Source organism: Callionymus lyra, chromosome 10 (genome assembly GCF_982586985.1).
Source record: "Callionymus lyra chromosome 10, fCalLyr1.hap1.1, whole genome shotgun sequence".
NCBI lineage: Eukaryota > Metazoa > Chordata > Actinopteri > Syngnathiformes > Callionymidae > Callionymus > Callionymus lyra.
Window position 1 is genome coordinate 15,756,633 of NC_141827.1, and position 288,358 is coordinate 16,044,990.

The 288,358-nt window shown below is 39.3% G+C and overlaps 1 protein-coding gene across 2 annotated transcripts; it reads left to right on the plus strand.

Annotated features, from left to right (window-relative positions):
• Nucleotides 1-36,560: 36,560 nt before the first annotated feature.
• plxna1b (plexin A1b) lies at nt 36,561-218,662 on the plus strand. 2 transcript variants are annotated; one of them, XM_087801302.1, is made up of 32 exons: nt 36,561-36,689; nt 69,380-70,802; nt 87,100-87,282; nt 113,447-113,587; nt 130,625-130,725; nt 134,136-134,259; nt 135,759-135,912; nt 137,464-137,563; nt 145,566-145,680; nt 158,199-158,399; nt 170,255-170,351; nt 173,058-173,248; nt 181,375-181,526; nt 184,804-184,927; nt 185,007-185,143; nt 187,735-187,902; nt 191,138-191,231; nt 191,891-192,127; nt 193,219-193,362; nt 194,032-194,266; nt 197,458-197,600; nt 199,613-199,869; nt 204,684-204,750; nt 206,658-206,804; nt 206,897-207,056; nt 207,814-207,917; nt 208,132-208,240; nt 211,239-211,429; nt 213,714-213,883; nt 214,129-214,341; nt 214,425-214,575; nt 215,948-218,662. In XM_087801302.1, the coding sequence occupies exons 2-32, from the start codon at nt 69,624-69,626 to the stop codon at nt 216,041-216,043; spliced, it is 5,685 nt and encodes a 1,894-aa protein (XP_087657428.1). In that variant the 5' UTR covers nt 36,561-36,689; nt 69,380-69,623; the 3' UTR covers nt 216,044-218,662. The 2 variants fall into 2 exon arrangements, with proteins under 2 accessions (XP_087657428.1, XP_087657429.1); XM_087801303.1 differs by having other exon boundaries at nt 208,132-208,228.
• The last annotated feature ends 69,696 nt before the right edge of the window (nt 218,663-288,358 follow it).

The window sequence follows — 288,358 nt, forward strand, 5'->3', positions numbered from 1 at the left end:
GCCATCGTCGGAAGTCATTATGGGATTAACTTTTTAGCCCAGACTATGGATCACTTCGTCCGTAAAGGGATTTTTTCTAAAGGTTTCTACAACCCACATGGTCACGACGTCGGCCCGGGACACCCCTTGACGGGTCCATATCGTACAAGGAAAAAAGGGGGTCAAGTGTGTGTAGGAACTATATGTCTTCAAGATGTGTGCACGCTAAACATGATGAGTGCTGTAGCTGCTGAACAAAGCCGAGCTTTTGTAATGATAATAACGGAGCTGACAGGAATCCACAGCCCTGGGGAGGGAAGAATAATATCGTCTCTGCGTCTTTGTAAATTCCCCGGACCCCCACGGGCTGGTGGGGTCTGACACATGCCAACACGCCAGCAACTCTCACTTAGTCTCGGGGCAAGATTAAGAGTTGAAAGCAAAGCAGTTTGATCAGCGGGGGAAGTTGATTGAATGGGCTTTGGAAGCTTGTAATGGGCCTCGCCCCGGCTTACCTGCACTTCATCATCCAAAACACACACACAGCACAATACTAGGAAGAATTACTGCCAGGGCTGACTGCTCTTTCTGAATGATATTCCCAATAACGGGTCAACATGGTCTTCCAGCAACATTTATTTCCCCGGTTTGCTACACTCGTCGGCACGACGGCATAGTTCAAGAATTTCCCAGGAAGAGTTTTATTAGCACGCCGATTGCTGAAGTTCAATGGTCTGTTCTTCAACTGTGCAGCTGTCTTGGGCTGCGCTCAGGGGCATAATAACCATGTGCTTGTGCAACACACACACATTGTTATCTACCCAGTCACAAGTTAGTCTTTTGCTAAATCGGGGCATGTGGCAGCCTTCTGTTATAAAAGAGCCACACATAGTTTGCCGCACGGCGGACATTTATCTCGTATAATGTGATCGCGCTGACATGCTCCCACTCTCGGTGGCGGGCGGGTCAGTGAAGGCCACATGAACCCTGGTCGCCGGGCTCCCTTGGGTCCAGCTTTAACATGTAGCGGTGCTGAACGGTCAGGACAGCTGGAAGGATAGAAACCATGACCGCCGTTGTGTGGTTTCCCCGTCTTTCGCTCCCAGTTCTGAAGGAATCATACATTAGTGTCATATTAACCAATTTATGTCAGCTACTGCCAGTTTGTATGTGATCCGTCCCCTCTCTGTCTCTCTTTGTCTCATGTTTCTTTTATTCACATTATCTGGCTGCATCTTCCCCTCTTCGCTGTCTCTTCTAATGCCCGGCAGCTCCACTGACATCCTTACAACATATTCCATCTTCCCCTTAATGCTTTCAAACCCAAATCATCCTTTAGAAGGAATGTAGTCCATGTTGTTGATAAGCAACAGAAACACATTATGCTCAATACATTTTTTTTCAAACTTAATCACCGGGCAGTAGTTTGCGGGGATTATCGCTTATAAAGAACATTCAAGCTGTTCCAAAAATCCTCTTTATGAATAAATGAAGTTATTTTATTTTAATCTGCAACATATTATTATCTAAAGCGGTCAGTTTTATTCAAAAGATTTGATTATTTCTTCCTCGAATAAAAGGAAAATACTTCTGATAACGTAAATCAAGATTCAACACATTTAATTATAGAATGACCCAAAGTGGAAGCTGTCAAAAGACACGAAAACTCTCTGTCTTTAATAAATAAAATTGACAAAAAATCCAAACAATTTAAATTCAAAACAGCCCCAACTTGGGAAAAAACAAATCCAGGACACAAGGAGACAAGGACTGCTGGAACAGACCGTGGGAATAAAAAGAGAGTTAAAGGTTCCTGGATAGAAAACACTTCTTCAACGTCTTCAGGAATGTTCTGATGGACATAATACGAGGAGTGATCAGGTATTTATTCCCCCTTGATAATGGGGGTAACATCTATACATTTACGTATTTTCATAAGTGCAACAGGCAGTGGTTCATAAGTCATGTATGATTAAATCCTGCACAGTAGTGTCAGTTATTAGTCTGGATCAAAGGTATGGGGGGAGGTTGGTTTTCCGGGATCAGGAGGGCAGAGAAGCAGCAAGACTGAGGGGAAGAAACTATTCCTGAACCTGGTGGTTCTTGTCAGGAGACTCCGGTTAAGCTTCCCAGAGGGCAGGAGGGTAAACAGATTATGAACTGGATTATAGGAGTCTTGTAATGTTATTTGCTTCCTGTACACGTCGTCAATGACAGGTAATGAAGCTTCCCTGATGCGTTGGGCAGCTTTCACCACCCTCTGAAGGGCTTCCTGGTCAGAGACTGAGGACTTCCCGTACCAGACAGTGATATGTAAGGATCCTCTTCAATGGTTCAGATGGAGAAGTTGGAGAAGTTCCCCCAGAATGTCTGAAGAAAGGTGTTTTATCTTTAGAGTCCTCGAGTAGAAGATCTGTCGACCTTCACGACCAGGCTAGAGCAGTGAGTTGTCCAGGACAGGTCCTTTGGGATTGGGATCCCCTGGATTTTGGAGCTGGTCAACTGCTCTACTGCTCTACTGCAACACCGTTGAATGAATTACGACATCCGTCCTAAAGTCCACGATGAGTTATTTGGTATTAAAGATGTTAAGCTCATCATCAGGCCATGTCATTTGGTCCTCTGACTTGATGATGGCGTGGGATCTATATCAAGGTTTGCAGTGGTGGGTAGGGGGAGACAAGGAATAGATTGAACACACAGCTTTGTTGTTTGCCAGTGTCTGCTGTTAGAGTAGGAGAGCAATGGTGGTCTTAGAGGATGGTTGGTCCAGCAGCCAGTTGCTGATTCAAGGTGTGCCAGTAAAAGCCCTGATGCTTGGAGATGATGGGGGTGAGTGCCACTGGGTGGTAGTCATTGAGACTGAGGTGGAGTGCTTTTGTTCCGGAACAATGGTCGGCGAACTGCTTCAACATCAGTAGGGGAGAATGAAAGTAGTTTGTGGTCAGTGGCCAACTTTGCTTAATTTGCTTTCATTGCTTTTTATTTGTCTCTTCCAATCCATATTGTCTCCTTTTTACGAACTTCCAACCTTTTAAATCTCTTTCGTGATTTAAGGTTGAGGTTTATCTTAAGTGTGTGTAGAGTTATTTAGACTAAAAGTCATCCGCAATTTGTTCCAAACAAAAGGTTGATTATTCTAACTATCCGCCCTATCATCTCAAGAAGGAAATTCCAGAGTTATGAGAGATTAAAAGGCTTTCATTGAGCAACTTATTTGAGCCAAAGGCGAGTGGCCGCAACACACAAGGACAGGATGTCCTATTTGGGGGAAGCAAATACAGATTTCTATGCACATCTTAAAGACGTTACAATGAAGCGGAGTCATGTATCTGGTCACTGGATATCTTCAAAAGTCTAACATTCACTTTCCTTGACTCGGTTTTGTTCTCCGTAAATCTCCTCAAGCCAATGCCGAGCATGTCGTTTATTCCACGTAACAATAAAGTAATTTAATCCATCAGCGATGATCGAAACAGCTCAATCCAGATTCAAACAATAAGTCACAGTAGAGCTGTGGGAAGTTTTCATTCCTCCGCAAACGTGTGACTGACCTCCTTTAGAACAGCAAACTTCCAGCGAACCAACATGTGATGAGGAGTTTAACTGGAGGAAATGAAAAACAAAATGCAAAAAATTCCAGCAAAATGATTACAAGAATAATTTATTACTTCTGAGATGCAATAAACAAAATTCCTGTCTGTCATCAATTTGGAATTTAGAGCAGAATATTAATACATTATGCAGAAGACACACACACGGTCACCATCTGTGCCTGCCGGGATTTAGACTCTTTAAACCAAGTGTAGAGATGCAGTGACAACAACTGGGTAAAACCAACAACACCAAGAAGGTTGGCAAAGTAGCTCGCAATGTTACTTTATGTTTTTAAAGGTTTCTAATGCTCATATTTAGTTCAGTAAACCTTCTCCTGTTAAGTCAAAGACATTCTAAAAGTTTTCTTTTTGCTGTTAAAGATGAACAGATTTGCTTTGATTTGAACTTTGTGCTTTTTAACTATTGATAGCACACTTGTTTTACTCTTAAGGTTAAAGGTATAACATATGGTTAAGTCGTGAGAAAACTTATTTTAAAGTTATTGAATTTGGACTTTATATAAATAATATTGAAAATTCAGATAATTAAAAAAACTTGACACACGAGAGAGAGAGAGAAACCAGAAAGTTCAGACAGATTATAGGATTTATACCTGCCGAAAAGTAATAAAAAATATCTTAAGATTTTGTATTTATATTTACAAGCTCACCAGCTGTTGGATAATAAGCTCTACTCGTTTTGAAAATAGGTCATAGGTTTATCTGACAAAGGATTTATGGAGACAACCATGATCATATATCTGCTCATTTCAAAACCTCAAATTAAAGGGATAGTTCAACCAAACTTCAAATTTCACTCATTTTCTACTCACCCTCATGTCGCCTAAGAGTTGAGATTATTTTCAGTAATCACTTCCTATTTAGAGTTATAGGCAAAAATGTTTGTTCATTTTAATGATCCAACTGAGGAACAAACTTCCTCCAAAAAGACGCTTAAAACATCCAAATACCTCCGTGGTGCTCGCCTAAAACATCCATCTTTTATTGAAGCGTACACAAGAAAAATGATTCAGCCATCAGCCTAAATCTAAAGACTCTTGCAACGGGTTTGAATGAGGAAAGATGTCAGACAGGAGTTTAGAGACTGGTACTTTGAATTTCGGGTTAAATATACACATGTGAAACTTTAATTAAGTGTGAACTATCACTTTAAATTATTGGAGGTCATCTAAATGAATCCTCAGCTGCTGCAGTTATGTTTTGGGGTGATGTGTTTTTGACTGTCAAATGCATTATAATCATACAGAAGAACAATCGGTTGAATTTGGTGGAGTTCCAGATTATAATCCTGTTGACTCCACACAGTCACTTCCCAGTCTCCCACACTGTAGCACCATCTCCACTGATTTTCTTTCCGAGGTTATATGAGCCAGAAAGCCGTTTAAAACCCACAATAACTGTGTCTTTATGGAGGAATTTTGGCCCCAGGTGTTATTTTCTACTTAGAAATGGCATCTCTCTGTTAAAATAATATTAGTAGAAACGTCATCATTTTACTCCTTGTCGAGAATACGTGTTTCAAACACGCCAATTATCCGTATATATTAAACCTCAGTAGTCATTGCAGATTAAATGGTCTGAAAAAGTGCTAGAATCCTCCTTTTCTCAGCTTTCTTTGTCCTTTAATTACCTTTCCCTCTCCAGTTTCCACCGTTCACACATCCCTCTCTCTCTCTCTCTTACCTCTCGTATGCACCTTCTGCCCGAACCCCTTTTCCTCCAGGGAACTAGCAATCCCATCTCCAGAGTAATGGCTCCTTCTGACCGAGCGTTACAACTCTTTCAACCACAAATGTCTGCTGAGTGACAGCCTCGGAGAGGAGAAAATGCCAGTCAGATTGCTATTTAAGATTTGCCGAGGGAGACACAGAAGCCAATCTCTCATGGCGGAAAGTCAAAATATTCCACCTGGATTTAACAGTGGTGGCAATGAAGGGCTACCCTCAAATTCAAAAGTAATTTTCTGCTGCAGAGATAGCTGTGTTGAATGAAAAATAGATTTTTTTTTCTTACTTCTAATGATTATCACGATTTGAATCATGCTTGGTACACGGGCAAGGTAATGTCTGAGATAGACAGACAAATGGAAATAATCGACACATAAGTATGTTTCATCGTCATATAATGGGATGTTCTGAGAGTATTTAACTCGAACTTTGTCACTTTAAAGGTACACAGAAGACGTCTGTCGGTTTGGGGTACATTTACTTTAACACTCTTGCAAAATAAAACCGGTTCAATCCCCTCATGTCTAGCTAGTGGAGTATGTGGTTCATTGAGCAGAAATCTTGAATTCACTGAAGAAGAAACAAATAATTTCAAATTCGGTCTCAAGGTAACAATGGGTAGCATTACAAGCTAGCAGTGGATTAAATTAAACGGACCACTTGTCCACAGTCTGGCAGGATCTTCCAAAAAACCTCTTAAATACAAAGAAAGTTGAAAGAAAGCATTTATAAATAGATTCTTCTGAAAGAGGACTTGGCAAGTATTCTTAAGTTATTCAAAGGAAGAGCTTTAATCCCATGATCCGATCAAGGGTCTTTCCTCTTTGGAGATTCCTTCACTGACTCATCTCAAAAACCAGGGCTTCTTTCTAACGTAACCAGCATCTTTTATTCAATCTTAGGGCACCACCGGGGCCATCTTCTAGTGATGTCATATTACTACACCCACTCCAGTGAAAACAGCACAAAACCACTACTCTACTAGTGGGTGTCAGCGTTTACATTTTTTCTACGCGTTGAATCAAAGATACTTACCGTCGTGTAACTGGTTACGTGTCAGAGATTTATCGCACGTATGCTACACAAACAGGAGAGGAGTTTGTCTCCATTCAAACACATCAAAGCCCTTCCAGTATTTGTAGACCTAATTATACCCACAATATGTACTCATTCATAGCCGACATTACTCATAAATCACAGAAATTCGATTACAATATTTGGACCATCGTAAAATCCTTAATTATTATTAATTATTACTCGAAGGTGCGTCATATGCATTAATTCTAGGTGTTATTCTATGTGGTGCACAGCGTAAAAAATAATTTGAAATGTTGGTATGCTATGAAGCTGCAATGCAAGTCTCCGTAGTATTACTCCTCGTGTCACCATAGTATTACTCCTCGTGTCACCATAGTATTACTCCTCGTGTCACCATAGTATTACTCTGAGAGGCTCCGTAGTATTACTCCTCGGGTCACCATAGTAATACTCTGAGAGGCTACGTAGTATTACTCCTCGTGTAACCATAGTATTACTCCTCGTGTCACCATAGTATTACTCCTCGTGTCACCATAGTATTACTCCTCGTGTCACCATAGTATTACTCCTCGTGTCACCATAGTATTACTCCTCGTGTCACCATAGTATTACTCTGAGAGGCTCCGTAGTATTACTCCTCGGGTCACCATAGTAATACTCTGAGAGGCTACGTAGTATTACTCCTCGTGTAACCATAGTATTACTCCTTGTGTCACCATAGTATTACTCCTTGTGTCACCATAGTAATACTCTGAGAGGCTCCGTAGTATTACTCCTCGTGTCACCATAGTATTACTCCTCGTGTCACCATAGTATTACTCCTCGTGTCACCATAGTATTACTCCTCGTGTCACCATAGTATTACTCTGAGAGGCTCCGTAGTATTACTCCTCGGGTCACCATAGTAATACTCTGAGAGGCTACGTAGTATTACTCCTCGTGTAACCATAGTATTACTCCTTGTGTCACCATAGTATTACTCCTTGTGTCACCATAGTAATACTCTGAGAGGCTCCGTAGTATTACTCCTCGTGTCACTGTAGTATTACTCCTCGTGTCACCGTAGTATTACTCCTCGTGTCACCATAGTATTACTCCTCGTGTCACCATAGTATTACTCCTCGTGTCATCATAGTATTACTCCTCGTGTCACCATAGTATTACTCCTCGTGTCACCATAGTATTACTCTGAGAGGCTCCGTAGTATTACTCCTCGGGTCACCATAGTAATACTCTGAGAGGCTACGTAGTATTACTCCTCGTGTAACCATAGTATTACTCCTTGTGTCACCATAGTATTACTCCTTGTGTCACCATAGTAATACTCTGAGAGGCTCTGTAGTATTACTCCTCGTGTCACCGTAGTATTACTCCTCGTGTCACCATAGTAATACTTGGAGAGGCTCCGTAGTATTATTCCTCGTGTCACCATAGTATTACTCCTCATGTCACCATAGTATTACTCTGAGAGGCTCCGTAGTATTACTCCTTGTGTCACCATAGTATTACTCCTCGTGTCACCATAGTAATACTCTGAGAGACTCCGTAGTATTACTCCTTGCGTCACCATAGTATTACTCCTCGTGTCACCATAGTATTACTCTGATAGGCTCCGTAGTATTACTCCATGAGTTTCCATTGTAGTACTTCCTGAGCCTCCATAGTATTACTCTGTGTGTCTCTGTAGTATTACTCCGAGTGTCTCCATAGTAGTACGTTGCGTGTCTCCATAGTATTACTCCTCGTGTCCCCATAGTATTACTCTGAGAGGCTCTGTAGTATTACTACGTAAGATTCCATAATAGTACTTCCTGAGGCTCCATAGTATTGCTCTGTGTGTCTCTGTGGTATTACTATGCGTTTTTCCATAGAATTACTCTTAGTGTCTCTGTAGTATTACTCCAAGAGTCTCCATAGTCTTACTCCACATGTATCTGCAGTGTTACTCCACGAGGCTCAATAGTATTAGTCTGCGTGTCCCCATGGTATTACTCAGTAAAATTGTTGTAATTATGTCGTTTAAGCAAGTCTCAAAACTTCACTGACACCACTATTACCCGTCCCTTGCAACACATGATTGTTGTCCGTATACCTGTGTAGACGCTGACAGCCCTTAGCGGCTACCAAATGGAAAGTTGAACATTTCGGAGACATCGGTCCTTATAACCATTTTCTTATGTCAAAAACTAGATGACAGAGTCTGACTAGTTCTACAGAGAGAACTACCACCTCAGTGGTTGCCAACGGCACAGCTTCATGGCAGCAGAAGTTGGACCTCAGGTGTTTCAGTGTGATTGTGTCCACATATAGAGACACAATTTTGAGCAGGTAGCAGCTCACCTCCCCCTCTGCTGCTCACCACTGTGGTGGGTTCGACTCCTTGACAAGCCTCCACATCCTGCTAGCCTCTAAATGAATAATACATGCATGTTCTAGCAGTGCTGTTTGACGGAGGGATCAACAAAAGAACGAGCAGCTGTGTGTGTGTGTTTGTGTGTGTGTGTCTCAAGGACTGTCAAGTCCTGCGGCTTTCGGCTCGGAAGGATTGTTAAGGAACTCCACACAGTCGATGCACAGCCGTGCAGGAGAAGCCAGCGATTCCATCGCCTGCTCCTTCTCGTTGCTGATGTAATTGAGCAAAAGGAAAAAGCCGAGCAATTAAGGATGATTGAGAACATTATTTAAGTCTCTCGGTGTGTTCCTTCCAGTGCGGCTCCAACCGGCTCCCCGGCTGAACAAGGGGTTGCCCTACATTTTATCAGCTCTTCCCTTTCAGTTTTTTGACGGAGATCAAAGCCATCCACCAGCCGCCAGCGCGAGCTTGCATGCATTACCAATCACTGTCTGTGGCTTTTTTTTTTTTTGTGTTGCACTGGAACATCTATGGCGGAGCAAAGATCAAACGGAAAAGGTCATCAAAGGCAAGAGTGGGTTGTCTGGATGCGAGGGGGCTTGATTTGCACCCAAATATTTCACATGTCGACATTTTTTTTGCCCGTTGAATAGGCGCCTCCCCTCTTCAGATGTTTGTCACAGATATCATGTATTCTTACGACTTGTGCTACTTTTCATTCTGCCTCCGTTTTTTACCCAAAGACAAGAAACGTCTGATATGAGCGTGGTATGTTATCTCAAAGGACACATGCAGAGTCAAATTACTCGGCTCGTGCTCTGAACCGTTCGGCTTTTATTAGGGAAAACCGAGCAAATTAAACGGAACAGTGGGGGTGGGCAATACGAGATGCTTTTTTTTTCTTTTAAAAGGGGGGGGTTGGGGGTGTTTTTCTTGTATTTGAAAGTTGTGTAATTGCCGGCTCAGCTATTTCCAGGGCTCCAGGTGTACTGGTGGCTCGGGCCCCTGATGGCAGGTCGCTGATGGATGCTTCTTGACTTGACGGCGCTCAACACTGACAGGCAGCTGAGGAATCTGTCTGAAGCGCTCGGTAACACACTCACGCAAACCTGCGTGGACGCACACTGTTTCCAGGCAGAAGCTGATGAGTCAGGGGCGACCCTTATTGGCAGACCTTTGTTACGATTTCAGTTTACATTATCATTCGATTATTAGTGGCCTCGGGAGTCTACCGGGTCAGACCATCATTGTCATGTATTGATGAATGTATTCAACGTTAAACCTCATTGTTAAAGTCAGACGGTTATTATCAACAAACTTTTAATCAATTGATGGCATCAGAAAACAAGTGTGAGGTTCCCTACAATGAAGAACTTGATATTCCTCCAGGAAATGTTAAAATCATTCACGTTATCTGCGAACTTAAATCTTGACTATGAACGTGAATGGAATGGAATGTGATTTAAAAAAACAAAAGATGAGATGAAGGTGAGCATATTTGACACCATGATGTCACTGGACTGTAACATGTCAGAGTGAGATTTTTGGATGAAAAAAAAAAACATTCTGCAGAGTCTGAGCCTCAGTAGATATTTATTATGTCTAAATGTGAACAGTTTAATCATAATAAATAACTTCTCCACAGACATACAGGAACAAAGTCTTCAGGGTTTATGAATTATACCTCAACAGTTTATAACAGAGAATTCAGGCCACATGACATCTGCTTAAGGTCTTTTTTAGACTTTATTATTAAGGCAAATGTAGGCAAATGTCTGAACATGCCGTCATATCCAAGTGGTGAAGTGGTCCAGATGTGGTGGATGTCAAATGTATTTTTGGTTACTGATCTAAAAATGGGAAGCCTGTTACTAAAACTGTAGCACTGACTTCCGGGCTTCCTTGACCTACTATTGCTTGAGTTTCCTGCACACCAACCTGTGTTCAAGTGTCATGACCTTGAGCCTTGACCTCCTGACAACATCCAAATGTGTCAACATGTGTTCAACTGTTGAAAACCGTGATTTGAAGTCATGTGATATTCATAATATAAGTTTTATATAAGTTTTAATGCCGTTCTAAATCCACACATGAAATGACATTGATGAATGTACTCATGTCTGGAAAACATAACATTACATTCTAATTCTAACTTAGTTTACATTCTTTAAATAAAAACAACCGTTAACCCTATCACCCCATAACACCGAATGGATTTAAAAACTGTTGATATTGATTTTATATACAACTGTGCCATAAAGGGAAGAACATTTTGAATTGAACAATACACTTGACAGGTTGCCGGTTCGCTTCCAGGTCCAGTTCTAGCCAACTTATGACCTTTCTGTATGGAGTTTGTATGTTCTCTCTCTCTTGCGTTGGTTTACTCCAGTTTCCTCCCACAGTCCATACACATACAGAGGTGGATTGGGAACTTGGTGAAATTGTCCAAAGGTATGAGTGTGTGTGTGTGTTAATGGTTGTGTGACTCTGTGTGCCCTGTGACAGACTGGCGTCCTTTTCGCCCGAAGAAACTGGGATTGGCTTCAGCCTCCATAAGGGATTAAGCGGTAAAGGAAAATAAATTAATAATATACTTGGCAAGTCAATAACTGAACTAACTGCAGACTTTACACCTGGTAACACTTTATATCTTGGTATAATTTGATGATTATAATCCAATGTATGTGAGTCTCCACTTTAGATAAAAGATTAAAAATCCAATTGAAAACATTTTTTGGGGCTGATTAACCTTGAATGTTTCAAAATAAAATAACATATTATATATCAAATGGACTGTATCATGTCTGTTTATTGGGTGATAAAGTAAAAAAAAAGTGTCATAATAAATGTAAAATATTATTAACATGGGTTCATGGACAGTTTGGACTTGAACTGACATTGATGTCCTGCAACGTTCCACTCACCAAGCAGGTAAAGGCACACGACCCTAAGACAACCTCCCCGCTATTAAAAATCTTCTTCAAAAACCACCCCTTCCTCGTCTCCCCGTTCCTCTCCCGCGTCATTATCGCTCTGATTACATCTTTAAAAGCGAGCTCACACTCTCTAATTCACCTTCCTCGTCCCAAGTGCCTCTTAATCGCTTGTTCTCGCTCCTGTCTTCCCTTCACCCACCCTCTCTCTTTCTTCCTGGCTGCCTCCTCTGCCTCCAAATCCATTGAGGATTCTCCACAATAGAGTTGTAGACTGGATTAAGCAATACAATGTCGGACGGAGGAGGGGGGGTGGGGGGGAGACGGGGAGAAATCAATGGGCAGACGTGATTTCCTAAGCTGCTAAACATCCTCTGACACATCGACCAATTAGCTGTGTCAAATGGGGATATCTCAACTGCGCGTGCAAGGTCATTAGATAAGTAGGTCTGTAACACCATGTGCATTTAAAAAGTGTTTGTTTAACAAAGAGGGGAACCAACAATAGACTTGAGTTGGCTTCCTTTATCTTCATTACCTGCACGCTTTGCTTAATAACGTTTGGGATTCCACAATTTGCCGCCTGTCACACGGCGGGTGATTGCGTTCACTTTGGAGAAATGAATCCACAAACAATGCTATTTTCTCCGTCATCTGTAAACGCTATTACAAAAGACTTCATTCTACACACCAACTGTTTCTTTATTCCCTGTCATTACTTACAAATGGAGGCAAAGATAAAATAAAAAAAAAGAAGAAAAGAATGATGGCTGTTGTTCCTTTTTATCGTTGCCGTAGAAATGCTGCATTTGCAAACAAACCGCTCTCGTATACGACTGTACTCTGTCCTCCAGGGACGCATTCTTGCTGGAAAATATTCCTTATCATGCATATCACATGTCCTTCATGCCGCTTGTTAAGGGCATTATTTTACCGATTAACTATAACCGTTATTTGTTCAAAACCGCAACCGAAGTCTAGTGATAATTGTTTTTCTTATGGAATTTACCAAATTTAAACCTGTAATATCTACATCAGTTACACTGCAGTTTACTCACCTGAGAAGATCTAGAGCTTATAATCCAGGTGTTTGTTTCTTATTATTTGGATTATTGTAACTTTATTTTCGTTTCTAAACAAGAAGGAGTTGTCTCGCCTGCAGTTAATATAAAACTCTGCAGCAAGAATTCTGACCTGCTCTAGTAGAAGAACTCACATTTCTACGATCCCTAAAACTCTTCACTGGCTAGAAATTTCTTTTAGGATCAATTATAAAATTCTGGTTCTTACTTTCAGATCTATTCATGGTCAGGCTCCTCCTTACTATCACTGATCTAATCCAGCCTTACACCCCAGCTCGGGCTCTGAGGTCTGTGGATCAGAATCTACTGATGGTTCCTGAACAAGCTTCCGGACCAGAGGAGAGAAATCCTTCCAGGCTGTTGCTCCTAAGCTTTGGAACGATCTACCTCTTCCTTTATTTGTGCAGTCTTTTTCTTAATTTACCTGTGTTTGTCTTATGTGTTTTGGACTTTTAAAGTATATATTTTAACTGTATTTTGTTTTTGATTGACCCTGGTCTAGAAAGGCGCTTTACAAATGTCCTTTATTTACTTAATTACTTACATACTTGCCTTTTTTTGAAGGTGATTGTTGGACAAGTAAAGGTAGAAGCCTCTATAGACCATGATGTTTGTTAATGATATAGTGATATAGAGTCAGTAGAAGCAGGAGAGAATACATGTGTATAGATGAAACAGCTAAGCTTTAGCTATTTTCTATAAGATTTAAATAATATTTCTTTATTGATTTTCAAATGTCAGTATTAACAATGTTAATATATTACTACGAAATTAATAGGATCAGAAGCCCGAGACTAAGATAGCTGTATAGAAATGTAAAAAAATAATAATTATATTTTCTTATCTTTTAAAATAAACAAGAAGGCTACACTTCAGTCCTGTTGAAATTCAATAGTTGAATAATTGAAAGTGTTGATAAGTACTTAGATACATTTAAAAAAGGAAAATATTGTCAAGAGAAAACCAAACTAGGAAAACGTTGCTCCACCAAATTATATTAGTATTTTTTATTTTGTCTTTTCCCTAAAGTGTGCTTCCCTTAAATATTTATTATGGCCCATCCTCTCAAAATATTTGAATCTATTTCTAAGCTCCCATCTATTTCAGAACTCTGAGAAAAATGTTGTTGTAGCTCATGGAGACACTTAAAAGTCTAAATATTTTTTAAACAAATTTCCTGCAGGCCTTCTTCACCAGCACGCTGCAGAAACTGCTCTTCCTCCAATTATATTTGAATGGAAGCAGACTTTAGGAAATCTACAGTTCTGGCGCAGCTACAGCTTTCAGCTCAGTTCAATACATTTGATTAGTGTATTTCGCTCGGAAGTCTCACAGAAATACTTCATTTGTTTAAGAGCTTTTCAGTGTCTTTCAGTCGCTTTTTTTTCAAGATTTATTTGCTTGAATTAATCCGTACTCGGATAGTATAACTGACAGTATGGAGAATAGATGGTACTTTATTTGCTACCAGTACTTTGATTATTTGTAATAAACTGACCTTAAAGTTGATTGACGACTTAAATATGACTAAAATAAAAATGGAGGACACTATCAGGCACCTTTATGTGATGTGTTATGAACTTATGTTTCTCAGAACTTACCATGTTGCTCTCCAGGAAATCCACTCCAGTAAATCAAGCACAAACGTCTGAGTAGATTTACTTTGCCAAGTCTCTGTTGATTGATTTCTTTATTTGGCCACAGAAATAACCACCAGCGTCACATTTTACCCAACTGGTGAATACGAAACATTTGCTTTTAGATCAACTGGGATGACAATTGGAAATTTCCCAGTGGATTTTTATGGAGGAGACAGACGACATACTGAAGCAGTCAGTGTTTGTTGAGACACTCACTCTCACACACACACAGAGGAGCTGGTGTGTAACCGATAACTAATAAAAAACTGTGTTGCTCTGTTGAGAGTTGTGTAACTTTAAAATCGTAAAAAAAAAAGAAAAAGATTTTCACTTCAGGCAAAAGATAGAATCCCTGGTCCCTGAGTCATGTGTTTTTAATTAACGTTTATTTGTATGTACAAATAAGATCTTTCAGTTCCCAGAAGTTTATCTTTGTCCTTTTATTTGTTCAGGCTTTTCCTTGATTTTCTGGAACTCTTGTGTTGTTCTCATTGTTATCTTGACCTTTAAAGTATATACTTTATTGAGTATTGTTTTGATTGTTTAAGCACTTTCCGACCCTGGTCTGGAAAAGCACTCTATGAATACAAATGACTTACTTACTTACTTACTTTCATTTACCCCATACAATCATTTTTTCATCCATTACTCCTGTGTCTCATCAATACCTGCTGTTTCTAGAAGGATCGTCTATTTCTATCGTAGCATCATTAGTCACTGTAACCACAACATTAGATAAGACTTCCTTTCAAGTCCTTTTAGTCCTTTGGTTTTGTTGTTCCCATCAGACCTTGTGAAGGAAAGCAGTGAAAATGAAGTTCATACCTTATAGTCATAGAAGTCCAGGCAGTAGATTTAAAGGGATAGTTCACCCAAAATTCAAACTTCACTGACTTTCTACTCACCCTCATGTTGACTAAGGATTCTTTTCAGAGCATTCCATTCATTTTTATTTAATATCTTCCATAGGCCTTCATATGTCTTTAACGTGCATCTTGTATTTAAGAATCGACCAGAAGAATTGTTTAAACAAATCAATATTTAAAGCATGTATGTTTCACACTTCGAAACAGTATCGAGCCTTATAAACCTGGTAGTACTCCAGGTAATATTGCGAGTGCTTCCAGTGTGAAACCGTGTGCGTTCACTATTTTTACCCGGAGTACTTCTGCTTTTATAGTGCTGTTAGTCTTTCAATGCTGTTAACCGTGACATTCAGAGGTTTAAAATAGAAATAGCATATTTCTTCCAATGGTCTTAGTTCACTGTTGTCTTCACTGTCCAGCAGAAGAGTTGTTCACAAAATATAATTTATATATATATGCTATATACATATATATACTGTATAATAATATAACGAGCTGCTACACTTATATCTATATATCCATCTTAACCTTGCATTTTTTCCCTGAAATCTTCTGTTTTTCTTGCGGGTTTTTTTTTTACTTTGAATATAAACTGTCTGATAGTAGAATAACTATTTCCACACATATTTTACTCTCTGATTCACACAAGTATTGGTTTAAATGATTTACTGTTTATTAATAAACCTTGACATTGACTTGACAAACCAAGACGTTTTTATTTGTTCAGGCTTTTCCTTGATCTTCTGGAACTCCTGTTGTGTTATCAGTTTTATCTTGACCTTTAAAGTATATACTTTATTGAATATTGTTTTGATTGTTTAAGCGCTTTGTGACCCTGGTCTGGAAAAGCGCTATATAAATAAAAATGACTTACTTACTATTATTAAGTATTAGTCTAAATGATTTACTGTTTATTAATAAACCTTGACATGTTTAGTTTCGACCTGGAAGTCCTGGGTCTGTCCTCGGATGAGCGACTTAAGGAGAGCGTTGAATTAGAGACACACTGTCAGCGGTTACAGAGGCGCTGACCTGAGACCAGCTCTCCGCTCGTCTGACACCTTTTTCCGTCCTGTTACAGGATTACACTGCGGAAGAAACACGGTGGACGCGTTTCCTTTTATTTTCCTGTAAGTGCTTTTCAGGAAGAATGTCATCGGAGCGATTCGTGCTTTGATGGTAACTCACTCAACAAGCTGAGGTCAAGTGAATTATGTCACGTCTGTACTGTTAGTTTTATTAATGACTGACCTTTTCACAATAAAAGCCTATGCTGGGAGCGCTCTTATACAATCTGCTGCTTACAAGTGACGTTAAATATTTAAAAGTTGCTCCCTAACCTCTTTTCTTTATGACACTTTCTACTTTGTCGTCCAGTAGGAATCGTGAAACATTCCACTGATTATAGTTAATAAGAGTCATGGAGCGGCACGAGCCAGATATCTGCAGAAATCAGTATCTTCCGCCTCCAGAATTTGCTATTTTAAATTTTTTGGCTGCTGGACGCCGAAATATTATCAAGGAGTCTTGAGCCAATGATTCATTTTTTTTTTTTTTTGTCTTGTTCCATTTCTCCAACTAGTCGTTAAAAACGTGTTGATGATCAGCATCTTGATTATTATGTAAATGAACCAATTATGTGGAGTTTTCGTTCACTAAAATAAAAGATCTTTGATTTGAATAGTGTCTCGATAATACTCAAGTTATTTAGAAATCATTGGACTGTTTGTGTGTAAACTTTCCTCTTTTATTTTTATTTTTATATAACTGATGAAGTCTTATAGTTTTTTTTAATTCTTGTTTCTAAATGTATACACAGAAAATACTTCCTTTTTACACCAATTTGGCAATATAGGAGTAATGGTTGTAGGAAATGTAGATTAAAAAAATAAAAGAATAGCTATTAAAGTAGTGATCAGAAGTGAGGGAAGCTAAGAAGAGAGTGTATGCAGTGTGGAATGTATATAGAAAAAGAACAATAAATTATAACCAACCACTTCTCTCTAAAAATATAGGAAATTATATGAAAAATATACAGTGTATATATATATATTTTTTCAACATTCCCTGGATTCTCTTATCAATATTAGTGGTCAATGTTTATTAGTTTATTCGGTGCAAATAAGGAAGTAAATGTGAAAACAACATCAAGTAATCTTTACTTGACAATCAAAGGGTTCAGAAATAAATCGCTATTGTTGACTCTGGGTCAGGGTGACCCAAAGTCCCGGAAACAAATGTGTTTGTGGTATCCCTTTTGTTGTCTCTGGGTCAAGGTCACCCCAAGGCCTGAAAACAAATGTGTTTGACGTATCCCTTTTGTTGTCTTTGGGTCAAGGCGACCCGAAGGCCCGAAAACAAATGTGTTTATGGCATCCGTTGTGTTGTCTCAGGGTCAAGGTGACCCGAAGGCCTGAAAACAAATGTGTTTGACGTATCCCTTTTGTTGTCTCTGGGTCAAGGTGACCCGAAGGCCCGAAAACAAATGCATTTGAGGTATCCCTTGTGTTGTCTCTGGGTCAAGGTGACACAAAGGCCCGAAAACAAATGTTGTTTATGGTATCCCTTGTGTTGTCTCTGGGTCAAGGTGACCCGAAGGCCCCAAAACAAATGTGTTTATAGTATCCCTTGTGTAGTCTCAAGGTGACCCAAAGGCCTGAAAACAAATGTTGTTTGTGGTATCCCTTGTGTTGTCTCTGGGTCAAGGTGACCCGAAGGCCCGAAAACAAATGCATTTGAGGTATCCCTTGTGTTGTCTCTGGGTCAAGGTGACACAAAGGCCCGAAAACAAATGTTGTTTATGGTATCCCTTGTGTTGTCTCTGGGTCAAGGTGACCCGAAGGCCCCAAAACAAATGTGTTTATAGTATCCCTTGTGTAGTCTCAAGGTGACCCAAAGGCCTGAAAACAAATGTTGTTTGTGGTATCCCTTGTGTTGTCTCTGGGTCAAGGTGACCCGAAGGCCCGAAAACAAATGCATTTGAGGTATCCCTTGTGTTGTCTCTGGGTCAAGGTGACACAAAGGCCCGAAAACAAATGTTGTTTATGGTATCCCTTGTGTTGTCTCTGGGTCAAGGTGACCCGAAGGCCCCAAAACAAATGTGTTTATAGTATCCCTTGTGTAGTCTCAAGGTGACCCAAAGGCCTGAAAACAAATGTTGTTTGTGGTATCCCTTGTGTTGTCTCTGGGTCAAGGTGACCCGAAGGCCCGAAAACAAATGCATTTGAGGTATCCCTTGTGTTGTCTCTGGGTCAAGGTGACACAAAGGCCCGAAAACAAATGTTGTTTATGGTATCCCTTGTGTTGTCTCTGGGTCAAGGTGACCCGAAGGCCCCAAAACAAATGTGTTTATAGTATCCCTTGTGTAGTCTCAAGGTGACCCAAAGGCCTGAAAACAAATGTTGTTTGTGGTATCCCTTGTGTTGTCTCTGGGTCAAGGTGACCCGAAGGCCCGAAAACAAATGCATTTGAGGTATCCCTTGTGTTGTCTCTGGGTCAAGGTGACACAAAGGCCCGAAAACAAATGTTGTTTATGGTATCCCTTGTGTTGTCTCTGGGTCAAGGTGACCCGAAGGCCCCAAAACAAATGTGTTTATAGTATCCCTTGTGTAGTCTCAAGGTGACCCAAAGGCCTGAAAACAAATGTTGTTTGTGGTATCCCTTGTGTTGTCTCTGGGTCAAGGTGACCCGAAGGCCCGAAAACAAATGCATTTGAGGTATCCCTTGTGTTGTCTCTGGGTCAAGGTGACACAAAGGCCCGAAAACAAATGTTGTTTATGGTATCCCTTGTGTTGTCTCTGGGTCAAGGTGACCCGAAGGCCCCAAAACAAATGTGTTTATAGTATCCCTTGTGTAGTCTCAAGGTGACCCAAAGGCCTGAAAACAAATGTTGTTTGTGGTATCCCTTGTGTTGTCTCTGGGTCAAGGTGACCCGAAGGCCCGAAAACAAATGCATTTGAGGTATCCCTTGTGTTGTCTCTGGGTCAAGGTGACACAAAGGCCCGAAAACAAATGTTGTTTATGGTATCCCTTGTGTTGTCTCTGGGTCAAGGTGACCCGAAGGCCCCAAAACAAATGTGTTTATAGTATCCCTTGTGTAGTCTCAAGGTGACCCAAAGGCCTGAAAACAAATGTTGTTTGTGGTATCCCTTGTGTTGTCTCTGGGTCAAGGTGACCCGAAGGCCCGAAAACAAATGCATTTGAGGTATCCCTTGTGTTGTCTCTGGGTCAAGGTGACACAAAGGCCCGAAAACAAATGTTGTTTATGGTATCCCTTGTGTTGTCTCTGGGTCAAGGTGACCCGAAGGCCCCAAAACAAATGTGTTTATAGTATCCCTTGTGTAGTCTCAAGGTGACCCAAAGGCCTGAAAACAAATGTTGTTTGTGGTATCCCTTGTGTTGTCTCTGGGTCAAGGTGACCCGAAGGCCCGAAAACAAATGCATTTGAGGTATCCCTTGTGTTGTCTCTGGGTCAAGGTGACACAAAGGCCCGAAAACAAATGTTGTTTATGGTATCCCTTGTGTTGTCTCTGGGTCAAGGTGACCCGAAGGCCCCAAAACAAATGTGTTTATAGTATCCCTTGTGTAGTCTCAAGGTGACCCAAAGGCCTGAAAACAAATGTTGTTTGTGGTATCCCTTGTGTTGTCTCTGGGTCAAGGTGACCCGAAGGCCCGAAAACAAATGCATTTGAGGTATCCCTTGTGTTGTCTCTGGGTCAAGGTGACACAAAGGCCCGAAAACAAATGTTGTTTATGGTATCCCTTGTGTTGTCTCTGGGTCAAGGTGACCCGAAGGCCCGAAAACAAATGTTGTTTATGGTATCCCTTGTGTTGTCTCTGGGTCAAGGTGACCCGAAGGCCCCAAAACAAATGTGTTTATAGTATCCCTTGTGTAGTCTCAAGGTGACCCAAAGGCCTGAAAACAAATGTTGTTTGTGGTATCCCTTGTGTTGTCTCTGGGTCAAGGTGACCCGAAGGCCCGAAAACAAATGCATTTGAGGTATCCCTTGTGTTGTCTCTGGGTCAAGGTGACACAAAGGCCCGAAAACAAATGTTGTTTATGGTATCCCTTGTGTTGTCTCTGGGCCAAGGTGACCCGAAGGCCCCAAAACAAATGTGTTTATAGTATCCCTTGTGTAGTCTCAAGGTGACCCAAAGGCCTGAAAACAAATGTTGTTTGTGGTATCCCTTGTGTTGTCTCTGGGTCAAGGTGACCCGAAGGCCCGAAAACAAATGCATTTGAGGTATCCCTTGTGTTGTCTCTGGGTCAAGGTGACACAAAGGCCCGAAAACAAATGTTGTTTATGGTATCCCTTGTGTTGTCTCTGGGCCAAGGTGACCCGAAGGCCCCAAAACAAATGTGTTTATAGTATCCCTTGTGTAGTCTCAAGGTGACCCAAAGGCCTGAAAACAAATGTTGTTTGTGGTATCCCTTGTGTTGTCTCTGGGTCAAGGTGACCCGAAGGTCCAAAAAAGAAAATGGGTTTGTATTTGGTGTTTGGTATCTAAAGGAAGCCAGGGAGTTTGTTGACCTTGAACATGACACAACACAAGGGATAATTGAATATTGTTCATGCATTCATCTTCTTCCGCTTATTCCCTTTTGTAGGTTGGCTGGATCTTTTCCTAGCTTCTTTAGGCAAGTGTTAGGGGACACCCTGGACAGGCCCCAGTCTGTGATCACTTTTTTAAATATACATATTTACAATTCAAAATTGGTGCCCTGAATTCTTTACGTTAAATGAAGATTTAATCAAGTTAAATCAATAAATGTGTTTATATGTATCTTGCGGTTTGTCATGTTTAGCAAGAGTTACTTATATCCATAATCTGGTTTAAACAAAGGACCTCCTAGCCTGTGTTTCCATGAAGAGAATACTTCGAAGAGATGTATGCAAAAAGGAAAAGAAAATGCAGAATCATTTGTAAATCCCTGATAATGGTTGTTAAAAAATTCAACACACTTCCTCCTTCCTCCCTGAGGCTCTTTGCTTAACACTGCATTTTTACAAGTTGCTCTGACTCTGATATTCTCATTTTCAGTCCTAAAGGAGCAGAAATATGTGACTGCTATCTAAAAGAAAGATCACCGAGCTCAGGTACATTGTTTGAGCGGCTCTCGGGCGGTCAGGTATTTCTATTTGCTCTACAGATTAGAAATCACTTACACTGCTGTATGCCGAAGTGGGTGCACATCATACATAGCAGAAATATGGCATTTAAACCTGCTCGCTACGAGGAAATATCATGGCGTTTTCCACAGTTCCACAATTTTAAAAAGATACACAATTGCTCCTCGTATCTGCGCGGTCGTCTTTTAATCCTGCGAGCTTCATCGGCAGGACAGCTGCTTCCATTTTGGACTTACCCCGAGGCCACTTGGATGTGAACTCGCTCTCTACATGGGATCCTGTATTCACTCCGGCTTCTTAATAATTCAGCAGAAAGAGGAGATGTCAGCGCTGGTATAATTACCGTGTGATGGTGACGAGCTCCCACTTCAAGGGCAGCTAGGTACCGTATTTTCGGACACAGTTGCCATGACCGCCAAGACAGCGTGTGTGACACAACGCCGAAAAAGAATCCCACCTCCAAAAAAAAAATCTGCAGGTCTAAAGGTAGTAAATTCTCCACTATTTTTTTTGGGGCCGGTCGGTTGAAATAAAGCCGTGACATTTCATTCCGAAACAAGAAGTCGTGTTGGTGTTTCCAAGCTCTGCAGGGTCAACACAATCTGTTGCAGGGAGGGTTTCGGATTTCAGCTCCGGGCTCCAGCGGAGATGACATGTCCTGTTCAGTGGAAACAACCAAAACCACCAAACTTCCTGTTGACTAAACCTCGGAAGTTTAAGAAAAACCTGCCAAGATATGTCTGGAACCGTACATCGGGCAGGAACAAGGAACTGGCAATAGGCGTCGTCTGGCCGTAAGCCCAGCTTTTTATAATGGACTCGCAGTTCTAAAACGCTTGTCACACATGGCTGTCCAGGAAGTCGACTTATTCCTTAAGCATTGATTTAGAATGTCTGGGTAGGTCTTTAAACAGCTCGTTCATCACCTTGGGAAAAAAAAAAAGCACTTCTCTGACGTCCTCACTTCGGTATTACACGGTCATTACCAGAACAGTTGTTTGTTGCAAAGACTGACCTTTGTAGGGAAGATTGTCCCAAAAGGTAAATAAGTTAGTACATTTATATTATTTATTCATGGTAAGAAGGACTCTTTTTCTTCTCTGTTGCATCGGAATTGTATTAAAATGATGCTCATGCTCAGCGAGTTACGTTCTGCTCTCTCTATTTTTGGGTTTATTTCATTGTTATTACTTGTGTTTTTGTTCCGTGAGTCTCACACAGGTCTGTGGCACTAACTGGGGATTCACAGGAGCTTCAATGAATCATCTGATTTTCCAGCTCTTTTCTTGTGTGTCTTCTGGTTATTTACCTCGACAAACCAAACTATTTTTTTTAAACCTGTTGTCAACAGCATAACAAAACCATTGAGAATAGATGTTTTTTCTGGAATTTCTTTTTTGGTATTGTATAATTTAAGGAATGATCAAGTCTTGATCATGTTTAGCTGTGTTTTACAGATTTGTCATTGACTTGTATGACATGTCCATCCTGATGTGATCCCGGACGGCAAAAAATACATTGAATCTATATGAAAACAATGTCGGGCAACATTTATATCTGATATTAAAACAACATTGAAAGTGCTCGCTATGATCAACATTGAAAAAATGATGGATTTTCACCTAATTCTGAAAGAGAATCAACGTTTATTCAACTACATAAGTATTGATTATTTGATTATTTTGTCCAAACCCTGTCAAATTCACGCCACAAATGACCCCTCCCCCATCATTAATATGTTTTACGTTGAATCAATGTTGATTTGACGTCGAAATGGTAACAATGAATCAACATTTATTGCTTTAAATAAACCGAAACTTACCAATCGGACTAAGAATCCAGATTGAATCGATGTACTTTGCTATCTGGGATATGATTGTAAACGTTATTTTTCATGCACCAATAAATAAATAAAATGCAATTAAAATGTGTTTACCATAGATTTTGTCTTCAAATTAAATATCTAGTTCAAATTTTAGAAGTGAGGGAAGCTAAGCTAAAAAAGATTTTTTTTGTGATATCCCTTTTGTTGTCTCTGGGTCAAGGTGACCCGAAGGCCCGAAAAAAAAAGTTTTTATGGTATCCCTTTTGTTGTCTCTGGGTCAAGGTTACCCGAAGGCCCGAAAACAAGTGTGTTTGAGGTATCCCTTGTGTTATCTCTGGGTCAAGGTGACACGAAGGCCCAAAAACAAATTTGTTTATGGTATCCCTTGTGTTGTCTCAGGGTCAAGGTGACCCGAAGACCCGAAAGCAAATGTGTTTATGGTATCCCTTGTGTTGTCTCAGGTTCAAGGTGACCTGAAGGCCCGAAAACAAATGCTTTTATGGTATCCCTTGTGTTGTCTCTGGGTCAAGGTGACCTGAAGGCCTGAAAACAAATGTGTTTGACGTATCCTTTTTGTTGTCTCTGGGTCAAGGTGACACGAAGGCCCAAAAACAAATGTGTTTTCACAAAATGCATTTAAAATGTGTTTACCATAGATTTTGTCTTTAAATTAAACATCTAGTTCAAATATAAATTGAAAACTGAGTCGCCTCGGGGGAGGTCTGCGCTCTCAGAGTGCTTTTTGTAGTTTTTCATGTTTGTGTATTTATCTCATGGTGGCTATAAAACTGGATTTGTCCTGCCTTCTTCTTTCCTTAAATTTGATTCCTATGGAAATTGTTTTTAAAACTAATTTCAACAACATTTTACTCTTTTGTCTGCCTACATGTCTTTACATCCACATTTGACCAAAATGTATTGTTTACATTGAAATCTTTCATCTATAATATCACATTTCTAATAAAAAAAACCATTTGATTGTACTTCACCTAACTTTTCATGTACCGAAGAAGGTTCATCTGTGCAATACTTGCTCTCAACAAAAATCCCAACATAGCTCTGATTAAAGCGCTCATTCAGAAGGAGATGTCCCCACGAGCAGCCGGAGCCAAAGCTACATCAGAAGGCAACAAAGAAAGGCCGAAATGAGGGTTTGATAGCAGCCGAGAATCACCACAAAGAGCGTGTTTGTGGATAATTGGGTTACTGTCGCCTCACCTAGATTTCAATTATGATTGGATACTTCAGAAATGTTCCCCCGCAACCTTTTTAAATGCTCTGCATAATGGCTGGCCAAGTCGGGGGGAAATTGCTAACTGAGGTATCAGCCAAGTTAACTTCAAACCACAGACACAACATTCAAAAGATCTTTAATCAAAAGTCTGAGCAGAGGTCAGCCCCGTATATCAGTGGGAGGCGGCGAGAAAGTCAAGTAAAGTGCAAGACAGGATTTAAAGTGGAGGTCGCATGAAGACCAGTTCAGTCATAGGAGATAGCGGATCACTCATCCATCAGAAGTGTCCGGACAAAGAGTCCGTGTGATCCATGTGGTTTAATTTTACTACACGGGCTGTTATGAACTGGTCACAGCATGACGGGAGAATGAGGGATGAGGTGTTGAACCTGCAATTCCATCAGAGATAAGAAATATATAAGATTCAATTATCTACTGCAGTTCTTAAATGTCATCTTGTTACTATTGTAACAATTTATTTTGGTGTCTAAACAACAAGGAGCTGTCCAGCCTGCAGTCAATACAAACTTTGCAGCGAGAATTCTGACCCGCTCTAGTAGAAGAACTCACATTTCCCCCGATCCTTAAAACTCTTCACCGGCTACCAGTTTCTTTCAGGATCAACTTTAAAATTCTGGTGGACTTTTATAGTATATATTTTAACTGTGTATTGTTTTTGATTGTTAAAGCGCTTTGTGACCCTGGTCTAGAAAGGCGCTTTACAAATAACATTTACTTTACTTACTTTACTTTCTTACTTAACATCTGTGTTTCCTTTTCAGTTTTTATACAATTCTAGACTGAGATTAATGAACATTTATTTGTATACATAACTCACAATCACATCATTTCATAAGGAAAATAAAATAAAATATTTTGGACTCCTTTATTATCAAATCACATCTAAAAACAATTTTAAAGAGTGCAAGAGCTTTGTAAATAAAATGTATTTTTTTGCATGCACCTACCCTGGGTTAACACTCTGGATTATGGACACAAAAACTTTACACGAAAGGACACATAAATATACAAACCTTGAAAAAAGAAAGGCATCAATGTTTTTGCTTTCAAAATGTGGAAAACTGTTTTTTAAATAGAGTTTCTTGACAATGATTGTTCAGTTTGATTGATATATTTTACTTCCAAAGCGCTTCACTATAACGATGCTCTGCTCCGTAATACAAAGGAAAAAAAGTTTCACATTGTGCTTTCCTGAAATGGAATATAGGCGCAATGATTCTTTCAGTTGTTGTGTCCTTGTTTATCCATCTGCTTCCCCCCTAGAGAAGCAGAGAAAGATTGCATTTACACTACAGATGAATGTGATCACCATCTGCCCACGACTACCTTTGAACGAGAATTGAAAGAATTCTGAATTAAATTTTTTCCTCATAGAATTTCAGCAATTGTGTGGTGATCGATAAATACCAACAACGGCTCCTGTCCTGTGTATTCTTGAGGAAGTGAACACTACTGATCTCATTTTCAGTGAATTACACGTGTGAAAATGGAGAGATTTGAAACACGACTGCATGAACATGAAAAGCTACTAAGTGGCTGACAGGTGGATGTTAATGTGGCCGACACGACCGGGAGTATTCCCCCTGGTGTTCACTTACAGTTGCAGATAATTGGGGTCTATGAAGAGATGCACGTTAAATCTCAGCTAATGAAGCTGCCTATACAGTTGGAAGAACAAGACTCTGGAGTGCCCAGAGGTTTTCCTTGCAACCGAAATGCATTCTGAATGAATAATTAAGATGAGATATCTTTAACTGGTATGATCTTGCATTAAGCATTACTATTTCATTTGCATTGTCTTGAAGCACTCGTTCACCTGTGTTTCTATGCTGCTTAATTCTCTATTAACTCTCCCTGTTTCCTGTTTGACTAATAGCCTTTTTGTTCTGTTTTTTTAATGGCTGCTTTTATCCTCTGCCTCATTTATTATTTATACCATGATGTTCATTAATAAATGCTTCTCAAATAAATGCTTAAGTGGTACATCCCAATATACTGGTGTCTTTCACTTGTATTGAAGTAGATCAGTGCTATTTTGTATGATTTGTTAAGATTTTTGTGCATTTAATTATTATTTTTTAAATAATTTAATTAAGAAATTTCTATATTGAAGAGTTGACACGTTATTTTTATATATTTGAGCATTTTCTTTTTAAATAAATCAAAAATATTTACACATAGTAATTCTAATTGTAACTGCTACCAGACAATACCAAAAGAGTACCGAGCTACTTGATGGATATTTTCAGCCAATCATGCGACACGGAAACGATCACATGATGACATTGACCACTGCCAGGTCAATTTATAAAGGGGGTATTGTAAGTAAGTAAGTAAGATTTTTTTATTTATATAGCGCTTTTCCAGACCAGGGTCACAAAGCGCTTAAACAATCAAAACAATACTCAAAGAAGTATATACCTTGGTGGAACTAGTACTTTATAATAACTTATAAGAACCAATACTTTTATATTCTATTTAAAAGTATACAAATACAATAATAATTCAATTTAGAAATTATATTAATTATTGGAATATCAAACTATAAAAAAAATGTATTAAGTTATTTTAAAAAAAAGTTTAACCTTTCAATGTACAAATTATTCATTTCTCTTACTCAATCAAAACAAATTCAACCTTTCAACATTGAAATTATTTAATTCACTTATTCAACACAGGAATTCAATACAATATTTCTATTTTTTAAATAGACATTTCCAAATTTGAATGATAAATTAAATTCTTATGGCACTGATATACTTCCATACACCCCATTACACACTGAATTAATAGGTACTGTATATCTCAGATGTTTTTTTTTCCTACCCAGTCAGGAATTACCTTTTTTTTTTTAGAAACAAAAACTGTGATTGCTATTCACCTCCTCACTTGCAAGTGAATTCATCGCACCATGAAGAGACTGAGTTGAGGCCAGGCTGAGACAACCATCACTCACCATCAGTGAGCAGCAGCCTAGAGAAAGTCAACAGGCCATTACGAGCGAGGGCAGAGGGAACACACCTGGACGATCCTCGTCTGGAGGTTTCCTAGAAAGGAAGTGTGGAACTGCATGAGGAAGTCGGGATCATCGCAGAAGTATGCGAGGGGTTGCACAGGACGTGTCCGAGGACGGTGACACAGCCATCGAATGTGTCTCGACCCAGATTAGTTTGTTGGGCGAGTGAGAAAGAGGAAATGGGAGAGACAGCTGGAAAACTGGACGCATTTCCTGACAGAAAGTTTCCTCAATAGTGCGAGCGACGTTCTTGTCGGCATGTGATATTTAGGACTGTGAGCTCACTCCTCCTGTTTCTGAAGCGTTTATTTTCTTTGTTTATTTGCCTCCAGTTTCATGTCAAATCGTTTATGTTTCATCTGGGATCTGTTCTACGGAGGTGAGATTAATGGACACCAGTTAAAAAAGTTTGATATTGAATATCATCTTGACCGCCTCATATGGTCGTCATTGTCTATGTATGGGCTCATCCTGATGACTCGTCACCATGAGTTGGTCTCTCTTTAGGGTTTTATCAAATACTACTTTGTGAATCTGGAGTATTTTTTTCATAGCAGAGACCTTTATGTGAAAATCTTTCGTTTCAAAGTAGTTTACTTGCGCTTCATGAATGAGACCCAAAGTGTTTAAATGAGGGTAGCATTGAAAACAGTGACGATAAGGAAGCAAAGGTTGTAAGAAAACAAGAGTGGACGTATTAAATTGTTATAAAAAAGAGATGAATGGAGGTGAAGAGGGGAGGCAGGATGAATCCTGAGCCGGTAGGTAAAGGGGAAGCTTTACTTGAGACTTTTGAGATGTGCCATGGTATATGGTTTAGAACCAGAGACAAGAAGCAGAGTTCAGAGTTGAAAATGCTCCAGATTTCATTGGTAGTTACAAGAATGACAAGATTAGAACTACTGTGTTTTTATTTGTTCAGGCTTTTCCGTGATTTTCTTGAACTCCTGTTGTGTTATCAGTTTTATCTTGATCTTTAAAGTTTATACTTTATTGAATATTGTTTTGATTGTTTAAGCGCTTTGTGACCCTGGTCTGGAAAAGTGCTATACAAATAAAAATTACTTACTTAATTACTCAGAAGGATTGGACACGTGGTGAAGCTAGAAAAGGGGCATAAGGGAAAAATTACTTTGAAAATAGAAGTACCTGATGAAGGAACAACCAATAAGCTTTATGGATGAAACAACCCTTTGATGATCTGGCTTTTGGATTCAATCCTTAACGACAATTTGCAACACAAAATAGAAACAATATGTATTCATTTAAATATATATATATTTTTTTAAACTTCTGTTTGCACTATAAATATAACACAATTTAACTAAACTACACTGGAGGCCATGAAAGCAGATACACAACGTTTGTGTCCGTTCCAACAGAGTATTGTTGTTTAAAACCCAGCCATTCACAAGAGATCCTAAACTGTTTTTAATAATATGGTAAATAACATTGTCTGCTAAAATAATGAGGTGTGTTTGGATAGTTAATAAGTTGAATGTGTGTTGTGTGCAGAGCTGACTGTTGAGTTTGACAGTTAAAAGGTGAAAACAGTACTTGCGTGAAAACAAACATTGAATCCAAACATTGACGAACTGCATGTTTCTCACCATTTGTTTGTGTTGGACCCGTGTTTATATTGGACAGGTTTAACTTGAATCAGGTCTCAGAGGTTCTTATCAGTTCTGATCTGGCAGCCGCAAGTACAGATGGCCCGGTTCCATGTTGGCTCCTGATACCGCAAGTTGAAATGGGATCAGAAAGACTGAACAAACAGATCTCACACGTTTAGACAGATGATATCCTGCAACAGTGCTGCCTTGTGGTCAGACATCTTGTTGTGAGCCAATTAACGGCTCATTACCTGGTTACACCGAGCGGTACCACCTGAGGTTACAAGGGCCACCAAAATCTGCACTTCACCTCTTGGCTCCAATCTTATTAGCGGCACCTAATTGGCATTGATACCAATTTTTGGGCGGGTTCTGAGTGCAGCTGATCAAATAACATGTGCGCATAAAAAAGCTACAGCAGAGCCAGTCAGGTAAAACATAATATAATAGGGTTTTAGTTTTGCCTTTCAGCCTTATTAGCTTATTTATTGTCAGGGATTAACGGGAACACAAGTGGTCCTTCAACAACAATAGCCAGTACCAACACATTCAGCCCATTTACGTTTTTAAAATATGCAAGAAAAACACAGAATTCTTCTTAAACAACAACGCTTATATGGAAAAGAAACATGAAAACACAATTTGATTTTGCCTGATTATTCATTACATGAAGTTTTTAACCCTTGTGTTATCTCTGGGTCAATGTGACCCTTTGGCCCGAAAACAAATGTATTTGACAAAACAAGAGATATCACAAACTAATTTGTTTTCGGGCCTCCGGGTCACCTTGACCCTGAGATAACACAAGGATTAAAGGGCAAGCTCCAGCTGTGATCGAGCCCCGCTTTGTTTATACAATGAGTCCCTTGGAGGTGGAGACTTCCGGTAATAGGTGACACGGATCGACAAACCTCAATGCTTCACCAATCACAGCAAAGTGGGTGTGGTTATGGTAAAGTCATTTTATCAAGTAAATATTATATAATATTTATATACGTTTTTTCAGTGGGCGGGGCTTAAGATCATTTTCTAATGTCAATATTTCAATGAAAAGAGAGTTTTGTACAGACACATACTAATAAAAGTAAAACTAAAGGATTCCTTAAATCAACACATTAGTTCCTTAATTTGCACCTGATAAAACAAATACAATTGATATTAGAGTTTAATTGTTCCTTGTTGAGTTCCTAGACTGTGGTGAGGTAGGAAGAGCTGAGCCAAAAGGCTCTCAGTAGATGGTTGCTCTGCATTGCTATGCTTACATGAAGCTTTCAGCTTTATGAAGCGACCAAAACAACGTTACACCAGCAGACCAAATTAATTTTCTCACCAGGGTGGCTGAACTTTCCTTTCGAGACGGGAGGAGGAAACCCAGTCTTCTGAGAGAGACTCAAAGTAATGTCGAGGTGTCCCTGACACCTTTTTAAGAACTCCTTCTCGACCCTCTTGAATGGTGTGGTATAGGTTTTATCTGATACTGGCTCAAAGCAAGCTCACTCACTCCACCTTTAACATGAATTAAATGGTTTCAAGGATAAGAAAAAAGTCACAAATTAAGACAAGTATGGATTTAATTGCAACATTTGATCTTAAATGTGTTGTTTTCTTTAAACATACATGTAAAGATTTAATAACAATAAAAAAAACATCTTTACAATGTAATTCAGAACTATAGGTAACAATTTAATTAACTTTTTACTCAGGATTTTTTAAAAAAATGCTGACACATTATGAATGTTTGATTTTTCAGCATTTCGGCCAATATACTGTTAAGTATTTGAAAAATTATATTTTTGTGGTATGCCAGCATAATTTCTTGGGAGAATAAAATCATTCTAAGCATCATATCTCAAGAGATCAAAACCAGGTTGCGATAAATGCACTTTTATGTTTTGAATGTCAAAACAATAAACCTTAATGTTCTGTTTCAAACCAAAATCAGAACATCATTTATATATATATATACTGTTTTTTCAAACATAAATATTAAAAAATATACATTATAATTGCACACAAGACTTTTAAAAGTAAAAAATTCCAGTAATGTTATTGACACAAGGGACAAATCTTGGACAAGTTCTAAAATTCATCTGCCCTTTTATTCACGTAAGTCTGTCTAGTTCAATCACTAATATCCCTCCACCGTGGTCACACACACTCTCACACACACAGGGCCAGGTGGTGTGGTTAGTGCAAGAGCTCGCTCCTTGCTCTCCGGAGTGCAATTGGTAACCCGAGCTGCCTGTTTGAATAACTCAGTTATCCCAAAAGCTTCCTCGCTGCAGTAAAATCATGGAACGCTGCCCAAAACACACTCTGAACAAACCTCCATATACTGGCTGATGAATATTAATGAAAAGTCTCTATTCAAAGTCACTTTAGCTGTCTTCACATTACAAATCACAGGATGGGAGAATTGAAAAAGTTTGCCATATCTCTGCAGCTTGTTTCCAAAATCTGTCATCAGTGTGTCACACAAGCTAGTTTGTGTGTGAGCATAGATGTTTCGGCTGATGGGACATGACAGGCAATCCTGGGGCCTTTTCATTAAATGAGGAGCCAGTCTACTTTCATGGAGATCACACCCCGACTTGTCTCCTGGTCTCAGAGGCATTCTGGGTTGCGGAGTAAATTCACCAGCAGACAGTTTGACCAGCAGGCACTTGTTATACACACACTGGATTTAGTGGGTCACACAGTTGTCACACAAACATCTTCTATGGTGGTTAAACGCCACCACAAATACAGATGTTACCACCGAAGCAGAGCCGACATATCATGTTATTTCTTGCCGTATTTAGTACCTTTTAAAAATGTTATCTGTGAAAAGCTTTGAGGTGGAAACTCTTTTTCATTGCAGATTTTTATGTTTTATGATTTGTCAGCGACTATATAATAAAATGTCTGTAATACATATAGATGTTTAGCTATTCTTAAGATACTTGGATTTGGATGATATAACCTATTTTCTTATAATTTGGTTAACTTTATTTTCCTGATTCACCGTGAAACAGACAAAAGAGACCTGATATCTCCAGTATTGCTGCGACACTTCTTGTTATGTCATTTTTTTTTAACTGAAATTGAATATAAGTTATATAAAATGGTTACCAGAAAAAAACACAATTTTAACTCACATATACAACAGTTGATTTCTAAAGAGAGGCTGTGATTTTATTTCACAGGCTCTTCTGTCTAGACTTGTAAAAGCGTGACGCCTAATAGGTAATCTGATTTGTAAGTAAAAATAAATTATAACTCTACTGAATTTTATTAAAGTCAACTGGGAGAGAGTTGCCATGCGGTAAATTAATTCAGCTCTGTGTCAAAATGAAGCCTTTAGGAAAGTTATTCAATTACAAGACAGTTGATTGACACTATTACCCAGAAGGCTGTGTTTTTGTCAAGCTGCGTTTGAGAAGAAGTAATTAGTTGTGGAAGTACTTAAAAGTATTTGATCAGAAGTTTAAAAAAGGACACACTGGCAGATAAATCATAGACACCATCTCTGTATTCTCTCCAAGTGATCCAGTCCAGTCTTGTTCTTATCAGTATAACAATGGTGTTTCATCAGCGGCTGCGGACGCTGAATCATTCCAAGAGAAGCAACCAAATAATACCATTTATCAGAGCCTTTCAAAAATGTTATTGGATCCCGCTGAAGTTTTCTTTTAATACATCTCAAAATGTGTGTACACAACACATGCCTTGATGAGGACACACTGAATGAGTGGAAACATCAGAGAGAAATGAAGGATTTACCCTATGAAACAAGTAACAGAGAACAAAGACTCACATCTATTCAACATGTTTGAACGTTTTTGAAAAAATCAGACAATACAGTGCATATACTGTAGTGAAGATGAGTAAACTAGTTAATTATTATAAGAAAAAGCAACATCATGTAATTATCAATAAACATATTTGGGATAATATATATATATATATATATATATATATATATATATATATATATATATATATATATATATATATATATACGTGCGGACAACACAGTGGTTTTATTTTAGTGCGAAGGTCAGTTCCAGTTGTAAAGGTTAGTGGGGTGACCAAGTCCTAGTAGGGGTCAGAGTTGTTGCAGGACGTTGGGAAGACCTGAGGAAGAAGAGTCCCTGGGGAGCCTTCCTTAACGGGCCGTTCAGCTCAGGGCCCTCACAAGGGGCAGGTAGGGTCATTGCTGAGGTCAATCTGCAGATATTTGTGCATGTAGATGACTTCCTCAGCTGCTCCTCTCATGTGTAGGAGTGCTTTACGGTTTATGCTTTACAGACATAATTTCTCCTGGGTCCCCCTAATGGCCTGCTACTTGTGGCTCATGGCCTGAACACCTGACCAGTATGGTGTAGGTCACTACCCCCCACTGTAACCCTATGTTAAGGAAGGAAGGTAGATCAGTATTCCAAGACCCACCTCTGCTTTCCCTTCCTGAGGCATCGGATGGTCGTCCAGAACATCTTCAAAGCCAAAGCTATTCTCCACTGCCCGCTTGGGCTACCTACCGGCTGGTTTAAAGAATAATAAAAAAAGCGCCCTAGGCTTCCTTCTTGAGCCTCCATAGCCTCCATCACTGCTCGGGTCCACCAGCGAGTTTAGGGGTTACTGCTTCAACAGGCCAAAAGACACTCATCAAACGTTTGGTCTGCCATTGTGTTCATCAGAGCCAACTCACCAGTAGGTGTAAATATGTTGTAAGCTACGTCCCTATCTTTACCCAAGTTTCCAAAACATGGAACATGATGAGAGAGCTGCAAAGCCATCATTGAACCGCAGACAAGTCTGTGTTAGTGCCAAGTGCACAGGGGCACCCTTGTGCTTGAACTACCCTTCCTCGGGTCACCACCTTAACTTGGTGGATGGATCTCCCAATGATCGCAGGAGCTATGTCATGAGGGTCATGAGGTAAACAGGTCAAGGGAGGAAGAAACCAGCGATTGCTAGTACCTGGGGGCGGGGGCGTGCACCCATGAGGCCTGGCTCAACATGTGACCCCCTTCCCATCGGGTGTGAGGCTGGATCAGATCACTGATGTAAGGAGGAGTCTGACCATGAATAGATCTGAAAGTAAGAACCAGAATTTTAAAGTTGATCCTGACAGAAAATGGCAGCCATTGAAGAGTTTTTAGGATCGGGGAAATAAATGTGAGTTCTTCTACTAGAGCGAGTCAGAATTCTCGCTGTAGAGTTTTGTATTAACTGCAGGCGAGACAACTCCTTCTTGTTTAGTGACGAAAATAAACTGTTACAATAGTCTAAACGAGAAGACACAAACGCATGAATTCAGTTGGGGATCAGTGAAACAACCTGAACGGTCCTTTGTTATTGGACTTCTTATTGTTCTCTGATAGTTCTCTGACACGTTTAATTTAATTGACACATTTGCTTTTTGAAGTGATAACAATACATTTCCCGGGGTAATAAGTTTTAAATGTGTATTTTTGTGGTCTAAAATAATTGTTCTATATATGCAAATTTCTTATCTTTTTGGTTTCTCATTGATTGTTCTGTCGTCTACCTGACTTCCCTCACAACACCTACTTGACCTTGGCCATTAAAACACTTCAGGGAATAGATGTTGCTTTAAGGAAACCAACCATCAGGTAATATCCCATGAATAATAGAACAGTAAGAGAATCATCGAAAGAAACAACCGACACAATTGATTTGATTAATCAAAGTTCCCTTAAATAATAGATTGAGAGCCGTTTCTCAGAGGTGACTCTTCATGCTTTATTTTCACTTCATGGAGAGATATAGTTGAGTCTCTCATTGAAGAAGTAAATGGGGTCTCAGTTAAGACAAACAACTTTGCAAACAATAATTTCTAAGAATACATTTTTGAGGGAATAGTTTAGAAGACATAAAAAAATGAAAAAAAGATGATGAGTTTAAAGCCTCTTACAAAATAACAAAAACGCTCATCATTTTGCCCAATAAATAATCAAACTAGAATTCAATTTTCATTTTATTTATAAAGGCACCTTTCAGAACACACAAGGACACCACACAGAAAATTAAAAACAACAGTGAAAAGATACTTTTTGAAATAGAGAAGCAGGAGGAGTACAAAGTTAAAAGGCTGTTTACAGGGAACTACAAAAAAACGACAACATCTTAAGACATTTTTATTTGTGCAGGCTTTCCCCTAATTTACTGGTACTCTTGTGTTTGTTTTATGTTGTATTTTTAGAGTTTATAAATGTGTATGTATTTTTAACTTCGTATTGCTTTTGATTGTTCAAGCGCTTTGTGACCCTGGTCTAGAAAGGCGTCTTACAAATAACTGTTACTTACTTACTTCATACCATCTCATCTGCTTATATGGTAGAAATAATTAGTTATGCCTTGGAATACTGAATAGTTCTGGGGAGACAATGAGGTGAAGAATTGTTCTTTCTTTATTTAAAAAAGTTACCTTAAATGTTCAATAATAAAATGTAGCAATAGTTCTAGTTGGTCAATATAGAAAAACAACCACAACAAAGTACGGAGGCCCTAAAATGAACCTTTTTAATTGTATAAAGTCAAGAAATAATTTGCTATTTCAATGAGTTTATGAAACTTTATTTGAAAAAAGAAAGAAGGATGTTTAGTTCCCCAAATGTGCTATAAAAACCTGCATTATTCATTCCATTTGGAGAACATTTGCCACAATTACCCTCTAAGTGAAATGTTTGTTTTAACGCAATTGTTTCCCTATAACATGATAATAATGGTTATACATCTTTTGTATAAATGTATAAATGCTTCTAATCAAGAAACATCTTAAAACATTTTTATTTGTTCAGGCTTTTCCTTGATTTTCTGGAACTCCTGTTCTTGTGTTCTCAGTTTTATCTTGACCTTTAAAGTATATACTTTATTGAATATTTTTTGATTGTTTAAGTTCTTTGTGACCTGGTCTGGAAAAGCGCTATACAAATATAAAAATTACTTACTTACTTACTAATGCATTAACAAAAGTATTTTGTAGTTATTATTCATTTACATTTTCACATTACACTTATTGTGTGAATGCTGGGAAGCTTCCACTACTACTTCTACTACTACTACTACTACCACTACTTCCACTACTACTTTTACTACTACTTCTACTACTACATTTACTTTTCTACTACTTCCACATTGACTACTTATTCCACTTTTTCTACTTTAACTACTAATTCCACTAATACTTTAACTACTACTTCTAATACTACTACTACTGCACAGCGGCCCTAATGACGAATATGCTTTTTTTTCGTGTGATTTCTTTTGGTCTTTCTTTTTTGCTAACAACATTCACAGAATTTTAATGTGGCCCTTGAAATAATCATAATCGCCCCTGATCTAGAGGGGAAGTGAGTAGGATCAGCAGCGCCCTCTGTGGCCCCTGAGCGGTACTGCATCCAACATGGGAGCTCCCTCCCCTCGCCTCCTCCCCTTCAGCTCCAGCCGGAGCAGCATTCCTCTCCTCTCCCGTCCATTCACACGCTGGGAGCCGCCGGAGCAAGAAGAAGCCGGATCAACCCTGGGAAAAAAAAATGTCTCCAAGTTTTTTGGATTTAAAACCAAACCATGGCGAGGATATCTAGCAGAAGGATCACTTAAGCAGTAAGTAAACCGTGTTTCAACTCCTCGGATTGGCGTGTTTTTTTTTGGGGGGGGATTTTAAGGAGAACCGGCTCCAGGATCTTTAGCTTCTGCTGGTGGTTGACTTTTGTTTTTCCACGCGAGTTTCCGCCGATTCCACCCAAAAAATCCTGTAAAAAGGTGCGGACAAACTTTGAATATGCAGCCGCCAGAGGACGCGAAACTTACCGATGTTTGTCGGAGATCCACGATCAAACATTTCCACATGTTCCTCCCTTTCGATCTGGTCCATCTTGTTGAGGGACAACCGTCTGTTGCACCAGGAGTCCAGAACTATTCATTCACACCCTCGTGTCGTTGACGAACCAACAAACAAAGCCTTCAGGTTTATAGAAAACATGTGTCTTTTCTCCTCGATCTATCTATACCACCTTCTGGTCCAGGTTCTTCTAAATGGACCTGAGGGAGGAGTTGAGTGGGGCTTCTTTTTTTGTCTTCTTCTCCGGGGACTCACTACTCGCTTGTTAAACAAATCGATTCCCGTATTAGCGTTGAAATAATTCGAAATAGTGTCGTCCTGTCATTGGATTCTGTTGTTGGGAGATGATGGGAGGATGGAGCTGCTGAGAAGATGCTGATGGATATGGTTCGGAATTTTAATGTCGTTGAATCCACATCCACTAGTCGATGGGTACTATCTGTTCAGCTTTAGAGAGAGAGGGTTACTACCATAAAAAGAGATTCAATGTGAGAAAATATCGATACACTTGTATATCGTTAATATTTTTTTTCTTTTCGACAGCACTTTAAATTCCAAACATTTTTTATTCTATTATTTATCATATATATCATATCGTTTACATTTCAACAAAGTGCGTATAAAAATGTTTTTCCGTTTACGATTTACGTCCAAATATGTTTGTCCATATTTGTGTTGTAATTTAAACCTCTGGCCGCTAGATGGTAGCAATCATTACGTCGGACACCGCTCGAGGAACAATGAAATCTTGGTGGTGACTGGGTACGAGGGGATACATGCAGCTTTAAAGGATGAGGAACAGATGATATCGATACACTCGTATATTGTAATATTTTTCTCACAATACTGTATTGCTATTCGACAGCACTTTGAATTCGAAACATTTTTTATTCTGTTGTTTATCATAGATATCGTGTAGTTTACGTTTCAACAAAGTGCGTATAGAAATAACAGTTTAATTTGTTTTTCAGTTTACGATTTACGTCCAAATATGTTTGTAGATATTTGTGTTGTAATTTAAACTTAGCTGCTAGATCGTAGCAATCATTATGTCTGACACCGCTTGAGGAACAATTAAATCTTGGTGGTGACTGGGTACGAGAGGATACATGCACCTCGAGCAGCTTTAAAGGATGAGGAACAGATGATATCAATACACTCGTATATCGTAATATTTTTTCTCACAATACTGTATTGCTATTCGACAGCACTTTAAATTCAAAACATTTTTTATTCTATTGTTTATCATAGATATTGTGTAGTTTATATTTCAACAAAGTTTGTATAAAAATAATAACGGTTTCATTTGTATTTCAGTTTACGATTTACGTCCAAATATGTTCAATGCAATGAAATCTTGGTGGTGACTGGGTATAAGAGGATACATGCACCTCCAGCAGCTTTTAAAGATGAGGAACGAATGATCCGTCACGATTTTGCCCCAAGTCATGCGGCCACTATATTATTTGACAATATTACAAACATATACTACAGTATAGTAATATATCGTATAGTTTCCACTGTGTTGTGATATCACAAGATTCTTGCAGATACAAATTATATGATATTCAATGTTAACTTAAGGGGTTTTATAGAATGTCTGAAAACCTTCATAATTCAAAATTAAATGACCTGACTTGGTGTTTTTATAAAAAAAAACTACATGGAGTTGCAAGTAGTAAGTGCACAGAGTTTGCATGTGACCAGTCAAGCAGCCGCTAAGGTATTGACAGTTCAATGCAATGACCTGCATTCTCATGTAAATGATGTGGGATTTGAACCGTGACATGAGTGTTTATTTAAGAGGTGGTGCCCAGTCACGGCTTTAAATCATTCACGCACACGGACACCCTGACACCTCGGCAACAGTGGCACTGAAAAGTCCAACTCAACTTTTTACACGGGCGTGCGGCAGGACACACACGGGAGGTGCCGGGCTTTAGGAAAAAAGCTTGAATATGGGCTTTTGAATTTGCTCCGGGAAGAAGTGTAAACCGAGCGTGTTGCCGAGGGACAGTTTTCAACATGTTTGTCCAAGGATTTTTTACGGGGAAGCTGCCAACCCAGGCAGAAAATAACAAGCAATTTGCCTCAATCTTCTCTAATTATGATACAGATCCACACACAATGGAGCGACAATGTCATGGGTTTTTAAAGTCCGACCCGTCTGATCCGGCGGCTGCAGAGCGGGGTTAAAGCTGTGATGTCCAGACTCTGGAATTTGAGCTGACATGTGCACTCTGCACCCCTATGGTTCTTCCTTTGTACGGCCCTACCCCCTGTATAGCATTCCTCTGGAGGGCTCATTGTGCGGCATATTAGGGTCTCCAGTTTGATTGGAGATGGACGACAATGAGTTGTGACTTTGGAATATACAATAAAAAGGTAGAGTCATTTTAAATTGCATTAACTATCAAGTTCATTCAAAGGCAGCTGGACATCTCTTCTAAAACGTTTTTTTGATCAAAGTTCTTCTTGTATAGGTTTAAAAGTTAGTATTTTAAAAGCGAAACAGTTTGAACACCTTTGGAATTGAAACTATGAAAACCTTATCTGGATGTTTGCCACCTTAACCCATAAAATCAGTATTAAAAATATGGTATAGAACATTTTCAATGCGTACTCAATTCAACTCGCCATCTGTCGTTCTGTATACGGTCGCACAAGGAGGTCAACATCTGATTCTCTTTCTTTGAATCTGAATATCTAAACCCCTTCTTTAAATGTATGCTGGTTAGTACTAGGTTGATAACTTTTTAACCAAAATACGTTGATCTACATCCCCGGTATCACTTTTCCTTCTGACCAGCGTTGCGTGTTTTTAGCATCTTATCTTTCTTCCAAAAGTGTCTTCAGTTATCGTTAAGATTATGGAAATTAAAAGTCTCCTCAGAAACCTGTAAGGAACTCGTACTTCCTGCTAGCATCTTTCTACAGTAGCTACTCGTCCTACTTGTCCAACTGGAGGCTTTTGTACTTTTTTTATCCGGTGTCAAACTGGTCCAGAAAAGGGCAGAGACGGTGCAGGTTTTTGTTCCAACCAGTCAAGTGCACATGAGTTAACGAATCAGGCGTCGGCTTATACAAGCAACACCTGACCGTTAATCAATTGATTAATGTCTTCAGACGCCTGATTGGTTCAACTATAATGTGCTTGACTGGTTGGATGCAAAACCTGCAGTGGCTCGGCCCTCTTCTGGACCAGTTTGACACCTTACAGTATTTAGAAAAAAAAAACTTCAACAGACACATTGTTTAAAGTTGCCAAAGGTACAGTAATGTCTCATGTCCAGGAGCCACGCTATTATCATTCCATCGCCGAATTAAACAGAGCTCTTTTCACCTGTAGGAAGCAGCAGAATATCAATAGCAAAACGCTTCCTTCAGCCTTCATTTTTTGCCCCCCCGAAGCGCCGAGTCCTCAGTCAGATTTTGAAGTAGTTATGTCAGTGTGTTGGAGTTGCTTTAGTTTATACACTTTTTTTCCTACGCATGATTGAGAGCTTCCCGAGCACCACGCGCTGTAATGCAATATCTGCTTTCATATCATAGCCGGTGGAGACGGCATGTTTTTATTACATAAGTTTTCATTTGTGTCACTCTCGATAAAGAGGTTAGTGCGAGTGCAGGAGGGTTTGCTTGTGCCGGGTTCTCTCTCTTTTTTTTCTTGCCTTGCTTGTCTCTTCCCTCACCTTTTTCTCACCCCTCATGACAACTTTCAACATATTGTCACATATATTTAAACGTCGGATTTGAAGCATTTTTACAAAGATCTTTTGAGCGTTTGTTGCTAAAGGTGATGAGGATGGCAGCTTCAAGACACGCCATAAAGGTACTTGGGTGATGCATTTTTGGTGGAAATCTGCAAAAAAGACATGCATATGTCGTATATTCTATGAAGCAAATTGTTGAGGAATCTAGCTGCGTGCCTGGTGAAGACGTTTTTGGGGAAAAAAGGAGGATCTTATTTGGCTCGCAGGTTTTATTTAGGTCCCAAAAAAAAAAGGCGCCTGAATTAGAAAAGCGGTGGATTTAAATTGAGAGGCTTTGTTTGTTTTTGTTTGATGCTCTGACCCCGTTCAAAAGAAAGTCTTTGTTGCATCTCTGACTTCACTTGTAGCTAAATAAAAATGACGACCGCTGAAAGCGCCGAAGCAAATTCCTCCATTTTTTTTTTCCTTCTCTTTTCTTTATCTCTAAACAAAGCAGCCGTAGTTTCCATTTCTCCCATTTGCTCATCTGAGTGAACTGTCTGTTATGTATAATTAATTTTTCTCCTCTCTCCCGGTTTATTTTTATCGCCCACTTTTAACCATTCCTTCAAAGGACCCCTCCCCCCCGCTCCGGTCCTCCACATCGCCTACTGAAAGTGACAGCTGCTTGGGTGAGGGGGAAGCTTTTTTTGAAGCAGGCACTAAAAAGGCCACTCACTCAAGATGACTTGGAATGGAAGGAAAAAAAAAATCTTTTTTGACAGTATCAAAAACATTTGTGCTAATCTGGCCGCAAATTGAAAATAAGCCCTCGATTCATCTGTCTGGCATGTTGGAAACATGGGTTACATATGTGTGTGTTTGAAATAGTCTGGTTGGAATTTAAATGGATGACAGAAATCACTGTCTTGACACGACACCTGGACGACCTGCTTTCCCTGGTAGCACTTAATAACATGTATTTTTCTACTCGTGCTTGTGAAAGTCCTGCAAGCCCGACAAGTAATTCATGTTTAAATTAATTATTTATTAAGTTTCTCTTGTGTCACCTGGCTAAAGAAAATGCATAACTATCTAACCACTAGGGTTGTGTATTGGCGGGAATCGGGCAATATTTTACATACCATGGTACAGGGACAACAATATTATATTGGAAATGCAAGGCAATACTATAAGAACAAGGATGTATTTGTAGTATTGCTTGAGTACTTGACTCTGGTGTTGCAGAATTTAAAGACCACATTACTCTTGAAAAGGTTGTAAGATGCTTGAATGTATCCTCTCATCCTCAGTCATCGCAATCCATTGTTTCTTTAGTTGTGCATTCCTTTAGGGGCTGAAAATTGACACTCTAAGATTAACAAACTCAACAAAAGTATTTAAATTATAAGTCTAATTATTTCATAGAAAACACACACTGAAATGTAAACCATAATTTAAAAATAAAATATGATTTGAAAGCACAAAAAATGGATGCAGTGCCGTTGCAAAACAGTGTAGTTTAAACACAGTTTCCTTGAAAGGGAACAAGAATAATTACTGAAGTTACTGAATAAAATATTTGTTTAACATATTTGTCATACTAAACATAATTTAACTAAACCAGAAAAGCTCAATCTGCAAATATAAAGTGTTACTAGGTACAATTGCCAAAAAACACCAGTTTATCAAAATATGAAAAATTAATCGGTTTTCGGTACTAAGCGCTCTGCCCGTTGAAGTACATAATTTTCCTTAACCAGTGTCAGTCCAGGCTCCTTGAAAAACTTCAGAAAAGCTTCCCCTCTGTAAAAGATATTCTTTTGTCCCGTGTTTCTTCTGAAACAATTTTCCATGAATACATTTCACCGTCTGCCAAGACCTAGTCCACACTGAGATTGAGTTGCAATTTTTTTTTTTCAAACGGGCTAAAGATACTACGCTGACCCCGGTTCCCCACCTGACCCAGTGGCCTTGAGTCGAAATCCCGGCGTCTTCCAATCCGATCTTTGGCACAGCCTTATCGTATGGAGTTTCCTCGCTGGCATGCTAATGTTCTTGTCAGCATTCTCTTCGTACCCTCTCCGGCTCCTTCTGCCAACTGATATGCGGCGATGTTTAAAAATGGCATTGAAGATGAGTTTGACTCGCATATTTTAGCGCGATACTTTCCTGCAGGACGCCGCGGCGTTCGATAATAATCCAGCTGGGTCGATACACTTTTAATTATTTCTCAACTATGCTTTTAACTTTCTGTCGGTGCCCGATGAATACATGGACCGTTTACCTGCTGCAAACCAAAATGTTCATATTTATTTACAAATGATACACTTTATACTCATGTCTGTGAAAGTCCTGCAAGAACGACTACAAGTGACAAGTAATTCATGTTTAAATTAATTATTTATTAAGTTTCTCTTGGCTTAAGAAAATGAATAACTATCTAACCACTAGGGTTGTGTATTGCCAAGAATCTGGCAATATTTTACATACCATGGTACAGGGACAACAATATTATATTGGAAATGCAAGGCAATACTATAAGAACAAGGATTTTTGTAGTATTGCTTGAGTACTTGACTCTGGTGTTGCAGAATTTAAAGACCACAATTACTCTTGAAAAGGTCGTAAGATGCTTGACTGTATCCTCTCATCCTTAGTCATCGCAATCCATTGTTCCTTTAGTTGTGTATGACTCCGTTCCTTAAGGGGCCGAAAGTTGACACACTAATATTAACAAACGCAGTGAAGTATTTAAATGGTAAGTCTAATTATTATTATCTAAAACACACATTAAAATGTATACCATAATTAAAATATAGATGTAGTGCTGTTGAATATCAAAACAGTGTTATGAAAAGATATGCCTTACAATATTTTTGAATTTTCTTTTAAACACAGTTTCCTTAAAAAGGAACGAGAATAATTACATATTTATTTACAAATGATACACTTTATTTCGTCCCTTTTTTGTAAACGATCATCATCATGGGATTTTGAAGAAAGAGACGCAATACGGGTCGTGTTTTTGTGAGTTTTGTCATCAGAAATTGAGCGCCGTCTGCACGGAAACGGTCTCCGCTCAGTTAGACGAAGCCTACTGGTTGTTTACCGTGCTCACTAGAGTCTGTCTGCCTCTTCAGGCATGTTTGGCTTGTTAATGAGAGGCGCAGTGTGAGCGAGGAGGCGGCACACTTTTGGGTGTGTGGCTGTGCATGTATTTGCATTAAGATAAGCGGCAGCGTCGGTGTGCATTTTGACGGCGACTGGATTCGGTTCAATTTGGAAAAGGAGGCACATGTCGATGTGTATTGCGAGGTTCACTCGTTGCACATGTGAAGAAGAAAAAGTCTGGCATCGCGCTCATTTGTTTGAGTAATGTGCAGCATCCAGGCTTGCTCATTTTTTAGAGTTATTCACAGTCCATATTTAACAGGACTTTCATCTGCCATTCGTTCCTCACACACAGTCATGTGGTTTACTTTAAATATTCTCCGAGGAGGATAATCCGTCATGGATTTTTGAAAGGGTTCTTTCCGCTCTGTCAAAACGGCAACAAGTAATTTGTTAATCATTGGTCTAGTTTTAGTCTATAAACCCAACATTTTAGCATGAGATAAGATGCAACACCAAGACCAGGACATCTTTTTTTTCCACAAGTTTTCAAGGCAAAAATGGTGAAGAAAGAGGTTTATTTCTCAGAAAAACTACCGTCTTGCATACATAGTTACATTACCTGATCGGACTTTCAACTTATGTGTGTAGATATAATTGAAGGTTCACACTTTACTGGTTAAAACAGTGCTTTTTCAAGCTTTTTTTAGTAGAAGTGTAAGAAAAACATTGTTACACTCAAACATCGCAATGGTTTTTATTCAGAATACTGTATCGATATTAAACGGCACAACAGTATTGATTCTTATTTATTAATAATACAATTGTTTTTCCCATCATAAAATACAATATATAGATCTTTCCTTGTCTTGGTCGTCATCTTCATAAAGCCTTACCCACGCTATGACAATAGTAAGTAAGTATAGGTTATTTGTAAAGTGCCTTTCTAGACCAAGGTCACAAAGCGCTATAACCATCAAAAGAATACATGCTTTAAAAGATCAAAACACAAGAAAATCCCAGAAAATCAGGGAAAAGCCTGCACAAATAAGAATGTCTAAAGATGTTTCTTTAAGGAGTAATTCTTTAAAAGAAACTGAATATACTGTTGTTCCTACAGTATTGCAATATACCGCAATGTATCGCATTCTTTACCCTGTATTGTGATACAATTCTTCAGATTCTGCCCAGTACACACCTCTAGTAGTTATGGTATGAACTAGCCTTACATTTTCTCCTCCCACAAGCATGCAAACTCACAATAGAGGTTATGTTTAATTGATCATGTATGGTGTGTATGACCCAGTTTATAAAGGATAAACCTTTACCAAGTGCAGAAATGATGACACTTCCCTCTGAAATCTCTCTACAGGTGGAAGTAGCAGGCGGGGGGGGGGGGGGGGGGTTTAAACAGCTTCTACCCTAAATCACTTTATAACACTTCCCAACCTCTCACCTTCTTGCCTTTAAACTCTCAGCTGCCGCTTTTCAAGATGGGGATCAAGGAGGCCTGTCGGGGCTGTGTCTGGAATTACAAATGATCGGCAATGAGTCGGAGAATGACCCTTTAAACCGAACCGTTGAATAGAAAGATAACGTGGATAACTAAGCGTGTCTCAAACTTTTTTTTTTTTTTTTTAGTTTTACTATTTTCATGTAGTTTCAAAACTTCTCAAGTAACATTCCCCGGTTGAAGAAGAGTATATGCGTCCTCCCCGTCTTATTGTTAACAGCCTAGCTTTGTTTCTCTTGTTTCCCCCCTTTTCTTACAGAGTGAAGAGGTAGAAGTGATGAGTAGCCCGCCAAGGCCTGACCTCTATTGTCCGTCGCCATTGTTGGATCGCATCACATGTCAATCACTGGCCGCATGTACGAGAGGCTTCGTCACATTTCACTCATTCCACTTTTAACACGACTTGTAGATCTTTATCCAAAGGTTTGTGTTTAGATTTGACAAAATTTAGGTTCCTCGATTCTTTTGGACACAAAAAAACCTGTTGCAAGAAAGTCCTGAAGAATCACCGACTAGTTGTTTTGACTCTCCTCCCTCAGTGGAAACATGTGCTTAAAAACCATAAAACCTGTTTCCCTCCCTTTTCCTTCCTCGGATAGCTTGTTAAGAAGAAAACCACTGGGCCGCGTGTTGTGCTGTGAATGCTGGTGACTTTATTCTTCTAGCAGACACTGGTTTACCTTCTTTTGCATTGCCTCAAGTCCCTGGGGGTGGGGGGTCTTCAAAGTCCCTTCTCGGCCCTCCACCCCCCGCTGAGGGGAGGCACGCTGGGCAGAGGGACTCCCTGAATAAGTCCTCCTCAGCAGACAATTGGTGAGGAAGGGGCGGGGGGATGGGGTCACCGACCAAATGCAGCTTTAGTTAATAGGCTAGATAGAGGTCAAAGGTTGTACTGATCCTTGGTTTAAAAGGTGGAATGGGGAGCACAGAGGTTTATTGCTGGATTCCTATTCCTGACTCTGAATGTGAGCATTGCTTTCCCCTGGATGGGGACCCGGTTGTGCTTGATATGACCTTTGACCCAAGGCTCTCCAGCTCACGGGACGACATGTCAGTCGGTGTCACCGTGACTTGACGTAGCGTCCACTTCCTGCGTTAATAATTGACTCGCTGCCACTGTAAGAGGCCGGAGGAACGGAGCGTGAGACGAACCAGGAAGCGTGCGTGAAGGAATGCATCGGTGATAAGATTCTGCCGCATTCCAAAATGAAATGGGGTGTGTAACTGGTGACTGGTTGAGATGTGCTGATGCGTGGCAGGAGGAGGAGTCGCTGACGATTTCACCGGATTTTTAAAGTTTTTTTATTCTGTTGTCTAGCAGCCATTCTTCATTGAGATCTATGATTTCCATGCACGTCGAGGAATGTAGCCGGTCGGGTTTTGGTCTGCTTGCAATTGTTGTTGCTCAACCGATGACCTCATTCGACTCTGGAGATCGGCGTGTCGTGGCCTATGGCACGCCAGCCGACGACCTCTTCTCCTCTCGCCCCGTGACTCACCACGACGCTCTGTTGTCCGACCGGCTGTGAAAGCAACACTCGATAGTTCACACAGCAACAACAACAAAAAGAAGCCTAATTTTAGCGCTTTGGTCACAGGAGGTTACATTCTCAAGAGCAGGTGAAGATGGCCCCTGAAAAAAAAGACAATCTCAAGGAGACGAACGCCGTCTTTGCCAAAGGCAAACTGTCCAACTTGGCGGCAACATGCACGTTTACCAGGCCCTCTTCCAGTCGGCTTGTAGTCGCCTCAACATAAAAGCTTTTGAGTGTTTCTGTGTTGAGGGGAGCAAAGGGGGGAGGAAACTGAGCAGTACCGAGCCAGGAACGGCACCTTGGCCCGCTACGTCTGAAGAAAAAGACTTCAACAGACTGTGGGATCTTGGCCCGCTTTTGAACAGCAAAAAAAAAAGGCAATATTAAAACTTTCTATTAAGTATAATCAACATTGTCTTGGGTAAACTTTGTGCTTGGCGGTATAACCCTGAATTCACGAGTGTATTTATATATATATATGGCGGTCTACAAATGTAAGTGTTAAAATTACAACGCAAGTGTTTCCAAATTGGTTCTGAAGTCCCTTAGCAAATATAACTTTATTTAAAAAAAGCAAAGATATGATGTAATTTATAGAGAATTCATTAAAAAAAAAAAAAAGTACTAACTGATTCCACATTAGAGAAATGAAATTGATATGTCAATGGAACAGTAATATTAAGGGAGATATTTGAGAGGATGTTGCTTTAATTACATGTATGTGCAAATGTTAAGAAACAAGGATTTTTCAATGAAATATACAGCTTCATACAAAAAAGTAAACCTCTGTCCTTTTTAATGAAGTTTGGATTAAAAACAATACAATATAAAATGAACATTAGCAGCAGTTAAAGAGTAAGTAAGTAATTTTTATTTATATAGCGCTTTTCTAGACCAGGGTCACAAAGCGCTTAAACAATAAAAATAAAAAAATACTCAAAAAAGATATACTAAAAAGATCAAGATAACACAGAGAAAAACACAGCCATTAAATACAAGGACACAACCCTGTGGACAGACCAGGTTTAAAATCAACACGAGTCTCATGTCTTTCAGTTTATTCCTACTAAGGAAAGTCAGCATATCCACATGGTCTCGTGTCAGGCTCGCTCTCTTCTGGGAGCAGATATTTCCTGCTGCTCAGAACATTCCCTCTCCCACTCATATTCCTTCAACATCAGTCCAACGTGTTTCTTGCATCACATTTGTGCCTCCATGACATGCGAGGTCTACTTTCAAACCTTACAAGTAACCGACATGTTCAAGGTGAAATGCACTCAATTTAAGTAAGTAACATATATTTATATAGCGCTTTTCCAGACCAGGGTCACAAAGCGCTTAAACATATATAAATATTCAATAAAGCATATACTTTAAAGGTCAAGATAAAACTGATAACACAACAGGAGCTCCAGAAAAGCAAGGAAAAGCCTGAACAAATAAAAACGTCTTAAGATGTAATATAAAATACACAAAAATACTAAAGAAGTATTTGAGAGCATAACTCATGTAACTACCATATATTCATTCTCTACCGCTTGATCGTAATCTAGAGATGAAATATGCCTTAATTGAAGAACAACATTAGTACTATTTTTATTATCGACAAATCTTTGCCGCCCTATGACCCAAAGTACTAAGGTTTTCTACCAAAAATGCCATGTGTGCGGCCCAAGATAAACACGAAAATGAGAAAAGCATTTGCCTAGCACCTGTTAGTAGTTCTTGCCTGAATTCCACACTGCTTTTACGGGTATCTATTTGTGGCGGGTGTTACGGGTCTTTATTTGTATTGGGTGCAACATGCAAATGTAGTACCTGTGAAAGATCCCAGGATAATGGCTTTTGAATGCTGGCGAATGTGCTGCCAATGGCCATGTTGTTGACTTTCATAGATTAACACTATCCAAGGATTTTATTTATGGCCACTTGGTTTGACATACCGGAGTCGATCTGTCCACCTGGGTAATGCAGGCGTGTCATCTGATTGGAATGCTTGTAAAAAAAAAAAAAAAAATCGTGCCGGTCCCGGCAACTCCTTGTGATCCCCGTGTCTCTCATCACCGACAAGTAGTCCCTTTTGGTCAGCCTTCCGCCACCTTCTCTTTATCGGAGCCTGTTCGGGCGCTCTCTTCCCGTCACTTGCTTGTGAAGGACGTGATGAAAATGGCTGTTTAATCATGCAGAGAGGTCAACCAATCACAGGGATTCCAGGCTGAGTGATTTAAGGGCCTATTCAGAGCACAGCTGGAAGGTTGGAGAAAGGCAAGAGTGACAAGAGAGAGAGAGAGTATGGGTTGGGTTTTTTTTTGATTGCTGTATGGTCAGGTCAGCCCTCATCCACTTACCACCATTCTCATTTCGCCAATTATTGTGCCGGCCCCGGATTAATTCGTGGGCTGGCAGTTGAATGGGTAAAAACGGGCAAGAGGGGTGGATCAGCGGCGGCACGCTTACATTAGCGAGCCCAACCTTCGAGGGATGTGTAAAGAAAACTAATGTCAGACTAGCTGTCGCCGTCAGATTGACTTATTCAACACACCTGAGAAATGTCAGTGGGACAAGTTACGCTCCAGGTCTTACATTGCAAATGGCCCAGAACTCTTGTAGGGTTTTTCTTAGGGTCTCATTTTCTTTTTTTTTTTTTTCTTGATAGCTGTCAAATTTACTTTTTTCAATTTTCTTGCTTTTTTTCTCTTTGACCACTCAGTTTCTGTTCGTGGAGCACCACTTCATTGGATAGCCGGCCTTGCGTTTCCTGCCCCCTCCTCCCTTCCAAAGCCCTCGGCCTCCCTGACCTCGCGTTGGCGTGTGATGATGAGCACTGAGTGGATATACTCACGAGTGTTGAGGGCGTCTGTCTATGAGCTGTAGAATCTGTGCTGCGCTTGATTCATTGTCTAAATGCGAGCCGCTAATTGACTGCTGGGCACGCAGCCTCTCCTTCAGTGGCTGAACCCCTGCCCTCCGCTGGGTCCCGGGGATCCTGCCAGGGAATTGTTTGCCCCCACACACACGCTTACAACACCCTCCCTTTTTTTTCTCTGTTCCTCTGTTAGTGCAGACCTGGCAATTCTCCAAAATGAAGATGGGCACAACACAGACTTTTTTTTCTTCCATGTGGGGCGTCTTATTATGAAGCACATTTGAATCCAGTTGAAAACGATTAGGTTCTTTCTAAATAGTGTAACCATAAAAAAAAAAATGTGTGCGTCGCTTCCAGATGATCTACCTGTTTCATTAGACTACTGAGCAAACCTCAATACTACTTATTCAGGTCTTTGACAAGACAATTATTGTTAGGCAAAGCTCTTTAAAATGAATTGCGACTGGACTCTTATGTGGATTGTGTCGCAAAAATCCAACTTTTCTGATCACAAAGTCTTTCAAAATTGAGCCAAAAAATATAGCTATTGTTTATACGGTTCTGCCTTTGCAAATTTAAAATGACACAATTCTATTTGGACATTACTTTTTAAAAAATAAAACGTATATTATTGTTCTAAGCATTGATGTGTTGTTCACAATGTTCAGCTAAACAATTTCTCAGACTTAAGTCTCCAGCTTTTCATGTTTCTGCATTATTACTTGATGTTTCTATATAGATTAACAGGAAGGATTAAATCAAAATGAGTATAAAAGGATGTCCAAGAAAATAAACCTTCCATCAACGGAATATGTCCAATGGATCTGTGTTTACAGCTGGTATAAGAAACGATTACAAAAGAAATTCGGGGTGTAATAAAACCCTAAAGAGTTCTGTATACCAAATCAAACGTATAACAAAAATGGCAACAGTAATAATGAAATGTTTTAATGTCGTGACCTAAGTACGGGTCCCAAATCTCACAAGCAATCGTTAATTTTTTTTCTTTGTTATATTTTTGGATTGAGATTTGAACAGTCCTTTACCATCTGGCAGCTTCATCAGAACTACAGTACCACACACAATGTATCTGGGAATTCATAGCCTATTGTTTAAACCTCTGGGAACTGGCTGCGTTGTGTTTAGTATGCCAAATAGATGCTTATCAATGAATAACTGTGAGTCAATTACACCTGGGCAGGAGGAACTGCGAGCGTATCAGACCTTCAGCGCTCAGACTTTCCCAGGCCACTCCATTGTTCTGCAGCCGTAAACATTGGGGAACACACTGAGGAACAAACAATAAACTGACACTCTCTGTTTAGACTGCAAACACAAAGGAGCAAGTGCGTGTTTGCATTCATCAAACACAACAGTAAATCGCATTTATGCAACAGAGACTGTACTTGAACTGATGCATCCAGCGTAAATCTACCCAAGATGCATCTCATCGTCGCAGGAGGAACCTTCCCTTCCCCCGTCTAAAAATAAGTATCCCGGTGATGGCGATCTTGTTACCGCTCATATCAGCTGGTTTCTTTAAAAATAGCTTCCACTTGATTCGAGGACCATCATTTGTGCAGTTTAATTACTGCTAATGATCCACAAAGAGACAAAAGCAAGGGTTTAACGGCGACCTCGCCACTTGTGCTCTGCAGACGGCAACAATGGGATTAGCAGGCATGTTAAATGACTGAGGTCTAAGCCAAGCCTCTTATAATGTCACAAGATCCTTTTTTAATATATTCTAATACACCCGTTGTTACATCTCTACCAGGGAAAGTCAAATTGAAAAAGGCTTATTACGTTTTCAGAGGTACCCTTGAATATTGTGTGGCATTGTCACCAGCTAAGTAAACCCAATATAATTTAGAATATTAATGTTTTGCTAAAAATGAACTTTGTTATTTTGACTTTAAACCATATTGATTATGGTGATTATTTCTTGCGTGTATTCACAAATTGGTTCCATTTGGTCCGTCTCCAATAGCTGTAGCTACATGTTTTATTTTGCATAATCATATGTTTTGATCGGGAAGTTTGTTCGCTCCATGGTTTCAGTACAAACTCTTTTAGAGCACACTGTATCACGACAGTCTCCGAGAGGTCAGATGTAAATGTTGGGTTTATTGTCAAACAGAAGCATCTCTTGAGAACGACTAATGTTAAACAAGCAGTGAAAAACATCTTCAGATCTGGTTTCACTTTCCCTCTGCAGGCTCTATAGTAATAACAATATATAGGAAATATTCTGTTCCTTGCTCCACTGCAAGAAGTACTTTAGCATTTTCTTAAATAGATGATAACATGTATTTAATTTCTTAAAATAAATGCATATTATTTAAAAGAGAGACGCTGAATTGTTTGATTTCATTGACTGATTATTGACTTTTTAAGATTTATTTTGATTGATTATTGATCCAACTGCTGACCCTCAGTCACTGGAGCAGAACAAACTTTACTGTACTAAAGCATAGTAAAGGACTGATCTCTGAAACTACTCTAGTGCTAAGGTTTGTCAGTTGCTCACCATTAAAGGCAAATGTATTTCCTGTGTTGATCCCCTCTGTAATCCTGCTTTCTGAACGCTGTCAATAAAGCTTATTGAAATGTATCAACCGTGCAGAAGAGGCAAAGTCAGAAAATAACAGGGCAGCGGCAGGGGGGCGGAGGGGCCGGAGCAGTACGAACTAAGAACTTGAAAAGGTGGTCGAAAAAGCAAAAGAGAAAGTCAAACAATTAGCTTTTTTCCCCTGCTAGCTGTTGCAGAAGCTTCGCAGCCAGACGTGCAGTGCTGAGTCTGAGTCAGCAAGACTTGAACTAGAGCCCTTGTCTATAGCCCCGGGGCCGGTAGTAACCCACACACACACACACACGCATACACACACACACACACACACAGGCACTGTGTCAGACCTGTTGCCCTATTCTGTGGAGCCCCGCAGCACCAGCTCTAACTATAGCTGTTCAGCCAAGCACTCTTAATTACTAGCTGCTGCTGCTGCTGTCGCCCGGCCCCGGCGCCACTAGAAAGCCCCGGCCCCTGGTCTCCCCTTGTGTGTGTGTGTGTGTGTGTGTGATCTCATGTGGGACGTTTATGTTTGCTGCAACAATTGTGTTGTTGCATAAACATGCACTTTCTAAGAGACACACTTTTTTTTGGGCAGTTGATCTCAAATTACGATCTTTAGAAGTCATGGAATCGGTTCAAATCCCCTCGGTGACGACACAACGACGACCCCCCACAAATATGCATGTTCTTTTGCCACAAAATATGTATTCGTCAATTAATCCAGAGTTGGGAAGTAAATCCCCTTAATGGCCATACGTTCAATAACGTACATATTTTAAGTAAAAGATCACAGTACAGTATTTTAGGTAGAATATTGAAATATTAGCAATAAATACGATTTTAGGAAACTTGCTTGGCTAACTTAACCATGTTCTTTTCACATTAAGATTGACAATGTATCCTGAATAAAAAAGTTAAATTATTGCTTTGTAGTTGTGTAGTAAAAAAACCAATTAGTTTTTACTTTAGTTATTTATATTCACACCCCTAGTCTTGTGTTTTACTTCAGACTAGAGGTGGGAAATTACATTTACCTAGAAGCCACATTGTATACTGTGACTGCTGTAAGGGGCATCAAGCTAAAAGACTGTATATTAAAAAAAAGGATACATTTATGTTTATTGTTTATTATTTGTACATTTTATTTCAAAGTTAACCCCAAACACACATTAATTTAAACTTGTAAATATAATGTAAAAAATCTATATTTACATAAAAATGACCTTTCTTTTTTGTGAATAAAAAAAAAGAAGAAAAATGTTAGGTCTAGATCAAAGTTACCTTGTTTTCTTCAGAGCTGAACTGTTGCATAATAATAAAATCAAAACTTCAGTTTTATAGATTTGTCTTATGAGGGGACACAAATTCTATTTTTTTATGCTTGGTTTTAGTTTATAAAGATATGTTCTACCATTTAAAAAACTTAAATACTATTAGAGTTAAATAGAAAAACCCAATGTAAATGAATGAAATGCACTAAGTTCACATTTCTCTGAATATAAATGAGTTTAATGTAGACGAAGTATGAAAAAGTTGCCTCTAGTATCCACTGATTTAAGTAGTTAAAGCTGCTAGTTTAGAGAAACATTTCAGATTTACGGTTTCCTATTGGTTGTGGTAGGATATCACATGACATTTTACAATGGGATCAAAGTAAGAATCCTTCCCCGTTTGGTTCCCTTTTTTGAGGCTTCCAAGAGTCATGTGTGCAGCTTTTATTCGCACATGTGTGTGTTTCCTGTTTTTCACTTTCTTAACTTGTTGGCCAGACTCTGTGGAACGTTTTTCTTAGGGCACTTTGTGGCGTTCATAGTCATGACATTGCTCACTGGCTTTTCTCCACATCCTGTCATGTTCAGTATGTGTGTGTGTGGGGGGGGGGGTCACCGAGGGTCTCGTCCAAGCAACAGATAAAGTTGACACATTTCACCCAGGGGACCCCCGAGAACAAACGCATAGCTGGAATAACTCCACGGGGCGAGCGACTGCTAATCAAGAACAGGTTGTGATTGAAGGGAGGATTGTGTACTTGTCGTCTCTCAACACACACCAGATGACAGACCATCATATGAACAGGTTCCTTATACATACTTAAAAAGGTAAATGAAATCTGCAATGGAAGTGCAATCCCGGGGCGACTCGGATTATGAAAGTCAGGATCTTGTTGACGTAATAAGGTTTGTCCTCAGTGGTCTCAGTAGTTGTGGTCACACGGCATAATCTACTCTTCTTTCCCTCTTTTTTTTTTTTTCATCCCGTCTTCTCTGTGTGTGATGAATTAGATTACAGCGGGGGCTCCATGTTCTCATGTGCTGTTTATGCTGGCTTAAAGCACACTATCCCTGGTTTTTCGGTGACAGATTGACACATTTGACTCACCAAAAATGAGATCAAATAAGGGCTGCTTCGGGAGGCTTAGGAGCTTCTACATCTGTCCAGTGAGTTTCTCACAAACACTGGTCCTAATAATCTCCTCAGATCGCAGAGCTTTTTTGCATACGGTGGTCACTGGATAGAGGATATCTTGTGTTAGCAAAATAACTGGAAACATTGAGAAGAAATTTAATGGAGGAATTTGGGGCATTTTGATAATTGGGATCAAAATAAATAAATGTTGGTAACTGTAATACTACTCACGTCAATGGTAGGGGACAACTTGAATTTATGACTTTGAGTGTGTGTTACAATACGTATCACGATTCAGGGCCAACGATACGATGTATTGCGATACAGTGGGAGCAACGACATAGTACGTTTCTTTCAAAGAATTGAATTATAGGAAACTGTCGTAGCATAGTAAACACGGTATATTTGATTTCACAAGAGAACAAATACTAGCTAAATGAAGGTAAAATTTGCGCACTAATTGTGTTAAACATTCGCTACAGTATCTTATTATTATATTTTTTATTGGCCATATCAAGAGCAAACCCAACATTAATGTGCTGGCAGGTGGTCCCCATGAGGCCCTTAAAATAAAATGGTCAAGATAAAGCCTTATTTAATAATAAATTGTTTTAATTTAGTTTTGGAAAATAGCAGGTGTAATCGCCGTTTTTCAAATAATGGAGCTGATTAACAAAACGATACGTTTCTAAATGAATAAAGAACTTTTATTGTAAATGTGGGTCATAGCATAATTATTAGTATCATGTAAACAGTTGTATACTTCTATTTCTACTACTACTATTACTATCATTATTGTTATGAAAACTACAAGGTTTTCCAAGTTTTGGAGGTTATTATTACACACAGGTAGTGGTAGCATTTGTACTAGTACTAGGTCCAATGAAGGAGCCCTCACTCAAGAAAGAGACTGATGTTAAGTGAACTCTTTGGCAGGGGTATGCATCACCACAGTGCTTCACTATTTTCATATTAAACTAGCTGTTTCAAACACAAGATTTATTCTTTCAATTCAAGTCTTACTAATGGTAAAAAAAAGGGACGATGAGTGACATGAGGAATTACAAGCTGAAAACACTGGTATGACCGGTGACTAGTCCCGTGTGAGTCTTGTTACCTTTTGTGCATTCACATAAGTTCAATATGCTGGAACCGGCCTTCACAAAGCGGTGCTTTCAGCACGTTTTGCCATGCTTAAGCCAAACCTGCGGATGAAAGTAGGAGAGCGCCGCTGTGGCAACGAAGAGTGGCTTAGCCCCGGAATCTCATTATCAGGCTGCATTCGCCAAATAAAAGGTCAAGGCCCACTTGTGCCGGAGACAATTGGATTTTAATCCAGATCCTGCTGTAACTAATATTCTTAGAGGCAAAGTTAATTATTGAACGTTTGCCTGGGTTACATCTGAGAGGAGGAGGTTAAATGGGACTGTTGTGGTTTAGTATCAAAGAGAAGAATATTTTTTAAAAACGACTAATGTTAAACAACATTTCTCTCCTCCATCTGCAGCTCTTGGTCGTAAAGTGGTGAAGCACATGTTGCTGGTGAGACGGTCCACGAAGGTCTGCGTTATATTTAACAGAATAATGTTATATTTAGTGCCTCCTCTGGCCGGTCCTCTCTTTGTCTCAGGCATTCCTCCCTCTCACCACTCCTGCTCTCATCTTCCCTCCCTTCCCACCAGTCTCTCTGCTTATCTCTCTTCCTCTCTTCTCGCATTTCTTTTTCTTTCCAGCACGTCTTTTCCCTCTGTTTTCTCTCCCTGCATGTCTGCTCTTATCCTCCCTCCACCTCCCCAAAGCTCTTCCCTCGTCCCGAGCTGTGTTGCAGGAACGATACCGACGAGCTCTCAGAACGCCGTTTTGGCTTTCGTTTCATATCCGCCCGTTTTCTCCCTTCTTATTGACTCGCACGGCTCTGTGATTCGCTTTACACTGGGTCACTGTTTTGTGTAAACTTTAAACGGACATCAGACACCCACAGAATAACACGCTCGCCCGGCGTCTTTACACAAGTGACTGCTTTATTAATTGTACCGTCTGCCAGGTTGAACGGCGGATACCGTAATGCGACCTAATGACTGTGTGTTCAAGCCGCTGTGTTTTGGTTTCAGTTGAACAAACCGTCCAACCCTTCTCCCTTTTGTCTCATCCTGTAACTGTAACTCAGACAAAAAAAAAAAAGGTGACATTTCTTGTTTCTCCGGAACAACCTGTTGGCTCACGCTCTTGCTATGGAGAAGACCGCGGGGCCAACGCTTACTTTGTTTTTTGAATGGAATTCTTATATCAAACTCTGCCATGGATTGAACTGGATATTTATTTAGATTGTACTGTAAACTCACAAGATTTATGAACATAATTGAACACCTACTAGCATAAAATGTATACACACTGACAATTGTGGTTCCTTTTTTTTTAAATCAGCATATCATTGAGCCTCAAAAACTTGTAAATGGATTTCAATTTTATTTCCAAGTTGATTTGAAATCAAGCAGAGATTTTTCTTTTTTAATTTCTGTTCTGTAGTTCTATGAGGACTTGTAAATCAATTTTTGGCTTCTCACTGCTTCTTAAACAATAGGCAAAATGAAAAACATGCATTGGAAACACTCTAATAAACTTTAATAAGTCGATAAAATGGTTGAGGTTGTGATGTTAGTAAGTAAGTTATTTTTATTTGTATAGCGCTTTTCCAGACCAGGGTCACAAAGCGCTTAAACAATCAAAACAATATTCAATAAAGTATATACTTTAAAGGGCAGGATAAAACTGATAACACAACAGGAGTTCCAGAAAATCAAGCCTGAACAAATAAAAATGTATTAAGATGTTTCTTGAAGGAGTCAGTAGATCCATCAAGCGCAAAGAGAGAGAATGTGTAGTCGTCACTCAAAAAGCATGAATTAAATTCCTAGTATACGAACTTCTATCATTCCAAATGCATATCTGGAATCATAGAGATTGTCTTATTTATTCTATAGGAGGCAGAATTGAGATGAAAGGAGCTCCTTTTTGGATTTCTCTGCAGAGTGATCAATAGTGCCGGCAGCTTCACTGTAAATAGTGATGAATTTGGTCATTATTATTTTCTTCTTTTTTTTAAAGAAAACTGCTAGACATATGAAAACCTGCTCTTTTGGCAGTTATTATTGTTTTGTATTATTTCATTGAGATCCAAGAAAAGTTATTTCTTGTATAAACAAACTTTGGTTGGCTTAAAATTCCTTAACAAAGGAGTTTGCTGTTCATGACTCACCATCTATTGCAAAATAAGGAAGGGATTGTGAGCAAAACAGGAAATGTCGTCTTTCACCTCATTTCGACGTAATGGTCACAGGGACGCATCTGAAAAGTTTCTGCCTCGCCGTGTATGACGGGGAACGAAACAAACTTATTTCAAGCTTGGCATGACTCTGTTGTTAATGTGTCATTTCGCTTTGACAAATGCTCCCATCTCCAGGTTCTGACCTTGTGCGGCTTTATTAGTCCATTTATTTCCAGGTTGTTTAATGCATCAGACAGACGGGGCAACCTTTTGCTTGTTGATGGACTTTATAAAGCCGCGATAACACGCTCCTCTCTTCAGTCAAGACACAATTTCTGGAGCTACATGTTTGCGGCATTACCATAATTATGCTATAAGCAGGGAATACATTATCTCGGAAACAGCGGCGCACATTTAGAAAAGTACTTGGAGTTACAGTCGCCAATTTGAACCTTTATAAATGAACGGAAATGGCGGTAACTCAAATCTATGACCTCACGACCAGGACACACGGATGTACGGCGTCTCGTGCATCATCTGGGTACACAATGTGGCTCAATACCATGTGACACAAGCTTCTCTTAGAGCATTTGATAAACGCCGCGGTCACAGCCAATGATATGGTTACGAATGCTCCTCAACGGCACACATCCGGCAAACTGCATGGGGCTTAATGGACAAAGACGGATAAGGATTTCGGTCCAGAGTCAATAGAGGAACCCGCCCAGATACACTCTGAAAGTGCCGTAGTTGTTTGCTGTCATTATAACGTCGAGGGACATTTATTTCAATAAACTTGTGGAATAATGTAATGGGCCTCGGACCGAAGAAGCTGGAGCTGCAGATGGCCAGCTGGCTGTCTCTTTTAATAAACCCAACGAATGCAGACCCGGTTCAATGTGGAGGCACCAGAAGAATGTGCAGAACTGACGCAGGATGGATTGAACTCATATTGTTTGTGGTATTCCACTCATTATGCATACATATACATTACATACTGCGTTTGTTGGCAATGAAGATGATTCTTAGTTACATATATAGATGTGGCTGGAGGTTAATACGATGTTAATCTGGATAACCATCTTGCCTGACCTCAAAACAATATGCCTGACCAATTAAACCTACAAAAGTATGGCTGATGAATATGGTTTAATTAAGTTAAATCAAGCGTTCTGAAATCAGTTCATGCCTCTATTCACTTTAAATCCCCAGTGTTGGGGGGTTGGGGGGATGGTCTCTGTGGCTTCAAGCTTGTTTTCAGAGATAAAGTACCCAACAAAAATGTTTTTATACTCGCCAACACTCCGTGGTGACTTTACTCGCCCCCTTTTCTATAAGTTTTACTTGATGTTTTGGAGTTTTAAGTACATTTTTTCTCACTTGTTAAGTAGTAATGAATATAAACAACTGTTTTTTGATAAATGTAATGTTATTGAGTAATTCTACTGTTTGCTACTGCATTAAAAAATGTATTCGCCAATGGTTCTTGTCATAGTTTTCTCAAAAAGTAGTATGATATTTGGTGCTTTGTTTGTCACCTCTTTCATTACTTTTATGAACAAAAATATCCTCATTTCAAAATCTGCAGGAAGAAAAACTAAATGCAATTTTTGGGTTCAGAGCACAAATAAGGGCATGGTGACCTTTTATCTCCTGACGTTGAGATTCCAATTCATCATCTCAGCTCACTAAAGCTCACCGTAGAAGTGTGCTCAAAAAAATAAAGGCACTGCTTATGGCGCCATTATTGTGGAAGTAGGCTGTGATTCTTTTTAATGCCTTTCTCCTTGAGAAGTTTTTCCCCTTCTATTATCTGCTGTCATTACAGCCACTGTCCTTAAAATCACTGGTGAGAGGATTTATAATGTTGCACACATTTCTGGAGCACTTTCACCAGGGTGACGGAAAGAAAGTAGACAAGGGCGGTACAGTTTTTAAGCCAGTAGTGTTCGGAAATAAGCAGGTTTGGGCCGTCTAGGCTGCATTCCATTGTACTTAACTCAGTGGGGAAAAGAAAACGAAGTTATACAAAAAGGCATCCTATTTGCGTCGGTATGAACCACGCACCGCCCACGTTTTTCATTGTTTCCGATTTGAGCGAGGAGTCATTTATACGTCCCATTATTTTAAATTGTTGTTAATGCTTTACTTAATCAGATTAAGTTAACAAAGGGTCACAACCACAAGAGTATTTGACGGCGGAAACATGCCAGAAAGTGTGAGATGTATTTGCTGTTACGATAACTCTCTTTGAGTTCCACTTTTTTTTGTCATGACCTTTGACTCTTGTCCTAAACCATGTTTGACTTGAGGCTGGTCGTGTTCGGGTTGGGATTGGCGTCCGAAGCTTGGAGAGCTGCTGGTGAAATGTTCAACTAGCTGCGCGATTACCGCATTACGCCGTGACTCATATCAGGCACACTCCAGCCATGACCTACATATCGCCTACCTCACCCACCTTCACATACTGACACACACACAGTGGCGTGGACGGAAAAGACACAGACACTGGATTTGCCACAGAAAGAAAGACCCCGGTTGGGAGATTAAGAGTAAACCACTAATCTGACGGTGTATTTGTGTGTTTTGTGCTCTGTTTTGAAACGTGGGTAGGTCTTTATGTGAAGGCTGTTAAACAGTGTTTCATTCTTGTTTTTACAGCTGCAATGAAAGCTTTTTTTTTCTTCCAGGAATTGCTCCCTTGAGAGAGAAAAAAAAATGCTCGAAGAAAATGTGTTCTCTTGTATATATAGGTTGTGGAATTGTAAGTCTTGCAACAGTTTTGTTATGTTTTGAGTTTTTTAGTGGGAGGTAGATTTAGGTGAGTCAAGGCCAGAAGAGATGGACTCTTAAAACTGTCTGTCCGCTCCCTCCGTGTTGTTTTATAGACGTCAGCAATGCCTTGGAGACCCTCGGTGTTGTGTATAGCAGGTAGGTTAGACAGAGCTTCGTCACCTCGCACCTGAGGCTTATGGTAGAAGAAGCTACTGAAACATATAATAAAGCATTCATAGTTTATTTCTATTTCTGAGCAGCATAAATAACAATAACAAACATGTAACTTTATGATTGATTTGACGATTATGCTTTTGGAGTACATTAATGAGTGTTTTAATACATTCGTGAGTAAAAGAAAACGATCATTTTACATCCTGTAAACATTGCCTCTAGCATGTTTTATAAAGTTGCGTAGTAGGCTAGTAGCCAAACTTAGTATGTTTGAAGTATAACCTGACTTTAGTAGTTTTACACCTTGGGGGACTTTTCCAACAGTTGAACACCACATTAAATAAAAGAAAAAATGTTTGATTTTGAGCGTATCTTATTAAACACCTACCAAAAAGGCATAAAATGGTGATCGCGCACAATAAACATGCATGTATGGACACTCACAGAACTGGACTTACAGCCATGTTACTACACTTTCAGTGCTCGCTAATATGACCGATTCTCACACTGATATTCAAGCAAGAACATATTAATAAGAATAATATATAATTAAGTACACATGTTGTTGGTGTCATAAGTGAAATAACATGATGATGCATGTTTAAATTTTCCAATACATTGCCAAATTTCCAGTGTCCAATTTTTAAAAACATTGTTTTATTATTCAAAGTAACAAAAACATGTCGGCTTTTATTTTAAATAGGTTTATTTGATCATTTTATTCAGGCCTTTTTACATTTATTTTTACCCTGAAATGCCATGTCCGTAAAACAACAGAATTTAGTTTTCATTGCATTCAATATACATTATTTACCAGTTAACTGTTAAACCCACCCGAGCATTAAACTGTTGCGTCATTGCTCTGTTTTGGCCCCTGGATGATGGATTGATGACCCTTATGAAGGGTTGGAAGCTTAGCATGATACTTGTTGTTCCTCCATGATGGTGTTTTCCCATTTTGTTGGAGAAAAGCGTCTGCAAAACTGTCTGTAAAGTGTTGATAGTGGATGAAGGATGGCTTTAAACCCTCATCAACCCAAGTTTGTAGACACACTTGCACAGACACCTGTCGTTGCGGTTTACACAAACACAATCTCACGCACCGCATTTGTTTTACGAGGTGATGAATTCCTCGTCGAGGCGTTGCCCGTACAACATTCCTGCTGTGTTTCTGTTTGAGGCTCCTTTTCCAGACCGGTCGCTCTCCGTCCGAATAACTGCGATTTATTTTATGCACGTAATTGCAATCTGATGACTATGAACTCTTTGTATTCAAGTTGTTGACCTCATACTTGGCTCGGGCAGTTGTTGGTCTTCACAGAGGCGCAGGCATTTATGACCCAGCTGCTGCGCTCGTACACAATATTTCATCGCACATGTCAGTAGGAAGCACTGTCCTTGGATTTTTACAGTAGTACTTCTCAACAGTTTTAACGTCTTTATCAGGAGTATATGTTGTAATACACGCTATTATAGCTTTATAGGCAATAATGTCTTTTTTTTGTGTAGTATTAACCCAAAACCTTTTATTGGATATTCACATTAAAACAGACCAGTGTGTTTCGGGATTGTTGCACATTAATTAACAGGCAGAGCTAACGATTGTTATTTTAATCCTTTCAAGTAGTCTTATCGGATTCTGTTTTATTAGCTTTTCGCCGATGAGTCCCATTTGCAAAACGGTTACAGTCTTCGTATTCGTCATTAAAAAATTATGGCTCTCCTCGGCCGTTAAAGTGGGGCCGTGAAGTATTACATTTTTGCAGTGCACTCCGTGAACTTACCACATGTCACCTGGCTCTGCTAGCAAAACGTCTCTCTGGGACACCGACTCGAGCTGGTAGTAATGCAGAACTCACCCGGGTTTGTACACACCAGAAGACCTTTGCTCCAGCCAAGGCAGGAAGGAAATGATACACGATAGCGACACACAACAATGCCTTATTGTCTCACCTCCTGAAATCTCTGTCTTCTCTTTCAGATTAGCGGATTACCTTGATGCATTGATGCCAAGTTTAAGGCAGTAATTTAATATCAACTGTAAGTGAACCTACCTCGTGAACATTGAAATGTACAGGTCCTGCTTCAAATCTGTGCAACAGGAGCAAAAGAAAAACCTAAAACATGCCTGAACACAATGGTATTGTCTGCTTAGTCAGTCCCATTCAATCCCTTTGAATATATACTTATTTTTAGTGTCTTTTAGGAAAACAATTCTGCTGTTTAATATGTTGTTTGTTTGCAGCTGACACCGTCTATGAGGTTCAGCACCTCTCATGGCTTAAGCCTCCAATCGAACAAAAACATATTTCATACAATGTATGCCGATGTTGTTGGCATGTGTGGCAAGTTATTTTTTCTACATTCTGGATAAGATGAGTTTTAATTAAGAGTTGTTTCTGTTTGTGTAAACTCTACTTCTAGCCATGGATGTAGCCGACTATGGTGGTGCTGGAAGGGGCAATGATTCTGAGAAAATAACAATATTCAATATGCTTCATGCAGATGTCAGAAAGTCGAGTATAACTCGTGCAAAGGATCATGAGATTGATGGATAAACAATCATCCCGGCACAGACCTACTAAAGATGTTTTGGCTGAGATGGTGAAACCTCTGTTTTTTTGGCTCTTCCAACAGTGGATAACTGACATTTAAAGTCTAGCACCAACCTGATAAAAATACTGCTATATATTGTTATATTAATATTTTCTTACACCCCTACTCGCCACTAGATGGCATTAGTCAAGGCCTCCACTTCTAAAGAAACTACTAAATCCTGCTTAATTTTGGCCATGACTGAGCATGAGAGGATACAGTGATTTTATGAGGCCATATTTTATCTTTAAAACAAATGAAAGGAGTTAGGAATTCATTAACAGTCATGGGCTCTGTACATTCTGCAACACCAAAGTCAAGTACTTTAGTACTACTTGTATATTTGTTCCTTCAGTATTGCGATATATTATAGTTTTTTGCTCTTCCAACAGTGGATCCACTGACATTTAAAGTCTAGCACCAACCTGATAAAAATACTGCTATATATTGTTATATCAATATTTTCATACACCACTACTCGCCACTAAATGGCATTAGTCAAGGCCTCCACTTCTAAAGAAACTACTAAATCCTGCTTCATTTCGGCCATGACTGAGCATGAGAGGATACAGTGACTCCAGCAGATTTTAAAACTGAGGATTTTATGAGGCCATAATTTATCTTTAAAACAAATGAAAGCAGTTAGTAATTCATTAACAGTCATGGGCTCTGTACATTCTGCAACACCAAAGTCAAGTACTTTAGTACTACTTGTATATTTGTTCCTTCAGTATTGCGATATATTATAGTTTTTTGCTCTTCCAACAGTGGATCCACTGACATTTAAAGTCTAGCACCAACCTGATAAAAATACTGCTATATATTGTTATATCAATATTTTCTTACACCCCTACTCGCAACTAGATGGCATTAGTCAAGGCCTCCACTTCCAAAGAAACTACTAAATCCTGCTTCATTTCGGCCATGACTGAGCATGAGAGGATACAGTGACTCCAGCAGATTTTAAAACTGAGGATTTTATGAGGCCATATTTTATCTTCAAAACAAATTAAAGCAGTTATGAATTCATTAACAGTCATGGGGTCTGTAAATTCTGCAACACCAAAGTCAAGTACTTGTACTTTTGTTCCTACAGTATTGCAATATATTATTGTATTTTTGCTCTTCCAACTATGGATCACTGACATTTAAAGTCTAGCACCAACCTGATAAAAATACTGCTATATATTGTTATATTAATATTTTCTTTCACCCATACTCGCCACTAGATGGCATTAGTCAAGGCCTCCACTTCTAAAGAAACTACTAAATCCTGCTTCATTTCGGCCATGACTGAGCATGAGAGGATACAGTGACTCCAGCAGATTTTAAAACTGAGGATTTTACGAGGCCATATTTTATCTTTAAAACAAATGAAAGCAGTTAGGAATTCATTAACAGTCATGGGCTCTGTAAATTCTGCAACACCGAAGTCAAGTACTTTAGTACTACTTGTATATTTGTTCCTTCAGTATCGCGATATATTATAGTTTTTTGCTCTTCCAACAGTGGATCCACTGACATTTAAAGTCTAGCACCAACCTGATAAAAATACTGCTATATATTGTTATATCAATATTTTCATACACCACTACTCGCCACTAAATGGCATTAGTCAAGGCCTCCACTTCTAAAGAAACTACTAAATCCTGCTTCATTTCGGCCATGACTGAGCATGAGAGGATACAGTGACTCCAGCAGATTTTAAAACTGAGGATTTTATGAGGCCATAATTTATCTTTAAAACAAATGAAAGCAGTTAGTAATTCATTAACAGTCATGGGCTCTGTAAATTCTGCAACACCAAAGTCAAGTACTTTAGTACTACTTGTATATTTGTTCCTACAGTATTGCGATATATTATAGTTTTTTGCTCTTCCAACAGTGGATCCACTGACATTTAAAGTCTAGCACCAACCTGATAAAAATACTGCTATATATTGTTATATCAATATTTTCTTACACCCCTACTCGCCACTAGATGGCATTAGTCAAGGCCTCCACTTCTAAAGAAACTACTAAATCCTGCTTCATTTCGGCCATGACTGAGCATGAGAGGATACAGTGACTCCAGCAGATTTTAAAACTGAGGATTTTATGAGGCCATAATTTATCTTTAAAACAAATGAAAGCAGTTAGTAATTCATTAACAGTCATGGGCTCTGTAAATTCTGCAACACCGAAGTCAAGTACTTTAGTACTACTTGTATATTTGTTCCTACAGTATTGCGATATATTATAGTTTTTTGCTCTTCAAACAGTGGATCCACTGACATTTAAAGTCTAGCACCAACCTGGGAAAAACCTGGAGCATGTGCTCAATGACGACACACTTCCGTGACTCACCGGTGACTCCATGATAAATATTAGGACTTTCGCATTGTTTTGTCCAATCGTCATGTTGTACTTGCATCTATTTAGTTTACTAGAAAAACACACTTTTTTTTGGAATGCATGTGATTCTTACCTCTGAACTCGGGGGTCTAACTGTGCAATAACTGGGGCATGTGTCTCGGCAGCAGACGACTGGAGTACGTGAGTGCAAATCTGCTCATGGCACATGAATAGTTTAGAGGGCAACTCCTGTTCCCCACAGCTTCAGCCAGACCACGTGTATTTATGTCCGCGAGTGTCCCTCGTCTATTCCAGAAATCTGTCAATCCATCCAACCATCAGTGTGTCGGGGGGGATGGTAATCCATTCTTCCCATATGCAGATAGTGGCAGTGAGATTAGGCAGACCCCGGGAGGGGATTAAAGCACCAGGACTTGGCTCCCCTTCTATTTTACCTCCTCTGTAACCAGCCATCCCCCCCTCCACCATCACCCCACCTCATGCTTCCTGCCGCCTTCTCTCGCTGTTCCATCCCCTCACCCAACTCCCTCTCCTCCCCCGGGGTAAATCTGCAATCTGTGGAGTGTTTTGGCGGCTGTGTGAAGAGGTGGAGAGCAGATTAAGATAGACCCATTTAGGTTTTGAATGTGTGTATTTTGATTTGCTTGCATATATTTTATTGGGTTATTCCGTATGTGTTGTGCATCTGTCTGTGTGTGTGTGTGTGTGTTTTTTGTGTGCATGGAGACAATGTTTGCACGAGGAATATGCAGCAAATGTGGGCTGGAGTGTGTCCAATGGTTCTTTTAAGTCATATTGCTTGCGGTTGCTTTCTCGATTATGTTATGGTATGGGTACAATAATTGACTTTCTGAAAATGTGAGATTGACTGCATTGTGCCCTCTTGATTTGCATTTATTTTTACAGACCCTCCCTTCTTTCGCACTCTTCAGATGTCCAGTGTGGTGTAGGATGGAATTTATTTTACTGACATCTTTTTTATTTCCTTGGTATTAAATAAATAAGGGATATGTTTAGAACTCTATGCAGAGACCCTTTTAAAATATCAAACTGACCATTAATGCTGTTAAATAGTATTGGATATATTATTATATAACTGTATAAGCCAGGGTCATGGACTAAAGTTCACGGTTTCTAACTAGTAAAAGCATTAAGAAGTAAGAAACCCAATAGTAGGCGTGTGAGAAACTTGATACGCCGATATATTACAATTTTCTTCAAAATACGGTTTTTTACCATTTTTATTTGGCTTTCAAATCTTGAATTTAATTGTTATCATGGTTTCTATTTCAAGTGTGTGTAAGTTAATAAAATATATATATGTATATATATACATAATATAACGTATATTCCAAGCGTCTGTTCATTTTTGTGTTGAAATCAAACTTCTAGCCGCTATGCGTTGGCAAGAATCTGGCGATATGATGGGTATCACGATACATGTGTGCCGATGTTTCTCTAATCAATATCATATTAAATATCGATACAGTCCTATTAATATCGATACAGTATCGGAAATAAAAATACTGCTATACATGGTTATATAAATAGTCCTACTCGCCACTAGATGGCATTAGTCCTGGCCTCCACTTCTAAAGAAACTAGTAAATCCTGCTTCATTTCGGCCATGACTGAGCATGAGAGGATACAGTGACTCCAGCAGCTTTTAAAACTGAGGATTGGACATATTTTATCTTCAAAACAAATGAAAGCAGTTATGAATTCATTAAGAGTGATGGGGTCTGTAAATTCTGCAACACCAAAGTCAAGTACTTGGGTAGTACTTGTATATCCTTGTTCTTACAGTATTACAATATAGTGTATGGTCGTCAGATTCTTGCCAATACACACCACTACGCAATAGTACTTCATGTATCGTCATATATATTATTCCTCTATTAGTAATGTATGAGAATACTGTGTTTTTTCTGGTCGTACGTTGTCATATTCTTCAGCTTGGGATGACGTGTGTTGAAATGGGGAAGGAAGATAAATACTAATATTTCCTGACCTCTTTTCCCACCTTCATCATCGTCTTCTTCATCTTGATCACAACCTTATCCTCCTCCTTCTCTCCTCCGGTGGCAAGTGCTGTAATTGATATGCCACTGGCAATAAATCAGTACTGCACCGGGCTCAGCAGCAACCATTATCTGAATGGACAGGTTTAGCTGCTCAAGAGGCTAGTGTGAGAGAGGGAGCGTTGATCCCGCTCAGTTCCCCTCTTCACTGGGAAAAAAAAAACCTTCACCCCAATCTCCCATCACTATTCCATCCACTTTAAAATCAAATGAAGAGAATTAACCAGAGCAGACTATGCAGCCGGATTTCCCTCTGGTATTCCATTCGCCTTTTTAATCTTTCACTTTCCTTGCCAGGCACTCTGACACAATATATTCCTTTGCAATTTCTTTCGTCAAATATCCAAAATATTTTATTGGTGCACTGACACCGGTATCTCCCTTCTATGCTCCGTCTGCTTCTCGATTCACCTTTTTAAAAAAACCTCTAATTTTGAAAATAGACAACAAATATGCTGATTTCCTTCTGCTAAACTTTAGGAGGAAACTTTCTTCTAATCTTGATTTTCTCTTTCATTTCCTCCTCTTTTATAGCCGACTCTCTCCCTGATCCCTTGTGTTGCATCTTTAGATCCAGCGTGGTTGTAAAGCACTTTGATAGTCAAGGTGAAATTGTGTCATAGGGGACCTCTTGGCGCCTCCTTGGATATTTTGCATAATCAGCATTTATTGTAGAATGAATGTTGTATATTGAGGTACGTGATTGGTCTCTCACAAAGTACTGCATACTCACTGCATATCAACGTTGGATCAGAAGCGCCTCCTTGTCCTCTCTTCTCTGTCCTTTACCAGTAAAACTTCCGTCTCGGAAATTGCATCTCATTGTTACTGTTGTACATCTTAGTGTGTCTAAAGATAATCATTTCATTTTTTATTGTCAATTGTACCTTTTTCAATGTCTTTATATACTCTCTACAATTGTATATGTGCAACCAAAAACATGATTGGTTAGATCTATCCATCTTTTTATAGTGTCGCCTGTAAAATTGAACAACGTCTTTGTTTGCATGATTGATTTTCATAAAGATTTAACTATCGGACAACGATAAACGCCTGAAGTAAAGCATTTACTGATTTAAAATGAAATGTTGATTCGGTTCAATGACAGGAATGTCTACATGCACTCGCTCTAAATGACTTTCCATCAGTGCCACCCGCCCCATTGGCGTTTTTTCAAACAGAGGCATTTTCTAAAGCCACCGTGGTTGTGAGTCATGAAATATTAAAGAGGTTAATGTTGCAAGTTCATAACTCATTTCAGCAAGACTGAGCCGACAATAATCGGCCTACAGCTCCCTTGCTATCGTCACTTTAATTAAATGCCGACACACATTTGCCTTGCGGACTTGATTTGATATCATTTATTCATCACTGGGGCAAATGTCAGGCTTTTTTTTTCTTTCTAATTTTAGCTTTGCGTTTCTGCATTTTCGGTCGATTTACGGCTGATTGATTATCAATTGGAAGTGTTCCTTTGACATTCAGTGTTATCTTCTCTCTGTCTTGCAGGGCTCCTTCCTCCTCCCTCCGTGGATGATGTTGCTGATGACGACTTGCATCACCGAGAAGAGGCGTTAGATCGATAGTTCTGTTCCCCCTCCCCGAACCCTTCTCCCCCGCTTCGATGTTCTTTCTATTTCTTGAAAGAAAAGTAAAAAAAATATAAAGCCCTTAACTGGTGCACTTAACTGGTTCCCACCAGTCCTAATTTTCTCCCCCCCCAATCCCCTTAATAGTATCTTAAAGTACTCCGATGTCGCCCTTTGTTCGCTCGACGGCCTCTCTAGGCCTGCGGCATTTGGTGATACTCGGGCTTCTACTTGTCTGGGGTTCCTCTTTCTCCGAAGGCCAAGCTCCCCAATTTGAAAGATTCAAACCCTTCCAGTTCGGGCTGACGCATTTGGCGATCCACAACAAAACCGGGGAAGTCTACGTGGGCGCGGTCAACTGGATTTACAAGCTCTCCAGCAACCTCACCAAACTTCGCAGCCACATGACCGGCCCGGTTGTGGACAACGAAAAGTGCTACCCCCCTCCAAGTGTCCAGTCCTGCCCCCACGATCTGGCCCAGATCGCTAATGTGAACAAGCTACTTCTGATCGACTATGCTCAGAACCGCCTCATCGCCTGCGGTAGCACCTCCCAGGGGATCTGTCAGTTTTTACGTCTGGACGACCTCTTCAAGCTCGGGGAGCCCCACCATCGCAAAGAACACTACCTGTCCAGCGTGGAGGAGTCCGGGACGATGTCAGGGGTCATCATAAGTGTCCCTTACAGCACGACCAGCAAACTCTTTATTGGAACCCCCATTGACGGCAAGTCCGAGTACTTCCCGACCCTATCCAGCCGCAAGCTCATGGAGAATGAGGAAAACGCCGACATGTTCAGTTTCGTTTATCAGGATGAGTTTGTTTCCTCCCAACTCAAGATCCCCTCCGACACCTTATCCAAATTCCCTGCTTTTGACATCTACTATATTTACAGTTTCAGCAGCGAGCAGTTTGTCTATTATCTCACGATGCAGTTGGATACGCAGCTCACCTCCCCAGATGCGAGTGGAGAGCAGTTCTTCACCTCAAAAATAGTCCGCCTCTGCGTGGACGACCCCAAGTTCTACTCCTACGTCGAGTTCCCCATCGGCTGCACGAAAGACGGCGTCGAATACCGCCTCATCCAAGACGCTTACCTGGCCCGGCCGGGGCGCCAGCTCGCCAATTCTCTGGGCATCTCGGAGAGCGAAGAGGTCCTCTTCACGATCTTCTCTCAAGGTCAAAAGAATCGGGCCAAACCCCCCAAAGAGTCGGTGATGTGTCTGTTTACGCTGAGGAAAATCAAGGAGAAGATTAAGGAAAGGATTCAGTCGTGCTACAAAGGAGAAGGGAAACTGTCTCTGCCGTGGCTGCTCAACAAGGAACTGGCCTGCATCAACTCTGTAAGTCCTCATTCATGTTCTCTCAAGAAAGTTTAAAGGGATATATTCTGTTGTTATCTTTGGATAAACTCACTGTTCACATTGTCATGTTAATACAACCTATGACTACATTTCTTTTGTTGGATTGATATTCTCTGGGGATATTGTATAATTGATTATTTTCAACTTGGTAGATATTTTAAAAGAAAAATATTGAATTACTGTTACTGTTTTTTGTGGAACTACAAGTTCTATATTGATATTAATGTTCACCAATATCCTTCCAAGTAAACTGCTCAGAAAAAACGAAAATATTCCATGAAAGATATAGTATTGGAGGACATTGTAGTACTGTTGTTTAAGTATAATCATAATATAATAACATTTATTCGTGTGTAGTTAAGTATGTGGTGAACATTATTCATCCTACAAAACTGGTTCCATTTTATTCTCATTATGTAATACAAATACCACCTGCAAAGTATAACTTAATTGATATTCACCTCAACCTTAATGTTGGAATGCGTTTAGTTTAAGACGGACTACCTTTAAAAAAGTTCAATGTTTTACTGTCATTAAAATATCTATAATTTTTATTAGAAATCCCTGGTTTGTTTCCTAGAATGACCCAATTAATAATAATTATCTTGGACATGAATCCCAGTTAAAATTGGGCAACATGTTTCCAATATTCTCACTGACCAAATCTTTTTAGTAACAGTGCCAAGAAAAAAATGTTGAATTAATTTGCAAACTAATATCCGTAAAATTTCCCAGAAAAATAAAAAAGTCAGATTGTCCAGCTGAAAAAAAAAAGACGCTTCCCACTAGCTTTGAGCTTTTGTTTACTGCTATAGTAGATATAGTTGCTGATAAAGATATAAAAAGATGTTTCGGAGAGTTGAAAAATGTTGTACGAGTATGAGGCAGCCAGGAACTGGCCTGGGGGCGGATTAAGAGATGTGCAGCCAAAAAAGCTCTCGTATAAAGTAGTGATGACAATGAGGAAAAAAAAAAAAGAATCACACTTTAAAAATGCAAATCAATTTTAGCGAATACACATATTTTCTGAAGACTACAGTCTGAAACATTAACATTTTACACTAAGGTTTATGTTGCTTGAACCTTCTGGCGTCAGGGTTTTTTCAACAATCAATGAATATAAGTAATAATGCATAATAATATAACTCAGTTAACTGTGAAGTAGTAAAAGAAACATTCAATACTTTATCAGTCTAAGGATTTGGAATACCCTTTCTAACATTGATGGCCGCATCTTTCTTTTGCAATATGTGAGGCTGTTTGGATTGTTTTTAATTCCCTCTCCTACTCCCATCTCGCCGCGACCTCTGGGTTCTTTGATTCAGTCGGGCTGGGGACATCATTAGTCCACAACCCTGGATTTGTGAAATGTCACTCAGAAGTCACTCAAATATACACCAACCAGTAAAGAGGTTTGGTTTCGCCGCAGCGTTAGATCCTCGGGGATAGAATGAGCTTGACTTGGTTCTTTACCAACTGATCCGAGGAGCATGGCCCTGCATGCGTTAGCAGGCGCACACACACATCCACTCCAAAGTGTCGACCTCACAGGGACTACACACCACATCACAGTCTGGTTCTCTCTTTAACCTGCTCACATACTGTGGGTATTCTGTCTGACCTTCATTCTCCATTCAGTTCCGTCTCCCCTCCCCGCCCGCCCTCCTTAAGATGCAGCTGCGTGAATCCTCTCATGTCTTTATTTTATTCTTTCACTATTGTGACCACCTGTTCCAGAAAGCCCATGCCGTACCCCGCTTTCAGCCTTCATCAAGTCATGCCACCGTTTTCTCTATCAAACCAGCCAAATTAAACCCCCCCCCCCATTTTTTTTTTATTCACTTCAAGAACATGTTTTTGTGAGGTTCAGTCCGTCTGTGTTGAATGGACCGGGTTACTGGATAGTCCTTCATTATCTTGGTGCTCAGGTGTGTTTTTCTGTGGCAGTATGAATGATGATGGCGACCTTATTGAGAGCTCCTCCACCCATTTCACCAACATTCATTCTCTCACTCCAGTTTATTGCTTTTCATTAATCCTTATTTTTGCTGCCGTTCGTCAGACAGACAACAGCTTTGGAACTAAACACGGTTTTCTCCTTTATTTATTTATTAGACACGTTGCACTTGTGCAGCTTATGTTTAACGTTTCTCGTTTGAAAATAGAAAAATTGAGCGCGGTTTAATGAATGAAATTGCAAACTTAAAGTGATAGTACCCAAAATTAAAACTTTTCTCGCCTTCTACTCGCCGTAAAGGTTGGGAATTTTCAGAGTAACTCACTTCCTTTTAGAATTGTACACATGTATGTAAGTAAGTAAGTAAGTAATATTTATTTATATAGCGCTTTTCCAGACCAGGGTCACAAAGCGCTTTAACAATCAAAACAATACTCAAAAAAGTATATACTTTAAAGATCAAGATAATACTGAGAATACTGTCTATTGTAATGTAGTGACTTGCGTCCAGGGACAAACCTCCAGTGTACGTGTTTACCCAGAGTACTTTCGGAGTACTTCCTGTTTATGTTGCTTGTTATTATTGAAACGGCTGCCAAAAATCAGTGTAAAATATAGACTTTTTTTTCCAACACGGTCCTTCTCACCGAGGCTTCAATACAACATTAACATTACATACAAGCAGTATGGAGGCATCTGGATGTTTTTAAGCGTCTTTTTGGAGGAAATGTATCCATTGGGCGCCAGTTGCTTAAAAGATTTGACATACATTTTTGTCTATAACTCTAAAAAGGAACGGATTACTCTGAAAATAACCCCAACCCTCAGTCGACATGAGTATAAGCATAAAATGTCCATAAGGTCGATATCCAGGAAAAACAAATTGAATCAGTGGGTATAACTTCTCTTTTTAAACACATTTATAAAAATGAAACACACAACGTTAGATAAACCACTAAATCAAAATATGAATTAATCACAACAAAACAATAATTACTTCACATATAAATGCAAAATACTGGTTCTAACAAATGTTGTACAGTTTTTAAGGATCTTAAAATAATCAAAAAAATCCAAAAAAAGGTTCATTTCTAAGGTTTTAGGAAATATCACAGATCTAAAAAGCTGCGTGCCGCTGCTTATGGCTAAAAAAGCAACCAACAGTAGCAGCTAATAACACAATAAAAGACATTAATGTGAGCCACCGGCCAAAAGGGAGCAACACACACGCAACAAAGTGCAGATACAATATCTTATTAATATCATATCCGGATGTGGCGTTTCAGGGTCGATACTTTTGACAACCCCACTATTGATCCTCTATTATTGTCTGCTATTAGATCTGATCTAAAAAAAAAAAAAAAAAGGCGACAGCTAGTGAGTCAAGTAGTTGAACAATGAAAAGTATTTCTAATGAATGGTTCATTCTATTTTCTCATTGCACTGATGTTGGTCTTATTTGCATGAATCAGCATCACAATGTGTGAAACATCTAGTGTGGGTGTTTGGGAAAATACTTTGTTCTATATATATTTTACTTTACTGGATGACTTTTTAAAAAAAACATGCTGTCTAAGACTCAAGATCCTACATCGATCTGGCTTTAAAAAAATGTCATTTTAACATCAAATGACACAAGTAAAACTGCGACTGTAATGTCACCGTGACACGCTTCCTTGGCTCGTTCTCTGCTTGTACTTTAGTAATGTGCTCACTCAGGAGTGATACTCTTCAAATGGTGAGAAAGTGATGAGGTCAGACGGTTGTAGCCGGAGGCAATAATGATGTAATGGCCTGGGAGGCGAGCTGACCCGGCAACAGCAGCGAAGCTGAAGGGTCAACCTTTAGGTTAATGACATCCACGTCCTTGCCCTTAAGCAGGCCTGGTGTCAGGGCCCAGTGCTGACCCCGCTCCACAGGAGGTGGCAAACGGGACCTCAAATCTGACCTATGATTAAAGTCCAATATCACGCTCGAGGAATGAACGATTCGGCAATAATACATATTTGCACAATAAAGGGAAACATTCTTGCGACTAAGTTTCGTTTCAAGTGTCCAAATATATGACAAATGATCAACAAACATTAATGTTTCTTTTGAAACTCTGTACATATTTTGCTGCCACTCTTCATATAGTAAACAATACTATATTTTGTTTGTGTTCATGTACTTTTTATCACCAATAATATTTAATACACTTAAATCCTAATTCAATTTTTAGCCAAGCTTTGCAAAAATTGTTTTCACTCTGTCAATGTTTGAGTTAAAGAACTCATGCAATTGTCATCAATCCCTTTTTAACAATAAAATAAGATTTAGTTGCATAACATTGCCTTTATGAATATTGTCTTTATAAATTCGGTAAAAAAAAAAATGAAAATATGAAAATTACACAGAGATTCTTCTATTCAAAATCTTAATGATGACTTTGTATGCTTTTATTCTGAAGGTGTGACACTTTATTAATGTAAGTAAGTAAGTCATTTTTATTTGTATAGCGCTTTTCCAGACCAGGGTCACAAAGCGCTTAAACAATCAGAACAATATTCAATAAAGTATATATTTTAAAGGTCAAGATAAAACTGATAACACAACAGGAGTTCCAGAAAATCAAGGAAAAGCCTGAACAAATAAAAACGTCTTAAGATTATTCTTAAAGGATTGCTTTATTGCTGGATCTGGACAAAGACTCAAACTAACTTTATTTTGGCTTCATAAAGATGTATACATTTTTTTGTGTGTACTGTTATTATTATTGAATAACAAAGCTTCTTGATGAAAAAGGAGGTTTATTGAATTAAAATACCTCATTCGTACCTTCTGATAAACGACTAAAGAAAGCCACTTGGTTGAGCGCCGTGGGTAAGACGTTGTGTTTGACTCCTGACGCTCCACTGTCGAGGGCCGGGCGTGAGGTAGGAGGGGACACAGCTGTTTGTCACAACCCGCCGGATTGATGGCCGGGACCTTTGTCAGGATCCCGTGTGGAGTTTTGACTTGTTACTGCTCCATGATTTGTAGCCTCTGGGCGTCATTAGGATGATACATTTACAGCCACTGTAAGACTGGAGCCTGTAAACACATGTTTGGTCTCACGGCAGCGACTTCGTAAACGCACACAAACGCACACTAACGCACACGGTTTCAGCACGAGGTCAGTTACCTGGATGGACTTGACTGAGTTCAAGTGTGGCCAGTGCTTGATCCTTGTTTGTGACGTTGATCCATAACCCTGATGCTAGAGGACAATTAGAGGGAGATGTTATTATTTATTGGTAAAAAATCTGTCAGTATGATGCGTATCCAGATACATGGGGAAAATATATGATGTATTGTAATACTGTAAGAACAACAATATATTTGTAGTCTTGTCCGAGTACTTGACTCTGGCGTTGCAGAGTTTTTAAAACCAATCAGTTATGACTTTCTCAAAATATGTCCAAACATTAGTCTTAAAAAGCTGCTGAAGTCGACTGTATCCTCTCGTCCTCAGTCATCTCGACGGGATTTCATCGTTCCTTTAGCTGTGGACGATGAGATGATGGCTGTTTTTTAGTAACCGGACCTTCATTGCAATCACAAAAATGTACAAAATGAGTATTTTTTATTATAAGTAAACATTTTAATTACTTTATATTATAAACACTTTATTGCAAAAATGTAAACCATAAAAGAACTATGCAAAAATGAAAAACAAGATTTGAAATCCATACAGTGCGATTGATACAGCATCGTGAAAAAAGCAAAAGCAATATATTGTCGTATTGACATTTTCTGACTCGCCTATTGATTATTTTGATAAAGGACAAAAGAAAAAACACTCCTTACTGTTGTACGGATCAAATTGTTGTTGTCGAGCTGGCGTTTCTTTGTCAGATTGGGAATGCTGGAAAAACATGTTCCATTTTTTTTTTTTTTTTCCTACCGTCTCATTGTTGTTGTGTCCCAACTTGTGTAGGAGGGAGGGAACGTTCGCACGGTGGCTGCAAAACCTAAACATAGTCTTCTAGAGCATGGTAAGGAAATGGACGGGGAAGGTGACACCAGAGTAGCAATTTGAGGGCCGAGATGATTAGGAAAAGAGGGAACGCTATGCAAGAGAGAGAGAGTAAGCGAAGGAGATGCAGTGGGTTCGCTGACAGAGAGCTGAGGGCCGGCTGAGGAAGAGTAATGGCACTAGAGATTTCTCACCACCTCTGCCAAGAACAGCATGAGAAGAGGGTGGATGACAGGACGAAAGGGAGAGAGCGATAGAGAGGAGGGGAAGATGGAATACGGGCCTCACATAATATCAGCGCTGGTCACCTGGCCGTCCCAACGACTCGACTCCCCGAGACGACTTCAGAGCGATTCTCGCCGGCGGAGGCTAATCCCGGTCCAGGAATATGATGATGCGTTTTCCAAACATCCCCTGCTGCGATGCTGATTCATTTTTCCCTGACCTGTAAAATCAGTTCCACTTTTCTAGCTCGCCACAATCAATACAATTAACTGATAAGGACGGTCACCGTTCAGGTGGTGTTTTTAAGCGAAGATATGCTGTAGCCATGAGTGCTCTGACCCTCTTAATACTCCAGAGTCCATGAAAGTGTGTTTATTATTTACTTACTCTGCTGTATTTAGAAGTGTTTATTGATGCATATTAATGTTACTGCTCAGGTTAATGTAAACCATAGCCTGTTGAGTTGAAACTAAACAAGATCAATGGAATATGATATAAACAAGTTGCCTCATAATCCTTTTTTTTTTTTTAATTATCTTATACAATGATGGACAATTAAATTTCATCATTATATACTGGGAATGTTACAAAGAGCGCTAATCCCAAAAGAAGGAAATGACTAATAAAGAGTTTAATATGATGGGAATTCTTGAAAAAAACTATAAATAAAATGTGTGCTTTTGATTGTATAAAATGTATAAGTTAATTGTATATAAATATCATTACGGGAAAATAATTATTAAATAGTAATTATTATTTTCCAAACCAATATATGCAATTATATGTATATATATTTATAAGTGTGTGTGTATATATACAGTATATATATATATATATATATTATTTATTTTACTATTTAAGATAAAAAAGTTAAAACTTACATTTTATGTAAAATTTTATTACAAAAATAAATCGTTAGATATATCATACTGTATAAAAGCAGTACGAAAATGTATACCCATAAAAAGCCGACGAAAAGAAGAGAAAAAAGTCATATTATTTAAGTTATTTGTAAGGTTGAAGTAGTATTTTACTTATGTGGGCCACAAAGATGGAGTCAGTGGGTGATGTGTAGCCCCCATGCCACGACTGCTCTTACAGGTACTATAGTATTCATTTGATTTCTGTTTAAATCTTATTTTCATCCATCTAAATTTCCCTCGTCATAATCGACTCTCGGATTTTAGCTCATAAAGCCGACAACATTCCTCTCTCTCACCAGTAGCAACCGACTCTAACCAAGAGGCCATTCAAGTGTCAAAGTGCTTTCTCTCCTGCGCCAGATGGATGGCGAAGTTTGGATCATTGTCACAAACCAGTGCATCAATCATACGATCAATCGTAGCAAAAACCAGTCGATCTGAAACCTCTTTATTTCATCTTGGGAATGCCGGCTGGTATGTGGTGGGTGGCGTGACAGGGGGGTCGGGGGGGGGGGGGGGGGTCACTTGAGGACTCACTCTGAATATATTTGAGTGTTTAAGATCTTTGAGAAATGAAAGGAAAATCATATCCTTTTTAAGAAAATCATTTATTTTATAAAGTTTGATTTTAAGTCAATGCATCAGACCACCATTGTTGGATATAGACAAGAAGCTATACTTTTGTGTATTGGAAAAACTAGTAGGGTTCTTGTTGGGTTTTTTTGTTTAGTAGTATATCAGAAAAGAGGCTTCTGGTTCTTTTGGTCAACGAACAAGTCATTTACTGTATCTGGCAGAAGATCTCCAACCAGAATTTCTAGAAATATATAACCGTGATCTTTTAGGATCATGTTAGATTTTAAACAAATTGCTCCGGCCATAAGGATTCTTAGGACTTCTGAATCTTTTTTTTTTTTTTTTTTTTACTTTTCACTTCTGCTTGAGTCATGCAGTAGCTAATGAAGTACTCGATACAAGTCTAACATAATGAAAAAGAAAATCACATTTTGCTGACATTAATTTTCCTACAATGAAATAAAGGGATGTTCATTTTATGATGTTAAACTAAGGGTATAACGCTGTAATTTAGACCGCTCTCTTCCTGTGTACTGACTTTAAGAGGATGTACCGGCAAATGTGTTTAGGTAATTAGGTTTGATTAATTGACTCGGAGCTGATGAACGGAGTTAATAGACAGTGAGGCTGGGCCGAGGCAGGAGACACCGAGTGTCTGGGAGGTCTTTAATTTCGACCTAAAGCTAAAACGGAAACCTTTTAAGTCATCGTGGGTTCAGAAGTATGACGTCTCTGTAAGTCTCTGTCTAATTGGGAAGATACTCGTGTATCGATCTGTTCATACACATCAGTGATAATGATTCCGAGCTCATCATCATCAGTGTGAGTCCCAGGTTCAGAAGTCGTTGTAAACAACGTTAAAAAAAGAACTTATTTCAATGTTTTCTTATAATTTAAAGTAGCCAAATTTCAGCTCTTATTTTGTTTGTTTGAGATATTTGGGGAAAGGTGTTCTTGTCACTCCTTGTGTCAATTTAGTTCCTCACTGCTATTTCATCGTGTTTTAGTTCAAATATCAGGTGGAAGCTTTTGGAAGCAGTTCGCCGAAAAGGTGCCAAGTGTTTGATGCGTCTGCCTGGAGAGCATTCAACGCGAAATTACTACCGTTGCATGAATACGAAATTTAGTCAAATACTTTTCTCAAACCTTTTTATTTTAACATAGTTTTTATAGTTAAAAAGTGATTTGTAATTATTCTATTTGCAATTTAGGATGAAATTATTTCACGTTAAAAATGGTTTGTCATATTTTACTAAACCCTTCTTGTACATTTAGGTAATAAATTGTAATAACCGGTAAATAGTAAATGCATAAGAGCAAAAATAAAAATGGCTTAAAACATGGTAAAAACCCAGATTTATAAAATGACATTAACAAATTGACATGGCAAGTCCTTAAAACAATTTTTACAACTTAATACAGAGCGGTTTAAATATTAGAAAATAAACCCAGGACTGTTTGAAACTACTGACTATGATGTGTTTGAAGTCTAGCTGTTCGTGACAACATCCCTAGAATCTCTCTAGTACATCATAGTAGCATCAAAACATTTGGATCCTCGACCGAAACGCTTCTGTTCTTGAAGAAAATCTAAAGCTGGTCTAATAAATCGATGTGCATAATAAAATGTCAACAGTAAAAACCAATTTGTCAACACATTTTTATGATTTTTTTTCATTAACAGTAACATTGCACATGTGCTTTATTTTGTGCATCCCACCCACCCATCCCCGCGACCCATGTCTGCAGTAATGTCTGATGCCTCTGCAGAGAATCCTGGATTATTTATTACTCTGCCTGACCCAGAACGCCTTAGTCAGCTTCCCTCGTACATCAGGAAATTAAATTGTCAAACTATTTTAAAAGTCTTTTTTTTTTTTTTGGTTTACTATCCAGGAAAACAAGCGACACATTTGTAGTTTCTTTCCTCCCGAGCATACAAGTAACGCAAGCGTCTCTGGGTCAAATGAAGGGAGCGACTTTTGGGAACCCTCATTAGTGACTTGAAAATTAGGCGTAGTGGAGCCATCTGTCGTCTTCTGTCGTCTCTTCTGTTGTCTTCTGTCGTCTCTTCTGTCATCTCTTCTGTCGTCTTCTGTCGTCTCTTCTGTCGTCGTCTTCTGTCGTCGTCTTCTGTCGTCTCTTCTGTCGTCTTCTGCCGTCTTCTGTTGTCTCTTCTGCCGTCTTCTGTCGTCTCTTCTGTCGTCTTCTGCCGTCTTCTGTTGTCTCTTCTGCCGTCTTCTGTTGTCTCTTCTGCCGTCTTCTGTCGTCTCTTCTGTCGTCTTCTGCCGTCTTCTGTTGTCTCTTCTGCCGTATTCTGTCGTCTCTTCTGTCCTCTTCTGTCGTCTTCTGTTGTCTCCTCTGCCGTCTTCTGTTGTCTCTTCTGCCGTCTTCTGTCGTCTCTTCTGCCGTCTTCTGTCGTCTCTTCTGCCGTCTTCTGTCGTCTTCTGTCGTCTCTTCTGTCGTCTTCTGTCGTCTCTTCTGTCGTCTTCTGTCGTCTCTTCTGCCGTCTTCTGTCGTCTCTTCTGTCGTCTTCTGCCGTCTTCTGTTGTCTCTTCTGCCGTATTCTGTCGTCTCTTCTGTCCTCTTCTGTCGTCTTCTGTTGTCTCCTCTGCCGTCTTCTGTTGTCTCTTCTGCCGTCTTCTGTCGTCTCTTCTGCCGTCTTCTGTCGTCTCTTCTGCCGTCTTCTGTCGTCTTCTGTCGTCTCTTCTGTCGTCTTCTGTCGTCTCTTCTGTCGTCTTCTGTCGTCTCTTCTGTCGTCTTCTGTCGTCTCTTCTGTTGTCTTCTGTCGTCTCTTCTGTCGTCTTCTGTCGTCTCTTCTGTCGTCTCTTCTGTCGTCTCTTCTGTCGTCTTCTGTCGTCTCTTCTGTCGTCTTCTGTCGTCTCTTCTGTCGTCTCTTCTGTCGTCTTCTGTCGTCTTCTGTCGTCTTCTGTCGTCTTCTGTCGTCTCTTCTGTCCTCTCTTCTGTCGTCTCTTCTGTCGTCTATTCTGTCGTCTTCTGTAGTCTCTTCTGTCGTCTTCTGTCGTTCTTCTGTCGTCTTCTGTCGTTCTTCTGTCGTCTCTTCTGCCGTCTTCTGTCGTCTCTTCTGCCGTCTTCTGTCGTCTTCTGTCGTCTCTTCTGTCGTCTCTTCTGCCGTCTTCTGCCGTCTTCTGTCGTCTCTTCTGTCGTCTCTTCTGTCGTCTCTTCTGTCGTCTCTTCTGCCGTCTTCTGCCGTCTTCTGTCGTCTCTTCTGTCGTCTCTTCTGTCGTCTCTTCTGTCGTCTTCTGTCGTCTCTTCTGTCGTCTTCTGTCGTCTCTTCTGTCGTCTTCTGTCGTCTCTTCTGTCGTCTCTTCTGTCGTCTCTTCTGTCGTCTCTTCTGCCGTCTTCTGCCGTCTTCTGTCGTCTTCTGTCGTCTTCTGTCGTCTTCTGCCGTCTTCTGTCGTCTCTTCTGCCGTCTTCTGTCGTCTTCTGTCGTCTCTTCTGTCGTCTTCTGTCGTCTCTTCTGTCGTCTTCTGTCGTCTCTTCTGTCGTCTTCTGTCGTCTTCTGTCGTCTCTTCTGTCGTCTTCTGTCGTCTTCTGTCGTCTTCTGTCGTGTCTTCTGTCGTCTCTTCTGTCGTCTTCTGTCGTCTTCTGTCGTCTTCTGCCGTCTCTTCTGTCGTCTCTTCTGTCGTCTCTTCTGCCGTCTTCTGCCGTCTTCTGTCGTCTCTTCTGTCGTCTCTTCTGTCGTCTTCTGTCGTCTCTTCTGTCGTCTTCTGTCGTCTCTTCTGTCGTCTCTTCTGTCGTCTCTTCTGTCGTCTTCTGTCGTCTCTTCTGTCGTCTTCTGTCGTCTTCTGTCGTCTCTTCTGCCGTCTTCTGCCGTCTTCTGTCGTCTTCTGCCGTCTTCTGTCGTCTCTTCTGCCGTCTTCTGTCGTCTTCTGTCGTCTCTTCTGTCGTCTCTTCTGTCGTCTCTTCTGTCGTCTCTTCTGTCGTCTTCTGTCGTCTCTTCTGTCGTCTCTTCTGTCGTCTCTTCTGTCATCTCTTCTTTCGTCTTCTGTCGTCTTCTGTCGTCTCTTCTGTCGTCTTCTGTCGTCTCTTCTGTCGTCTTCTGTCGTCTCTTCTGTCGTCTCTTCTGTCGTCTTCTGTCGTCTCTTCTGTCGTCTTCTGTCGTCTCTTCTGTCGTCTTCTGTCGTCTTCTGTCGTCTCTTCTGTCGTCTTCTGTCGTCTCTTCTGTCGTCTTCTGTCGTCTCTTCTGTCGTCTCTTCTGTCGTCTCTTCTGTCGTCTCTTCTGTCGTCTTCTGTCGTTCTTCTGTCGTCTTCTGTCGTCTTCTGTCTTCTTCTGTCTTCTTCTGTCGTCTTCTGTTGTCTTCTGTCGTCTTCTGTCGTCTTCTGTCCTCTCTTCTGTCGTCTTCTGTCGTCTTCTGTCGTCTTCTGTCGTCTTCTGTCGTCTTCTGTCATCTCTTCTGTCGTCTCTTCTGTCGTCTTCTGTCGTCTCTTCTGTCGTCTTCTGTCGTCTCTTCTGTCGTCTTCTGTCGTCTCTTCTGCAGTCTTCTGCCGTCTTCTGTCGTCTCTTCTGCCGTCTTCTGTCGTCTTCTGTCGTCTCTTTTGTCGTATTCTGTCGTCTTCTGCCGTCTCTTCTGTCGTCTTCTGTCGTCTTCTGTCGTCTCTTCTGTCGTCTTCTGTCGTCTCTTCTGCCGTCTTCTGTCGTCTTCTGTCGTCTCTTCTGTCGTCTTCTGCCGTCTCTTCTGTCGTCTTCTGTCGTCTTCTGTCGGTCTCCTGGTTTGATGCGCTAGACGAGCATCACATTTAGGGCCTGGTGATGTCATTTTCACATTTTATTTCCAAGCAAGCTTTGGGGAAATATGTTCTGGGTACAATTAATGAGAGGCAGACATCCCACACCTTTCATTAAAGAAGTAGTTACAATGTAATGTGTTGTCATCTGATGAAAATAACAACACGGTGTATGTCTTTGTACACAGGTCTGCGTTATACTCACTCGACACTGTTGACAATTTTGGCCGTGACATGTTTTTTAAACCATTTCCTTCAACATCAAATTGCTGAGCACACACACGCGTGTTATTACGGGATGACATGTGCGTGCACACGTGCTACCTATGAATGAGTGTATTTCATGGTTTCTCGGTGTGAAGTGGCGGAGGCTTCCTGAAAGCGGCTCCACCCTGGGAAACCCACAGTAGTGGCTGTTCGCCAGGAGCTCCTCTGAGCCCCGAGTTGTTTGTACAAAACCAACCCTGGCTTTTGTCATGTGTGTGTAATCCTCATACTTTGAATATAGGTCACAGATTTGGTGTCTGACCTTTACAAAACCTGCCTGTGTTTGCTGTAGATTTAAAGAGACCTGTGTCCTCATTTATTTTAGGAATATTAAGGCCTCTAGTCACTTAACCAATATTCAGACAAATTATTTTAATTAAATCATCTTGTCTCTATAAGTGAATCTATTCAAATCTTCTGTGTCAGCCAAAGAAAGCTCGATAGAATAAACGATGAATCGGGTTATAAATGTGTTGAAAGGTTTTTCTCTTCAGCAAAAGACTAATTATATTAGCAAATTGTTTTACATTTTTATAGCTCAGCAAGACTTCTATATTTATAAAATATGTTAACTTGATGACAACAACTATTGAAGGTCCAGTGAAAGTTAAATGCTGATATTTTAAACTACATTTATATCGCATTTAAGGTTGAATTGACTTCTGTTAGTGTTGGGAATGCATTGTACCGTAGGAGTAAATAAAAGGCTCTACTATGAACTGGAACCTCCCCCATATGAAAATGAAAATATAAATAAAATAAATGGCTTATCAGAGAAAGAGAAACAAAAAAACAAGATTTAGAATTTCCTGAAAAACTATTTAAAATGTGCCATATTGTAAGATATTATCAACCAGAATTTCAAAATAAATAATGCAATTCTGTCACATACAAGCCTGAGGTTTGATTTAATAAATTAATTTTGTATTTCCTTTTTTTCTATGTTTCGTTTTGCCCTTTGTGGTTGTTTTACTCTTCTTGTTAGCGAAATAAAGAAAACAAAAAAATACAAATGGAACAAGGAAAGAAAGAATGCTGAATTCAACAGTGCTAATGCTACTGGTGTTTTACTCATTTTATTAAAGTATGGTAGGGGTCCTCATCCTTTATTGCACCATGAACCAGTTTAATGGCTATATTATATTTACAGACCGACCTCCAGATAAAAAATATTAAGAATAAATTGTTTAGAAATTGTTTTTTTTACTCAATTTTCATTTAGGACATATTTCCTCAGTAATCTTGACCGAAAAGACATTTATCTCAGAGAAAATACAATCTTTTATTGAATTAAAGAACCTTTCAGGCAGGTATCATCAATAGAACTGACTTTATATAAAGTATATCTTCTGTCTGTGTATATGATAACCATTCCACTCTTTTAATGTGAAAAACAACAGAACAATAACAAGTCATAGACGAATGCATGATGACATTAATGACCACTAGTCCATCAAAAATGTCCTGATATTTATCTGCTCAAACCACTTATTGGCTGTAGTCTACTTCCTCTCAAAGATTAAATAGCACTCAAATGTTCAAAATGGTAAATTGACATATAGACTTCTGCCAACTTGACTGGTCAGAGCATTGGGAGGAATTCCATTTCCATACTGAATATCAGCTCACGCACTAAAATGCTTCCTGACCTCGGGGGACATGCTCTCACTCCATACTGATGCGCCGCCTGGATCTTCCGGATCTGCTGCGATATCCTCGAGAATAAAGAGTAGAGATTTCTATACGTTGAGTGTGTGTGTGTGTGTGTGTGAGTGTGTGCAAATTTTTTACTCGTGTCACTCTCTGTGGTAATCCTCTTGCTCTCATGGCCTACCCAGTATCCACTGCTTCCCACAGTTGATCTTCAGTGTAGAAAATGAATTTACCCGTTAACTCGTTTGCCTTCTTCTGTTGCAACGTCAACTGGAGACTTTTTTCCGAATCTAATTTAGATTAATTGATGTCATTAATATGTGTAGACGTTGTAATATCATGTATAAACAAAGTATTATATTTATTGTAGTGTTTTTGGCGACAAAAGCTTGACTGCGGTTTGTTTTTCTCGCTTGAATAAACAAAGAAGGTCACTTTGTGTCATTTATTTTCTTAAAAAAAGACAAGAAATCCAAAGTATTACTATAGCTGTAGTTGTACTTGTACTGCACAACGTCGGGGGCAAGTCAGGCAGACGGAAGCGTGTGAGGGGGCGGTGGTTTTTTTATCTCTCTGTTGTGAATCAATTAGATGATGTACTGATAACACTGTGGATTACACCGTCATTTACTAGCCGACATTTACACACTTGGCAAGCGTGTTTGCTAAATCACACATGAATCACAAGAACACACAAAACCTCCATTTGCCTCTTTGCTTTAGCATCTGTCCTCAGACATTAAACCTTGTCATACATATGCAAGGTGCGACAAGCACACCTTCAAGCACCCTTAAAGACTTGTGGACTAGATATACATTTATTTTAAGTCCATCAATCATGATGGGCGTCCCGACCTCCTCACTGACAGCTGGATAGAGTCCATGTATAAGAGCCAACTGGTCGAGACATCATACGGGTCAGTGGATTGCCCCGGGGGCGGGGGGGGGTTCCCCTCGTGACACCGGAATGCTCCGGATATTGTCACATGGTTGGCCGACATCGCCCCCCGTATCACTGGCATGACTAAAGACTTTTTGCACGCCGGGGTTGTTTTGTTGTGTTTATGAATGGCTTTTAATTGATTTGGCAGCCTATCTTGTAAGGAAATCAACTTAACCTTACAGTTTAATTCAATGACACGTCCTCGGGTCGTTATAAACTCACTTTACAAAAACTCATTGTATGAAGGACTTTTTTTAATCCAGAGCGAGGCAAAGTGGGTTCCGGGGGCACGTAAGGTCGTTTGGCCTGTTTTTTTTACTTCTCTCATGAAGTCAATGTGAAACAATTTACTATTACTGATTTTAAATGCTGACATTTTCCCAGTAAGTGTGAAAGTTGCTTATTAAAGGATTTATATTTTCATTTACATGTTAGGAAAATAGATTATGATTAAAAATTGTATTCATCAATATAACTAAGTAAATAAATAAATGCAATAAACTTATATATAGAACCTTCTTCTTGTAGTTTTGTTGCTGTGTTTTTAGATTTTAGTTATTTCAAATGTATATATATTTATTTATATATGTGTGTATATATTTATATATATATATATATATATATACATATATATATTGGGGGTACAAAGGAAGAATTTCATGACAATAAACGCTTTAAATCTTGAATTGTTTCATTAATATTAAGCATTTGGTCCTTTATAATTGATGCTATAAGAATAAGATTTGTTTAATTACCATTAGCACCGTATTATTATTATTATTTAATTATTTCAGTCCCTCTCAACAATCGCACTATAAACTGTGGCTCCCTGAAAATGTCATTTATCAATCTTTCTTCACTATTTCTGAATTACAAAAATGGGCACAAATTATGATTATCTCACTGTTGATGCTTTATAATTGCCTTTTTATTTTATGTCACCGTCTCTGACCTGTCGTGTTAATTCTGCCCCCTTTCTTCTCCAGCCGTTGCAGATCGACGACAACTTCTGTGGCCAGGACTTCAACCAGCCGCTGGGTGGGACCAGCACCATCGAGGGGATTCCTCTCTTCTTCGACAAAGACGACGGCATGACGTCGGTGGCGGCGTACGATTACCGCGGCAACACCGTGGCTTTCGTCGGTACACGCAACGGCAAGCTGAAAAAGGTAAGAATAATGTAAAAATATTGAAATGACCGAAGCTACAGGTTGTCTTGAAATATATATTAAGGTGTATATTCAGCAATATATGCGTTTTATAACTGGTTCAAACACAGCCTTTAATGGACACTTGGATGCTATTATTTGCAAGTGAGTTTCTTTTAAATGTAGGGAAACACAGTTGTGTAACAAATATATTGGGACATTATAATGCCATTCTGTTCCCCATTATTGTATATTTACTGGTTCTGCAATTGTCACCTATTTAAGCATGTGTGAGGAAAAAACGCTGGTTGAGTAAATGGAAGTTCATTAGAATTCACCCTGTCTGCTCTGCATTCCTCAAAACCTGCCGTCTATTCAGAATTATGAATATATAATCAGCAATGTGTGTTTTTCTTCTTCTTCCCCCACACATATAATGCATATATGTGCTTGCACAGTCACAGGAAACATAATAATGTCTGTGTTAGTGTTGGGAACAACCAGTGTGTGTGTGTGTCTGTGTGTGTGTGTGTATAAGTGTGTATTAGGGGGTGAGCGACGACAGACAATACAGTGTTGACTAAGATTCAGCGCCGTGCATTTGTCAAAGTGACATCTATTCACTTAGCTTGACAACAGTTTCTTTATTTATTTTTTTGCTCATGTCTGTGCATTTCATATCGCTGCTGTGTTGAAGACTCACCAGGGAAAATAATACCACTGTGTTTTGTTGTTTATCTGTTCCTATTGTTTGTTTGTGGATACTGACTGCACGTTCCAGCCAAAAGTAGTAGATTTGTCTTGGCCGTAAATCAGTCTCATGTGGATTGAATATACCGTCATGCAGACGTTTGTGATTTATAATTATGCTCAGATGATGAACTCGGTTTAAACACTATCAAAAATAAAAACTGTTAATGAGCATGGTGAAGAGAAGCAGCGAGGGAATTTTAGAGTCTGTAGTAATGGCTTCATACCTTGTAGTCACTGTCCTCATGTGTCTACATTATTAGGACTGAATTATTATTCAGATGTCAGCACTAAATGAAAAGTACTTTTTGCTCTAAATGAATTGCTTCCAATATAGATCTAGATATTTAGTATTTCTTTTAATCATTAATTTGTTGATGGAACATTTGGTCACACTAGGGGTTCACGGATAGTGAGAGTACCTTGTATTTAATTGTTTGTATTAACTTCACTTTAATGTTTAATTGTATGTTATCAACTCTCCGTCCAACAAACTGGGGTGCAGGCTTCCAACAGGCCGGTGACCCCTCTTCTAATTGTACTATAGGACTTGTTTGAAGGGAAAAGTTCTAAAGCCAAAATGCAAATCCTGACTGATTCTGTGATGGGAATGAAAACGGCCTGCCAGCTTTCTCTCTACTCTGTGCCACCGGCATCTCAAATGTTGCGACTTTCTTCTCTTGGCACGCCTGGAAATCTTTATCTTGATTAGTTTGCATTCAGGCTCTATTTATAAACCACTTCTTCTTTGGCTCACTTTCACAAGATTGTCCCCAACTCCGTCCGTTGGCATCATGCACAGACGGAGTCACTGTGAAGAGTATACTAATGATTGTCGTTTATAAGGACGAAGGCGAGCGGCTGCTGTAAAGGGAAGAGAAAGTTGAGCGATGAGGTAGTGGTTATCTGGACACCAGTGCGGTCCAACGCTTTCAGTTCTCTGACTATAAGTGTCGTCATGCTTCCTCGAGACTGTACTGTAAGTTTACAAGGATGTGTATTTGCAAGAGTATGGCGATACAATGCCAGTCATGATACGGTAGTAACACCACTATATTTGTGGTATTCTGGTGTGATGGCTAGTACATTTATAAATTGGTGACTATACATCTAACACAAAGGAGAGGGGGATGAAAGAAGAGGAGGATCTGTGAACACTGCAAATAAAAGTAGAGCTAGAGAATAAACAGTTGCAGTAATGTTATGGGTTACATGTACAGGTTACAAGTAATGTATAATGCGAATTTTAGCATGATTAGTCGACTGTATCCTCTCGTCCCTAGTCATGGCATTGAATATGGTGGATGTAGTGAATGCTGCCATCTAGCGGCCAGTTTAATTGCAGCTATTAAAAAAAAAGAAGGAAAATCTATACAGTTAAATATCAGTACAGTATTACGTAAAAGTATCTTGCGATATATATCACCATATCAATATTATCTAACACACCTATACGTTTTTTTTTGTTGAACCCTAGTGTTCTCTATGAACGACCTTCACCACTGCATATGTATTTCTGGAAGCCAGCGACAGAGACAACACAAGGGATACCTCATACACATTTGTTTTCCGGCCACCGACTCACCTTGACAACATAGGTTACATAAGGGTTAAGATATACACCTTTAAGTGTCTGCTTGTAGATGTTTTTCCCTCATTCTCCTTTGCAAGACAAACCTCAGTTTAGACTCTTCAGCTGTGCCTCACAACAGGGGGGTCAGTGCAGGCCATTTGTCAAATGTGCATTCAGCGTGTGTTGTTGTAGACCCCATCATCAGCTGTGCTGCTGGTCCTGGTCATGCAAGTCTTGGTTAATGCTGTTCAGAAGCCTCCTTCAACATCCAAGGCACTCTCTTATTTAAGTTGTGTGTCCTGACACAAAATATAAAGACGTTTCCTTACCTGCATGTCGAGACATACAAGTTATAACTGTGGCTGTAAAAGCATTGAAATCATTTGATCCTGGAGAGGACGTTTGTTTTATCAGTGGAAACCCTCGAGTTTCAGTCGCGACACGATTTATTTTCAAGTGTGCATTAATATAAATTATAAGAACAGTAATGCGTGTAAATTAATTACATCCAATAAATGTCAAAATGGCTGCCATTACTCCTCAGGCTACTGTTATTCCAAATCATTACTCTCTTTTATTACGTTTAAATTTCAGGTTTACGTTGAATTAAAATAATGAAACTTGACCACCACAAGTGTGAGAACGTTTTGTGATGATATGCTTTATAACAAGCTTTATATTTTAAAATATATCTTTGATGTCTTCGTACTTTTATTGTGTTAACTGAGTAACAAAAGTTGGGATTACAAGCTATTATTATTTTGTGCAAGAAAGGGTGGGACTTATTTTTTTTATGAATGATTAGTTACAGGAAAAACCTATTATGAAACTATAACACAATTAATTACATTGCTTAATTCAGTTTTCTATTTATACTCATTTGCTAGTTCACACGAAAATCTTGTAACTTTTGTGCAGTATTTGCTGGTACAAGATGTGCCTGGGTAAATGTAAGGAAGATGAAGGCATGTTCAGAACTGATGTATGGAAAGTTTTACACAAAGATATACTGCACATTTGAAGCTTGGATCAGGGTTCTCGAACAGTCCAAGTCTCGGGCTAAACACAAACATTCGAAACAAGACAAACTTTCTTGACTTTGCTGTAAAGCACGCATTCTCACCAGTTACAGCAGATCGTTCCGCTTCAATAGAAGTAAACACATTCAACATTTTATTGGTCCCTTAGCGTACTCATTTCTGTTCCTATTTATTTTCTGAACTACTTCTACGACCACAAATTGGTCCGTAGGGAACTGAACCTACATTGAACTTGCAATTCCCAGGTCAAACCTTTAAAGACGGAGGCCCACGTGACGCGGTCGCACTTCCGTTTGAAAAGAGATGTTTGAAATACAATTACTTGACGGTAAAGTGTACTTGGGGCGTGTGTGTGTAATCGTTTGGCTCAGCCAGTCGAGCCACGAGTTGCCTTGGCCTGGGCAGCTGCACAGAGGCCTGCATTGTGAAGGCGTCTTCCAGCCTACGGTCATTAGTTCACACGACTGCATGCGATTTCCTTCCACATTAAGACACCGATACGACGAGAGAAAGACAGGCTAGGATGAGGTTGATGGAAAGGAAACCGCGTGACTTCAACACGAACCGTTGCCACACATCTATTCTAACCCTTCAATTCGATAGCTCTTGTCCATAAATTTGCTTCCTTGTTGAACTATTTTCTTGTTGATTGAATGTTGGCAAATGAATCAAGTCAAATATAGCAGCTTAATGTGAAGGCTGATGTAGTCACGCTAATGTTTTTCCTGCCCTTGCGTGCACTGTTGAAGCCTCTTGTTCAAGCATGCACATATCAATTATATCATTATTGCCAACCCAAATAGAAATAGAAATAGAAATAGAAAGGCTTTATTCATCCCCAGAGGGGAAACACACTTTCACAACAGCGCAGTTGGAAGAAAAAAAGTGCAAGGAGAAAGAAATAGTACAAGAGATAATACAAAATAAAATAAAAACGATCTTAAAAATATACAAATTATTTACAAAATTAGAAATTGACACTATTAACAAAATAAAATAGAATAAAAAAATAAAATAAAATAGAAATAAAAAACGGAAAAAAAATAAAATAAAAAGCACACAAGAAGAAAAACACGCTACGGATTAGCATCAGGATATTTAAAGTAGAGAGTTAAATATCCTGACACCAGTTGGGATGAAGGACCTTCTATAACGCTCCGTCCTACACTGGGGGTGCCTGAGCCTGCCACTGAAGGAGCTGGCCAGCTCCTCCACGGTCAGGTGCAGTGGGTGGAGAGCGTTGTCCCTGATGGAGGAGAGTCTGGAGAGTGTCCTCCTCTCTCCCACCTCCTCCACCGAGTCCAGCGAGCGGCCCAGGACAGAGCCGGCCCTCGTGACCAGCCTGTTGAGTCTCTTCCTGTCCCGGTCCGTGCTGCCTGCTCCCCAGCAGACCACAGCGTAGTGGATAGCAGAGGCTACCACGGAGTCATAAAAGGTCCTTAAAAGTGGTCTGCACACACCGAAGGACCTCAGTCTCCCCAGGAGGTGGAGGCGACTTCGGCCCTTCTTGTACACGGCGTTGATGTGTGTGGACCAGTTCAGTTTATTGTTGAGGTGAACACCCAGGTATTTGAAGCTGTCCACCAGCTCAATGTCCGAACCCTGGATGCTCACCGGTTGATATGGTGGGGACTTTTTCCTGAAGTCAATCACCATCTCCCTTGTCTTACCGGTGTTTAAGCAAAGGTAGTTGCTCTCACACCAGTCAACAAAGTCCTTGATGACTGACCTATACTCCAGCTCGCCCCCCCCAGACACGCAGCCCACAATGGCCGAGTCGTCAGAAAACTTCTGGAGGTGACAGCTGCTGGAGTCATAGGTAAAGTCCGCCGTGTAGAGGGAAAAAAGGAAAGGTGACAGCACTGTCCCTTGAGGCACCCCGGTGCTGCAGATGGTCACCTCAGACCTGCAGTCCTGCAGCCTCACATACTGCGGCCTGTTGGTGAGGTAGTCCATCGTCCATGCTGCCAGCTGTGTCCCAACTCCTGCGTCCTCCATCTTCTTCCTTAGCAGCGCCGGCTGGATGGTGTTGAAAGCACTTGAGAAGTCAAAAAACATGACTCTCACAGTGCTACCGGCGGCTTCCAGATGAGACAGTGCCCGGTGCTGCAGGTAGATGACGGCGTCATCCACCCCCATCTTTGGCCTGTAGGCGAACTGCAGCGGATCCAACGCAGAGCTCACCGTCGTGCGTAGCTCGCGGAGTACCAGCCTCTCCAAGGTCTTCATCAGATGGGAGGTCAGGGCGACTGGTCTGAAGTGGCTCGGCTCCTTCGCGTGTACCGCCTTGGGAACCGGAACCACACAGGAGGTCTTCCACTGGACCGGGACCTTCTCCAGTTTGAGGCTCAGGTTGAAGATGTGTGTGACCAACTCACAAAGTTGATCAGCACAGTCCCTGAGCAGTCTGGGGCTGAGTCCATCTGGTCCAGCAGCTTTCCTGATCTTCAGTCGCCTTAATTCTCTCCTCACCTGTTCCGATGTAACAAAGAGAGGTGGCTGTGGGGGGTTGGGCAGCTGAGGCAGTAGGGCTTGTTGGGGTGGAGAAAGGTGGCTTGGAGGTGAGAACAGTTGGGGGGAGGGGGCTGAAGCAGGGGAAAAACAGCTTTGTGAAGAGTGAGGGGCAAATCCTTCTTTCTCTCTTCTTGTGTCATAGCCTAGTGAAAAAACGATGTTCTAATAGTTATTTAAATGCTTTTTGACATCCAGGTATTTCCATGGCCATCTTTTTAGATGGCAGAATGTTGTCCTGAAAATGTATTCAGGCTAAAAGATGCACATGTGTCACTTACCTGGAATACATATTGCAAAAGAAGAGGCTAATGCCAACTGGGTAGTATCAGTATTTATTGTTCTGAAACACAAACTATAGAGAGCATAACAACAAATCATTAATTTGTATGTATTTATGTTGTCAAATAAGCAAGAAATTATGGTATTTCATTACAATTTTACACCAATATCAAAGCTGGTTTTGTTATTTGTTTCATTGTTATGAACCAATTACTTAATGGTTATTATGAATAATTTCATTAAACTGATTAAAAGATGGCCGTTTTAAGATAATAGACGTCTTAAACGGCATCCATCACCATATTCAATTCCAATGCTGATTTAATTGACTTTTATTGGACTTCACTTTTTGGCTGGTATATAACTGATAGTTAATTGTTTTGCAATCCAGTTATGAAAGGTTGACGCAAATGCTGAAAGTTATCTCAATTCATTAATTTAAAGATGTAGGACAATAATAATTGTTTTATATTTTAAGTTCAAGAAAAGGTTAAATGTCTATTAGTGACCATCAGTATCATGCAACCACATTGAAGAATAAGTGAAAAAGAAAATGAGTCCATGCATCCACACTTTCCCCTTCTCCTCATTTTCAGTGGTTTATCTGACACGCTTTCTATTCTCTTTCTTCATCGTCGCTCTTTCTCCTGTGATCAAAGATTCTTCTTCTTGATAATAAATGGGCTTTGTGTTGAGAGCAGATCTTGTGTTCTCTATTTTCCTCTAATCATTTTTTCCTCTTTAAGGAGGCGCGCAACTACACATGTGTAGACACATGCACATCAATGTAGCTGCATGGCTAGACACACACACACACACACACACACACACACTGCTTCACATCTGAAAATGGGTTGGAACACTACCATCAGAATTCCGGTCGCTAATGAGGATCCTTTTACATTTAACGCCACACTTTCATTTTGAAACGCACACACCGATCCGCCCACATGGTCTCATTAAAGTCTCCCAACTATAGACCTTTTCCTGACCAGAGCCTCAACTAGCATAATGATCCATATCTCTTTACTTTAGAACCGGTGACTTAACAAACTGAATAGATGGCCACACTATCAATTATGAACACCTCAGATCAGCACCATTGCCTTTTTACTTTTAAACACTCTTGAAGCGCATCTTATTTGAACTCCAAGCCAAGTCACATTGCTGTCCTTTGATAGCTAATGACTTTTTAAAAAGACATTTTGTCCGCGGTTATCTTGGTGCTATTACAGTTTTCCTGCTCTGCTGCACTGTGTTGTACTCTTTCCAGGACTTTTGCTAATTTTCTACTCGCATGGGTTAATGAAGCAAAGACTTGATGAGAGACGAGATATGAAGGAAAGGCTGAGAGGAATGAAGACGGCTGGGAAGTGGAGGAGATTAATAATAAATGTGTTGGGCAAGAAAGTAAGATTAGAAGAATGTAAACTGTGCCTGATCCAAATAGGATCCTAGATTGCCACTTCTTTTTTATCTCAGTGTCTAGTTATTTCCTAGACGATATACTCCCTCTTTTAAGACGTAGTAGGTCATATTTAGACCTGGCTTAAAAACGTAATCATATTTAATGTCAAATACCGTTTCCTTTATAATAGCCCTTTTAATCCCAGTGGTCAAATGTAACCTGCCAAAGCCATTTATAATAAAAAATGTGCATTTATAAATGCGAATAACAACATTCGGCAAGTCCTCTCGGTGCTGCAGTAGGTATTAAAATCCCACAGGCATTGGGGGGGGACCCCAAAGGGCATGTCATATCTCAAACTAGCAAGCCAAAATCAACATATTCACGCAGGTATGCCATCCACCATCCCCCCAGTGTGACGCTCAGTATCCAGAGGGTTAGACATGAGTAGCACAGTTGGTGCAGATTACCTTTTGGCCCCGAGGAGCGGTATCTTCAGCACTGGCACATGCTCTTCCATCAAATGCTAATAGCAACAGCACTGGTTTGGCTGAGTTGAGGTCTTTTTTTTTTTCTCCCCCCCTAATATCAAAACAGTGTCTTTGTCTTTATTACATAAAACGTTGCGAGTGCTAATGAGTTTTGCATATACAAATCAGTTAATCTACATTCTACGCACTTGTAGAATCAGGTTTATCAGATTACCTCTCCAAAGCTAATAGATTTTTAATAGATTGATTCCGATTATTTGCTCCAGTTATGCAACAATAAGATGATTATCCCGTTGGTACAGGAATAAATAAACATTTATCCGTCCTCATAGGCAATTTTTTAGATCCGGTGCATTAGTTGAAAATACTCCATGTATTCCCTTTATCTTGATTCACATGAGAATCGTGAAGATTGTTAGCATGATTTTCCGGTTTTGTTGGACCATATGCTTATGAAAAAAGACAAAAAAAACCACATGTTAAACGTCTCAATCGGGATCCCTCTCACACAGCATGGTAGCATGTCCTGTTGTCTGACTAATTATCCCCTAAGCTCCGCCCCTCACCCCCGCCCTCCTCCACTCGAGTGCCAAATGCTTTTTCTTGGACTTGTTGCTTGCTTGATGGATGCCCCCCAGCTAGACAGCCCCCTGGCCTCCTGATCAGCACTGACCCACCTGCCCTGACCTTGGTTAATCCTGTTAGCATATGGGTACTTGATGGCCCGTCTGAGAGTCCCTCCCAGACTTGCAGCTCTAATGTTGCCTTTATAATCTTACTGGCCTTCGCAGTTTGACCAGAATAAACATCATTTCATTCGGATCATTTGCCACGAGCTGTAGTGTGGAAATAGTCGTCTTCAATTACACAATGGATTTAATGGTAATTAAACGTATAAGTATAGTTTCTCTGCAGTGGATCAGGCTCCATTTTCTTCATGTTTGCGAGCACAAACACAGATAATGGGTCCATTATTGGTGCGGCGACAAGGTCAGCTAGCCCATTCCCATCTGTTAAGCTCTTCAAAATGAAGAATTAGGCGTTTAAGAGAAGGCTGACTGGACTCTTGTGTGGCTCATTCGGTGGCAGATGGTAATTTCTTCTTCACCTTTTTTTTTTTTTTTTTTCCCTGTTCATCTCCTTCGCTCACCCATCACGAATCTCTTAAGCACGAGAGACAGAAGGAGCTCATCGTCTTTCGCTTCCTGGTGAAATATTTATTCATCCTCTCTTTGGTTGAAATGTTTTAAACTGACGGAGTCTTTAATTAGTCATGCGTGCATCCTTGCCTCGGCTGTCCCTTCTTCTTCTTCTTCGTCGACCGTCTCCGTCTTTCCTCTTTGATTCACTCATACCGTCGCCTCTCGCTTTTCTGCTCCTTCTTTTCCCCTCGATGGAATTAGTCATTAGCTGACTGACTAAGCTGATTGCATCTATTCCCAAGGCTAGCATTTGTTTGTGCGTCTTCCTTTTGTCGCCTTTCTTATCAGTCGCCCACATCTCCCCAGTGATTCCCCCTCAAACACTTTTCCTCCTCCCATCATATTCTCAACTTATTTACCCTCCCATCCCTATATATATCCCTGCACACGGAGGCGAGGTAAACCAACACACCCGACCCCTTTCCATCGACATTAATTACACATGTCAACACTTTTTAATAATATTAAAATGTACTGGCAATTTTTTCCCACCAGCTTGAATTTACAATCTCTTTGGAAAGTGATTTTTGGATCGCTTCCTGTGGAACATGAGGCCATTTCTGAGTTTTTTTTTTTTTTTTTTTTCCCAGACTCACTGGGGGCTTACACATGTTTTGCCAGCTCTTTCGGTTGCCAAAAACCCAGATGAAGGTGTGCGTCTGTGTGTTACAAATGGCAGAGGGAGCGGCATTATCTGTTGTCAACCGCTCCTCTTCGCCAACCTCTCCTTCCGCCATCAACACACCTCTCACCTCCATCCATGTGTTGCAGGTGGATTAAGCTAATTAAAGCGCCACAGACAGGCTCCCCAGAGAAAAGCAAGAGACACATAATTGTTACACACTCGGTTATGAGAAACGGCAGACTGGAAATGTATTCATGGGCGAACAATACTTGGCTGTTTTTAGCTGTATGGCTCAAGATCATCCATTACCTAAGCATTTAATAGGTTGAAACTACTGTCAAGGTAGGGAAGGGATATAGCGGTTTTCGTGGATTTTTTTATATTTAAATTTGCATTCGGGAATGGCAGTTCCTTGTCATTATTTAAACCTTTACAAACATGATGTTTATATGAACAGCAGTCACACTTCCTCTCTCTTTGCGCTTGATGGAGTCTACTGACTCCTTTAAGAAACATCTTAAGGCGTTTTTATTTGTTCAGGCTTTTCCTTGATTTTCTGGAACTCCTGTTGTGTTATCAGTTTTATCTTGATCTTTAAAGTATATACTTTATTGAATATTGCTTCGATTGTTTAAGCGCTTTGTGACCCTGGTCTGGAAAAGCACTATACAAATAAAAATGACTTACTTACTTACTTACTTACTTCGACACAACAGCACAACTTTGTGGGAGGCACAAATAACCACACCTACCTTGCTTATGGTGTCAACAAAACTTCCTTGTTTGGTCACTACAATACTCTACTTGAATTATACGCCCATGTTGCTTTATCAAAATGTTGAGTTAAAAAGTTCAAATAGATTTTCCTAAATTAATGATTTTAATTTAAACAAGTTTATAATAATAATAATAAAAATTCTTGTTTTGTTTTTAGAAAATTCCTGTTTTGTAATTAAAATTTTGCAATAAAGTCTTATCTGATTCTGATTCTGATCAAATAATCTCTACTTTCAGATTTCGTTTAGTAATTTTCATGACCTAATCCAAGCAATAAAGGAAGGAGCACTGTATACAGTACAGCGCAGTAGTTTGCTATAAATAGTCGGTGTCGTCTATCATTTCAATCAACTATCTATGATGGGTATAGGTTCCACCTTATGAGAAACTAGGGTAACTGACAAGGAAGAAATGTAAAGTATTGCAAATTTGGGATTTTTCCAGCTGTATGTGCAAATGTTAAATAACAAACATATGTTACAACCTTGATCCGCCAGCAGGTAATGGTTTAAGATGTCAATCAGTTATCAGGTACGCCTCAGTTGAGATTGTTCACGATGTACAGTATCCTAAAATAAGTCCTCTTATGAATGAAATATGTAGCAAGCCAGATCATATTTAAAGAATAACGGTGGGCGGAAGCAAAACCGTTCTTCCTGTGGGCAGAGAAAGACCGGACGAGAACAAGGGCGGTATCACAGGCGAAATTCTTTCCCCCATGTTTCTGTTTACAGGATATTGAGTGCGTCTCTGGAAAGCTTCCGTCTTCCAGGGGAACCTATTGGATTACTGATAACCTTGGAATGGATAGGGCCAGGACAGATGGTGTGTATTTGGGTCCAACAGAGAAAGAGAGGAAAATTAGCTAATTGATGTTGCTACGAATGAGGGTTTAGTCATTTTTTTTACGTTTGTGTTTCACATTTTAGGATCTGTGGGCGGAGTAAGGAAATGATGAACTGTGTGTGGAGTTGTTTCTTCATTCTCAGGTGCAGAACATGTGTTGTTTTCATTTCTAATTTAAAATGGCAGAGTTGTCTCTCAATATCTGGTCTTATAACACACTGATCTCTTCTTCCTTTGCTCTGATACCTTCATAAAAAATCATCGGCAATGCACTCTGGGAGGCCCATTTTATTACCAACTAGAAAAAATATTGGAGCATTTGTTAAGCACAAGAATAAACACGGCCCGTGCCCTGCCACACATGAGCACACACCCAATAATAAGACTCCAATAACACAAGGGTCTTTACTCCAAGTTGTCTCTAAATCCCCCAGTGGCAGGCCTGCTTCTGGGTTGCCATGGCAACAGGAGTCGGGGCGTGCATGGCTCGCAGTGGAGTGGAATAGGATGGCTGAGGCAGATAGGAAGCCGTGCACGGAGCTTTGATATTTGCGGTACATGCAGTTGCAGCATCCGTTGCAGGGAGCATGACTTCGACGGGGGTAGAGAAGAAAGTGGGCTTGTAGGTCATGTTTACCCATGTGGATGCTGCACACACATGCCTGTCTGTCTGCGAGTGTGTCGGAACGAAACAGGCGAGATAAACAGTAACGATTGCACACTTGGTCATTTGCCCCCCCCCCACCCTGAACCCTGAGATACGTACATTCTGTCTTGGGGTTTTTGTGCGAGCACTTGAACTCGGTCACGAGGAGAACGCCCCTGGGGATCATTCGCCGTGGTTCCAGCTCAGCCTTTCGTTTGCTTCCAAATTATGTTCATTTATACACCAGTCTCAACATCCTTCCTGTTGCTTATGAAAATGGAGCTGCAACTTTAAACATACTTTTGAAGATTGAAATTAAATTTCTAATGACTTCTTTGTCTTTTGATATTTACCTTAAATTGAGCCCCTTTACTTAAATCTATGAATTATCCTGCATGTATTTTCTCTGGTTTAGCAATAAAAATACAGTATGGTCTTTTTATTGTATCTTTGTTAAAGTACTGTTAAGGTAAAGCCTAGTTTTTAATCGGAACTGGATAGTAGTAGTATAAATAATGTTATCCTAATGCAACCCTAACTCCTCAGGAAGACATTACCCATGACTCCGAGGTGACATCCTTGTGTGCACGACATGTCTCACGTACTCCAATAAATATTGTCATGAGATTGGCTTCATCGTCCGGTGCAATAACAGGATGGAACAGAAGGCAAACACACTGAATTCCACCATCTCACGGTGTGCCTCAAAGCTGCCAGGTCAATATCTGTCGTACATATTTATTACTGTAAAGCCGACAAACCATGGCCTAAGGATTCGCCATGAAAAAAAAAAAAATCGGTTAAGCTTATGAGGTAGGAATTTCCCCCTCCACATACAGTACAGAATATTGCAGCAGAGATCGGATGCACAGCAAACAGGCAATTAGTGTCAGCACTGCGATGGAAAATCCATAGTTTCATTACTGGCCCAGTGGTATGAATGTGGCTAGGAGGCGACCAAAGCTCCATCATGGGTCCTATGGGAGCAGAAATGGCTGCATTTAGTGATTTAGTGGAGTGAAGAAGGAAGAGGGTCAAGGTTGCAGCTTACCAGTGAAGTGTTGGCCAGACCAAAAAGATACTGCGAGATAAAGTTAATGCACTAACTAGCACAATTCCTCCCAGCTTCTTTGCATGTTTAGCACATTTATGCACAATTTGTTTATAGATACTGATGTTTAAAAACCATGGTTGCTGAGTCAGTTTAAGATAAATCTGGTCTTTGCTCAATGAATTTGGGACTAATTCACTTTTCTTAGTTGTTAAATGTGAAATATGCATTTGGAGCATTTGCATATTTATGCTAGGTGGCCATTACATGCTTTCCGTTCCGCTCGTATTCCAACCTTTTCTTTCGACTTCAAAATTGTATTCCTGGATCCAAAGACTGTACCTTAAAGCTACGGTGCAGAGGTCAAGCGTCCGGAGACCAGAGTGGAGCCACTCGTTCTCGTGTGGAAAAGAGGTCAGTTGCGCTGGTTTGGTCTTCTTTCGAGGACTTCACCTTGAATCACAAATTCTCTAGAGTGTTTTGTTGGGGCGAGACCAAAGGAGGTGATGGGAACAGATCTAGTAAACGGCTTACAATGTCCTTAAATGTCCTAATAAAGATGTCATCCCTTGTAATCCATAACCATTTTACTGGATTAAATTATGATAATGATGAGCAGGTGCTTCTGTGCAATGGCATCACTGACCTTTTAGCAATATTGTGTTTTATTCAAAACGTTTCTTTCTCCCATTGGTTCGGACATGGTTTTGGACAAAACACACATGGATGTTTTGCAGGAAAGAGATGACAGGGATGATGTCGTGAGGTGAAGAAAACATTGGCTGTATGAGAAACATCATAAAATAACTAAACTATTCTTGTTTTTAGAAACCCTGGAATGTTTGTATAGGGTTTTCAAATCATGCAAATAATCAATTAAGTTCATCATTGCTCTATATTTGAATCTATGTTTTAATTATTTTAGTATAATAATAGTTAAATCAGTTTATTGATGGGTTTTATTTTGCTTGATTACTGTTATTTATGTGTCATCTTACATAGACCTGATGTTTGATTTTCATTTCCTGTTTAATTTTCGACAACACAGCAATATTCACCCCTGCTGGTGAAAAGTAAATGTTGCAGTTAACACTTGAGTCTCAAATATAGCAGAATGTAAATAGTTATCTGTTAAAACAATACTTTATAGCTTTTCATATTATCAATATATTGATCTGACCCAGTAGAATTATTGAATCTTAAAATTAGGATTAACCCATTATAGATCACCATTCATGAATCTCTCAATTTTTTAATCTCTTGATAACATTAGTTTTACTGCATAATTCCAGTATATTGGTAAATCGATGCACCACTTCATGCTATTGGTAGAATATGTTGGAGTTCTAAATGAGGAATACACTCCTAATCTGGGTGTTTATTGCTGAACCTTTGTCTTAATAAAGGAGTTGGGTGTGGCTGGTGAACAATCGCTTTTTTAATTCATTTTATAGATCTCTATAGATCTTTAATGGTACACACCCACATTACATGTGTGCTACTTCCATGTATTGTTTATCCAACACGTTTTCCAATCAGTAAATTAATACTGTATAAACCCAGAAAAAAAAAGGTTGGTCTTGGATAAAATTTTGACAACGTCTGCTATGTAAAGCGAGTGTGTGCACCGATACAAGTAAAAAACCAACTTGTGAGTAGACAGTTTGATACTGTAGTCAAGGGTGGAGGAAGTGGGATATTCTTATGCTGATCTAAGTAAATCATGTCGCAGCTATGCAAATGTAGTATCCCAGAAAGTGGCTTTTCCCAACGGGAATTCTTGACTCCAGCACTGAGTTAACTGTGCGGGTGAGTGAGTGTGTGTGTGTCATCGTTTTTTTGCATATTGTGCCGTGTGAGTTTGAATGTTATTTGTTCACCACGTAGGGAACTGTGTTCTTAATTCTGTGTGACTGTTGTGTCTACAGGCCATCTGTAATGTGATTTCTGGGCTAATAAATATAGTAACGGGCAAAGGCAGAATAGAATGCTGGGAGCAAGATGAGGCTGGATTAATTTTTTTTAATACAATCTCACTGCCAGACCTGATGAAGACGCTGATTTAGAGGTTCAATAGTCGTTTGCGTTGCAGCTGGGAACACATGTGGACTGAGGGATAGATGCACAGTCAGGTGAATAAGAATTGAGAACTGGATGATTAGTTTCACGTTGGAGTTTAATTTTGAATTAAATATATGATTAATCAATATATTCTTGTTAATACAAGATTTTTCATTTTTGGTTATTCTATTTGTATATATTTTTAATCTAGAGTAAGAAAATGAAGTGGTCTATTTCGCTGAAAATGTATCGAACCCCTTCTTAAAAGTTGTGTTTTTGGATCTTATGGAAATATGTTTGGGGGAAGTACTAGTACTGATACCTTAATTTTCGATACAGATAAACATTTTTCTTTGCCAATTTATTTTTAGCGTATTTTCACTCCACCATCTACATATTATTAAGTTTTGTTTAAGAGCGGGATCTGAAAGACGAGGCATGTTTTTGTTACTCTGGTACCACTGAAGGATTTAAGTTCAAAACCCAGCAATAGAGCTATCTGGACTTATCTTAAAGTGAGGTCGAACAACAAAAAACAAACTATTTAGGACATGTTGGGATGGAATTTACCTTGTCAGGAACCAAAGTGATTTGTTAAAATCTTTATTTACTTATGAAATTCTTTCGATACCCTCCTTGTTGAGACGTAAAAACTGTGGATACTGTGTTCCCGAGGTATGACCTCTCTGTGATTTAGGTGAATGGTGGGACCTAAAAGACAAGTGAAGTTCTGCTAATCTAATATATCTTGACAAATCAGCGTCACATGCCCTCCTGTGAGCATGAATCAAGTTTACCTCCAGATGAACTCGAGGATTTGGTACGCTTTTCTGGCCTAAGCCATCACTCCCACTGTGTCTATTGAGGGGGCTACATTCAGCTGGCTTCAAATTTATTGCCCACCGCACATGTGTGAGCGTGTTTTCTCTGTGTTCATGTGTTTGTGTCCAGTATGGGCGGACAGTGAGCCATTGCTTTTTCAAAAAAATGTCAGCAAGACCTTCAACTGCACTTGTGCGTCGTGAGTTCTTCTGGCTAAAAGCGAGAGAAAGTGTTAACACGGTGTTTCTAACGTAGGCTGACTCGGGTGGCCCCGGGACCTTGAGAGAAGAAAGAGGGGAAACAATAGAGTGGTGACGCTGGGTTTACTGGAAGTGGCTCGTGTTGGAACAGGAAGAGCTGAGCCCGAGGTTTAGAAGCACATGTTGACGTCTGAAACCATTGTTATGGGACAACACGTAGAAGGATATTCCAGATAAACATGTGTTTATGTGAAATAATTACCTATTTCCATTTCCAGTCTGCCAGCACCGCAGCGAATATACAGAATACCAAAGTGGGTTTCTCACTCAGAGTAATTTGTTTTTTTGCTAGCAGAAGATTTTGAGTTTTAAGAATGAGGGCACATTTCCATCAGACTCTCATCTCAACAGCCTGGCAGATGCAGCACCATTAGACATATTTACAGCAGATCCTTCCCTCTCCACAAAGTCTCCCTTGTGTTGTCTCCCCGGAGGAAAACCTCGAAAGTGTGTGTGTGTGTGTGTGTTTCTAAATGCAAAGAGCCTGTTTTGCCATCTGTAAGTAGCTTGTTTCTCGGTGTACAAATTTTCGACTAATCAAGCTTTTTTAATTGTCCTCTAAATCCTGCTGAGCTCTCATGCTGCTGCTTAATGGTGTCGGTGTCTGTATCACTTGTGAGAACATGTGTCCAGACTTTTGGAGCACAAGTCAGTCTGCCAACATATAAGCTCATTGAATTCAATTTTGGGGGGCGGGGGGGGGGATAGAACCTATGGAGAGGGAAATTGGAAAAACAAAATGTGGCTAGATAATTATTAGATAACTACTTTTTTCATTATGTTGGAAAAAAAAATGTCTCGAAAATAAATATATGTACGTATACAAGTGTCTTTACTTGCAACTTCTCTTTAACATATTTAACCTTTTCTTTCCAGAATGCATTACCTGGAACTTGAAGCTATGTTTTTAATAATTATGTTTTAAAAGAAAGAAATAATGTAGTAGCCTGTAATAAAGTCAACACAGCTGGGATATAATCTTATACGTGTTTGTGCATCGTAGTAAAATTACCTACAATCACGCCTGATTACTATGATTGCATGTTGGTGTAATCGTCGGCGTACTTGTGCATACTTCATATTCGTAGTGTCTAAGAACGTGATCCAAGGTTAATGACTTGTTCCATATGTACGACTTCCTTTTGCTCATGCAAACTTCCTCTCGCCGAGGGCTGATGAGAGAAAAGTAGAAAGGGAAAAGGGCTCCACTGGGGGCTTATCTGCCTTCTAAGTCTAAGAGAGAGATGAAAAGACTGGCACAATAAAGCTCCACTGCTATAAAAAGCGATCTTGTGACTGTCCAATAAACTCAGCTGACTGTCTGGAAACTCTGCTGAATATTCTTCTTGTCTTTTCCAAGCCTCTTTTTTTTTTATCTTCACAAATTCCCGGTAATGATGATGGGTACACAGAATATCTTACTTGTATCAAATTACGTACAGTCAAGCCAAATATTATGACAGTTGGGTGTGTGGGACAGTGTTGGGTTCTTTCTCACCACTCGATCCTATTTCCTGGATAGAGAAATTATCAAATGGGCCGACTACATTTGAAGAAAACTTTTATAATGATTATCCTGTGCTTTAAATCATTACTGAAAGTTGGTTTTTTTGTAAATCTCCCTTCGGAATTCGAACGTTGCCAAATGCATTCCTACTAATTGCGCCAGTGCCGCTTAGCCCTGGATGAAGTCAGCCTCCCGCTGAAACATACAGCCTGTAATTGTCACAATTTGGCTGGAATCTGGATGAATGTGGGTGATCCGCATCATCATGAAATGCTTTGAGTGTCAACCAAACTCATCCCCACCTACCACTCCTGAGACCGGTGGCTATTGTGTTACCGTGGCGACGAGCCAGAGCAGGCGTGGCATCTGTCCCCCCCACCTGGTCGCACCAGATGCTGGGACTGCTGTGGTAAAATATCCGTGTGCAGGCAAGCTTCAACGTTGGCAGAGAATATGTAGTAATATTAGTGTTCTTATGCCTTTCCATGCGGTTTGTTCATCCTGAAGTTGAACGCGGCTGTACTAGTGACAGTTTTTGAAGTCATCTGTTCGGCTGGGCCAGACATCCTGACACATGGATCCTCGTGTTAACCAAAGAAGTCGCACCTCTTGACAGACAGTGAAGATGAGTGATTTATTATACAAGAAACATGACGCCCCGTTCGTATATTCGCCAGAGGAAACATTCAAACATCAATCACTTGAGTAGTTCTCGCTTTAAAATGCAATTAAGATTTATAATATATGTCAATCAGAAAGTCTTTTTTACATTGTGTATGAATAACATTTGTGGGATGAAATAACACTCAGTGTGTCTAAGTTTGAAGTTTAATTAGTTTGAGGTAGAGATGTATAAGGTGATTAAAAACGTATTTTATCTTTGAAAATGTACTTGTTAAAGCAGCAATGCTGTAATGTTTCTTAGTCATCAGAAAAACAAAAGAACTGCCGACGACTGCAGATGACTAGTGTTGCTGTAAATCAGGAAAAGCGGAAGTTTTGAGCAATGGCTAACCACATGTCTTCAGTACTTTCCCAAAGATCATCCAACCAGAACAATCCCCAGAAATGAATAGAGGAATTGTGACGGAACAATGTCATAATGTTGACGCACTGGGAAGAGGGAGAAAGAGCTGGCATTGATCAACAATGGATGAGTGTATGCAAAATATGTTCAGTTTAAATAACAATAAGTCTATTTTTCAACTCATCCTGAAGCCGATTTTATCTTAAAATGAGACGTGATTCTTATATTTTATAAGCAAGAGCACCATCACTTGTGCTAGTAATCCATGATAAAAAGGCGGCAGTTTTTTCAATTTTTTATATGCCTAACAGCACATTAAGTATCTCGTAGCTGAGGACACTTTTCTCTCTATCCCTTTTCTTAGCCACATATGGAGAGAAATGCCTCCCTCGACTGGTCAAGTCTTTTGGCCAGAAATTCAGTCATGCTTGTTCTAGTTAGTGAGCAGCAGCCAAGAAGCGTCCCTGTGGAACGTTTCCACGCATTAGGAAAAAGCAGAATGAGCTCAGAGGGAGGGAGGGACGCGAATTAACATTGAAGTAAAAATGTACAATTAAGAAAGCAGAACGACCATTCTCTGAACATGTAGGTGTGGCTGCCGCACGCCTCCGATTCTCACGTCTGCTATTGTTTAGCATTCCCAACCTCCCTCTCCTTGTTACATATTTCCGAGCTGGACCTGTAGCTCCAGGCCCGGGCTTAAGCCAGGGACTTTCCTCTGGCTCTTCCCCAAACACAAGTTTGCAATTGCTGCAACAAGGGCTGCTTCATTGAGAGCTGAATCAACAAACCATGATTGTCGGCGTTTCTACGCTTGCTCAGTGTTATTATTTAGTCGGAGCAAATATATTAAGTTACCGTTACCGCCCGCAAGAAACCGCAACGTGTGTCACTTTGAATGGGGAAAGAAGACCACCAGGTTCTGAGACTGCGTTTCCTTACGGAATTCTAACACAACTATTCACTTCCTCAAGTTCACACAGGCCACTCCATCTAAGTACTTTTGTGTGTTTTCACTTTCCACCATCAAACAGATTAGATCCGGTGCATCGTTTTTATCATGTCCATCAGGTGACCCCGCACAGATGTAGTGTATTTAGTGGACTGCCAAGAGAGAAAACCGGGTAAGAAAGTGGAATTGAAATCAAACGGAACAACAACAGTCAGGCGGACATTCTCAGCAAGTCTTTTGGCAAAGTCAGGTGTTGACGTCTGTATCAGGTAACACATGCTTAAGTAAACAGATTTGTGTTTTAACATACACAGCGAGTGGTAGCAGTAATGGGTTGTATTGAAAGACACCTAGTCTCTGGAATGTGGCCTTCGTCACAAACCAGCAGCACACGGAACATGTGAACACAAGCACGCCACTATCGCTATACTAAACATTCTGCCGGAGCGTCAACTTTTGACCTTTCCTACGTGTCCGACCGACGACAGCTTAATCTAGGTACTTAGTTTCCTAATACTAATAAGGAAATACTTGGGGATTGCTGCTCTGGTGACCACAATGAATTGTACTGAATTCTAAGATGATACTTTCTTTAACGCCTTAGGCAAATATTATGAATTTTTGTTTGGACTTTATTAAACAGATGGTGGAAGTGTGTGAGAATGAAGACACATTCATTTGGGGGTTTTTCCATTGTTTAAAACAATGTTTAATTACCTACATTTTTTAATTTAACTTGATCACCTCAAAGCGGTTTCAGCTCCAGCTTTATGAACATGTCTTTGTGAAGAGCCCTGTATTCGTTTTCACACAGTGGCTAACAGGACAAGCACACCAAGTTCGCATCAGCCGGAGGTTTTTCACAGACGCACACATTTTAAAATTGTCACAGGCACTCGCCAACAGAACCACCGCCTGCCTCTACCGCCTCAGTAAATTGCACTAAACGGCGCTATAAAATCTCATTTTTAAACGCTCGCGCATTCCTCATTGCTTACCGCCAGACATCTATGTGACTCTATGGGTGTTGTTTTGTTTTCCCCCCCAAAGCCCCTGCACAGATATGAGGCTTCATTTCATTACCAGTAACCTGACTCTTAATTTGAAACATCTTCTCTGTTGCAAACTAATGATTTTGTGGTTAGTGCTCGCTGCATTTTCATCTTCTAAAAAAGAAACTCCCCTGACGGTTTTTCTGTGCCCAAAGCAAGTTTACTTCAATTTTGATTGTAGTGTGGAAAGTGGTAGACTTGACTCTAATTGTGTTTGGGGGGAAAAATGCAAATGTGCATGAAATGTAGAACCTATATTATTATTACAAGAGATGGTAAAAGTGTTGTACGACTACTTTTTCTGTAGGTCCAAAGTATACGTTAAAACGGGGGTCGAGAAATAAGGAGTTTGAGGAGAGAAGGGAGGAATGTTGTGGGTTGGAAGTCGTTTGGCTTCCACCTCATTGAGGTGTGGTTTTGGCCTGGCTCCCATTATGCTCTTGCGTTACATCCATTGCTAACATCTGCTTCCACACAACACACACACACACAAGCAGACATGGGCACAATGGCACAGTCAAAACAGAGCCACATGGTAGCCACCATGAAATTCCTCAGCCATGATTTTTTTTTTTGCTGCTTCTGAGAAAGATTGAAATCAATTTTTTTTCCCCCCTCACTCTGTAAAATATGCTATTAGATGCACCAGTGGCCATGTTATCATCATGGCTCTGTCACGAGAACACACACACACACACACACACACAGCTCCTATTGACTGATAGGAGAGAGAAAAGATCAGTAACTAATAGTTCAGTCTTTGAATGAATGAATGCAGATTATTGGTCGTATCATGATGAGACTAAATTGGAAATATCGGTGGGTAGATTGTGTGCCCCCCCAACACTTATAACTAAATATTTAAATTGACAGCTCGGCTCACACTTTGTATGCACCTATATTTATACAAGTCCCTGCGCTCCAATTGCGTCTCAATACAAACACTTATGGTCCCCAGCCAGTCCTTTTACCGTATTTAAATGTGCTCCACTTCTCGCTTCAAAGTCACGTACAGACTCAAGATGATAGCGTCTACCCTGAATTAAAAAAAAGAAAAAAAGAAGCTTTCAAATAATCTCTTGTGAAAAAAAAAATCTAAATATTCATGCGACTGTAACAGAGCTGTTTGATAAGACTCGTTTTCTCTCGGAAATTAAAAAAACAAACATGCAAATACTGTAATTATTTTCAACACACTAGTAAGTAAGTAAGTAAGTCATTTTTATTTGTATTGCGCTTTTCTAGACCCAGGGTCACAAAGCGCTTAAACAATCAAAACAATATTTAATAAAGTATATACTTTATAGGTCAAGATAAAACTGATAACACAACAGGAGTTCCAGAAAATCAAGGAAAAGCCTGAACAAATAAAAATGTCTTAAGATGTTTCTTGAAGGAGTCAGTAGATCATCAAACACAGAGAGAGAGGAAGATCGTTCCAAAGCTTAGGAGCAACAGCCTGGAAGGATTTCTCTCCTCTGGTCCAGAACCGTGTGCGAGGAACCATCAGTAGATTCTGATCCACAGACCTCAGAGCCCGAGCTGGGGTGTAAGGCTGGATCAGATCAGTGATGTAAGGAGGAGTCTGACCATGAATAGATCTGAAAGTAAGAACCAGAATTTTAAAGTTGATCCTGAAAGAAACTGGAAGCCAGTGAAGAGTTTTAAGGATCGGTGAAATGTGAGTTCTTCTACTAGAGCAGGTCAGAATTCTCGCTGCAGAGTTTTGAATCAACTGCAGGCGAGACAGCTCCTTCTTGTTTAGACATGAACTAACTAGGACAAACTGACAGTTCTTGTGACTCGATTTTAAGGATGATCTGGAATAAGTGGTCGGTAAGATGTGGATAAACATAAGGTCAATACTGTAAACTTGAATACCAACCTTAACGTAGGTCTCAATTCAAGTGCGACATAACATTTTAACAATGTTGTGGTGCAATTTCGTGCGGCGCTAAGAGGACAGTTGTAAAGTCTTTCACACGTTCAAAGTTTGCGCCAGTGACTGCGAGGTGAGTTTCACCGAATGCAGATGATAAAGTTTCTTTGATGAAGCGTGGGTCGGGAAGATAAAATGCGGCAGCCACTCAGGATTTAGCGACTCACTACACACACTTATCAGGCGACGGCTACCTCAAGGCCCGTAATTTGAAAGGATTGGGGAAGGGCGAGCCGAGAGAGACGGGCGATTACTTAAGACACCGACTTGAATAGGCCGGTCGTGTAAACAAAACAAAGAAAGAGATCAAGAGGGAAGTAGCAATACTTTGACAAGATAACAAAGCTTAACGCAGAATCTAGCCTCTCGTGTGTTGTTTAAGAAAAGATATTGTTGCACATTCCAGCTACATTTAAAGATAGAATGATGGTATTAAATGACTTTGAAGTTCAGATGAAAGCTCAAATAGTCTTCTATTGACACAAGGATTTAATTAGAAAAAAAAAAGTAAATAATAACATTGAATACCACTGAATTATATTGGTAACATGTGGCGCATTCTTACACAAATTATGTTATTATTAATTTAAATTTGACCTACTTTCCTATGACTAAAAATAAACTCCACCACAGACTCGCACACGGAGACCCGTTGACATTCCGCAGCTTGTGTTTGTGATTGTTTATATACGTGTGTGTAGGTGCGCCTCGTCCATCATTGTCAACACGGCTCTTTGTCCGTCTCCGCGCTTTTGAAGGAAAGACTGGTTTTTGTCTTCCTGACCCACATATGGCTCAGGTTCGCACCGACGATGAATGATTTTCTTCTCAAAGTGACCTCTTGTATAAACAATATGTACAAAGAAAGTTTTTTGAACGACAGTCAACATTCTCTTTTCTATTTTGTGTGCGAGGCTTGAAACGTCCAATAGCCTCACCGACTGAATTATGTTTCTACAAAACACACAAAAGGTGCGCTCACAGATGGTACTTAGCGTGAACGAGGGGAGTATTTGTTTTGTGTCTGGGCCTATTTACCTTTTGCTTTGCTAACATCCTCGTCGGAAGTGATGGATTTTAGACAGTCGTCTGAAAGACTGTCTGGATAAAACCCAGCTTATTGGCACAAAGAGGTTACGTGAAGTTTACATGAATCTGGCGAAGGGATAAAAGAGTGCCATCTGTTGTTGTTGAGACTGTTGTTTGCATTAACTTTGCTGCAAAGAATAATCCCAACATATTAATACGACTGTATGTAAAACATTTCCCTTGATAATATAAAAAAAATCCTTTATTTCTTTTACACATCCTCATTTGTCTTCGCTCCCCTCGTTGAAGGAAACAACGACGTGTATATAATCACAGAGATGGACTATCTCCCTCTCATCAGTTGTCAGTGTCGGCGTTGACAGGTATCATTCTCGTCTTCTCGTATCAGCCTCTCACTGTCACTGCGCCGGCCTTCCTATCACCACCATCCTCTGCGTCTATCAGAGTCAACCAGGCCTGCGGACGCCGATAAAAACCCAACATTTTGGGATGTGTTTCCGGGTGGATCGGCAGAATTAATATTCAAACGGGGAATGATTGTAATATATACTGTAGTTTAAATGTCAGTAACAAGAAAACTCGTTTTTTAAACTCATAAATAAGTCATTCACAACTTAATTCCCCTGCATTAACACAACATTAATGAGCTTGTAAAAGTAACGATTGCCGCTAAAAGAGCTTTAACAAGACGAAGGGGAACTTTTTTCCAATCATACAAGGACATGTGCCGAGATAAACTTGACGTAACGAGGGATGGTTTTATTTTGCGTTAGAGAAATATAATAATGTGGCTGAAACAAAAAGCAGCAGCAACAACGTGATGAACTTTGATTGATAGTTTGTACACTTTTAATGCAATGTACTCAGACTCCCCTACTAAACTTTAAATGATGCTATTAAACCGGTCTAAATAAATTGCATCCAGGTGCCGCTTGATATCGCAGGCAATTACGAATGCAATTCTACTGTCGCTTTTCAAGCCAAACGTAACACTGGGAGGTAATGCTGTCAGATGTGGTTGTTTGCATGGAGTTGCAATTTACATTTTTGACACTTTTCTATCCTCATATTGGAGCAAATGAACATCATCGTTTGCGTCTCTAGATATTATCATGCATTACATGTTAAACTCAACACATCCAAGAGGGGAAAACATTTCATTGTGTTACTTGTGTAACAGCTAAAGGGAAAAATATTCCACATAATTGAGATTCTGTAAAAGCATTATTAAATCAACCCTGAGATGTTTAATACAAATACGAGCACTAAACTACTTTCTCTGTTGATTCGTATTTTCAGTCGAAAACTGCATTAAAGAAAGTTATTTCTAGATTTTAGCTAGAGGCGGTTTACTTCTTATTACGATTTAAATCGTCCCCCACAATAACGTTTTTCATATTTAAATATATGTAAATGTGTATACGGTATAAAAACTGTACAGTAAAGCTTTTAACCAATGTGCTCCGAATCCTACATTTCCAAGCACTGACCTCCAGGTCTAAACTTGTGTGTCTGCCTTCTGTTATGTTGCTTATTAGATTGTAAGCGTTCACTTCCAGGCAAGAGGAGACTGGTTTGATTTGATTCGATGATGTTGCACATCTATCCTGTCTATCAATCAAAACATCCACCTAGAGACCCTGAATTCAATATATAATCCGGCTCTCATGTGGTCACAACTCTATATTTTTTCCCTTCCTTTCCGTTAACGTCTTTCTCACCTGCAACTGTTTGTCTCTCACTTAAGTTTCCGATTCATCTCAAGGTTACATATTATCATCCCCTGGTTGAAAAGGTTTATCGCTTTAATAATGATAAAGGCCATAATAAGTGCGTGTGATTGCTTTTTGTCTGGATGCCAGCCATCTGTAAATGAAATATATCTAATATTTACAGACCTATTATCCACATAATAAGATCCATATTTCTTTTTCATCCGCAGTTCTTCATCACAGCGTTAGGAGCTTATTCGCGTGTAGAGATAATATGATTGTTGTGCCTGTGTTTTCTCTCTCTGTTGAGATGGTAAATTGATTTTCTTATTGTCGTTGGGTGTGTTCCGCCTCCTCCTCCTCCTCCTCTCCATGTACATCTGTCTGAGGGTGAAGCCGTTGTTTGTTTTGACAACTTTTCCCAGACAGACACCATCTTTTAATCATTCTGAATGTGACGTGTTAACTTTTGCTATAACTAGCCAAGAAAGATTTGCCATATAGGAGAGACGGTTCAGGCGTTAAACCCATCAGACCCAGAGCTTCAGTTTTACAAGACAACTCGAGTCTAAAAATGCATTTTTCTCCGTTCTATTTCCAGATCCTGGTCAACTCCGTGAGTCCCAACCGTCCGGCAGTTCTGTACGAGAAGGTGACGTTGAGCGAGGGAGGCCATCCTTTACTGAGGGACATGCTTTTCAGCCCCGACCAGCAGCACCTGTACATGATGACGGACAGACAGGTGAGTCGCAGCATTAAATCGTTTTCCAAACTGATGCAAAGGTCATTAGAAAAGGACCTCTTTTTTTTTGCCTCATTTAGGTTTTCACTGATAAAAAGTCTTGTTTTAACGTTTAAAAAATCTGTGTCTCCTCTCTTAAACTAGAACTGCAAACACTCACACACACAAACGCACACAATTTAGGCCCAAAATTATACTGACAGACCCAGACAAAAGTCTGTTAAAATTAATAGTGCAATTCAATTTTTACTTTGTTTATTCAAACACAATTTGTAGGTACTATTTCTAAAGTAAAATCCTTAATAAGGTAAATATTTTTCATCGATTTAAAACAAGGCCTGACATGTTTGCTTTGGGAAACATGGGGAAGTGTACATTTAATTGACAGTATGAGTTTTTCTTAACGGATAAAATAGTATTAGTGTTTGTATTTGAAATAAAAATAACTGAACAATATACAATTATAATATATAACATATTTGATGAGTATTAAAAACAAATATTTTTGGGTCTAAAATTTAATTTCAAATGGTAAGGTAAGGGTATTCAAATGTCTTGAATTTAACTAATCTTAAGCCATAAGGATGGGCCATTAAATTTTCTCAGGGGCCACATATTATACTGTGACTGTTATAAGGGGCCATCAGGACAAAAAAATGATGGGAGAAATTGATAAAGCATAACAACTAAAACGGAATTCTTAAATTAGGTTTAATCAGATTTCTTTCAATATATAAAACACATTTTAAAGGCATCCGAGTTCAAGATTGTAAAGGAAAATATAAAGATAGTATTAAATATTGCCTCTTTGTGAGTGTATACATTTTCTCATGATAACAAAAGTGTCTTCATGATCGCCGACCTGAGGCGAACAACTTGCCTCCAGTCACAAATATCATGCTAAAGACTCAAACATCCAGGACTATCGTAGATGATTGCAACAATAATTTCGTCCGCGGTGGTCGATAAACAATTCCCGTAACAAACTCTGCCCCTTAATAGTCTTTGGTTAAATGTTCTAATCCCGCTCATGACACAACCTCGCCGAACGTAATTGCCTTGCAAAACACGACCGCGGTCGGCAACCGCACAACGTCGACGGTCGTCTAATAATCAAGACATTACAAGAACGCCGACATCCAGAGTGCGTTATAGGTCACATGTGGAGTGTGTACATGCGCCCGTGGTCATTACCAGCTCCACCGCTGGCAAGAGCCGGCTCTACTTTGATGGTTCGACAGCGGGGGGGGGCGGCAGAGGTGGACTAGGGGGGGATGGTGAGGGGGTGTGTTGGGAAGCAGAGGCGGAGGTGAGCGTGTCGCTTCTCTGTGGCTCCCCAGGCCCAGCTGCTCGCCTCGTTTTTCTGTCTCATTAGTGCGCTGAGCGAAGGAAGCAGAGATTGAGGGAGCATGATGGGAACACGCTCGTGTTTAATAGATCCAAGACCGGCTCGGGGAAAGCGGCTGTCCGATTAAGAAGAGCTGGTCCGAGGTCTGTTTTTTTTTTTTTTTTGGGAACATGTTTCGGGGCAGGTTCACAAGTCCTCGGTTACAACTGGAAGTGCTGCACTTCATGGATTAAAATACTCGGCAGGTATATTGTTAATTTATACCGGGACCACGACAGTGTTTTACTTCGTGAATCTGTGGTGCAAATATATGACAACATCAATGATATTGTGCACTATTATCATGTTTAAGAAACATCTTAAGACGTTTTTATTTGTTCAGGCTTTTCCTTGATTTTCTGGAACTCCTGTTGTGTTATCAGTTTTATCTTGATCTTTAAAGTATATACTTTATTGAATATTGTTTTGATTGTTTAAGCGCTTTGTGACCCTGGTCTGGAAAAGCGCTATACAAATAAAAATGACTTACTTACTTACTTACTTACTTATATATATCATCTCGGGCTATTCAATTGTACAATTCTGAGTTCGGGGGCAGGAGTGGAGTGAAAGTATCTGGATGTTCTGTTCTATGTTAGTCTTTGTATCCTTTTGTCTTCATTATTTTTCTTTGATCTATGTTCTTTATCTTTATCTTTAGACTTAGATTGTCTCATCTTGTTCTTTCTCTTTATGTTCTTGTTCTTATTTTATTTCGATTTATTTTTTATGAAAAATTGCTGTATTTTCTGTGGCTATTGGAAAAAAACAATTTCTCCTGAGGGATCAATAAAGTTTTACCTTACCTTATAAAGTGTGGCTGAACTTGGGATGTGTATGTAAGTAAGTAAGTCATTTTTATTTGTATAGCACTTTTCCAGACCAGGGTCACAAAGCACTTAAACAATCTAACAATATTCAATAAAATATATACTTTAAAGATCAAGATAAAACTGATAACACAACAGGAGTTCCAGAAACTCCAGCCTTAAGATGTTTCTTGAAAGAGTCATGTGTGCAACTGGGTGGCCTCTTCTACAATAACCTTCTATAATAATCTTCTACATAATCACAGCGAAGAGCAAAGAGTGTAAAAACATCCACTTGCCTTCTTGCCACACACTCGCCCATCTAACAACGCCCTATGTACCAAGCAAGCCCACATTCAAGGACATCCAGCCTCGGTGTATCCTTCAATTATTGCCCTTTTTTAGAAGCTTCTTTTCTCACATCTGAGTGTTGATGATCATCAATACTTAACATGCTTTACTTGAGCAGTGGTGCCAGTCCTGCTATCTAACCGCCCCCCCTTTCCAGTGCTTATGCCTAGAGGGGGCAATTTTTCTTTTCTTGCCCTCCATCTTACCCTCGTTTTTATCCCTCGCCCTTCATCTGCCCTCTGTACCAACCACCCCTGCTTTTTTTAAATCCGCCCCGACTATACGCACTGAAACCCATTCCCACGTTTCCCACTAAGCCCAAATTGAGTTTCTGCCTCTTTACTTTCTTTTTTCTGATCCCATTCCTCATGTTTTAGACAATCCTCCTATTGCCACATATGTGAGGGGCCGACTCCTCCTGTTTTTGTGAAAACTTCCTTGATTTTTTTATGAGTTTGACTTCAAAACCTGAGGTCAAATATTAAGAGATACAGTCTCTAAAAGAAAATGATGGCCCATTTATGGAAGCTACAATTGCAAATGAGGGAGGATGTTAGGGGTGCGCAAACGAATATCCCAAGGGGCCACATCACTGCTCTAAGGGGCCGTCAAGACAAAGGAAAGAGGAGGGAATGAAAAATGACATTAATATTATGAGGGAGAAAATAATGAAGTAACAAGGACAGAATAAAAATGGGTAAAATGTTTAAGTAAGTAAGTAATTTTTATTTATATAGCGCTTTTCCAGACCAGGGTCACAAAGCGCTTAAACAATCAAAACAATATTCAATAAAGTATATACTTTAAAGGTCAAGATAAAACTGATAACACAACAGGAGTTCCAGAAAATCAAGGAAAAGCCTGAACAAATAAAAACGTCTTAAGATGTTTCACAAAAAAGTGTAACTATAACGTGACATTACAATAAAAGGTTGTAACATTATTTGATTGCTAATAATTTTGCTTAAATACAAGTCATAAAAAAGTATGAAGAATCATGAAGATATCAAATTATTTATTTCGATTTTAAAAATGTGTTTTTTCACAAAGAGTAAATGGAAAAAACACATCATTATTTTATGTACTCCTCGTAAGGGTTGCATTAAAACTGCCACAGCGCAACATGTAGATGTTTCTCTAGGGATACAAAAGAGAAACGACTAATCTGGTAAAAAAGCGGTAAACTTTTAATCTAAATTGAAGGTCAGGCTGAACCATTTAATGTCCAGGTCTGCTCTGAAGATAACATGATATCTATCGGATGCATGAAGCAGTGGATAAAATCTGGTTTGTTAGAGTGGCAGCGACCGAGCACGGGTGTGATGGCTGAATGTTGTGAGCTCTCAGGCACGCTCAGCCTCAAAAGATAAAAACAATTTTCCGTTGTCCCGGGTGCTTTTTGTCTCTTACGTTCCTCCTGTTCCAGCTTTCTTCGGGGACGCCAGCTTCTGTTTTGCTGTGTTTCATTGAAGTCGAAGCACTCGTGGACCTGGTGTGTTGTTCATGCGTGGCTGGTTGCCCACAGGGGTTTCTTTAGACAAGCCAAGCACATTAAGGTGTCACTGGACATATCCACTGATGCGTGCCCCCGCGTCACCCCCCCCACCCCCCAACACTCGCATGTACATTTGAATACGAGAAGCTCCGAGTGGGATGGAGGGGTGAAGGCCGGTGATTTATGACTCCTTCTGCTCCGGCGAGATGCATCACTGTCATTATTATCAAGGGGAGATGAGGGGCCGCCCGGTGTGTTCACGCCAGAACGTCTCTGTGTCGTGAGAAGGAATGTTACGATAATGAAAGATTGGAATTATTAAAAGGCTGAGGTGGACTTGTCTCTTTTGGTTTACAGGCCGTTTCCTCACGACCAGCTGCTGCTTCGAATACGTTTTTTGGAATAGTTGCTCAGACAGCGATTACTGAGATTAATTATAAAATATTCTGAGAATAATATTCACCTTTTTTTTTTGTTTTCATGGATTTGGAATGAGTCGTATTTTTCGGATATTCGGAAAGAATATGCTATAAATGTACAAAAACCAAAAGATTTTGGAGGTAAATTTGTATCTTTTTTGGGGGGTCCATCCATGTAGTCAAGATAAATATCGAGTTTGTACTGGATTAGGATTATGCAACATATGTAAATGTGTAGTAAGTAAGTAGTTTTTATTTATATAGTACTTTTAGCAATACATTTATCCCACCATGCGATTTGATACGACATATTCTGCTCATGGTACGATTTTTTTCAATACACTTGCATAATTCATTATAGAAAGATATATCATCATATCATTTTGTGACATCTTGTTGTCGTTCCTTTCTCTTGTTGAGCTAATGGAAGTGAAAGTCAAAATATGCTCTCTAAAGTCGACTGTATCCTCTCGTCCTCAGTCATCGCCAGGATCTCACAGGATTAGTAATAACTGCTTTGGCATCCATTGGCCATTTGTATTATTGCATTATGGAACAAACACTGCGAATAGTTGCATTTTAATTCTAATAAATATATATATTTTACTCTCACTTAATCTATATAAAATAATAAATGATTTGAAAGCAGATATAGATCTATATAGTATCTGTCACCTGATTATTTCAACTGATTTTCAAATGTTGATGATTTATGTTGAAAGAATCCACTGCAGCAAGTTACAAGAACCTGTATCTTGGAAAGCAAAGATGTCAGCCATCTTTAAAATATGAGGGGTGCTAGCATACCTAGTAAAAAAAAAAACCTCACCGTTATTCCTCACGTCTTGTTTTAAACATGAGTTTCGTGTGTGTGATGCAATACAAGGACACACACGCTTATAAATATGTAGTTCAGAGCTGCTACTTTCTCAAATTCTTAACACAATTGCAAAAAGGACGCTTTAGTCTCATTGGTCGGATTCAATTTGAAGGCATCAATCCTCAAATCATCTCCGGACTCCTCGCAGGAAGATCCAACTGAATTAAATCCAGCAGCTGCTCCACACGGTTGCACTCCGCCGTTTGCTTTTGATTGCACTCGTGCTCGTGCGAGTGTTGTGGTGTTCGCTGCCGGCTAATTGCTGCGAGCATGAATATTCATCCCCCGTGGTGTGGGAAGAGCCGTAATGGGGGTGATCTTGAGAGTTTTGTAATCAGATAAGAGGAACTCCGGATGCTTTTGATGGATTGGACGGAATAGTTTTTTACGAGACGAAGTACTTCATGTGACCCTCAGGCTTCGCTAGGTTGGGTTTTCCATCACCCCGTCGGAGGGTTCAGAATCGAAAAATAGTTACGATAAACACTGTTGATGGAAACACCTGTATTTTTAAAACTGCCATTTTCTTCTTACGTTATCCTTTTTTTTTTCAGATGTTCAGATATTGGCAAATTGCAATGTTACTGAATTGACAATTTCACCCCCAAATGAATACTGACAGAACACAGTCGTTGCAATGGGGAAAAAGCTGTCAGTTTTATCGGAAATGACAAACAAGCTAATGCTAGTTTGTGTTACGAAATATGGCTATGATCTGTGATACAGTCAGTAGTTATTCTTTTATTGTTAATAATATGATAAACACAATTGTTTTTTTTTCACAATACCATATCTATAACGTATAAATATTGACTAAAAATACAGATCCCTCTGTTTGGATTTAGTGATGTGACATCATTGTGTGTTTGATCAAAAGTTTTTTCCCGGCAATGAAGTTATTTAAAAGAAACTCAATATATCATTGTTTCTACATTTTGGCAATGTATCGTATCGTGGACCTTTTATCGTGATTCATATCGTATCACCTGATTCTTCTTGTCAATACTGTACATAATCCTTATAAATACTGCTTCATCCTTTCCTTCCTTATCTTAGGTAAGGTAGGTTAGGTAGAACTTTATTGAAATTGTATTTTTTCAAATTATCCACAGCAAATACAGCAATTTTTCATAAAAAATAATCAAAATGTTTTTGTGTTTTTTTGAAAATACAGCAATTTTTAAATCTTAATTTAAATTTTAATCTTATCTTTTGACACAGTTGCAACACACTAACAGTCTGGGTAAAAGTATATGTTTTATTAAAAAAAACTGTTGTAACTTTTATATGTTGCACGCTTGGGGATTATTTAAAAAAAAGTTTTTTATTTTCTTTTTTTATTCGACTTACTCTGTGGCAATTTATAATGATATAAATACATACATTTTATTCAAACCTTTGCATCTAATGTTCATAATATGTAAGTAATTAAGCAAGTAATTTTTATTTGTATAGCGCTTTTCCAGACCAGGGTCACAAAGCGCTTAAACAATCCAAACAATATTCAATAAAGTATATACTTTAAAGAGCAAGATAAAACTGATAACACAACAGGAGTTCCAGAAAATCAAGTAAAAGCCTGAACAAATAAAAACGTCTTAAGATGTTTCTTAAAGGAGTCAGTAGATCCATCAAGCGCTGTTATCCGTATTTATTGTATTTCCACTAATATTTTTGGCCAAAATGAAAATGGCTGCGTGAACCATTTTGTCAGTAAATCTACCCTTTTTGGAGTTTTTCTAAATGCCATTTTTGCAGTGATCTGGTCATTTTCCACAGCGACATTTTCTCAACTTGCTTCACAGGAACTGACACTGACTCACATTCACAGACTCACACACTCGCTGGTGAAGCCATGAACGAGCAGTTGGTTTAGACTCTTCCCTGCAAGCGGTTGTCGTCATCAAAGCGTCGTAGAGAAACATTTTCTTTCTGGAAATACTCGGCATCCATCAGAGTCTTCTGTGTGTGTGTGTGTGTGTGTGTGTGTGTGCGCGCGTCAGATTCTGTTTGCATGTCTGCGAGTGTGCTGATCTGTTTACATTCACGTATTACTGGTTTGCTGCCAATCTCGTTAGCAAACACATTAGCACAGCCTGACATCAACATGCATAATCAGCAGCTGGTTGTATCCATCAAGATTGACACTTGCTGAACTAGCTGCTGCTAATCACTCACTTCTAAGTGGCTCAAAGATTAATTTTCCTAATTCATCAAACTCCGGCTGCGGATGTCCCGAAGTTAACGAGCGCAAAATCCACTGGTTAAACATGCGATCGTGGGCTCAGGCGCTCCTTCATCATCCCGGGAGTCGCTGTCGATGTGGGGAAAATGATTTACTTGGATTTTTAGAGCCATTTTCTTCCAGTTTTAAGTAGTGATACATGTACTTATAGATGGATCGTAGGGGAGTGTGTATTACTGACAATCTGGGACAACAACACCATATATTGTGATGCTTGATGAAGTCCTAACTGCTTGTTGAGAAGACTGTTCCTTTAAGCTGCGGAAGATACGATGAAAAAGGCCATCTAGTGGCCAGACGTTTAATTGCGTCACAAAAGTGAACAAACGCGCTGTATTTTTGCATGTTAATTAATTCTACGTTTAATTTTACACACACTTAATTGAATACGTGTGAACCAAAAACGATCTATGAAATAACAATAATATTTAATAACAATTGGAAATAAAACATGGATATTTTTATTTTATGCATTCATAATTAATTCATAATAGATATATAGATTAAATTATTTTAGAAGTGTTATTTTATCTCAAAATCAAAACCTGAATCAGAAATATGTGTTGCTGGTGTTGTAAACGCACACTGACATTTGTTATTAATACAGAATACAGAATATAAAAGCAATAAAAATTGTTTGAAATGAAAAGAAAGGGGGAATAAAACACGATGGATTAAAATAAAAGAACAGACATTGCTATAAAATGGCATATAAATAAATAATACTATTTATTTATTTAAAAAGTGGCAAAGGTTTGTTTACTAATTACAAAAACATACACTAAAAGTTACTAAAATACACACAAACTTTTTAGTCAAAAGTAAAGGCTCCGTTTGTTTTTGAATATACATTTTTTAATTCTATTTATTTCTCAATATCTGCCACTAGATGTCCAGGATTGGTTCTTGACTACATTGCACACACACACACACACAAACACATACGGGTCACATAAATATACGTTCAAGCGTTGGCTGCACACACACACACACCGAGAACAATATGGCGGTCATTGTTATGCAAATGTTAATGGGCCGGGGCTCAGCGGAGCGAGGAGGTACAGTGACAAGAATGGGAGGCGCCGGTGAAAGTGGGGTTGAAGTGGTAGACGAGCAAGTATATGACATTCAATTACAACAGTTCAAACCAATATAGAACCCTTTTCAGCTCCAGTTCCACTTCTCCTGGAACATGTACACATTTATGGTAATCGTGGCCCTTACATTTACTTAAAGTCACACAAGTACTTATTCCCTTCTTCGGCACAACATGTTTAAAGACGCGACCAAACCTGAACGTCTGATGTATTTTGTAGTACTTGCCGCTTTTTGTCTACTTTACACTTGAAAATGGTCCACTTTTCTGTGAAATCCTTTTTTTTTCGAGTACTCTTTTCTTCAAATAAGTGTAATGCTGATTGAGTGTGTGCACGGACCCGTCACAAAAAGTGTTCCCAGATACTTGTCTTAAGCGTGATACCATCAGTCCTAATGGAAGTTTAGCTGTCACTGGATAGCTCCGTCTTTCTCTCATCTCTTTCTGTTTTACTCTGCTGTCGTTTCCCAGAGGATGCCGTGATGGAGCAGACTGATAGGGTTAGCAGAGAACGTGAGATGGATCGGGATGTTAATGGTTTTTTCTTTTCTGCTATCTCCGCCATCAACTTCTTTTTTTCTTTTTTTTTTCTTTCTCCCTCCATCGCTCTCCGAAACCGACAAACAATTGGTTCTCTTGTTGCGTGACATGGATACGGCACGCCTAAAGATGTCGCTGAATGATTGTCATGAAGTGAGGGCCAATCAACAGCTGCCGTGGCCCCCAGATGCCGCTCATCGTGGCACATCCCGTTTTTTTTGCTCTTTAGTCTGGATGATGTGAACAATGAAGTGTCACTCATGCGTGTCAGATCCAGACAGTAAAATGTAGAAGAGGTAAGAGGAGCAAGTTGTTCGTCTTGATTTCTCTACTTGTAGATATTGTCAAAAGTAGAAACGGACCAAACCAATCGAGCATGTTTTTTGTCGACTAGCTGTCAAATAAATTCAATGAATAACTCTTTTAATTTCATTTACTATTATTGCTGTGGCCACTCACTTCTGTGATAAGCTACGTAATGTAGTATTTATTTAAAAAGATAATGTTCAAGTCAACTCATTCATTTTGCTGTATTGAAGCTCAAAACATTCCTGTTGTTTTGTGAATTAAAAAAAGCAACAAATACATTTTTATAATCATATCACTTGCTAAAAACAATCTTTTTCATTGTAGATTAATATTTCATCCAAGGATGCATCAAAAATTCAGCTGGATTTTGGTGCTTCATTTCAGCTTCTCTTCTTGTACGACAGTCTTCATTAACGTTTTAAAAAAAAGAGAGAAATTCATGCGGACACATCTGTCAATAACGTTTTAGAGAAGTTAAAGCTGATTCGCTGTTGCACACACACACACAATTTAACCCCAAAATAATACTGACAGATAATGGAATCTGGATCAAAGCACATTTGTACTGCGTAGAAGATTTTTAAATCATTTTATATTTGATGCTAAAGATATTCAAAGAAAAGAAAACTAAACAAAAACAACATTAACTCGTTTGTTTGTTTGGAATTAGATGATTATCTAATACTGTAATAATTATCTATTATTTCTACCACGCGGAGATAAAATATAGATGTTCAAACGTATGTAACTTTGTAATAGTATTGTTATTTTAATCACAACGCTTACAGTTTCACATCAGAGATGTGAATAGGATTGATGACCATATTCAACCTTTACATTTGTTCCAATCGAATCCCTTTTTTTTCTTTTTTCCCACCTTTAATATCCTCCAAATTGTCCACCCGTTCCAGGAATCACCTCCACCTTAGCTTGGGATTCACTGCACTCCGCCATTCCTGCACAAACAATTAAAGAAAGGCAACATTTGTTCTGTGTTCCTCCCCGACTTTCCTCGGCCTGCGTATATATGTGGCGGCGGGTCACTTGGCGATGCTAATGGAAATGCCAGCTGTGTTGCTCCTCACTCCTCACCAAGTCCATTTACTAAAGTGACAGAGTCATTTACCAGGCAGCATGCTTCTCCCATCCTCACTTAATTAGAAGACCTCCAGGCCTGTCTACCTTTGCTACTCACATTTACCGCTTTCTCTCTCTGCTCTTTCCACTCTCCCTCCATCCGTCTTCGCTATTTTTCTCTTTGTTTTTTAGTGCTTCGGAATCTGAGTCTAGCCTCACTCTTACTCCGCTCTGTTTCTTTTGCCTTTTGTCCTCCCATGGGCTTCAGAGTGTTTTACAAAAGACAATCAGTGGAAGAAAATGAAAGACTAGATTAAGGGCGCAGAGACTGACGGTACGAATATCCTGTGATGGCATCGATGAGAATTCAACTGGACGAATAAACTGTTAAATAAAGGTTTATACAGTTGATTTACATTTCTCTCTCATGAATGTATTCTTTGACCATTTGTTGTTTTTTAATTTAAATCAAAAACCATAGTAAATTTGACAATTTATTCAACAAAATAATGTTCCCAATAATTCAAAAAGTTGTCCCACATATTTTTCTTCTTCTTCTTTGTTGAATATTAATACCTGATGCCTGAAGCGGCTCATAACTTTTACTGCACATGAGTAATACATGCTTTATTTTCTTTGGTTCGCGGAGTTAAAAATGTCATTAAAAAGCTCCATAAATCAAGATGTCGTAAAAACACGAAGGGAATTTTTTCAAGGTGAGAAAATAAGATTGCTTTGATGCTGTTGGCCATTTTCCTTTTTTACTGATGGAGGGGACTTTTTTATAAGATGTATATCAGCCACAGAAGAGTGTCCTAACGTTCGCTGTGAAAACTATATCATAGCTATATTCTTTTAGTTATTTATGGGGTCGTATTTGGTTCTCCTGATGGTGCACAAGTTGTACACTCCTTTTATTTCTTATATCGACTCTATTTCACGCTACAATTGATAATTTTCATGCTTTTCATTCAAAAGTTTAGCATTTGTAGCTCAACACGTTGGGCTTTACCAGTAAGAGAACCAATATTCTATCAGGGGTTTTACAGATTCCTTTTCTGTGCCACGGCTAAAGAAGCCGTAAAAATGACCAGAGGCAGGTCAGCCATGTTTTTCTTATCAGATTTATGATTGATGCTTATTATTCCGGAGCAGAAAGCGACAACATAGATTACGGTCACTGCACATTTATGATGGGCGGCGTACGGTATCTTCCTTCAGCTGTACACTAGCTTCCTCTTGTACCAGGAATTGTGGCCCTATGTTTTTGCTTTACGAGAATCATTTTAATCTATTCATGAGTTGAATTAAACTGGATGATTATTTCATAACATTTTGCATGAATAAGTCTTAAACATGAAGAGTCCAGCCCACTTTAATTTTCTCGTATCAATTAGCTGTCTTCCTCCTCCTCTGTCCTCGGCTCGGCACTCTCTTTATTTGAATGTTACAGCAGAAAGAAGCGGTAACAACTGCTGATCCTTTTATGTGTTTAGATTTAACAACCAATGAAAAGCCACATTGAAAGCTTTACAGGTCCTCTGGGTTTTTTTGGGGTGACCATCACAAAGCCTGTTAGCCAGACTTTTAGAAGTGGGTGCAATCGCTCTGTAAAAGCAGATCGGAGAGGAAAGGTGGAAAGTTTACTGCAGAAAGGAGATGTCATGGCATTTGCGACATGGTCGGGGGAGACGGCGGGCGACTGTAGGGGAGAGCTGGGGTTGGAGAATCGAGGTACAGCACTGGATTTTCTACTGAATAAGGAGATGGAAAGAGGCTGGTGCGGTGTGGTACATTGAGAGGATCGCATCTTCGTTAGGATGAGTTTAATAAAGACGGCTTTACTGTGTTTTTGTGTTTGCCGGCCCACTTATCTGGCCGAGCCATTTGCAACACCCACACTATCACACGAGTTCATCTGTATATGGTGGTGTTAATTAACATGTGAATCCCATTTATTTCCCCTTCTGGTCGTCTTGTCAAATCACTTTATTAAGACAAATATGTTACATTAACTGTGTAACTACTTGCTCGAACCGAAACGATTAAATAGATTTTGTCTTCTTGTCGAACTGTGAATTGTGTTGATCTTTATGCATTTTAATTAGATATTAATTTTTATGTATATATATTTGAATGATATCCTGGTTTATCAAAGGAACTTGAAAGAATTGACCTCAAAAGTGTAATTGTGGGGGAATTTGTTACACTCATTCCTAATACAAAATTCAATAATAATAATAATTGATTCAATTTGTGTCGTCTCTGCAAGTGAGGATCTTGATCTAAGGCCATGTAATTGCAAATATTGCCTCTTATTTCTAAAGAAAAATAGAGCTAAGCCCTCTGTCTCTGACTTGAGTAGAGTAGCTGCTGCTTTCCCATAATAAAAATTTCAAGTGATAGATTTCTGGTGTAATATTTCCCAGGTTATGTCGATATACTGTGGTTTACCTCTTCACATGACCAAGCCTCTCCAGCGCAGAGTAATCAATAGATTATCGGCAAATGAAATGTACAATTTATTTATTTATTTTAGACATATTGTTGTTTATAAAAGTCTTTTTGACCAAACTACGCCTACTTCAAGCAGTCATTTGTGTTTCCTGCTTCAGAGCTTCTACTCGCTTTGGATCAAAGTGCGGATTTGTACCTTTTATAGCAAAGGACAAAACTTGACTTTTGCAAATTTGACTTTCCCCCGAAATGCATAACACAAATCAGCCGCTCACATCCAATCCCGCTCGCGGTGTCGTCGCCGAGATTAGCGCGGGAACAGTTTTAAGCAATTGACCAAATCTATCATCGCACGGAGATGTGATAAGGTTATGTCGGCCCACCAAGAAACCCCCGGTGAAAGTGTGATTTATGTGGTCCATTGTCCTTAAATAAAGTCATGATGATTAATGGAGTGGAGGGTTGGTCTCCGTGATGATATGAGAAACAGCCTTTTTCTGGCTCCTGCTTCTTCTTCTTCTTCTCTCGCTCCGTGTTCAATCATAAACTCATTGAAAGACAGTCTTTGATGTTTTCCTTCTTCTTACTGGATGTACAATCAAATTCCTGCCCCCCCCCCCTCATCATTCCATCCATTATCAGCCTATTCATTCACACCCATGTTATCAACCCTTTACTTTGAACCCATTCCTTGCTCCTTTCATCTTTTTTTTTTTTTCAACGTGGAATTTTGCCTCGCACTTTTTTTCTGACAATGACACATCGCCGCTGTCCGCCGCCCCATCATATCTACTTAGCACAATGTCCCGGCTGATTCGCCGAGCGTGTGTCTTCCATTACAGTCCTCTTGCCTTCCATTCATCTATCCAGTAAGCACTTCACGTAGATTGCCTCGTCCCGCTCTCGTTCTCCGGTTCTGACTATTACTCGTTTGCATCATTTCATCTATCTTGCTCTCTCTCCGGGCAGTCGGCCAACCTGAACGCTACCGAACTCTGTACCGGGTCGAGCGTCGGGGGGGTGGGGGGGGGGTGGCCTGTGTCCATCTTTAAAACAGAACCTCGGAGTGGACGTCCCGGGTCCAGTACTTCCTCTGTGAATTCCAAATACATGCATCTAACCCTCTGCCTTTCCGCCATATCCTTCTTTTTTTAAACGGCTCCACTGATAGAAGTCATTCCATCCTGCCACATCTGTCTCTTATCAATAATGTACTTAAAGCTCACGAGGGGGATCTCATCTTCAAGTCTAATTTCTCTTCGCCGCATTCCTTTGTCGTCCCGTCGCCATCTTGCAGCTAAACGGCTTTATCTCTTGTCGTGGGCCTGGGCTTTCTTCCGCCTTATCTGCAGCCTTTATTCAAACACGGCTATACGACCATAGGCATCGGGGAAAAAATGGAATGTGCACAAGGTTTTGTATCGGTAGATGCAAAGAGATTTTTTTTTTTATAAATCATCAGAGATGATGCCGACAACGCATCGGTTTAATCCTGCTCTGGTCTCTAAAAGAACTTAAAGCTAACGAATAAACTCTTTTTTTTTTTCTTACTCAAATGTTTATTATTAAGTTGGTTGGTGGGATTATTGGGGCTAGTTCACCTGTGATTAGAAGGCATATTAAGGGTCCAGTTGTGTGTTTTTTATCAGTGATTAGTATTCAAAAATATTTTGGATGTTTGTATGCAGTACAGGCCAAAAGTCTGCACTTTAATTCAATGTGTTTTTTAAACATGTTTTGGTATGGTATGGTAGAACTTGAAATTGTTTTTTTTTCCAATTAGCCACAGCAAATACAGCAATTTTTAATAAAAATAAAATAAGAACAAGAACAAAGAGAAATAAAGGGAAAGAACAAGATGATACAATCTAAGTCTAAAGATAAAGATAAAGAACATAGATCAAAGAAAAATAACAAAGACAAAGACTAACAAAGAACAGAACATCATTATACTTTTTTCATCATTATTTAGATTTTAGATTATCTTATTATTATTTAATACACCTTGAACAAACAAATCTGAAATAACTGAAAACAGCTTTGTCTCGATGAATTTAAGACGAAGTCACCTGACATGGTTTTTACTTCACATGTGTGTCTTGTCTGAGTTCATTTTTTGGAATTTCTAGATTTTTTAAATGTAGTTTTCTGCGTTGCAGAAGTCGGGTTGAAACACAGCCCATCTGTTAGAATTGATAATCGATCATTTGATCAAAGGGAAACGAGTGACCATCAATGCTACACAAGCACTTTAGGTGAGTCCATACTTTGGCTATACATCAGGAGATGAGTTTGGTTTTCAAAAAGAGGCCTCACTCCTTGTTGAGAGTGGAAGGACAATTACAAAATGGCTGATTGATTCGTAGATCGATACTGTTTAGTTGGATGGAAAATGTAGCACACGCCATCTTAGTCTTTTTTAAATTTAATTGCAAAACTTTACGGACCTCAGTAAAAAAAAAAGCTTCATTCTAACTGAGTGGAGTGACGATAACAATCCTAGAATCTTTGAAAATGTGGCGACACTAACAGAATGTTATTCACAAAAAGTAAACCAGAATTCAACAGAGAAGGGTTCCACTAAATAGGAATTTACTTTGGTAGAGTTTTGCAATGTTAAACATGAAGTTGTGTTGCTCTAAGTTTGTGTTCAAGAGTGTTATGACGGACATTACATTCCAGTATATGCTAAAGTAAGGTTTCACTATGGTAACCATGCATTCAACTCTTTGAAAATAGGAATTCATAATAGGGCTGTGAAGGACTTGATCGCCAGGCTTTGATGCAAACGCTCTCTTCCTGAAATAAACACCAACTGTAGAGTCTGTCGTGCTGAATAATCAAGAACCGCAGTGAAATACTTCAGCTGTTTCCTTTAATGGACCATGTTTTTCAACGCGCCTGTGGTGGCAACCGAACACTTTCAGAGAGAAACATACACACAAGTCATTAAAGGGCTCGCGATCCTCATCGACTTTAAGCCCGTCGGTGCAGAGAAGTTAAAGGCGGTGTTGACGCGTCCACCACATGTGTACATGCAGAGGTGCAAACAGACATGTCGGCTTTGATGCACACCAGCGGGTCCGCACATATGCAAGCAATCTCGTGTCTGTCGCACACTCGGAACACCCTTGATCTCCCCGTGAACGTCTCAGGATGTGGAAAAAGCTAGAGCTCCTCAGGGACAGTGCTGTGAACCATCTGTTCTCACCTTTTTAGTGCAGGAGAGTTTGACTTTTGGATCCTTTGGCTTTCTCCTTAGAATCAAAGAAAGTCCAGTGTCGAGGTTGGACCAACAGTCGGTGATGGAGGAGGAACAGTTTTATAGCTGCTACTTAATAATTGAACAAAATTAGTTTTTGCACCGTGGAGCTGCAGAGCTGCTGGATTTGAAGTGAAATCTGTGAGAAAAACAAAGAAAATAACCTGAAATCGGGTTCAAATTTCATTGAAATCTTTACTTTATTATGCATTTGTTTGGATTGAGTTCATGGTCCTTCACTGTTTGAAAGTATATTCATCAATCAACCGTTTGTAACCTGCATCTACTGTACTTTTTCGTCGGGATTTGAAACCTCTTCCATCTCAACACTACACATGGGCAAAACAAGAGGGTTTTCCCTTGTGTGTCTTTGCTTTCCAGTGGTTTTTGAGGTCACCTGTCAATCACGGTGCCACTGCCAGGCCACCTGTCAGCTGTCCCAGCATGCAGTGCGTGGCCTCACCTGTGCACGCTTCACTGAAGTCTGTCACACACCACTGGACCAGAATTCTTTCAGCGAAACACAAAAATGTGTCCAGACACAACATCCACACACACACACACTGTGTGTACTCCTCAAGGGTTGCCTGTGATCACACACACACACACAAAAGACGACAAAACGCTTTAATTGTATTTCCTGCAGAGATTAAAAAAGAAAGATTTTAGCCGGTTTTGCTAACGTTTCCCCCCCTCCTCTCTCTTCTCAGGTGGTGAGGGTTCCAGTGGAGAGCTGTGAACAGTACACGACGTGTGGAGAGTGCCTGGGCTCCAGAGACCCTCACTGCGGATGGTGTGTGCTCCACAACGTGTAAGTAGCGCACACACACACTCCCGGCTCGCACATTAGCACACTTCACCTCGCACAATGAAGCCCGTCTCCGTCCACAGTAATCTAGAAGAGATGAATCCTAATGATTTTGGCACTTCTGCTCTCGCCCTTTTGTTAACCAGCTGACAGTCAACGGCACTGAACTATCCTCAGAACATGTCGCTAAAACTGTGATTTATTGTCATTATTTCAGGCTTTTTAACTGTTCTCAGCGTGACCGATGGCTTGAAGGAAAGTTCTGCTGTGGAAATATGTTGATAATGTTGTGTACTTAAGCTTTACTAGCAGACTATTAAGTAAGTAAGTAAGTAATTTTTATTTGTATAGCGCTTTTCCAGACCAGGGTCACAAAGCGCTTAAACAATCAAAACAATACTCAATAAATTATATACTTTAAAGATCAAGAAAAAACTGATAACACAACAGGAGTTCCAGAAAATCAAGGAAAAGCCTGAACAAATAAAAAGGTCTTAAGACGTTTCTTAAAGGAGTCAGTAGATCCATCAAGCGCAAAGAGAGAGGAAGATCGTTCCAAAGCTTAGGAGCAACCGCTTGGAAGGATTTCTCTCCTCTGGTCCTGAACCGATGTTCAGGAACCATCAGTAGATTCTGATCCACAGACCTCAGAGCCCGAGCTGGGGTGTAAGGCTGGATCAGATCAGTGATGTAAGGAGGAGCCTGACCATGAATAGATCTGAAAGTAAGAACCAGAATTTTAAAGTTGATCCTGAAAGAAACTGGAAGCCAGTGAAGAGTTTTAAGGATCGGAGAAATGTGAGTTCTTCTACTAGAGCGGGTCAGAATTCTCGCTGCAGAGTTCTGAATCAACTGCAGGCGAGACAGATCCTTCTTATTTATAATAATAAAGAGCACAACTGTAGTGTATAAGTCAGTTCAGAATTGTTCATGTAAACATCAAACTCATTTTCTCTCTTAAAAGTGTGTTTACACAAGACATACACATCTTATTTAAATGTAAAGTCAATGTAGACACACGGGTTGTGCGGAGAATACAACACATTTCTGGGTAGGAATGTCGCCACTTTACAGTGAATTATCTGCACAAATTGATGGAGAATAACAAGAAAAGAAGTAATAAAATGAAACTCTTTGAACTCTGAAGGATCTAGTGCACACTGAGACGACCGTATCCATCATCTTCATCATTCTTTTGTTTGCTTTCTTCCACACTAGATGAAGGGCTCCAATTCTCCGCCATTTAGATTTTCCACAAACTAGACCTTTTTTTAAAAACGATCGGGAAAACGTTGTGAAGTCATCAGAATCCGACGATAATTTGGATATGTATTCATATAGTTTTTTGAACAAAGGCTTCTCCATTTTAATTACAAGCATAAAGTTCTTGTTAAGAATAAAATATGCGTATTGTTGTCAGGGTGGATGATGGGAAGAACAAGCAATTCCGACTCATAATTAAAGACAATAAAACAATTTTTCATAGACTCACCTTGCAATGAGACAAACAGAACTATATGTTGTACATATTGGATAATAAAACGATAAAATCTAGAATAAGATGAACAAAACTGTGAATCATTTATTTTGCCAGCTAATTTTCTCGTAACATGATTGAAAGACTATGATTGACACTTAAAACTCCGGGACTGGTTTGATGCTTTGATTATGAAGTCGAAGGGTTTGGCTGTTGTGTGTGTGTGTGTGTACACTAGCGTTCAAGAACCAGCGGTTGCCATGACAACCTCTGCTGCTCTCCAACAAACATGAGAGCTACAAGCAACATTAGGAGATAGAAATGACTATACTTTTTGAAACTACTAGTTTCTACCTTGACATGCTTAAGGTAGAAAAGATTAATTTGATTTTTTGTTAATGCAAATTACTGATTATTTTAATTTTTTTATTATTATGTTATTTTCTCCCTTTCTTTATTTTTGTCATTTTTTCGAATGTTAATTTTTTTCTATTCGTATTTTTTATTTGGCGTTTATTTTTATTGTTATCATTGGTTGTAGAATCAGGAGCAGGAGGAATACTATGAAATATTGTTCTCAGGATAAAAAAACAGCAACCTAATAACAATAATATAAGTAGTAATAACACAGTACTTTACTTAAAATAGTATTTTACATTGTTTTCTGTGACGACAGTGATTTAAAAATAAATAAATAATGATAAGCACCCTGTCTTTCTGTCATAAAAAAATCTTTGTAGACCACATGCTTTTATTGCGGCACGTTTCAAATTCCTCTTATTCATCACAGAAGTGAATCGCAAGATATTCGGACACGATCTGACCTTGTCTTCCAACACGACCGGCTCGTTTCCAACCGTGCAGTCTTCACCTAATCTGACCGAAGCCCCTGCAGCCAAAACTTGGGCGAAGAATTAATAGACAAATTATTTATAAGGCTCATTTCGGTCTTTTTGCTTGAATCGTATTAGAGGCCGTGGTAGTTTCAATCCCGAGGTATAATTGAGGCAGACACACACATAGATCAGCGTTACACACACTGAATCATTTACACACCAGCAGCATAACCAGGAAAATGTGTCCAAACCCTTGTGTGTCGCTTCCTATGTGTCTTTATTGTGCAGGTTCTTTTTTTTTGTGCGTCACTAACTGCCATGGGTGTCGTCGGGGACAGATTTTTCTTGCTGAATGCGAGCGACTGCTAACGAAACGGCGGGGAACGGAGGGGTGAAGCGGGGGTGCTGCAAACGGTGGAGGCAGTTAACATTAATTCTGCCTCTTGCTTATTATTAAGAGCGCCGTATCAGCACTTTTCTCTCGCCACTGGGAGCAGTTGTTGTTAGCGCAAAAGGTGAAGTGATAGCTAATGCAAAATGATCAGCAAATACTAAAACAGCAGCCATATTCAGATTCTATCTCCTTCTTTTTTCTTTTCATCCCTGCTCAAATGAGACGGTTTTGAAAAAAAAAATGGGGGAACTCGCTGACCGCGTTCTCGGAGCGAGCAGGAATTGTATCATCTTAATGGCGGATTGGAAGCTTTAATGATGGCCTGTATATCTCCTCAGAAGTTTGAACTGGTGGCGTTGTAAACAGAATTGATGAGGGGAACCGGATATTCATATAGCTTAGCAGTTCTTGCACAAATGTCAGGGGCAATAAGGTAATGATATAAAGGCCTGTGGTAATGGCTGCAGGAAGCTATTAGCCAGTTTGTCTTCGGTTATTGCTCCCATTTCTGTATGATGGCTCTGCATGTTTGTCATCTTAAAACGATTGTAATTTAGGTGGAACAGTTGCTAACGTCCTTTGTTTCCTGCCTCCCTCACGTAGCTTTTTCCTCCGTCTCTCCGTCTTCCTGACTTTCCCTTAACTCCTTGTTTTATTTCCTGCCTGCTACCTTATAACCCGACTTTATTCTCTGCTTCTGTTTTAGTTGCTCACGCAAGGATCGATGTGAACGAGCCGGCGAGCCCCAGAGGTTTGCGTCTGACCAGAGGCAGTGTGTGGAGCTCTCCGTCCAGCCTAAAAATATATCCGTAACCATGTCTGAAGTCCAGGTATATATACATGCGATTCTTTTTCCTCGTCTGTTCGGATGCTGTAGAGATGCAGTGCTTCTCAATAGTTTAGTGGGTTAAAGCATGTGGATCATTTAACTATCGCTGATATTGATATATGATATCAAACAAAAACATGGACTGGATGATAATAGATCATTCTTAACTGGTCTAAACATTAGGGGTGTAAGAGAAAATATAAATACACTTAAATATTGCAAAGTTTTTTCACCATATCAATTTTCCTTTTCACAGAAACACAGAACATTCTGAAATATGAATAAAGATCCGTTGTTTCAATTCAATTAAAGCTGGTATTAACCATTGTGTTATCTCAGGGTCAAGGTGACCCAAAGACCTTCAAACAAATGTATTTGATGTATCCCTTGTGTTATCTCAGGGTCAAGGTGACCCGAAGGCCCAAGATCAAATGAGTTTTTGTTATCCGTTGCGTTTCCTCTGGGTCAAGGCGACCCAAGTACCTGAAAGCAATGGTTGGATGGATGGATACCTCAAACACATTTGTTTTCGGGTCTTTAGGTCACCTTGACCCTGAGATAACACAGGGGATACCTCACACACATTTGTTCTTGGGCCTTTCGGTCACCTTGACCCTGAGATAACACAGGGGACACATCACACACATTTGTTCTTGGGCCTTTGGGTCACCTTGACCCTGAGATAACACAGGGGATACCTCACACACATTTATTCTTGGGCCTTTGGGTCACCTTGACCCTGAGATAACACAGGGGATACCTCACACACATTTATTCTTGGGCCTTTGGGTCACCTTGACCCAGAGACAACACAGGGCATACCTCACACACATTTATTCTTGGGCCTTTGGGTCACCTTGACCCAAAGACAACACAGGGGATACCTCACACACATTTATTCTTGGGCCTTTGGGTCACCTTGACCCTGAGATAACACAAGCGATACCTCAAACACATTTGTTTTCAAGTCTTCTGGTCACCTTGACCCTGAGACAACACAAGGGATACCTCAAACACTTTGTTTTCGAGTCTTTGGATCACATTCACCCTGGGATAACACAAGGGATACTACAAACACATTTGTTTTCAAGTCGTCGGGTCACCTTGACCCTGAAATACCACATGAGTTAAGTAAGCTGAAGTGGCAGCTGATTTAAAGTTGTCTTCTACTCTATTCATATTGAAACCAGGACGACCGGGGCGAAGTTCTTCGGATCACACGATCCCATCTGCTCGTTATCACACCATCGTATCGACGTAATGGCTGCCGCGGCCACTGACGCAACACTTTGAATGTCACCCCCTTTTTTTTTATTATTCTTAATACCGTCCCCGTCTCCTTGGCACACATATATACCCAATCTTTTCTCACATTACCCCTCCCTCCTCCTCCCCAACGCCCATTAACCCCCATGTCATATCTTATAACAATCCATGTACACCGTGTCCTTCCATTGATCTTGCGCTGATTGTCTTCCCCTCTCTCTTCCCGTCCGAAAGCTGGTCCTCCAGGCTCGTAATGTGCCCGATCTATCAGCGGGGGTCAACTGCTCCTTCGAGGACTACGTCGAGACCGAGGGACAGATCCAAGGAGGACATATTTTCTGTCTGTCTCCCTCGGTCCGGGACATAATTCCAATCACCAGGAACAAAGGTCAGTTGCGTGCGAGGGATGGTTGTGATGTCACCGTGTGTGTGGTGAGGTCACTGTGGTCATAATATGGGAAGTGAAGCTGTTTTTTGTTCTCTTTTTCTAATAATGGGTCTTAAATATGTTGATCACAGGAGGTTTTTGGTTTAGTCACTTGCACTCAGAAAGCATCAGATTAAATAGCTTTAATATAATTAACTTTTTTTATCGAAGAAGGATAATTGAAGTCACTATCGTAGTAAAACCATGTTTATTGAATGTTTACTGTGAGGATACTTGCTGAAATCATTCACCATTGATGAATCTTAGACTTAATATATTAAATTTCATTTTAACGCTATTAGTAAGTAAGTAAGTAATTTTTATTTGTATAGCGCTTTTCCAGACCAGGGTCACAAAGCGCTTAAACAATCATAACAATATTCAATAAAGTATATATTTTAAAGATCAAGATAAAACTGATAACACAACAGGAGTTCCAGAAAATCAAGGAAAAGCCTGAAGAAATAAAAACGTTGTTTAGATGTTTCTTGAAGGAGTCAGTAGATCATCAAACACAGAGAGAGAGGAAGATCGTTCCAAAGCTTAGGAGCAACAGCCTGGAAGGATTTCTCTCCTCTGGTCCTGAACCGTGTTCAGGAACCATCAGTAGATTCTGATCCACAGACCTCAGAGCCCGAGCTGGGGTGTAAGGCTGGATCAGATCAGTGATGTAAGGAGGAGCCTGACCATGAATAGCTCTGAAAGTAATTATAAATAATACATTTATAATTTATTATATTATATATATACTGTATATTATTTATAAATAATATTAACATTGAAACCGATTCTCATTAGTCTTGAAGGTTAAACCTTTATTCCATGGTTTCTTTATGTCTTTTCTAGTGGGATTTTATTAACGCTTTAATGAGTTCTTGTCGATACATATTTGTTTAAATACTTGCACACACACACATGCATGTGTTCATATATATCGCTTCACACAAGATTCTTCAGCTTAAAAAACACTTTCCATCAGACTTTTTGTTTGTGCTTTAGACTAGAGTTGCTTCCTCTAATGTTGCCAAATGAATGTCTCACTTGGTTTATATTTAGCATCCGCTGTCACCATTAATAAGAAACGTTATTCACCCACGCCGGGGTTTTACTCTTTCTTCAGTGCAAATAAACCACAGTTTTGTAGCTGTATCTCCACAACACTGCGCTGTCACGTTAGCTTAGTCTCCTTCCTCTCCCTGTTTTGTAACAGTTTGGTTCGACGCCACCATCGCTTACATGGGAAGGGGATTAAAAGGGAATTTCATTTCTCTCCCGCACTAATGTTGACACGTGTCAGAGAAGTTTTCGGGAGAAACACCGCAGGAGTAACGGTGAACACCAATCAGAATTATGACTTTTCCATCGGCGCCGGCATCCGAGCGCTGATTGAAGCCGCTATTTTTAATTCCACCCCGCTGTGCCGGCGACGAGAGAACTGTGTTGCTAAGTTACGGTGTTTGTGAGGACAATCTTACCGTTTTCAACTTTGCTGTTATCCTCCTGTGTTTAAAGGTGACAAACGGGTGGTGAAGCTCTACCTGAAATCCAAAGAGACCGGCAAGAAGTTCGCGAGCGTGGATTTCGTCTTCTACAACTGCAGCGTTCACCACTCGTAAGTCTTTTCAAATTCTTTTTAAATGTCTCATTGTTTTTGACTGTCTATTTATTAACATGAATTCTATATATTTGGTCTAAATGTCCTTCTGCACATCACAATATATATTTAAAGTGTATTATATCATTTATATATTTTTATTAAACTAGCATTATTTAATTTTATTACTATTATTCCACCCCAATAACATTCTATTATTGTGTTTACAACACTGGGAATAATAATAATAATAATAGCATTTTCTGATTTTGACAGTTTAAGACCCCAAACTTTTTTTCCTTCAAGGGCCACGTAACTTTTACTTCCTTTGATGGGGGGCTGGGGTCACCTCTGTCACATTTTCTGGTCACTCAATTCAAATATTGTTTTCCACAAAGTCTGACATAAGCAAATGGTCAAATAATCTTCTCTAGATTCTTCATGGGAAAGAGTGGTAAAATAAAATATAACGCCATTTATGAAATTAACAACAAAAAAAAGGTCTGGTTTGAAAGATATCATGTTCGGGACTAAAATGTTCTTGTTTTTATTATTTTTTATTATTCAGGCTTTTCCATGATTTTCTGGAACTCCTGTTGTGTTATCAGTTTTATCTTGATCTTTAAAGTATATACTTTATTGAGTTTTGTTTGATTGTTTAAGCGCCTTGTGACCCTGGTCTGGAAAAGCGCTATACAAAAAAAAATTACTTACTAAGAGAGCAAAAAAATGAAGGTAGGTGTAGAATAAACTAATAAAACACATTTTTATTTAAGTACTCTAAAGAATGTTTTACTTAAAAACAAATAGTCCTATATTTTTTGACCCGCACTGTATATAAAAAAATCCTAATGTATCTCTGGTATTGTTCAGGGGGGCGGGGCCAATGTGGAGGTTGACCATAGTTTGGGGACCTCTTCTTTTATACAAAGAAGGTTCGTTTTATGTAGCTTGGCTGGTTATTGTCATTATTTTCTCTACGACTTCTTGTCCTCAAAAATGTTTTTACCATTTTTAAGACAGATTTCTGTTTTGCGTTTGATTTGGAAGCTGCTGTAGAAGTCTTTCGCTGATAATTCCTGCAATGTTTTTTGTTCATGTTTTGGTGTCACTCTATGGTGAATCAGGTGTTGTCCTCAAATCATCAAAGTTCTTGAAAAACAAACATATTTAATTGACTCATTTGAGGATTCAAGGTCTCGGGAGATCTCAGGCGAGGTAGAGCGTCAACTCCTGCGACTCCTCGTGCAGTGATTTGTGTCACCGAAAAACAGTCGCACTTCAAATGTTCTTTTCTGGCTTCGGCATCAATTGCAGCTCAATCTCTCTGACCGACTTACTTAACTTCCTTATCGCCCGTGAGCCACACCCTAATTTACTGTAACCCTGAGCTTCATGCCCCCTGCTGTGGCTTTAAGAATCCCTCACGACACAATACTCCTGCAGCTTGTTCTTTCGGAGGCTGATCCTGGGGAGGTTAAAACGTCTGCTAGGGTATTAGCCTCGGGGTAACAGATGGCGGAGGTCCGAGGGTGCAGCAGGGGCTATATCCTGGCCTCCCCGAGGATGTGAGATGAGCCCCCTTTGGAGGATTGTCCGTGGCATGCATGGACGCTCATAGAGACATGCTCGGCCACACCTCTTCGGCTCTGTCACTTACTGCTCATTTAAGCCATAGACACCTAATCCCTAACGGCGACCTTTGACCCGGCCTCCTGTTTATTTTGCGGACGATCTTTACGCGACCCAATCATTTGTCAGGCCCGGGTGGGGCGGCTTGACATGTCGACTCAATTAAATATTAATTTATGACGTCAGCCTTCATATTTAGTTTCACGGTTTGAATTTTTTATAAATTATATAACTGCTCTGGGGGTTCCACATAAATATATTAAATAAATAAACAACATGAATAATATCCCTGCAATAAAATGTAAAGCTCTTACAACTATATTCACATAATAATATGAATAAATACGTATATATATTATACAGTAGATTTGGAGAAGCTATTCAGAAACGATTCCCTCAGACTCTGTTGTTTAACAAATAATGCAATAATGTGATTAAAGGTGCGTCCGGGGTCAAGCTAATGCAGCCGTTCACGTTTAATGAAGTTACAGATCCGTCGCTTCTTCAGGCGTGACTCTGACGGTGAAGATGCCGAGATAAGAATCCCTCCTTTTTTTTTCGTCCCACATACCCTTGTCTTCTGCTCAGCCTCAGCACGCGGCGTCTGATGAGATCAGACTGGTAATGTTGTTGGCGTAATCACTGTGAGCCGCGCAGGAAGCAGTGCTCGGTCATTTCCTCCCCAAGACCAGTTTGTATCTGGGAAAGTGATGCAGTATTGCTTGATTTAAATGAAGTAATGATGAAGTAAAGAATGATTTTTCTGTTGGATCGCAGCAGAGAAGACGTAAAAATCGCTTTTTTTTTAAATAAACATGGCTAAGGTTAGTGTCCTAAAAAGTAAAACACTTATATTTTGTATTCATTTTATATTAGATTTATGCCCAAAATGTGTATTGACACTCAATGCCTTGAGTGAAATCCTCCAAAACACACATCCTGTCTCCTTATTGACTCAACTGTTTACATAAATCTGCATAGTGCTGTTAATCTGATTAGACATTCATTATTTCACTTTAATGTTTCCTCATTTAAAACCCTCCTGGGCCGTAATTACTCATTAATAAAATATTTCTGTTAGCACAAGTCAGGCTGTGGCAAAGAATGATTATTTTTTTTGTTGTTGTTGTTCCTCCAACTTAAACGATCAAACGTTTGTATTTCCAATTAAACTTGTTTTTTGCGCCACCACCATGCTTCTCCGATAAGACTAAAAAAAATAGCAACAAAATAAACAACTATTGTGTCTCGGTGTAAGGTAAGGTAAGGTAAAACTGTATTGATTGTTTTTTTCCAATAGCCACAGAAAATACAACAATTTTTCATAAAAAATCAATCAAAATAAAATAAGAACAAGAACATAAATAGAAAGAACAAGATGACACAATCTAAGTCTAAAGATAAAGACAAAGAACATAGATCAAAGAAAAACAACAAAGACAAAGGATACAAAGACTAACATAGAACAGAACATCCAGATACTTTCACTCCACTCCTGCCCCCGAACTCAGAATTGTACAATTGAATAGCCCAAGGAATGAATGAGTCCTTGAGTCTATTTGTTTTGCACCTGATGTTCAACGGCTAACATGTTCTGATTCGGTAGTTTTTTTCCTCAGACGTTGACGCGAGATTGTAAATCCACTTTAAATGCACACAGAACGCTGACCAGGCCGGGGCCTTGTGCCTCGTATCTTGGGGGTGGGGGGGGCCACACCTTGTCTCTGCAGCCCGGACAGTCGGATTAGCATCTGAATATGGACCCATTGAATTAGCATCATGAGCGAGGCCATACGGGGAGCGTGGCTGCTGCTTTTGAACAACTGGACTATGGCGAATAACTGGAACAAAAAAAATAATGAGTTACTGGGGGGTCTGGAAAAGGGGGTTGCGGGGGGGCTAGGAATCCCACGAATAGCAATTAACTACCGGGCCCACTTGCCCCCCAGGTGGGATTTTCCTGTGGAGCTAAAAGAGTTTAGAGATCCTTGGGCAGCACTTGACAGGGATCACGGTCACTTCAGGAGAGAACAGTCGGGGGTTGTCAAACAGGATGGACTGCTGGCCTTGGGTGTCCGAACGCTTCAGAACCGCCTCCTTTTTCAAAAGAAACGATATCGTGTATTTCACTCGGAGCTGGTAACCTGCTGGTATTTTGATCATTATTTCAATCTCCGTGTTTTCGCTAACGAGTCTGATTTGACATGAATAAAAGATTTTTTTTTTAAAAAAGGCGAGATCTGGCCTCGGCAGCAGATGTGTTTGGGCGTGACCTACAGTACAATTGATTTTTCTCTTGCCCGGCTAATGCTCTCTTGGCTTTTTCTAGTAATATATGTGTTGTGGTGTAATTCAATGAGCCCTGAGCCAATACAGTATGTGGCCCACTGACATTTCACTAGAATATTGCTGCCGAGCTAATTATATTAGCCGCTAATCAAAAGGTTAATTTGTGTAGAGCCAATTTGTGTTAACAGTTACCCCTCTGCCTTTAAATCCGTCTACATATATTCCAGACATCTTGATGTTAACTGTTGCCGGAATATTTAAACTGCAAGACATTAATAACCATTGGATCTCATTATGTGTTTTCATCGGCGAGTTTTTGGAAGCTGTAGGAAATCGGCTCCTCGCGATACTACTACTAAAAATATCCAATATATGGTATACATTTACAGAAGCTTGAAAGGAAGATCAATAAATATGTTTATTAACAATAAAATTCAAAAATAAGATCTAGTTACAACATGTGATGATTAACACAAGCGCTAACATTTAATGTTTATATTAAAAAACGTTTGCAATAAGAAACTACAACTGCAATAAATATAGTTTTAAAACCGTAAATAAATTCCAGGGTTACAGCGATGAAATAGAACGATACTCTTGGAAGTTAGTATCTTATCCGAATACAACAATTTATTATCGATACCTTTTTGAGCTTCGATGCTTTTGACAATTTCCGCAGTTGTTTTTTTTAAAAATAAAAAGTATATTTCATTACCCAATATTGAAACATTGACATGGCCCAAAAATAATTCAATAACTGGTTCATTGTGACCATAAAAATCGGAATAGTTGGCTCATTATCTTCTTCTGTGACGCCAGTTTTTCCCGATTTAATTACATGAAAATACATCAGTAACATCGGGAAGTCTTTGTATTTTGTTCATTAAGAATTTAGCATTAATATGAGATGATGAAATGAGAAATAAAAGTAACCTAAACATAAATGATACCTGATTTCATCTCTTTGTCTGTGATGGAAAAAAAAAAAGGTCCACTTCTTCACTAAGACAGTGAGTGACCTTGATCTGCAGGTCTGTTCTTTACCTCCATTTAGATTTCCCAGCTTTGCATAATAACCGTCTTCTCTCCGGTACGTTGACAACATTGAAAAATCCCCTGTTTTGCTCCGGCGAGGCATTAAGAGGCCGGCCCCGCATCCTTCACTCCAAATGGACAGCTTCACTCAACACAATGTTAAATTGCTCAATTAAAACGGCTGTGGGATTGAATTAAGCTCCAGCCTCTGATCTCCCTCAAAAGAAAAGGGCTCTGAGCTGGAAACGATCGCTTAGAGTGCTCACCTAACAAACGAGCCGCCCTAATTGATCCAAATGAATCCACGTCAGGGTTTGATAGATTCATGGAGACCTCTATCTGGACTATGTTTAGGAAGTCTTTCTCTAGCAAGGTTAAAGTGAAGATAACCCAGCTCTTAGGGGAAACGCTTGAGCGATCGTAGAAGTGGAATTGTTCCTCAAGTCAGCTACATTATGTCGACCACAATATATCATTTTAATGCAACGTTCCTTTCTTGTGTAGTAGGACGAATACATTGAACTGTAGGTTACGATATGTGCCGTTCTTGACGTTGAATCGGTGGAACATGTTCTGAGCCGCTTGTGTGAGGAACACAAACCATCTGGCAACAGTTCTCACACCAAATGCTACCATGGAGCCCGTGACGTGTTCTTCACATGAAAACTGTTCTGAGGACAGCTTCGACATCGTACTGCTCATCATACACTAATGTGAATATATAGAATTCCAGTCAAGGATTTTAGAAATATGGGTCTAAGAAAAATGAATCTATATATTTTATTCATTTTCATTTTTTTACGGTTGTTATTTCATTAAATTGTGTATAAAATAAAATCATACAATTTTAATATACATTCGCAAAAATTCACACGTTTGTTGATTTTTGTGTGGCAACTAAACTTCCGGCCACTAGATGGAAGCAGTCATTACACCCTCCGCTGTTAAAGGATTAATGGAATCCTGCAAGATTCTGGTGATGACTGAGGACAAGAGGATACAGCCAATTTGAGCAGTATTTAAAGCTGATTTTTGAACACATGTTCATTTCAAAATAACTTTGTCAAGAATCATGTGGTCTTGTTGCCAGAGTCAAGTACTCATAGAATACTAAATACATATACTTGCTCCTACAGTATTGCAATATGTGGTATTGATGCCCTGTCGGGTGATAAATATTGTAGCGCCAGATTCTTGCCAACACACACTTGTATTTATCATTATTGCTTTTAACGGGGAGTCCGAGAAGAAAGTGTTATTTTTCCATCACTTCATTTTCTGGTGGGAGGATGTGTCAAACGGGCCTCCTCACACCTGGATAGCAGGTTATTTTCCAAAAAGGTGTGAAGAAATGTTATCTATCGCAAATGTGTCAAACTGTTTCTTCAAAATAGTTTCACAGTTGCGTCTGAACGTTGAGTTGTTCCAATTCCAAATGTTACTGCAGGTGGTTGCACTAAAAAAGATGTGTACTTCCATGACTTGTTTATTGTCAGCTCGGAGGGAATAAATCAAGTCCTGAACTTATGCTTTAACAAATTGCGTGACTGTTTGTCATATTGTGAGTCACTGTTAGCGACGCCAGTGTGGAATAAGTAGCAAATCTGCAGCTCTAATGTATTCCTATAGCTGACTCTCTCCACATTACATCAGATACTGCATTCGCAAGCGTTTTGTGTAGCGCGAGTAATCAAATTTATCTCTGTTGCTAAACTGCAGTTGAACCTTGCTGACTCTCCACACACTCGTTCACCAGTACAACTTCCAACCTAATGTTTCCCCGTCTCCCCCGAGACCCCCATGCCGAGCCCAAAGTGCTACAGCCCCCCATCCCCATTTCTCTATTCCACAATAACTGGCGTCTCAACGTCGCTCTGGGAAATCCACCCCGCTTTTGATCTGGCTGCCTTCCCTCCCATCATCCTCTTTTCTTTCCCCCCCCCCCATCTTTTCTTCTGTCCGTCTATCTGCACCTCGCCATCACACAAGCAGGTGAATTTAAAAAGGTGGAGCGCTTTAAGCCGCGAGATGAAAGACGGGGCAAGACAAAAAGCAAAAAAGGGGGAAGCCTTTTAAAAAGATGGCAGCAAATGAAAGTGATAGAGGGGGAGCATGGGAGGCAGAGATGGAAGGGCAGAACAAAAAAACAAAAATAAAACATGAATGGATGCAGGGAATTGGACAGAAGGGGTCATAGAAAGAGGGGAAAATTGATGTTTATGTTGTGAGTGGCGTGATTGTGATGGAAAGTAGTTTAGAGAAGTGTGAGGTTTAAACGGCTGGTAAATAGAAGGAAAGTCAGGTCGATAGAGACAGACAAGGAAATGCATTCAAGACTGTTGGTCGAAGACACCAGCCAAAGAAGTATTTTTGTCGTGTTTATTCTTTAGATATTTTATGCCGCTTCACAAAACTCTGGGCTCTGGTTTTATTATATTCGCAATTGTTAAAAAACTGGTGAAAAACTGCAACAAAAATATACATTAACTGGGAAGACATTTGACTTCCTGTGGTGGATAAACAGACCTTAGTAGTTGACTAAAAATATATATATATACAGTCTATATATATAAAGTCTATATATATATATATATATATATATGTATATATATATATAAGACAGACGGGGTAAAGTCTGAGGGGCCAAATGCGGCCCTGGGAAGTTCACATTAGAAGGTATAGAAAATGTTTCACAGCTTACCTTTTATTTTATAATCATTATGTACTACCTCGAATCCAACTTTCTTGAGTTCTATCTTTGTCTTTTTTTTTTAATATTTGAAATCATATTTAGACAAAAATGTACTTTCTATAAGTTTCTTTTATACAAAACATTTCTAAATATTGTATTGGTTTATTTATGTTTATTTTATGTTTATCTTTCTTTTCTTACTTGCTTTGTTTTTTAATGGGGAAAAAACTAATTTAAGATTAATTTGTTCCTCTTTCAATGGTTTAGTTATAAATCATTTTTTATTTATGCAGCACTGTGGGCGCTGTAATAATTGAGCCACACAAACTCCTTTTACTGTTTGTCAACTTACCACCATCAACTTTCTTGCAGCTGCCTCTCCTGCGTCAACGGCTCGTTCCCTTGCTACTGGTGCAAGTACCGCCACATGTGCACGCAGACGGCCAACGAGTGCTCATTCCAGGAAGGACGCGTCAACATATCCGAGGTACGTTCGTGATCTTTTTCTAGTCCTGCAAATGTGTGATCATATACACAAGTCAAATAGTTCGGACCCGGGTCAGCGTAACGTGTTCCACCTGAACCTCCATGCCTTTTTTGGCCTCCGGGTGTTTCTCCTACAAAACCCTCCCGGCTGTCCGGAGTCGACTGTTTTGCGTTTGTCATTTGGGTTCTTGGCACGGCATCAAATCTTGTGCAGCCATAATTCTGTCGGGTCGATAAAGCCATGAAAAAAGGCCGGCTGTGAGTGACTGTTGGTGGAAATATGGGCTTGTTCTTACATGGCCATATTGCTAGTTTAGGGGCTAATATCGGTAACACTGCTGGAGTGTTGGCATCACAGATGACACTAGTGGACATTAGGGATCGACAGCTGATTATTTATTCATGGTTTTATTTTACCCTCGGATAGGATTTATGTTAGGTGCCACACACACACACACACTTCTTCACACGTACCACTCATCACCTTTGTGTTTCATCCTCTGTGATGCGGATTAGCAGCTAACGCCCCACCGGCACCAGGTCCCTGTCTCTGGTCGCCCATCCCGGCTTTTATTAATTGGTCAACCTTTTATCCAATTATTTACCTCTTTATCTCCTTCCTCGAACCAGAACACTGCCCGGTCCGAAAACCTGCGCAGGCTTAAACTCTAGCACCCGTCCAAATTCATACACGGGCCTCTGTGTTCACGCTTCATGGAGCTGACTTTAGCGAATTAGTGCGCCCATCTGCAAGACATGGGAATAGGGTAATGGGGTTGGCGAGGGGCGCACACTCCAAACTGAGGAAGGCCAGAGGGCCGATGGATGGATGGACAGGAAAGTGCGAAGCATTGATGGCAGGACTAGAACCACTAAACTTCGTGGCGAATGTGACTAATCATGCAAGATGACGGATATATTCGATAAAGACCTTTTACTTTCTATTTAAAGGGCAACTAAAGTGTCTCTTAAATAGATTTTGGACTCTATTTTACTCATCAGTATGTGTCTGTTTGTACAAAACTCTCTTTTCATAAATATATTTACATTAGAAATGTGCTGTTTTTCTGGAGATTAAATCCAGTTTACCATAACCACACCCACTCTGCTGTGATTGGTCAGACATTTGGGGTTTTTACTGCACGTGATCAATCCTTTGAGTCTCCACCTCCAAGGGACTCGTTGTATAAACAAAGCAGGGCAGGATTACAGTTGGCTGGCGGAGGAGTGAAGCCAGTATTCTGTCACAATGGACTTCGCTTTTCTAGTTCGCTGAGATTCCAGACGGGGGAGAACTTTATAAAGTAATAAGTTCAAAACATGGTCATGATAAGGAACTTACTGCATCTTGGAGAGGAAGACTTCAACATTTGAAACATGTGAGTGAGTCAGGAGAGTTGGGTTTTCACTTCAGTTGCCCTTTAACCCCTTGTATTCTTTCAAGGTCAAAGTGACCTGAAGCCCCGAAAACAAATGTGTTTGAGGTATCCCTTGGGTATGTATTTATGGAAGCCAGCGAGGTCGTTCACCTTGACCCAGAGACAACACAAAGGAATACCTAAAACACATTTGTTTTCGGGACACCGATGCAACGTTTACCATCTGATCTTTTTCCCTCACTACTTGTATCCCTCTCTCCCGGTCGTCCCTCCTGTTCTCCCACTTCTCCTCGCACCAAATGTTTTACTGTTCGTCATCTACTTTTTCAAGTGGACAAATCTGTCGGCACATCTGGAAAGATTTAATCGCAAATAAACCTCCATTGATTGTGGTGAACGTTATGAAAATGCAAAAAACACATAAATGGCTGCTGCCAGATTTTTATCAACTACACAAAGATGAACAGGAGAGGGCAATCTGTTTTTATCTCTTGAAACTGACACCACGTATGGCAAATAAATGACAATAACTGAATCAAGTTGTTAATTTTGTCCCCAACTTTTTTGATGTTTTTCTTAGTTCAGGAAACAAAGGCAGGAATATTGACAGGCAGATTAAGCCAGGGAGAAATAAATATAATGAGTGACATTTTCAAATCAAATATGCATGAATCAACAATGCCTTCAAAGGCACAACAAACAAATTCTTGAATTAAGGAGCAACCGGCTGGAAAATTACTGCACAGTTTCTTTGATATAAAAACCAAAAAATCATAACATGGTAGAGGAGGCAGGGTCTTCAAGCATTACTTCTTTGTTGATAAATCTACCAAAATAAATGTGCATATTAAACCCTTTCTTCTTAATTCGCCTTTTCTTTCTGCTTCTCTCTGCCTTGGAGAGAAAGCTTGTTTCTGTACTGTGTTCCTGACGGATGCCAGGCGAGGTTTGTCATGGTCAGACTCGGCTATGTTAAGACCTGCTTATGTGTTTGTTTGGCTGCAAACCAGAAACTGTTCCTGCCTTTCCTCCATCCTAATTTGACGGGATGTTGTTGCCTCTCCCTCTGTTCTTTCATAATTGTGGGAACCCCAGAAGGCTGTGGTTTTGACGCTGCTTTCCGTAAATGTCTTAAAAAATACCCAAATAAAATTATTCATGACCATCTTCAGGCTCAAAAAGACTTGGTTACATCCCTGGAAAATGTCAATGTTGGACATATTAGCTCCAAAATCAAATAAACTTCTGGTCAACATAGTATTTTTTTCACAATAATGAAACATTGGAACATCTGGCTACTAGATTTTACACTTTAGACTCTATTCTGTGAAGCTTTTTGTCTATTTGTTTCCTATAGTTCCAGATATATAGGGGACCAGACAGGAATACTCTTCTTTTCTATCTATTGGAATTTTTCATCATGGTTGCCACAGCAGGTTCCTCTCTCTCGGCACATGTGGTTGATCGTCTTTGTCACTTCTATTTATATGTACGTGATTAACACCTCCGTGAACCTCGCTGATTGTTTTCTTCTTCTTCTTCTTCTTCGGTTCCCTTTCCTTCTTCTCCGTCACGTCTCTGCACATAATTAACTGACGATTGCAAATGAGACTCTGATATGTAGAAATTGTTGATGTTTGCCATGAGATCGAATCTTCTTCTTGACATTTTAAGAATACGGTTCACGCTCGTGCATCCTCATTTAAACAGACAGAACTTAACATTGCGCAATATCTGCCACCTGAGAGAAAATGGCCTCAAGCGTAGAAGATAGAGATGTTTCTTCTTTTGCAACTTCCTCTGGCTGGTGGTAAACAAAACCACCACCAGGAAGGTAGTGACACAAAACAGAATTTCACTTTAATATAATTTCAATATGAATGTTCACCTGGAGGCTACGACTGGTTATCTGCTGTTCAGTCAACGAGCTCAGCTGCCTCGCACTCCTGCTCCTGTAGCTCTCTACTGGACCCTCATTTGTTCGGAATTATTTAGTGGATCTTCCTCCATCAAACTCCAGGGCCCAGTGGAAGAAAGTCGGGAGGAAACTATAGTGAGATGTCTTGTGGGTAAATATTCACACTGACCTCAAATCAGTCGGGAGACGATTTAACCATCGGCATAAACCACCCTTCGATCAGAATAATATTATGTTAAGTGGAAGATCATTAAATTTTGATGGAAATTTTGACATAAAGACTCATATCTTGGTCTTTGTTAACAATGCTACTCGTTCAACGTATCTGTAACTGAAACACAGATCATCTCTCTCTCTCTCTTTCTTTCTCTTTCTCCATGGCTGACTGGGTTTTTGTGTGGCAGAGGTGTAAAGGCCCTGGACCGTGACATTCTGGCACACAGTGTTTACTCTAGCTGGAACTCAGACATTGAACAGAGCACACTCTCACTCCGGAGAAGGACATCCCACACATTGTAGGCCAAGGCCGCTCGAGGGCCTCCGCGGTGTGCATGCATATACATATATTTAATTTGTGTGGGGAGTGTGTGTGCGCACCATTGGTTCTTATCTAGACAAAGCACAACCAACAGCTCAGGACTGCAGGGAGACGTGGGTGAGGACGACTATGAGCGGACACTTGGAAAACATGCACTCTATCTGTTTCTTCTCACTTTCTCGAACTGGCAAGCACGCGTGTCCTATGACTTGATGGCTTTCTGTCGTATTAGCTTGTTTTAGTTAACTCAGTTTTGTGTTTTTGTATACCAAACCTTCATCGCTATGCTGAAAAAACACATATCCAGATGATTTGACTTGTCGTGTGTGTTTGTGTTTAGCAGTAACTTGCCATGTAACGGTTAACATTGATTTGTTTAGAGAAAAATATTGCATATGATGCCAGGAAAACATAGCTTTAAGAAAAAGGCTTCATTTCACATTTTTAAAAACAAATAAATCGAACAAATTTCATGATTAAAGAATTGTATAAGCTGATGGCAAAGTCCTCCTTGGGATGTAAACTTAAAACAGTGTTGGTTCCTAATCCCCATTGGCTGCTGGGTGTGCAAATGTTGTAACATCTCTAGTTAATGTAAAAAAAAAAGGCCAAATGAATAATACCAAAAACCAAAGTGGATTACTTTTAGTAATTTGATTGTTTATTGTGTATCATACTGAACAAATACATTACGAAAAATCATCCACATGATACACCAAAAGATTCCTTTCCATGTTATTAACATTGCCTAAGGAAACATATTTAAATTCAGAATGTTATATATACTCTCTAGATGTAAAACAGGAGATGAACAGCTAAATAACACAACCTCGATCTAGGAGGTCAAAAAGTAAAGTGCAAAATTTGCTCAATAACATTGGGAAATACAACGGATACAGCTTTTAAAAAGCAAATAATAAGGATACATGCATTTGATCGAAGGTCAATAGAGTAAATTATGTTAATTGTAGTTAAAATGTATTATATGTTAAAGTTTTTCAACATTATTTGACATGAATCCCTTTCATGATAAAGGTAGAGATAGCAATGAAACTGCCAGTGTGTCACAAACAAAGCCGATGAGAGATGATTCTTTAAATACGTGCCTGAGTCGGGGAGGAAAGAAGAAACGGAACTCTGGAAACGGAGGAAGTGGAGGCGGCGGGTGAAATGACCACATGGCTCCATTGCCAGATGGATCCCAGTCAGAGCGTGACCAGCCCAGGGTTTAACCCTTGATTTGGCCTGGTCGCGGTCCGCCTTCTTTGGCTGTACAAACCACTTCTGACAACCCGCTGTCCTCACCACGCTCCCAGTATCTTCTGAAGATTCATTGTTCAGGTTTCACGTCTATTACGGTGCCTATCCGCATTGGTGATAAGAAAAAAGACCAACATTTCAACACTGATTTTTAACTGAGCTTCAAATACACATAAAACCTTGGAGGTCATTTTGGGATAACAGGCTGACATGCTTTTTTACTTTTACTATTTTTAACTTTGTCTTTAGTCTGCAGTTCAGATGATGAATCGAAGTCACGTTTTGATCTGCAGATTGTCTCTCCACTAAAGACTTACAAGAATTTAGTGCAAATTTATAGCATATTTTTTATTTCTAAGAATTAAAATACAATTCCTGGTTTTGATTTTGATTCATATAATTAGTCTGTTGCATAAAAACTCTGTAAATGAATATAAAAATGTCCGTGCTTTTACAACAATGATTGTGGACAGAGATCTCCCTCTATCCTCTCAGGTCTTCTTAAAAGAAACAGACAAAAACAATGATGGAGTTGATTCTATTCTTCTGGCTTTAACGCTTAACACCTGGCGAGACTCGAAGGTTTTCCATGTGTCCATGGTAATGCCCCCTGAACCCCTAAACAAAAAGACCTGCCCCTGTTAATGAAGAGCCGAAGTGAAGACACATTGAAGCCAACAAACATGGGCAGACTCACACTAGGCAATATGACAAGATGATGAATGCTCTGGGCTCCGTGGGCCATGCATGAGTGTCTTTCAGTGTTTGTTCCTGTGCAAGTGTTTGTGTCGTTCACGCGTCCCACTGGTTTAATTATTTAAGGCTGTATTAAATCTTCATTTTGGGCGCCCTCAGAGCCCTCAGAACCCAGATGTATTTTGCAACACCAACTCCAGAACAATGTCAAAGAAAGGCCTGGTGAAGGTTTGACATGTGGATTCAAAGTTTAAAGACTGTGACGGATTCCTGTTGAGACCAACTGCTTCGAATATTTTATATTTTTATTGTCAGTGATGCTACTTCTTTTTTTTTTAACAAACATCAAATGCTTCCCGGTAAAATAGAGGCATCATCGAGTCTAATCCTAACAGACTGCATTCGTCTCAGTCACACTTTCACTCAATAAACTCCTTCACCATTTGTCTCTGGCAATAAGTGAAAAAACGGAGACGCAGGATGAAAGGATGTGTGGCCTTAGTGATGGTGAGGAGCTCTAAGAAATTCAAGAATGTAAAGAATCGTACATGAATCTGTTTGGGTGGCTTGGACTCCAGAGATCCCACTGGAGTCTGTTAATATAAAGGTTTTTCAGTTATATATAACTTAATATAAATCAATCTAAACAGAGCCAGATAAATTGCAAATGGAAACACCTTCATGTGGTATATAGCAATAAAAAATCATGAAGTGATTTTTAAGAGCGTTCAATATAGAATCATATCTCATAGGAACAATGGAAACCCTTTTGCAATTAAGTGTTGGTGGCGTGTCAAAATCTGCCTCAACCAGAGAATTCACAGGGGTTCATGCAACAACCGTTCATGGTGTAACTCGTTGGCAGTCAGAATATCCAGGTGGCTGCCACTATTTAAGAGAACTCATTGCTCTAGAGAACACACTTTCTCACTGCACATGAACTCACCTGTGACACAAAATATGTTCTTTAAAAAAAAACAAAGTAGTTTGTCAAAATTTCTTGTTTATTTTGTACAAATGATGATGAACAAATAACTGCATTAACCCTCATAATTCTTAAAGAGGGCGTCTATCAACACTTATCCAAGTTGGTTTATAAGAAAAAGTTTAAATCCAAGATTGAAAATGTGTCATTAACATGGCCATTGAAGGTGCATTCTATTTATATGACGGTTTCTCCTATAGATGTTTAAATGTGTGTCTGCTGGGATGAACTGCAGGTAGATGACAGCACAGCATATCTGTCTTTGAAATCGAGGCTCGTCTTTGAAAAACAGAGATGCACAAGGAATGATTGTCGCTGACATATCTGGGTTAGACTGATAACGGGGTTCCAAGCTCCCACCCCCATCCTGTGAAAATCCATACAGGCGAAAAAAAAAAGAAGAAAAGAAACATCTTTAGCTGAAGGAAAAATATTCACATGATGTTCCGTTTGCTGTTTTTGTAGGCCACTGCGCCATATATGTGTTTGCAGAGATACGGTGCAGGTTTGACAGCTTATAAGTCAAGAAGAAGGGATTAGGAATTGTGTACATACTTCAAAGCAGGAATGGTGAAGAGAGGGTTAATTAATGCAAGCACACGTTCCTGCTTTTGATTCCTCTATTCATTTTCTAAAAAAACATTTTGTCTTCCATCTGTCTCGTCTTCACTCTTCTACATGTTGCCGCCTATTCACGTCGTCCTCCACCCTTCCTTCTTTTCTGCCGCCACTGAGAATATTATTCTGATTTTTCAGCCCCGTTTACATCCTTCACTTGCCTTGTTTGTCCTACGCCACAATGTATCCAGTGTGGTTTATATTACGAAGCTAGATTACATGAACCGCAGATGTCAGAATTTACTTCCGCTCCAAGTCGCGGCCTGTTTCCTGAGGCTGCTGTCCCTTCAACCAACCGTCAGAGAGGCAGGAGATGATGGATTCATGTAGTCGATCGAACAAATAAGCAGTTATTTCAAAGGGATTTTTGATGTTTGTTAAGGTAATGAAATGATATCAACTTCCAAGAAGGATTGTCAAAAGTATTGAAACTCAAAATCAGAAAACGATACTATTATTGTGTATCCGGATATGATTCTCAGTTTCAAAAGTTTAGATCCTTTTCCATAGCTGCTTGTTATTGTTTATTATATGTATTTATGTTTTGCACGACCTCAGACCTGAAACTTGTTATTATAGTTGTTTGCACAACTGTTTTTTCATTATAAATATTTAACGTGTGGTTCTGTCCATTGGTTATTTTGGCATTTTTCTTGTTGTAGTATCGTGTCAACCCTATTTCTAAGTACGCTTGTAAGGAAAAATGAAATATTTACAACAAAGATGTCTTAAAAAATGTAAAAAAAACAAACAAAGAAAACGGTCATGAGTTCATTAGAAAAAACTGAAGTTTACTAGTTAAGTAGATAGTGTAATAGATTCTAAATAGGTCGCTGCTTTTGAACTATTGTGGACTTATACCATTGAAGAATATGCATTAAGCACGTCTTGTCATGTATCAAAAATCAAACCACAGACCTGGCCCTTCATCGGGTGCTATAATATTTATGTGGAGGCCTCCACTTGTGTACAGGACCTTTGCCACAACAACAACACAGGGTCCGTGTTTGAGGGCATTCCAGGAGAACACCCCCCCGCTGTGTCGGCCTGTCCCCAGATGCAGCTCATAAGCACACAGGCAGTTCTGAATCCTGCTCGTTGGTACCAACAAACCCCCATCTAGTGGCTCTTCATGCCATCTTATCTCTCCCTCGGGCTCCACATATCGCTTTACTTAATTATTTAGTATGTTATTTTTTCTCCTCTCGTCTCCACATCACAGAGGCAGCAAATTAATTATGGATGGGAAATGAGGAGGGGGGGTTAAAAAAAACGACCAGACACCTCCTTTCATTCATATATGGACTCTTTTTTTCAGCTTTTATTCATTTATATTAAGTCAGGCAGTGGCAAAGACTCGCGATATCTATTTGATGAATGTATTAATGCTCACACATGATTTTCTCTTTTAACTCTTGCAGCTTTTATTCTTCTCCTCCACATGTTATTCTGACTTTAACGTGTTTTCTTCATCATCATTGAAGAGTCAAATGATCGTTGACGTTTTCTAAAATTCAACACTTTCTTTCAAAGTGTGTTCTATACACCGTGTGTCACATGTTGCACGATTTAGATGCACTTTCTTTCCCGAAACGTGCTTTCATTGTGGATTCAGCGCTAACTGAATTGTGTTTCTAGCCGCGGGCCCTTAAAGTTAACACCAGCATTTGAGCGAACACGCAGGTAAAGGTAAAAGTAAAACCCTCAGGCTGTTTGACTTTGTAGAAAAGTTGAAGACCCGCACGTCAGCCATTACAACGACTCATTTTATGGTGTTCAAATATGTACACATCCCCGGATGCAGGAGGGGCGTCTTTAACAACACAAACATGGGACTCAGAACTTTTATTCAAGGCAAATGTCATTTGTTAGATGCGTTCGTGTCCCTTGAGTGAGCCGACTTTATTTTCACGATGATCTCTCATATTTGTCTTTTTTAGATGATTCGTGCCGCTTTGAACGACTCACACCATTCAAGTGCACACATGCGTGTCATAAACAATGGGGCCTACACATTTATTTAATTTTTTTTCCCCCCACCCTTTTCCTGCTGCAAATCATCACATCTGGCCAACACAAGCCATCGGTCTTTAATGTAAGAGCGAGGGATGAGAATCAGACAAAAAAAAAAAAGATCTTTTCCTGCTTCAAATGATTTCCCTCAGTGAAATATTGTTTCAACCCTTCCTGCACTTTGTAGCCTCTTTCCCGCCTTTCAAGTATTTTGGCACCTGTCACAAATATGAATGGAACAGCTTCTCCCCGTAGAACGCTTGTTTCCCCCTCTTTCTTGATCATCCCCCTCTTTACTCTTTCTCCAGCTTTTGTTCAGCGATTCACAGGTTTTCACATCTGATATGAAGGTTTTATTTTTGATTGTAGTTTTTAACTTAATGATACTTAAATACATATAAATAGAGACCGACAACCAACATTTATTTTTGGTGATCGATGTTGGATTATTTTCTCTATCTGTATCTAGACATGTATTTAAAAATATCCATCATTCATCGAACATATTTCACTTCAATGACACTAATCGAAGGATTAAATAACTACTTTTTAATTTTTGAGGTAAGGCATGAAGTTATTTTGAGACGGCGGAGGAAATAGTGGAGCATGGAATTAAAATGCCGAAGGCTCGTACAATCTAAACCGTGTCCCTCCCAAAGTCGTCCTCTCCGCTGACTTCCTCCTCTATTATCTATTTATCCATCTCAGTCCCTTCCCTCGTACGAGCATCAGAGAGTCCAGACTCTTAATTAAGCATCGTGTTGCTCAGGGGCTCGTGGAGTTTGTGGCATAGTGGACGATGAGGGGAAGAATCAGGAATTCTCCACCACCTCCCGTCTCTACCTCACACACACGTCTTTTTCTTTTTTTTTTTTTTTTTTGGTCCAAACAAATCTTCGACTTCACAGTTTTGCTTGACTTCCTCCCCAATTAAAATTAGCCCCACACTTCTTTTCTCCCTCGCACAGAGTTCATTCTTTTTTCTTTTTTTTTTTTTCTCTCCAGTCGACCTGCGTGGCCCATTTTCTTCAGCGTCTCTTTTATTCCTCTCTCGGAATAATTCCTTATCAGTTTCCTTTTCTTTCTTCAACACCATCTTCCCTGCTCTCCTCCTCCCATCTGATTATAACATGGTCTCTCCTGTAGCCGGCATCTTTCTTTCTTGGATATTCCCTCCTCTCATTATGTGTTGTGCATGCGTTTCTGTGTGATCAGACACACCACGGCCAGGGCTAAGCAGGCTAATGAACAAACTCCGGCATTGTGTTCGGGCCCAAGGGATGAGCTGTAGCTTCTAATGTACAACAGAGTAGAAGAGGGGAACAAAAAAACAAGCCAGCTGTCTGCTAGAAGAGGAAGCTTTACAGCGAGAGACAAAGAAGGGAGGTTGGGTGTAATGTATGGAGTTACTGCTTCAAAAGGATGAAAAAGATGTCCCTTAAAAATAAATCTACTATAAACACTGTTAGCGCCGATCCCTCTGAAACAAGCCTACCGCCATTTAATGTTGCTTTTATTGTCAATAATGATCTTGGCAAGTATTTATTTTGCTGTTGAAGCAGTTTTTTTCAAGCTAGAATCGGCTCCAGTATTGAAAAAAATAAACGGTTGTCACAGTAATAAGATGATTCACAGTAAAACATGCATTTGTATATTGATTTAAAGATTTCTTGTTTGTTTAAAATGAATTAAATACGTCATAAAAAAAGATGTTTAATTTACCTCATCTCCTGCATGTGTTTTCTATTATACAAATCCCGTAATGATTTCGTCATGTGTCATTCGTCAGCGGCGATGGCTTGTTTCACTTTTTTTGGCCCAAACTACAGGATCTGTGGATAAGATCCACCCAAGCTTTAAGTCATGTTGTACAAAAACTGGTCGTCCCTCCACCCTTTGGCGTTGCCGACTTGTTCTGGCGTGACATGAAACGCACATTTACGGCATCATTTCTTCCAGCACATGCACAAACCTTGCAACATAATAACTGATTAATATTAGAAACATATGCCGGAATGATTTACTGCAACTGTATTATTTTGATTTTGCTTCATAAACAGCAGCTGTTATACAGCAAGCTAAAGGTCACTGGACGGTAAAAAAGAATACGTGCATGTTTTTGTGAAGCGATTACATCATCCTGTGTAACACAAGATGCAGTAATAGATACTTGTACGACACTTATGTCAATACTAATTGACCTGTGTGAAGTTGTGTGTGTGAAATCTGATCGGCAGTAACAAAGTCCTTTATATCGTCTTAAAACGTTTCCTTTACGTAGCTGATCATAATGGCTGCCAACTTCTTCTTCTACTTCTTCTACTTCTACTTCTACTTCTTCTACTTCTACTTCTTCTTCTTCTTCTACTTCTACTTCTACTTCTTCTACTTCTTCTACTTCTACTTCTACTTCTTCTACTTCTTCTTCTACTTCTACTTCTACTTCTACTTCTTCTACTTCTACTTCTACTTCTACTTCTTCTACTTCTTCTACTTCTACTTCTACTTCTTCTACTTCTTCCACTTCTACTTCTTCTACTTCTACTTTTACTTCTACTTCTTCTACTTCTACTTCTACTACTTCTACTTCTTCTACTTCTTCTTCTACTTCTACTTCTACTTCTACTTCTTCTATTTCTACTTCTTCTACTTTTCCCTTAACTTGACACATTAAGGCGTTGTTCCAAAACAAACACCAGTTCTGGCACTAGTTTTGTTTTGTTTTGTTTGTTGTTTTTGTTACATTTGGTTTTATTTTCCCTAATGAAAATCCTCATTGTGAAATTGGATGTGATATTTTAAAATATGCATTTTTTCAATTTTAAAAGTGTTTCTTTTATGTGTTTTGCATTCTCTTTTTGAATAATGTTTATCACGGAGGCTGTGGGCCACTATATATCTACTTAAGGGCCGCACATGGCCCCCAGGCCGGGATAAAACATGAATACCGAAAAAAAAGAAGAAAGAAATCACTTTAGTTGTTCCCTATCATAGTTAATTATTGTTCAAAGTCATACACTTGGTGAAATTTTACTTCATTTATTTACATAACTGTCTCTGAAACCTTTTTTTGAGTTGAATAAATCCTAACGTTTTCTCTTCCCTCGCACAGGACTGCCCCCAGATTCTCCCCTCGACGCAGATCTACATCCCCGTCGGCGTGACCAAACCAATCACCCTGGCTGCCAAAAACCTGCCTCAGCCGCAATCAGGACAACGAAATTACGAGTGCGTTTTCCACATCCAGGGAGAGACCCTCAGCGTCCCCGCCCTGCGCTTCAACAGCAGCTCCATCCAGTGCCAGAAAACACCTGTGAGTAACAGCCTGTGTTTTTATGATTCGTTTCAGTGAGTTTGAAACTTTTTTTTCTCGCACAAACATGACTTGGGTGTTTACAGCGATCGTTGCTTTCCTTCGGTATCAGTTTGAGCATTAACATATTAAACCGATCGATTCCCGAGGGACCCCGAATCGCGACCACGCCGAGCTCGTTCAAGTAATGGCCCTCCTACATCTAATGAGCACTTTGGACACTAACATGCTCATTGTCCTGATGGATCGCTGCACTCTCCATGGATACTGGGACGCTCACAATCTAGATAAATGACCTCATTCTGATCCCCCCCGAATTGAACTGGTTCTTCGAAAACTGATAGTGACGTCAAGAATCGCCTCTTATTCGTTCTGAAACAAGACACTTTTTTTTAATGCTGGAATCGCTGGAAGGGACAGTTTCCAGAGCGTCCTGGTTCATATCTATGTTGGCTATTATGGAGTTGGACGGCCGTCTTCGAGACCCAATTAGAGATCCGCCGAGGATGATTTTAATGCTAATAGATCAACTAGGTGTCTTGAAAACAGGGAATGCTCCGTGGTCTTGAATGTTGGCGTTCATAAGGTGCCTCCGTGGTTACACGCGTGTGTTCGTAAGCTCGTGTGATGGATAAGAAGTAGCAAACGTTGCGCTTCACTGAGGCTGAAAATGTGCAGTGGGGGGGTGCGAGTCGTTTTTTCCGAGGCTAGTTGGGTGCAGATAGATCATGTTTACACATCCACACTACTCCACTCTCTGCTTTTACTCACTCACTGTTTCTCTCCATCCTTTTCTCGCGTGGCTTTTCCATATTTCTCTTTCTCAAATACTCTCTTTTCATTGTGACGACTCGACGTATACATTAAATGAAGGCTGATTATGTCTTTAAAATGTCAGCAAAAGGTCCTTCAGCCTGGCACTGTCATGTGATCGTGAAAAGTCCTTAGAAAGACCAATCATCAAAGAAGTTACTCTTGAAAACACTCATAATCTAGGGATGTTCCGATGCCATTCGGTATCTATATAAAGAAAACTTGTTTGGACTAGTTACGACCAACAGTAACTTTTTGTTCAATAAAAGCTTAACTAGAGGGAGAAAGACGACTAAAAACGCTACCTTTCTTTCAACCACTTATATATTGCACGTCAATGAGTTACGCGACTCTCATATTGCTGAAAACATAACAGTTTAACTGCGGATTCAGCCAAAAAGCTAGTCTTTATCGTTCATTTCAAGAGTTCAAACAGTTTCTCACTTAGAAGAAGAAGATCCAAGAGAATGTATGAGGAGTTTAATTTGTTTAAGTGTTGTTATCAAAATCAGGTTGTTGATTAAATACATTAAAAAATTAAAGTGTATTCTGCACCTCAGCACTTTTATTCAACATCATCTTGAGCCCCAGATCCCTTTGAGGAATAAAGTAAGTAAAGTAATACTTAAAAAAATCTCTTTTTTTTAAATTATTTTGTTCATATATGATGGATGATGATAGATTTAGATTTAAACTTAAGCATATGTAGAAAAGGAATCGGGTCAGTTTAGCTGAAAATATCCAGAAAAAAATCCAGAAAGTTAAAACTCCAGTAAGTTTCATTTATTTCCTTTGATTTTCATGCATTACACTGATCTTTGTAGTAGATTTATTCTGCATCTTATGATCTGGAAATGTTATTTATTTATTTTAAATGTGGTCTCAAATAATAATTTATTCATTCACCCAGATCCTATATCTGTTTTTTTTTTCCTTTACTGCCCACAGTTCTCTGTTTGTTTTTGAGGAAGCTCAATAAATCATAAATAACTAAGAGGAGTGAGTTCATAACTTATTCCACCAACAGTGTGTCGACTCAAGGCAGCAGAGATATACGAGAAGCGGGGCTAATCAAAGTGTGGGTGCACGTGCACACGTGTGCACGTGTGCATCCTTCACTTTGCTTCTGGCTCTGGATCCCAGGGTAGTTCTGCAAGAGTGTGTGTCGTTTGCACGATGGTTACTGGAAGAGCGTCCGCCAATCAATAGTGTAAACAGAGGGGTTCTAATCCACTGTTCAGATGGAGACACAGCAGTGTCAAACCACATTCACCTCAGGAAGAACTGTGGAAACCTTGGATTTATCCGCCTCACCTTTCTTACAAGTGAACAGCGGGAGCTGAATGATGAGGCTGTAGATGGAGAAATAATACAAATTAAATTTCTTTCTGATACAGTCAGTTCAGTTGAAATGTTGAAGCAACACTTTTAAAAAGGTTCCCATCCTGAAGGAGATAAAAAAGAAAAAAAACCCATAGAGAATAGTTAGGAGCTGTCTTGCCTGCATTTAATATAAAACTCTGCAGCAAGAATTCTGACCTGCTCTAGTAGAAGAACATTTCTCCGATCCTTAAAACTCTTCACTGGCTGCCAGTTTCTTTCAGGATCAACTTTAAAATTCTGGTTCTTACTTTCATCTAATCTATTCTATCAGATCTATTCATGGTAAGGCTCTTCCTTAGATCAGTGATCTGATCCAGCCTTACACCCCAGCTCGGGCTCTGAGGTCTGTGGATCAGAATCTACTGATGGTTCCTGAACACGCTTCTGGACCAGAGGAGAGAAATCCTTCCAGACTGTTGCTCCTAAGCTTTGGAAGGATCTTCCTCTCCCTCTGTGTTTGATGATCTACTGACTCCTTCAAGAAACATCTTAAGACCTTTTTATTTCTTCAGGCTTTTCCTTGATTTTCTGGGACTCCTGTGTTTGTCTTATGTGTCTTTTAAAGTATATATTTTAACTGGGTTTTTGATTGTTAAAGCGCGATTGTTAAAACCCTGCTCTAGAAAGGCGCTTTACAAATAACCTTTACTTACTTACTTACTTACTATTTTTCTCCCACCTCTGACGGCAGTAGTATGTCAATAGTATCCACTAACAGGCATTATAGTCACCAAGTGTATGACACATGCAATACGCGATAATGTAACACAAGCTCCATTCTAACCCTGTGGTCTATAACGGATCCATATCTTGCTGTAGGAAATAAGAGTCATTCCTCCAGCGTTCTATTAGGATTACTTTACCTACCAGTTAAAACCCCCCCACCCCTCGCGGGGGTCGAGCTCATCATGTGACAAGACATGACGGACAACGCAGCTTTATAAAAACATGAACGCAGCGCCACCCTTGAAAAGGTCAAAGACCTTTCTTAGAACTAATTAAATGGAAGATGATAAATAAATAACTTGCCTGTATTTTGTATGTGCTGTAACAATTGAAGTTTTAGGAGAAATTTGTTTTCGTCCTTGGCATTTCAACTGTTTCTAATCACGCTTAGGTGATAAACAAAATAATAAAAAATAAAAAATGATAAATAAAGTTCTACCTTACCTTACCTTACCTGAAACTGATAAAATTGATGCGCTTGAGTTAAAAAAACAGAATTGGAATAAAATAAAATATTTATTTTGTATAACAAAATTGGGGGAGCTTAGTATTTGTTTTTTACCTTCTCCTGTCAACTAATATAATCTACCAGACTTGTTCTAACTCTACAAGATGTAGAGAGTTAGAACAAGTTCATAACAGTTAATGTTGCTTAAAGACATGTTAGCAACAAATTCTATTTTTTAAAAGAAAAGAACATCTGGAGTTTAATTCCTGGAGGGACGTTAAATCAATTATTATTGAAAATGTAAATAAACTTATTTTGAGTTCTCTCGTTTGTATTTATTGTTTTCTTAAAGTATTTAAAGAAAAATAAATCAGCAAAAATTGTGTAAAAAACATTTTTATTGGCGTTTTTTTTATTTTTATTCTTAGGCCTTATCTGCCTATTTCTAATGCACTGGATGATATTTATCTTTTGAGAAAAAAACCTCTGTAGTCAACACACACCTTATTAACATGAAAGGTTGTCAGATTACAAGATGGTAGCTCAATGTCAGACTGAAGCCCGTGACCTTTTCAATGAGCGTAGATATTTCTCCCGTCAATAAACCTGCGGCAAACGGTAGCTCTGGAATACCAAGACAGTTGTTCCTATGTATACATGTTTATCCTCATTAAAAAAATGCATTTTATTGCCTACATTTAAACGTCGCCGCCCTAAAATGAAAGTTCGAAGCAGATTATTTTTTACATCCCCGCTTTATCCGGTGCCAGATAAGCCCACGGTAGCTCTTGACGCGCCGCAACCATCCGTCAGGCCTTATGGTAGCAGTTAGCCCTGGTCGACCAGTAATGAAAACAACAGGCTGCCACCGTTATTGGATCTCTTTGCCTCTAACCCAGCCCACCAGGCACCGTGCTGGGAAGGCCATTTGGAAGCTGTAGGTGAAGGCAAAAGGGCAAGGGATGCTTTAGCCGTGAGCTGTGATGTGATGCCCTCGGCGGGCGAGTGACCACAGGAGCACATGCGTCCGCAATACATTCACACACACACACACACATGCACACACTCCGGGGTCAGAGGTTGATCAAGCACAGCTGTGTAACAAGGAGCAGTGGCCAGGGTGAGAAAATCAACTCGTAGCTCTTAACTTTTTCCCTTTTTCCTCCTTTTATCTTCTGTTTTTTTTCCCCTCCGTTTGAACTTCAGCATCTCTTATTTCCTCCTCGCACCCCCTTTATCCGTCATTTCTTACTAGAGGGCAGGAGCGAGTGGACGGATAACATCAGTGTGCGCCTTACACCATTACCTTCCATCTGATAAACCGCTTGGCCACTCCATCATCACCCTCAGTCTTTCACTCTTTTTGCCATTGGAGGAAAACCAGCAGAAGACACAGGGCACGAGGAGAAAATCTACTTTGGAATAGGGTGTGTGTGTGTGTGTGTGTGTATTGGAAAAAGAGCAAGGGATGAAGGGAGTATCAGGGTTTACTGATGGCATCCAATTAAGGCTGATAAAATGATGATGCATTGCAGCCAGGCAGGGAAGATGGACTTTTTCTCTGTGTGTCAAAAGAAGTTTTAGTCGCAATGAGTTGAGGAAGAGAGAAGTAAAGGAGAGGAAGGTATTATCCGAGGTATGACAAGAAAAGATGCTATCAGAGCAAGAAGTAGATGTGTGAAATTAGATGGAGGGACTGCTGAGATGCACTTATATACATCAAGCATGAAAGTATTTTGGATATTCTATTTGTCTCATGTGGCTGTTTCTACTGTAGCGGCAGGTTTCGTGTCGAGATCCATCGGTTTCTTCCTGTCCGTCCTCAATAATGCTTTGAATATCAATTTTGAGCGGAAGTCTATTTCAGTGTGTTCTGCAGAAGAATGGCGATTCATCCATGATAAATGTCAACACATTTCTTTATTATTTATTCACATTAAAACAAATAAAAGAAAAAATTCTACAAAAAAATCATCTAGTCCAGTTTCAATATAGATGTGTGCTATTGTAAGGGGTCGCCGATTTAAATAAAAAGCAGGGACAAATATAAAAATAAATTGAATAAAGACTAAATAAAAAGTAAATAGTTCTAAATAACAGTGTAAAAATAATTTGATTTTTAACTACTAAAATCTATTAATTATAACTTGTTGAACTATGAACAAAAACTTTTATTTATTATTCTTATGGATACAAATACTTACCATAAGCTCCTGTTAAAACAAGTAGAAATAAAAATAGATTAGAACTTTAAAAGATTAAAATTAGATTTTCAAGTATAATAAATACAGTTTAAAAAGTACAACACAAAACAATGATATGTGATTATTTTACCGTAATTTTGGTCTGATGAAGCTTCATGAAGTGTCATTATTTTCAGAGTCCACTAGATGGCGGTCTCTGCATTATTTTCCTTTATTCTGAACAAATGTTCTAATGAAACATCACGTCATTTTACAACTGATGGCGCCACCTACTGACCACTAAACAGCATGACACTGATTCATGAAGCTTCGTCAGCCCATCACTAGTTTTATGGTTTTGCTCTGAACCTCATGATGGCCACATAAACGTAAGCTAACGAAAAATTATCAGATCAATTCGAGTCCTTTTTAAACAGTATGTTTACAGCTGAAAGAAAACATAGTAAAATATAAAACGGCAGAGGTTTTATTATGGAATCCATTTAAGGCTCAGTAGAAAATCTAAAAGAACTTATAATTAAATGTTGAAACATCATTTTTCTTCTGCCACTATAGTGCAAAAATACCTAATGAACTTCGCGCTCTTCTTTGATAAAGAGCTTGTCACTTGTCTCTATTTTTAGAGGCCTTAACCGGCGAGCGCCCCAGTATTCCCAGTTAGAACGCTAAGACTAATATTTACTGCTGCACTCTGAGAAATCACCTTCTTCTCCGCCTGCCTCTCCTCCCACTGTCATCATCTATTTCTGCTCGCTGCAGCCCTTCCATCTCCGCATCCAGTGACCTTTGCATTTCAATCTGCCTCCGTTTCATCTCTTCATGTCCTTTGTTAGACGAACGTAAATCAATTCATCATTCACTAGTAAGATAGGATCTTTGTTGCCTTCATAAAAACATACCCTTAACTATTAAGCAATGGATTAAAGTAGTGTTTCCACTGACCTAATTTATCCAGAAAACATGGCTAAAGGGGAGACTTCAGATGTGTGTGGTCGTGATGTACAGAAAAATATACTCTCCCATGGTGTGTGAGAGGTTTAGCTGTAGTTCAGGCAAGATGAGTGAATTTAGTCCTGGCCGTGCAACAATCCTGTTAGCATTAGTGATCAGCACTTGGTAACAAGTAATAAGTTCCAGCTGATTTCAAGCTGACGCACAGATGCTAAGCTATGGGGAGGGATTACTTCTTGATCCTGGATAAAAAAAGGCATTTATTATGTTGGTCTCTTTACGAACAAGCACTCTGTTTACATCTCAACATGCATACATACAAGCGTGTCGGCTCCCATGATCAAGATTGATGCCTTTTATTATTATTTTAGAGTCACCTTGAGCGGGGAGGGTGGAGCTAGTTCGGTTTACCTCTGTAGGCCACGACTATTTTTAGTTATTTTGAACACCTTTTTTCAAATTGATTTATTAACAGGCGTTGACCCTCAGATACCCTTCTCTGTCTCTTCGCTTCTTCATTTTAATCAATGAAACTTTTAATTAAATACATTTTCAAAATATCTATCGTGATCAAGGGTTGTAACGATAAACTGATGAAAATTTCTTAATGATTTTGACATGTTGTGATTATTCCACTCTCTTTCGGTTTAATAAAAAAAAAGGAAAGTCAAAATTTGGCCTAACAACAGCTTAAAAAAGCAGCTTGAGCCGACTGTATCCTCTCGTCCTCAGTCATCGCTGTGGTATTGCAGGATTCTAATTGTCCCTTCAGCTGCAGAGGACGTAATAACTGCCGCCATCTATTGTCCGGAAGCTCAATTGCAACACCAAAATGAGTAAACGTGACTATTTGTTTGTCAATCGTAAACAAAAAAAATATATATTTTACTTAAGACTAACTTAATTCAAATCTGAACAATAAAACACGATTTGGAAGCAAGTGCTGTTATATATGGATAATGTATTGCGAAAGAAAATATTATCTATTGTTTTACTTCTAGCTTCACTTGCACGTGATGATCTGTACATTTACTTGAACCTGCTTCATAGTAGCTTATGAATTGCTCTGTGCAGAGAATAATCACTGCGAGGGGAACGTGTGTGTGTGTGTGTGTGTGTGTGTGTGTGTATTCCCTGAACTGTGTATTGTGCAAAAATGCTGGTTCTGTATGAAAGTTTAATAAGCCTTTTGGTGCAATGAGAGATTCAGAATCATTACCTAATCTTCTTCCTCTCACGCCCACCGCTGCCCGACCAGCACATGCACTTGCACTTGCTTACCTCTTCCTAAATATTTATGCTGTGTCTTTCTGGGGGGAATGTAAACCCCTGGAACACACTGTGCATGTGAATTTGTGGGGAGTTGCATCTGTGCTGCAGATACAAAGGCCAGACTCTCGACACCTTCACGGCTGATGCGTGTTGTAATGTTAGATCTGGATGCATGCAGAGTGAAGTGGTTTGTACACACCTTTATGACGGTTCAATTCAATAAAAACTCACTCACTGATGTGAATATTAAAAATAATGTTTTTTTTAATCAATTATATACCATATTATATATGTTAAAGAATTTTAAAAAAAGACTGATGCAGTAAAACAGTCAAAAAACGACGTAAATAATGCATTTAATTCAGAATAGTTTGTGTTTATTATTTGATAAAGAAGAGTAACACCACCAGGTTGCTCTCAGGGATCGTAAAAGTCTCCAATAAAGACATGTATATCTCTTCATTTCTTGATCACTTATTGACATTAATCAAGAGATTATCTTTGATGATTTAGCATTCATGATTCATTGTAAAACCTGAAACTTTAGTTGCTTTCAAAGTGAGTGTCAAACTGAATCCCTTGTGATCAGAACTTGTTCTTTTCATCCACTTTTTTCTGAAAGTATGGAACAATGAAACAGACACCAGAGTCGAGTAAGATTTGTTTAAGACGCATTTTTAATTGAACTTAACTGAGGACTTGTAGTTCCACCCCTGCAGCACAATTGGTCGTGCCTTTTATCTACTTTCATCACGTCCTCTTTCCCCTCCTCCTTCTCCTTCTTCTTCTTCTGTTGTTCGCCATATAACATCCACTCGTCCTGCTGAAGTGTCTTTGAACATCACTCCTCATTGTTTGTATACAACACTCACTCGAACCACATGTTCTCTTCATCTGCGGCCTGTGAAGACGAGGCCTCATTCCCATGCTTGCCGGGTGGTCTCGTCCGGAGGAGAGCAACAAAAAAAAATAAAAAAAATGAGTTGTTCATATGCTCCGAGTTTGGATAAGAGAAATGGTTGCATCATACGTGTTGTAAATCGACCGGTTTTATTTATCCGTTTCCAGCCTGTGTTGTTGTGTTCTCATGGAAACTTCCCTCCACTAAAGCAGATTTAAGTGTTTACATGTATTTGGATGCACATGTAGAAGTACTATGTTGATGACATTCAGACAGGTGGAGCATGGGAGGAGGAAGTCGGGTCCGGAGAGACTCGGACAGGGGGGAGTCGGGGGAGGGATAATGAGGAGGAGGAAGAGGGCGAAGGGAAAAGAGGGAAACTCGTAAAAAAAAAAAGAGTGCTGGAAGAATGTGCGAAAGGACAAAGGCAGACATGTCAGGGAACAAATTGAAAATGCCAATTTCACTTTAGCCCCAACCGGCTCAGGCGCTTAGAGCCGGCCCCGGCCTCTTATTCCATGTGTAAATGAATGGTGTCCACAGAATAACACACAATCACCCCTCTCTATCTATCTCTGCCCGGCTATTTCTCCTTCACCCTCCGCCGCTGCAGTATCATCACTTCTTCCTCCTATCCTCTCTTCCATCTCTCCGTTGTGGGTTTTTTTTCCCTCTCTCTCTCCGTCTATCGCTTCATGCTACCTCTGGTCCCGTCAACCATAACAATTATTTTCAAGGCTTCTTGCCACCACCTGTCACATTCCTCACCTCACCACCTGCACACAATCTACCTTTTCAAGCTGCTTTTGGTGGATTCTGGGAGTTTTGGAGCGGATGCAGCAAACATCCTTCTGCGATTAAAAATGTCTTTATTAATTGAACTATTTAAGATAATTTAAAAATGGGTGAAGGTGGAAAACAGTAAATATTTATCTTGTTAATATATTGAACAAGAAGGTGCCGCACCTATTAAAAATCCTAGAATATCCACATTTTTTCAATTTATTTTACATTATTTCAGAACATAAGTGCATTAAACTCAACTCAAGAAAGGTTTAAAGTGCAATTAAACTCAGTTAACAAATTAATGTTTAATTCAAATAAAATATTATTTTTCGGCTTGATTTTCTGGAACTCCTGTTGTGTTATCAGTTTTATCTTGATCTTTAAAATGTATACCTTATTGAATATTGTTTTGATTGTTTAAGCGCTTTGTGACCTTGGTCTGGAAAAGCGCTATACAAATAAAAATTACTTACTTACTTACTTATTTACACATTCTAAACTGTAGCCGAGGTATCATGATGAATGAAAATAAAGCCGGCTATAACAAGCGGTGGCAACCCTTTAGCGAGATTCCATTGGTGCAGACGCCCTCGGGCAGGAAGGCTTCAAATTGGATCGTATCAGCGCTTGGATAGAATAATCTTGCTATCTCTCGCCCCGAGGCCGCCCGAGCATAGTGACCACAGCGGCAGAAGTGAATGTACCGGTTAGCCTGTGACTGACGCGTGTTCGTGTCAACATCTATGAGCAAACGGAACACGGGCTTCACAGATGGGAAGGTCAGGAGGTCGTGCTTTGATTGGACTGTCGTTTAAACGCACATGTAATCCTGAACCACTGATATGTGCAATTAAAGCTAGTAAATGTCGTACACATGCAAGTATCAGAATAATAAAATAAAAACAATAACTCAAATTCAGTGATTATTTGAATAGAGATCCATTTTTCATAGGATTTAATTATTTTATTTTTAATATTTATTATGAATAATCCTTAAAAGTGTTGGAAGTTGATTCATTTCCATGTGTGCATCACACGAAAATATTATAATTTGTTATGTTACATTAGGTTAAGGTCATGTTAGGTAAGGTTAAGTGATGTTAGGTAAGGTTACGTTTGGTTATGTTATGCTGGGTTGTGTTAGGTAATGTTAGGTAAGGTTACATTGGGTTACATTTGGTAAGGTTATGTTGGGTTACGTTTGGTTAGATTAGGTAAGGTTACGTTTGGTTATGTTAGGTAAGGTTAGGTTTGGTTATGTTAGGTTGGGTTGCATTAGGTAAGGTTAGGTTGGATTATGTTTGGTTGTGTAAGTTAAGGTTAGGTTGGGTTACCTTTGGTTATGTAAGGTTAGGTTGGGTTATATTATGTAAGGTTACCTTTGGTTATGTTAGGTTGGGTTACATTAGGTAAGGTTAGGTTGGGTTGCGTTTGGTTGGATTAGGTAAGGTTACGTTTGGTTATCTTAGGTCAGGTTACCTTTGGTTATGTTAGGTTGGGTTGCATTAGGTAAGGTTAGGTTGGGTTATGTTTGGTTGTGTAAGGTAAGGTTAGGTTGGGTTACGTTTGGTTATGTAAGGTTAGGTTGGATTATATTAGGTAAGGTTACGTTTGGTTATGTTAGGTTGGGTTACATTAGTTTAGGTTACGTTGGGTTATATTAGGAAAGGTTATGTTAGGTAAGGTTGGGTTATGTTAGGTAAGGTTACTTTGCTTAAATACTTTTTAAACATATATAGCGTTTAAATAAAATGGGTGCTTTTTTTCCCCAACAGTGAATTGTGTATTGAAGTAGACACAAACGTAACCGGATGTGAATGTGTAACATATAATTGTTCTGAATCTTGAGCACAGTATCTCTGTAGAAGTTTACCTGTAATTCCTCCGTCGCTGATTGCAGCCGCTTCTCTTTTCCCTTCAGTATTCCTGCGATGACTTCTCCGCCAACACTTGGTCCTGGTTGTTTCATTGAAAGTGATTCCGTTAAACAGATTACACCAACAAAGAGTCAATTACTTTTTAACTCTTATTAGTTCAGGATGCAAAAAGTGAAATTAGATGAGACCATTATTGTTGGAGATCTATTAAGCGTTTCATTCATCACTGGAATGGAATGAGTCATGCGGTGATGCGGTTTCCAATCTCTTAATCAACTCTGTTCTCTGCCAGACATTGTGGGATGAGCAGCGTGTTCAAATCGCAATATAGCCTGTCTCTCATCATTCATTTTTATGAGGTTTCAACTGTTTAAACAGTGTTGAGCACAGCCCGAGCAGCCAGCTGATAAAGAGTCTGCACTTCCAGTTACTGTTTTTTTTTCCACTGCGATTTATGGGACTAAGTGTCTTTTTTTTCCTCTTTTATGTTTCAGTATACCTACGAGGGCAATGACATCAGCGATCTTCCCGTGGATTTGTCCGTGGTGTGGAACGGAAACTTTGTCATCGACAACCCGTACAACATCCAAGGTAAGACGCAACTTGTTTTATTTAAGCTAAATCTGGAACATGGATGCATTTTTTTCAGTCAACTGACGGGATATTTGTTCTCTTAGCTGACCACTCTTTACTTCATAACATATTTAAAGGGGAACAACTGGCTATGTCTGCTGTAAAAATTATTTTCTTTTGTCCAGACACACTGACATTTTTTCATAATTATGTATAAAGCCCGTGTTAATAGCATCTGGAAAAATAACGATAATTGTTTACTGAAAAGAAAGGGTTAACTCTAGCAATGCTGGAAATTAAAAAATCGAAATGGTTTACAGGAAAAGGACATATTTATCATCACTTCTTCACAAAACAAAATGATTCAATTAAAATAACAGATTAAAATAATAAAAATCTGATGTAATGCAAGGCTCAGGGGCCACATGTGGGCCTTTGCCTGCATCTGTGTTGGCCCTCAAGTTAATGTTAATGATCCCTTCAATTATTTCTATATTTACTTTTTGCAAATTTATGCGCCTTTATGTATTTTTCAATAAAGAATAACCATCTATATCATAACATCTATTTAATGAGTCCCTCAAACAAAGGGTTTGTATAGTTATTTTAAGATCTTTACACTGAGACTACTATTTTCAGCCTATATTTCTAACATCACGGTAAAACTTACATTTTTATTCCTTCTTAATGAAGCTTTTTTTTTTCTTAAGATTTTCCGTCCTAACAACAGTCCCAGTATATACTGTGGCCCCTCAGGGATATCCATTCTCTTAGTAAAGAAACGGGTACATCAGAAAGTTGACTTAAAGGAGAAGAAACAATAAAGAAAATAATTCGCAACATCAAGCGTGAAACCTCGCTAACCTCTGTGGGTAATTATTGAGTAAACACGAGGCAAAAAACAATGAAATTAAGAGCATCGCTAAAGGTTGAATAAATTCCAAACACTTAAATATGAGGAGCGGGAACAGACTTCATTGGTTGGTGTGCGCCGCTCATCTAAAAGTGTTGTTTACTTCATCTGCAGCGTCGTCACATCAACTTTAATAAACCAACTTATGCACTTCCAGTGTTATCGAGGTATCGACGTATATATTTGCAGCAACTTCACGATGGCCCGGCTCCATATTTACTGTCCACGGGGGATATCGCTTTTCCAGTTAACATATCGATTTAATTGATGAAACACGGAGGGGACGAGACTATGAGATCACGTCTGTTGGATATAATTACCGAGCGGGAAACCTAATAGTGTCTCCATCATTTTTACACCCCGTCGAGCTCAGGCGGGGAGTCGCTACATTTCTCGCCCGCTGTGAGGTAAAGTAACATCATCGCGTCGCCCATCATAGGGTTCCGTGTGACCCGAGGACGGCCGGGAGAAGAGATGGAAGCCACATTTTTGTCTTTGATTGTCGGAGAGAACACACAACAGCAGCTTCTTCTTCCCTCATCTTCCTTCCTCAAATTACAAGCCGATTCATGTCACTTGTCAGTGGGGGAGTAATTATTTGCATTTGCACTATAAGAGGACGTCATTGTGTCGCCCGTATTCATGGCGCTCCCTATAGACGCCGACAAATGAACGGAACGAGCTGTTGGCTCGAGCCGAGACCTCGGTCAGGATACAGACCTAGATCCGGTGAGAGACGGTGGGAGCAGCATAAACTACTCTGACAGACTTTACGGTCTTTAAAGGCAAAAAAAGCAGTTCAATAAATCCAGCTCAGGCGGCGAACGTTATCAGCCGCATGCATCAGTGTCTGTGTGCCGGTGTGTGTTATCTCAAGTGTTGATCTGCTGGAGTACATCCATAGATGACCTACAGCCGCAGAATGTTTTCTCCCTCCTCACTGTCGGCCCGTTCCTTCTCTTCGCTCGCTCTAATCCAGGGAGATACTCGCTTGCTCAATACTAATGTGGTAATGTTATTAGAGTAAAAAAAAGAAACATGTTTGTCATTCCAGGTATCGATTGTATCTTTTTTAACTATGTGAGGTCAAGTGTATAGATAAAATAATTTAAATTAAATAAACAAAACCGCTGTTGCTCCTAAGCTTTGGAACGATCTTCCTCTCCCTCTGTGTTTGATGATCTACTGACTCCTTCAAGAAACATCTTAAGACATTTTTATTTTTGTTCAGGCTTTTCCTTGATTTTCTGGAACTCCTGTTGTGTTTTATCTTGATCTTTAAAGTATATACTTTATTGAATATTGTTTTGATTGTTTAAGCGCTTTGTGACCCTGGTCTGGAAAATATATAAATAAATAATAAAATAAATAAAAATTACTTACTTACTAACTTACTTTACTTATTGTTTATTAAATTGGTATTTTACTTTTATATGTATTGTATACTTATATATTAATAATTAAATACTAAATATAATTCAGTGAACCTATTCTTATTTCTTTTTTTTTGTCCCAATTTCAAGAGGAATATTGAACGTTAAATATGATTTATTTTCCTTCACAATCTATTTATAAGTGTCTATAAAAATTATTTGTGGTGCTCATAGTTGTTTACCACTTAAATATAATCTTTTACATAAATAACTGTTTCTAAATTCATGTGTTCATTAATCAATGATGATTTCTAACATGTGCATGAATTAATAATACAAATAAAACATCTCTTTTTTTTTATTTTCCTTTTTTAATAATTGAATTTCCCCTTTTCTTTTCACTTAATCCTTGTGTTTGATTTCTTCTCTTCTCACCAGCCCACCTCTACAAGTGCTACGCCCTGCGAGACAGCTGTGGGATGTGTCTGAAGGCCAACCCCAGGTTCGAGTGTGGCTGGTGCGTCCAGGAGAAGAAGTGCTCGCTCAGACACGAGTGCGCTCCCACCGAGAGCACTTGGATGCACGCCACCACCGGGAACAGCCGCTGCGCTCATCCCAAGATCACCAAGGTAAGACGGCGTCTGCAGTGTTTGTGACGCGTCGGAAAAAAACGTCTCCGCTCAGTGACGGCTGAAGGCCTGCAGGTGTTTCTGCTGACGTGCTGTGAGACAGTTTATAGGGAAGATTTGAGTCCCTCCGTGGATACATGAGCAGAGTGAGGATGATATAGGATGAATGAAATATCTACAGCGACCACTAGGGGTGCATCCTCGCAACATTTGTTGCCATGATACTGGTTTACTCCGGGCACTTCGTTTTCCTCCCACAGTCTAAAAACATAAGGCTATATTGGGATCTTGGTGAAATTGTCCATAGGTATGAGTGTGTGTGTGTGTGTGTGTATGGTTGTGTGTTTTATTTGTTCTGTGACAGACTGGCGTCCTGTCCAGGGTGTCCCCCTGCCTCTGGCCCGATGAAACTAGGATAGGACCCCCGTGACCCTCATAAGGGAATAAGCGGCAGAAAATTAATCAACAAATATATTATCAATATCAACCGCATTGTATACGTACAGTAGTTCTTTAACCCTTGTGTTATAATCTCAGGGTCAAGATGACCCAAAGGCCCCAAAACAGTGTTTGTAGTATCCCTTGTGTTGTCTCTGGGTTACGATGAACAACTTCAGCCACTGTCACATATGTCATTTAGGAAGGCAGGGAGGTCGTTCAACCTTGACCCAGAAGCAACACAAGGGGATACCACAAACACATTTGTTTTTACTCCTTTGGGTTAAAGGTTTATACTGTGTTTTAGTAGTAGTGTGTAAAAAATAAAATAATATTATTTTAAATTTACAATTAAAATGATTCACCTATAAGGAGCCTAGCTCTGAAATAAGAATAAGAATTTTAAATTTGATCCTGAAAGAAACTGGAAGCCAGTGAAGAGTTTTAAGGATCGGAGAAATGTGAGTTCTTCTACTAGAGCGGGTCGGGTGTTGTGTTATCAGTTTTATCTTTCCCTTTAAAGTATATACTTTATTGAATATTGTTTTGATTGTTTAAGCGCTTTGTGACCCTGGTCTGGAAAAGCGCTATATAAATAAAAATGACTTACTTACTTATTTGTTCATTTTTGTGTTGCAATTAAACTTTCAGCCTCTAGATGGTAGCAGTCAACACAGCCTCTGCAGGTAACAGGACAGTTAAAGACCCCAGGGAGTACGAGAGGGTACAGTCGACTCGCGTTTGGACATAGTTTTAGTTTCAAAACAATTGAAAGCAGTGACGACCTTGAGAGTCATGCAGTCTGTAAGTTATGCAACACCAGTAGTCATGTACTCGACAATACTACAAATATATCGTTGCTCCTACAGTATCGCAACGTATCGATTTGCCTCTTTCTTGGCAATATGCAGCCCTACTGACCAGCCCTCACAAAAAGAAGCTGAATTGAGGGTGAAAGTACGATCTCTCCTCACTGACACACAACTTGTGTGTCCTGCATACACAACTGTGTCATTGGCTGAATGTTGTTGTTTGCACAATGAAAAGCCAAGAATAGCAAGGTGTTGCCAGGTAATTAGCAAAAGTCTGGTGTCCAAAAGAAAATGACGCGACTTGGCGGCGTCATGGTTTCCTCGCCCTTAATGATGAGACGACATCATAGGAGGGGAAGTGGACGGGCAGTTTTTTTTTCTCGAGTCATCGCCATGACAGTCACCACAACACAGATGGGCCGGCCAGGAGGAGGCAGTTCACATGCACTAAGTCTCAACACTTTGACGTGATTAGAAATGATGGTCACACACTAACACACACACACACACCTGATGGGCGACGGGATGGTTGTTAATAAAGTGAAGGTAAAAAAAAAAAAAAAAGACAAGGAAACGTGGAAGTGTGTTAATTGTGTCCCTCCATGAGCGCGAGTGTTTGTGCGAGCGTGACAGACCGGGTGAGCTTAGGCGTCTAAACACCGTAGCGCACCCATCTGCTGCCGTCGTTAGCCGTGGCGGTGGTCCGCGTCTGACTGTGACCCGGGTCACTGTTCCTGCAGCTCTGCACACAGTATGACACAAACACGTACACACACAGACTCACAAATGCACTGAGAAAACCAGGGTGAGCTGCTTTCCTGTGACTTGATCCTTCTGCGACTTGTTTATTTGTCCTTTAGCTGCTCCATTTTTTGAATAAAACAAACTCGAAATTTCAAATGTTTTCGGCCACATTACCTTTAGAGAAGCGTCCTATTCGGTGACAACTGTTTATGATGGTTACCCGGTTCATTATCACAGACCTGGAGGGGCGTCCGCCCGCCAGACATTTCCCTGTGCGTCTCCGGTTCTTCTCGCTGAATGCCTAATGGAGATACTGTATAATTGGGGCAGCATCACAAAGATAAGTCCTCTAACTAATTCTGCATCCCACTCGCTCTCCCATCGCCCGCCACAGTTATCTCTGTGGAACAAGCGTAAAAAAAAAAAAGGCAATTTGGGCACATGCGTGTGAGGGAGTCGTGATGGCGGGGGCGGCAGCGGGGGTGCACCCTGCACAACGCTTGTGTGAATTCGGGGGCAAATCCTGTCCCGGGGCGAGATGTTGATGGCAGTCAAAATAAAGTCGACGTGGAAGAATCTTTAATAGGAAATAAAGTGGTGAGCGATTGAGAAGTTTTTCTGTACACGACTTTAGTTCCAGATTAAACGGTATCTGTAGCTCATGAATATCTCAAGCATTTAAACTTAATTTTAAGATTTTTTTTTTATTTGTTCTCATTATGCATTGATGTAATCGGAGTTGTAACCCTTTAATCGTTCTATTTAACAGAGTGTAGTTATATTGTTTAACTAAGAGAACAGTTTTGAATTTTGTTTGATAAATGATTTCTTATTTTAATAGTATAATAAAATGATGAATCTGATAAGTCAAATATTATATCTATAGATCTGAACATTCTACTAACTATGGACGTTACAGACGAGGACCATGGAGGTATTTGAATGTTTTTAACTGATTAATTTAGAGGTAGATGAAATTGAGCTCCAGTCCTACATTAAATGAACGTACATTTTTGTCTATAACTCTAAAAAGGAACAGATTACCGTTTTTTCCGGACTATAAGTCGCTCCGGAGTACAAGTCGCACCAGCCATAAAATACATAATAAAGAAGGAAAAAACGTATATAAGTTTCACTGGTGTATAAGTCGCAATTTTGGGGGGAATTTCTTTTGATAAAATCTAACGCCAAGAAATAAAATAAAAATAGATTATAGGCAACAACAGGCTGAATAATTGTACGGTTATGCTAACGTTACACGACACAACTGAGAACATGCCTGGTATGTTAACATGACATATTAAGAGTTATTCAGATAACTATAGCATAAATAACATGCTAAGAAGTTTACCTAACCATCTGTGTAATTTCAAAAAACTAAAATCCAATGATATCTTCATCATCGGTGTCACTTTTAAGCAACTCCGCTAATTCGGGAGGTAGAAGATGCTATTATCAACACAGGTCTAGAGCGCCCTCTTGCGGTTTAGTGTGAAAATAACATGTGAAATGATATACCGGTAATAATGTGTCAATAATTTCACACATAAATCGCTCCAGAGTATAAATCGCATCCCCGGCCAAACTATGAAAAAAAACTGCGATTTATAGTCCGGAAAAGACGGTAATCTGAAAATAATCCCAATACTTAGTCGACATGAGGGTGAGTAGAAAATGAGTGAAGTTCGAATTTTGGGTGAACTATCACTTTAAGATGCAATTCCATGTAAGATGTGTATATCTGGAAGAATATTTCAGTTTTTTGAAAACTGGATTTGGAATAAATGGTCCAAAGACATTAAGAAAATATTTCTATTTTCGCCTCTCGTTTGTGTCTTCTTTTTTTTTTTTCTCGTCAAACATCACATTGTCCACACAAATTGAATATTACTCCACTTCTTACTCTCCATTTGTTCAAATCCCTCTCACGCCATTTGATCCCTTTTTGTGTTCCTCTTCGCTCCAGTCAGATGGCTTTGTTCGTCGCTACAGAATGCCCGGGCTGCTGTGTGTCCATTAGCTGGAGGATTAGCTGCTAATTTGATTTCGTCCACAGAATGTATGTTCGACCCGGAAAAAAACCGCGAGAGGCAGAGTGACTGTTCACGCAAACATTTGCAAGTGTTGTGCGAAACAGGACATACATTTACTCATTTATCTCGCTATCTTGGGCTTTCAGAGCCATTTGGTGCCATTTCTGAGTTTGCCGTTTGCTGGTGTAATGTTCCTCAGCGGTGTGCTATTGGGGGGCCGTTCCACTAATGGCTTCCGCACCTTGGCTGCGGTCCCTGAAGCATTGATTGATTGAAATGACAAGGATTGCCTGATAAGTGATGTTTTTCCCACGTTTTGCGCTTTGGCCGGACATGGAAGTATCTTATGAGTAGATCTCATCATGTGTCTTTGCGACTATAATTCAATCAAAGCAACTTTTTTTCCTGCAGAATACAGACTTCAGTGGAGTCCAGCGGTGGACTCTTAGATGCCGGCTGTTTTTTTTTCCATCGTTCATCATTCCTCGTCGGCTCCGTCAGAGGGGACAGGAGAGCAATACAGCGCCCTTAGAAACCAATTAAAACAAGTGTTGCCTCTGAGCTCGGGACTGATGCTGTTTCCTACTGTGTTTCTTAGTTCTTGGCTACAGTTGAGCTGCTACTTTTGGATTGTTTGTTCTCTTGATAAACTGTTTTTTGCGAAACACAACTTTGCACCTACTTTTAGATTTTCTTTTTTTAAGGGCCGTCAAATCGTACATGTTGATGATTAATCACAGCGCAAACGTTGAGGTAATAAATCCATCCTCAAGAGACCTGCTGCAGCGGGCGGAGGAGCAAGTAGAGCACAGACTACTTGTACAGTAGTTGGCCTAAGAGCACCATCGGAAAGTCACACATATTTTATCCGTCCATATCCATTTGTTAACAGCGAGAATACAAGCCCAAAATAACAATTAACAATCCTTTTGAACGTGACAATGTCCAGTGGTGGGTTCAGGTCCCTCGTAATTTTTGAGGGCAGTTTTGTGTATTTTAGTTCCAATTTACAAGGTATTGGTGTTAGTTGTAAAACATAAAAGATGATTCAAATATTTTGAAAGCATTCTTGTTCTTTTGTAAAGAAAAAAAAAAGAAACCCAAATAAATAAGATTAAACTAAACAATGTTAAGAAGAACAGAAGTTGGTTAGAAAAGGATTAACAGAAAGTTAGTTTAGGTAAATGTTTGGATTGATTTTTTTCCTTTTTTGTTCATGCAAAATGCTGAAGAATTAAAATAAATGCTTTGTCATTTTGATATAATGAATCCACAGATACTCTGTGATTAATAAGACGTTTTTATTTGTTCAGGCTTTTCCTTGATTTTCTGGAACTCCTGTTGTGTTATCAGTTTTATCTTGACCTTTAAAGTATATACTTTATTGAATATTGTTTTGATTGTTTAAGCGCTTTGTGACCCTGGTCTGGAAAAGCGGTATAGAAATAAAAATTACTTACTTACTTAATCTGATTAATATTTGAATCATTTTCCTTGTAATATCAAGATACATTTGCATGTGTGCACTCGCTACATTACAGGGAAATTAGTGATGAAGTGACAAAAAACGTCAAATTCCCCATCAACAATATTAGCTGAATTACTTTCCAAACTAATATTTGAATTAAACTCATCCATAAACCTCAAAAAGTGATTAAATGTTTAAGATTCTAAGGAGAATTATACAGAGAAAGTTCTCCTTGTGAGCGGCAGATAAACCTGGTCTTCTGCCATGTTTGTATCTTTTACTCTGCCGAGTCCTGTGATTCCACCATCCCTCTCCCTCCAGTAACAGCAGATGTTATCTCAGTACCGCTGTTCAGCCGGCGACAAAAGGACTCGCACAAAGCCTGTGACACCACGGGACAAGTCAAGAGAAAGAGAAATGAGGCAGAATGGTCTTTGAATTGACGTCGAGCACCATGAGTGGAGAAAAGAAAGCGTGTTTAGACTTTTGTTTACGTACTAAACAGGGTTTTTTATTTGTGTTGTTGTTTCGCCAGTGTTGCGTCGTGATAAGCCGGTGCTTAAGGAAGTGGTGAGATTTCATTGTTGCATCCTGAGGCTGAGTCCTGCGAGACGTTGTCATTCAGCGGTAAATTAAATGCGAAAAGTTATTGTTGGACTGTGTGGGATAGAAAGTCTCGCTCGACGATGTCACTTCCGCCTTTCAGTTTTCTCCGACATGTCTTTGTCCTCGTGTGTGTTTGTCCGGCTTTGATTACGATGACTAAATTCGAAGGTAAAATGGGAATATTACATTTATTTCGAGAGCTGCTACCTGTGTAAGTGCTTTGATGGTGGTTTATTACTGGATGTACGAGGGTATAGAGTGGTGCCTCGCCATATTGCAGTCCGCCTTATGCGGTCTTGCTGTTTCGAGGTTATATTCTTGCACACGGTACTGAGTATTGTATTATATTCTCGCAGGCTAGAGTTGGTCTTTGACTCTGTTGAACAGAAATTAAACTTCATAATAACCACAGAACTTGTGGGAGGCACTCATTACTGCAACCACCTTACTTGTGGTGACAACAAAACGGTGAACTCCCATGTTGCATTTCTACACACTGCTCTATTTGGTAACAGATACTAAACTAAATGGGCTATTAAATTGTACAATTCTTTCTAAGTTCGGGGGCAGGAGTGGAGTAAAAGTATCATGGTGTTCTGTTCTATGTTAGTCTTTGTATCCTTTGTCTTTTTTTATTTTTCTTTGATCTATGTTCTTTATCTTTATATTTAGGCTTAGATTGTGTCATCTTGTTCTTTCTCTTTATGTTCTTGTTCTTATTTTATTTTGATTGATTTATTTATTTTATTTTATTTCATTGTTTTAAATGAAAAATTGCTGTATTTTCTGTGGCTATTGGAAAAAAAACAATATCAATAAAGTTTTACCTTACCTTACCTTAGATAATAACTCGCTTTATTACTTTATTTAAATGATATGTCTATATTGGACGCCTATGGCTGGACATAAAAGCATTATGGGAGGTATCACTGAGGGGGTTGTTGAAAGGGATGGCAGCTCTTATGAAATTTATAAAGAATTCATGTTCAATAAATGTATTTAATTTAAACGAGTAAGAATTTAGACGGTCACTAGTTCACAGTTTGTTTTTCAATTTAATTTCTACGTCTATATTGCTTTGTCCATAGTGATAGAAAGCTGCGATTGGTTGGCTGGGCGGCAAAGCATTAGGGTAGCTGTTGCCGAGGGGGTTGTTAAGAGGGAGGCAGCTCTTGTTCAATGTTGTTTTGCAAGTTAGAAGAATTGATGCTAAATACATATTTTTAGTTTAGACAAGTGAAGATTAAATTAGTCACAGATTTTATTTTAGACCTTTACACTGCAATAAACGGGGGATCACAGTAATTTGTGTTGGACCCTAACTGAGTAGTTGTACTTAGGAAGAATGTTTGATTACCTTTCAAACGTTTGATGTAAAAACGTCAAAGGACTAGAGAAGTAGACCTCGTTGTAACCATCGAGCATCTCTATATCTCACTTTTAAATGCCTTTTTTCTTTTTTTTTTCTTCTTCACATGGTCCCTCTGGGAGGAACCAGAGATCTGTGCATACCACGAGTTCTTTATGACCAGCAAGGTCAAGAGTTACCGTTACAGATTCTCTTCCTTTCATCCACTCTTCCTCGCACAGACGTGACAAATGACCTCACCCCTGCCAGGTTCTAATTCAATTAGCCTTAACTGTAATTATGCTTCTAATGACTGATTACAAAAAGGACCATTGTCTGCATCAGCGCGAGGTGAATTGGAGTGTGATTAGTGACTGGGCGCGCCTGAGGTATCCATTAGCACCTCCGTACATCGTCCGCGGACCTCAGCGGGGAAATGATGACCAGAGGTCAGTTTGCACAGTAATTGTGTTCTGTAGATTAATGGTCTAAAGGGTTGGACCTGGAGATCCTTGGAGAGCTCGGTGGGTTGGTCCAGGTTAAGTGTGTGCCTTGACGGGTTTGTTGAGGTTTGACAGAGTTGAGTTCATGAATCTTCGGTCTCTAGTGTTCAGTTTGTTCTTTAGATGTTGGTGGGTTTTTTTGAATTCTGACTTTTTTGTTTTATTTTTTTCCAGCTTTTTCCAGAAACGGGACCCCGGCAGGGAGGAACTATGCTGACCATCATCGGAGAGAACCTGGGCCTGCAGTTCAAGGACATCCTGAGTGGGGTCCGGATTGGAAAAGTGTCCTGCAACCCTCAGGAGGATCAATACATCAGCGCCGAGCAGTATGTAGATATTTCTATAAAGTTTTGATTGAACTATTCAAGGGGTCTTTAGTAGGGCTTTTGACCAGGAAATACAATAACAACTCAACCAGCATTTATAATTATAACTTCCACTTCCATTTAAACTTCTTCTTAATCCAAACATTTCAATTTGACGTCAAGGAATCCTTTTTTTTTTTAAGTATCTGTAGCATTTCTGTGCTTCTTTACTTTTATTGTCATCCAAGAATATTACAAGGTTGAGTTGTATAACAATTGAAATGTTTTTGAAATGTACTCGGGAGCGACAACAAAACTACATTTAATTCACAAGTGAAAACATTTTAGGGCCAAGAAAAATAAGGAGACGCGTGTCACGGTTAACGTTGTCCTCAATATTCTATTTATGTTGCTGTCAATTTGTTCGACAGAAGCACACTTTGCTGCCGTCTTGGGGAAATATAATCTTCTCTCTGTCTCTTTACTAAAGAAAAATCACAGAAACTTTCCCGTTGATGGTTTGACAGTTAAGACAACAGAATGCCGACAGCAAAAAAAAAGGTTTCATAGAGAGGTTTTAAAGAGAAATAGAGTGTATTCTTCCAAAGATTGGACGTTTTATATCCTGCTTCAGTAGCCTCCTATTAAACTCTTGTTATTATGTCACTTAACTTGTCATGTACAATCCCGGGAGTCGTCTCCGAGGTTGTATAATTCACCGTCTTTTTGAGAAGCATTCAGCACAGATGGCAATTATTGAGTCGGACCGTCAGGTTTATTAAAACTGATGGTAGCCATACGCTTCTATTAGAGGCCCCCCCCCCAATTGCTCTCAAAAGTCCTGAGACCTCGACCCAGTGTGAGTTCTTGCAGGTGAAACGGGATATGTGGCCCGATGTTGCAGGTCGAAAGGTCACAAGCTGTGTAGCGTAAAGACCCCCCCCCCCCTAAAGCACGGCCCCGAGGTTGAAAGGGAGAAAAATGGCTTAACATCAGCATGACACAAATTGATTCACAAATAAATCAATGATTTTAAATGTCGGGCGCCAGGTTTTCTAATTGAGTTTAAGTGTAACCCTGCACACAAGGATAACACGGTGACCAGAGATTTTTAAGATCAAGATCAGAATAGTGTGAGTTCAATCAATAAAGAAAAAATACTGAACATTGCCATAAAAATAACTTTCATCGCCGACTTAATCAGAAGTTATATTACCAAAAAAAAAAAGTAAAATTGCATTTTTGACTACTCAATGGCAGAGTAGAGAATCTGGTTCCTGGAACACCTTTTACATCATTAAAATCCTCTTCACACCTCAGTTGCTGTGACACAGAAATAAAAAATCGTATTCACCATCCCATTATTTTCAGTGGGCTTGTGCCCAATGATCGCATTATGATATGTCAATCAAAGTCAACTGCCATTTGTTTACTCCCCGCTCCGTGGAAAAGTCGTGAGAAAGTTCTCAGCTCCGGCATTTTTCAAGAAACCTTTTTGAGCAAGGGCGGGTGGACTTTTTGAATTTAAAACACAGCTTGATCATTCTCTAGCCAAGACCACCTACCCTTCCTTTAAAAACATAGTAAGTAAGTAAGTAATATTTATTTATATAGCGCTTTTCAAGACCAGGGTCACAAAGCGCTTAAACAATCAAAACAATACTCAAAAAAAAGTACATACTTTAAAGATCAAGATAATACTGAGAACAACACAGGAGATGGGATTTTGTCGTATACATTTGTAATTTCACAGCTGTAAAAATTATCTTTTATACTAGTGCTAAATACGTAACTATATGGAGTTGTCCTCAAATTGCCGTTGTCATGGTCACAAAATAAGGTTGCAATGTACACGTTTATGTTTCCTCTTAATTCTGAGCGTCCAACACACCCGCATGTCTTCCCTTATTGCAGATTAATATTTGAGGCTTGACTGCGACGGGTCCGGCATTTTAATCCCGTCCCAGTCCTGGTCCAGGGAATAAATGAAAAGGGAAAATAAAAACAATGGACATATGATACACTGCATCGGAATGTGAAATTTATTCACACTTCCTGCAGTTGCCATGGTCACCTGGAGGGAGGCTGGAAGCAGGGGAGTTGATTAAACTCATCTGAGGGAAGCTGAGGATGCCATACGAGTCCAGTCAATTAATCAGCCGCTTCCATTCTACATCTTCTCTCCTTTTATTCTCCCTCTCCTTCCATCTCGCGCTCACATTCCTCTCTGTCTAGTTTGTTCATTCTGTCTAATTATGAGCCGTGTGTGTGTGTGTGTAGATGTGTGTGTGTCTCCCGATGGGTTTCCTCACGGCTCCGCCCCTCACTCTGTCGTTAACTGTGGTTATCATCCTGTCGTGGCGAAGTGTCAAATTAAGTCTCAAATCACGCTCGCGAGCTTCACTTTCATCTCAGATTCCTGCAAACTTTTACCACGACTTTTGTTACATTTGGAAGTGTGTCTGTTAAGTGTGAGGCGGAGCTGCCACTTGTATGTGAAAGTAAAGTTTTAGAAGAAAAACATTGTTTGATTAGAATGAAAAATGCAACCAAAATATTTAAACACTTGAATTATATGTTTAATATAGTAGTCGTTGTGCAGCGTCCGACTGGGATGGCATGTCAGGGAACATCATAAGAAAATGTTTTTAATTGGGCTGGTACTTTTAATTTCTTCAGCAAGCTTGAGGCAATGCTAATGTTGCATGTCTATTTTTGCTCTTTTTTTAAATGATTGATATGTTATTCGCTTTTATAAATGTCTCTTTTTAGTTTGACTACTAATGCAGTAACTTCTTCTTTCCATATCAATCCACCTTTAGCTTCAACCTTTAGAAGTTATTTTCTGAACATCTTTGATCCAAATCGAATTGATAATTTGTTGATTTTTAAGATTTGAGTGTGAATATGGGCCACTTTTATTTATTTTTAGAAATCTTTTCCATCTTAACTATAAAATCAAAGCTGTATAAATGATAACATTTGATGAAATTATAGGATCTCATGTCACAGGCTGCAGATTGTGCATAGGTCTGAAGTTCGAGACCCCTGATTTACACAGAAACCTTTTTATTCTCCCAGTTTAACAAACAAAATGATGTTGATCCGGACTTGCGATTACGAAATGATCAGCAACAACGTCCTTGCTGTGATTTTTAAATATTAAAAACTCTTTATGATTTAACTCACTACAACTCAAACTCTCAAGGCTGCTTTTATATGACATAATAAGTAGGTTTTACAACTTCAGCTCTTTTTCGTGTTCAAGATCAAACGTTGTTTTTTTTTTTTTTTCCAGGATCGTCTGCCGGCTGAACGATGCGACGGGCTACAGGGTGCAGGAGGCTCAGGTGGAGGTGTGCGTCAGGGACTGCATACACCCGGACTACAAGGCCATCTCGACCAAGGCCTTCACTTTTGTGGTCAGTTTCAGAGCACGATGAGTGTTGGACTCTCGTCCTGCAGTGTCATTTGACTCCCGCTCTCCTGTGTCTCCTCCAGTCTCCTTACTTCACTCGGGTCAACCCCACCACGGGGCCCATGTCCGGAGGAACCAAGATCACCATCGAGGGCAGCCATCTCAACGCCGGCAGCGCAGTCAACGTGAAAATAGGACTTCACCCGTGCCGCTTTGAGAAGTACGTCAATCCTACTTTGTCAGGCGATTCCACATGTTATTATCAAATGCAAAACACTCTTGCTTATAACAATGTATTTCTTCATTGATTTGAAGGGAGACTATTCAACAGAAGTTATTACTATGTTTGCAATTGATCATCAACATATGTTTTAATATCACATTCCTGAGTAGAACCTCTAGCACAGTAACCGGTGTGTAATTCAACTGCCAACCATTATTAACCGAACACACTGCTCAGTGGATGGAACATTTAATAACCATGTGCCGTATAGAAACCTCCTATATCCTCCACTACCTGTCATCCAGAAGCTCTTAAACTTCTTTTTTTAAAAGTTTTCTTCCTCCGAGAGCAGATTTTCCAGTGATGTATATCTCCTAGGCAACCGCTGACAGAGTAAACTAATGAGCTGCGGCCGATCAGCTTCCTTTTTAGATATAAAAAGCAAAAGTAAAGGCCAATTTAAGCTGAGCTGCTTGAAAAAAAAAACCTATTCATAATAGTCTTGGCCTTTCATTCATTGAGCAGCAATAACCTTTATGCCAAAATAATGAACTGGTTGAGTCCATCTCTTTAACACGTCTCTATTCAGAGGGTCCTGGAATCAAAACCTATTTACCCCGAGTCACTCATCCTCTTATCTCTCCCTGCAAACCTCTCTTTCTTCCGTCTTTCTCACCCCTTCTGTTTGCCCTCTTGGCATTCTTTTGTCTGGCCACAACCTTGTCAAAAATATGGACGGATCACAACAGGTGCTCCCGACAGAGGCCGGTTGAGAAATGGTTTCCATAGAAACGTGATCCACCGGTGGAATGCAAAGAAGATTCCTCTCTGCTAAATTCTGTTTTCATCCTGACGCACCAAAAGGCCTTAGGCCACAATTTGTTTTTAATAAACATGGTGTCTGCCGACTGTCACCTTTTCCTACACAAATGTCAAACCAAGAACAAACACTGGAGGCCTGTCAGTCTTCTTGAATCACAGGTTTTTCATCCTCACACTTGCACAAAGACAGAGACTTTGGCTAAAGCAATCAGAATATTCATTGGACTTAGAGTCAATTTCTTGACTAATTCTAGTTTATTTTGGCCTTTTACCAGGTTTAAATAAATACATGTATGGAAGGTTTTAATCAGTTGTTATAAAGTTTCTTTAGGGGGTCCTGTAATTGCTGTCTGTTCACATAAATGTGTACATTTGTCCATACAAATCACACCATTAACACTGATTCACAACATTGTTTTCAAAGACATTGACGGCATTAGCGAGACCCTCAGCATTAGCTTGTACCTGGAAACAGTGTTGCTAGGTGAGGTATTTTTTTGAAATGAAACTGTATCCTGTCTAAACTGATTTGAATTATGTTCATTTGAATAGTTTTTTATGCAGTTAGGGTCATGTAGTGTTTGGGCAAGAAATCATCAATATGATTTGGCAAACATTTGTGTTCGCTTTGCTCATCTTCGATATTCCTTGAACATCATTTCTTCCAGTTTAGGTTAGGTTAGGTAGAACTTTATTGATCCCTCAGGAGGTCTCCTTCGGGAAATTGTTTTTTCCAAATTATCCACAGCAAATACAGCAATTTTTCATAAAAAATAATCAAAATAAAATAAGAACAAGAAGAAAGAGAAATAAAGAGAAAGAACAAGAGGATACAATCTAAGTCTAAAGATTAAGAACATAGATCAAAGAAAAATAACAAAGACAAAGGATACAAAGACTAACATAGAACAGAACATTGTGATACTTTTACTCCACTCCTGCCCCCAAAATCGTACAATTTAATAGCCCAAGGAATGAATGAATTAGTTGTTTAATCAACTTTTCCAAAATCCCCACCTACCTAGGGTTTGTCAAATAGTAATTTCTGTGATAAAAAACACATTTTCATTTAATGAAAGAGACACAAATTCATGTAAACATCTGCCCGTTCCTTCAGAGTTCAGTCGACGAACTTGTTATTGAATCTCGTTGGTGAAAAAACAAAAATATGAAACTCAAAATTTCAACTCACACATTCATTTAGGAAAACAATTCTAAAGTGGATCACTTGTTTACACATGTGCTCGACGACTTATTGGCCCGATCGACAGCCTCGCAGTGACCCACACTCGCTTGGCGTGCAGCCTTTCCTTCTGATAGGGGGGGAAGGACGGACGAATGAACCTCTAGAGTCGAGCAGAAAGTTTCTGGCAAGCGCACAGAGTTTCCCTGCAGGTCACAGTTGGCCGCCTGTCTGCAAAAGGGAGGGAGTTACATCACACAGAGAGACGACCAGCCTGATCTGCCACTACAGATCTGTCAGCCAGAGAGAGCGTGGGAGGGAAGAAGAGGCAGAAAAACAGAGAGAGGGAAAAAAAGGGCTTTCAAATGGAGCTGCTCTGATTTGAGCTGATGAAACCTCTGCTGGTCACACTGAAAGATGTTAACCTTGGCAGCTCAGCGACATGCTTTAAACATGTTCTTGGAAGTTGTTTTCATCAAGCAGTCTTTAGCAGACGCGCTGAAAGTCTCCACTGTGACCGTCACCGGTGTCACGTCTTTCTCACCTGTCCTCTCCTGCTGAATCAATCTTTTTGCTCCTCCAGGCGAAGCAGCAAGGAGATCGTGTGCGTAACCCCAGCAGGACAAGCCCCGGGGACAACACCTGTCATGGTGGACATCAACTCCGCTGAGCTGAGGAACCCGGAGGTCAAGTTCAACTACACAAATGATCCCACCATCCTCAAAATTGAGCCCGACTGGAGCATCGGCAGGTGAGTGTGAGCGGCAGAACCTCCTTTCCAAGATTCTTCTGGAAAGAAACCGACACACTCTTAGCTTAACAGCATTTTTTTTATTGTTTACCTGAAACATGCGGTGGCCAATTCGATTTCCTAGTACGTCACATTATACATGGTACACAATACATGGCAAACCAAAGTAGTAACATAGGAAAGGAGCCCTAGTATGATGAGAAAAATTAGGCAACAGGGACAGACATACATTAAAGGATCAACTGTATTTGAAGGTGGAATTATACCATGATATATATTTTCTATATGTGCTTTTTTTTTTAATACAACTCCGTAAAGAACAACAAGTCAAGCTAATATTAAATAAATGTTTCCTCTTTGTGACGATAGGGCCAAGAAAAAATAAATAAATGTAGAAAATAAAGACTGAACATTACAGTGAATTTAAATTGTACTTGTTAACCCTTGTGTTGTGTCTGGGTCAAGGGTTAACAACCTTCACCACTGCATATGAATGTATGGAACCCAGAGACAACACAAGGAATACCTATACACATTTGTTTTGATTGTTTAAGCGCTTTGTGACCCTGGTCTGGAAAAGCCCTATACAAATAAAAATGACTTAATTACTTACTTACATTTGTTTTTGGACCTTGGGTCACCTTGACCCTGAGATAACACAAGGGTTGAGCACAGAAATTAAGTTGTATTTAAATGTAAACTACTCGTTCATATAAACATCTATTATATATTCATATATATATTCCCTTTTTAATTCAAGCATAAATAAAACAATTGTGTTTTTAGGTTAAAAAAGCTGAATTCTCCCTCGGATTTAGTCCATCCGTTGATGCTCATGTGTAGAGTTTTTATAAGTATATTGTAATTATTCCTGTCCCTATTTTATTGCCTCTACCTATAACCTCCTCTACAATCATTTTTCATAATTGATAAATAAATATTTGAAGGTACGCACAGACACGGCAGCATCAAGACAGACACTGGTGTGCGTCTGTAAATATTGCTCGACTTATGGAAATAAGGCAACACAGTCATGGGAAAGATGCAAACACACGGCTGTGCTGTGGAGTCTAAAAGAAACTTGGTGCTACCAGATGCTAATGAGCTCACTCGCGTGACCTAGAAACTTTGCACGTTCGGAAATAAAGCACTCATGCACAAACACACACTGTTGAGCGTCTCGTTTGCTGTAGAAAAAAAAATGTTGTCTGAGGAGTAATGTTGGAGACATGTTTGCATTTGCATATACTTACTTGAATATTTGCATAAAAATCCCAAAATATGGATTATGTGGCACAATATATTTGAGGTGCTGTAAAAAGTCTTACTAACATTTTATTCACAAACGTGAATTTCTCCAGGCTGAGAACCACAGATATAAATCAAGTTTTTAATTTTTAAATGTACTCCCAATATTACGTGTCGTTCATATTTGATCTGTTTCCACTGAGAGTTTGTAAATTGATCCAACCAGTGCGATGGTTGTAAGTAAGTAAGTAAGTCATTTTTATTTCTATAGCGCTTTTCCAGACCAGGGTCACAAAGCGCTTAAACAATCAAAACAATATTCAATAAAGTATATACTTTAAAGGTCAAGATAAAACTGATGTGACCATTGTATTAGTGTAGTTACCAGCATGACGTTCATGGTATAAAATGAATGACAAAATTACAAACTTAAAGAACATCTTAAACATTGATATTCATTTAAATGTGAAACCTGAGCGCTAGAATAAATGAAAATATAAACTACCAATCCAGTCTTAAGCGAGCTGAAGCAGGAAACCTGATTCAATGTCAGACATTGGGATGAAAACGTGTATTTTATTCAAATCAATATTTAAATCCCTGTTTGCAACTGTAAATGTTTTTTGTATGTGAAAAATATATATAAATATTTAAACAACGGAGTCATTCAAGTTAGTTTTTAACGTTCAGGTCTCAAACTGTAGGGAAAGGGAAATATTTGGCTCTGTAAAATAATTCAACATATTTCTTATTCATTCTTTGTTATGGCAGCAGCGTTTTAGAAGCCTTTAAAATTCATGGGGACGCTCTTGTATCCATGGCATTACCTGGAAATGGGTTTTTGCATACAAGAAGCTGATAGGCCGAAAGCATGAATGGTAAATTGCCAAGTGGAAGGTTCTCTTTGCTCTCATACAGATTTAATTTATTACCGTTTAACAGCACAGACAGGTGTCCCGTGTGCTCTCGGTGGAGGGAAAATGCAACAATGCATATTGGACTGGGAATAGTTGCACGCTTTTCCCATTTCCTGTCATCGGCGTACAATTTAAAAAATGATTAGTATTGCTTTGTGTATCCACGAATGCATAAATTAAAATAAAATGCTGTTGGAAAAAGTGGTTGGCGTGGTGCGACTAAGCATTTTATTTTTATATGCGAATGCAACAAAAATATTCTATTGTTGTTACCTTGTGAACTCAAAAATGCTGTGTTTCAATTCCCTATTTATGTTCTGAATTAGTTTATTTAGCTGATTATTATTAAATAAACATTTAGGGTTTTTTCAGTACATTTTATTTGTCACAATAATGTATCGATTTTCAACAGCATTTTATTTTTTGGGGGCATTTAAAGCACAATTCATTATTATCATAGTCATTTTATAATTAATACTTATACTTTTGTGCCTTTTGATGGCAGCAGTCATTACTCCCTCCCCAGCTAAATAAACGTTATCCCGCACTATCCCTATAATGGCTGGGGATGAGAGGATACAGTGGACTCCAGCAGCTTTTAAAGCTGATGTTTGGACATATTTTGGTTTCAAAACAAATGAAATCAGTTACAACTTCATCAAGAGTCATGTGGTCTGTACATTCTGCAACATAAGAGTCAAGTACTCGGAGAATACTACAAATATATTCTTGTTCCTACAGTATCACAATGCTTCTGTAACGTCATATGTATTATAAGGCTAGATTCTTGCCAATTCACACCCCTAGTTCCTACATTATTGAAAGCGGCACACTTGTCCTTATCTGAGGTAAAAGCATATTTGTTGTGTTTTTAAACAAAATTAAACGATATCACTTCTAGTTTTAGTCAAATTTTTTATTTTCTGTTGACAGCCCTGGTGGGCGGGACTATGGCAACAATGGTCTCATTAATGTGTGAACACTGTATTAAGTAATTACAGTCATTATTAAGTGTCTGTTCTGCATCGGTCTCTCCTCTACATTGATTTTTTTTTATGGTTGTTTTCTAGCGGAGGAACCGTCTTGACCATCACAGGAACCAATCTGCTCACCATCAAAGAACCCAAAATGCGAGCCAAGTATGGATCTGCCGAGTCAGAGAATGTAAGTGGACACACACACTTACACACACACACTCACAGTTGACCAGTGTGTGTCCTCTCCTGCCTTTTTATCCACCTTCTCACACTCGCCTCGTCTCCTCTATGAAAAAAACTGATTTTCACACACTCCTGGGAGAGACACTGGCGCGCACACACACACACACACACACACCTGACCCGCTGGTCAACCAGCCAAGGGCCCATTTTGTGTTTGTTTTTGATGTTGAATTTCCTTTTAGCAGTTTAACCTTTGAAATGTCAACCAGCAATAAAGTGTCTCCGGCAAATCCCCCTCTTCTCACCTAGCACCAGGGGGCTCGGCTAACCTTTCTCCACTCCAATGCCAGGAAAAAACACCCCATCTGTGCTATTGTTGCTCTCTGCAGTGGTTATGAATATTTCCATTGACCTATAAGTTCACTTTTGTGTTCAGTTCTGCCGCTAAAGTGCTGAGGAACGATTAAAGTAGTACACGTTGTTAACTCTCTTTTTAACTTTCTGCCTTCATGAAAAAAACTGAAATACTTGTATGACTGAGCTCAGGTAATGCATGGAAAGTGTTGCTAATGTGTAGGTTTGTAATTGAGCTCGTTTTCAGGCGCTCCCTCTCATTGGCTAGCTTTGTTCAGATCTCTTCAATGGTTATCTCTTCTCCTCCAGAACTGCACGGTGGTCAACAACACGGTGATGTTCTGCCTCGCCCCCTCCGTGGCGCAGTCCGAGAAGAGCTTCTCGGAAGTGGGCAGCAGCCCCGACGAGATCGGGTTCGTCATGGACGACGTGCGTTCTTTGCTGGTGGTGAACGAGACGTTCAACTACCACCCGGACCCCGTGTTCGAACCCCTGAGTGCTGACGGGAAGTACGACAGGAAGCCCAGTTCCCCGCTCATCCTCAAGGTAGGTTGACGGCTTCTCCCAATATTATCAGTAATTATTATGTTATTATTATATATTTTATTTCCTACATGTTAAATATGAACTTTTTCATTGGATTGTTGCTGTAAAAAAGTCATGTAAGAACATGAGCATTTGACACCTTTTGTCAAGTTTAAAGATGGTGCTAAAATAATGATATTTATCTGGATATTATCTGATACTATTTTTCGAGAAGTCACAGCATTTTGAAAAAAATCAATCATTTGTGGTTGATTTTTTTGAAGTGAGGATTGCCTGTGGGGTGCTGACTTTGGTAGCACAGTTTGCTACATAGGCTGGACTGTCTCACCATTATGTGCTTGGAAGTCAGACTAGCCATCTTTATTTAACAGTTGGATCTAAGAAGTTCTTTCAATGCTGCTGTTAGATAAATAAAGATACAGTGACTCCAACTTTCTGTAGGAATTTGATGAAATCTACTTATTTTGTATGCGATATGTCAACGATCTGAACCTTTTATAAAGAAAATTATACTGTCATGAATGGAATATTTTTGTTATTTTATCCATTGTTACTTTTAGGTAAATTTCCATTTTGCTATCTAATAGTTTTTGATTACTCTATTTTATATTCATTAATTTATAAATGTATCAAATAATTACCATAATAATTATATTTTTGATTAATAATTTGTTTATTTTCTTTTTACATCAGTCCGTTATTCAGCTTTATGTATGTCTTCAACTTTGTATATATTGTCAATATTTTCTACTATGGATTTGTAAATATACAAATGTTTTACTATATATTTTGTTTATATTTTTCAAGCCCTGAATGTAAAGAAAGGGGGGATTTCCATGATTATGAAAAAATATTCTTACAATTTCTTTGTCTTTATGCTTCAAAATCAATATAAAGATGTATTTTAATAAAAAGAAGGTAAAACATACGAAGAAGCGTTTACCTTTATTAGTCTTTAATTTATCGCTTTAAGATCTTACTGATCGATAAATATATTTATACGGTTGATGAATTATTTCTAAATCTAATTTCGGTGTTGGTGTTGTGTAACTGTACATTGTGTAACTGTTGTTGTTATTTTTCTCCCCCAGGGTCGCAACCTTATTCCAGCAGCTCCAGGAAACACAAAGCTGAACTACACTGTTCTGATTGGGGACACGCCGTGCGCCCTCACCCTGTCAGAGAACCAGCTGATGTGTGAATTGCCGAACCTGACTGGGGAGCACAAAGTCACAGTGAGTGTTTAAAGTCAGCTGTGATTGGTGACAAACAGCCGACAAGAGGTGGTTCGGAGTCTCTGGGAAAAAGAGGAAGTTACCTGATCTCCCCTTTTCTTCCCGCTGACTTTTAATCGTCCCTGGGTTTTAAATACCTTTATATCCAGAGGATTTATTATCCTCAGTAGATCCCATTCAGCCGGCACTCCTTTCTTCTTTCCTTTCCCCTTTTATTCGTGTCAATCCTCTTGCTTCCTGTTCCACTCCTTCACCATTGGAACTTAAATCTCTTCAATTACTCTGAGATTTCTCGCTCATATTTCAACAGAAATGCAAACACGTACAAGTCGGTTTGACTGACGCCGTGTTTGGAGAAGAACATTAACACGCTCCGCACTTTTTCGGCTCATATTCGTGCTCTCTGTGGGATTCCACTGCAAACCAAACAACTGGACCACATGTTTGTTTGTGTGCTTAATAAATGTCATTTTATATCAAACAAACTTCTCAAAAGAATGAAAGTAGAATTAGATATGAAATTCCTCTTTGCTTGAATCAGTAATTACATGTTAAACTGCATTCTTTCCACGTAGAGACCCTTTTTGTAGAAGAAAATTGAGGTTGTTGGTTCAAGCACCTTGTACAGTTCGGTTCTTTGAGAGACCTAAGACTCCGACTCTCCTCCAGATACGTGTCGGGGGCTTCGAATACTCGCCCGGGACCCTGAAGATCTACTCGGACAGCCTGCTCACGCTGCCTGCCATCATCGGGATCGGCGGAGGAGGTGGTCTCCTCCTGCTGGTCATCATCGTGGTGCTTATCGCCTACAAGAGGAAGTCCCGAGATGCCGATCGCACCCTCAAACGACTGCAGCTGCAGATGGACAACCTGGAGTCCCGGGTGGCTCTGGAGTGCAAGGAGGGTGAGTCTTACAACACTGGCTCCTTCATCAGGGATTTTCTTTCAAGTCGTTTTCCATTTTCAAATACACTTTCTTTTTCAACATCTAATAATAATAGCTTTAATGGAGAAAAGACGAACAGAAAAGGGTAAAACTCTGACCGTTTAGCTCCTAGTGATGTTCTGATGAAGCTTCATGAAGCAGTGTCATTATCTTCAGAGTCCACTAGATGGCACTATTTTACTTTATTTTGAACGACACAAGTTAAGACTGCTATGTGTAGATGTGAATTGCTAAATACTGGAGACCTTGTTTCTGTCTGTGAAGAAGTTCTACATTTACTCTTGAACTAGATAAAGACAAATTAATTTTTATTTAAAGTTTATTTAACTAAGACAAAATATTATTTTAAATTCCGAAACTATAAATCTTGTTGTAATATCACTGTTTGCATTTGCCCCTTCACTCGTTCAAAACCATAGAAGCCATTAAAGCTTCTATGAAAGAAATGGAGGGAAATGTTTTGTGGTAGTCACACACACAAATAAAGTATATAAAAAAATATATTTGGTAATCCAAAATCACACTCACAGACTAGTTAAGATGGCTCTAAAACATGCACGTGTCTGCGGGATTTCATCCTTTCGTTTTTCATTTTTTATGGCCCCTCATTCAAAGGCTAAACTTAATTTAAAAGTAATGATGTTGAATAAAAGTTTAAGGTCATTTCCTTTACAATGTTCATCCAATGCTTCAAATTATGAGCTATTTTTTTTTACATTTCCTAGCTATTTCTTAAATATAATATAGTATTTTGTTAGTTTCATACAACACTAAGTCACACAATCACTTATATTTCCCAGGTATATTCAATAGTTTACATTATCCTAGAATAACATTTTTTAGCACCTTTCTCCAACATGTCTCATCTGATTCGTTTTAGTTTTAAAACATTTTGTGGATTTAAAGTAAAGTTCGGTACACAGCGTGTTATGTAATGCAGCTTTGACTCGTCAAGTCTCTTTCCAAATGTCTCTCTGTTCCCCAATAACCTTCTGCAAATGTCCCCCGTGTTGCATTTTACCTCAAAAGCTTCTCAGGGCCAGAGTGGCCCAAACTGTTTCCCCTTCAGCCGACTCTCTGTACATATTTTTCCTCTCTCGCTCGTCCAAATGTCCCCCTGCTGATCGGTGGCAGTGGTGTGTGTGTGTGAGTGTGTGTATGTGAGAGTGTGTGTAGTGGGGGGGTGTTGGTGTGTTTCCAGAGCACCACTTTGATCTGAGCCAGCCACCAGATGTTGGCTCTTCTCCCCGCGAGAGAGCCCTGAGTTTGGCCCGTGTTGCTCCGAGAGGAAGAGATGGAGGTTTCGATAGATACAGGGCAGCGCATTAGCATGAATTCATCGGCTCGGATGTGGAGGCGGTCCAGCACGACACGAGCGATGTTCGCTGGTTTGTCCGGGAGAATGAAAAAAGATGCAGAAGCGAGCGAAACGTAATCATCAAAAAGTAACGTCTCTAAAGAGTTTTCACAACACAATTTCACCGAGCGACTGAATTCCCAAGTCATCGTAGATATCGATATATGTCACATCTTTCTTATGAAATACATCAGGACGGATACTACTTGGTTTTTACCCAACCTGCAATTGACTCTACTGTTATAGCAAGGTAACACTGTAAGCATCAAAATTGTGATGAATGTGTTGGAAGAATACCATTTAAAATCCATAATAATATATATTAATCAATTCAAATACTGTGCAACAAACTGATAATAGACATTGGGAACACTACACACCAAAATGTTGGTGATCCCTGTTCTATACACTGTAATAATCACACACAAAAAGTATTTAAAGCATTTTACTTACTTGAAATCTAAGGGATGTTGCTCAGTCCAAACAAAATGGAGGTTCTGTGACTTCATGATTTAAGACCTAATAGTAAGTAAGTAAGTAAGTAATTTTTATTTGTATGGCGCTTTTCCAGACCAGGGTCACAAAGCGCTTAAACAATCAAAACAATACTCAAAAAAGTACATACAGTACTTTAAAGATCAAGATAAAACTGAGAACAACACAGGAGTTCGATAAATTCAAGGAAAAGCCTGAACAAATAGAAACGACTTAAGATGTTTCTTAAAGGAGTAAGTAGACTCCATCAAGCGCAAAGAGAGAGGAAGATCGTTCCAAAGCTTACTTTGAACTTGTATATACATGTTGGATTCAATCGCATGATTGGAACAAACAATAAGAAACGAATATCATGTTATTGTGGTTGAAGCTAAAACATAAAACAAAAAGAAACTAATAGAAAGATAGACTTTAATCCAAACTTGACAATTATAGCAACAAATGATATAATGAGTTGCATTTGAATCATAATGATTTTCAGTAAGAAATTGAAACTCACCAACTTAAAAAAAGGGCAACACAAATGGGAATGAAGTTTTCAGACAGGAAACAACAGTATTCTAGAGACAGAAGGGAGATTGTATTTGAGTGTATATGATGTATACAGTATATACACTGTATGTAGTTTTGTTCCCCTGTGAGGAGTTTTTGAAGGCTGTGTGCGGTGGTCTAGGGTCAGAACAGGCGCTGGGGACATAAAATGTGTAAAGAAAATGACACATGCACTCACATAAATCATCTGGGCACTAGGTTATGTGTTCAGCTGTAGGGCAGGAGGGGAAATATCTGTGTGTGTCGAGGGGGGATGTGTGTGTGTGGTCACAGGCTCATGTTGCTGTGTGTAATTGCTATCCTTAAGTTCCCTCTAGCAACGGAACTATTTATTTCCCTCCGTTCTGTCCGCCTCACATCCGTACACCTTTAACACGTGATGCAAGTTTCGTCCTTAACTTGTCAAGATGCCTTTTTATTTAAAATATTTGTTAAATTGGGAGTGCATTGAGTTGCTGTTTATATAACTAATACAATTGAATTGAAAACAATATGGATTTTCTCTTGGTAATAATAAATGAAGCACTTCATAATAACTGTGAGTTGTTTAATGAATAATTGAAGCTCAAGGCATATAACTTTATTGAACCAAATCCCTTTATTTATTTATTTTAAAATGTTCTTTCTTTCACCACTCACTTCCCTGATCACACTAACCAGGAAGTTGAAGATCATACATGTTCTTTCTCCGTTTCCATATCAAGATCCGTCGTAATAATCTCCATCCATGTGCTTTTTTTTCCAGCCTTCGCAGAACTGCAAACAGACATCCATGAACTCACACAGGAGCTGGACGGAGCAGGAATTCCCTTCCTGGACTACCGGACTTATGCCATGAGGGTTTTGTTTCCTGGGATTGAGGACCATCCTGTTCTCAAGGAGATGGAGGTACGGGTCAGTAGAGAGCCCTTCGTATCAAACAGAAGTTGGTTCATGCAAAAGTGAGAGCGAGAGGCTGCTATACTAGTTTAATGTGCATCGATATCATTTTATTTATTGAGTCAGCTTGGTTCTATCATGAGCGTTCCAGCTCTTCTTGGGCTCAAAATGACCACCATGTTTTTTTTTTCCGGTTTTTGACCTTGTTTAAACAAAAGACCTAAAACAGTTGTGTGCTAACTTCTTCCCTTTTTTAAGTAATACTTGCGTTACTCTAGAATATAGGCTCATTTTCTTCGTCTCATTCCAAGCTAAATTATTTGCATCTTAAATAATAAACAAGTTACAGCCTTTTAGTCGCGTTTTTTGGCCTTAGATTAGCCCTCCGTCGCAATTGGCCGAAAAGATGACGCAAGCATGCCTTTAAGTCAATGCAAGAATGTTAAAAAAAACAACTTAAAATGTTATTTTCGTGGGTTTTTTTTACGTTTTTTTTTTTATCTCCTAAAAATCTTCGGGCAAAGGCGTGTACTTCAGCCAGTAATACGTGAAGACATTTCTCTTCAATGGCAAACATGGTTGCATATCTGGCAAAACTGTGCCTCAAGATTTCTTGTGAAGAACGCTGACTCTTAATGTGCATTCCTGACCAAAAAACACTCAACGGGTCACATGATCAGTACCAACCAACTGATCTTGTTTAGAGGGATTTAGGAGCAAACAATGGCAAGGAAATGCATTGGTCGTCGTCGTGGCCGCCTTTTGATGTAAGACGGCGGAAGGAAGTTTCTTCTTAAGGAGTGAGCAATGTCTGAGCTGCAGATGGAACAGTACGAATGATAGATTGTCTCTGTGGGAGCGAGTCTCTTTGAGGCCGCTGAGAAAGCAATGTTCACACGTTCAATAAAACACCGTGCTCCACTTCTCCGGTTTTATCAGGAGAGAACGCTCCATCACTGGGCATGAAGCTCAGCTGTGGGGACGGAGTAACGCCGCATGCACATGCGACTCCATCATTTTACCATCCACGCCCCCACACCTACACACACATTGCACACTTGAGCCCCCCCCGACATGCATTCGCATGCGTTCGGCGAGCGTGCCGAGACGTCCTGTATCTGCTCATGCTATCAGCTGTATTCTGGAGGGGAAAGAGCAGCACGACATTGGATTTTCATTTGTATGGCCCAGGCAATCACAGGCCACTATAGCGCGCGAGCAGGCAGATCAATTTCTTATTACTGCATGAGGCTCACATTCTCTCTTCAAACCCACCGTCTCTGTAAAGTGGAGGCCTGACAGAGAGGGCTGCCTTTGAGGTAAAGGGGGGGGCGGCGGTGAGGGATGAAAGGATGTAGAGAACAAGTGGAACACTAATCTACATTTTTGACATTGTTTGCATAAGTGTCCGCCTCGTATGTATCCGTCACCATTTCTTCAGCGTCTTTTAACTGACATCCCGATGGAAAATGACAGGGCTGGGCTGTGTGTTAACACATTTACTTCACCACACATGTTTAATCAGTCCTTTTGTCTAAGTAATTGTAAGTAACTAAGTCATTTTTATTTATACAGCGCTTTTGCAGACCAGGGTCACAAAGCGCTTGAAGAATCAAAACAATATTCAATAAAGTATATATTTTAAAGATCAAGATAAAACTGATAACACAACAGGAGTTCCAGAAAATCAAGGAAAAGCCTGAACAAATGAAAATTTCTTAAGATGTTTCTTAAAGGAGTCAGTAGATCCATCAAGCGCAAAGAGAGAGGAAGATCTTTGGTTTAACCGGCTCTAATTCATTCAATTTATGCTACTGTGATTAGCTCTCGGATTAATTAATAACTTAAGATGCAACCAAAACACTTCTGCCTTCAGAAGGAATGTATATTCTGTATTTGCTCTCCTTGTGCGAGTAAAAATTGGTGCGTCTTTGAACCAAATCTGATCTTGGTTTCAGATCAAAGTCAGATTCCTAACCCGACACATTCATTCACTCTTCATCTCCTTTGAACACCTTCAGGTACCCGCGAACGTGGAGAAGGCCCTCACGTTGTTCGGCCAGTTGCTGACCAAAAAGCACTTCCTGCTGACTTTCATCCGCACCCTGGAGGCACAGCGATCCTTCTCCATGCGAGACCGAGGCAACGTGGCCTCCCTCATCATGACCGCACTGCAGGGAGAGATGGAGTACGCCACAGGCGTCCTCAAACAGCTTTTGTCAGACCTCATCGACAAAAATCTGGAGAGCAAAAACCATCCCAAGCTCCTTCTGCGAAGGTATGAGTACACTTTCGAGTCATTTGGCTCTCCTGTAGTTTCCTGGCTGTTGGATTGAATGCCTCCACAAAATCACACATTTACATTTTACTTTAACCGTTTTAACCCTTTCACTCCCTATTGCTCATATACTGTTTGTCACTTTCTTTCCCCAATAACTGCATTCAGTTTAATTTAATTTCAGCAACATTTATGTCAGCATATCCATATTCATTTTAACAATTAAATAATTATCAATAGGGTGTGAGAAAATATCAATTACACTGACTAACCGATAACTTTTTTCATTTTCACCAAAAAAAACATTGATTTATATTTTGCTTTTAAATTTTATTTTATCACTTATCTAATGGTTTACATTTCAATAAAGTATATATGAAAAAAATGATATATCTATATTTTCCAATTACCATGAACATTTTCACAGTGTTTGTTCATTTTTGTGTTGCAATTTAACTCCCGACCGCTAGAGGGCAGCTGTCATTACGTCATCCGCAGCTAAAGAAACGATGAATTATTCTAAGATTGCGGTGGTAACTGAGGATGAGAGGATACAGTTGACTCCAGTAGCTTTTTCAAAGCTAACAAATATTAATTTTAAAACGATTATAAGCAGGAATTACTCCCACAATACTAAAAAATAATACTTGTTGTTCCTACAGTATCGCAATATATAACAATGTATTATATAGTTCATGTGATACTTATCTTTTCACCAGATTTTTGCCAATACATAGCCCTAGTTTTCATTACATACTATTGAGACGTTTCCCTTTATACATACAGATGTACAGTATATTATTAATATATTCAGAATAACTCAAATAAAACGGATTATTAATCATTTTTATTGTTTCATAATCGGGACATTTTCAGATTATTGTCAACTGTAACAAGATGAACATCACTGTTTGTTTGAATGATCCATGAATTAAGCATAAATAATAGACACTTTTAAGATTTAAGAAGCTTGTTGACATCACCTCTATCCCTGAACTCTGTTGCTGTCAGAACCGATTATTCCGCACAACGCACACACATACACACACACACACACACACACACACACACACACACACACACACACACACACACACTCCTGCAGTCACAATGCAATCTTCAGCTACACAAAGAGGGAAATTATGAAGGATGGATACAAAGGAAGAAATGGATGGAAAAGCTGGATTGTCAAGTGTTTGTGAAGGATGGAGATGGAGGGGCACAGGCCAAAATATATGTCAGGTGAAAGTAGGAGAAGCGACAGAAGAGGTGAACGTAGAATCAGGAGCGATGAATGATGATTGATGGGACACGAAGGCAGGTTTTAACGTCAAGCATATTGATGGAGATGGAAAAAATGGCGAGAGAACAGATGAATAGAAACAATGATTGTCTATTAATGTGATAGAAGATGTGCATACGGCGTTCTTTAGAGTCGCAATATATTTGAGATTAAAAATGGCCGTTTTATCTATATTTTTTATTGATCTATATATTTTTTTGATTAAAATCTAATATATCATCAGTCAAAGTCACTTCTCGTCCTCACCCCAGATGCCATGCTCGCCTCAGAGTGGAACATTAGTAACTTTACAAATTACAATTCAGTCTTTAACCTACTTTTAACCGCAGTCATATATAAAATGAAAGAGTTGTTAACAATACCAGAGAAAATTAAGATTTCTACAGAGTGACTCTCGGGCCATAATGAATTTCTTTTTTATTTCTGTTTTTATTCTGATGTGCAAAAGTCTTGATCCCGGTCAGTCCTGTCCAGATGGTCTCGGCTGAGGGGGTCTTGACTGCAAGTCTAGTAGAAACCAAACCATAAAATATTCTCCATCCCTTCTTTTTCTAACTCTTGCTTATTGTCATAAAAGCAGCAGCTTACTGGATGTATTGATCAATAAATTGACGTATTATGGTTTGTTTCTTAGCGAACATATCAGAAATGTCATCCCTTTGAGAGCATAAAGTAGTCTTTATGAAAGGTTGGCTCATTGGGAATACACTTAAAGACAATCTTCCTTAACAACACAAGGTAGTTCCAGTCAACATAAACTCTCTCGTCAAAATGTCTTTATTTTGCAACCATTTTTATTTGTATTTGTTCGCTAGTCTTGCAAGTAAGTAAGTAAGTAAGTCATTTTTATTTGTATAGCGCTTTTCCAGGCCAGGGTCACAAAGCGCTTAAACAATCAAAACAATACTCAATAAAGTATATACTTTAAAGATCAAGATAAAACTGATAACACAACAGGAGTTCCAGAAAATCAAGGAAAAGCCTGAACAAATAAAAACGTCTTAAGATGTTTCTTGAAGGAGTCAGTAGATCCATCAAGCGCAAAGACCCATCATGGACTAAAGTTCCTCTCATACGTTCTCATTAAAGTGTGCGTCTTTACTCTATTGGTTCCAACTTGTATATTCTGTTGTGTGGTTTCACTCATTTAAGTGCTGAATCTGATTCCGAGCCGGAGAATATATGTGTTGTTCCTCCCACCCTGTGAACAGCGGGCGTAATGTGTGGATGTAGCCTCAAAGAGACCTGATGTAAAGCAATAAGAAGCGGTTACGGTTGTCCACTAGCCAGTCACGGCATGCCCAAAAGTCTCTTCCGTCCAGGTTTATTTGTCTTCCTCGATCCCCAACCTTCCGTTCCCTCTTGCCTCATCTTTCATCTGTATTATTCTGCTGACAGCCATGAAACGGAAAGTGTTCCACATACATCAAACGCTGTTCAATAGTCAAATGGAAAGCTGGCGGAAGCGTAGGAGTTCACATCCCAAACCTGCTACAGGCTCTCACTGCTCTCTCTGGCCTACTTTTCCCGCCTCGACTTTTATTTTACATCCAATTCACGCAACATGTGAACCTGTCAACATTTTCCAAAATAGTCCGGAAGAATGTTCGGTTGCTGCAGTGTAGTTTGACATCTTTGTAGCATCTTTAGCTTTAGCAACTCATGTGTTGATTTAAGTGTGTCTTGAATTGATCTTGGACTCTATTGTATCATCAGTATGTGTTTGGTTCTACAAAACTCTCTTTTCATTTAAATATTTACATTAGAAAGTGTACTTAAGCCCCCGCCCACTGACAACACCCACTCTGCTGTGATTGGTCAAACATCCAGGTTAGTCACCGCGTGTCATCAATCCCATAGGTCTTCACCACAAAAGGGACTCGTTGTACAAACAAAGCGGGCGTGATTACAGCTGGCTGGAAGAGGGGTGAAGCCGTTATTAAGTCGCAACGGACTCCACTCTCGTAACCTCACGTTCGCTGAGATTTCATACAGGAGAGAACTTTATAATGTAATAGGTTCAAAACATCATCATGATGATTGACTAACTGCATCTTGGCTTCAGGTCCCTGTCGTACCCCATAACCTGAGACCATTTTAGTTTTCAGACAAATTAACTGATGCAAATATTTAAATAGAGTAACTGTAAGATTTTGGGTTTTATTCTTGAGTCACTTTCTTTTGTTTTTTTTATTTTATTGTCAAACTATGCTCTTTTAAAGCCTCCATCGCTTGTTTTTTTTAACTATTACTATAAATCTGTTGTTGCACTAACATTAACTAACTGGGCCCGAGCATATTCAAAATAATGACCTTCCTGATGTAAGTGGACGTTGATATTAACGACCTTTTAAAGCAACAAACCAAGCAGAAAGTCGGGGATATTAATGCCATATTTTCCCATTTATATGTTAACCAAGTCACAAATAGCAGGCTTTCAACAACAAGCCTTTAAATCTTCTAATTCTCATTCCTCGTCATCCCTCTCTTCCTCGTCGTGGTTGTGATTAACGACCTAAGTAAGCAACTAACTCTAATTCCCTGATTTCTAATGAAGATGAATGTTTTCAAAAATGTCTTCGGAACGGAGGGGTTTGTTTTTCCTGCGCTCCTCTTGTTTGCATGTGGAGGACGGGGGTTAGAGGAGCGAGTGAAAAGGCCGTTTGAAGGCTGAAGCTCACGCGTCTTTTCTTTCATGTGCCGCCTCTTAAGAACCCCCTGTGATGAAAGTGTTGCTTCGAGGCCGCACACCGTTGCCACTGGCAGCCAGATGGAGTTGCCTTGTCGTAACAGACCTTCAGTGGTTGTTGACCAGAGCAAGATGTTTTTCTGAATAATGTTATAACATTGAATATGTTTAACCCAGGGAAAAGATAATTTGGTTAGATAGCATGACGATAGCAACAGATGCAGTAAGTCCCTCATCATGACAATGTTTTAAACTTATTACTTTATAAAGCTCTCCCTCGTGTGAAATCTCAGCAAACAAGAGGTTACAAGAGCGGAGTCCATTATGTCGTAATTATGGCTTCACTCCTCCTCCAGCTGTAATCACGCCCTGCTTTGTTTATACAATGAGTCCCTTGGAGGTGGAGACTTGAGGGTGGGATTGATGCCACGCGGTGAAAATCCTTAATGCTTGACCAATCACAGCAGAGTGGGTGTGGCTATGGTAAACAAGATTTCAGCTCCAGAAAAAATAAAGGGTTTTCAGTGGTCTGGAAAAGCGCTATATAAATAAAAATGACTTACTTACTTACTTACATTTTCTAATGTAAATATTTTAAGGAAATTAAACTTCAAATCAACACATTATAACTAACGTTTCTTTAATAAGAAATAATTAAGAAATGTCTTATTTAACCCTATAAATATTATTTCAATGTCCTAAAAACAGTCAAATTTTGGAATGTTTTTCAATTAATTTAGATGAAAACAGTTTTTTAATCCACAACCGTTCTTGTGCTGTTGTTGTGTATCCATCTCAACATCTCTCTATCTTCTCCTGCAGGACAGAGTCTGTGGCTGAGAAGATGCTCACCAACTGGTTCACCTTCCTGCTTTACAAGTTCCTGAAGGTAAAAATGTTTTTTTTCTCACACATCAGTTTTTCACTCCATTTTCGGGGCTAACTGGCTCGGTCACACAAACACAGCTGCCGCCTCAGATAAGACACGGAGCCCTCACTTCCTTTTGATGCTATAACTTCTTCTTTCCTGAGGATTTAGGGTATGTAGTAATGTTAACATGTGTCTCTGTCCGTCGCGATGACTGGCACATGCACCGTTTTCTCTACTCCCATGAGCCTCTTGTGCAGCCGGGAGAGTGATGTGTTCTCCGCTGGGTTTAAAATCCATATCAGTGCAGGCATGCTGCGCAAAAAAAACACATTGTTTTGGTCAATTTTGACTGTTTCATTTTCACCGTCTAATGTGGAATCAGAGGGAATCATGGTGTTGTTTTAAGTTCATTTCACACAAATTCCTAATCCAATCGCAGACGAAGCCAACATCTGTTTTGGCTGCGAGTGAATGTGATGCAGCTCCGAGGTCTCACTCCCATCACCGACCAGAGACGCATCACATGTTGGAAACAGAAGAAAAACTGCCTGGAGAAAACGCTGTTGTTGAAGTGCACTTTGACACGTTCTTATTTGGTACTTTTACCAAAGATACAGCTTGATACGGTTGTGTTTATGCAACCCTAGAAATGACTTAAGCTTTCTGTTAATAATCTTATTATTCAACCCTATTAGCCTGTGTACCACAGGGTTAAAACCAAAAATGATGTTTGGTGGTCTGTAAGGAAATAGAAAACACCAATGAAAAGACATGTATTATCTTTTGATTTTATTTAACCGTAGCAATGGTCTAGTATTTTAGGAATGAAAATAGGATAATGGATACATTTTTTGTGAAAGGTAGTATCTTAATCAGAGCTGGGGCCACATGCAGGCCATTTATTATATTTATGTATTATTTCTTTAGTTCTTTAGTGCATTTGTTTCACCTCAAAATAAAACTGTATTTCATCCGTCTTTCTTCTCAAACCCTCAGGACGATTAGTGTGCTATCTACTGACTCCATTAAGAAACATCTTAAGACGTTTTTATTTGTTGAGGCTTTTCCTTGATTTTTTTGGAACTCCTGTTGTGTTATCAGTTTTATCTTGACCTTTAAAGTATATACTTTATTGAATATTGTTTTGATTTTAAGCGCTTTGTGACCCTGGTCTGGAAAAGCGCTATATAAATAAAAATTACTTACTTATATAGCATCTTGGGAAATGTATAGCCTGGATTAAATGATAGACGCCCATCAGTGATAAAAATGCAAACATCATTTTAAATAGAACAGGAGTTTTGCTCAAGTCAAAAAAATGGACTGAATTTGCTTTTCTTTTTTTTTTTTTTTCAAGTTTCTTTTCTAAATAATGTTTTTTTTTACAAACTGTTTGTAATGTTTAATTTACTTAAGACGTCCACTGGAATATTAATGGCTTACCATCCCTCGGCTCTTTTTTTTTCATCTGATTTTCAAAGTCATGGCAAAACGTGTTTGAAAACAGTTTTTATTTTTATTCCAAAATAAAACTCAGCAGCAGTTCTGTCTGCAGCACAGTAGGGAGGACGAGGTGCAGAAACGTTGGGATGGAGGGAGGAGGGAGGAAGGGAGGAAGAAGGGAGGAGGGGGAGAAGCCCAGCGTCCCAGTGCTCGTTGCCTTTTTGACGCGTCTCACTCAACAAAGTGCCTCTTGAAGCGTTTTCCACCCCTCGGTCATTAACCCTCTATTAACTCCTACATCAATTGCCGTTGGCTTGCACTTTCTCTGACTCGTCCCCCTCGGCCGCGTCCCTCCGTCCACTCAGAGACCCTCGTGTTCCTGGAGTGATGATGTTTGCCAGTGAAGATGTTTACATTGGCGTTTAACTTGCCTTTTCATCGCCGGTATTTTCCATTGACTCTCGACCTCTTGGTTTCCTCAGGAATGTGCCGGCGAGCCTCTGTTCATGCTGTACTGTGCCATGAAGCAGCAGATGGAGAAGGGACCGATCGACGCCATCACCGGAGAGGCTCGCTACTCGCTCAGCGAGGACAAGCTCATCCGACAGCAGATCGACTACAAGACTTTGGTCAGTAACACAGAGATGTTGAACTGTTTGAATGTGTTTAAATGCAGTCGTCGGGCTCTGAACGACACTTGTTGTTTTGTTTTTTCCCGCAGACGCTGCACTGCGTGAACCCGGAGAACGAGAACGCTCCGGAGGTGACGGTCAAGAGCCTGAACTGCGACACGGTGACGCAGGTGAAGGAGAAACTGCTGGACGCCGTCTACAAGGGAACGCCGTACTCTCAGAGACCCAAGGCCTCCGACATGGACCTGGGTGAGAAGAGGAGACGTATCTGTGGACCAACACTCAGTTGGTCATCTGTGTTTTTATTTTAATTTAATTTAAGTTAATTGTTTTTTTTAAATAATTGAATTCAATCTTTTCCATATTGAAGAGTTTAGTTAGTTGTTGTTTTTTAATAATTAAACTATAATCTATAATTATATTGAAATGTTAAATTTGTTAAATGTATTATTTCAAATATTGAATCTGATTTTTGTTCATTTAATGTTCTGTTAATGTTTTTTAAGCTTTGATTAATTTTTTAATAATTGAATTCAAGTGAATTCATTGATTTGTATATTGAAAGGTTGAATTAGTTTTTTAATTAATAATGTTAACATTTTTTAAAACATTTTCACACAGTTTGATATTGTAATTATTCCATTTATTTCAAAATACATTTTCTTATTTCACTTTTGTTTTAAGTCACACACTTTTAAATTCAATATAACAAGAGACACTATTTTGCAAAAAAATATATATTGAATATACTGTATATCAAATTAAAATAATACAGTTTTTGGAATTTTAAAAATTAAAACATCAAATATTTATATCATTCTATTTAAAACAAAACTTAGTAAAAAAACAACTTCAGATTCAACATTTTAAATGTAAAATTCAACCATTCAATCATCTGATTTGAACGTTTATACTAAAGCATCGTAATCAAAACGAGTTTATTGACTTTCTTTTTTCTGGTGAAGCTCGTGTTCTTCTTTCGTTGACCTCTCTGACCTCTCGACAGAATGGCGTCAGGGTCGAATGGCTCGCATCATCCTGCAGGACGAGGACGTCACCACCAAGATCGACAACGACTGGAAGAGACTCAACTCGTTGGCTCATTACCAGGTACCAGCCGCCGAAAAACTCTTTTCCGTGGTCTCTGCTCCCAAAGTCTCTCTTCGCACCTGTTTACAAACATGTCATCGTCTTCCACGTCTCACTTTAATTGGAAGAGCAATATGGCAACGGCGTGTCAAGGACTTTTGTCGTTTTTTTTTTTTAAGTCCATATTTCCCGAAGTTTGTTCGGCGCTAACCGTTGGTGTGGATGCTCTCGGCAGGTGACAGATGGCTCCGTGATTGCTCTGGTGCCGAAGCAGAACTCGGCGTACAACATCTCCAACTCCTCCACGTTCACCAAGTCCCTCAGCAGATACGGTACGAGAGAAGGTGTGTGTGTGTGTACATGCTGGTACATTTCTTCTTTCACTTCATACATGGAATCCACCTGTTGATGTCATTATTTGAGTTTCATCCTTATTTTTCTTCCTTTTTTTTAATGGACATCTGATATTGAAGGAAAGAGGGAAAAAAGCAAACATTCAGTTTAGAAGATTTAAAGCTTTATGAATGTTTTACTTTTCTTAAACGCAGTTTTGTAGGATTGTGGATTACCATGAATACTGTAGAGGCATCTTTTAAGAAAGAAATAGAAGCAGACTCTCATTACTGTGTCTACAGTTTCACTCACTTCTTTGGTAGTAAACTTGATGAATACACTACAGAGGATGATCTGGAAAACGTATTTAACTTCACCCTCTACAGCAGGGGTGGGCAATTAAATTTCTTCAAGGGCCACATTAAATTCTGTGAATGTTGAAAGGGGCCGTCGAGAAAAAGAAAGACGAGAAAATCCCTAAAAAAAAAGACAAGCGTCATTAGGCCGTGACATTTATTAAGCTAAATTAGCTGCAATTTTATTCTTGTATGAGTTCTTTTAAAACATTTCTTCAACTAACTTTAAATATTTTGAGGGATTAATATATACTCAAAAAAGTATACACAAAAAGGAGGGAAAGGGTAAATAAGTGTTGTAAATGAATAATAAATACAAAAATCGCTTTATAATGCATTAGAACCATTTATACATGGTCATACTTTGACATTACAAGGGCTGCATAAATACAGTCAAAGGGCCGCATGTGGCCCCCGGGCCGCACTTTGCCCAGGTCTGCTCGACAGCATCACTGCTATTATATGAAATCTCTTCTGCTTTATATGTAGGATCAGTCCAAACAAAGAAGCCTTGCATGGAACATATGTGAATAAAATCAAGTCACACGCCGACAATATTTATATCTATAATGAAGAGGTTTAAACAGTGATCATGAGTTAAGAAAAAAAATGTGCTGCTAGTCTTTTAATGGTTATTAACTACTACTATTAGTTTTAACTTGTATCATCTCTATTTCTGGTCATCATATAAATCAAGTTTTGGATGAACATGTGTAGTGGTTTAAACCAGTGCTGTGTCTCAAATCGCATACTACTCTTAGTATACTAGAAGTTAGTATGCATCAGGATAATGTACGTACTAACTAGTACGCAAATTCTCCACAGATAGTATGTCTCAAATCAAACTCTGCTGCTACACACTAACAGGAAATGACGGGACAGCTTCTTCTTCTACTTCTATTTAACGATGTTTCAACCAGCTGTTTGAACGCTATCGCCACCTGCTGGCAGCACGTTTTGCAACTTTGGAAAAATAAATAAAGAAAAAATATGATAATCGAAATATTCGCGAGATATTTAAGCTGGTATCAGCACCGAAGACGTGTCATCCTTCTACTGCTACTGAAAATACACCTGTAAGTATATGCATATATATGCATTTATATATGACGTAACTTCTGTTTAAAACGTCATTAAGATGGCGGCTGTTTAGGGTGGTTAGTGTCCATCGAACTATACTCAGTTTTGTGGGTGTGTTAGTACGCCAATTTAGTGTGCATGGTGCACTAAATTTCGCATACTAAGAATTGAGACGCACTAAAAATACTAGCTTTGAGTATGCAAGTATGTGATTTGAGACACAGCACAGGTCTACGTGAACACAAGACTTTGCACGAGCCTCCATTAAAACTAATCTCAGGATCTCGAATGAAAATTGACTTTCTTGCATCAGTAATGATCGTCCTCCAATCTTGTTATAAACGATATCATCATGAAGAAACCTGGTGAGTACGGATCACGAACAGACCAGAATATATAGAAAGATAGAAAGCATCGATGCCTCAGAATCAAACCCAGTGACGTTAAGTTCGTGGAAACGTTGTCCTCGTCAAGGTCGGAGGTTGAACAACTACCGCGTCATGTCTGTGTCACGTGAAGTTGAACTTCTGTCTCTCAGCCTAACTTTTTCGGTCAAGCGGCGTCCTCCAGCCGAGCCGCGACACACTTGACATTCCCACAACGATCCTCTCGCACTCCCGGTCCCGCGTCGAGCGCCGCACTCGTTCTCCGCTGACACTATAAACCTCTCCATCTTTGACAAGCACTCAAACTAAAAGCATAATGCTCCGTGTCACAAAATGGGGGATCACTGTCCAAAAGTGTCGGCGGGGGGGGCGACAGGAGGGAAGCATAAAGGGAGATGGATGGACGATTGAATCTTCATAGATGGAAGTAACAGGCGAGGGGAAGTCGCTGGAAGAATGCTTTTAACATCGACGACTTGTCTCGGGTCGAATGAAACCTTGTTGAGTTAGGGAAAGTCTTTTTTATTTCATTAAATTAGTAGTTTATTGGTTTTAAAAGAGGTTGTTTGTGAACACTTTCCAGGTCAAAGTTCATTATCAGTAACATTAGAAAACAGAAATAAAAGTAAAGCAGGAATTTGTTGGCAAAGTTTGCTAAAATTCAGTGATACACAAGCAAAAAAATAATAATTCTATTGTGTTGGTTATTACTTTACGAAATCCCATATTCAAAACTTTTTACCAAAGTCATAATAGCATGTGACTCTCTTTTAAGCAGTTATTTTGTTCAAGTTTAAAAGTAAATAAACTAGTTTAATATGAGTAAAACACTCTTTATAGACCATTTTGTTGCAGAGAAACCAGTCGGCTGCTCTTTGCTGATTCAGCGTTAAAGTGAGAAGTATTTTTCATCCGTCAATGAAAATAAGTTTATACTGGTGTAAGAGTACAAACGTTGATGATACTTTCTGTTTAGTATCTTTTATTCAGCAGCCTGACCTTGATGCAAATATATTTTGTTAACCCCTTGTGTGATTAATTTGACACCTCTGTTAAACTTGTGTTTAATAAGATTTCCTGATACTGTATCATTTTCTTCTACTTGCCAAACAATGTTTTCTTATCTATCAAACCAGTATTAAAAAAGGCATTCGAAGCTTCATCATTTGCTTGCGTCCCCCCGACAGAGAGCATGCTGAGGACCGCCAGCAGCCCCGACAGTCTCCGCTCCCGCACCCCCATGATCACGCCTGACCTGGAGAGCGGCACCAAACTCTGGCACCTGGTCAAGAACCACGACCACTCGGACCAGAGGGAGGGCGACCGGGGGAGCAAGATGGTCTCCGAGATCTACCTGACCAGACTGCTGGCCACCAAGGTGAGAGAGACGCTCACAGACGCCTGATCCCCGGACTGACCTTTGTTAGGTTTTTAGCTCTCAAAGCTCGTTAACATTTTTCACAACCTTTTCCACAAAGACACATATTTACACGAGGCCGAGTGTGTGTCTTAATTAGGAGGTTGACCTTTGATTATTGAGCTGTTGTGCTGCCGTCACCTGCTCTGTTTGTGGCCTTGGGGCTAAAAGGCCTTTATTCCGCCATCATCGCTCGACAAATTCCTGCTTGTCCTGCAGACCCTGGTGACACTGCAGGCTTTTCTTGATGCTGCTGCAGGGATGAGCCGCTCCATCCTGATGGGAACATTTGCTTCATATTTTGGAGGAAAATGTTCCAGCAATTTATCATCGAGTCCTTTCATTTGTGCCGACAGTGAGAACCTAAAACTTGTTTGTCTTATCGTTTATCTTCTATTACAGAGATTCTCATCTTCAGTCATTCATTCTCAAACAACAAGATTGATTGGCGGCTGGAATTAGAATCACAAGACAGACAAAAGTTGAGGAGCACAAGTTTGGTTTGCTTTTGTTTATGTAACAAATCTTTATAGTGAAAGAAAATATTGATATGCTTATATATACCAACATTTATTTTTCAAGATACCGATCGATATTAAACAGCACTGTATTCATTTTTTTAATTATTTTTTATTTTATTTTTTTGCTTTCACATCTTGTTTTGTTTTTATCATAGTTCTTTTATAGTTTACACTTCAACTAAGTGTGTAGAAAATAATATAATTCGGTTTTAAATACATCATTTTTTAACATTTACAACGATTTTTGTATTGCATTTAACTTAAACGGCAGCAGTTTTTACGTCCTCCTCAGCTAAGGAACAGTGAAATCCCAACCATGACTAAGGACGAGAGGATACAGTCGACTCCGGCAGCTTTTAAAGCTGATGTTTGAACACATTTTGGTTTTAGAACAAATGAAAGCAGTTACAACTTCATCAAGAGGCATGTTGTCTGTAAATATTGCAACACCAGGATCAAGTATTAGACAATACTACAAATATATCCTTGTTCCTACAGTATCCGTATCGTTGCTTCATGATTCAAACTTTTTTTTATACAACACTTTCTACATATATACAGTGTGTATATATATATATGTATATATATATATATATATATACAGGTGTATATATATATATAAAAGGAACAGTGAACTCCCAGGTGATCCCGACCATGACTAAGTACGAGAGGATACAGTTGACTCCGGCCGCTTTTAAAGCTGATTTTTGAACATATTTTGGTTTTAGAACAAATGAAAGCAGTTACAACTTCATCAAGAGCCATGTTGTCTGTAAATATTGCAACACAAGGATCAAGTATTAGACAATACTACAAATATATCCTTGTTCCTACAGTATCCGTATCGTTGGTTCATGATTCAAACTTTGTTTTATACAACAGTTTCTACATATATACAGTGTGTGTGTATATATATATATATATATATATATATATATATATATATATATATATATATATATACAGGTGTATATATATATATAAAAGGAACGGTGAACTCCCAGGTGATCCCGACCATGACTAAGTATGAGAGGATACAGTCGACTCCGGCCGCTTTTGAAGCTGATGTTTGAACGTATTTTGTTTTTAGAACAAATGAAAGCAGTTACAACTTCATCAAGAGCCATGTGGTCTGTAAATATTGCAACATCATGTTCTGGTAGTACTAGGCAATACTCCAAATATATGCTTGTTCGTTCAGTATCGTATCGTTGCTTCGTGATTCAAACTTTCTACATATATACAGTCTGTGTGTATATATATATATTTGGTTTGGCAGTGAAATAAAAGTCAAAAAATAATCCTAGTAATAGTTACTTCTCGATGTCAATTCCTCTTTTTTCAGAAGTAAAAAATCTAGTATAACCTAGTATAAGTATTTCGCAGGTATTAAGTTGACGTCAAAGTAACTAGTTCTCCACCATCATGCCACATACAAGTCAAAAATACAAGCATCCGTCAGTCTGAAGCTTTAATCAGCTTCATCGTGAATCTAATTAGAAAGATGCTGATTAGTCAAATTATGCAGATTTGTTTAATTAATCATAACTTGTATTAAACCCTCATCTGTGCTACTAAAGAGGCTGCATCTGGTGCACTCAGTATCTTTTGTATTTTGGCATCTGTTCGCTTCTGTTTCACCCCAAAAAGCGATGTGAACAGGCAGCAGTCGAGGACGGGCCGATGAGAGTTCTCCTGTTGACCGACCGGTCTCTTGTGTTCAGGGCACGCTGCAGAAGTTCGTGGACGACCTGTTCGAGACCATCTTCAGCACGGCGCACCGGGGCAGCGCCCTGCCGCTCGCCATCAAGTACATGTTCGACTTCCTGGACGAGCAGGCCGACAAACACTCCATATCGGACCCGGACGTGCGGCACACTTGGAAGAGCAACTGGTGAGTCCGTGTGGGGAAAAAAAAAAAAAATCATTATCACGTATTTAGTGGTTTTAGTGTGGAATCCGGCGCCTCTTCAGCGAGTCCGACGTCGCCGTCTGATTCCCTCCATCCATCACCCTGCCAGAGCGCGGCGCGCCGCTTCATTCATCGCGCCGGCGCCGTTGCTCTCTAATCGCTTGTCAAGCTCGCTCTAACAGTGGTGCTTCTCTCTGTCTCCTCCCGCCTCGTCACGGATCCCTCAGCCTTCCGCTGCGCTTTTGGGTGAACGTGATCAAAAACCCCCAGTTCGTCTTCGACATCCACAAGAACAGCATCACGGACGCCTGCCTGTCGGTGGTGGCGCAGACCTTCATGGACTCCTGCTCCACGTCGGAGCACAAGCTGGGGAAGGACTCGCCCTCCAACAAGCTGCTCTACGCTAAAGACATCCCCAACTACAAGAACTGGGTGGAGAGGTGAAGCTTCCGCCGTCTTTTTTCTCTCGCCCCCCCCCCCCAAAAAAATGACCCCGAGTGTTAACTTCTCGTCCCTCCCGCAGGTACTACTCCGACATCTCGCGGTTGTCGGCCATCAGCGACCAGGACATGAGCGCGTACCTGGCCGAGCAGTCCAGGTTGCACGCCAACCAGTTCAACAGCATGTCGGCGCTGCACGAGATCTACTCGTACATCATCAAATATAAGGACGAGGTGAGTCTCCCACACTAGTCGGACTAGAACCAGCAACTTCTTTGCATGGTTTTGTCATGTTTTCACCCAATATATGAATAAATATTCATATTATCATGTTTATAGTGAACTTTTTCAGAGCATGTTAACTCTTATTTACCCAGAGTTGCCACGGAAACATAAAAAAAAGGCATTCAATTCATGAATCTAAGGCCTAAACTGGCATTAAAATGTCTTGAATCTAATTAAAAATTGTAAACACATTATAAGTCAGATTTAATGTTTGTTTAATAATGTCTAAATATGTCTCCTTTAGTTATGTATTGAAAGACGTATGCGTCAATGAGATGCATGTTTGAGACCTTGGCTCTTGCGAGGGTTTAAAACTGTATCTATTTAATAGCTGGACATTTTTCTGCACAATAACTAGGGGTTGTGAGAAAATCTTGATTTAGATTCTTTAAATAATATTTTTTTGGTTCATATTTCAGTGTTAAAAGAATAAAACAATTCCTTTTTATTTTTATACAAGCAAATATTAACAGCGTTTGTCAATTTATTTGTTGCGATTAAATATCAGCCCCTAGGTGGCAGCAGTCATAACAATGTGGAATACTACAAGATCCCTGTGATGACTGAGGACGAGAGGATACAGTCGACTCCAGCTGTTTTTAAAGCTGATGTTTGGAAATATTTGGGTTTAAAACATCGGAAATCAGTTACGACTTCTTTAAGTACACCAGATGGTACTCGGAAAATACTACGAATATAGATAGATAGATAGATAGATAGATAGATAGATAGATAGATAGATAGATAGATAGATAGATAGATAGATAGATAGAACTTTATTGATCCCTTCTTCGGAATATTCTTTATATTGTTTTTCTTACAGTATTGCAATATATCGTATCGTTTCCTCTGAATCGTTATACTTATCATATCCCGCAAGATCCCAATGATGACTGAGGATGAGAGGATACAGTTAACTCCAGCAGGTTTTAAATCTATTGTTTTGGACGTACCTCAAAATAAAACGACTTTGTCAAGAGTCATGCGGTCTGTAAATTCTGCAACACCAAGTATCGTTGCCACTGAATCGTGATGCGTATCGTGATATGTATCGAATCAACAGAATTTTGTGAATAAACAGCCCTAATAGTTTCCGAGACACAAAAATATTGTTTTAATCACATTTTCTTTTGTCCTGAGAGCAAATGAATGTGTTGTGTTTGACCGATTTTTCTCAAAAATGTTAACTGAGGACTAGGAGAGATCATTTCATCAGCTGTATTTATTATATACAATATATCTGATGTTCACTGAATTAACTGAACACTAAAAAATGTTTCACAACAACAGAATCCTTGCTAACCTCCAGCTTCCTCCCCAGATCTTGTCGTCGCTGGAGCGAGACGAGCAGTCGCGGCGCCAGAGACTGAGGAGCAAACTGGAGCAGGTGATCGACACAATGGCCATCACCAGCTGAGGACGGACCCTCCAGCCCCTCCGTCCATCCCTCCTCCTCCTCCTCCTCGCAACAGGACCCGAACATTGCTAGAAACACGGGAGCAGAACACACTGTAACATGGCGGGGGGGGGGGGTGCGGCAGAATTTTGGACGGGGGTCTCCGCTTAGATATGTACGTGTGTCAGCGCCCCCTGGTGGCGTCGACACGTGTCTGCGAGAGACGCGGTTCGCACGAGAAAAAGAACAACCGAAGCTTTTCATTCTTGTGGATGTTGGTGTTTTTTTGTGGTTTGCTTGAATTTATTTCCCGGAGTTTCCACATGAAGAAAAAAAAAAAAAAAAAAAGACTCTCGTGGATGATGGCTTCACTTTCAGACCGGACTGATCCGACGAGCCAATGGAGAGAAGGCTCTCCTAGTCATGTGACTCCAACTGTTTTTTCAGTGTAATCAGCTGCCCACTCGGATCTCTCGCCACTCGTATAACTGCTGACTTTGCACAAACAGAAGCGTTACAAAGGAAGACTATATAGATATTATATATACGTTTTTAAAAAAAAAAAAGATTACAGATGTTCTTTTCTTTTAGCCAACACCACGATGACACGAAAAAGAATTCCATATTTGAATTGCCGAGAAAAAAAAAACTCCACACAGACAAAAAAAAAAAAAAGAAGCGTCGTACTGTGCCATGTTTTCTTTGAATGTCGTTTAGTGCAAAGACATTTTGTTCGATGGAATGTGCAACCAGATGATTTTTTAAATATGCCTCGTGACTGAAAAAGTAGATGAGCCGTTGTCTAAAGATGTTGACGGGAAGCCAGACAAGTTTGTTGTTTTATTTTTTTTTACTGTCACTTTCTTCAGTCGGTCGCGCGTCCTGGTGTCCGCGGCGACGACACAAAGTGATTTTTAGTTTCAGACTCATTCAGTGCAATCTGTTGGTTTCAGGGAACCAAGCGTCGTCCGACGTTAGCTTGTAGCTCCGCCACCTCAAGTAGTAGAAGCCGATCAATGAAGTAGTTACGTTGCACTACGCCTTCGAAAGTTTCCCTGACGCGAGACACGGTTCCACAGGTACTGGGATTCCCGGGGGGGTGTTGACAAAGTGGGAAATCCCTTTTTTTTTTTTGTTTAGCCTCGAGTCACTTTTGTTTTTAGCCCAAATAGAAGAGAATCTCTCAGCCACCTCCAACCTCTTGAGCAGAGACAGGGTTTTAGCTTTTAGGGGGTCTCGAGGGATGTTGAGGTGGGCTGTTCATTAGCGCCCCCCCGCCCCCCTCGTCCTTACTGCCATGTGTGGCTTAAGCTTTTTTACATTAAGAGGATTTCTTTCTCTTTTTTAAAGTCACAGTTTTGAACTATGAGCTAGTTTCTTTCTCTCTTTCTGCTTGCCGAAAAACCAAACTGTGGTCTGTAAATTGTTTATTTTGATGTTTTCATTTGTAAAATTGTTTTTTTTTTTCCATGCGTTGTCATTTTTGCTATCAGGTCGGTTTTGTCTTAATTTTTTTTTTTTTTCGTTTTGTTTTTAAATCATGTAAATTGTACATTGTGAGACATATTTACGGTACAGAACACAAAAAGTTTTCTTCAGGTCACCCTTGAAGGACGATATACTTGACCAGAGTCGCAGTTTTGGATTCGTAAAAAACGAGCATCTGTGTCGATGCAAATGTGACGTGCTGCTTCAACTCTTCTTTTTTTTTTCTTTATTTTATCAGTCAGTAGAGCTGAGATCTGATGCTGATCCTTCATGCTGTCCTTTCTTAGAAAAAAAACCTCCTGGGTCTGTGCATCGTTCCTTCTTACATTTGGAACATCGTTGAGCTGTGAATTTCTGCGTTCATTTGGACGATCAACTGTATCATTAATGTTTTTAAAGACGTTTACTTCCAAGACGCTGATGGTAAATAATGGATGGTTTTCTAATATATTTGCAGTCCGATTATGAATTCAAAATGTCTTGTCACTTCTCACCTGAACGTGGATCTTTTCACGACGGCAGAAAAGGTAAAATATTACGGGAGAAATCATTTTTCCACACCGGTTGCTGCTCTTGTGGGCGTGAAGCCGCAGCTCCGGTTGATCAGAATTCTCCCGGCGTTCGTCGGGAGGAAAGCGACCGCGGTGATCCGTCAGTCTTTTAAACGGCTCTGGATTCATGCTCAGGTTCACGATTCATTAGTGCCACGTTCGGGCTGTAATTCACTGCGTTAAGTGGCAGGTGAGCGGCGTGATGCACTTCATCATCTCCGCGGCTTCAACCGGATCGACTCGCTCAGTACGTCCAGGAGGTTTCTCTTCCCCCCCCGACGCCATCCCTCATGTTGCACAGACTCAGCTGGTGTTTTTTAAATAACTTCCAGAGAAGAGAACAAAACGTGACTATCGTACCAGTTTTTCCCTGTCCCTTTCGCAACATCTCTTATCATGTTCCTTACCCTTTGAATTGAAGTCAAATCCCGCCTCGACGAATCAGCAGCAAAAGGAGTTTTAATACATTTGTAGAGTTCTGAAGTAACATGTTTGCAGGTTCATTCATTTTGTAAATATTGTGTTATTTCCTATTTTGCTGATTTACTACTTGTAAATAAACACGCATCAAGGAGAGATTAAACATTTTTTGGTAAATAAAGCTTCACTGAATGTTTCATTTTTTTTTTTTTATCTTCCTTCATTCACGGCAGGAACACAAAGATGTTTTTTAAAGAAGCGTTCTTCGACTGCAGACTTCTGCTGAATTGTCATTTGTCTGGTAGCAGATGCAGAATGAAAGACTGAAACTCTGTGTGAAAACAAACGTCAGGTTTAGAAATGACGTTTCAGAACCTGTTGAGTCAACAATGAGTTAATAGTTAGTCTGAACTGCACCAACAACACCACAAGTAGACAAGGGAACATTGATTTTACCTCCCCCAAGGAGGTTTTCCCTGTAACGTACTTCTCTAACAAAGTATTGTAGTAGTATGTAGTATGTATGTATGTAGTTTCAGCTGGATTTTCAAAGGTTTCAAAGGTGAATGTATGGCTTTTAACTGCTGCTGCGCACAGACTCTGCTCCATTCAGGAAAAACAAAAAATGGTATAGATGATATGAAATGGTAACAACTATTTGTTGCAGTCATTTCTCACTCAAGTATCCAATTTCTTTTTCTGAAGAACATGGGTCTCGTCAAGAAGAAGTCTCCAAAGCAATAGGATATACTTCATGTGTTAGTTGGCGGAAATTCCAACTCCCAGTTCTAATCTGCCAACTCCTCCATCACTGTGTGGTACTCTGCTGCAACGGACGAGAACAGAACTGCAACAGAATATCCGTTTGCTGCCCAGATCAGGTTCAACATATTTATTTTTTATTTACGTATATGCCATTTTATGGTAATGTATCTGACTTTATTTATGGTATTTTATTAATATCTTTTTATTTCATTATTTTATTCTGTACTAATCACAAAGAATCCTTGGGCCTCATGTACTAAGAGCCTTAACCACAAAAAACTTAAGGACATACTTGTTTTTTTAATATAATGAAAAAAATTATCGGTGTCTGAGTCTTTCTTGACGAGAGTCACAGACGTTTTTGTGAAACAACATCACGTTTTATCAACGTGAATCTGCAGAAAGAAAACAGCTAAAGCTTCCCTCATGTGATCACATAATTTGGAGAGATCTTGATAAGCACAGTTATATAAATATACCATCATATGATTTGTTTACTTGTAATTTTAAACAAAACACTTTTATTTTACAAATGTAAAAAGAATTGCGCGTGTGTTGTGCCACACATTCATGTGAAGCTCAGATGATCAGACCATCTTCATCATCATCATCACTACTCATTACTTTAAGTTACTGATTTACACTTTTATTCTTGTTAAACTCCATTTATAGATGTTTAGATCATCCCTGTAAATAAAATATTCACGGTCATAACTGTATGTAAAATATAAACATTTACACCGGAGCTCGTCTGCACTAATTTAAATGCAAGTATTTGATCCATGTCAGAAATATTTAAAATGAAAGAATATAAACTGTTAATCCAGTTAAAATGTATATTTTCATTCGTTTTTTGTGAATGTGAGACACATTCTAGTAAAACGTTCTCATGATCAACAACGTCGCTCTACGTCCAACGAAGACGAGCAAGACGAGCGACAGCAGAACGTCCAGAATGTCCATCACGGCAGATTGAAGAGAAAATCTAGCAGCATTATCGGCCATCTGTACATGTTTGTGTGTCATGGCGGTCGGAACGTTCGAACGAGACGAGATGTTGACGAAGCGTCAGATGGTCGGCAGAAGACAGAACAAAGGTCCCTCAAGTTATACTTGAAAATATGTTATGACGAATGTAAAAGAAGCACATTTGAGCTGTGTTGCTGTAAACAAACACTAAAAGCTCCCCAAGTGCACTCCCACTAATGGCAGCCATTTCCTCTCCACCATCAAAAGATTAATTTGTGCTTTAAGTGTTGGGACGCCACGGAGAGCCGGGGATTGTAAACATATTTTTAACTTATAAGTCCCAACATGAAGTCGGTAGAGTGGAGTGAAAAGTCGACATTCGTGTCGGTTGAGTAATGAAGGACAAAATATGGAGGATGATCAAAAGTGGTTTTGCTGTTTAAGACACAATGAGACCCATTTTGAATTGAGAAATATATCGATGACTTTTTAAATTGAATCGTAGACTTGATAGGTCCGCGTGTTGCTAGCTTCAGTCAGTTGAAAGTTACAGCAACACTTGTCTTTGACATTTAGAATCTAAATAAAGTTGACCTTAGATTAAATAACAGATTAAAATAATTTCTTACAAATGAGCTAAGGTCAATTTCATGACATGACAACATTGAATTTCTCGACTTAAATGTCGTCTCAAATACAAAAAAAGATTATTTTGCAGGCCGTGGAACTCTTTAGACCACAGGTGTCAAACTGGTCCAGAAAATTGCTGAGACGGTGCAGGTTTTGGATCCATCCAGTCAAGCACTTATAGTTGAACCAATCACAATATTCTCTTCCACGATATCGTATCTATATTTAACAACACTGTATCAATAATTACAAAAATACGTGTATTTACATGTATGTAGTATTTCGATGGTTTAGGTTTCAATAATGTGTGAAATGTAACAATTCTACTTTTTTCTATCAACACACAAATATTTATTCCATTCATTTCAGCAGATTTTATGTCCTGTGAAGCTACATCATCATTAAAATCCCCCCAAATCCCAGCAATGACTGAGGACGAGAGGATACACTCGGACATATTTTGGTTTCAAAACAAATGAAAGCAGAAACGACTTCGTCGAGAGTCCTGTGGTCTTTTGCAACACCAGAGTCAGGTACTCGGACAATACTTTGAATAAATCTTTTTTCCTACAATATCACAATATATTGTATCGTTGCTACTGTATTGTATTGCCAGATTATTGCCAATACACACCTCTGATGTGTATAGTGTTAACTTGCACTGTTTAGCCAATACAGTACTGCTAACCTAAATATTTGTATTCTTTACATCTATGATTGTCTAAATCCTACTCTATGAATTAGTTGTTGTACTATGTACTGATTTGGGTTTTGGGTTTTAATTGGTCAATGAACTCCGGTCCAGTCAAGTAACTTTGTAATTCTGAAAGAGTACTTTTCATATTTCAAGGATTTCATCTTCTTTAAATGATATAGGTTTCATTTATGTATTTTCCAGTAGAAACCGGTGTTGTCGAGCGTCCACCAGATGAACCGATACACAATCATCCGAGGGTGTGTTCGGCACCCGGCGTGGACGTGAAAAGCTCAAACATCAGCTCTGCTTCTTTTAATGGCTTCTGTCATTTGCCGTCAGACGGAGTGAGGTTGAAAATGTTCACAACCTTCTTGTCAGCCTGCAGCAATGATGGATTCCATCCTTGGCCCGCCTGCCTTTCATAACCGGTCCGGCGTCATTAATCATCCTTATGGGAACATAGTTGAGTGGCCGTCGGGGGATTTGTTCTCGGGAGGTGTTAATACTAACATGTTTACCCCCCCGACCATTCATCACGCGCCCCCTCGGACTCCACCGGCGGAGCAGCTGTGAGTGTGGATCAAGTCTACACACCTTCGCAGCTCATAGGCCTGAACGCCCCCCCCCCCCCCCCACACCCCCCCACACACACTCTGCTCCTGGAGTCAATGAGCCTGGATCGACGGAAAATGTTATCATTTGCACCATGTGTAACCAGCCGGGCTAATTCAATTAAGACTCCAGAAAAAGGAGGGAATGCTGAAATTGCATAATAGTGGTGGGAGCACTGAATCTCATAATGATCCTGTCAAGAGGCAAATGATCTTGCAGTGAGAGCATGATGATGAATTCCTCGCAAAGCACAAGATGCTCATTTCAACTCCCTCTTCCTCCCCCACCACCTCCGCCGTTCTGTTGCCATAATTAATAAAGCCTTGATCTACGTTCGCCCCTCAACCCTTCTTCCATCCCGAGGAGCTGCTTTTGACGAGGACTCTTTTGATGGCTCCCAGCGAGTGGCGGGAGCGTCTTCGGGACCACTAGATCCAGCAGGAAGTGGAGTCGCTCCACTCGGCGAAGGTGAAGGTGACGATCGGTGACTGTTGGTGGCACGATTTGGATTCTTGTCAGCGCTCTTCGGGAGGAAGGGTGATGAAAATGCTCGGTGTGAGAGAAGACATGTCGAGTAAACATTCACTCTAAATTCATATAAACAAATTTAATTTAAATGTTTCAAATGTAATGTAAAGGAAGTGAAAAAGATGTGACCTTTTCTGAAGTGTATTAACAACTTCCTAACACCAGTTTTATACACCTCTATATTTCAATTTGTGTTTCAATAGCGAAGTGAAGTGAAGGACGCTATAGCTATTATTGTATACGTGTTAGCTTAGCAAGTAGCTAACAGAGCTAGCTGCAGTTTTTTTTTACTACTTTGTTTCTTTATTCACTCCTCTATACATAAAGAAACTTTTCAAATTAGGTTCAAATTGAAATGTAAAGTGAGGACTTTTAATAAATGCTATACTTAGCGTTATCTTAGCTAGTTTCTAACACAGCTAGCCTCAGTTATTCTGAGATATATACACATCTCTTTGAATAGAGAAACTGATTGTGACAAATGACAAATTCTGTTTCAATTGACATGTACAGTAAGTATCTTAAATAAATGCTGTACTTGTTAGCTTTGCTAGTCGCTAACAGTGCTAGCCTCAGAAACACACAAGAAAATGAAACTTTCCCCTTTTTTTTCAACTAAGATGTAAAGTTTTTGTTAAGATAGTTTTATTAGCTACACTTTTTCTTTTTAATCTTCTTTATGTTACTGCTGATTAATTGTTTGTTAGGGTGTTCTTACTTTGTAAGATGTAAAAGTTTTGGACAAATTTTCTTTCTTTTGTGGTCTCAAACCAGTGATCAGATGATAAGGTCTAGAATTATTTCACTTCTGGTAAAATCGGTGTTTGAGTTGTTATCATGAATGATACAGGCTCAAAACTTCAACTTGGATACTTAAACTGGACTAACCAGTTCTCACCCAATAATAGTCAATTAAAGCACAACTAATGTGTTGATTTATATGTTTTAAATAGAGTGTTACCATAGAAAATTTGCCCACTGAAAACACTTGTTTTTTTTCTAAGGGGATTAAATCTTGTTTAACATCAGCATAACCACCTCCAGTCTGCTGTGATTGGTTAAGCATCGAGGGTTTGTCCCCACATGTCGTCATACCCATAAGTCTCCATCTACAAGGGACTCGTTGTGTAAACAAAGCGGGGCATGATTATAGCTGGCTGGAGGAGGACTGAATACAATATTGAGTCATAATGAAATTCGCTTTCGTAACTTCTTATTTGCCCAAATTTCGGATGGAGGATACTTTTATAAAGTAATAATTCCAAAACATGGTTATGATAAAGAGTAAAATTCAACAGTTGAAATATTAGAGTGACTCACGAAGTTGGGTTTTCACAATAGTTGCCCTTTAATCACATGGACAGGTTATTAATATTTATTTTTTAAACCAGGATAACTATTTTGTATGTTTGCATCAGCAGTACTACCTGATGGAACTTTTTAACTTATTTTATTTGAAAATGACTCTCATTTTCTTCTGAAAACCTAATTTATATGATCCTTAATTTATGTATACATTCACGGAGATATATATTATATATAAATATTTACGTTTGGCATCATTTATCTAATGGAAAGTCATCGTCTCGATAGTCCTTCACCTGTAGAAAGACCCGATAAAAAAACCTACACCAGCAAGTGTCTCCTCTTAACCAAGCCGGCCTCACCATGAACCTGAACCATGGATCACCTACCGGAGCATCCACTAATCTTCTTCCAACCCTCTATCATTAGACCGGACGTCTGACTACATGAAGCCATGAGTGATGGCAGGACACGGGTCATACGTGTCGAAGACTCCACCTCATCAATTCCTAATAGAAATTCCTCTCAACTTATATTTATCGATTTATCCCAGTTGCCTTCTAAATAAAAACCCTTAATCAATCACCTGAGAAAAAAAAAGCAGCTCTGGAGTTATAATTGTTTTGTTCCATAACCCTGCGAAACAATTATAATGACCCCATTTGTCGCCTGATTACAACACGTCCGCCGAGTGGCTGGCAGAAAAATCAATGAACAACAGATTTGTTGTGTTGTGGAGCATTTGAGGTGAATGTAATTTAGGATTTCACATTTTACTTAACCTTCGTGTGCATTAGAAGAGAGCGAGCGAGACCTTCACGTAGGTGGGAAAGATTACATGGGTGAGAACGAACTGTAGCTCAGTCGTCATCAATGGAGGCATGTTTTTAGTGTTTTTGAATTTGCTAATAAAAAAATTCATGTATGTTTCCCATAGGGGTTTTATCTAGTAATTTCTTAACATATAATTAGTGTTTAAAATTGTATTTACTTTCAAAGTAAAATGAACATAAGTATATACTTTTTTGAATATTGTTTTGATTGTTTAAGCGCTTTGTGACCCTGGTCTGGAAAAGCGCTATACATATAAAAATTACTTACTTACTTACTTATAAATAGAGATCATAACTCATTTTCTTTTTCTAGTTTCTAATTTATTTCTTAATAGAAACATCATTCGAAATCAAAGCCACTTTTTTAAAACTTGTGTACACAAATATATCTTCTTTTTTTATGGTTTTGCCACATATATTATTTATCTTTAGGATGTTTTGTTGTTCCTTGGCAGGAATAACATTTAACAGGTCTAAATGTTTTTTTTTAGCAAAATGTGGATAAAATGGCCACATTGTAATGAAAAAAAGTATTCTACAATCTAAATATCAAAGTTTGGGCTTAAATGTTTTAGCATACAGCTGAAAACATGAAATTACTTAAGCTAGGAATCTTTCTTAGTGGGAATCTTAAACCAAATCTTTTAAAAAAAAGTAATGTCTCTGCTTGAATGCTTGTATTGACCTGCTACACTGAAACTAGCAAGTTACCGTTCAGATTGTACCTGTGTAACTAGAGATTTTTTAAATTTTAATGGGACAGCTCACTACTTCTTATAATTGGAGCTTAAATTAATAGTTTACCCAAAATTCAAAATTCACTCATTTTATACTTACCCTACTTACCCTTACTTGTTGAATAAGGTTTGGGATTATTTTTTTTTTAGTAATCCTTACCTTTTTAGAATTATGGACAAAGAGGAATGTTCATTTTAATGTAGCTACTGGAGCTCAGTTGTTGTCATCTTCACCTTCCAAAAAGTCACTTAAAAACATTCAAATACCTCCATGTCCAAATGACCTCGTCTGTAACGTCCCTCTTGTATTGAAGCCTCAACATAAAAAAAATTTCCCCCAAAAAAATGGAACAAGTATTTATTTTAAACTTGTTTGTAGTCGAAGCTAAAATGCTAACATGCTACACAGACTATGGCGAGCTTTCCCAGTGTAGACCTGAACTTTAGACTAATGAAAACACAGACATCTAACGCTCTTCCCTCCAAACAGAAGGACGACAAGCACATAGTCAAAGCACTGCTATTGTTTCCCAGTTATTATTATTAGCATCAGTCTGCGGTTTGCCTTTAAAAAAAAAAAAAAACTGCTATCGTCAATTTTCACGCACTTATTCCTGGCTGGAGCGTATCAGAGCTACACTTGTTGAGAGCCGAAGACATTATGGATAGGTCAATAATAATACCAGGAGTGTCTAATCGCGAAATGATTGCCTCTGTTGACGTCAAGAAGCAGAAAAAGTCCATTAAACACTTTGGCATCATCTTCTCCGGGCGACTGAGTGCACCTGAAGAGAAGCCTTTAGTGTCAGATGTTTCTCTTTTCTGACTGGATTGTTAATTTCTTCACAGGTACAAATGGTCCGCGGACCAGCAAAAAAATCTATTCCCTGCTTCAGTGAACTAAAACCTCCTGATGTCTGATTAACACACTTGGCTTGGCAATCCATACTCACGACTCCGGAGCTTTTAGAGACGGAGGAGCGACGTTTCAGACGCTCCCGGACAAAAAGCCGACCGTCGTTGTCTCTTTGTTTGGTCGGGTTTACTCCACTTTCGTTCTCCGTGTTTGTTTTCCTCAGAAGAATTAAACATAACAACTTAGACGTGTCGTCTTTCATCAGGATCCACCAGAGAAGGTTCTGGCTCTGGGTCGCTGGTTCTTCCTCGGCAGGTAATGCGTTGTGTCCTTCAGGATCCGGAAAAGTCTCTCAGATTACTCATCCAGTCCTCACTGCTCCGTTCAAGGATGCCGTGATCAGCCTTGTGTACGGACTCCTCTCATGTTGTGTGCACATCAGTGGGGGCCACTGCACAAGACCGCGACCCGCCTAAGGACGTCAACTAAATCCGAAATCACGCCGCTTGATGGTCGACCGGTGAAGGATTCTCTCCACAATATTTGTCTTTTTCTTACTCATGTGATTTGTAATACACACAACCCTTCCTCTTTTATCTCTCATCTTCACTTGTGAGTCTTTTGGCCACGTTGTGCGTCGCAGCTTCAGTGAATTCCACTTTAAAGCGGCTCCTCTGAGAAAAACTCTCATTTGTCTTCTGGGACATTTAGGCTTTGAACATTGACCTTAAAAAAAATGTTTTCTTCTTTGCACAACACACTTTTGGGAAAAAAAGGTTTTGAAAGGCAGTTTTGAAATTGACTTTTAGCAATGAGACGTGACATCAAGGGGGGTTCATAATTTAAGTACCGTTTATTCGGATTTTAAAGGTAGTAACGCTCTGATAAAGCTTCATTAAGCAGTGTCATTGTTTTCAGAGTCCACTAGGTGGCAGTCTGCACTATTCTTTTTTAACTATTTCAACAACTGGTCTAATGAAACATGCCATCATTTTTAAACTGATGGCGCCACCTACTGACCTCTAAACAACATGCCACTGCTTCATGAAGCTTCATCAGACCATCACTAATAATTAGGTGCACTAAGTGCCGTTGTATTGTAGTACTGCAGTGGGCATCCACCCCAAGACCAACCCACCCATAGCCCCCAATCATGGACAAGGTGGAAGGCCACCCAGGCCAGAGGCCCATCCAGAACAACGAGCAAACCCCAAGCCCCAACCCCAACAGTCCCCAAGCCAGTCAGCCCACCAGCCCCGTGACCCCTATTAAGAGACGCTAATCCATTAAAAGCCCTTTCCAAATGCAGATGTTGATGTTTTCCTTAGTCTTCCAGTTCAGAATGACTTTTTTCTTGGCTATATTTAGACAAGTTAACAATATGGTCTGTGTTTTTCTCGGTAGTGGGTGTGTCTCCCAATATAAAAATCTTTGGACAGCATCGAACCCTGAAGTTCATAAATGATAATATGTTGTGATATGATATAATATGTTGATATATGTACGGAACATTGTGGATTTTTGAGAAGATTCTAGGATTTTAAAATGATGGTTGACCCAGAATTCATTTTCTGCACACACTCATGTCGACTAATAAAAGCTACCACTACTTTCTTTCTTTCTTTATGTCTGAATGGAGTTTGTACATTATGACCATAGAGCAATACATACAAAAAACTGCAGTGATTACAATTTTAGTTCAGTTTTATTTAAATATCATAACAAAGTTATCTCAAGACACTTTACAATTTAAGACTATAATGGAGAAAAGAATTCCCAGCAACTCAACAATGAGTAAATCACAGCGTGACAGTGGTGATGAAAAACTTCCTTTTAGAAGTCAGAAACCTCAAGTAAAATCAAATTAAATTTATAATGTACCACCACACCATTAATTGGAAAACAGACGCTTTAAAAAGCTCGAAAGTCGTATCTCTCAGTGGATACAATATCGGTGAAATTACATTGAACCTCATTTTGTTTAGTATAAACAATTTAATTGGTAATTAAGTTGTTTATAGCGACAGCCTCTACTGGTGTCAGTGCGCAAGTGCAATATGTAAATATACAAGCACTGTTTCACAGGAACAATCCTTGATTGACTTGCGGGTGAGTAGAAAATTGTTGAACTTTGGAATTTCGGTGAACTAAATGCTTTTGGAAAGCTCCTGTGAAAGATTCTTCCCTGATAAGCTGCTAACCCTGAAAACACCCCAGGAAAGGTTGTTAAGGACTTTGCTGCTGGCCTGTCTGAGTTGCTTACGGACAACCTGGACATCTTCCTCACTTATTATGTGCTGTTCCATTCCTGCATGAAGTCCACCACCATTAACCCTGTTGCCAAGAGCTCCATAGCAACTGGCGTAAATGACTATCAACCTGTGGCCCTCACACGGTAATGGCCCACATTAAACGCACCGCGTTACCATGGCTCATCGGTGTACGTCCCTGGCAAACTTGTCCCACTGATGACGCCATCTCTTCGGTGGTCCAGATGGCCCTTACTCACTTGGAGATTAAAGACTCCAATCTATAAGTTCATGGACTTCATATCTGCTGGACTTCCTACATATGGGTTCACAACATCTCCTGCTCCTTTACGCTCAGCAATGGCTCCTTCTCAGGGTTGTGTGCTGGGCCCCCTCCTGTTCACCTTTCCGACAGACGGCCCCACAACTCTAGAGGTGGCACACCTGGAGAGTTAGTGCAGGGAATATAACCTGTGCATCAATGTGGATAAAACAAAGTAGATGTTTTAAGCTTTGAGAAAAAGCATGCATTGTCCTCCTATATTATTATAAAATTATAAACTTTATACATTGTAATCCCTGCGTTTGTGTCTTCTCGTCTGGACTATTGCAACAGTTTGTTTTCATGTCTTAACAAGAAGGAGCTGTCTCGCCTGCAGTTGATACAGAACTCTGCAGCGAGAATTCTGACCTGCTCTAGTAGAAGAACTCACATTTCACCGATCCTTAAAACTCTTCACTGGCTTCCAGTTTCTTTCAGGATCAACTTTAAAATTCTGGTTCTTACTTTCAGAGCTATTCATGGTCAGGCTCCTCCTTACATCAGTGATCTGATCCAGCCTTACACCCCAGCTCAGGCTCTGAGGTCTGTGGATCAGAATCTACTGAGGGTTCCACGCACACGGTTCAGGACCAGAGAAGAGAAATCCTTCCAGGCTGTTGCTCCTAAGCTTTGGAACGATCTTCCTCTCTCTTTGCTCTTGATGGAGTCTACTGACTCCTTCAAGAAACATCTTAAGACGTTTTTATTTGTTCAGGCTTTTCCTTGATTTTCTGGAACTCCTGTTGTGTTATCAGTTTTATCTTGACCTTTAAAGTATATACTTTATTGAGTATTGTTCTGATTGTTTAAGCGCTTTGTGACCCTGGTCTGGAAAAGCGCTATATAAATAAAAATTACTTACTTACTTACTTACTTACAGTGGCTGCTCTAAATAATCCATCGACCTCTGTGATGTCCAGTATGTCACTGCGTTCCGCCCCAGCTAGCTGACGCCATCAAGAGATAAAAGAGGATAAAATATATTCACACAGCAGAAACAACATTTTGGCCATAGCGCAAAGTAGGTGGTCATAATTATTTGGCTGTTGGATTTCAAAATATACCACTACATCATTTATACAGACACTGTTTTAAAAAAAAAAGTGGGATCTCTCAGTGGATAAAACCTTTTAAATTTAATGTGGAATTGTTTTTGACGATTAACGACTGAACCTCTGCTTGTGTTTGTATAGGTCACTTAATGTTTAATTAACTGCCTGCAAAAAAAAAGCACAATTGGGATTTTTCTTTACAGACTTGCATGCATTTTAAAAGATAAAAAAATAAAACAGATTATGTTTAATTAAAGTGTTTGCCAATAAGAGAGCGGTTTCTGTGAAATTAGCATAAAACCTTCACTGGTGACGTGTTGTTGTCCGTCTAATTATGAGGCTCAGATGTATCAAAGGCACTGAGGCTTAAATCCCTCAAAGATTTCGGACTTCCATCGACGTCCTTTCATAATCGACGAGGCTAATGCTCAGCGCCGCCTCCGCGCCGCCGTCTCTCGCAAGCGTTTCGCCGCCGTTGTCGGGGAACATCGTGTGTATGTTAACGACCCGCCGCTTATGGATTAATTAATCACTTCTTGGGAACATCTCAAACACAGCAGCTTGTGATCAAGTGCATTGTGGGAAGGAGATAAGGCACCTACATCGCCTGGCAATGGAAGTGACACGAGGAACCTTAATTAGCTTAATTAATTATCTGAGGACGAGCGTGTGGAGATTTATTACAGACTTATACCTGAAGATTTGGGAGAGTGGAGGTACACTGAGGTGAAAGTGTTGCTGCTCAAACTATCGTAATTCATTACTGGTTCAGTTTCACGACTGGAGAAATCATATCATCTCGTCACATCATCAAGTCTTTGACGAGAAGTTGAACCACTTTTCAGAATGTGGCTTTAATACATGAATATACTTAAATACATTATCATTATCACCCTGCCAAAATACATATCATCGTGTGATAACTTTATTAATTTTTATATTTTTTAATTACATTTTGTTCAGTAATTATTCAAAACTAAGTGAAAAAATATTGTGGACTTTTTTTCTTACTGAAAACCTGTCATGCTACTACCCCCTAACCCAGGGGTGGCCAAACTCGGTCCTCAAGGGCCGCAGGGTGTGCAGGTTTTTGTTCCAGCTGATCGAGCATGCACATTTTAACCAATTAGGTTTCAGCTGAAACAAGCAACACCTGACAATCAACTGATTACACTCCTTAGACACCTGATTGGTCAAAATGTGTCCTCTAGGTCGGTTGGAACAAAAACCTGGACACCCTGCGGCCCTCGAGGACCGAGTTTGCCCACCCCTGCCCTAACCCTAACCCTAACCCTAACCCTAATCCTAATCCTAATCCTAACCCTAATTATTTTTTGGTTCATAAATAAATATTACTTACTTACTTACTTAATTTGTTTCCTCACAGCCACGTATACTGACATTTAAGGAAACAAAGGTTGACAGTAAAATGACAAAATCATGATGATAAGGTACCAAGAAATGTTTAACACGATTTCCATTGAGGGGAACCATTACCCCAACCCTTATCCTACGCCTAACCCTAACCCTACGCCTAACTCTAACCCTACGCCTAACTCTAACCCTACGCCTAACCCTAACCCTACGCCTAACTCTAACCCTACGCCTAACTCTAACCCTACGCCTAACCCTAACCCTAAGCCTAACTCTAACCCTACGCCTAACTCTAACCCTACGCCTAACCCTAACCCTACGCCTAACTCTAACCATTCGCCTAACTCTAACCCTAACCCTAACTCTACTCCTAACACAAGCCCTAATCCTAAGTATTCTTTGGTCCCCTTGGTTTCCTCTAAGCCACATATACTGATTGAATGAAAGGAAACCAAGGTTGGCAGTAAGATGAAAAAATCATGATGATGAGATACCAAGAGATGTTTAAGACAATTCCGATCGAGAGGAACCCTAACCCTTAACTTTAAACCTAACCATTAACCTATCTTGACCTATCCTCTTCATATATTTCATCACATACTTGATTTTATTTGGTCTTTTTCCAAATACTTTGATATTTTTTGTCTGCTGTCTCTCCTCTCTATGTTTTCAAACCAGTCTACCCTCAGTTGCTTTCTCTTTGCTTCTTGTCTTTGTGTCCAGCTTCTGCTTTTGAACTATACATCGTGGCAGGTATCGGCACTGTCCTGTAAAGATTTCCTTTCTTTCCTCCTTTTCTTTTAACAGATAAACCCTGACAGTCGTCTCAACTCAGCCTGAACTTGACTGTTATCACAAACGTACTGTCTTTTACATTATTCCCTAACATGTGTTATTTGTAGTGATTTATTCATGCTTCTTTTAAATTTAGTGTGATCTGTTTTCAGCTTTTCTACATGACAACTGAAAAAAAGATCTCTCTGTGTCGATATGTACAGAATATGATGGAAATGAGTGAAGCAGACCAAAGAACATTCAATGTATACATAATGTCAGTGATGTGATGCCGTGTGCACATTAATCTAAATTAATCTTTTCAGTGATAAAGTTGTGTCGGCTATGAATCAATAAACATTTCTTCAACCGAAGCAAGAAGTTTCACCTCGTGTATCTCACCTGCACTGATGAATTTTTTAAAACTCTTGTGTCTTGTCGCCGCGTCACCGGAGCCATTGTGGGTCGGGTTCAGCGCTGTCGGTGCGGTTTTCTTTCAACAAGCCGTCGGCCTCGACCTTTTCCACTCTTCTCAGAGCATTTGCGATGCAGGGAAAGAAGAGATGGAAGGATAAGGAGACGGGAGGTTAGAGCAAAGACGAGATGGAAGAGATTGCTGCGGCACGGATGGATCAAGAGTTGCCTTCAATTTCAGGTAACCATGGCAACCTGTCTGAAGGCAGCCAACCCAGGAATGGTGGAGAAAACTGGTTTACACAATTCACCTTGCAAATCGTATAAAAGAGAATCGATGTTGGTAAACTTTACCAAGAGAAAGAGAAAAGTGTCTTGAAAATCTTTCAACTCCTCTTTAGTCGTAGACCGGAAAGCTAACTCAGACAAGAAACAAAGAAGCAGATAGCAGGTGTGTCTGGTAATGACCAGGTGGAGGCGGCCAAGCTCCGATTCCCTCCATCGCACCGCTGAGTCCTGAGGGATGAAGAAGTGAGAAAGGAAAACGCTTTTCGAGGTGTGAGGTGGGAAAAGTTCAGAGCACTTTCTGTTACCCAGACAATCTGTCCTCCACCTTCCATCCCCTGTGTTCCTATCAAGTTTTTTTAATTAGTGATAAATCAGTGCTCGCTCATCAAAACTCACTACATTTAGGAGCAAAGTGTGTAAATAAACACACCTTGTTGCCGCACTGCAGCACCTGTGAGCCTCAAATAAAGTGAGAAGTACTTTCTCTAGAACTGCTGCTCGCTGCAGAAAAGTTCACTTCAGCTGCTATTTTATCAATCTTCACTGTCACTCAATTATTTAAAGGGTGTTGAAAAATATCTTGACATCTCCTTATAACTGCATGTTGGCAAGAAGCATTGATCAAAAAGCTGAAAGCAGCTTGTAAGACATATCCGGGATTCCAGATGAAAAATGGAAATTTGAGAAGGCAAGACCCAGGTGGCGCTACAGAGGGAATTGAAAGGTTTATGTGTGTTTTTTTCTGGGGACACACACTCCACAGGAAAATAAGTGAATAAAAATATTTTGAAGCCAAAGTAGCTCAAGAATATCTCATAAACATGGATACTGCACTGCTTGAATAAAAAACACAATTAATTATTCATTCAATGTTTGAAGAAATTCCCAAATCTTTTCCATATATATAGCCATATAGACCAGCAAGGTTACTACAGTGATCATAGTTCTACGAATGTATGTGACGCCCTGTACTCGTTATCGTTACTATCCCAAGGTTGGGCCTTGGTGCTGAGAAAGATGAAGGCCTTAAATATCAGTATTTATGATTCAATGGAGGTGGTCTGCTGGGTAATATAGGTCTCATATGCATTTTTAGAACCCCAGTTATAATAGTAACATTGGGTTTCTATGTCATGCATATTTTTGCCCTTTAGCTGATATAAGGGTGGTTTACAACATGCAAAAGCATTGGGTTAATGTATTCCTAATAAATTAAATTTTTTGAAAGCCCATATGTTGAACCTTACTGAAGTGCTCAGCAGAAGAGGCAACGTTTCATCATATACAAATCATGGCTTAAACTTCTCTCAGGACCACTGCAGATTACGCAACTCTGAGTGTCAAGGACTGCCGCAAACCAGGTGGAATGTTCCGTTATACAGTCACCTTGTACAACCAAACACATATTGAGACAGCGGGAGACACATTTAGACACATTTCCAAAAGTGACCAACACTAAATACTACCCCTTAATCCAGACTTGACTTCCGCAAGCACAAGATAACAGGCATGAGCCCACAACCGGTAAAACAGGTAAGTAAGTAAGTAATGGTTATTTCTAGAGCGCCTTTCTAGACCAGGGTCCCAAAGCGCTTTAACAATCACAAGCAATACACAGTTAAAATATATCCTTAAAAGATCAAGACAAACACAGGAGTCCCAGAAAGTCAGGAAAAAGCCTGAACAAATAAAAATGTCTTAAGATGTTTCTTGAAGGAGTCAGTAGATCATCAAACACAGAGAGAGAGGAAGATCGTTCCGAAGCTTAGGAGCAACAGCCTGGAAGGATTTCTCTCCTCTGGTCCGGAACCGTGTTCAGGAACCATCAGCAGATTCTGATCACAGACCTCAGAGCCCGAGCTGGGGTGTAAGGCTGGATCAGATCACTGATGTAAGGAGGAGTCTGGCCATGAATAGATCTGAAAGTAAGAAACAGAATTTTAAAATGGATCCTGAAAGAAACTGGCAGACAGTAAAGAAAATCTGAAAAATGTGAGTTCTTCTACTAGAGCGGGTCAGAATTTTTGCTGCAGAGTTTTGTATTAACTTTTGATTCAGAGACATGTCTTTGTCAAATACAACACCCAGGTTTCTCAGGCTCAGTTTGAAAGACTGGCCTAAGTCACCCAAGTACTGACTCAACCCTGGAGCTTAATCATCAGGCGCAATAACCTGTGTTTCCGTTTTGTCCACATTTAGCTGCAAAGTATTTTCACTTTCTAGCAAACAATTGACTAAGCTGTTCAGCTTTTTGGGGCTCCGTTGGATCAAATTAGCAGTAGAGCTGGATGACATCAGTAAAAAACATCAGGAACTCCTGAATGATTTTACCGAGGGGAATCAAGTACATCAAAAACAATAAAGGACCCAGAAAAGAACCACGAGGGACTTCCACACAACAGATCTGCCGATTCGGACCTCATTTGATTGGCAGATACACTGAAACTGCGGCCAGAAAGAAATGACTAGAACCACTTTAACACAGACCCAGACCGTCCCACTTCATCCCTCAGTCTTCTCAGCAGGGTCAGGTGATCAACTTTGTCAAAGTCTGAGGACAGATCCAAGAGAACCAGAACGGTGTACTTTCTTACTGAGTCAGCCGACATCATGATGTCACTGGACACTTTCAGAAAGGCTGTCTCCGTAGAGTGATGTTTACGGAAGCCAGGCTGAAACTTCTCATGGATGCCGCTCTGATCCAGGAACAATGACACATGCTCAGACAAACTTCTCCAAGATCTTGGACAAGAATGGGAGCTTAGAGGTAGGCCTGAAATTACTGAGGTTAGTCAGGTCCAAGCCTGGGTTTTTGAGTAAAGGCTCCACAATGGCATGTTTAAATGCATTGGGAAAAACCCCTGTGGAAAGGGAGGATTACCATTTCGGTAACCCATGGGATGTCAGATGAGCAAGAGGAGGGTTTCATCTTGTTCATCATTGCCGAAATATCAGCCAGTGTTACAAAGTTGAAGGACGACCACAACATGGGGACAGGCTCAGTGACAACAGGGGTTCCACAAAGGTGGGGAGCGATTTTCTTTTGATCAATTTAATCTGTCTGTGAAAATCTCAACAAAGCACTGCTGTCAGCTTCACAGAAGTCAGGGGTGAATCGAGCAGCAGAATTTATCGTGTTAACCAACACTTTTGGATTTTTCTTATTTGTTGTAACCATTTTCCGAATGTAATCAGATCTGGCAGTTTTCCATCATCTCATTGAATGAGGACATCAGATCCCTGAGGTGAAGTCTGTGCAGCTCAAGTCAAGTGGACTTCCAGAGATGCTCAGTCTTTCGAGTCTCTTCAGACTCAGGAGATCTTCATTTGTCCAAAGGCACCGTTTTTTCTGAATTTTCAGGTTCGATTTAACAGGTGCCACTTGATCCAGTATTTCAACACAGTGATTAGTGAAAGAGTGAATCAAATTGTCAACGTTAAGGCAGTCATTGAAGAAAAGAGGGTCAAACATAGCAGAAAAACTGTCTGCAGTATCGGCTGAGACAAGAGAATGATCACTCAGATGGACATCATGTACAGATACATTAGAAATGTCCAGGCCAAGAGTAAAAACTAAGTATAAAGTGTGGCCTTTTTGGTGTGGGTCCAGAAACATGTTGCTCAAATTTAAAGGCTTGAATCAAAGTTATTTAGCAGAGCTAGATGTGATGTCATCAACATGAAGATTAAAGTCTCCAAGAATAAGAACAGATTCCATTTGAATAATGGAAGATAAGAAGTCACTCAAGTAATTCAAAAACCCATCAGCAGGACCGGGCGGACAGTAGATTTAAACACAATAGAAAGGCCAAGATCATCTTGAGACTCAAAAGAAGTACATTTCTGTGTCTGAATCACTTTGCATGAACAACTATCTCTATAAACAACAGCCAAACCGCTCCCACGACGACAGGGACGGGGCTTCCCTTCAACATAGCAGCCAGCAGGACAGAGTTCATTAAGATGAATAAGCTCTTCCTCTCTCTGCCATGTCTCTGAAAGACACAATAAATCCAACTTTTCTCTTGCGAAGAGATAATTCAGAGAAAATTATTTATTTGCAATGAAGCGAGCATTCAACAAGCCGAACTGCACCACTGATGATGTCACTGAGGCTGTCACGCGAGACCTCTTGAAGGCTACTCCAGCCGTCACGTTAATTACCGCTAGTTACGGGTAGCTCTGGTGTAAACACCGAATTAAAAAGAGGAAATGAAAACGTCTGACCACCAATCTTTGAAGTCGAGGCCAACGGCCACGCTGACGTGCTGTCACACACATCACAGGGAGGAATGTAGATCAGGCATCGAGCATGCCCGTTGAAATCAGAGTCCAGGACGAGAGCTTTACTTCCTCGATTTCTTCTGGAACTCGCCCGGTATCCGACAGAGCAGCCGATATTCCGGAGAATCCGTGTCGATGAGAAACTGAGGAGGAAACGCTCAATCATAACTGTCCTGTGTGTAAAAATCCTCCATCGACTTTTTGATGCTAAACAGAGAGCCACGATCGTCAGGCTTGAGGCATATCCATAGTGGAATGAGTGGAAAAATCTGCATAAATAGTTGTTAAACAACTTTTTTAACACTCAATAGCAGGAGCCAACTTGAGGAGCAGCCGTTCACAGGCTACGGCGCAAGCGGAAACAGTGTAGGGGGAACCCCGCTGGCTGAAAGGTACAAAAATTATGAAACTGTTGGTAAATCGGAAACCACTAACATCGGGGACACTGATTAGTATCTTAAGAATTAGTGATCCCATCTGATTGAACCAACACATTTTAAAAGGTAGCGCCTTTTCCTGTGGTCTCTTCTGGCTGCAGGTGTTGTCCAAACCCATCAGAAATGTGTCCGTTACTAGCAGTACTAACACTAGCAGTAATGGAGCTCAGAGGCCAGGGCACTGCACTGCTGAGTGGGCTCAGAGTGTTCAGAAACCATAACTTTTGCAGAGCTTGGTCAGGGAGAGGGATAGGACTGGGTTCTGGACCTTAAACGGAACCAACATGAGATGACAGAAGTGTCACTGAATCCCCACCAAGTTTTGCTGTCCAAGTCTGAACTCCGACTTGCTGCAGACCAGTGTGCTGCGATCAGCGGCTTGGATGCACTCTGCTCCAAGTTAATCCAAACTTCTGACCACTTTGAGCACAGGCTGCAAATTTAGCTTGGAAGCGAAGGTGGAGCAGGTAAAAGGTCCAGCCCATGCTCCTCACTGAGCACTGTCCTAGGACAGTTGCGCAGGCAAGATAAACACTCAGAGAGTGAGAGGCACAAAACACAGTTTGTGTTGTTCTAAAGCCCACAAGGTCACACCACATACAAGGCAAACCTCTGTGGTGTAGATAATGATGAAGATGATTATCAACGCTCAGTGAGACCTAACAATGAGGATAAAATACTGATGTTGAATGTGGATTTGAGGCCCAACTGCCCCCTAGTGGGTGGGAAAACATCAACCTTTCAGCGCCAAGCCTAGACTGGTCATTAGTAAAAGCCAATAGAAGGCAGAGCAAATGGAATCTAGTGTTTTCTTACACTAGGTAAAACTGTGTCTCTTAAAAAGCATTGAATAGTAAATGGTAAGTGGCTCTTATATCGCTTTTTTTTTTTAGGAACCAAAGCGATTTAAACTAAGTTACGTACTCACCCATTCACACACACAATCACACACTGATTGGAGTAGGCTGCGACGCAGCGCGTCAGCCAAATCATCAGGAGCATCAAAGGTAAAGTGTCTTGATACGGGAGGCAACGCCTGAATCTAATCCATAGCCGGGCACGCACCATATTTACAGTAACAGTAAAGTACAGAAGCTATTTTAGTAGAACTCAGTGGACAGAAAAAGTAGTTTAGCTGCATGTTTTAAGATTTATTTACTACTTCCCATGATTCTTTGGCAGTGGGTCTGTCTTGGCTCAGATGACGACTTCACAGCGGGAAGCTCAAGTCTGGAAAATGTGGCAGGAACTCAACTCAGAAATCAGACACGGGAGAATCCTTTGGACATCCTGGACAGTTTGGAAGGACATGTTAAATCCTCAGTGAAGCTCATTAGTCTCTTGTATGAAGGACTTTCAAAGTAAAATGAAAAAACACCAAAACATGGTATTGGATTTCTTATTTTAGTTTGGATTAAAACCAAAAGTAAAGCAGACTGCTCAATCTCAGTCGTAGTCAAAATGACATTTAAGTCAACTTTGGAATATACTCCACTGTATAAACATTGTCCAGTCATTGTATACAGCCTGTTCCAAATGATTGTATTGTATCAATCATACTAAACAGCAATTTGTCCGACCCTTCTCCCCCCTTCTCATTTAAAGATGTGCTGCGTAGTTTTGAAGATGCGGTTTCAGGAGACACCCTGAACAGGACAAAAAAAACCACCTTTCTCACATCGCTGTAGAAATAACCTACCCCTCCTTGAACATGCCTTTTTTTATCTCACAAAGCACTTTGAGCTGCAGAAAAGTTCTATAAACACATTGTTTCTTGTTGACCAGTTTATATTAGCAAAACAACTCAAAAAGGGCGATTTTAGGATAATCAACCGATGTTTCCATTTCAGTGGAACCAATGATTTGATGATTCATCACTCTCTGTGGGGCTCTGGCGAGCAGTAGCCTGTAAAACCCATTGCTACCAGAGAAATTGCAAACAAATAATAATTTTCTTTGATGATTTAAATATAAGAAATCAAAATGTTGGTGATTATGTTGTTGGTAAAGTTCGATGCGTCCCCAAATCATACATGGATTTGGGACAAACCTGTGCTTATTTTTTCAGCGTCCACATTTTTCCTCTTTACTGAATATGGCTTATTTGTTTATCAGTTAATATGCTTAATTTGTCTTTTAATGGTAAAGTTTCCCTTGTATTTCACAATCATGTGCGTCATCATTCATATCTGTATTCTGCCTTCCACCTCAACATTTCTCCATAAGGATAAAGAGAAAGATGCGCGCAACCTTCCCACTTCAGCCGCCTTGATCACTTAATACCAGAGTCGGATGTCAGAATCCGCAAAAAACGATTTATAATAGAAAAGAATTCACCTGCAAACTGAAAAATAAGTCCTACACTGAAAGTTGAGCGAAAGTCATCAAAGAGAAAAACAAGAAAATAAGTTTGCAAGATTTCTATATTGTGTCACTGCAATGTTTTCCATTTTCCCAGGGTGAGACTTGATGTTTTTGGTTGTGTCACCATCTTTGACAAGTTTCCCGCCATGATTGTTTGCATCTCAGCAGATGTGATGTTTCTGTCTCGCTTATCTAACCCCCACGCAAGTGCTTTTCAGAAACTGGAAAAATGTTACGAGCACTTTTATTCCGAGTGAGAGAAAACCTTAGAGCCACTTGTCATTTTTGAAAAGTTTTCCTCCCTGCGGACGAAAAAAAAAGAACAAGTTTTACAACAAAGGAATCAAAACAAAAAAAAGGAGGCAATTAGAGAGGAGTTTCAAAACAGTGTCACATGAGAGTGATCGCCTGATTTTAGCTTCATATTCATCTTCTTCGGGGATGCATCATAAACACGCGCGACACAAAGAAGTTCATCAAGGTGCAACTTGAAAGTTTGAACTCAAAGTTATGATATGTGTCATTAAAACAGTTGAGGTGGAACAAAGTGTCCTGCTCGCTGAACTCAAGGGCATTTAGGAAAGTTCTGCACATTTTGTACTCATAGTTATTATCTTGTTTCGGATAAACTTGAATATAATCACATGAGAATAATACAAAAGTTTGAACCCTGAGCCTTCAACTCAGCGCTGTGATGAAACAACACGGCTTGAAGTGTTTATTAATATTATTCACAGACAATTCTTCAGTTCAATTCTTTGATTTGATTTTACACGTTGATATTAAATTCAGTATATATATATATATATATATATAAATATATATATATATATATATATATAATTTTTTTAATTCTGTAAAGAATAAATGTCTTTCTGAAAATGCCTTGTCCATAATTCTTCTCGCTGTAGTTTGGACAGAAATTGAACCTTTAACCAAAGAATGGAACATTACCATATTAGATGTCAACATGCTAACAGCAAGCTTGTTAATGTCTTTAAAACAAATCTTGAGTGGAGTTTCCATAGTTTTAAACTTCTTCCTGTAGTATCTATCTGTCCATCCATCCGTCCGTCCGTCCGTCCGTCCATCCATCCATCCATCCATCCATCCATCCATCCATCCATCCACCCATCCATCCATCCATGCAACATTGTGAAACCAATGCACAAGTGCCAAAGACTGCAGTCACTCGAGTGTCCACTTGGGGCAGGCTGCAGATTGACCGGAAGTCACGTATACACCCGGGTAAAAGAAAACCAACATTATAAATATACTATTCTAAAGCCTCGTTTACACATTTTAAAAACGAATTTAACTTGAAATATATTCCAGTTTTCTTATCAAGTATCAGTTCCTGTATTAGTTTTGTGAATTTGCATAAACAGGGCCAGAACTTCACGATTAAAGTTCGGCTGAACCTGAAGAATACATGTTGAAAATGGCTGCCACCACATATCAACTTTAAAATAAAGGTTCAGTAAAACATGACGTCACATATTCTAAGTCCATATTTTACACAGTCTATGGTGAAGAATCCTGGTTGGACGTTGGTCCAGTAGCACCTGAGGACAACAGACTTTATCGTAAAGTGTTCGAGACAAATCCTTGTGACTTGAGTTCACACCTCTTTCAAGCCTTCATCTGCAGATAGTTCTGACAAAACTTCTGAGTGTCCTCCTCGTGTCTGATGGACTTGAAGTACACACAAAGACTTGACCACATTATCACTCCAAGTGTAATTCCACACACTCTCACTCACAAATGAGGGCGAGTGGCAACCTCACTATTGGTTTTGTGAGCTGCAAAGAGGAGGAGCTGTAATGAAGGAAGACAGATTCAGGTCAGTCGCTGGAGATGCAGAGAAGATGCTGTGAGCCGCAGAGGAAAAGAGTGTGAGGAGGACACTGGGCTCACAAACCAAAGGGATTTTTGCATTGTCACGGACAGAAAAGAAGCAGGACTGGATGATGGACAATGACGGAAATGACAAATTTAATGAACACGCTCGATAAAAGATGATTCATGAAACCATGACCGAGCTTTGTTTGTAGCGTGAAACCAGAGGAATAATGGGATGGAGAATAATAGGCCAACATGTGTAAGCCAGGCTGAGCGGAGGGAGGACTGAATGTAGGATGGTAATTGATATAGAAACGACAAGAGGAGGAGGAAAAAGAAAAGTACAGTTTAATGAAGTTGGAAAAAAAAAAAGCTTTGAGCTGGAGGAAAAGAATGAGTCTGATACACACACAGTGTCCTAAATGATTGAACAAAGTATCCAGTGTAATGACACAGTCGTACCACACTCATGCATGATTCAGGTGTTGGTGGCGAGTCACATTTCAAGAAGCGATGACACCCTTTCTCTGACCTCTTTAGATTTGATATCCAAGTCCTATTTAAGTGTCTGACGACGACTTTCATTCTCACGTCGGCGAGTGAAACTTTCCTGTAGTTGGCGCACATCATTAACAGTCCGTGAGAGATGGCGCCAGCAATTCATTAAAAGTTATATCTTTGTCTTCCTTTGACTTTTCAAGCCCGAGACTTGCTTCAAGATGCTGCAGCGGAGCTACACGGGGGGTCTTGGCAGAAGAGCAAAACAAGACAGGTGGGCTGGAAACTCAAACACACTTTACGATTGCAGCAAGACTCTGTGGCTCTTCTACATCAAAGATAGTCGTAAGTCTGACAGGTTACCTTTTAGCAGCTAATAATGCTCAAATGTGTTTGTTAAAAAATGCAACGATACTAAAGAGTGAATTCTAAATTATTGAGTACGGTTTATTGTTAGAAGGTTCCTTCCTTTTTTTCCTTATTTCAGTGAGGTATTCACACATGACAACACTATGTTTTACGCTCCACAGTTGCTTCTTTTAGCATTCTATACTGTACTATATTTACTTTAACATTTACAGAAAATAGCTTGCAGAAAACTTGCTGTTTAAATTCTGTAAAAGTACTTTGAATAAAAAAGCAACTCCATGCAAAACCTCCATAAATTGTTATTTGTACATTAATTTTTTTTTTTCTCCAAAAAATCTGAAAAAGAAATGATCCAGTTGCAATTAATTTTGTCAAATCTTCTGTTCTTTTTTGGCTGGTGTTTTCTGTAAAATGTACAGAAAATTCTTTACAGTTCGGGGTGAATGCAGGTTGCTACCGTTAGCTACCTAGCATTGCTAAGATTAAACCTAACTCTCTGTATATAACACGATTAAGTTAAATCAAACAACGCGACAAACCGTTAAACACACAACAAAATTAATACTCTTGCCTTAATGCTTGTTTTGTAGCTTTATCTAAAGAGTTGCCACTTTTAACCTTCACACACATATATTTCTTAAATATTCTTCAACTAACATGCAAACAGCCAAACTATATATTAAATGAATGTTTTAGCTAAATATCTTGCACTCGACTCACCTGAGTCAACAATTTGTTTTATTTACGCCATGTCATTGTGTTGAATATATAAACAGTGTTAAACTAAATGATGTACACACACAGAATGTTCCTATATTTTCTTTATAACATGATACTACTTCGATTTACTATAACATTGTTTTTGTTTTACACGTAATGCATTTTATTATAAAGATTTTTAATAATAGAAAAAGAAGCTGCTGTATGTTTTCCTTCCCAGAAACATCAGAATGTATTACCTTGTGTACTGAAAACATGGAAGAAGAGAAAGACATTGTCGCTGGAGAAAGAATCCCGGCAGTGAAGGAAGGGGCCACGCAACCCATCGACCATCTATGTGTGTGTGTGTGTGTGTGTGTGTGTGTGTGTGTGTGTGTGTGTGTGTGTGTGTGTGTGTGTGTGTGTGTGTGTGTGTTTGTCTGAGGCGATGAAGCTGCGACCTCTGGCTTTTTTCGGCCGAGTGGAAGGAGAATTAGACGAGAGCGGCGACAGAGGAATGATGAGACAAAGAGATGGCTTGATGAATAGAGTCGGATAGAAGCTAGTGTTGTTGTGAAAGAGAAGAGGAATGAGGTCATTATCTCTGTCCTCACCTGTGGCCCCCCCGATCCACACACAACAGACACAAACACACACCGCGGTGTGTACACTTGTCTGACCTCAAATGGAAAAAATAGGATATAAATCACCATCGCACAGATTTAAACGTTAATTAAATTCAGTTAATTCTTAGTTACGTGTTATTTCGTTTGAAACCTACATCATAAGAAGATTTTCTCCTGCTGTTGCCGTGGATTTTCTTGGTGCGAAGCTTGTTTTTTTAACTTCACGTTGGCCTCACTCCGCACTCTCTCTGGCGACCACTCTGTCTTCGTGCCAGTCTCACATCCTCCTCTTCTTCTTCTTCTTCTTCCTCATCTATTTCTGGCTCTTCTTCCTTCCAAGTGGATTCCAACCATCACGTTCATCCCAGTAAGATTTCGTGCTCCTTGCATTACTGTTACATTGTTTCACACCAATTCCCCTCCCTGCCAAATTACTGCTCATTTTTTCTCACCCGTTTCCCCCCTGTCCTCCCTTCAGAGCCCAGCAGGCTGTAATCACGTCTAGTGGACCATGATCACCCCTCTTCTTCGCTTCCTTCTCATCCTCCTCGATGTCTTACCCCCCCGCACACACTCATACCCGCACTTACGTGAAACGGGTCACGCCCCTGTAAGCAGTGGAGCAGAGAAATTGCCTGTTATCGAGGGTCGATTTTCCATGCGCTTGTAAATTGCTTTGTATTGACACTCTGTCAGACCGGGTCGTCACACCGGTGCCTGGTCGCTCGCCACCCTACGGACCTACTGCTGGTGTCAGGGTGTATCCGTTGGAAAGGGAGGGTCACTGGGGGTGCTAGCTGCTGGGGTGAAGAGGGAGGAGCCTCAGAGTTAACAGAGACCCGAGCCGATGCAGTTTTAAAAGAAAGTTGGTTCTGAGAAGAAGAGTTTTGCAAGAAAGTGCCGCTCTCAAAATGTTGTTGCAACTCAGAGCCTCCGTATATAATTATGCTGATCATCATCATCATTATTCTTTTTATAAGCACACATATATAACATAACTATTTGGTTTTTTCAAAGGAGAAGATGACAAGATGACTTGATTAAAAGAGCAACTAATCTGTTGATTTAAATGTGTGTTAAATTTATGTTGGACCTCTATTGTACTCATCAGTATGTGTCTGTTTGTACAAAACTCTCATTTCATTGAATTATATGTGCCCACTGAAAACACTTTGGTTTCCTGGAGATGCAATCTTGTTCACCATAACCACACCCACTCTGCAGTGATTGGTCAAACATCGAGTTTTGTCCCCACGCGTCATCAATCCCGGAAGTTTCCACCTCAAAGGGACTTGTTGTATAAACAAAGCGAGCGTGATTACAGCTGGCTGGAGGAGGCTGGATTATTACGTCAAAATGGACTCTGCTCTCATAACTTCACGTTTGCCAAGATTTCAGACCTCAGGAAAACTTTATAAAGTGATAGCTTGAATAACGTGGTCATTATGAGGGACTTACTGCATCTTGGAGAGGAAGATTTCAACATTTGAAACATGTGAGTGAGTCAGGAGAGTTGGAGTTTGATATTTGTTGCCCTTCAAACTTAACCAACACATCCTTTTTTATCTGACCATAGAGCCCGGACAAATATCGGGATAAAATAAGTCTTTATTCAGCAAGAAGACTTGACTGACAGGTCATCTGCTGAAGGGGCCTTCTGTACAACTTGGTTGAGGATTCACGGGCACAAATTTTAAACATTGGATGAACTGACAGACTGTCAGACTAAAAAAATATTTCTCACATTTATAAACATTATGACGTTCCAAAACAGTAGTTCTTGTCTTGTGTTTTCATGTTCTAGAATCCAATAAATAGCCAAGCTTAGGGGTCTAGCTGTTCGGCTTAGTCGTTTTTTATGGCCTGTAAGAGCTATAAACACCAATGAGACGTGGAATGTGGAAGAAGCTATCTTTATGCATTTTGTGGGTCCATCAAATATTCATGTCATCATATTTATTTGCTCTATATTCACATTGACCGGAGCTTATATGACTCACACAAAGGCCTCATGGGCGAAATGGACACATCGGACTGGATGATGGCCACACTGTGCTGACTGAGAGTTTTATAAAACCATTTTATTTACTGAAAAATTAAAGAAAAGAGGAGTTTTTTGGCCATGATTCATTTGACTTCTTATGTCATAATTCAAAGGAATTAAAATGAATGAACAGTGTTGAGGATTTCTTGCAGTTGAGGAGTATTTGAAAAAGGAACGCGTGGAACTTAGAAAGGATTGTAAGATTGTTGAAATAGCACAACATTTTTTGGTCCTTGTCTCTCCTTCTATTTTGATCAGGTTTTTCAACAAGGCGGCCATTTTTAATGAATAAAAAAAAATGGAAATACGCAGAGTAACCCCAAGAGAAAATACCACACACAAAGGACCCAGGTTTACTCCACGAGTTGCCTGAAGCTGGAATAGAACCGAAGATCCTTCTGGTTGTGGGACTTCAGCACCGACGACTACAAATAGTGCTGCAGACATAATGAACGCGGCGTGTTAATCATTTAGCAAAGAGGACCCATGGGCAACGACAACACATGATTATGAATCTTATCCTCTCGAGTTGAGCCATTTAAAGCACTGTGTGATGATTTACACTAATTACTTCAAAGAAAACGGATTATCCTCAACAATGTTCTGTCCCCGTGACAACCAAGTTTCCTTTTACTTTTCATTTTATCTGAACTTGAGTTGATTAGAGTGATAAAATAACCTGCTGCTGCAACACATGTTTTTCACCGATTATTCTCTTCTTATTACATCACCTATTGTGTGAACTTTGTTGGCTGTCAATCATATTAAAAGCTTATGTGTTTCGATCGGTTCATATTTGTCCATTTCTTCTTTTTTGGCTCATGAAAATCTCCCTGCTTTGGCTGTTAAACTAAGAATTGTTACATATATTCAAGGATGGAAATGGTGTGTGTGGGTTGATGACTGCTGTCATCTCAGGTTCACAGCTTTTTTTTTGTCTCTAACCGCAGCTGAAGATGGAACAACACCCGTCTCAGACGAATTCTCACATCTGATGATGTGATGATGATGGTGGTTTGACTGTCAGTCAAAACGACAAACTGTCAAAAGTGCAGGTCTACGACTGAAATAAGAAACTAAAGAAAATGATCTGTATATTGTTTCCTTCTTCTTGATCAGTTCGTTGACATCTGTGTCCTAAAGATACTTTTTCCTTTTCTTTTCCCTGTCAAAGATTTGGATGAGACACATGTTGCAGTGGGCAGGGAACAGCAGGACACCATGGGTGGTTTGCAGACGAACAGCCGCGAGATGAAAGTGAAGAGTGGAAGTCGGGATGTGAAAATGGATTATATCATTTGCTCTCTCAAGACTAAAAGCAGAAGTTCACTGCAGGAAATCCTTTATTTAGGTAGGTGGCTGGCATCTACTTTCACAAACTCAGGATCTCTCACATTGCAATTGCTAAAACTCATTAAAGCATCATTAAAGCATCTGTCCATGTCCATGCAAACACACCGCACTAGGAAAGTTAAGACTCTGGTCAACAATTTAAGTTTCAACTTACATTAAAAATACTGTTATGGGTCTATTCACCGATGAAACTATATATAGATATAGATGAAGATGTAGATGTAGATGTGGATATAGATATAGATATAGATATAGATATAGATATAGATATATGTAGATGTACAGTAGATGTTAATATATATATACAGATATAGATATAGATATAGATATAGATATAGATATAGATGCAGATGTAGATGTAGATGTATATAAAGATATAGATGTAGATGAAGATTTATGTACAGATAAAAATATAGATGTAGATGTAGATATAGACATAGGTATATGTAAATATATGTACAGATAAAGATATATATATAGATATAGATATAGATGTAGATAAAGATATAGATGTAGATGTACTGTAGATGTAGATGAAGATGTAGATATATATACAGATAAATATATAGATGTAGATGTAGATATATGTACAGATAAAGATATAGATGTAGATGTAGATGTAAATGTAGATGTAGATATAGATAAAGATATAGGTAGATGCAGATGTAGATGTAGATATAGGTAGATGTAGATATATATACAGATAAATATATTATATATTTATCTGTATATATATCTACATCTACATCTATATATTATATATAGATGTAGATGTAGATATATGTACAGATAAAGATATAGATGTAGATGTAGATGTAGATGTAAATGTAGATGTAGATATAGATAAAGATATAGGTAGATGTACATGTAAATGTAGATGTAGATATAGATAAAGATATAGGTAGATGTAGATGTATATGTAGATGTATATATATATGTAGATGTAGATGTAAATGTAGATGTATATATATATATGTAGATTATTCAAAAGTATGGTTCAGGAACTGGTATCAAAATAAAGATTACCACTGTACTGCTATCCAACGTTTTTGTATCGATAACAAGCCTTAGATATAGATATATGCATACATATGGATTAATAGATATACATTGATATATAGATGTATAGATGTATAGATGTATAGCGATAGATATTGAAATAGATATACGAAGAAGCCATGACGTTGAAGCCATCTGAAGAATGTCCTAAATCTGACTGAAGCAGACAAACACTGGTTTAGCTAACAACATTTTCAACAGTGCTTTTGTTTTCTTACAGGCAAACGTCCAAACTCCTCGAATCTCGCTCCTTATTGAAGCAGAGATGAGTCTACAAGAGCAGATTTGGTTTGAAATGGGATTTTTCCTTCGGCTCCGTATGAACCAAACCCATCAGAGACAGGAGGGGAAGATGGCAGTGTGTTTCCCTTAAACTATTGGCTCCATTTGGTAGCATTTCTCTGGCGCTCTGCGCTGGTGTCTGTTTTACACCCACTCTCTCGGTAGTGTGGCACAATCGAGACGGCTCTGGAGCAGATGTATGCCAAGATCCGTCCTTGTGAAAAGATGCAATGAGAAGATGATTTAAAGACACACAAAGAGGCTGAAGTTGAAAGAAGCTGCTGAGGAGAGATAGAGACCAGTGAAAGGAATTACAATGAGGATAAAACATGAGAGCATGTTTAGAGCCTGGACAGGAAGGAGAGAGAGAATGAAGACGAAAGAAAAAAAAAAAAAGCTGTGAGAGCGTCCAGATGCGGCAAGAACACGAGTAGAAGGATGGGGCATGAATTACGGACACAAAAGAAGAAGGCCTAAGAGATTTTTTTCTGATATGCAGCCAACCAGCCCTTCCTGCACACGCCTTCTGCTCCACCCTTCCCACCCACCTCTCCGCCCAACATCCTACTTTCTTCCTTCTGTTCCATCCTGCATGACACGCAGCTGCTCATCAAGTTTCCTAGCCTCACGTATCAACTAGAGCATGTGTTCCAGGGTACTGACCATCCACTGTCAAAGATCTGTGTTTTTCTGTAGGGTTGTTTGCATAGAATCAATAACAAATGTTTTAAACTCCCTTTTGGCACATCTATCCAACCCACATGGTTTCTAAACCAATAACATAATGTGAAGTAGATTCTGAAGGAAACCCACAGCCAGTGTGGAGACGTCTACATCGGGATAATGCAATATGCCCTCTCTGGCCTTTGTCTGCAGCAGAATTCTGATGGTTTGGTAATAATTCTCATTGACGGAGACCAGAGAGAGAGACGCATTACAGTGGCATCAATATAGATGAAATCATTAACCCCTGTGCACTCACTGGGTCAAGGTGACCTGAAACGACCTCCCTGGCTTCCAGAAATACATATGCAGTGATCTTGAGCTTGAGAGGCAACACAAGGGATACCACAAACCCATTTGTTTTTGGCCACTGGGTCACAGGGGGGGTCATACTAATGTAGTCCGAGTGCAACAGAAGAGCTGAAATGTTGCTTTGGAATGATGAATGTTTTTACCTTGCAATTGTTAAATAAAGATTAAACAGATAAATATCCAGATTTTTATCATAGTCAATACAATTAATGACAGGTTTGTGATACCATTTGCAAAGTATAGTTATTTATCATCTGCATAAGTGTAAACTTGTACGGATTAATTTTCTTCTGATTTTTTAATAAATTAAATATTTAATATAAATCTACAAGTATTATGATATTGATGGACAAAAACGCCACTTATTCTGCAGGGAAACAGCAATTAAAAAATATGTAAAAAGAAAATACTCAAGACATTGTTGGACAACACAATAATTGAGTTCATTAATTGTAATCCTGACTGGTAAGAAATCCCACTTTTGAGTTTCAAGTGCCAAACATAGCTCACACAACAAATGACTTAAATTTGTGTTGGAAAAGTAAATGAGGTCTGAATTCACAAACAGCTGCCAAGGGTATTTTTTTTTCTGCAGAGCAAAAAGCTTATCAGACACAGAAAATGAAGGAATTTAGGTCCAGGGCGTGAATACAACAACACATTACATAATCATTTATGGGAGGAATAATGAAGGCATTCCAACGGTTGAGAATTCAAACTATTATCCGCCTGTGCTACTTGGGAAAGAAGAATTGCAAATTAGGAGTCTTGAAATACAGGAAAGTCGATGTTGCTTTCTGGTATTGGTGAGATACGGTGCTGCAGCGAGTCCTGGAGACACGTTTCTGAAGGACACAAATCAATGTTGAAACATGTATCTAAATTAAATAAATATTTAAAGTCTTGTGTCAATAATGGATGGACCAAACCTCCTCAGATATAAACTCATAATTATCACACTAGATTGGAATCCAAAAATATAGATTCATTATCTTTAATTAATTAATTCATTAATTAGTTAACCAATTATCTTTACTTGGCTGGTATTGGAGAGATAAGAGAAAAAAAGTACATTAAAAGTGGTACCTACAGTGTTTTCCACATCTGTTAGAGATTCTAAAATTGACTATAAATAGGGTTTTGCAAGCACAACTAAACTTGTTGGTTATGAAGGACGATAATGTATGTATGTATGATGACTTATGTTTAAATAAATGTATAAATATGTAACAAAATGTATAAATACGTAACAAAATGTATAAATGTATCCATAAATGTTTAGATAAATATCAATATGTCAAAATGTCAAAAATAAATATGACTTTCTGTCAAAAATTGAGCTTTTTTAAGTAAAAATACACATTTTGTCATTTATACATTTTGACATTTATTTATACATTTTGTCTTCTATTTATTTATACATTTTTCCTTCTATTTATTTAAGTATTTATACATTTTGACATTTTGTCATTTTGACATTTTGTTGTCTGTATGCAAATGAAGTGGGCGGGTCAAACATCAGTCTAAGGCAATGATTGGTTACAGTCTTGGATCAACTACCACTGCCTTGAGAGCATCACACGTTTATCACACGTTTATCTCAGCTTCACGGCTAACTTCGGATCATCCTGGGAAGATGGACCGTGTCCATGTTATTGCTAATAATTTATGATCTGATATAGATGTGAATTAGATAAGAGCACAGTCCAGTATGTAATGTATTAAGTTGTGCTGTCTTTATGTTTGTAAGTAAGTTTTGTGTCCAGTTAACTGCGTGGTTCTAGTGATCAGAGAACCTGAGTTATTAATTTCCTGCACAACTCTTATAAATAACCAGGTGTCAACTATGTGAGAATATAAACAATTGTAACCGTGATTTGAAGTGTGAAATACGGAGTTTACGGAGGTCCATGAAGGCATTGCGAGTCTCGCTTCTAAATAAAAAGAGATTTAGGCTATTATTCAATATTAAAAATGTCACTCATAACAATGTCTCTAATTCTTGCTCTGGAGATCTTCTTCGGGAAATTGTTTTTTTTCCAGCCAGCACACAGCAACACAGTTTCTATAAAAATAAGTGCAAGATGACACAATTTAAGTCTAAAAATAAAAAACATAGATCAAAGAAAAAATAACAAAGACAAAGGATACAAAGATTAACATGGAATATAATCATCTTTTTGCTCCACTCTTGCCCACAAATTAAATAGCCTAATAGCACGAGGAATGAATGAGTCCCTCAGTCTATTAGTGTTGCATCTGGGGAGGAGAATTCATGCGCCATCTGCTTCTCTGCTCACTGATGACAGTGCTGAGAGGATGACTGTCATCATCCATGATTGACAGTAGTTTGTCCAGTGATCTCCTCTCAGCAACTGTCACCAGTGAGTCCAGCTTCATGCCAACCACAGAGCCAGCCCTTCTGATCAACCTGTCCAACCCGTTGACACTCCTCCTGGACACATTTCCACCCCAACACACCACAGCATAAAACAGGACACTGGCCACCACAGACTGGTAGAACACTGACCTTGAGGTGCTCCTGTACTGCACACCACATTGTCAAACCTGATGTCCTCCAGCCTGACATACTGTGGTCGATCAGTGAGATAGTCTGAGATCCTATATCATAAATACCTAAATAAATAGGAGACAAGATGTGTATTTTTACGTGAAATAACTCCATTCTTTGATAAAAAGTAATTTATTTATTATTATGATTTATTATTTATTTTGACATATTGATATTTATCCACACATTTATTTATACATTAATACATTTTGTTACATATTTATACATTTTGTTGTGTATTTATACATTTATTTATAAATGTATTTATACATATATTTATAAATAAGTAATTTAGCGTCCTTCATAGTTGGTTGGATCATGTAACCTTTTATTTAATCCTCATTCTTGTTGTTGAATTAATCTAATTCAAAATGCTTTTTGTTGCCGTGAGAATATTTCTTAATTAGCCAACATTAAATATGTAAAGATTCAAAAATAATCTCCAGGAATAGAGAAAATAATTAAAGCATAGGGATGCAATTTAAATATGAATTAATGTGACACAGTAATGGAATTATAATCTCTCCTTGGCTGCGAAAGTCATTTGATAAAGTTGTTAAGATGTCGAACAAAAGAGGCCTTGAACATATGCACAATTTCATGCATGCATGAACATGCACAAAGGCAACATCTCTAAAAACAATCCCAGCTCAGTCAGGGAGGCGACGCACCTTGTGATGATGATGAGCAGCAGGAGAAGCGTCTGCTAATTCATAAGCTTCCCCCTGACCTGGAGCTCCGTTCTACTGTTCGCACAAATGAGTTTTTCTCACGCATCTCTAGTCGGTATCAGAACCTTTAAGGATTATCGAAAGAACAAGCAGCAAGTGTTTAATATGGTATATCCAGTTACTGGAGATTATAACATTAATGAATCCTGTTTTAACTGTTTAGTGTTGTGACCTGATGAGGGTAGAACCGGCATCTTTCTCTGGAGGATCAGAGATTCTAAATAATCTGTAGCTGCTTTTATTTACATTGCTGGACAGTTTGATATCTCCACGGCAGCGTGACCAATACAAACTGTCTCTTCCTTTCATTGTGTTATCATGGCTGCCAAAACATTGATGGGAAATTCTAGCCTATATCTGAATCATGTTGTCGCACTATAGCAGGGGTCTGCAACCTTTTCAGCTCCATTTGTACCTGTTTCTACAGGAAGGAAAACCCTGGCAGCCACAGAACCCATTTTGACCTTTAAAATTAAATATAATTACATATAACGTTTGGTTTGTTATTTGCCTTTATGCTATATATAAACAAAATTGAAACATTAAGCATTTTTCAAAAACATGTTTTGTTCTTTAACAGACCGACCTGCTGAAAACAAAATTTACTATTTAGACTAAAAAAAAGATAGTTTACCAACTGGATATGTTTGGTGTGTGCAAATGTTAAATGTTAATTTTTAACATACCAAAGTTAAATACTGTAACATTCTGTGTTGTGACAGGACAAAGCTTTATTTTTATTTTTATGAGTGAACGAAACTTCAACTGAACAATAAGAGATTATTTTTCGTTTTTTTCATTTCCTGGTCTGACAAGACATGTGACTTTTACCCGAAGAGAACGTCTGGTTTACATTTGACGACTACACTTATTGGCAGAGACGTGTTAGATTTCAAATCATTACCTTATAAGAACGCAATAACAAACTAGGAGAGACCAAATAAATGATGGTTCTAATTTTAAAAGGAAAAAGGCGAAATGCATTGATTACTTACAGACAACTGGCATGTGATACAACTCAGCCAATCAGTGGCATCGTCACATGTTGCCTTAATACACTCCACTAAGGAAAAAGTCACGTGTCCTCCAATTGTTCCTTCGAAGTTCGGGTTTGCAACACCAGCTCGGCTCACACAGAACCAGAATGGAGCAGGTACCAAAACTAGCATCAGCTTTTGACATACAAAAGTGGTGGAAACGCAACACAACTCGGTCCTAGAAGAGTAGTACTCTAGTGAGACATACCCTGAATACCTCAGAAGAGAGACTCCCAAGAGACACCCTGATCAGATGCCAAAGACTTATGTGACCCATCTTAACTCTCCGAGCCTCTCCCAGATGACTCTGCTTCTCTATTCATCCCTCACTCGTGAACAAGGAATATGAAAAAGCCCCCCCATTATGCTAGTATAACGCATTGTGTGGATATTATTTTTTTAAAGGACAACTAAAGTGAAAACCCAACTCTTCTCACTCACTCATTTCAAATGTTGAAGTCTTCCTCTCCAAGATGCAGTAAGTCACTCATCATGATGATGTTTTAAAGTTATTACTTATAAAGTTCTCCCCCGTCTGAAATCTCAGCGAATGAAAGGTAACGAAAGCGAAGTCCATTATGACATAATAATGGCTTCACTCCTCCTCCAGTCAGCTGTAATTGCACCTTGCTTTGTTTACACAATGAGTCCCTTGGCGGTGCATACTCCTGGTATTGATTGACCAACAGCAGAGTGGGTGTGGTTGGGGTAAACAAGATTTTATCTCCAGAAAAACAGAAGAGTTTTCAGTGGACAGGGCTTTAGCACATTTTCTAGTGTAAATATTTCAATGAAAATAGAGTTTTGAACAAACAGGCACATACTGATGAGTACAATAGAGGTCAAAGATCTACTTAAGTCACACTTCAATCAACACATTAGTGGAACTTTAATGACATTTTATCACAATTAATAGAGAAAAAAAGATGAACTCCCAAAACAAGCACAATAAGTTGACTCAGCCACCGCCTCCTGTAAGATGTTCCATGAGTACAATTTTTCAACTTCTAATATTATTCCAGCGTTGGCGGCAAACAGCAGGAAAGGCAGTTGGCATTTACAACTGATTGGGTGAAAACAAATATCGCTCATTTTTATGATGCATAATTATCCTTCAGGTATTATCGTGACCTTCTTTTTATTCCTCAGTCAAGATTCCACAGATTCGTCTTTGTGTCTCACACGTTCATTTGCATCTTTGAGACGTCGAAGATCGGTAGATAAATCATACCTCTAACACAGAGAAAGCTCATTATGGAAGCGCTCTGTCAAATCTGTGTTGTCTTTTAAGCAAACGATCACGAGGCACCAACTGTGAAGACGTATGATTGAAATGAACAGGCCAGTTGTAATGAAAAGTAGGTTACACACTGTCTCTACGCCCCTTAGATCGAATAATGAAGACTCGTGAGCGATCATTTATCATGATTAAAATGATCAAACAAGAATATATATTCATATGTGAATCAAGAGAAATAGATACTCAAATAAGAGAAGAATAGCTAGAATAGCACTGCGAGGTCACATACCTCCACCAAGGATATATCAAGTGTGCAATTGAATCTTGTATTTTATAAATAATATCAAAAACTTTATTCCTCCCCACAACAATCAAACATTACTTAATCGTTCAGTAAATAGTCTCGCTCTGTGTAAATGCATACAAGTGAACGCATCATTAAACTTCACAAACACACTTCCATTAAATGTGTGTGTGTGTGTGTGAGATAAATGCTTTTTTGTATTCCTTTTTATATATGTATGATCTGACTCCCACTGAAAGCTGCCTCTGGATGCTATCCTTTTATCGGAGATGACATTTTAATGATGCAGTTGTTGACTGTAGGCTCTATTCGTCGACAAAAATCAACATTCAGGAGCCGTATCATCACGCTGCTGGCAACTGGTGGAACCAGACAAAAAATTCATTCATCACATTCATAGATGAAGTGAGTCCCTCTGAGAAGGAAGATTTTTGTTTGCATGAGTGCTCATAATAATATATATAGTTACAGTATGTGTTAAGCAACACAGGCTTTGTCTACGGGGATAGGATTGTTTTTTTTTCTTGTCTGTTTGTCAGCAAAAAGCGTTCACCAAATGATAACTGAATGAGATACATTTTATTTTGGACATTATTTCCCATTTTCGGAAACGTTGATTTTTTACCATTTTTCAACTTTCTGCATTGAAAATATGTCGAAAATTTCTTGTTTCGAGGTTTCAGAAAACAACATTATTTCCTGATTTTGGAGACCTTGATTTTTGACCAATTTTTAAACTTTCTGTAGCTTTAGCTTTCAAAAATATTGTGTTGCAATCAAATTCTTCTTTGCTTTTCAGATTTGATATCTAATGCTGTGAAGTGACAATAAATCAGCGGCAGGCGACTTTTGGATTTTATCTTTTTGTGCATATGCCAGAGTATTTAAGATGTCTTTTGAGACTGTTTTTGACCTTCATTTTCTGTGTTGTTATTAAAAACCCTTTCCTGTTTTTTTATTTTCCCATTTATTCTCCATGTTTGTGGACGATTTGGTTTTGGACATTTCCTGTGAGACTTTGGACTCTACTTTTGTTATGAGACATGGACTCTTGTTTGTGTTTGGACTTTGTCTAATTAAATTGTACTTTTTGCACAATTGTACAATTGTCCTATTTTTTTAAAACAATGTCTAAATGTAACATAGTTCCGCTTCAACGTCAAAACTCAACAACACAGTGTTCAATGAAGACATCAATAACTACAGAAGTGGAGAAAATATTTGGTAAAATAAAATAAAAAAAAATAAAAAAGGCAGAGATAATAAGAACAAATAATACTAACTCTCTGCTCCTTCCCTTTCACTAAAGCTACTACTCTTAATAATGGCATAATGAGAGGAAATGAGCTTCTTAGAGGAGGTATGTCCTCTCTGAGTGCTTTTCTAGTTTATTTATTCACACAAGTAAGTTTCATTTGACTCATGACATACAGAGTGAATGTTTAATGTATAACAGCAACAGTTCATTATCACATACACACACTTTCACATACACACATACACACCTGCACCCCCCCCCCCCACTCACTCACACACACACACACACACACACACACACAAACAGGATTCTTATTTATTTATATTTTCATTGTTTATGAGCGTGTAGAGGCGACTGCTGTGGAAGCAGGTAGGTGGTGGGGAACCTTGTTTCAGAACAGGTTGCCGATGATCACAGAGTCTTGGGGCCAGTGAGGATGACTTATTCATCGGCCCTTCTGGCCCCCTCTGGCTCCTGGGAATTCAACAAACAGATGCAGGAAAGAAGGTAGGTTTGGGAGGAGGGAAGACGTATTCCAAGACATGTGGAGCACAACAAAGTGTTTAGGGCAGTTGTGAAGAGATGCAGCGGGGGCCGGGAGATTTGGTTTACATCTGAGAGGCCAAAGTTCCGGTGGAAATAAAATAGATTTCAGACTAGCAGGATTGCAGAGGGCGAAGTTTGACTAGTTTTTATGGCAACGCAATTACATCTTAAGGCACAACAGGTGAGCTCAAGGTCCAGCGTTGTCAGGCAGAGGTACTTTCAGTGCGTCATTATCAAAATATCCATTCCTTCAGCTTCCAATCAGACAGAAGGCAGAATTCCACTGCACACAGTTTTACAAAGCAGGTTTACAAAGCAGCAGAAATGTCATGTTGCACAAAAATCTATTTTTAAAAATGTATACAACATTTTTACCTAAAAGATTTTTTTCCCTAAAGACAGGGACAAAAACACAACACACAATAAGCAGAGCCACAAATAGCAAAACACTACAGATATTTAGCAAAATGGAACACTATTGTAAAAACTATACAATTTGTTACCATATGAAACACAACTGTTACCATTACCATACTCTGTATGCACAAGTTACAAAACTGGTGTGATAACCTGAAACTCATTTATTAATTCTACTTCTCAAAGATTAAATTCAGCTGGGGTGTAAGGCAGATCACTGATGTAAGGAGGAGTCTGACCATGAATAGTTCTGAAAGTAAGAACCAGAATTTTAAAACTGATCCTGAAAGAAACTGGCAGCCAGTGAAGAGTTTTAAGGATCGGAGAAATGTGAGTTCTTCTACTAGAGCAAGTCAGAATTCTCGCTGTTGAGTTTTGTATTAACTGCAGGCGAGACAGCTCCTTCTTTTTTAAACACCAAAATAAACTGTTACAATAGTTTAAACGAGAAGACACAAACACAGGGATTATAAACTCAAGATCGGATTGTGACATCATTTTCCTAAGTTTAGAGATTTTTCTCAGTTGATGGAAACAGTTTCTGGTCAGTATTCTGTAGTGAGCTCTTAGGTCTGTGGATCAGAATCTACTGATGGTTCCTGAACACTCTTCCGGACCAGAGGAGAGAAATCCTTCCAGACTGTTGCTCCTAAGCTTTGGAACGATCTTCCTCTGTGTTGATCTACTGACTCCTTCAAGATACATCTTAAGACATTCCTATTTGTGCAGGATTTTCCCTGATTTTCTGGGACTCCTGTGTTTGTCTTATGTGTCTTGGCCTTTTAAAGCATGTATTTTAACTGTGTATTGTTTTTGATTGTTAAAGTGCTTTGTGACCCAGGTCTAGAAAGGCGCTTTACAAATGACTATTACTTACTTACTTACTAATAACAACATAAAGTACAAATATGACGTCAGTTCACCATATACTATTACACAAAACTATGAAATATACAATTATTTACTGAATTGGTACAGGTTGGATTTTTATAAATAGTAGAACATCTAACAATAGACATTTCATGAGGTTTTCATCAGCAAGATGTCTGGAAAGGATAGCTTTAAATGGCGTTTCCTTCCATGTATCACTGCTACCTTCATCTGTTCACATTCCTCCTCCATGACATGGATGAGGGCAGCCTCAGCTTGGAGATGGAGATCATAAACTTTCCAGCTCCATGCTGAGAAACACTCTGCAATAGGGTTGAGGTATGTAGAAGATGGTGGAAGATATACAGTAGGAGAGTGAAACGTAAATGTTGCAGGTGTAGATACATATAACAGTAAAGTACAGTACAGTAAATAATACTGTTTGATAGTGAATGCGAGATCATACTGATAAGATAAATATATACCTTTCAATAATCAGCGGCAGCCAGCCTTCCAGAAGACTCCTGATAAACGTTCTGTAATGGTTATAGTTCGTTTTTTAGGACGTGTGCCAGTATTTAATTAAGTAAGTAAGTAAGTAAGTAAGTAAGTAAGTAAGTAAGTAAGTAAGTAAGTAATAGTTATTTGTAAAGCGCCTTTCTAGACCAGGGTCACAAAGTGCTTGAACAATCAAAAGCAATACACAGTTAAAAATACATACAAATGAAAAACTGTAAAAGGCCAAGACAACATAAGACAAACACAGGAGTCCCAGAAAATCAAGGAAAAGCCTGCATAAATACAAATGTACAAGATGTTTCTTGAAGGAGTCAGTAGATCATCAAACACAGAGAGAGAGGAAGATCGTTCCAAAGCTTAGGAGCAACAGTCTGGAAGGATTTCTCTCCTCTGGTCCTGAACCGTGTTCAGGAACCATCAGTAGATTCTGATCCACAGACCTCAGAGCCCGAGCTGGGGTGTAAGTCTGGATTAGATCACTGATGTAAGGAGTGGTCTGACCATGAATAGTTCTTAAAGTAAGAACCAGAATTTTAAAGTTGATCCTGAAATAAACTGGCAGCCAGTGAAGAGTTTTAAGGATCGGAGAAATGTGAGTTCTTCTACTAGAGCGGGTCAGAATTCTTGGGTAGAATACCGTACTGAGTATTTGCAGATGTTTTCGACATGATGATACTTTTACTATATCTTCATCACATTTTTGCCTTCCAATTATTCATCTACTTAAAATATATATACAAGAGTTGACCTGAAGATGTGGTCTGTGACATCTGACACATGTGACACATGATACAGATACACATAATCACACAAAAACTCTCCTCCTTAACACACACGTAGTAGTGGGAAACATGCAGAAACACACCGACACGGCCATAGACACACACATAGGCGGTTATATGCACATACACACAGAAGCACAAACATGCACATAGTCGGTATATACACACGCACAGTCACACATAGAAAGATACACTGTCACACACAAGCAAAGACAGATGAACACACACGCACCTACACAAACAGCCTTAGACACACACCTACAAAAATACACATTACACACATGTAGACACAAACACACACACACTTTCACTTTCACAGACAGACACACACCACCTTAAAAAGTGTTACTAGCAATGACAGTCATTTACAGTAGAAACAATCCCTCACAAGTTCAATTGCCAACAATCATGGATCCTTTGAAGATTCCTTTGACCTTTTGACTGGAGGTTCTCTGCTGATTGTTTGCACATGCTTCTGGAGACTTCTGTCTGGTTTACTTTGAGGCCCTCCAATCATTGATCTGCTCCCCCCTGTGTCTTCTCTTCAGACCTAAATTACTACCTTGTCCTCTCCTGACCTGGTCCTTGACCTTACTCTAGTTTGCTTGTGAAGACCAACAAACCATTTTCTCCATTTAAAATAAATAAATAATAATAATTCAACTAGAGTGACTTAATGTTTTCTTCCATATTTTCAGTAATCTTCAGGTCATCATGGGACCACCCAACTGGGTCTGAGATTTTAACTTTTACAGAGAGAGGAAATAGCCTTTATCCTGGCTGTGTTGGTAGGGCACGGGAGACGCTTCAGTTATCACGATGGTATACACTGTTTTATTACACAGTAAGATCAGCCTGTCAAAGATTAAACATCTTCAACAATTCATACTTTGGGACGACTAGAGCAGGTTATAACTTGTCACAACAAAATTGTTTTATAAATACAGAGTTTAGGTTCAGTGTAACTAAAGGGGCACAGCAGACTAGGAAGCTTTTCCTTCGAGGGTCACCGATTCCAGAACAATAAACTCAACACCAAACCTGTCCAATAGAATAAAACCTTCATTGTGCAAAATAGCCAACAATAAGATGCAAAAAAGCTATTAAATTCCAAACCTAAATGTTGAAAAGAAGCGGATTTGCGGTTATTTAGAACTAGGGGTGTAAGAAAATATTAATGGATTAATGTATCACAATATATTTTTCAAAAATATTGTATCAATATTTAACAGAACTGTGTCAATTTTTAAAAAAAACTTTTAAATCATATTTTATTTGTATCATTGTTCTTCTATGGTTCTTATATTAATAATGTGTTTCAAATTAATTCGTTCTATTTTAAATTTAAAAATGAACATGCAAATATGCTTAGTTTTTGGTTTTGTTGCATTTAAAACTCTGGCAGCTACATGGCATCATTCATAAAGGAACAATGAAATCGTGCAATATACCAGCGATAACTTACTTACTTAGGATACAGTCGACTTCAGCAGCTTTTTAAAACTGATGTTTGGACATATTTTGGTTTCAAAACAATCAGAATTTACGACTTGACAAGACTTGTGTGATCTTTGCAATTCTGCAACACCAGAGTCAATACTTATTCATGATATCGTGATATGTATCGCCAGATTCTTCCCAATCCAACAGATTTCACATGTGAGGTCAGACAGTGTGTCTGTGGTAAGATTCAGAGAGATTTTATTTTGGTGATTTACAACATGTCAAAGCCTCCGCGAGCCTTCCTTGAGCGGACGGTTTCAAAGTCAAAGTTCTCTGGCGAAAGCCGATCAATTCCCCTTTGATTTTCCACCTCAACTTAAGAGCAACTACTAACAACCCGCCCAAGAGGTTCTGAAGCTACAAGCTGCTGGTATGTGGTCAATATCTCATTGGTATCGTATGCAGGGGGAGGGCCCTCGAAAACACGACAACTTACACGCAACAAATCCACAAACAGCTGCACCACCTTCTGGACCTCCAACCAAAGCACCTCTTTTGGTTCTTTCTGTTGACGATTTTAGAGGTTAAAACGTCCGATATTTTAGTTTTTATTAAATGATAATGAGAAACTTTTCATTCCCATAAACGAAAACTATTCAAACCCTCCATTTAGAAGTCTGACACACAGTCTTTTATCCTGTTTAATCACCTCGGCTCCTCCTAGAAATCTTGCCAAATGAAGCCTGCACTGCAGTGACAGGTGAAGCATCTGATCTATCCAGACGCAAAAATAGACACTTGACAATTGCTCCGCTCTCTCGCGTCTGTATTCATATAAATATGAGATCTAACCGTCTGATGTGAGCGGGTTCAGGTGACTTCTCCGAGTCGAAAACTTTTCTTTTTTTTTTTTCTCCTTTTCTTCTCCGTCACTTGTTTACTCCAATTCCGCAAGACCCGGGGTTGTTTGTTCAATCCATCCGGAATCTCCGTCTTAATCAGACGTGTTGGAAGGTAAGATAAGGGCCTCCGCAAATCCTTCATAAACCGCTGGTGACACACTTCACAGCAATTTACAAAGTTTCTCGTAACGCTCCGATAAAAGAGGAAGCGGGGGCTTTGATCGAGTGACAGATATCCACAAAGAATTACATGCCTTTGTTTTCCTGCAGTAACGTCGCTTCCTTTTTTTTCCCGATTGAGTCTGCGGTGAAATTCGGAACGCTTGATATGTAACTTTGACTGATTGAACATGTCAGATGAAATGCTATTAAAAGGGCTTCGCCCCAGATCGTGGTCCTGTTGCTGTTGCCCCAGTTTTCGCTTCATCTATTTTAGTCCTGAAGTTTTAGAATCGTCTTCCTGCCTCCCTTTTTCAATATACCCTGAAAAAATGTTGGATTTCTCATCCGACGTTTGAGTCGCGACGAAAACCGAACTAATTCACTGAAATCCAGCTGTTGTCTATCGTTAAAATGGGACAGAGATATTTCTGAAGAATAAATGATGGATGGAATATCCCATCTCGCCACACTCCTCCTCCTCCTCCTCAGCCTGTCACTGCAGCAACTTTGATGCGGATCCTTAAAAGGGCAGAACTGGCGGGGAAAGCCGTGTATCGCCATGGCGATGCGGACTGGGAGAAATCCATTTTTCATAGACAGGCCCTGCTGGCTGGCTTATTCGGAGTGGAATGCATGTGATATCAAGAGAAAGGAGAGCCAAGGGGAAAAGCAAACACCGTCAAAGAGCCAGACGTCTGACAGAAAATGCTCCAGGATGAGACTTGAAAAGGTTGTGCTCTCCGCTGTTTCGGGACTGTGACTGCTCGGATCATTTGACAGGAAGAGAGATTGCATGTTGGTGAACAGTTGGACCGTTTGGGAGAAGCATTCCTCGGCTGCCAAGTGACTGGGTTTAGATGAGACACGGCAGGCAAATGAGGAGTCAAACTTTTCATCAAATATTTCATTAGATGTATCCCTAGATTTTAGCTAAAGTAAAACTCCTGAACACTGCGACTCAAGTTGTTGAATTGCATTTTTTCCAAAGAAAGTAACACAATTAAGGACCAATTAAATGATGCTGGAGGTGGACATTAAACATTAACACACTGACAGCAACAACTTGATACAAAATTCCTCTCTTTGTGAAGATGAAATCTGGCTCCGATGCATCTGACATGTTCACAGTGAGAGCTCTCAGCAAGAATCTGATAAATTATGGCACAGAATAATTAAAAGCTGCAATTAGCGGAAGGTCTCGAGCGCAAGAAACCGTTGAGGCTGAATTTAATACGGCACACAAAACAAGACCTGCGATCAAACTCAGGACACGCCAGTGATGCAATGGTTGCATTTACTGAGCAAATGAAACCAGGTTTCAGAAGCTAAATGAAAACTATTTGTTGTGTTTGTTTGTACAAAACTCGAAATATTTACATAAGACGATGTTCTTAAGCCCCGCCCACTGTTGTTTTTCTGGAGATTAAATCTTGTTTACCATAACCACACCCACTCTGCTGTGATTGGTCAAACTCGTTAGTCTCTACCTCCAAGGGACTTGTTGTACAAACAAAGTGGGGGGGTGATTCCAGCTGGCTGGTGGAGGAGTGAAGCTAGTATTACATCATAATGGACTTCACTCTCGTAACCTCTCTTTCGCTTACATTTCAGACGGGGGAGAACTTTATAAAGTAATAACTTGTTTATGATGAGTGACCTGCTGCATCTTGGAGAGAAATACTTCAACATTTGAAACATGTGAGTGAGTCAGGAGAGTTGGAGTTTCACATGAGTTGCCCTTTAAAGCTGGTTCACAGTTAAGAAGTCATACAGGAAATGCAGGGAAAATGAAAACGTCTATTAAACTCATCCTTTCAAACACAGACATATAAACAGCAGTGACTCTGTTGGGAGGCTGCTGCCTCCTGACCGAGGCCGATGTGCTGTTATGCAAGGCACCAGATGCACCTGACACTGTCGACACCCACTCAGTCTAACAACTAACAACTCTCTCCTGATAAGAAAATAACACCGCTTTTTACGTGGACTCTTGTTTAGTCCATCATTTGATGACTCCCACTATCAAAACAAACATCTATAAACAAGATTATTTATTTATTTGTGTTTTATAGAGCAGTTCTGCCTTCAGAGAGTCTTAACATTTTTAAATACAATATTTTGATCTTTCACTTGATTTCATGTTAACTTAAGAGTCATAACTGTTTTGCACTTACCTCTAGATTCTTTTTAGCTGCATAAATTGTTTTTCTTGTCAGTTGTTTAATACCATTTGTTATTGACCTTATTACATCTGTGGTTACCCCATTACAGTTTAAAGGTAGGCTTTTGGTCACACAGCAAAAGCCTCTTTGTTTACTGTTCTTTATGAGTAATAATCGTCTTCTTTTTTTTAAATTACTTTTTTGTTTGATCTTACTCTTTTTTTTAAACACAAATTATTTATGAAAAACAGGCTTTTTAAATACATTTTTCTGATTGATGTGAAATTGTATTTTGCTGCTAGTGTTCGTATTTGTAATTGCTAAAAAAAAAAGGAATGTGAAATTTATATATTTATAAAAACTTAATTCGTAAAATTAACTAGTGGTTGTTTCAAGATCATCATGTTTTTAGTAACTCTACCATGGTGCCATAAATTCAATTTATTTCCTAGGAAAAAAAAAAATTGTCTGCCATTTTCTACTTTTATTTTGGTTTTAATTTGTTCTCTCACTTCCTGTTCCCTCCTTTTTCATTTCCTACTAAGAGTCTACTAATGGCACACGGCTGGAGTTCATCAGGAATCAAGAACTCTCACCAACTTATTTAAATTTTTTGAATTCCTTTTGATTATAAATATAAGTAAGTTAGTAAGTAAGTAAGTAAGTAATATTGTTGTAATAAGACCCTTGTCTAGAAAGACACTTTATAAATAATTATTACTTACTTACTTACTTACTTCAACCACCCGCGTCCAGACATTTGTGCCAGACCAAAGGCTGGTAAAATAGTTGTTTTCTCTCTTTTGGATATTCTTGTTGGACATTTTGTTCTTTTGCTTAGTTTGTGTCTTGTTGTTTATACCTGCCGTTATGTCTCCAGGTTCCCTGTTCCTCGTTTCCACTTTTGGACTTTTTTAAGTATCGGACTGTCAGGTTAGGAATCTGACCTAACACGTTAACTTAAAAAAATAACACAAATCAGATCTGGTTTAAATTCACACCTTTTACCTGCAAGTGAGAGAGAGTAACACAGAGCTTACATGTGTGTCTGAGTTTTGTCTGAAACACAGAGCTGTTGGTTGGTTGGTCCCTGATATATCTTCGCTGCCGTTTAACAATTGCAATTATCTTACTCAGAAGTCTTGAGATGGTTTGAGAAACAAATGAAAAGCTGAAGCTCCATAAAGAAAATAAATGCAGAAGAATTAGAAGTCAGCACCACATTAATTATTACATTTTTTGGATAGGAAAAAAAATATATAATTGAACGTGATCATGGGCCTATAAGAAAGTAAGTAAGTAAGTAATGGTTATTTGTAGAGCGCTTTTCCAGACCAGGCTCACAAAGGGCTTAGAAAATATTTGTCTATTTAGTTTTTCTATCAAATATGCAATAAATTAAGTATAAAATGTTAATGTACGTAATTTTAGCTTTTTTTTGCCACATATTTTGCAAACAAGCAGAATTTTTAAGTACACCGGTTTATGTTGGGTTCTCTTTTGTACACAAAATGAAGAAATACATTGTTATAAGCAAGGAACAAAATATGTAAACCACATAAACCAGCTAACTCTTTCTAAGGTACATGTTAGCTGTACACCGGTACCTGTGCCTGGTATCACAGCCACAACAACCATCGCCTGCAGATGTTGGGAATGTTGCCATCGCGGAGGAGGAGCAGACAACCCACGCGAAAACTCCAACTCGTAACAAAAGCTTCCTCCTTGTATCGCTCTCGTGCACAAGACTCAAATCACACACACTTCACTCTGTTGCACACACAAGACTCACACACACATGTTTTCACGCTGATGCAAGAGACATGAACACCAAGGAACTGAAGGTCAGTTTATTATTTATTGGTGGAGAAAGCATTTACTTTTACTGGCTGCAAACCACTTGTTTTATCCACTATTGATGTAAATATTACGATATAATGTACAATTTCTATGCAATTATTTTAGTGTTGCCAAGTTATCGTTCAACATTCAACAACCTGCATTATAACCTCTGACATCGTTCTCAAAGAGCTTGAAACAGCTATTCTATTAAATCTTTACGTCATTTCTAAACTGAGGGCGCCACCTACTGAGCAGTTAAAAAATCGGACACTGTTTCATGATGCTTCAACTTGGTGGAGGTATATCATGTTTCAAACCAGCTATGCATGCTGAATATAACTATAATAACTTAAAAAAGAGACTGATGAGTAAATCATTAAAAGAACAAAAGCAAAAAAAAAACAACAACAACTAAAACTTTAATTCTGATCCTGCAAAACAAACACATTCTTGTAATTCTAATAAAAGTTTCTCTTTCAGACACTATAAATAGAACTCACTCTGCCAGAAGACTACATTTTCTTTTAATATCTTTTGGTTTATTTACTTGTACATTTCCATCTTAAACAAAGTGCTTCAGCCGCCGCTCGCTCATCGCTGTCACAGTTTCATCAAGATGGGTTTTCATTTTAACAGCATCAATATTCAAGGTCGCTAATGACTTTATAAGATATTAATTATTAAATATCATCACAGTCCGACCCTTTTATTGCAAGGAATGATGAAACTTCATTTATGTTGTGTGAAATCTGAGCTTCTTCTGATCTTGTCCACATATGAATACAAAAAATATATATATATATTCGCACCATCAGAAACTAAGTTAAATACATTAATAAACAAGTGTGCTTTTCACTCTTTTCTCTTCCTTAACACGTCTCTGTATGTGAGTGTTTTCACCAGGCACAACACAACTCAATTCCTGTTGCCACCCACCAACAAACTGGCACCGGCTCTCTTCATGCATACTCGAGCGCTTGTTTCGCACATTCGTACACACTTCTGTCACAATGATTTGTATGCAAAGTAGCTGCCTGTGAGTGGTTGCTATGGTTTCCGTTACTAGGTTATGTGGCAAGAGGCGTTAAGTTAAACTCTTATTTGTGCCAATGCAAAGAGCAGCGGAGTGTGCACATATAGGGCGGAAGACAATCACACAAGGCCAGTTGGCAAACACTGGCAGGGACCAGTCGGTCGAGTTACGGGGATATAATGGGCGTTGAACCTCCACGTGTGCCTGCGTCGCCGAGATATAAGTTGAAACAAACACGGAATGTTTAACTTCCTAGCAAGACCTGTTATAACGTACGCCAAGGTGGTTATTTATTGTGTGTCTGACCATCTGTCGTATAGAAAAATATGGGTGAAGAAACATTTTCAGTCAATATATATTCTGTTGTTTTTTCTTCTCTGTATTGTGTGTTAGTTGCAGATCACAAGCGCCACCCGCTGTTTCACTACTGATATGATATATGATATAATCACATTTTAAATGGCAAAAATAAACAAACCAAATATATTAAATAAATGAAGGACACCAATATTGGCTCAAAACAAACAACATGTGACTGGAAATGAGTTGCTTGGCAGACTTTATATTTTAAACCTTGAGTCACAGTAGACCAAAGAGGAAACCTGAAGCATCACGATTCAAATGAGGTCACAGACACTGTCCTTTTGTCGAAGAGACAAAGGTAAATAGACTTGTGAGAGGTTTGGGTATTATGGGAGGGTGCCAAGAACAGGACAAATCCAGGACAATGCCAAGACAAGGCAAAACCAAGGCCAGGACCAGGCCAGGGAAAGTACAAGACAAGCCACGGCAGGACCAGGACAATATCAAAACAAGACCCAGGTAATACCAAAGCAGGACCAAAGCAAGTCCCAGGCAAACCGAGAAAAGAGCCAGGCAAGAGCCAGGCAAGATCAATGCTAGATAAAAAAAAGATCAAGACAAGACCATGACAAGAACAAGACATGACCAAGACAAGACCAAGACATGACCAAGACATGACCAAGACATGATCAAGACAAGACCAAGACATGACCAAGACAAGACCAAGACATGACCAAGACAAGACCAAGACATGACCAAGACATGACCAAGACATGACCAAGACATGATCAAGACATGACCAAGACAAGACCAAGACATGACCAAGACATTACCAAGACATGACCAAGACATGACCAAGACAAGACCAAGACATGACCAAGACATGACCAAGACATGATCAAGACATGACCAAGACAAGACCAAGACAAGACCAAGACACGACCAAGACATGATCAAGACATGACCAAGACAAGACCAAGACATGACCAAGACATGACCAAGACATGACCAAGACATGATCAAGACATGACCAAGACAAGACCAAGACATGACCAAGACATTACCAAGACATGACCAAGACATGACCAAGACAAGACCAAGACATGACCAAGACATGACCAAGACATGATCAAGACATGACCAAGACACGACCAAGACAAGACCAAGACACGACCAAGACACGACCAAGACACGACCAAGACACGACCAAGACAAGACCAAGACACGACCAAGACACGACCAAGACAAGACCAAGACACGACCAAGACACGACCAAGACAAGACCAAGACACGACCAAGACATGACCAAGACAAGACCAAGACATGACCAAGACAAGACCAAGACAGGACCAAGACAAGACCAAGACAAGACCAAGACAAGACCAAGACATGACCAAGACAAGACCAAGACATGACCAAGACATGACCAAGACAAGACCAAGACATGACCAAGACATGACCAAGACAAGACCAAGACATGACCAAGACAAGACCAAGACATGACCAAGACATGACCAAGACAAGACCAAGACATGACCAAGACATGACCAAGACATGACCAAGACAACACCAAGACAACACCAAGACAAGACCAAGACAACACCAAGACAACACCAAGACAAGACCAAGACATGACCAAGACATGACCAAGACATGACCAAGACAAGACCAAGACATGACCAAGACATGACCAAGACAAGACCAAGACATGACCAAGACAAGACCAAGACATGACCAAGACAAGACCAAGACAAGACCAAGACAGGACCAAGACAGGACCAAGACATGACCAAGACATGACCAAGACAAGACCAAGACATGACCAAGACAAGACCAAGACATGACCAAGACCAAGACACGACCAAGACACGACCAAGACATGACCAAGACAAGACCAAGACATGACCAAGACAAGACCAAGACATGACCAAGACATGACCAAGACAAGACCAAGACATGACCAAGACATTACCAAGACAAGACCAAGACATGACCAAGACATTACCAAGACATGACCAAGACATTACCAAGACATGACCAAGACATGATCAAGACATGACCAAGACAAGACCAAGACAACACCAAGACATGACCAAGACAAGACCAAGACAAGACCAAGACATGACCAAGACAAGACCAAGACATGACCAAGACAAGACCAAGACATGACCAAGACATGACCAAGACATGATCAAGACATGACCAAGACCAGACCAAGACATGACCAAGACATTACCAAGACATGACCAAGACATGACCAAGACATGACCAAGACATGATCAAGACATGACCAAGACAAGACCAAGACATGACCAAGACATTACCAAGACATGACCAAGACATTACAAAGACAAGACCAAGACATGACCAAGACATGACCAAGACATGACCAAGACAAGACCAAGACATGACCAAGACATGACCAAGACATGACCAAGACATGACCAAGACAAGACCAAGACATGACCAAGACATGACCAAGACATGACCAAGACAAGACCAAGACAAGACCAAGACACGACCAAGACAAGACCAAGACAAGACCAAGACAAGACCAAGACAAGACCAAGACAAGACCAAGACACGACCAAGACAAGACCAAGACACGACCAAGACAAGACCAAGACACGACCAAGACACGACCAAGACAAGACCAAGACACGACCAAGACACGACCAAGACAAGACCAAGACATGACCAAGACAAGACCAAGACACGACCAAGACAAGACCAAGACACGACCAAGACAAGACCAAGACAAGACCAAGACATGACCAAGACCAAGACATGACCAAGACAAGACCAAGACATGACCAAGACAAGACCAAGACATGACCAAGACAAGACCAAGACATGACCAAGACATGACCAAGACATGACCAAGACATGACCAAGACAAGACCAAGACATGACCAAGACATGACTAAGACAACACCAAGACATGACCAAGACAAGACCAAGACATGACCAAGACATGACCAAGACAATACCAAGACAACACCAAAACATGTCCAAGACATGACCAAGACATGACCAAGACAACACCAAGACAACACCAAGACAACACCAAGACAAGACCAAGACATGACCAAGACATGACCAAGACAACACCAAGACAAGACCAAGACATGACCAAGACATGACCAAGACATGACCAAGACATGACCAAGACAAGACCAAGACATGACCAAGACATGACCAAGACAAGACCAAGACATGACCAAGACATGACCAAGACAAGACCAAGACATGACCAAGACATGACCAAGACAAGACCAAGACATGACCAAGACATGACCAAGACAAGACCAAGACATGACCAAGACATGACCAAGACAAGACCAAGACAAGGCAAAGACAAGTGTTGTTTGTCTTTACTTGTTTTTGCATTTTTTTCTAATCTTCTAATGGTATTTGTATTTTATTTAAATTGATTTGCCTTTTTGTTTTATGGTTATCCATACATATCCTGTTTTCACCAGATTGGACTAGTGGTTCCAAACTCCTATTATCTTGTCCTACTCGTTGTGTATTTTGACCAAGTGCATCAGCGTCTTGGAAACACTTGTGTAAAAAATATATATTCGACCCACTAAGGTATGAAATACAATTGCACACCCGAGTGTTTGTCATCATATTTGTTGTAAGTGCTTAGAGGATATTTACGAAGGACAAATGCACTTTTTTTAAATGCTATTCTAGACAATATGTGACACGGTAAAGTGTTACCAAATGTTTTACACAAATGCTATCCAGTGATTTGCATTCCATCTCATTTAAATGTTCCATTAGTGGCACAATAAAAGAGTCGCACAATCTGTTAAAATAATGCCGCTGTCTTCTTCATGAACTCGTTCCAGAGCAAGAAATCTTTAATAACCAGAGCACATAAATGTTGTGTTTTTTCTTTCTTTCATGGCGTCAATGAAATGCATGTATGCACGCGAGTGTGTGTCATACGTGGACGTTGTGTGTGTACGGAAGATAATGCCGACAGCTTGAGGTCAGGCGAGAAAAAAGGTAGAGCACATCTGAAGACAACGCGTCTTTAATCTTTCGAGTGTGACTTTGAGTCTCGCAACACATGCGTGAGACGGATGGCGTGTTGAGTGTGTGTCTACATATGCAACACGGTGTGTGTGTGCATTGTGTTATTCTGAATGTATTAGCTCGAGCAGGTGTAGACGACGCCTAAGAGGGTGGAAATCGCAAGGTCACACCTCAAACACATGCTGTGTCTCAAATCGCATACTACTCTTAGTATACTAGAAGTTAGTATGCATCAGGATAGTGTACATACTAACTAGTACGCAAATTCTCCACAGATAGTATGTCTCAAATCAAACTCTGCTGCTACACACTAACAGGAAATGACTCGACAGCTTCTTCTTCTACTTCTATTTAATGATGTTTCAACGAGCTGTTTGAACGCTATCGCCACCTGTGGCAGCACGTTTTGCAATTTGGAGAAAGAAATAAAGCAAAAATATGAGAATCGAAATATTCGCGAGATATTTAAGCTGGTATCAGCACCGAAGACGTGTTTATCCTCCTACTGCTGCTGAAAATACACCTGTAAGTATATTAATATATATGCATTTTTATATGACGTAACTTCCGTTTTAAACGTCATTAAGATGGCGGACGTTTAGGGTGGTTAGTGTCCATCGAACCATACTCAGTTTTGTGGGCGTGTTAGTACGCCAATTTAGTGTACATGGCGCACTAAATTTCGCATACTAAGAATTGAGACGCACTAACGCACTAAAAATACTAACTTTTAGTACGCTAGTATGCGATTTGAGACACAACACTATCTGTCAGCACGTCACCATCTCTCACTCGCCTTGTTTCGGTGACGGTATTTTTAAGGGGGTTGATCGATTACGAGCGCAGCAGCAGCAGCGGCGGCGGCGGCAAACTCGCCGGAAAGATGATGATGATGATGACGATGAAAGACAATCAACACGTTCCCGGCGAAAACTGTCGAGAATGAAGCCGCGAACTAATTGACTGAATCTACCCGTTAACTGTCTGAAGCCCCCGTCGGTTTTTTTCCCCGTCACTCCCTAATTGGCCATTTGTTCTTCCTCCGCCGGGTTCTCCAGGGCAGAACCATCTGGCGGCATCAACAGGTGAGAGTGGCGACGCTCGCGTGATTGTCTACATCTGTTTGACAAGCCTTTGGATCTGCAATTAAGTCGGGTCCGTGTTTTCGCTCTATCCCCCCCGGCAAGAAACACTCGATTTGAGCCATTAACGATTTGATATTTGTTTCGGCGACTCGTTTCCGTACCACACGTGGGAAGGATCTAGAGTCGGAATAAAGAGGAGGAAAACTGCAGCAGGAGGAGGAGGAGGAAGATCATTCATCAGCCGACCAACAGAGCGTGAACTGTGCTGGCTGCCGAATTATTTGAACTCCCCCTCTCATTTAGCGTATTATCTCCTTATCCATACGCGTGATTATGGCGGATGCCGCTCCTGTGATGAATTGCCTTTCTGATTAAAGATGCAGCGTCGGTTTGGATCTAACATATGTAGCCGGTCCAGTGTGTGCGGCGGTTACGTCGATGACGTGTGGTGATGGTTTGATCTTTTCACCTCCAGGAGTAATTATTTGGAAATTTGATTAAACAATCTTGGCTCATGTGTTATTAATATATGCCCTGATTGACGCTGTTCTTATTTCCTGGAATGTCCACCTCGTGTTCGTGGGTTTGCTTCTGATGGAGGTAATTGATGTGAACGTTATAGACAATAAAAGCAGTAACGTGTGGCCCTCTGACTCCATCTGTGTGAGGTAAAGATAATACTTTTTTTTACTAGTTCAGCTCTACATATAACTTGTGAAATATATTTTTTCTTCTCCTTTCTTCGTCTTTTTGATGGGTATTAGTTTATTATATTATATTTTTCGTAGTGCTTTTACGTAATTAGAAAAGTAAATAGAATTAAATATTCCACAATGTATTCAATAGCATAAATTGCATTCTAATCTATTTTAAATTGTACATTTTATGATTTATTTCTTTAGAATGTTATAAAAATAAAATTAATTGAAAACATATAGATATAGCTTTATTTTTTAATCAGTCCCTTCCTTCTTTTGCCTTAAGGGCCCCTTAGAACAATCCCAGTATATAATGTGGCCCCCTGGGAAATGGTTTTGCCCACCCCTGGTTTAAATAAACTCACACGATCTACCTTCTATGTTGTTTTTTGTTAATGTTTTTTTGCATTACCACTGCTTTAAGGGTCCCAAGAATGTCAACTTATTGATCTCACACGTTCATAAATCATGTAATTTCATCTTTCAATTATTTATTTTTAATCCACAGTTTATTCATGTATATGTTTGCAGGTTTGACAGTGATTCAGTTTCTCACTCCAGGACTTCTCACACGGCTTTACTGTTAATATGACCTTGTGGCACAACAAAGTTTAATTTAAGCTTCACCTGTTCTCATCCTATTTTGAGGTAAAATACTAAGTTATCATTATATTTATTATTATTGTTTTAATGTTTTCAGTTATCTTTTCAAATTAAAGCGTTTCATCTATGTATGAGATTCAGATAGTCTTATTCCCCATATTTCCTTTATTTATTTTCTTTTAAAATCACAAATACATGTACAAATATTGACTGTTGTTTTTTCATAGGCAGAAACTTGTATTGCAAGTGTCGTAAACACAACATTGAAAGGTTTGTGGTGTCAATACATATAAATACAATAAAATAATGAAATAAGATAACAGACAAAATAAGAAATAGAAAAAGAGAAACAAACACCAAGGCGGCCATTTTTGTAGTTGTACTGAACTGAACTCGTATCACATTGCTTTGTAAAGCACAGCAGAGATTCAAACCACTATCTCGGGAAATAGATGTTTTGTTTGCTTGATAGCACTGCGTCCTCACCACTGCACCCCCAGTAGGTCAGTCGGCTCCCTGAGTTCCAAAAGATTGAATGTCTGCAATACCAACTTAAACTTAGACATGTTTCGACTTTTTTAGTGATTTGATTGTATGATGTCTGCTATGAAGATTCCCTTTCGTAAAGCGACACTATGTAACATTTTGAGAGCATTTTTCCATAATTTCAGTGATATGTTATCGAAATAGATCTGATTTGCTATTATTTTAACATCTTAAGACGTTTTTATTTGTTCAGGCTTTTTCTTGATTTTCTGGAACTCCTGTTGTGTTATCAGTTTTATCTTGATCTTTAAAGTATATACTTTATTGAATATTGTTTTGATTGTTTAAGCGCTTTGTGACCCTGGTCTGGAAAAGCGCTATACAAATAAAAATTACTTACTTACTTACTTACTTACCACTACTACTACTAATAATAATGATAATAATAATAATGATAATAATGATAATATATATATATATATTAATAATAAATGTATATATTAATAATACTAATAATACTACTACTACTGCTCCTGTCGTGTTATCAGTTTTATCTTGATCTTTAAAGTATATACTTTATTGAATATTGTTATGATTGTTTAAGCGCTTTGTGACCCTGGTCTGGAAAAGCGCTATACAAATAAAAATGACTTACTTACATACTTACTTATATGCTATTAGTTTAACCTAACATTACCTGAAACAACTTTTTTTCAAAAGGCAGCCAATATAACCAACAATATAAAAATATAAATGACCAAAATCAGTTTTATCAAGCACTTAAATTGTGTTTGCAGTCTCTGGGCAACCATGTTGTATTTTTTTTGTTTTTTTTATTATTATTTGTCTGTTCGCCTCTTCTGCTTCTTTTCTGAAAATGCTCAACACAGAAGCTGTAAATGATGGAGAGCAGCAATAGATCCGAATTGTGAACACAAATGACGGATGGGAAGTGATTTGATAAAACTGCGAGCCAACATCCACAAACAAAAAGGCAGCTTGTGCGCCAGAACAGAAAGATAGACACTCGGATTTAAGTCTATAAATAGTTTATTTGCTGAAAAATATGAAAGATATCCAGCATGTTACGAACAATCAGGTTCATTTGTCTCAAGTCGGACCATCTAAAGTAGAGTTATTTCAATACTTTTCCTTCGAGACCAGCCAGTTGTGCAGGGAAAACTTTAAGCTTCATTATTACACTAAAATCTTGAAGTTCTTTAAATGGTAAAAATCGAATAAATCTTTTAACAAACGTCACTTTGATGAGCCCGGGATGGACGGAGAATAACAACACGGATTTAATGAAGCGTTTAGCCTCTTCCAAGCCTGAGTCGGTCTGGAGCTCCGACATGCATGCGGCGTCTACGACAGGCCCTGCAGATGATGTGAAGGAGAATAGCCGCGCTCGCTAGCCATCGCCGTAATGAGCGCTAGCCGCTAATTAGCTTATTGCGGGGATATGCCAGATCGGGTTGGAAGCTGAAGCTCCGTCAGCGGAGCAGTGGCGGCGGCGAGAGCTTCTCTAATGAGCCCTCGGTGGTGTGTTTACTGTGAACCCAAGTCATGGTTTCAACCTCACTGCTGCTCCCCCCCTCCAGGTAGTGCTTGTGCACACACACACACATGCACACACACACACACATGCACACACACACACACACACACACACACACACACACATGTGTTTGCCGGTGATTGGGGCTTAATTAATGTGACCAGACTTGCAGCTTTTCATCATAACGGTAACAAGCGTTCGACAGCGCGACATGATGGACTTGATCTATGACACATTAGTGCACGTGCTCTCGGAGCGTGGCTCCTAATAAGAAGACCGCAGGTAAAAACGAGGGAGCTTCGTTTTGCACTCGATCATTTTTCTGTTGTGTTTCTTAAAGACTGGTTGAATCATGGGAGAGAATACATCTTTATTAGGTTTTTAGAAGTGGATTCTGTTGTTTTCTACTGATTTTTTTTGGTGACTTGAAGTAATTACTTATAGGATGAAAATTTGCCAATTATTAAACGTCATAAAGTACTTACTCACCGACACCTAGTTCATTGTGACTGTTGTATTCTACCCTTAATATAATGACAATAAGAACTAAACCTCTATTACTGATTATTAACAGGAAGTTGTAAAAGATCAACTTGAAACAAACGTATCTCTATTTATCCTTTATGAGGTTTAAGAACCATGAGATGAGGAGATCATTATTAGTTTTTATTTTAAAGGAACAAATAAAGTAAAAAATACTAGTTTTAATAGTATAAAAATTACTAAAAAAAACGAGTAAGTAAATATATAGGGTAATTAGGATTATTTTAATACTTATTTTAAGTAAGTAAGTAATTTATATTTATAGAGAGTTTTTCCAGACCAGGGACTAAAGGGCTTAAACAATCAAAATAATACTCAATAAAACATATACTTAAAAGGTCAAGATAACACAGAGAATATTAGTCTTCTTCCCGGGTAAAACGTGACTAATTCTTCAATACTCTTATTAATAAGTAGCTTATTAATAGTTAATATGTGTTCCTAAATCCAAAGTGTTAACATGTTTTACTGTAGGTGATGGTATTTCAAATTTTACTGTTCAAATGTTTGTAATAAGTCAACACTGTAGACTTTCTCTTTTAAAAAACACAATTCTTATTTTGTTGTGGTACTTTTGACTAAACTTTTGGGCTAACACGTTATCCATTTATTCAACACAAAAAAAAGTAATTACAATGCAAATGTTGATAGTAGCAGTTGCAGTGTCGAAAGAAGATTAATAATGAAGCACCTGAAGAAGAGCCATTTGCCCTTGAACCATCTAACTGAGCTAAATTGGTTACTCAAAATGACGTTTTTATCAGGGTACTGTTTGTTTCTTTGCTTTTGTTTTTCTAAATGTTGTAATATATTGGAATAATTGGCTTAAAAAAGAGGTATAAGAAAAGGTGTTCCAGGGCAAAATCTACATTTTTTTTGCGCATCCTTTAATTTATTTTCTTCCCTTTAGTCTGTAATGTGTTTTTTTTTTTTGTGGGGCTGGAGCCTTTTTCAGATACTTTTTGGTTGAAGCGGGTGTACCCTGAAAATATTTTTCTTGGATAAAGTGAGAAAACTCCTCACTTACGGCCCATAATTCAATGGGTTACCATCAGTGCTGCAATAACCACTACACCACCACCATCTCAACCTCACTTGCTCCGCCAGTCCTTGTGAATCAGCGCCTCTCGTGCCGACCTGCACCTGGCTCACTAAAAGCAAACAAGTCAAAACAGGGCCATTTCTTTTTCCACCTCCAATCATGCAGCAACAACATTTTCACGGGTTTAACGGCAAACGCCTGTGTCGTGGTCCCCCTACGCTTCATTAAAAATACAGTGGTGACAGAGGAAACTCCTTCAGGATGGATGACCACCGCACTATCCACTTTTTTTTTTTCTTTTGCTGTCACGAGCGCTTCTAATGAAAAACAAGTGCTTTGTATCATCCTAGCGAGGCTATTTGTTATAGACGGCTTCAAGTACAGTTAGTGTCACTCATGCTTGCGATGATGCAGAAGTGTTCATATCACCTGCACAGACAAAACACACACAGCGACGTGCAGCCAGACACAAAAGAAAGCACAGCGGGTGACATCTGGGCAATTAGTGTTGATTTATTTCTGGAAAAAGTAGACTAATAAAAAAGGGATATACAGTATCTTCAGACGTGCAGCCATAACTGTTGCTCTTTATGTGGCAATAAAGTTTTTTTTCTACCGTCTTATTGAACGCTAATGACTACGTTTTCTCACACCTGGCATGAACTTGTATTCGTGTTTTAATACCATTAATGCAGATACATCGTTTTTTTCTGTCTGTAAATGAATGCTCATTATTTTAGAGGTGGAAGTGCAGCAGACAAAAGTTACCATCAAAAGCTCAGGGCAACTTTTGCCTCAGAGAAGGCCTGAAAAAGAAATGCAAAAATATAATATAATAATTAGGAAATATTGAATTTACAAGTAAAAATTAAACCTACTGTCATTAATCCTAGTAGACCATCCCGGATGATCGGATAACATCAGGATGTCAAAATGTATAGATTTCTCTATCAAGACCGGATCAGAACTCTGTGAATTTTTGGTGAAGTCAAAGCTATGTCTGTTAGTTTGGAAGAGTAAGCATCAAATTTTCCAATCACAATTTAGTTCATGACAGTTATAGCATAATCTCAGCAGAGTGGTTAGAGGGGAGGATTTAAATGGCTGCCAATATCGGCAATGTTTTGTTTGATACAGGTATTTAAACAACTGATCATAAAAAGAAGACAAAGTCCAGAATTATAGTTAAAATAAAAAGTAAAGGGGCGAGAGGATATATGTGTGTGAATGGCTGTTAATATTGAGTAGGTTTCTTGTTGTAAAGAGGGTTTTTTTTAAGATTTTTATCTGCAATGATGGCTGAGATTAAGGCTGATCTATGGAGCTCACAGTTCCACGCTGGTGTATACCTTAATTTTGACTTTTGTTTCTTCATATTGGAACTGTTCACTGAGGTTCCCAGTGTTATTCATCTTTTGGCTCATTCTATGTATCTAATGCCCTTCGTTTCTCTGTTTCATAAACTCTGTATTTGAAAGCTCTAAATTGAAAGGACATGGATTACATAATGTATGTTTCTATATCATTGAAAATATAAATCTATAATGATGGATTAACCATATAAAGCGCCAATTTAACAATGTTTTGAAAGATCCACACATAATGAACAACTGAGATGTTCATTATTTTTTTCAAGATATAAGCAATATTACAAATATATAAATATATTTTTTTAATATTTAGGATTCCAGATCTTTTATAAAGATTACAATTTCTAACTATAACATCTAGGATTGTTCATATTTAGTGCTATAAAATAGAGATTTAAAAGTGTGTTGTGTGTGTAAAGTGAAGGAAAAAAGGACAACGTTCTTTTATCCCTTGCTTTTGGGTCAAGAGGAATGACGTATGAACAATTTATTTCTGAACCAGAACCAACACAAAGGATAAAAATTTGTTTTCAGGCCTTCGAGTCACCATGACCCAGAAATAACTCTAGGGTTAAAGTAAAATTGATTATCTTGTGATACTTTTTTCCTTAATAGTAAATGCCCATTGTAAATAAAAAACACAAAACTTACGAAAACATTTGTAAAAAGCAGGGCAGGAATGTTGCTCTCTCCTCGTGTACTCAGTCCAAAGTAGTTTGACCTTACATTACTCGCCAAAGTCTTTCCCCCTTTCTTGTTGTTTATTGATGCTGTATGTTTCCTCATCTGTTTCCTCCCTGCAGTGTCCCAGGCTAGTTGGAGACAAGCAACAGTCTTCAGTTATTCATGGGTCTGTCAGACTCAGTGACTGGTGACTTTCACAGGTCGCCACAGGAACCGAAAGCAGTCCATGATTCTCCCCACACAGTTTCATTGAGGAAGGGGAAAATTTGTTCATTGAAAAAACACAAGTTCCCGGTCCTTATATTAAAAAAATGCCACGTAGTCTCTTCATCTTTGGATCTGATTACACGGAGGGATGTGCGCTAATATCGTATGTGCGTCAGGTGGGCGTGTGATCTTTTTATAACTCTACAGTTTGTTTGCTAGGATCTGTGTGCAACGATATTTCACAGTGTGAGCCTCTGAATATGGTTTTTCATTTTCCAGAGTTCACAAGCTGATGATTCTCACTTCAAAGCACCACAAACCTACGCGTTCTCTTACGTGACATGTCATTAAGGCTTGCGACTCGACTGAAAAACAAACTTTGTTTTTGTGAGGTGTTGCCCCCCCCCACTCGCCGCACAGGTGTGTGCATATGGCACGAGTGTGTGTCGGCGGCGGCAAGAGACAGACAGACCTCTCCTATGAGTTTCACGCTGTCAGCGAGGAAAGCCGATTATGGGACATGCCGGGGTGTCAGGAACACCCCCCACCATCATTATACAGACTCACAGCTTTTTCTGCTCATCTGTATGGATGCGACTGCAGAGCTCCGTCTCCTCTGTCGCCTCCTGCCATCTGGAGACTGAGAGCTCCTCAGCTTGATTCCAAATTAGCCAGTTGTTGAGCTATTGTTTTTTAGCCCGGTTTACTCCGGCTGATGCTACAAGTTGACTCGCATTCCTGATGAGATTTGTTTTTAACACGCCGTGGAGTAGTTTTTGTGACACTTTCCCTTGTTTATTTCGGAGGTTATGTCCTGAAACAACCCCTGTGTTGAATGAAATCGGCGAAGTTTTAATTTTTTTGTTTATTTATCTAGATTTATTTGCACTTTCAAACCTAACATTGCATATGACGGGCCATCCCTTTTCAGCAACGCTCTCAGCGATGATAACCTGAACAGCATCATGGGAGTTTTTGTTGGCACCAAAGTAAATTGGGCGCAGAAATTAGTGTTTGCCGCTAGGTTCTGTGTCAGTGCCATAGTTTCACAGTCTTCTCACTGGACTTCTTGATTTACAAAGTAAACATTACTTCATCTAAGGTTGTTGTTTAAGGATTTTACTCGAGGCAGAACATAAATGAAAAATTAAAAAGTGATAAAAAGGCTATATTTAATGTGGACCTATGGAAATAAAAATATTAAGAAAATGATTTGGATAACAGTTCTATTATTTATCAAATTTTAATTTTCGTCTCTTCATAAATCTTTCCACCTTTTTGGGGGTGGGGGGGGAGTATGGAGTGTTAAATAGCACAGATGTGGCCTGAAATGTGTTGCTAGAAACACTTTCTCCTGCCATTAAACTATGTAAATCCTAGCAATAGCATGTATATAATTTACATGTAATTGAGTTGCTGCTGCAAACATCGTGTTTGGTGCTAAAGCATGGAGGATCGTGTCGAGATCCGAATGAGGCGGGACCCAAGTAACCAGCAAATATTAAAGTTAGTAGCAATTTAATATGTAAAACAAAGCATAAAAATAACAGTGCAAAAACAACAAACAGTCCAATATCTCCAAGATTACAAGTCCAATATCTCAAAACCAGAACGTCCCGAGGAAAAAAAAAAAAGGAACAGGATCAGAGAACCATGAAACCATAATAAAATTGGAAAGTAACAGATTCATCTTATTCAGCACAGAGCATGAGTTTCGTCCAACAATTGTGTCTCATCTGAAAGCACAGAGAATCTAAACTTATTTCTTTATACAATGGAACCAATAGAACATTTTTCATTATACAAGAATTGTGTTGGCTCACTGCAAAAATTAAGTTCACTGAACCAGAGTCAAAGTTGTGCCACAACATGTTTTGTCACCATAGTTACACAAAATGTATTCTAATAAAAATGATAATAAGTGTAAAGTCAATAGGAAACCTTGCCACCCATCCTAACACTACAGAACACCATTAAAGTCTAACCACTTTAATTAATTCCCATGCAATACTCACCAATGTCAGCAAAATAAACAACCTCCTAGGTGGACGTCAGGCCACATAAACCCCCCTAAGTTGACAAGAAGAAAAGACGAAAATGCAATATACCCTCAACCTTTGTCAACTCAGGGCCAAGTTAAAATCTCCCATGTTGTCATAACCATCTTCCAACCCCACAAATACAAAGACAATATCGTGTATTCTCAGAGTTTGGTTGTTTGTTATTGAGAATTATTAAAATTTAAATTAAAAAAAAAAACACATTATAGTACAGAAATGATTTGGTGGCACACTTGCAGTACCTCCGTGGCCCAGCAGGGCCTCAGAGTTCACAGGTTGGGAATTCCTTCAATATACAATAACTGTTAGTCAAGATGGTCCAATTGGAGGTCATTACATTGATAAACATAGACAAATAAGTACATTTATATTCACGCATAAAGAGCAGTGAAATAATTTTGTAACACTTTCCTCGCACACCGAGTTAAGATTCTGTTGGGTGTTCGCTTCCTCGCGGTGACCACATGGGCCGGTTGGTTACGGAGACGGCAACAAACAGCGAGAGCGCGAACATGTGTGTCATTACTAATGCAGCGTTGCCGACTGTCAGCTGTGTCGTCAAAGACATTTGGTGAAGGAGAAAAGTGACCAGACTCCCGTGAGTATACAGTCCACCCAGGACTCTTTAGTACCCATTAATTATTCTTCACACCTAATCTGAGAAGCCCAACGAGGAGAGACAGATGAGTGACGGGGGAAGGAGGAGTGAAGGGGGGTTGAAGGAGAAGAGAGGAGGAGACTTTGCAGACTGGTGGGATTTGACGGTGGCTGCATGCAAACAATGACTCATTGCAGCCGCCACCTGTCCGATGATGCCCCTTCTGCCGCTCCAAGTATCGCTTTTGCGCCTTGTCTGGGAGGAAATCTATGCAGCCGGACATTTGCTTCTATTTTTCTGTATATTGCCACTTATTCGAGATATATAGTTAAATAGTGTGCATCACTTGAATCATAGACTTTATTCAATAATACCGTCTGATATTATTTATTGAAATCGGTATAATAGTAGTAAGTAAGTAAGTAATATTTATTTATATAGCGCTTTTCGAGACCAGGGTCACAAAGCGCTTAAACAATCAAAACAATACTCAAAAAAGTACATACTTTAAAGATCAAGATAATACTGAGAACAACACAGGAGTTCGAGAAATTCAAGGAAAAGCCTGAACAAATAGAAACGTCTTAAGATGTTTCTTAAAGGAGTCAGTAGACTCCATCAAGCGCAAAGAGAGAGGAAGATCGTTCCAAAGCTTAGGAGCAACAGCCTGAAAAGATTTCTCTCCTCTGGTCCTGAACCGTGTGCGTGGAACCATCAGTAGATTTTGATCCACAGACCTCAGAGCCCGAGCTGGGGTGTAAGGCTGGATCAGATCAGTGATGTAAGGAGGAGCCTGACCATGAATAGATCTGAAAGTAAGAACCAGAATTTTAAAGTTGATCCTGAAAGAAACTGGAAGCCAGTGAAGAGTTTTAAGGACCGGAGAAATGTGAGTTCTTCTACTTGAGCGGGTCAGAATTCTCGCTGCAGAGTTCTGAATCAACTGCAGACGAATAATATTAAGGCTTTTGTTGTTCGGGTACTGACTAAAAGTGATAGCTAACCGAAAATTTAAATTTACCCAATTTCTACTCACCCTCATATCAAATATTATTTTCAGACCAATCCATTTATTTTGAGTTATATTTTTGCATCATTTTGGAGGAAGATGGAGACGAAAATTGCTGAGCATCATTCGCTATGATAAAATTCACTGTTGCCTATAACGGAACGGATCACTCTGAAAATAATCCCAACCGATAGTCGACATGAGGGTGAGTAGAAAATGAGTGAAGTTAAAATTTTGGGTGAACTATCACTTTAAAGCTGTAAACAAAGATCAGATATCAGATTTGGTTCAAATTCACAATCATTTACCTGTACAAGGAGAGTTAATACAGAATCTTCAATCCAATTTCACTCTAAAGCAACTACTGTTTTTGTCACTTTTATACTCCATCGTAAGTTATTGACTATCTGAGAGACAAGAACAAAAGCACAAAGCTTAAATTAATTACAGCGATTAAATGAAGCATATAAAGATTGGTGTTTTTCCTGATGGCTTGTCTAAATAAACGTGGTATGTGTCCTTTTGAGATATTCCCACAGATTTCATTCCAAACTCAAATCAAGAAATCCTTTAAAAAAAAGCACAAATAACATGTTAATACCTGAGTTTTAACACGTTTAATAACTCTCAAAATACTCAGTAATTTTCCACCAATGTTTTATGAATAAAAACGTTTTTTCTGGATTATTGTTAGAACTAAAACAAATAAGAAATCCTCACAGTTGTTAACTTGTACATGATGAAATTAGCTTTAAATAGTTTACATCTCTTCAATATTTAATTGTAAATCAGAGGATTTCACAAATGTGTCTCACTTTCCAGAGCAACTACAAGTGGATTCATAGCTGACCTTCACTATCTTTACAAGGCTGATGTGAGTAAGTAAGTCATTTATATTTGTAGAGCGCTTTTCCAGACCAGGGTCACAAAGCGCTTAAACAATCAAAACAATACTCAATACTGTGAAAATAAGGTTTCGTCAAATGCTTAACTCTTAAGTTCATAAATACATTTGTCAAGTATTTGGAACCATTTTTAGCATGACATCGTATTCATTGAAAACATAAAAAATATACAAACAGCCCAGAATATGTGACAAAAAGACTGTAGTTTCAAATTGTCATCAGTTTATTGAAATGTCATTTGAGTCCGGGCTTAAAAACTTGTGAATATCTGGCAGCATTATTGCGCAGCTGTGTCGAGTCTTCCTGAATTCCTTAGTGTTGTCCAGATTGGAACGACTGAAGGCTTAAGAGGAACTTGGCCAAGGTGGACATTTCTCTTTAAAAAATTCCCACCATCCCTGCAGCATACGGACACTCACTTAGACTCCGCCTCCCGCATCGATGCTGGTTCCATCCCACCCTCTATCGAACCCCTCACTCCTCCCACATCTACGAGGAGAGACCTCAGGAGGACTCAAACCACCACCGTGATTACAATAAACACACACCTTCCTCACCGCCTCACCTCGCCTTCGCTGCAAAGATAAAATCCCTGGGCGGGCATCGCCATTCATTTTCCAGGGGTCCGACATTGATCTGTGATTTAAAACTCAATCCACGACATGTGACTAGTGTAGGTCTGCTAATGGTATAAAGACCGGTCTGGACAGTTAGTTGAAGCGAGCTAATAATGCTTGAAGTGAGATGGTAACAGAGTCAAAGAAAATTCTTGTCGCCCATTTTTTTTTCACACATCTAGATTGTTGTTCCCTCTTTAATAAGACTGCTTCTCTAGATGTCAATGTACTTTATTTATACAGGCCTTTACATCAATCCTGGTGCCTAACAACAGTTAATAAATACAGAGGAAACAAATAAGGGTAATTAAAAACACTAAACAATAAAATAGTGCAAAATAAAACGTGATAATTAGATTTAGAATTTGTACGTATTGTTAGATGGAATAAACATATTTGTTAAGTTTATCTTAGATCCCACTATAACATAACATATAGCAAAGGGGCCACATTTTATACTGTGACTGCTCAACCAGTGGACAAAAAGAAACCAAATCATTAAAAAAAAAAAAAGTTAAAAGTTGTCTTTATGCCATGACATTTTATAGGTAAGCCAAATAAGCTACTTTTGTTATTTTATTGTACTTAAAATAGATTAAATGTGATGCCATTGTTTTTCAACATATGATATTAGAATTCTTGATGAATATAAGTAAGGAGGAAAACTGGAAAATAATTGTTATAACAAAGAAAATCATCCTGCGGTGTTTTTGAACGTTGAAATAAATAAATAATTTAAAGAATTAAATCAATGGCATTTCTACAAGACCTCTGACCTCATAAAGGCCGTATAAATACAGTCAAAGGGCCACACTTTGCCAAAGTCTGATAAAGCATCTTGTTAATTCCTTTTCCATTATTATCATAATAGAGTATATTTTACTGTTAACATTAGAATATAAGCAATTAACCAAAGAATGGCTGCCTTGGTGCGGTTTTTCTTCTGCTTATTATGTGTTTTCTCTCATTTCATTCTTCTATTCTGTTCTGAAAACAATTGAAAACAAATAATTCATATGTTGTGTTTACAACACTTAATGATTTTGCTAAAGAGCTCCACAGTTGTGGGTTTATTTGTTCATGTCCAGTACGTGGGAAACCCATTTTCAGAGATCACTAAACCTGCCCACTAGAGAAACAGAGCAGATATTATCTTTTTGTTTTAATCACACTTACTGTTGCAGAAATTACCAATTAACTTCAAGGCATTAACAGCAATGTTCCATTTTATATTTAAGTACATGCTCACAGTAAGTCTGTGGTTCTGTAGAGAGCCTTTAGGTTATTCACAAACGTAGATTTCAATTTAAGCATTTCATTCATCATCTTTTGAATGATAATAAACTCTTGTTTACAACTCTTCACATTTATCCTCAATTTAATCGTTGTACATCCGTCAATGAAATCCATCCGATATCTGAAGGATTTTTATCTGGTGTACTTTCACTCATGTTGAAGTTCAACAAGTTCTATCTTTGTACCTCTGGAACATCCTCTCAATGAATGCACAATTGTGATAAAAGGACTGAGCCAAGTTGACGTTTTACTACGCACTGGATACACTTTTCACCCTTCAAGAATTTAAATTTACACCCATAATTAACCCAATATTATGGTCTACAAAAAAGATTAATAAACAATAATATCATTAATAGTTAAACATGTTAAGTTAAGGTGACAGTGGCATTCGGGGACAACCCTGCAGAAACGAAGCCGGTTTGCTTGTTATGATGGCATAAAAGTTTATTTTTTAATCATAGCAGGGTACTTTCCACTGTGGTCATGTAATGATATACATTTCAAAGAAAAATGTAAAAAGCAAAACTGATGTTTTTTACTGTATAATCCAGCATAAAGAGTCAAAGAGTCAGAGAGTTTTATTTTAATTTCAATATGAATAGAGCTAAATGAGAGGTCTGAGGTCTGGATATAACAGCGATTCAACAGCACATCAAAGAGAAAAGATTATGAGCAAAACCATGGAGCAGGATGGATGGACCTCCTGAAAGTAGGCTTCACTCCCCACTGAAAGACCATACATATCTGGAAGAGGAGGGATCGATAATTGAGTATGTAATTCTTCATCTATTTCTTCTGTCATTATCAATATTACTTTAAGGGCAAATGTGAAAAACCCAACTCTCCTGACTCACTCACATGTTTCAAATGTTGAATCTTCCTCTCCAAGTTGAAGTAAGTCTCTCATCATGAACATTTTTTGAAGTTATTACTGTATAAAGTTCTCCCCCGTCTGAAATCTCAGGGAACAAGAGGTTAAAGAGAATTATGTGGTAATAATAGGCTTCACTCCTCCTCCAGACAGCTGTGATCATGTCCAGCTTTGTTTTTTACAAGTCCCTTGGAGGTTTGATTATGTGCAGTGACCAACCTCGACATTTGACCAACCACAGCAGAGTGGGCGTGGTTATGGTAAACAATATTTAATCTCCAGTAAAACAAAGTGTTTAAGTGGGCGGGGCTTAAACATTTTCTTATGTAAACATTTCAATGAAGAGAGAGTTTTCGTCCAAACAGACACATACTGATGTGTACAATAGACGTCCAACGTATATTTAAAACACAATTACTTATTTGCTCTGAAGCAGTGATGTAAGGCATGACTAAACAGGATCTTTTTTAAGATATATTTTAAATACCTTTTTTCAATAATTTGAATAACATGGTCAGGATGAGGGACTTACTGCATCTTGGACAGGAAGACTTCAACATTTGAATTCCGATTCCTGATTTCAATTATTTCAGGAAAGGCAAAACATATTAAAGACCAGACACACAATTATTACAACTTCATGAACTCGGGAAGGTGATTTTTTTTTCATGTTCATCATGCACCCTCCTATGCAGCTTTTTGCAAGTGTTGCCACACTTTGGACCCCTGACACCTGCTATCGGTTATGAAAACCCTTCCCTGGACGCTTCTT

Coding starts and splice junctions, on each gene's coding strand:
- plxna1b (XM_087801302.1), top strand. CDS start 69,624: ATGTCGCCCTTTGTTCGCTCGACGGCCTCTCTAGGCCTGCGGCATTTG. Junction 134,260..135,758: donor TAACCATGTCTGAAGTCCAG/GTATATATACAT, acceptor CCCGTCCGAAAG/CTGGTCCTCCAGGCTCGTAA. Junction 158,400..170,254: donor TCCAGTGCCAGAAAACACCT/GTGAGTAACAGC, acceptor TTTATGTTTCAG/TATACCTACGAGGGCAATGA.